The 248774-nt window shown below is 36.4% G+C and overlaps 2 protein-coding genes and 1 pseudogene across 10 annotated transcripts; 1 reads left to right on the top strand and 2 right to left on the bottom strand.

Annotated features, from left to right (window-relative positions):
* Positions 1-447: 447 nt before the first annotated feature.
* Positions 448-2031, top strand: LOC306644468 (N-acetyltransferase family 8 member 3-like). Its single transcript, XM_079111488.1, has 2 exons — positions 448-584; positions 1182-2031. The coding sequence occupies exon 2, from the start codon at positions 1256-1258 to the stop codon at positions 1934-1936; it is 681 nt and encodes a 226-aa protein (XP_078967614.1). The 5' UTR covers positions 448-584; positions 1182-1255; the 3' UTR covers positions 1937-2031.
* Positions 2032-11472: 9441 nt separating this feature from the next.
* Positions 11473-241049, bottom strand: ALMS1 (ALMS1 centrosome and basal body associated protein). Of its 8 annotated transcripts, XM_079111392.1 has the most exons (25): positions 240606-241049; positions 205522-205644; positions 187205-187400; positions 180900-181017; positions 178029-179641; positions 177655-177773; positions 177412-177555; positions 173530-173689; positions 143734-145482; positions 138190-143592; positions 137011-137144; positions 123636-125446; positions 106857-107098; positions 97148-97273; positions 81750-81920; positions 72299-72457; positions 64020-64190; positions 59265-60415; positions 23854-23971; positions 22344-22547; positions 21794-22035; positions 20813-20966; positions 19830-19893; positions 14154-14253; positions 11473-13181 (listed from the first exon to the last, which is right to left on the bottom strand). In XM_079111392.1, exons 1-25 carry the CDS (start codon positions 241026-241028, stop codon positions 13137-13139), a joined length of 14940 nt encoding a protein of 4979 aa, XP_078967518.1. In that variant the 5' UTR covers positions 241029-241049; the 3' UTR covers positions 11473-13136. The 8 variants fall into 8 exon arrangements, with proteins under 8 accessions (XP_078967518.1, XP_078967515.1, XP_078967519.1 ...); XM_079111389.1 differs by having other exon boundaries at positions 138190-145482; XM_079111394.1 differs by having other exon boundaries at positions 11474-13181; positions 138190-145482; positions 178680-179641.
* On the bottom strand, positions 218563-223736 carry LOC306644493 (putative ribosome biogenesis protein RLP24; annotated as a pseudogene). Its single transcript has 2 exons — positions 223720-223736; positions 218563-219080 (listed from the first exon to the last, which is right to left on the bottom strand). The product of its transcript is annotated as a putative ribosome biogenesis protein RLP24 (transcript).
* Positions 241050-248774: the final 7725 nt, after the last annotated feature.

The raw sequence follows: 248774 nt of genomic DNA, 5'->3' as shown, positions 1-248774 counted from the left end.
AGAACTTCGAGGCTGTCCAAAGCCGCCTTCCCATTCCAGGTGAATTCCCTGGGAATCACACAGTGAATGGACTTGTGTTCTCTGCTCTATCACAGCCTAGCTCCTTGACTCTAGTGTTTGTTTTTTGTTGTTGTTATTTAGAAAAAGAGCTTTATTAAGAAGATGAAAATAATTATGTGCTAACTTGTATAGCTAGATTGCACAAGAAAGGATCCAAGAATCTACTTTCTGATGTCTTCCAAGACATGAAACCCTACATTTATTTGCACCTTGTTCTTTCCTCAGGCCTAGAAAAAACAAACAACCTATGTTTCAAACAACTTATGATCCCTCCTTTCCCATGTACAGAAATTCTGACCATCCTTAGACAGTTCTTTCTGGAACAAACTTTCCTCTTTTCCCCTAGACTGCCCCAGTGGTTTCACCTTAACTCTAAGGTTTATGATTACCAAACTTCCAGAGCCAGCCAATGAGAAGCGAACCCAGGTATGCTTCCCCACAGTAGGGTGGGCATTTTCTCCTGGACTTCAGTCAGAGGCTTACTGCTGAGGCCACTCTGGACATTCTGAGTTCTGTGGTAGTAGGTAAGAGGACATAGGTTATGAAGGTGGGAGACTTCTTGTGGGCCGGAAGTCCTGGGACCTTCCTGGGGCTCAAGACTAGAACTTTTTTGGTCCTTGACTTTTTTGTCAGGAGTATAAACCTTTATAATTAGGGGAAGAAGGCTTTGCTAAAACTTCTGTTTGGGAATATAGAATTTCTGCAATGTATGACCCTGGCGAGGGACCAAAAGAGGAGACAAGGGGTAGACCCAGGGTGCAATGCCAATACAGACAAATCTTCACAGTGTCCTTGATAGGGTATGAGGGTGGAGGGAAAGGGATGTATATATTAATGCTTCATATAATTATCCTATTAAATCCTCAAAACAACCCCAGAAGGCAGGTTTTACCTTGTCAGCAGATGAAGACACATGGGCTCAGAAAATTTAAGGAACATGCCTAATGACACACAACTAGAAAGGGGAGGATTATATGATTCTGACCCTAGACTTCCTCACAGTGGTGGTAACCTGCTTCCCTCAAATATGACAATAGAAAAACCTACCTTTGAGCAGGGTCTTCATGATTCCTGGGATGCTGGAAACTGTGGGGCCTTCACAAGTCTTCTCTCTTTTCCAGGGTTGCTGGGAAGGTGCGTGGTCAGGTCTAGCTATCTCTCCTGGACCTTGAATTTTCAGACATAGAAGTCTCCCATGGCTCCTTATCACATCCGCAAATACCAGGAGAGTGACCACAAAGGGGTCCTGGCCCTGTTCTCCAGTGGGATGACTGAGCATATCCCTACGACCTTCCACTACATGCTGAGGCAGCCACCAGTTATCCTGTTCTTACTTGTGGTATCCCTCACCATATTTCTGCTTACTGACTCCTGGCTCCTTATGATGGTGTCCAGCTTTACTCTCCTGGCTTTCCTGTGGTTCCTTGCTATATACACCTGGAGGAAGTATATGGCCATGTGTTTTCACACAGACCTGGCTGACATCACCAGATCTTACATGAATGTACATGGATCCTGCTTCTGGGTGGCTGAGTCTGGGGGCCAGGTGGTGGGCATAGTAGGGGCTCTTCCAGTCAAGAATCCCCCCTTGCAGAAGCAGTTGCAGCTACGTCATCTCTCTGTGGCTTTGGAGCACCGACATAAGGGGACAGGGAAAGCCCTGGTGAGGACAGTGCTCCAGTTTGCAGAGGCCCAGGGCTACGATGAAGTTGTCCTTAGTGTCAGTATACTGCAGTATGCTGCCCTGTCTCTGTACCAGTGGATGGGCTTCCAGAAGACAGGCCATTCCTTCTTCACCAGGATTTCAAGGCTGAGGAATACTCCTCTGATTCATTTAATGTACCGCCTCCCTTGTGCTCAGGAAAGGGGCCTATGATCATTCCCTTGTGTATCAGTCATGATCCAATTGAGTCTGCTGTAGTAAAAAACAAACCCTGAAATTTCAGTAGCAATAAAAGCTCATTGCAAGTACACATCTGAGTACATTGTGTTGCATGGTACAGTCGGTGGGGAGGTACCAGGAATTCTGCTCCATTCAGGCTGAGTTGCCTGTGCTTCATTTGTCTAGCACCATGGTAATGTTGCATTAAAAACAACACAAAAATATGATGATCCTTTACTTAGCCTATGAGCCTGTGGACCAGCTGTTTCTGTAGGGTTGGGTAGCACTCTGGGTCTCAAGTTTCCTTTTCAAATGTCCTGAGTTGGCTGAAGTGTCAGGTTCACTAGGTTTCATCTTGATCCAGCTCAGGCAGGGTTCAAGATCATTGCACAGCAGCCAAAGAAAAGCAGAAAGGAGCAAAGGCTTTTCCACCACTCCTGTAGTTGTTGCATGTAGAAACATACCAGATTCAGGGAAGAAATGAAGCTGGGTCTGTAGTGGAGAAAATGCAGAGTTACAGAGCAAAGGATGCAACCCTGTGAGAACGGAGGCAGCAACTTGCTCCGCCTGCTCTAGTCCCTGGTCCCTACAGGAGGAAAGAAGGTGGATGGAGATGGAGTGGGGTATGTTTTCATGGGAAGATCTGGATATGGTACAATCCTCATGGTACTGGCTGGACCCAATCACACGGACCAGCATGACTGAGGGGAAGTCAGGCAGGGAGTGTTCCTATTTGTTCAAGAAGAAACATGGCATCGGTGAACCTTCCTGATCTGCCACCCTTGGAGCACATCTTGGTCCCAGTTTCTATCCCCAAATGCTCAGGGATTTCAGATTGTCATAGGTGCTTTAACTTGACCATGTGTTCCTATAAGCCTACATCTTTTCTGGGTGATGAAAATATTCTGGGACTTGACATAGTTGGAAGTTACAAGACACTGGTGAATGGTATCAAATGTCACATACTCATATATTTTAAAATGGTTAATTTTCTGTAAATGTCTCAAAATAATTTGAAAAAAGAGAAAAGAGTTTAAATATGTCTAAAACTCATAAATAGGATATAGGTTAGAGAGAGAAAAGCAGTTGAAGGAGTCTTTTGGGGAGAGTTGTTGCTATGCAGTCTGCTCTTGCCAAACTACAAGTATGAGCAGGAGGTGTCATCTTGAACCCCAAACCTTGGTAGCAGAGGCTTTGAAGGCACTTCTTGGCCCACTTGACATCATGTCCTCTTCTACCTTGGAGCAAGACCACTGACATTTGACACTTGCCCTAGAAACCCAGAAGTCACCCTCTGTACCAAAGGACTGGAACTTTGGCATGGTCAGATGTTGCTGCCCCTATGTGTGTGCTGCAGGGAGGAGGGTGGTAAGAGAAGGAAGAGCCTACTTTTGGCTGAACTGGGGCTGTGGGCAATAGGTTAAGCCAACACATAACTGTAGGGGTTCCAGAAAATGGCAAAATGTAGATTTGTGATTCGTACAGGAACCTCTTTGTGCAAGTGTAGGGCAGGAGATCAATGGATTTTGAGAAAGTAGGAAGGAGGGAGGGAATGGTCCAAGTGACTTGGCCCAGCAGTGAGAATAACTGGAATGCTAATTCCAAACTTGCATTCTATTTTTCTTTAGCTAATAAGTAATTTGTTCAATTTGAAGGAAAGGAGCTTGAATGTAGTAAAAATTTAAAGACATTAAGATTTCCTTTTATATAATACTTTACTGGTTAGTTAATTTTTCATCCCCTTTTTTCATGTACTTGCCTGGACACACTTGTGCACATATGAAGACATGGCACACACAGGAAGAGTCTGCCAGCCTGAGCGTTTTCAACCTTCCTACTCCTGACCTTCTTCCTTTAAAAAAAAAAAATGTGGTAAAATATACATAACATACAATTAGCCATTTTATGATATGCACTTCAGTGATAATACATTCACAAAGTTGTACAAATATATCATGGTCTATTTTTCATCATCCCAAACAGAAACTGCCCAGTAGGCAGTAATTTCCCAATTTCTCCATCCTCCAGTCCCTGGTGACCTCTGTTCTGCTTTCTGTCTTTACGAATATGCCTGGTCCAGGTATCTCAAGTACGTGGAACCATATAATATGTGTCCTTTTATGTCTGGCTTCTCTCATTTAGCATGTTGTAGAGGTTCATTCATGTCATAGTATCAGAATTTCCTTCATTTTTAAAGGCTGAGTATTATTCCATTGTATTTATACACATTTATTTATCCATTCATATTTGATGAGACACTGATTGTTTCCACTGTTTGATAAGAATTCATTTGCTTTTCAAAAAGGAAAATGTATTGTTAAATCCAGGAAAAAGAAAACGCTTAAGATAGAGATTGAATTTTAAATTGAGGAGTCATTGGGAGGAGTTACTTTTTGCATTTATTACAAACCAGTTGGTTACCTTACAAATAAAATCGTGAAAGTGTTTAGATTCGTATGTTGTGGACAACTAATTTAAAATGTGCTAATGTGGGGATTGTTATAAGAAGTCCATTTTAGGAATAACTGTGCAGAAAATATAGACATGTGACCAGGTGGCCAACTGGAGTTTTAAAACTAGCCTCACTGACTGGACCAAATGGTGAAGTGAACAATCTACTTTACATTAGAGGAATTAAACAGGGCAACTGTGGGCCAGTTACCTAATGTTCTGTCAGGTTAGAGAGGGAACACAGCAGAGAGATGGCAGCACCTGTAAGTTCCTCTGTCCAGCCAATATGTCCCGTCTGGGACATCTTAGTGGGTTGTAAATTGGGGAGCGACACGTTGCTTTAAGCAGCTGCCAAATGAGGCAGAAAAGTACCCTCTGGGACATGTGAGCATCCCCTTGGCTATAGGGCTAGGAGCCAGGAAGGCAGAGCATCCTGATTGGATACTGGGACAGAGACCTGATTCTAATAGAATTCTGTGACTCAGGAGAGTGAACCTTGGCAAGAAGATTGGTGCCAGGGGAACTCACACCATGGGTTTTCTGAGAGGTAAAAGGGGAAGAGAAGGAGGTCTCTTGGGTGCAAAATGGGGGTCTTCTTCCCTCAGCCACTGAAGACATGAATGACTTTGCCTTCGAAGCAGTTGATGATGTTGGGTAAGCTGGGCATCTCTGAACTTGAACTCTAGTTGGGTATGAGGAACTCCAGACTGGGCAGGGGAAAATGAAGAGCCAGAGAGGTGACCTGGCTGGGTAGGGGACACAGTATGCTGCTCCACACTCCCACACTGCTGTACGCATTGCCTGGAAGTCACGCAGTGACCCCTGACTGTCTTACACATCTCCTTCCCTCCCCTTTTCATTTTAAAATTGCTGTCTTCTTTTCCTTTCAGATAATTTTTACTTTGAACTCATGTTGACACTATGCGATTTGTCTTTTTTGTTTTAGCTTAATTTATGTTCTTTTAGGTTTTCTGACTCTGCATTTTCTCCTCCCTTTATTGTATAGTAAGATAAATTTATAAATTCCCAGCTTCTTTTATTTTTAAAAAATCATGCCTTTTAATTTTTGTCTTCTGTTGGTATATTACTGCTTTTTTGTTTTTTTTTGTACTTGTGATTGAACCCAAAGGCACTTTATCACGGAGCTATATCCCCAGACCTTTTTTATTTTTTAAATTTTGAGATAGGGTCTAAGTTGCTCAAACTTATGATCCCCCTGCCTCAGATTCCCAGGTTGCTGGGGTTACAGGTGTGAGTCACTGTGCCCAGCCTTATTGCTATTTTAAATATCTTAAGTTAGGTCTTTCAATTCCAAGCTATTCATTTTACAAAGTTCTTGATATTTTAAATTTTTATTTCTAATAGTTGTAATTCCTTTCATTATGTTTTGTTTATTGAGACTATATATATAAAATACAAAACTTACCATTTTAATTGTTGTTTAAAAATTATATAATTCAGTGGCATTGAGTACATCCACATTGTGTGACCATCACCCCTGTCTTGTCCAAAACATTTTTATCATTTCAAAAAGAAACTCCATACCCATTCAACACTAACTTCGCATTTCCCACTCTCTCCAATCCCTGGCAACCTTGATTCTACTTGTCTCTATGAATTTGACTATTTTAGGCATCTCATGTAAATGGAATTATATAATATTTGTCCTTTTAGGTTTATCTAATTCTTTTATTTTCAATTGTCAATGCCCTTAAAATATTTGGATATCATTTGATTTTTAACCTGTTTATTTACACTCTTAAACATCATTTTATTTTGGAGTTTTTTTCTTTGCTGTGCTCGCAGGATCCTCTGCTGTGAAGGACTAACGCCTGCCCTCCGACTCTCTGAGGTTGTCTGTCTGATGCTCTTTACTGGATCTTCCAACCCCTTGAAAACTGACTTTCCAAAGAAATCTAGATGAATCAAGAAACACAAATTTAAAATCCTTTCCAGGCATTAAAACCTCTTCCTCTTGGATTGACCGGATACTGTTTCCAGGTGCAACACAAGGATTTGGGGTCTCTTCTCTCCTTTCACCATGCATGGTATTTCTCTAGTACACAAGTAATTGGCAAGCTCTATTTTTGCTACCCCTATATGGTCTTTGTTGCTGCTGGCTTCAGCTTGGTCTGCCCTCTAATACCTGTACCAGGGTTGCCAGGTAAAATACAGGATGTCCCATACACTTTAATGTCACACAAATCAAGAATAATTCTTTGAGGATAATTATGGCTCCAACAGAGCTTAGGGCAGACTTGCAATTAAAAAAAACATTTTGTTGTTTATCTGAAATTCAAACTTAACTGGGAGTCCTGAATCTTTATTTGCTAAATCTGGCAGCTCTTCTGTGGATGCTATCCAGAATTCCAAACTCAAGTCCAGTTCATAGGTTGCCTACCCCTCTCCTCAGGAGGGCGGGTATGGTTCTCAGGAAAAACACACTGGACTGGACTAAGCTGGTAACTTATTTACTATGGCAAGGTACATTTCAGAAGAAATTGTAAGTGCACATGGCTTCAGATCTGGATGCAGGCCTTTGCACTTGATATCAGTCCCAGCAGCCAAAGTTCAGTGGACTGGGGTTAACTCAAGCCCCAGGAACCCAAAGAACAGGTGTGGCAGCCTAGCTGAGCTGTGGTCTTAGGGTCAGCCCTAACTCTCCAATTAGCCTGGCCAGAGGATACAGGAATGTTTTCTGAAGACTGGATGCAGGACACACATGTTCATGCAAGAGACTGGTCAAGAAGACTCTGTTGGTGAAGCAACTGCTGGGAATGAAGTTGGGGGAGGGTGAGAAGCAGAAAGAAAAAAATATATCACCTGTGCCACCAGAGTTAGGGTACATTCCAGGTGGGGGCCTCAGAAAAACCATGAGAACACCTGAGAGAGTCAGCTTGATAAAATGAACTGCTGGGGAGAGGGGATGAGCCAGTCAGCTTCAGTCCCACACAGACACATGCAGATTTATATATGAAACACAGACAGGATGGGGTGGTTAAGGCAGGAGGTACCAGACCAGGACAGAGAGCACTGGGCTCCCTGAGATAGTGCATGGCAAGGCCCTGCTGGGGAAGAGAGAAGACTTGAGCTCAAACCCAGGTTGTGAGTTTGGGTTATTATGCTTTCATTTATTGAGTGGAGACTGAGTTTTCAACGAAAAGTGAGCACTATAGAATGTATAATCACCTAAAAGTGATCAGAACAGTCAGATTACCTGTTTTCTCATCTTTAGCATAAAGAAGGAATCCCACCCTGCTGAGTGGGCTTAAAAAGGGCAGCCAGAAAGTAGGTCAATGGGAGAGGGAAGGGAAAGGGAAGAAAGAGGAGGAAAAGGGAAGGTACCAGAAATGATTGATCATATTATGTAGTATATGTAAGAATATAGCATCATAAATCCCATTATTATGTACAGTTATAATGCAGCAATCAAAAATGAATTAAAAAGGGCAGTGAGGGACAAATAAATTTGAATCCTGATATTCATAGCATTGTTCACAAGTTAGAAATCATATTATGAATGTTTAATAATCCGTCTACTTTGATTAGAAAACATCTGATGCACTAATATTTTACATAGTTATGCATAATAAAATGAACACCCATGAACCTATCAACTGACTGAAGAGCTAGAAAGCCATCAGTTTTCTGGAGAAAACTTTAAGCCAACTGTATCTTCCCCAATCCCATCTCCCTTAAGCTGAAAACACTATTTTGTTATTTTAAATCTGCCTATCCTAAAACCACCTGGGATCACCTGTCCCTAAGCACCATGTTTACCTTGCCTTGCTCTCCAACTTTACAATGATGCATTATATAATGTATTCTGTAGTTTGCTTCTTTCTATTCAACAGTTCCGAGAGTCTAAGATTTACGTGTGTGACTTTTGCTTTTTCTCTTCTTTTGTGTGAATATACCACTTGTCACTTATCTATTATTTTGTGAAAAGACATCTGAGTTGTTTCCAGTTCTCTGTGAAGATGTTGCTTCCTTTGTGGATTAGTGATGTACACATTTTTTCAGAGTTCATATTTAGAATTTCTCAATTGTAGAGGGAAGGCAAATTTCTTTAACTGGTGAACACCACTTGACCCACATCCTTGCCAACACTTAGGAATATCAGAGTTAAATATCTTTGCCAATCCACTGAGTATGACAAGGTATTTTTATTCTGCTCATAATGTGCCTCTCTGTAACTAAGTCAAGCAGTTTTCATGCTAATGGTCTAGATGTGTTTGTTCTGTGAAACTGTCTGCGCCTGTTTTGATTTAGCCCATTTCCTTACAGATTAGACTCATAAAAGTTCTTTATATATTCTGGATAAAAATTCTTTGTTGGGTTACATGTGCTATTGATGCAAACCAGGTTACCCCCCACCCCCCACACACACCATAATTAAGCTACTCCAGAGACTCCCCACCATAGTTAAGATTCTCTTCTTGTCAGAAAGATTTTTACAAAGAATGTCGGCAGGATTTCTGCAGAGAGCTCAGTGTAGGTTGAAGTTTCCTTTCTTGTAAATGCCTGGTTTGCACACAAAAGGTGATACTGCCTCAAGCTTGTTGCTATACAAAAGATACTGTTTTCTTGGTAAAAATTTGTAAACCTCTGTCTAGCCTAAGAATATGGGACAAAGAGTAACTTACGTACCATCCACTGTCATGTAACCACCCCACTGAGTATAAATCTAAAAGAATTTCCAGACTTGGGGTCCTGAGATTTCTAGGCTTTAGTTCCTCTGGACCACTGCAGTTAAAATAAACCAGCTTCCTGAAAATTCCTCAGCTGTCCAGCCTCATCTGTCCAACATCACTATAATTACCTTTTCCTATTTTGGGCCTTGTCTTTTCATAAAAATTTTGCATCTTATCTATCCAAATTTATCAGTCTTTTTCTTTCTTTCTTTCTTTTTTCACATAAGAGGGTTTATTAAGCAAAGAGTGTCTCCCTGCAGGGTAAGAGAGAAAATGAGAGGAAAAGAAAGGGAAAGAGAAAGGGCGAGTGCTAGAGAGTAGAAAAGCGAGGAGGAGAAGAAAGTGAGTCGGGGTAGAGAAAAGCAAGAGAGCTAGTCTTTTTCTTTAGGGTTGATTAAGTTCTCACTCTTCCACATTTTCTCCTAAAAATGTTAATGTTCTTGTCTTTCACCTTTTTAGTTTTCTGCCTTTAGTTTGTTTTTACCAAATTATATATGTACATAAAGAGTCAGTGGCCTATGGATCTGTTGTATGAAAAAGCAGCCCCCTACACTCCCTGAACCCAGGAACACTACCACTGAGGTACATCCCCAGTCTCTTTTTATTATTAATTTCAATTTTGAGACAGGGTCTTGCCAAGTGGTTGAGGCTGGCCTTGCAATCCTCCTACCTTAGCATCCAAAGTAACTGAGATAACAGGCACATGTCACTATACCCATTCCCTGTAAGTACTTACCTGTTCTTCTTTATTGGGTTTATGTGGCTCCTTGACTATTCAGTTGGTTGTGGCTTGTGTTTTGCCTAGTTGCTCCAGAGATGGAGGACAAATCAGCAAGCATATGCAGTTTCCATACTCCAGCTTCCCAATAGAATCAGATTGCCAATTGTGCCACACCAGTATCTGTGTTTATTTTAAGCTAAGCTACACAGTAAAACTATACTTATTCTTTCCTGCAAATTTTGGCCTTGTATCATAACCCTTAACATTGATAATGATCTTTTTGTTGTACTGTTTTTTACATATCTGTCAACATCAAACTCTGTCAGATGCCTAAATGTCTCTTATTAACATTCAGATGTCTCAGACAATTTATCAATTAAATCTCCCTGGTTTTGTCCAGAGCCTCTGGCTTCTAATTGGACTGATCACCCTCTCTGCATGATTCTACATCTTTTTTAAAAAAAATTGAACTGAGGGGTGTTTTACCACTGAGCTACATCCCTAGCTCTTTTTTCTTTTCTTTTTGAGACTGGTCTTGCTAAGTTGTTTAGCGCCTTGCTAAGTTGCTAAGGCTGGCCTAAAACTTGCAATACTCCTGCCTTAGCCTCCCAAGTCACTGGGATTACAGGTGTGTGCCACCACTCTCAGCTCCACACATTCTTATTGAGCCAACCATGTACTATGCACTGTGCTCAAGCTCATCAAGGGAAATAAGACAGTCACAATTGTTGCCTCCGAGGAGCTTACTATTAAGTGGAAAATTCATGAAGAAAACAAAAACAAAAACAAAGAAAAGACAACAAAAAGCCCCAACAAACTTCATAGCTATGAGTTTCCTACTCCTAGTTATTTTCTGGGCTCTGGTGTTGATGCCTATCAGGAGATGGCTTCAGAGCATTCCCAACTTTTCTCAGTTGGCCCTGTCTCATGAAACAAAGCTGAGTATTTTTCAGTCTAGTGCCATCTGCCTCATAGCTGAGATTCTGCACTTGGATTCCAATGTTAGGCTCTTGTGTGGGGAGCAATGGTGAGGCTGGATCACACTGTGATGAGACAGGGTCAGGAACTGCAATAATCTGTAAATTTAGCCATACCTCCTTTGGAACATGTTGGAACTTTGGACCGCAAACTACATGCAGCAAGTCTAGGAAGTTGAACTGTGAAGACAGCTCTGTTTCTCTAAGTTCAGAGTGGAGTCTTGGATTTCACTACCATAACCAAAGTAAAGCTACCAGCATCGGAGGAAACAGGCCCAAGAACAGAGAAATGCGTGTGCGCACACACACACACACACACACGTGCACACACACACACACATGCAGAGATTTTAACCTAATGCCTAAAGGAGGATGGCTTAGGCTTCCGAGTATTTCTGGGTCAACCGTGGCTCTCTGAAAGGTAGGAGAGGAACAGATAGGCTAGGGATGTTCAGATCAAGAAAATTAGGATTCCACATCTATATATCTTGTATCTCTAATCTAAGTTATGATCAGATTTAGAAAATGACCTCCCTGTTGGTGAGTGGTGGAGTTTCCTTAGATGAGGCTCTCAACCGTGAGGAGTTACAAAGGGGCAAAGGCTGGGGCTACAAGCCAAGAGTGCCCCCTAGAGGCTCTAAATGGTAGTTTTACTTTGGTAAAACTCCCAATTCCAAGAACATTTAGTGAAATATCAGGAGAGGGGAAGGCTTCAGAGCTAGTAAAAATAAAACTAAAATTTTAAATTAAAATCACCCAATTCCCAAACAGGTAAAGATGTAGACCACGTTAATGGTTCAGTTTGGCTTAACTAACTGGCCAGGAAATCATCTGGGATACACAAAACAGATGGGCAATACAGTAAAACACTCTGCCTCTGTCATAAGTGCCCTCACCCCAAACTGCATGTGCTGGTGGTCAATGGAGGTCTGTGCTCTGGGTGAAAAGAAGCTGCCCTCAGGAGAGAGTTGCTGAGTTGGCTGGAGTTCAACCTCCAGGAGGAGAGAGGGCATAGGCTTTCAAGTTCAGTGTGAACCAGGTCTAGGAAGAAGCTCCTCAAATGTGAATCCAACCATAACTCAGGACCTGGGTAGTGTTCAGCCTTGGCCTGGACTTCTAACACCTGTGTAAGAACAAAAACAAAGGAGAGGCTCAAAGTCCTGCCAGGCCTGGGCACATTTGCACAGAAAGGTCCTGATGTAGGGGCTGGGTGTGGTGGCTTCTGGAGGGAGAAGAGCAGCCTGATGGCTGCTGAAAGGGGGTTTAGAGGCATTAACCCTCTCGTTTTACAGGTTGTGCAAAATATTTCATTACCTTGCTCAGCAAGAAAGGAAAGACATTCTTGGTTCTGCCTCCTATTCTTGACTACTTCTGGAGTTCAGGCAGGAGCCTAAGTGGCACAAACTGAAAGCTCTGCATTGTGCTTGGGTGCAGTAGCCACTCTTTGTTATGGCCCCTAGGAAGCCTTCTGGGGAGGCCACTGGCCCTGAATGCTCCTAATGCTAGGGGTTTGTCACACTTATAGTGAGGTTGCTCAGCACCCTTCTCCTTCAACTTTGGGACTTGGTTGTAATTCCAGGCCATAGGGGGAAATTTCTGCTACACTTTGATTCAAGCACTGGGTTAAGTGCTTTAAACATTATCTTTTTATCAACTTATCTTGGTTTCATGTATGGTGATGAATGGTCTGAGATTTCAGTCCTGCAAACAAGAGGATGAGTGGCGGAAAACTCACCAAAGGTGGCTGGTGGCCTTTCTTTCCTAGCCTCCAAAGCCAAACCCTGGAGTAGGTGGAGGGAGGCTGCGAAGAGTTTTAGTGCACCCAGTGGATACCCTAATCAGATAACTCCACAAAGTCTACCACAGAGCTCTTACCACCCCAAGCTGTGTTTCCAAAAAGACATGACACATTTCATTCTAATAGTTCATTTCCCTCCATTGATGAGTTTAGACATTTCAGGCAGACATTGCCCAGTTCCCTGCTCCTCTCCAGATGGGAAAGAAATGATCTGCTGCTGTTTGCTTTACTAGAAGTCAATCAAAGTTATTTATTTTCTAAAAGTATAAAAACACATATAAAAAGGGACTGTCACTCTTGGCTAAAATTTAAGAGATAATATCATTGTAATGCACAACTCTGTGGGCAAGGCCTCTATGGAGAAAGGAAAGGATTGCTCCCAAACCATCTGTCATTCTAACTGCTACTCTGCCCCAGACTTGAGAAGCTACTATTTCTAAGTTACACACAGCCAAAGAATAAGCTTTATTAAACCAGTCCTATAAAAGCAAGGATTATACTTCTTCGGGTCCATAAGATATAATTCCAAGGCTCTGAGGAAAATAATCTTGTGTCAGTCCCAGGGAACTTTTCTCCCCAAAAGTCGATTGGTCACTTTCTGTGGAAGAAAAGAAAGGCAGAAAGGAAGTCAGGTACTCTCACCATCAGAGGCAGTGGCCACTCCTCACTTAAGCCACATTGCTGAAGAGATCATGGGGTTCTACCCAAACCTTGTTTACATTACTCAACCATAGAAACTGTGCCAATTAGACAAAAATACTTGCTGAAGTGTTTAGGAAAGATGATCCTGATAGACTAACCAGTCAGTCAGTTCCCAGTACACAATGACAGTTAGGGGCCCAGTTCTGCAATGCTGACACACTAGCCAGGCCCTACAGCCAGGCCCTACAGTGCCAGGGAACTCCCTTCTGAGGCAGTCAATCAGGCTATGGGCATGCTCCAGAGACAGTTCAGCCCCACACAAGTTTGGTATGATCTGATCTTTTGGTTTCTGACTTTCATAGTCCTGGGAGGTGTAGTGAAGGGGTTGGGAGGGAAGAAAGGACAGTAAAGGACATGGCCCTTCAGGCCCAGTGGCCAGTTTGGTTTCTCAGAGAACTAACTAACTGGTAGCAAGACTCCTATGAGGTTCTTGGATTTGCAGCACCACTGACTCCACTGGGCCTATGGCCTCTAACCACCCCACACTGACATCTCTTAGGCTACATTTAGACATGTTCCAGTGTATAAAACACTACTACAGGTATAAAATCACTGAGATTGGGACAATTTTGATGTTTTGGACATTTCCACCATAATATCTACATTGCATCCTATATGTAAAATTTGGTTTCATTTCAAAAGCATGGAAAATGTGCTATATGACAGGCCAAAGAACTAAACCTGATATGACACCTAATCACAGGTGCCATATGTCTGAAATTTCAGCACTAGAACTGTACACTCCACTTGTCAAATGCGGTTAATTCTAACTGAATGCCCAAATAAGTCAGACTATTTCTTTCCATTTCTCTCTCCCCAGAGAAGCCTAATTGATCCCACTCTAGTTAAGAGTATTGACTCAACTGACCATTTTATATAGCTGAGCTCGCAGTCGGTAGGACTTATATTCCAATTTCCTCTTTTCCTCTTCTCTCTTTTTCTGTACTTCTGGAAGCTGCTCATAAATCCTTAGGAATGGTACCAATGGAAAGACAGAAAGCACCGAGGTTACCAGGACAGAGGCACATGATCTCTTACCGCACCACCCTAAGTTCTACTGCCCTCCAGACATTCAGTTGCTGTTGCACACCCAGCTTCCTGTTAGACATTTGACAGAGAACCTTGGCCTGAGGTGGTCACAATCCAGAAGAGACAGATAAAAACATGATAAAAACCTTGCTAACAGTAATCATATCTGGGAAAAGAATGGGATAAAAGGAGGGAGGGTAAATTTCTGTTTTCCATTCTACATGCAAAAATGTTTCAATATAAGGTAACAAACAGTATTACTACTGTATTTTTAAATAGAAGGAAAATAATGGGAAATAAAAGTAATATTTATATCTACAAAATGCCACAGAGTTACAGGAGAAAAAGAAAATGACTTTATGGAATCTTGTCAGGGAAGGATTCGGAGAGGAGATTAGATTTTAGATGGATCTTGAAGAATAATTAGAAGCAGAAAGAAAGAAGGGAGGAAGGGTATCCTGTCAGGGGAAATGGGTACTGGTAAGAATGGAGTCAGGGCTACATGAAGAGCAATGCCAAGGAATAGGTGGGAAGCAGGTGGCATGAGGGCTGTGGAGGGTCTTGTAGTATGTGAAAAATTAGGTTCTATCCTTTGTGGGATTGGGTGCCACTGATTTGCAGTTTGGAGGAACACAATCAAATGTGCATTTCATAAATACATTGAAAAAAAAATCTAAATGTAAAAAAAAGAACAGATCAACAGAACATGGAAGATAACAGAACAATATTACGAAGCATAAAAAAAGATGTTTTAATCAAAATGCATTCTGCTGTCATGTATAACTAAATAGAACAAATGATTATAAAAAAGAATTTTTAATGACATAGAAAATGTTCACAATAAAATGCTGAATAAGATAGAGTAGGAAAAAAACCTGTGTATACAGTAGGAGGAACAACCTGGGAAAAAAAGGATGTGTTATTGAATAGGTTATCTTTTCTCCAGTAAATGTTTTTGGCGCATTTGTCTAGTATGAGGTAACTGCATTTGTGGATTTGTCTCTATGTCTTCTATTTTGTACCATAGGTCTACGGGTCTGTTTTGGTGCCAATACCATGTCAATTTTGTTATTATGGCTCTGCAGTATAGTTTAAGGTCTGGTATTTGATGCCTCCTGCTTCACTCTTCTTGCTAAGGATTGCTTTGGTTATTCTGGGTTTTTTATTTTTCCAAATGAATTTCATGATTGCTTTTTCTAGGTCCATGAAGAATGCCATAGGAATTTAAATCGGAATTGCATTAAATCTGTATAATGCTTTTGATAGTTTGGCCATTTTAACAATATTAATTCTGCCTATCCAAGAAGGGAGGCCTTTCCATCTTCTAAGGTCTTCTTCAATTTCTTGCTTTAGTGTTCTGTAGTTTTCATTGTAGGGGTCTTTTACCTCTTTTGTTATATTGATTCCCAAGTATTTTATTTTATTTTTTTGAAGCTACTGTTAATGGGGTAGTTTTTCTAATTTCTCTTTCAGTAGATTCGTCACTGATGTATAGGTACATGTTTGATTTATGGGTATTGATTTTATAACCTGCTACTTTGCTTAATTCATTTATGAGTTTTAGAAGTTTTCTTTGTGGAATTTTTTGGCTCTTCTAAATATCAAATCATGTCCTCAGCAGATTGTTTGAGTTCTTCTTTTCCTATTTGTATACATTTAATTTCTTTCTCCTGTCTAATTGCTCTGGCCAGAGTTTCCAGGACTATGTTGAATAGAAGTGGTGAAAGAGTTCATCCTTGTCTTGTTGCAGTTTTTAGAGGAAATGTCCTCAATTTTCTCTCCATTTAGAATGATGTTAGCCTTGGGTTTAGCATATATAGCTTTCATGATGTTGAGGTTATGTTCCTACCATCCCTAGTTGATCTGACTTCCTTAACAAGACTCCCAAAGCACAAGAAGTAAAATCAAGAATCAATAAATGGTGTGAATTCAAACTAAAAAGCTTCCTCAGCAAAAGAAATAATCAATAATGTGAAGAGCCTACAGAATGGGAGAAAATCTTTACCACACGCACCTCAAGTATAACGTTAATCTCCAGAACACATAAAAAACCGAAAAAAACACCAAAAAAACCAAATAACCCAATTAATAAATGGTCTAAGGAACTGAACAGATACTTCACAGAAGAAGAAATACAATCGATCAACAAATATAAGAAAATATATTTATGTGCATTTGAGAAGAATATGTATTCTGCTATTGGGTGAAAAATTTTATATCTGTGAGGTTATAATGTTGTTTATGTCTGCTGTTTCTTATTAATTTTCTGTCTGGTTATTCTATCTGTTACATAAAGTGGAGTTTTGAAGTTTCCTGAAAGAAAGAAAGAAAGAAAGAAAGAAAGAAAGAAAGAAAGAAAGAAAGAAAGAAAACATTCAACATCTTTAGCAATTACAGAAACGCAAATCAAAACTACTCTAAGATTTCATCTCACCCCAGTCAGAGTGGCTATGAACAAGAATACAAACAACAATAAATGTTGGGGAGGATGTGGGGAAAAAGGTACATTCATACATTGCTGGTGGGACTGCAAATTGGTGCAAGCATTATAAAAGTAGTTTGGAGATTCCTCAGAAAACTTGAAATGGAACCACCATTTGACCCAGCTATCCCACTTCTTGGTTAATACCTAAAGGACTTAAAATCAGCATATTACAGTGATACAACCATATCAATGTTTATAGCAGCTCAATTCACAATAGCTAAAGTATGGAACTAACCTAGGTGCCCTTCAACAGATTAATGGATAAAAAAATGTGATATATATATAAATAAATATTTTAGAATATTACTCAGCCTTACAGAAAAATGAAATTATGGCTTATGGCATTTGCCAGTAAAAAGATGGAGCTAGAGAATATCATGCTAAGCAAAATAAGCCAATCCCAAAAAAACAAAAACCAAATGTTTTGTCTGATATGCAGATGCTAATTTACAATGTGGGGAGGCTAGGGAAGAATAGAGTTACTTTAGATTAGGTAGAGGGAACTGAAGGGAGAGCAGGAGTAGGGGGATAGGAAGGATAGTAGAATGAATCAGACATTATTACCCTGTGTACATATATAACTATATGACCTGTGGGATTCTACATCATGTAAAACCAGAATGAGAAATTATACTTCATTATATATGATGTATCAAAGTGCATTCTACTGTCATGTATAACTTATTAAAGCAAAAAAATTTAATAAAAAAAGCATGCATTATACAGGTCTCTGCAAAACCCCTACTCCTCTCTCCAGAAACAGGAGTAGTGTTAGTGTTTAGAGGGAAGAACTCTTTGTTTTCTTCTTTCTATTTTTTTTAAAAAAATAGTTCCCAAATATTTCTATTAACTGAAAAAAAAAAATTGAAAATGAAGCAGAGGCTCTGTGGGAAACAGATCAGGGAAGGCATAATGTTGTTTTTCTTGAGGGACAGAATGGAAGAAACACTTCCAGATAGAAGAGTTCAGTTTTCTCTTCTCTAAATCTTTCTTCTCACCAGGACTTTTATACATCTTTGGCAGAGACAGGCAATGAGGAAAAATGATGAATAACATGAATGCTAGAGACCCAATCCCTTGAGGGGATGCAGGAGAAGAAGGAGCAGATGGGGAACCAGAAATCTTCACTCCAACCCCAACTCAGACCCCAACTTGCAGGGTTACCTCCTCCTCTGCCCATTTAACTCTATGATTCTCAGACGGCAGTGAATCGCTTCCTTGAAAGGGGGCCACACAAGAAATAAAAGTGAATGATGAAAATCTATCCCTTTAAAACTTGAGTCTCAGTTGGGGTTGTGGCTCATTGGTAGAGTGCTGGCCTGGCACACGTGAGGCACTGGGTTCGATCCTTAGCACCATATATATATATATATATATATATATATATATATATATATATATATATATATATAAAAAAATACATACATACATAAATAAATAAATAAATAAATAAATAAATAAATAAATGGTATTGTGTCCATCTACAACTAAAAAATATTTAAAAACAAAAACCAAAAAAAACAAAAAACTTGAGTCTCTCTCCAGAAGATATGGACCAAACCCACTCCTGTAAGTATATTTATGATAGAAAGAATCAAGGCCATTTGTGGAGGTGCTGGGTGGTGTACCCAGCAACTCAAGAGGCTGAGCAGGAAGACTGCAAGTTCAAAACCAGCCTCAGCAAGTGAGACCCTGTCTTAAAATAAAATATATAAAGGGCTAAGGATTTGGCTCAGTAGTTAAGCACCTGAGTTCAATCCACAGTACCAAAAAAAAAAAAAAAAAAATCAGTATCTTACAGATGCCTTGCCTATGTCCCTGTAGGAAAGCTTCACAGTCTCTTATAGCAAGGACTTCTCTTAATGAGATGAGAGAGTGTAATTAACTGCCACACAAGAAACCCTGTATAATTTACCCTAATTGAATTTTGTGAGAGTGAGAATAAAGCAATGGTTCTCAAATTTTGTGGACTTAGGGATCCTTTATACCCCTAAAAATTGAGGAACCTGATGTGGATTTTATCTATTCATAGTGTATTAAAAATTTTAAAATACTTATTTCTTAATTTATTTAATAAACAAGATGTCAAGAGAGACGCTTCAATTATACAGGATAAGCTGCTATCAGGAACCATTACTTCAGAAGCACTGTGCCAACTACAAAACTTTTATTAAAGCAAACCTCCAACAAAGCCCTTGAAGTGTGGTTACACTTTAACCTAGTTATCCTAGTTTTGCATGACATTCTCATGATCAATATATGCCTATCTCAAATTAATTAATTAATTAATAGGTGGTTAATGCCTGAAATGGCACAAGATTTAACAAGTATAAGGAGGTGAAAAACTTCTCTCTCTGGGGTGGGGGGAAGGGAAAAAATAACAGAATGAATCAAACAACATTACTCTATGTAAATTTATGATTACACAAATGGTATGCCTTTATGCCATGTACAAGCAGAGAAACAACATGTATCCCATTTGTTTACAATAAAAAAAAAAAAAAAAAAAAAAACTTCTCTCTCTCCTACCTCTGTACTCTAGCCACGCAGTTCTTTTTCCCAAAGGCAACCTCTATTACCAGTTTTTTTGTAGCTTCCAGAGATATTCTACGCATATAAAAGTATACACATCTAGATAATCACAAATATTTCTTTTTAAAGACCACCATGGCATCAGTGTACATGTGCTTCTAAAAGTTGATTTTTTTAAAGCTTAACTTAATGTCTTGAAGAACACTCCATTATTTCTCACTCTATTGAATAAATTTCTAGAAATGAGATTGCTATGATAAAAGGCAAGGCCCCAAATAAATGTTTAATTCTATTTCAGAATTCTTTACTTATTAACTAGGTTTCCAATATAGATGAGCCTAAAACATCTTTTGTATATGAATCATTCACACTATATCTGTTATCTATTTTTCTTTTTTTGTGTGCAACAAGTAAGAAGCTACATTCACAACTTTCTCATAATGTTTTCACTTGAGTATAATACTACTTTCATAATTGCACTTGTCCTTTCGGTCTTACCGTTTAGACCTCTGGATCATTTCCTTCTTTCCAATAGGTTTGTTCTTCCGGGCAGCCATGAAGACTAAGCAAGAGAAGAAGTAGTGTTCAGTGGACAGTGATTTAATAAGGTGTGGCACTCTAGGGCTGTCAGAGGGAGATGCTGGACTTTGTGCCCTAACATGAGGCTGCAGTAGAGGTTGGTAAGCAACAAGCAATGAGCAAGGTAAGGTCAAAGCTTGAATTAGACTAGGGTGATTGCGACAGCAGCCTAAGGTCCCTGAAGATGTAGTGTTCTATAGACCAGACAGCAGTAACTGAAAAACTGACCAGTTTATAGATAAGGCTAGGATGACCGCATTGTATAGTAATTTATAGTTTTCACAGCTTTCACATATGATTTTATTGAGATCTTAGACTTAGTATAATTATTAAGAGACTCTGGAGCCAGTCCATCTTCATCCAAATCCTAGTTCTTTTACTTTTTAGGTGTGGAACTTGGGCAAAATACTTAATCTCTCTGTTTGCCTCAGTTTTCTGTGAAACAGAGATATGTCTAGTAACTACTTTAGAAAGGTGATGCCAGAACAGTGTCTGGGCAAGATGTAAGGGCTACATGTTTATTATTGTTATTGTCACTGTTACCACACTAAGGTGGGCAAGTCAGAATTGGCTCCAACTTCAGAGGAACAAAAATTATATCTTTGGAATTAACTTGCCCATGGACACAGAGCTGGTTTATTTAAAAAACAAAAAACAAACACACAAACAAAAAAAATATTCTCCTTTTGAAATGTAGCAACTGGACTAGCATAGCTGGGCTTCCTTGGATTACAGAAGTACTAAAAGTTAAGTTGGGTCAGTTCTGCTAACTAAAGAGATTTGAGTCTCAGCAAGCAAAATGTCATGTCCAGTCCTTCTAAGTGGCCTGGCATTTGGGTCCTCAGCAGAGCAACAGCTTTGCCTTCCCTAGCCAATGACAAGAAAATGATAAGAGGGCATACCTTTCCTAGGCTGTGGCTGTGTGGTATTGAATAGCACATCTCGCTCACTCTGAAACATGTTCTGCAGCTTCCTCTCCTGGACTATTAACTTCAGGCGCTTTATCCGCTCCCCCGAGCGGGAGATGAAGTCAGGTCTGTGAAGGTGAAGTGCCTCCTAAGAAGGAGAAAAAGCCTCAGCTTCACATTAATAATGCAGTCTGCTTTCCAAGTGCCCAGAAAAACAGCACCTGCTTAGAAGCTCTCGGGGGACTGTTTCTAATGCTCAGAAAATACCTGATAACTCTCTGCGGTGGAGCTCCAGCAGATAAATCAAAGGGATCTAAGAAGTGCTTTTGGAATAAACCAAGAACTAAGACTGGGGCAATTACAACTCTTCCAAATCTTGATGGAGCAGAGCTCAGCCTTTGTGCTATTTTAAATTTCTCTTCGAACAAATATATGATTAAAAAACATTCCTGTAGCACCCTGCCCCCCAAGGGACATATAAGAAGAAAGTTCTGTAGCTCAGTGGAAGAATACTTGCCTAACATATGCAAGTCTCTGGGTTTGATCCCCAGCACCATAAAAATGGGGAGGGGAGAAGGAGGAGGAAAAGGAGAAGACTTGGTGCCTTTTGAATTCCTTGTTAAGCAGGAATAGGCATTGTCTAAACAAAGGAACAAACACAATGTTAACACAAACATCAGGCCTCTGGGAGTTCCACATGCAGGTAGCTACAAACCTGAAGAACAGTGCCACTATATCTTCCCTTCTATTGCCTTGTTCCCAGACCCTAAGGGTGATACAATGTTTAGAAGGTTAAGAATAAGGCAGCCTTTGATTAATTTGTAAGGTAGCTCTTCCATAGTGGAATAAACTGTAGACCTGCTGAAGAAAAAGGGTCATGTGACTAAACCTCAGAATGCCAAGTTAGAGATATCACTTCTTCATGTCTTGCCCTTTCCTCCTAAACATATAGCTGAAGGTAATTTGTCACTGCACCTGCAGGGTTGCTCTCACAAATGGCTTCAGTAGATCTCGGCCATCATGCCTGGCTGGGTCTGCCAGTGATCCCCAGCCCTCCGTGCGCTGTCCTTGCCAGTTCTGTTCCCGTAGTGGCTCTCTCCAGGGTTTAGTTTTGGTTATTGGTTCAAACCAGGAGATACCAGGGCCATAAAACTTGGGCAAGTTTTCCTTCTTAGATCCAGTCTTCAGATTTTCCACAGGAACAAACCATGAAACTCCTACAGGAAATATTTTTAAAAAGGAAAAAAAAAAAATTATAGCCCCACCCAGCTCTCGTCAAAGACCTGTGTGTATAATAAAGATTCCCAGCAGTCTCAGCTGTCAGGGGCCCCCAGGATACCCTTGAATTTGTCTTAACTGCAGGTATGAATCTGTAAATGCAGTTCCAGATACTTGGAAAATTTGCTGTCATGGTGGCTGAGGACAGGTGGAGTTAACATGGAGTCATTTAGAAACAAAGAATCTTAGCATTGCAACAGGTTTAATTCAGTTTTTTCTGCTATAAAACCTGGAAGTAGAACCTTACCCTCACAGGAGTTCTCCTTGTTCTTCTTTAACTTTTTGTCCCCAAGATAACTGGTAAAGGGCATTTTCTCTTCAACTTTCTCTTCTGACCAAGAAGTCACATCACTATCCTCTTCTAATCTAGCCTCGCTAGAGCTTGGAGTTGGGAAAGTTACCCCAACATCACGAGTGTATTTTCTGTCACCATGTACAATCTCCAAGCTACCTGAGGGAAAAGATCACAGATGTCTGTGTGAGCATTCTTGAGGTTTAGTTCAACGGTATACCTCTTTTTTGTGGGGTATGTGGGAGAAGAGTAAGAGGAAGAAAAACAGAGAGATGCAGACAGAGGAAGGGACAGAGAGAAAGGGAGAAAGAAAGAGGGTTTTAACTTCTAAGCCAGTTCAGAATCAGAAAGAAAAATGAATATGGATTCAATAGGTAAGGGATTTTGGTTTCAATCCCAAGTGGGGAAAAAAAAAAAAAACAAAACAGTAAAATTGCACAGTCATATTGGCAGTCCAGCTAAGGAAGTTTGATAGCAGTAAAGAGAAGACTTGAGGGGGAGGAGAAGGAAAAAACACACAAACCCCCCAAAAGGATTTTTTTTAAATAAGAACTTTGGTTTTAAAAAAATCAAAAGATATAGAAAGGCATAAACTGGAAATCTTTCTTCTCCTTTGTATTTCATTTACTTTGTCCACAACTCCAGGATTCCAGAAAATTACTTTTGTACATTCAAGTAATTCTCTTCCCTCCTTTATTTAAAAAAAAAAAATATGTATATATAAATATATATATATATATATATATATACACACACACACACACATAGTGGCATACTATATACTGTTCTGCACCTTGATTTTTCTTTTAAATCATGTATGCTGAAGATCTTTCATTATTAGTACAGAAAGAGCTTCCACATTCTATGTAGAATTTCTTTATATGGAAGTATAATAATTTGTTTAACCATTCAGTTACTGATGGATTTCTCAGTTTATTTTAAATTGTGGCTATAACTAGCAGTTAATACTTACTTTGGACACTTGTCATTCTTGTCAATTTGCACATAACCAAGTATTTCTACAGGCTAAATTCCAAAAGTAAAAATGCTGGGTCAAAGTAATTTTGATAGAAATTACCAAATTGCCTTTCACATGGGTTGTACCAACTTATACTCCCACTAGACTGGCTGAGGGTGCTGCCTTCCACACATTCTTGCTCATCAACTTGAATTTTTTTGGCAATTTATAGGTGAAAAATGGTATTTGGCTATATAGGTAACTTTAATATTCATTTCCTTAATTATGAGTGGGCTTAACTATCTTATATGCGTAAGATTTCTTTTTTTTTTAAAATATTATTTTAGATGTTGATAGACCTTTATTTTATTCATTTATTGATATGTGGTGCTGAGAATCAAATCCAGTGCCTCACGCATACTAGGCAAGCACTCTATCACTAAGCCACAACCCCAGCCCCGCATAAGATTTCTTTTCAATGGAAAAGTTTAAATTCAATTGATTTACCTGCTTGTATACCTTTGTTTAACATGTGCACATTTTCCTCCTTGCATACAGCAGAATTCAAGCTCAATAAACTACTGGCATGTGAAACAGAGTCAGAAGAAATCATATGGTTTGCCACCTAGAAAAATAAGAGTCTATATTACAGTTATCTATGATCAATGACACAGTTACCCACAACATAAACAAGGCTACTGGTTCCCCAAAGTTCCTTTGAATCCAATTTAAATTGTTGAGATGCAGTTGGAGGAAGCTTGAGACATGTTACCAAATGATAGGGAGGAGAATGCTGTTGTAGTTGGATGGGGCCTAAGGTGCTGCAAAACAGGTAAGAGAGAAAGGGGCTGGGTGTTTTCCCAAGGCTTGAAAAAACTTGAAGAAGATGTGAGTCAAACCTAGCCTGATGCATCTGCAGAATGAAATTCTCAATTGACACCTGCATATCATTTTGATGTGAGATAAAAAGATCTGGGAGAGCTAAAGAAATTGAGGCACTGCAGGGAGTGTTCTCCAATAAAGCAGATTTGGATACTTCTCCAAACATCAAAGAGCTGCAAGGCCCCAGTGAGAAGTCTTGAATGAGTGAAGCATGAAAAGCATGAAAAGGCCCCAAAGACCATTTTAGTTATGTTCAGAGCAAGTAGAATAATAACGGACAAGTTAAGGGATGGAAGTTGATGATGGAAGGTTGGTGGATGACAAAAAATAATAATAATAATAAAAATACAGCTGAACAAATATAATAAAACAGGATTTATTAAACTTGCTCATTGATAAAAATATCCTGGGAAATGGGTAACCCAAAACAATGATTATAATGTCTAGGAGAGGGATTTGGACATCTATATTTTGAACAAATGACAAGTGACTTTTTTACTTGAAGTAAGTTTCATAGATGTGAACTGAGGACCAAGTCAGGAGAGGAAGAGTATTTGCTCCCTTGGACCAGATAAACTATAATCCAAGATGCCCAGGGAACTTCCAACAAAATCCTGGAGTAAAAGAGCTATGCAAACATTTGAAGACAGGAAATGTTTGATTTCCAGAAAGATGAAAATTGTAAACATGAGTTTGACACTGATATCCTATAAAATTTAGACCCCTGAACACCACATCATGCAGGAAGAATGGTAGCAACTTTGATGCAGTGGATAGAGCTCTGGAGTCCAAAAACCTGAGCCAGTCTCAGATCTTTCCTTTACCAGTTGTCTCTTAAATCACAATTGCTTTGTGCTAGTTTCTCCATTTGGAAAAGGGAATAAAATCTTCATTTTTGAAGTTACAGAAGTGTTAGAACAAATGATTCATATGATAAGCTATACAAACAAATATAAAACTATGAGACTACAAGAATGTTAAAAAAAGTGTATAAATACAGAAAGGACAGTGGGAAAGATATGGCTGACAGGTGACAAACTATATTTTCTCTGCTGCTATAAAAATGAGAGAAAAAGCATTTCAGGTGCTGGAATGCACTGACCTTCAAGATAGATATTAATGTACAAAAAGCAAAGTGTACTGCTATTTTTGTAAAAAAAGGTACAAAATCTATGTAGGTATTTGCCTTTTTGTGTATAAAATAACTGAAAGGGATCCAAGATGGCAGACTAGAGGGAGGCTGCGTTCCTTGTCGCTCCATAATGCCAGTTTCAAGCAGAGGATATCTGTTTCTCGATGAGGCAGTTTTTGCTGCTTATCGATCCCCTGGTGTTTACCCATTTGTCTGCTGTGATGACCAGCAGTCTGCCAGCATATCAACGCCTTTTTTGAGAGCAGACTGCTCAATGTCAGGCGTCTATCATCCGCCATTTGCCTGCCTCTCGCCTGTCCATCACCTGCCTTACCCCTACCCATCACCCAGTGCTCCAGGTTCGCCTCCCGATCCTCTGACAACAGTCAGCAAACTGATCGCCAACTGCCAGTTGAGCACCAGATGCCTGCTGCTGCCTGGAAGTTCACTGTTACGGTACCTGCAGGTTTGATTACACGTGGCTGCTGCCATTTTGAGAAAACAGCAAGGCCCCGTAGGACCCCTGGCCAGACTGACTGAGCCCCGACTCCAGGATCCCTCAGCCCGACCGATCACTCCCTGCCTCTGGGGACCTCACATCGACTGACTGCTCCCTGCCGCCAGGACCCCCAGACCAACTGACTGTGCCCGATCACCGGGACCCCAGACGGACTGACTACACCCGGCCTCCAGGATCCCACAACCACACCAAACACACTGGACCTCCAGGACCCCTGCTGGACCAACTGCATCCTGTCTCCAGGACCTCCAGCTGACCATGTCCACCCCTGAGCTGCAGCTCCCCATTTGCCAACACATTTCAAAGCCAGAGTGGCCATCTTGGATAATCCTGGAAGCAATAGCTCTGAGCTTTGGGTGGGGCAAATCCCATCCTGAGTTGCCTACTGGAGGCTTGAAGCTCATTGTCAGGTACCTCTCATGCATGAGGCTACTGAACACTGGGAGGTTTCATTAGTATATGACTGTTATACAGTAGATTTTCTTTTTTCTCCTTTTTAAAAAAATTTAAGTTTTTATTTCTTTACTTTTCTTGCTTTCTTTTCCTTCTGTTTACCTGTTCCCTCAGAGTCTCTTTCTCCCTTTTTTGCATGCTAACATCCGATTTCTCTTGATTACACTTTCACCCTTTCTATTATCTAGAAATTCTGTATAATCTTTTCTTATCCCATTAACAGCCACATTCTACATCCCTCTGCATCCTCTTCGTTCTCCATTAGCAACTGCAGACCTTATTGCAAACCTGTTTGTTTCACCGAAGATAATATTTGAATTCATTTTGTTTATTATGACAATTTTGTTATTGTCCCCATAGGGGCTATTTGGTCTAGGATTGCATAGTGTCTGATTTGGGCATTATTAATATTGGTCTCCCCTTAAAGAAAGGGTTTTGGAAACCCATAGGGCCACTATAAGCCTATATAGGGGGAAATCTGCAATACCCCAGAACTGTACTGCTAGAGGGGAATATACATGAAAAACATGAAAAAACAAGGGAAGAAAATGATCCAAACAAATCTAGATTCTTTAGTAATAGAATCCAATGACAGTATGTAAGAAGAAATGTAAGAAAAGGACTTCAGATTATATATGATTAAATTGATTCACAAAGCAAAGGATGAGATAAGAGAGCAAATGCAGGCAATGAATGAAAATACCAATAGCTGAAAGAGCACCTGCAGGAAGCAAAAGATCATTTCAACAAAGAGATAGAGATTCTCAAAAAAAAAAAAAAAAAAAAAAAAAACAAAAGGAAATCCTTGAAATGAAGGAGACAATAAACCAAATAAAAAACTCAATGGAAAGCATCATCAACAGATCACTAGGAAGATAGACCCTCAGACAATGAAGACAAAATATTTAATCTTGAAAATAAAGTCGCCTAAACAGAGAAGATGGTAAGAAATCATGAACAGAATCTCCAAGAACTATGGGACATCATGAAAAGACCAAATTTAAGAACTACTGGGATTGAGGAAGGCACAGAGATACAAACCAAAGGAATGAACAACCCATTCAATGAAACAATAGCAGAAAATTTCCCAAACCTGAAGAATGAAATGGAAAACCAAATACAAGAGCCTTATAGAACACCAAATGCACAGAATCACAACAGATCCACACCAAGGCACATTATAATGAAAATGCCTAACACTCAAAATAAAGATAGGATTTTGAAGACCACGAGAGAAAAGCATGAGATTACATATAGGGGGAGACCAATACAGATAGCAGCCGACTTCTCAACCCAGACTCTAAAAGCTAGAAGGGCCTGGACCAACATATTTCAAGCTCTGAAAGAACATGGTTGTCAACCAAGAATCCTATACCCAGCAAAACTAACCTTCAGATTGGAAGATGAAATAAAATCCTTCCATGATAAACAAAAGTTAAAAGAATTTACAAATAGAAAGCCTGCACTATAGAATGTTCTCAACAAAATATTCCATGAGGAGGAAATGAAAAACAACAATGTAGGTCAGCAAAAGGAGGAACTACCTTAGAGAAAAACCACTCAAAGGAGAAACCAAACCAACTTAAAAACCAAAAATAAGCCAAATGACTGGGAATACAAATCATTTCTCAATAATAACCCTGAACGTTAATGGCCTAAACTCATTAATCAAAAGACACAGACTGGCAGAATGGATTAAACAGAAAGACCCAACAATATACTGCCTGCAAGAGACTCATCTCATAGAAAAAGACATCCACAGACTAAAGGTGAAAGGATGGGAGAAAACCTACCACGCACACGGACTCAGTAAAAAAGCGGGGGTTTCCATCCCTATATCAGATAAAGTGGACTTCAAGCCAAAGTTAGTCAGAAGGGATAAAGAAGGACATTTCATACTGCTTAAGGGAACCATAAATCAGGAAGACATAACGATAGTAAATATTTATGCCCCAAACAATGGTGCATCCCTGTATATCAAACAAATCCTTCTCAATTTCAAGAATCACACAGACCACAACACAATAATTCTGGGCGACTTTAAGGCACCGCTGTCACCACTAGATAGATCTTCCAAACAAAATCCAACCAAACAAACCATAGAACTCAGTAACACGATCAATAACCTAGACTTAATAGACATATATAGAATATTCCATCCATCAACGAGCGGATACACTTTCTTCTCAGCAGCACATGGAACCTTCTCGAACATAGACCATGTGTTATGCCACAAAGCAGCCCTTCGGAAATGCAAAAAAAATAGAGATACTGCCTTGTGTTCTATCAGATCATAATGGACTGAGAGTAGAAATCAATGACAAAATAAAAAAGGGAAATTACTCCAACACTTGGAGACTAAATAATATGCTATTGAATGAAACATGGATAACAAAAAACATCAGGGAGGAGATTAAAAAATTCTTAGAGGTCAATAAGAATGATGATACAACATATCAAAATCTCTGGGACACTATGAAAGCGGTACTAAGAGGAAAACTCATTGCACGGAGCGCATTCCAGAAAAGAATGAAAAGTCAACAACTAAATGACCTAACATTACAGCTCAAAGCCCTAGAAAAAGAAGAACAGAATAACAGCAAAAGTAGTAGAAGACAGGAAATCATTAAAATCAGAGCTGAAATCAATGAAATTGAAACAAAAGAAACTATTCAAAAAATTGACAAAACAAAAAGTTGGTTCTTTGAGAAAGTAAACAAAATAGACAAACCCTTAGCCACACTAACAAAGAGAAGGAGAGAGAAGACTCAAATTACTAAAATACATGATGCAAAAGGAAATATCACAACAGACACCACTGAGATACAGAACATAATGAGAAGCTACTTTGAAAATCTGTATTCCAACAAAATAGAAACTACTGAAGACATTGACAAATTTCTAGAGACACATGCTCCTCCCAAACTGAACCAGGAGGACATACACGATTTAAACAAATCAATATCAAGCAATGAAATAGAAGAAGCCATTAAAAATCTACCATCCAAGAAAGCCCAGGAGCAGACGATTCTCAGCCAAGTTCTACAAGACCTTCAAAGAAAAACTCATTCCAATACTTCTCAAAGTATTCCAGGAAACAGAAAAAGAGGGTACCCTACCGAACTCATTCTATGAAGCTAATATCACCCTCATACCCAAACCAGGAAAAGACACATCAAAGAAAGAAAATTTTAGACCAATATCCTTGATGAATATAGATGCAAAGATCCTTAACAAAATATTGGCAAACATATTAAGAAAATCGTGCACCACGATCAAGTGGGGTTCATTCCTGGAATGCAAGAATGGTTTAACATCCATAAATCAATAAATGTAATCCATCAAATAAATAGACTTAAGGATAAGAACCATATGGTTATTTCAATTGATGCAGAAAAAATGTTCAACATAATACAACACCCCTTCCTGCTCAAAACACTAGAAAAAATAGGGATAGTAGGAACATACCTGAACATTGTAAAGGCTATTAATGCTAAGCCCATGGCCAACATCATTCTTAATGGAGAAAAACTGAAACCATTCCCTTTAAAAACAGGAACAAGACAGGGAGGTCCTCTTTCACCACTTCTATTCAACATTGTCCTCGAAACTCTAGCCAGAGCAATTAGGCAGACTAAAGAAATTAGAGGGATACGAATAGGGAAAGAGGAACTTAAGCTGTCACTATTTGCAGATGACATGATTCTATGTTTAGAGGATCCAAAAATCTCCTCCAGAAAACTTCTAGACCTCATCAATGAATTCAGCAAAATAGCAGGCTATAAAATCAACACGCATAAATCTAAAGTATTTTTATATGCAAGCGATGAAACAGCTGAAAGGGAAATGAGGAAAACAACTCCATTTGCAATAGCCTCAAAAAAAATAAAATACTTGGGCATCAATCTAACCAAAGAGGTAAAAGATCTCTACAATGAAAACTACAAGACATTGAAGAAAGAAATTAAGGAAGACCTTAGAAGATGGAAAGATCTCCCATGTTCTTGGATAGGCAAAATTAATATTGTCAAAATATCCATACTACCAAAAGTGCTATACAGATTCAATGCAATTCCAATTAAAATCCCAAGGACGTACCTTACAGAAATAGAGCAAGCAATCATGAAATTCATCTGGAAGAATAAGAAACCCAGAATAGCTAAAGCAATCCTTAGCACGAAGAATGAAACAGGGGGCATCGCAATACCAGAACTTCAGCTATACTACAAAGCAACAGTAACAAAAACAGCATGGTATTGGCACCAAAATAGACAGGTAGATCAATGGTACAGAATAGAGGACACGGACACAAACCCAAATAAATACAATTTCCTAATACTAGACAAAGGGGCCAAAAATATGCAATGGAGAAAAGATACCCTCTTCAACAAATGGTGCTGGGAAAACTGGAAATCCATATGCAACAGAATGAAACTAAACCCCTATCTCTCACCCTACACAAAACTCAACTCACAATGGATCAAGGACCTTGAAATCAGACCAGAGACCCTGCATCTTATAGAAGAAAAAGTAGGTCCAAATCTTCAACATGTTGGCTTAGGATCACAATTCCTTAACATGACTCCCATAGCACAAGAAATAAAAGCAAGAATCAATAACTGGGATAGATTCAAACTAAATAGCTTTCTCTCAGCAAAGGAAACTGTCAGCAATGCGAAGAGAGAGCCTATAGAGTGGGAGAATATCTTTGCCACTCATACTTCAGATAGAGCACTAATCTCCAGAATCTATAAAGAACTCAAAAAACTCTACTCCAAGAATTCAAATAATCCAGTCGACAAATGGGCTAAGGAAATGAATAGACACTTCACAGAAGAAGATCTACAAGCAATCAACAAACATATGGAAAAATGTTCAACATCTCTAGTAATAAGAGAAATGCAAATCAAAACCACCCTAAGATTCCATCTCACCCCAATTAGAATGGCGATTATCAAGAACATAAGCAACAACAGGTGTTGGTGAGGATGTGGGGAGAAAGGTACACTCATACATTACTGCTGGGGCTGCAAATTAGTGCAGCCACTCTGGAAAGCAGTGTGGAGATTCCTTAGAAAACTTGGAATGGACACTCCATTTGACCCAGCTATCCCACTCCTTGGCCTATACCCAAAGGACTTAAAATCAGCATACTATAGAGATACAGCCACATCAATGTTCATAGCTGCTCAATTCACAATAGCCAGACTGTGGAACCAACCTAGATGCCCTTCAATTGATAAATGGATAAAGAAACTGTGCTATATATATACAATGGAATATTACTCAGCTATAAAGAATAATAAAATTATGGCATTTACAGGCAAATGGATGAAATTGGAGAATATCATGTTAAGTGAGATAAGCCAATCTCAAAAATCCAAAAGGCGAATGATCTCACTGATAAGCGGATGATGACATGTAATGAGGGGTGGGAGGGGGGCAAGAATATAGGAAGGAGGGACCGTATAGAGGGAAAAGAGTGGTGGGAGGGGTGGGGGGGTAGGAAAAAATAACGGAATGAATCAAACATGGTTACTCCATGTAAATGTATGAATATGCAAATGGTATGCTGTTACTCCATGTACAAAGAGAAACAACATGCATCCCGTTTGTTTACAATAAAAATAAATTTTAAAAAATAAATAAATAAAAATAAAATAACTGAAAGAATTCGGACTGGAAACAAGTAAAACTCTTTATTTGCAAACATGATCCTAATTCACCAAGTAGTATTAGAAGTAATAAGTTTAGCCAGGTTGCAGAATATAGGATCAATATGATTTTTAAAAAAATCAATAATGTTTCTATATTCTAAGAATGAGCCATCTGAAAAGTAAAATTAAGGAAGCAATTTCATTCACAAAAGCATCAAAAAGAATAAAATATTTGGGAATAAAGTTAACAACAGGTATGCTAAGTTTGCATACTGAGAACTATGAAATACTGCTTGGAGAAATTAAAGATCTAAATAAATGTTGAGACATTCCATCTCAGAAGAGACAAAAATTATTGAAAGAGAACAAAGATGAAGATATCTTTTTACAGTTTCAAAACTTAGTATAAAGCTACAGTAATCAAGATATTGTGATATTAGTATAAAAATAGACAGACATATCAATAGATGAAACAGGACTGAGAGTCCAGAAACAAATTCTTACATTTCTGATCAATGGATTTTCATCAAAGGAGCCAAAGCAACTGAATGAAGGAAAGAACAGTCTTTGGAACAAATGAGGCTGGAACAACTGGATCTCACATACAAAATGAATTTATACACCACACCATACAAAAAAATGAACTCAAAATGGATCACAGACTTAAATAATCTTTGTGACTGGTTAGGCAAAAAATTCTCAGATATAACACCAAAAGCGCAGTCCATTAAAAAAATTTTTAAACTGAACTTTCAATGGTCAAAAGACATTTCTTAAATAAAAAGACAAGCGAATCACAATCTGATAAAAGACTTGTAACCAGAACATATAAAATTCTTGCAACTCAGTAAGAAGACAAATAACCTAATTTAAAAATGGGCAGAAGATCTAAATAGACTTTTCATCAAAGAACATATAAGAATAGCCATTAAGCACATGCAACAATGTTCAACATTAGTAGTCTCTGAGGAAATGCAGATTAAAATGTCAATGAGATACCACTTCATGCCCACTAGGATAGCTATAACAAAAAATATGGAAAATAGCAGTTGTGGAGGATGTGGAGAAACTGGAACCCTAAACACACTGCAGGTAGGAATTTAAAATGGTACAGCCACTATGAAAAACACTTTTTAACAGTTTCTTAAAAAATTAAACAAAAATTCATAGATTCAATACTTACACATCTAGATAAATACCACAAAAATTTTGTGTTTTGTCCACACAAACTTTTACAAGAATATTCACAGCAGCATTCACATTACCAAAACAGGAAACAATCCAAATGTCCACCTACTGGTAAAGATAAAATGTGGCATATCTATATAATGGAATACTATTCAGCAATTAAAAACTATTGGTATATACCAATACACAGATGAACCTCAAAAACATTGTTACAGAAAATAAACAAGATGCCAAAGATAAGATATTATTTGATTCTATTTATATAAAATGTCCAGAAGAGGGAGATTAGTGGTTGCCTAGAGCTAGAAATGAGTAATGATTACAAACAGGTATAAGGAAAATTTGTACCATTTGAACTGCCTTATCAGTTCAAGAAAGGAGTACAAACAACAAAAACTTGCAGGGAAGTGTGTAGCAATAAAGATTTAATGAATTCAACAGTGAGTCAGATGAGACTAAAATGTGTTGGGCCATAGAAATGTTCCTTTCAGAAAGGTGATACATTGGCTCAAAGTTCTCACTGCCTGAAGCACAGCACATTTTGTTCAAAGGGACATGTTTAAAAATTGGATATTGATGAACTTGGACCCAAGGAAGTTGCAAAATTTGGAAAGGGGAAAAGAAACTATGACCCATGAGGAATGGTTTGGAATGAAGATCTAAAACAAGGAGGAAGGGTATTGAGAAGACCAGACCTATTTCTTAGACCTTTGGAGAGCTATTCTAGAAACAGAGCCAGGAATTTCAATAAGTAGAATTTGGACCTTTTAAAAATGAAAACCTTTGACAACTGCAGCCTAAGAAAATAGAATGGGCTGTCCAAGAAGCAGAAAGGGAACAATGGAGTTGTTGAAGCACAGGCTGGTGGGCCCGTTGATGCAGATGCATTAAGTGTTGATGTGATGGGAGTGGGAGGACCACAGGCATCTTGTGGTCCCTTCTAAGGTCTCTGGCACTTCCAGAGTAGGTGACCAGTCATGATATACATGAAAAAACATGTTTACTGTGTATCCTTGGAGTACGTGATTCTATTTTTTAAATTCCTCTTTAATTCCTGCTAATAATATGGTAGACATTCAAAAACAGAAAATAGTCTAAAGATAAATTCCATCAACAAATATGTTTATTCAGACCGTTAGGATGGCAAAATAAAAAAGACAAAAACCAAGTGCTTAATAGGACACAGAGAAAGTGAAACACTCATATGTTGCTGGTGGGAATTTAAAATGGTGCAGGCGCTCTGGAAAACAATCTGGCAGTTCCTCAAATGGTTAGAGTTGTCATATGCTCACGTAATTCCACATCTGGGTATATACCTAAGAGAAGTGAAAACATATGGCCACACAAGAACTTGTAGATTAATGTTCACTGCAGTTTTGTTCATGATAGCCAAAAAGTGGAAGCAACCCAAATGTCCATGAACCGATGGATAAATAAAATATTAGTCATACAATGGAACATTATTTGGCTATATAAAAGCAATGAATACTGACTACAATGTAGCATGAAAATATGTGAAGTGAAAAAAAATTGTCACAAAAGACTACATATTGAGCTGGGGTTGTGGCACAGTGGTAGGCACTTGCCTTGCACACGTGAGGCACTGGGTTTGATCCTCAGCACCACACTAAAATAAAGGTATTGTGTACATCTATAAATAAAAAAAAGACTACATATATATGATTCCATTTATATGAAATATCCAAAATAGGCAAATTCATAGAGACAGAAAGTAATTCGTGGTAGTCCATGGGCTGAGGCAGATGTGGTATATGGGAAATGAAGACTATTGATGTGTAAAGAATTTCTTTGGAGGGTGTAAAAAATGATGGTTGCATAATTCTATCAATAAGCTAAAACCACACTATATACTTGAGATAAATTTTATGGCATGTGAATTATAAAGAAAGCTATGAAAATGTTTATGTACGCAAACAACAATGAAATACTATTTTTGGAGTAAGAAGTTTAACAGGCTTTATGGGTTGTTACTCCTGTTACTGAGGAAGGGACATATGAATAATGTGGAGGAGGGTGGAATGGAGGACTAGAGGAAACGGCATTTCTTGTAGTTTGGCAACAGGGATTCAAGCAACAGGAATACTACTACTTTGCGAAGTGGGTGAAAGGGATTTCACTAAAACGCAATACTGGACAGCCAGAGTGCCTTAGAGACTTAGTTGTTTCAGGAACATTAAACGAGGAAAAGGGACAAGAATAAAGCTACGCTGCTTTGCAGCAGTGGTGATATTAACACACAAGGATTGAAAAAAAAAAAAAAAAAAACAAGGAATAGTCTTAGCATGGGAAACCCTGAGATTGGAGGGGCAGTCTGCAGTAGGCTGATGGACACAATAAATTGGTACATGATTGATGCCCTGTGTTTAACAAGGCAGTGAGCCGAAGCAGGAGCCATCTGGAACTGAAAGCACTGTGGTGGCCAGCAGACACAGGAACTGAGAACTCAGATCCCAGAAAACGGGGCTGGCTCTGATAAACAATATAGATACTAGCCACATGAACTAATCCGAGGCTAGCAAAATCCAGTTAATAAGGCACGCAGAGTATTTAGCCTGGGGTAACATATATTAGGGGGCCATGGAGAATCCGGTTCCCTCCCTCCTTCGAGACCTGCGGCTCACAGGACCAGCTGCGGAGAATTCCCTCGGAAACTGACCCCGGGAGGCTGGGAAAGACGAGGGTTGAGAATCTGAATGGGCTGGTGTGTCCGCATTCGGACACTGACTTCAGGAGGCTGAGAGGAACGCAGGGCCAACTGGAGGGGTTTGTGAACCTGAACTGGCAGGTGTGGTTGTGCCCAGGAGGCTGTAAAGGGCGGAACCCGCGAGCAACAGAAGCTGTGTGGGACCGGCTCCCTCATCTTAGGAGTGGATCCCTGGGGAGACTTCTGGGGTGTAGTCTCCCAGCATAGGCATCTGATAGGCTTTAAAGGTGAGTGGATTTAATATCTTAAGGAAATAAGGTGTACAATAAAGCACCTAGGGCTTCAGTGGACCTAAGCCCTGCCCCCAAGACCTCCAGCTACAGGTGCTCATCTCATAGAACCCAACTGTGGCTTCACCCTGGAGCACAGCTGACAGTATTTCCCATCCCAAAGTTTGTCTTACTCCCAAGAAGGGAAGCAGAGGGTTTTGAACTCCAACCAGCATCCTGGTGAGCAATATAATAAAAAAGAAGGGAGGTGAAAACTCGTAACCCCACACTCAGCACATATCTAAGACAAGACAGTTGACAGTTGGGCACAGAGCAAACATATATTTTCATTGACTTTTTTGGTCCACTGCAATGGAAACTTAATTTTGCATCAGGATTCTTTTTGTTGTTGTTCTTTTTTGCTTTTGTTTTTCCTAGTGTGCTGAATGACTCAGGACATTTATACATGTTTCTGTTTTCTCATTCCTAGCATTTTTTTAAACATTTTTTCCTTGCTCTATCAGTTGAGGGATAGGGTTTTAGATTAGTTATATTTCATTTTGTTTTGTACTGTGCTCCCCTTGTTTATCTTCCTCCCTTTTCTCTCCTTAACAGCTAAGTTCCATTGTTCTCTTTTACTCTTTAATTTTTTACTTCTATTTTTCTCCTCCCTCTATATAACAATCACAACCTACTCACTTTTTCAATTCCCACATTCACTTATTGAATCACAAACCTTTTATACCCTCATATCTCTTCATCTTTCCTCTTAATTAACTCTATTCTTAACATCTTTTAACACTAATAGGTATATGTAATGCCAGACTCCACCACTAATGCTGTAGTAATAATACTACAGCAATCAAAGATAACACAAATTATTTGATTTTATGCCAGACATAATTCATGATTACTTCCTGTTCTTACTAATGGAAATTGCTGATCCTATCAATTCTATTTATTGTGCCAATTAACATTGTAGATGTCATAATAGGAACCAAGTACTTAGTTGATTGCCAAATATTCTTTACATAGGTTGCTGTTATTATTTGGCTTCCCCTAGTATGTAAGGTACTAGAAACCAACAGAAACACTGTAAGTTGGTAGGGTAGAAATTCTGTTGCTTCAGATCCATTCGAATAGAATACAAACAATATGAAACAGAAAGGGAACAAACCATCCCAAACAACCCAGCATACCTCAACAACAGACTCCCCATTGATACCAAAGTAGATGAAATGTCAGAGAAGGAATTTAGAAAGGGTCTGGGTTGCAACAGGGGTGCAACTGTTCTACCAGGTAAAAGATGATGTAAGGAGTGAAATCAGAGAAAAAACAAGAAGTAAAAGATCACTTCATTAAGGAGATAGAGATCCTGAAGAACAATCAATCGGAAATCCTCAAAATGAATGAATCAATAAATCAAATTAAAAATTCAATGGAAAGCATCTCAGCAATAGACTAATTCATAGGAACAGATGAAGGCTCTGAAGTACAAACTAAAGGAATACGCAATCTTTTAAATGAAATAATACCAGAAATTTTCCCAAATATTAAGAATGAAATAGACAATCAAATATAGGAGGCTTATAGGACACCAAATATACAAAATTACAAGAGATCCATGCCAAGGAATATCATGATGAAAATGCCTAACATACAGAACAGGAACAGAATTTTGAAAGCTGCAAGAGAAAAGTGACTGATCACATTTAGAAGTAAATCAATCTGGATCTCAGCTGATTTTCAACCCAGACCCTAAAAGCTCAGAGGTCTAGGAATACTATATATCAATCTCTGAAATAAAATGAATGTCAATCAAGAATACTATATTGTTCAAAATTAAGCTTCAGAACTGAAGACAAAAAACCTCTCATGATAAAAGAATTCACAACAAAGAAAGCCTGAACTATAAAATATACTTATTAAAATATTTCATGAAGAAGAAATGGAGGATAAAAATGAAATCCAGCAGGAGAAACTACATTAGAAAAATAGACAAGCAAAAGGAAATCTAATTCCACTCACAAACTACAAATAAATCAAAATGATAGGAAGTAAAAATCATCTCTCAATAACAAGACTGAATGTTAATCAATCAAAAGACAGGCTAGCAGACTGAAATAAAAAACAAGACCTAACAATATGCTGTCTCCAAGAGACTCACCTCAAAGGCAGACATATCCACAGACTGAGGGGTTGGAAAGGATGGGGAAAAAACACATCACTCACACGGATCTCATAAAAAGGAGGGGTTTCTATTCTCATATATCAGATAAAGTGAACTTCAAGCAAAAGTTAATCAGAAGAGATAAGAAGCTTCCCTCATACTGCTTGAGGGAATCAACAGGAAACAACCTTAAATATTTATGCCCAAACAATGGAGCATCTATGTGCATCAAACAAATCCTTAAATTCTTCTCAATTTCAAGAATCAAACAGACCACAACACAATAATTCTGGGTGATTTTAACACAACTCCTTCATTACTAGATAGATTTTCTAAACCAAAACTTAATAAAGCAGCTACTGAACTAAAAACTACAATTAAGTATTTCATCTTAACAGACTTTCATGTACAGTATTTCTTCCATCAATGACTGAATATACTTTCTTCTCAGCAGCACAGGGAACATTTCCTACAACTGACCATATCTTAGGCCACAAAACAACTCTTAGTAAATACAAAAAAACAGAGATAATACCTTGCATTCTATCAAATCATAATGGAATGAAGTAAGAAATCTATTTTAAGATAATAGGTGGGCTGGGGATATAGCTCAATTGGTAGAGTGCTTGCCTATCATGCGCAAGGCCCTGGGTTCAATCCCCAGCATCACACACACACACACACAAAAAGAAACTACTCTTAAATCTGGAGAATAAGTAATTCACTATTTAATAATGAATGGATAACATGGATAACAAAAGAAATTAGGAGTGAAATAAAAATACTTAGAAGCAAATGAGAATAGAAATACAACACATCAAAATCTCTGGGACATTATGAAGGCAGGTCTAAGAGGAAAATTCATAGTATTGAGCTCACTCATTAAAATAACAGGAGGATACCAAATTAATAATCTAACATTACAAGGTCCTAGAAAAAGAAAGCGATACCAAAATTAATATGATAGAAAATAAAGTCAAAATCAATGAATTTGAGATAAAAAATTCAAAGTATCAATGAAACAAAAATTTGGTTCTTTGAAAAAGTTAACAAAATTCATAAACCCTTACCCAGGCTAACCAAAAGAAAAAGATAAAAAACTTAAATTGTTAAACTCTGTGATGAAACAGGAAATATCCCTGCAAACACCACTGAAATAAAAAGGATAATCAGAAAATTTATACTCCAATAGGCTAGAAAATCTTGAAGACATTGGCAAATTCCTAGAGACATATGTCCTACCCAAAATGAACCAGGAGGATATAGAAAATTTAAAGAGATCAATTTCCTGTAAGGAAATTGAAGTGGCCATCAAAAGCCCACCCACAAAGAAAACTGCAGGACTGGATGGCTTCTCAGCAAAGTTATAACAGAACTTTAAAGAAGACCTAATACCAATCTTCCACAAATTATTGCACAAAATAGAAAATGAGAAAATTCTTCCAAACACATTCTATGAGGCTAGTATCACCCTGATACCAAAACCAGACGAACACATCAAAGAAAGAACACTTCATACCAAAAATCCTTGATGAACACAGATGCAAAAGTTCTTAACAGAATGCTGGTAAATCACATACAAAAACTCATTAAAAAGACAGACCCCCATGATCAAGTAGGTTTCATCCCAGAGAATATGGAAATCAATAAATGTAACATAAATAGAATCAAAGACAAAAATCACATGATTACCTCAATAGATGCAGAAAAAGCATTTGACAAAATATAGCATCCATTCATGTTTAAAACATTAGAAAAAACAGGAATAGAAGGAACATACCTAAACATTGTACAAGCTATGAGACAAACCCAAGGCCAACATCACTCTAAATGGAGAAAAATTAAAAGCATTCCCTCTAAAAACTGGGACAAGACAGTGATGCCCACTTCACTACTTCTATAACCCTTGAAACTCTAACCAGACCGATTAGGCAAAAGAAAAAAATTAAAGGGATATGAATAAGAAAAGAAGAACTCAAACTATCCAGATTTGATGGTAACAGCATGATCCTATATGTAGAAGACCCAAAAAACTCCACCAGAAAATTTCTAGAACTCATAAATGAATGCAGCAAAATAGGTTACAAAATTAATACCCATAAGTCAACTGCATTCCTATGCTCCAATGATGAATTAGCTAAAAGAGAAATTAGAAACACAATCCCATTCACAATGGCCTCAAAAGACAAAACAAACAAACAAACAAAAAAAAAAAACCACGGGACTCAATCTAACAAAAGAGGTGAAAGATCTCTACAATGAAAACTACAAAACACTAAAGAAAGAAATTGAAGAAGACCTTAGAAGACGGAAAGACCTCCTGTCTTGGATAGGCAGAATCAATATTGTCAAATGGCCAAACTACCAAAAGCACCATGTAGATTCAATGCAATTCCCATCAAAATTCCAATGACGTTCTACAAAGAAATAGAAAATGCAGTCATGAAATCTATCTGGAAAAATAAGAGGCACAGAATAGCTAAAGCAATCCTTAAGTGAGAAAAGTGAAGCAGGAGGCAACATAATCCCAGATGTTAAATTATACTACAGAGATACAGTAACAAAAACAGCATGTTACTGGCACCAAAAAAGACATGAAGACCAATGGAACATAAGAGAAGACACAGAGTCAAACCTACATAAAAATACAGTAATCTCATACTAGACCAAGAGGCCAAAAACACACACTAAGACAGCCTCTTCAACAAATGGTTCTGGGAAAATTGGAAATCCATATGTACCTAAATGAAATTAAAGCTGTATCTCTCACCCTGCACCAAACTCAACTCAATGTTGATCAAAGATCTAGGAATTAGACCAGAAACCCTGCACTTACTAGAAGAAAATGTAGGCCCAACACTCTTAACACACTGGTTCAGGAACTGGCTTCCTTAACACGACTCCTAAAGTACAAGAGGTAAAATTAAAAATCAGTAAAAGGGATGGTGTCAAAGTAAAAACTTTTTTTTTTTGGGTGGTACTGGGGATTGAAACCAGGACCTTGTACATGCAAGGCAAACACTCTACCAACTGAACTATCCCCAGCCCTTTAAAAACTTCTTCACAGCAAAGGAAACAACCAAGAACATGACAAGAGAGCCTATAGAATGAGAGAAAATCTTTGCCACTTGTAATTCAGATAGAGCAGTAATGTCCAGAATACATAAAGAACAAAAAACCCCTCCCCCCAAAAAAAAACTAATCAATAAATGAACAATGGAACTGAACAAACACTTCTCAGAAGAATATATTTCAATGGTCAACAAATATATGAGGAAATGTTAAACATCTCTAGCAATTAGAGAAATGCAAATTCAAACTACACTGAAATTCTATCTCACTCCAGTCAGAATGGCAATTATCAAGAATACAAGTAACAATAAATGTTGGTGAGGATGTGGAGAAAAAGGCACACTCATACATTGCTAGTGGGACTGCAAATTGGTGCAACCACTCTGGAAAGCAGAATGAAGATTCCCTAAAAAACATGGAATGGAATGACCATTTGATCCAGTTATTCCATTACTTTGCATATACCCAAAGGACTTAAAATCAGCATACTCTAGTGTCATCGTCACATCGATGTTTGTAGTAGCTCAATTCATAATAGCTAAGTTATGGAACCAACCTAGGTGCCCTTCAACAAATGAATGGATAAAGAAAATGTGGTATATATACACAATGGACTATTACTCAGCCTTAAAGAAAAATGAAATTGTGGTATTTGCCAGTGAATGGATGCAAATGGAGACTATCATACCAAGTGAAATAAGCCAATTCCAAAAAACCAAAGGCCCAATGTTCTCTCTGACATGCAGATGGTAACACACAACAATGGAGCAGGAGAACAGAAATTCTTTTAATTATACAAAGGGGAGTGAAGGGGAGAGAGGGAGGATGGGAATAGACAAAAGAATGAACTAGACATAACTTTCCTATGTACATATATGAATACATGACCAGTGTAACTCCATATCGTTTAGAACCACAAGAATGAAAGTTATACTACATGTACATATGTGTCAAAATGCACTCTTCTCCATGTATATCTAAAGAACAAGAACAGCAACGAACTCTTAACAGGATAGTAAATTCTTGCAGATAATGGCAGAGTTTGAGGTATAGAGCAAGAAAATGAGCCCAAGGCTAAAATGATCAGTTGACACATGGGAAAAAGCATGAAGTGTACAAATCATCATAAAAATGTTATAGAGGGCAGTAGAGCTAGAAGATATGGGTCCCAAAGGTTTTTTTGTTTTTAAAATCAGGTTTCAAGAATTATGAAGTAGCCTTTTTTCTTTGCATTCTCCCAAATATCTTTCTTCTTGATTAAAAAGTCTAGTGAAGATTATGATCACCCTAACATGGATGACTCTAAAATCTTTATCTCACTTATGAGACCAGATACACCGAACCTGTTATTTTCACATGGCTGTTCTGATTCCATGTCAGATTTAGTAAATAAAACTTCTATCTTCATATTCCAGTAAGAATTAGTTTCCTCTTTGGATCTTTCCATTTTGATAAGGTGTCTACATATTATTTGTTATTTTCAAAAGAACCATGCTAATTATCAAATCTAGCTTAACAGAAATTCTGATTTTTCTAATAACATAAATATTACTTTACTATTTTTAAAAAGCCTCTTATTGACAAATAACTGGAAATATAAAGGACAAACCTGAAACCTAGTATTTTAAAAATTCAACTTAAAGTATTAGCAAATATTAAAGAGACTGATACTACTTAGAGTTGGCAGGGGATGAAGAAAACACATACTTTATATCTTTTTAGTGTGAACTTGTACAAAATTTCTGGAGGGCACAGATATAGGGGTGGGGGTAGTTCATAGACTACAGTCTCTCCATTTTTTAAAAAAATATTTTTTAGTTGTAGATGGACACAATACCTCTATTTATTTTTATGTGGTGCTGTGAATCAAACCCAGTGCCTCACACATGCTAGGCGAGCACATTGCCATTGAGCCACACAGCCTCAGTCTTTCCATTTCTATTAGTGATGCACTTAAGTTTTAAAACTTCTTGTCTAATTTTCTTAGAAAATCATCCTTATTTATAATCTAGATTTTAAAACCTATTAGCCTAAAGTGACATAGTGTAGTCTTTAAATAAAACCATCTCTTTACCTGCAGTTATAAGCTTCTACATTACTAATGTTGATATCCTTTTTTCCTTAGTAGTAATAATCAAAGTTTGGCTTACTGTTCTTTTGAATGAATCAGATCTTGGCTATTCTGATCAATTTTGGGGACTGATTATTAATTTATACATCCATTTTACTACTTCTTGATTTCTTTACTTATTTGGTAGGTAGTCTTTTTCTGGACTAGAATGCATAGTTCCAACTATTTTCTAGTTGATTTTATTCAATTATTATTTAAAGCTGTACATTTTCTTCTCAATATAGATTTAGTCACATTCCATGAATCTTGATGTACTGTAAATGAAAAAACCCTGTAATTTCAGCTTTTGATTCTTATATAACCTGAAAGTTATTTAGAATGATGTTTTCAAATTTTCATGAATTTAATTTTAAAATTATAGTTGTTAAGTTCCAATTTTGCTGTATTGTGGTTAAAGAATATAAACTTACTTATAAAACTTCCACTTTTAGGACTTATCAACCTTTTTCCTAATGTACAATTAATTTTGATAAGTATTCCATACTTATTTGGAAAAACTGTAGATGCTGTATTTGGGGAATGAAGTTTCATGAAGACATTTTAAATAAATTTTGTTGGTATCATTAAAATCTTCCACATCTTTCCTCATTTATGTTATATGTTCAAATCTGAGAAAAGCATATTAAAGTATCTCACTCATTGTACTTTTGTCATAATTTTTATTATAATCAGATTTGGATGAATGAACAAATGAATGTATTGTGGTTGAAAGCAGAGCAGGGTCTCTAAAAGATACTTTTTCTTCCTATGTGAATTACAGAATGGGAATATGGTTGGTGCTCAAGACAAGCAGCATCTAATTAAAGAAAAAAACATCCCATGGTATAGAAACTTGCATTGCTTCTTCAAAAAACAGGAAATTACTGGCAGAGAAGTGGAAATGGACATTTTCAAGCATTCCAGGCAAAAATTAGACTGGAAAGAAATTTGGTATTTGGTAGAAATTAAGTATACATGTAGCTTATACTCCAAAAAGTCTGGTTATATACATGAAAGATACTCTCGCACAAGTTTAAGGTCCAGATATGGACAAAGATTTGTACTGCCATGTTTTGTGGTGCTAAGGGGTTGACAGCAACCTAGGTGTTCATCACAGGGAAAGTTTATGAGCTAACTGGTAAGATAACGCCACATATTATAATAATTAGAAACTTGGATTAAATATACTTAAGGCAATGTGGATGAATCCTAAAAATACCTTTAGTAAGCATAAGAAAAATAATGGTATGCTTTTTATATAAATTCAAAAATACAAGCACATATATAAAATAAATATTGTTAAGCATGCATGTAAACCAGAAGATATTTACATAATAATGACAGTTACCTGTAGGGAGATGGGGATGAGGATGGGATAAAGGGATAATTTTTTAAAGGGTGGTCATGAATCCTAATTAGAATAAGATACACTCCGTGTTTGTATAAATATGCCAAAATGGAATCTATTGTCATGTATAACTAAAAGAACAAATAAAAATTTTAAAAATCATCAACTGAGAAGCCACATTTAACTCAACTCTCAGCACCCGGCACTAAAGGAATATCTGCTTGGTCTTGAAACAGAAATTGTAATACTACTTCTCTATTTCTTTCACTATATTTTTGGAAGGATTCATTTTGACTATATTAGAGGTTCAAAATCCTCTTTCAGAAATCAATGAGACGCATAAGAATTTACCTTCCCCCCCCCTTCTATTAACATTAAACAAAAATGTTTGTTTTCTTACTAGAAAATATATACGGCAAGAGGGCCCAATTTTATGGAGGAAAGAATTGTCTTTGCAAGAAATGATGCCAGGACATCTGGATACCAACATGCAAAAGAATAAAGCTGTATCTTCTACCACACACCACATACAAAAATTAACCAAACATGATCATCGACCTAAGTTTAAGAGCTAAAATTCTAAACCTCTTAGGAGGAAAAAAAGGAATGATTTTTTGACTCTCTGGGTTAAGCAATTGTTTTAGATATGACGTGAAAATCGTAAGAGGCAAAAGTACATAAGTTGGACTTTGTCAACATTTAAAAAATTGTGTACTGCAAATAAAAATATCAAGAAAGTTAAAAAAATCTAAAGAATAGAAAAACTTAATTGCAAATCATATACCTAATAAAATATTTGTATTCAGGATATGTAGAACTTACACAACCCAACTTAAAAATAAACAAAGCATCAGAATAAAAATTTCTCCATAGAAGATATAAAATGTTCAAGAGGCACATGAAAATGTGCTCAACAGTACCATTCTGCAGGGAAATGCAAATCAGAGCTATAATGAGATATTTTTAAAGCCCGTAAGAACAGTTAAAATCAAAAGATAATAATGACTATGAATGAGGACATGGAAAAACTTAAATACTAATATTATCCTAGTGGGAATGTAAAATGGTACAGCTGTTTTTGAAAATGGATTGAAGTTACTTAAAGGTTAAATAGAGCCAGGAGCAGAGGCACACACCTGTAATCCCAACTACTTGTGAGGGTGAGGCAGAAGGATCACAAGTTCAAGACCAGTCTGAGCAACTTAGCTAAATCCTATCTCAAAATAAAATCAAAAGGTTTAGGAATATAGCTCAGTGGTAGAATGTTTGCCTATCATACAGAGACCCTGGGTTGGATCCCCAGTACCACTGCCTCCCTTCAAAAAAAAGTCATGTTATAATCTGGGAATACTCCTAGGTATTATTTCTAAAAGAACTGAAAAAATATGTACACACAAAAAGTTGGATTCTGTTTTATAGTAGCATTATTTATAAAAGTAAAAAAGTAGAAACAACAGTGTCCTTTAATATATGAATATATAAACAAAATCTAAAACCACATAGTGGATTTTATTCAGCCATAACAAGCAATATGATAACTGATATATGCTATAACATGAATAAATTCTGAAAATGTTATGTGAAAGAAACTGGACAGCAAAGGCTACATAGTTACCTAAAGTGTCCCAAATAAGTACATCTACAGAAACAGAAAGCAGTTTAGTACAGGGCAGAGGTGTGTAGAATAGGGGTGAGTAGAAATATAAAGTGATCCTAATGGGCACAGGGTTTCTTTTTTGGAGAGACAAATATCTGGGTATTAGTGGTAAAGACTGTACAATCTTTGAACATACTAAAAACCACTAATCATATACTTAAAAGGATGAATTATATGGCATATGAATTTTTTTAAAATATTTTGTTTTAGTTGTAGGCGGATACAGCACCTTTATTTTATTTTTATGTGGTGCTGAGGATCGAACCCAGGGCCTCACGCAATCTAGACAAGTGCTCTACCACTGAACTACAACCCCAGCCCTGGCATATGAATTTTTTATCAATCAAAAAATTAAGAGATTGACCAATACTAAGGCATACTCTGGAAAAGTAATGAGACCCCAAAACAACAACAAAAACAAAACAAACAAACAAAAAAAACCCAGCCAACCAACCAAAAACCTACAAAAATTTGCGGGGTACAAGGGTCGGGTGGGGTGAGGAAAAAGGGAGGAAAATAAAATCAGGGCTGACTCAGACCCAGAAACATGTGCCCAGAAAGAGGGAGCAAAATTAACAGAATTTTGATTTAAGGATTGCTACCTAAAACTTTTATATTCAACAGTTGTTTTTGTAAAATGGTAATTTAAAAGATGCTCATTCCTAAACATTTGTTTAAAAATCTAGTTACCCAAATAAATAATCTAAAATTAACAAACTTGTAAAGAGTTATATGAAGACCTTGGGGTAAAAATTGATTCTACAATTTAAAACATAACTAATTTAAACTACATGGTGATCTTGCTTATGAAATTCAAGTAGAAAGAGGAAGAAAAATATATACACTTTTTCTGTCTTTTTGTGTGTGTGTGTGTGGTGCTGGGGAGGAAATACACAGCCTTGTTTGTGCCAAGCAAGTGCTCTATCACTAAGCTATATCCTAGCCCCTATATTTCTTGAATGTAAAATTCAATGTAGTAACAATACTACTATTATGAACTGTGATAGAATTCATAAAACATAACAATTATTTGTTGGTTGGTTAGGAAGTATGCATGCATGGAGGTAGGTGGCAGAAGTACATCCAGTTTCTTAATTTTTCTTATGATAGAGACAACAGATACTGTTCCTATATGAGAGTGACAGACTATGAAAGTGATTTAAGCAATTAGTTAATTAGATTACGTGGCTTTAATTTATTAGAAAAACTCAAAAGAAACATGAACTATATAGTAAAAAACAAGACTAAAAAAAGCAATCATTAAAAACTTTAGGAAATTCTAAAAAAAACAAGACAATATTGAAAGAGAAAAAGTCAGAGAACTTGCACTTATTGACTTTAAAACATAAAGATACAGAATCAAAACAGTATGATATCTGCCTAAAGACTGACAGACTGACCAATGAAAGTAGCTCAGTGGGAAAAAGCTGGGTTCTATTCTTAGCGCATTAAAAACAAACAAAATAAAGGCATTCTGTCCATTTATAACTACAAAAATTTAAAAAAAGAAATACAACAGAAAGCCCAGAAATAAACCTTCACATATATGTCAAATGACTTTAGACAAGATCACTCAATGGGGAAAGCATAGTCTTTTCAACAAATGGTGCCAAGAAAACTGGATAATCACATGCAGAAGAAATAATAACTCAAAGACCCCAAAATAAGACCTAAAACTATAAAATTCTTAAAACACAAGGGTAAGAGCTTCATGACACTGAATTTGGCAATAATTTCGTGGATATGACACCAAAAGCAAAAATAGATGAATGAGACATTAAACTTAAAAACTCGTGCATCAGGGGACACAAATGAAAGAATGAAAGAAATGGGTAAGAATACATGAAAATCATGTATCTGACAAGGAATTTACATCCAGAATATATAAAGAACACTTGCAACTCAACAACAAAAATCCACCTGATTAAAAAATGGGCTAAGGACTTGAATAGACAATTCTCCAAAGATGATATACAATTGGCCAAAAAACATGAATATGCATAGAGAAATGCAAACCAAACCATAATGAGACATGCTCTCATACCCATTAGGAAGGTGATTATAATCAAGACAAAAAAGTGTTGGTGAGGATATGGAGAAACTGGAACCCCTGGTGGCTTTACAAAAATGGTACAATTGGTTGGGTATGGTGGAGTATGCTTGTAATCTCATGACTATGGAGGATGAGGCAAGAAGATCTCAAGTTTGAGGCCAGCCTTAGCAACTTAGCAAGACCCTGTCTCAAAATAAAAAAAAAAGGGGGGGGGGGGGGTGGATACAACTCAGTGGTAGACCACTTCAGAGTTCGATCCCCAGTATAAAAAATAGAACTATCATATAATTCAACAATTTCTCTTCTGGGCATATATCCAAAATAAATGGAAAGTGGGGTCTCCAAATGTATTTACATTCCTATGTACACAGCAGTACTACAGCTAAGAGGTGGAAGAAACCCAAATGTCTACCAATGTATGAATGAATACACAAAATATGGAATATACATACAACAGGATATTATTTAAACTTCAGGAATGAAATCTTATCATATCCTACAACACTGATGAAACTTGAGGACATTATTCTAAGTGAAATAAGTGTCAAAAACACAAATACTGTATGATTCCACTCAACAGGTATCTAAAATAGCCAATCATAGAAAATAAAAGTAGACTGGTGGTACCCAAGAGCTAGGGGAGAGGGGAAAAGGGAGTCTACACTCAGTTTCAGATTTGCAAGATGAAAAAGTACTGGAAATCTGTTTCACAACAATGTGAACATGTTTAACACTACTGACCTATATATTCAAGAATGGTTAAGATGACCAGCCTAGGTGTCCATCAATAAATGGATGGATTAAAAAAAAATGTGGAATGGAGATGTGTGTGTGTGTTGTATGTGTATGGTGTGTGTGTGTGTGTGTGTGTGTGTGTGTGTGTGTGTGTGTGTAAAATGGAATTTATTCAAAGAAAAATGAAATTATCATTTACAGGAAAATGGATGGATATGTGTGAAATAAGCCAAACTCAGAAGGTCAGAGATCATATGTTTTCCTTCACATGTGGAAGCCAGAGAAGAGAAATGAAAAGAAAGGTGGGGGAAACCTCATGAAAATTGAAGGGAGATCAGTAGAACAGAAGAAAGGAACCAGGGGGAGGGAGAAGGGGAGGGAAAGAGGAAATACCAGGGAATGATATTGGTCAAATTATAGTGTTAGACTTGTGCACGTTCAAATATATAATAGTAAATTCCACTATTATGTACAACTATAATGTACCCATAAAAAATGTGAAAAAAAAAAAAAAAAAAGAAGAGAAAATGCTTAAGATGGCACACACCTGCAATTCCAGAGACTTGGGAAGCTAAGGCAAGAGGATCCCAAGTTCCAGGCCAGTCTCAGCAATGTAGCAAGGCTCTAAGCAACTTAGCAAGATTCTGTCTCAAAATGAAAAATGAAAAGGGCTACAGATGTATCTTAGTGTTAAGATGGTAAATGTTAATGTCATGTGTTTTTCTTACTACAATAAAATAATTTACCCTTCTTCCCAGTTTGAAATTGAATTTAGTTTAATAAACATTTACTTAATATGCCAAAACAGGGGAAAATGAATATCTTAAACCAAACACCATTATTAATAATAAACTGGTGTACAACAGATTTGTTTTGAAAGAGAGATCCTCACACTGGAAAAAAAATGTTACATTTAACTAGATGCTACTTACACTTGGGCAAAAGAACTCAGAAGCTGGAAGCAAAAGAATAGGCAAAAGCAATTTTGCAAATGTAAAATTTAGAAAAATTGCATTGGATGAAGGAAGGTAAAAGGCAAAAAATATTTAAAATATAAAATAAAAGTTACTTCACATAATTTATGATACAATTCTATATGAGTAAAGAAGTATCATTAATATTTATGTGCCAAAGGGTTGGAGATATAGCTCAGAAGTAAAGCACTTGCCTAGGATGTGTGAGGCCCTGAGTTCTATCCCTAGCACTCCCCCAATATGTGTATGTGTGTGTGTGTGTGTGTGTGTGTGTTCAAGTGCTAGGAATAAAATAATAATATACATAAATTTTCAATTACTGAAAGGTGAATTAAACTTTAAGTATACTTTTTGAAGTCCTTAACAGATCAAGGGAACCAGTATTCAGGCAAAATATAATACAAATTTATAAAGATTATTTAATAGATGTAACTAGAATGCCATACTCTATATAGAAACCCTACCAACTTTTTAACACCTTTGGAAAACTTTTTCATATATTAAGTAAAAAAAAAATCTCTATGTATTCTTAAAACAGAAATAGAACAGAATATAATCATAAAACATTAAAATGATAAATAAGTAGTGACAATAAATCAAATTTCATAGAAATGAAAATTCTTTCCTAAATTCTTTTTTGGCCAAATAGGAAATCCAAAACTATAATTACAGAATATCTACAAAGTATTGCTAATAAAAATATAAGGTCAAAATATAATGAGTGTATACACTTGATTTCTGCTTGATGGTCTACAGAACTGGATAAAACACTGTCCCCATCCTCATAACAATAACAGCAATACTGAAAAAATGCAGGATCATGGCTTTTCTTGAAGGTGGGAGGAAGTTGAAGTCAGAAGAAAACTTTGACCTAAAATCTAAGAAGGAATTGGTGGCTTCAGAGACATATGAGAAAACAACTATGAAATTACCTGGAGGAGATATAATTGGACACCAGTAAAAAGGATGGAAATTCAATTAAATGGTTGAAGTCGAGTACACTGGTGAGAGTAAGATCCCCTCAGAGGCTACAGAAGTCAGGGGAGTTAGAACTTCATACAGACTATTTCTTCACAAACTCCAACAAGAAAAAGATGAGTTTTAATAAAGTGTCTATTATAGTGTGGATATCAGGAAGAACAGTAAAGTTTGTGGAAGGACACAAGACTCAGGAGTGACTTCAGTAAAATTTGATAGAGCAGTCACTAAAGGGGGTCCCATCCTTTTCCAAGGAACATCAGCATACCTGGCAAAAACAAGGTTCCAAATCAACCTTGTCAGGGCTATGAAAGATAGTTGGAGGTTATAAAAACCAAGTAAACACTAACTGGGAAAAAGGCCATCCACATACGGTTATACCATTTTAACTTGTCCTTGCACAATCCCTTCCCCAGCATGGTAGTCTTAAAGATGGCAACCTGCATTCTGGAATGTGGGTACTTGCTCCCAAAGAGAGCAGGGTACCTTGTTCTCTAATAATTGTTTTTATTTGCCAGAGTATTCCCTGAAGACTGACACATGGGGCCTCTAGTTCCACCTAAGTTGGAACTCTCTCAAGGTGAAGTTGCTTTATGGATGGATGTGCCCTGAAAGCAATGACAACCAAATAAACAAGGTACCTCTGCCTCTGTTAAAAAATAAAAGTTGAGGTAAACACAATAAAAGCAGGGAATCTTTGGGACACAAGGGCTTTGAAAATTCCTGTGTACATCAAGGAAACTAGAAAGAGCATGTACAGAGCATGATGAAGGCACAGAATATGCCTGAGAAGACCATAAATGTTAACCATTGGCTAATCTTTATACTTAATGAAAGCAGAACATGATGCAAGGTAGAGTTGTAAACAGTCTAGCTAAGCACTGAAGTTCCTTACCGCAGATGACAATGGGCAAAAACCTGAGGAATCCGCTCCCCACCCTGCTTTCTTTTTGGCTCCAGGCATTTAAGGCAATCTTTGTCAAAGAAGTAGCTACTGAGCTCATGGAACACAGGCCTCCAGATACCAACAAAGAACACAATCTTCACCAATATAGTTTAGAAAAGTCATTCAACAGTTAATAACCGTATTCACAAGTAATAACTATGAACTACAGGTGGGAGAAGAATCTGATGCCCAGAATTATTACAGTATAATATTCAAAATGTCAGATTTTCTTAAAAAAAATTATGAGGCATGGAAAGAAACAAGGAAGTATGGCCCATTCACACGAGAGTATATGAAGGTCAACAGAAATTGCCCTTCAGGAAGCAGAGGCATTGGGACGAAGACTTTAAATCAACCATTTTAAATATGCTCAGAGTTGAAGAAGATCATTGATAAAGAACTAAAGGAAACAGGAGAGAACAATGTCTCATCAAATAGAGAATACTGATAAAGAGAAATAAAAAGGAATTAAGTAGAAATTACGAAGCTGAAAAGTGTAATAATTAAAACGAAAAAAAAAAATCACTGAACAGTTCAACAGCAGATTTGATCACAAAGAAGAATTAAAAAAAAAAAAAAAGAAGAAGAATTTAATCAGTGAACTTCAGGATAGGTGAAATGAAATGGTCTAGTCCAAGAAAACAAAATGAAGAAAAATTAACTGAGCCAAAGAAACTTCTAGAACACCATTCAGTTTACCTTAAATTATATGTACTGGTAGTCCCAGAACAAGAGGAAGAAACAGAGAGAGTATCTGAAGATTTAATGGTTGGATACTCCTCACATTCATAAATAGCATGAATCTAAACATCTAAGAAATTCAATTAAGTCCTAATAGGATAAACTCAACGAGATCCAAGAAAAACACATTATAATGAAACTATCAAAAAGATGAGAGAATCTTGAAAGCAGTAAGAGCAAAAGCAAAGAAATTCCTAATATAGAAAGAATACTCAGTAAGATTAACTGTTAATATCTCATTAGAAACCATGAGAAGAGAAAAAAGTGTAAAATAAGAAACCCAAATCCAGCAAAACTTTTCTTTCTAGAATGAAGGAGAAATTAAGACATTCTCAGATAAAACAAAAGCAGGGGGAATTCACTACCAGTACACCAGCTGGTAAAGGAAGTACTTGAAGCTGAAATAAAAGGACACTAAACATGATTGGGGTTGTGGCTCAGTGGTAGGGTGCTGGTCTAGCACGTGTGAGGCACTGGGTTCGATCCTCAGCACCACATAAAAATAAGATAAAGGTAATGTGTCCACCTACAACTAAAAAAATAGGTTTTATATACATATAAATTATGTTTTATATACATATAAATTATGTGATTTATATGCATATAAATTATATGGTTTTATGCACATATTTTTAGTTATAGGTGGACACATTACCTTTATCTTATTTTTATGTGGTCCTGAGGATCGAACCCAGTGCCTCACAAGTGCTAGACCAGCTCTACCACTGAGCCACAACCCCAGTCCTAAAAATATTTTTTTAAAAAAGGACAGTAAACAATAACTTGAAGTTGTGCAAAGAAACAATACAGCAATTACATTGGTTAATTTAAAAGTCAATATTATTATCTTTCTGGTTTATAACTTCTTCCCCCTCTTACATAATATAAAAGATAAATGCTCAAAATAATAATTATGAATCTGTTAATAATACAAATTAAAATATAATCTGTGATTATAAAGATAGGGAGACAAGGGAGATGTGTACCAGCAGATTTTCTTGTAAAACTGAAACTAAAGTGACATTATTTCAGAATTAGGCTGTTATATGCTTAAGATGCTAATTATAATCCCACCCCCCAAAAAGTAAAAAATATAAAGTGAAGGAAATGAGCTATGTGCAATGGTGCAGGTCTGTAATCCCAGCTATACAGGAGGCTGAGGCAGATGAATCATTAAGAATGAAGGAGAAATTAAGACATTTCCAGATAAACAAAAATGGTCAGCCTATCAAAACAAAATTTTTGAAAAAGGGCTGTAGCACAGTGGTAGAGTGCTTGCCTCGCATGCATCTCCAGTCTCATGCCAAAAAAAAAAAAAAAAAACTGGACACAAAAGGCAGTAATGAGCAATGGAGGAACTGAGAAAAAAGATATAAGGAAAACAAAGAGCAAAATAGGAAAAGTAAGTCTTTTCATATGAATAATTACTTTGAATGTACATGGATTGTATTCTTAAACTAAAAGGCAGAGATGACAGACTGGATCACACACATATACGCACACACAAGATCATCTACATGCTTTCTAAAAAAGACTCACTTTAGATTGACATATTCCAAGAGTTTTAAAACAAAAAGATGGGGGGGCTGGGGATATAGCTCAGTTGGTAGAGTGCCAGTCTCGCAAGCACAAGGCCTTGGGTTCAATCCCCAGCACCGCAAAAAAAAAAAAAAAAAAAAAGATGGAAAAAGATATTCCATGTAATGGTAACCAAAAGAGAGCTAGGGTTATTGTTATTATTCTAGTAACAGAAAAAGTAGACTTTAAGTTAAAAATGGTTACAGGAGAAAAAGAAGGGAATTTTATACTGATAAAGGGGTCAATCCATGAAGAAGATAAAACAATTATGAATGTACATATACCTGATGATAGAGAATTAAAATATATGAAGCAAAAAATGACAGAATTGAATGACTAGATGGTTCCACAGTAATAGTTGGAGACTTCAATACCCCACTTTCAAAATGGATAGACAAGCTAGACAGAAGATCAATGAGAAAATAAAGAACTTGACCAAAACTATAAGCCAACTAGACATATTCAGAACACTTCAACCAACAAAACAGAATAAACATTCTTCTCAAGTGCTCATACAACATTTTCCAAACAAGACTATATGTCAGCCCATGAAAGAAGGTGCAATACATTTAAAAGAACCAAAACCATATAAAGTATACCTAGCATTACAATGGAATAAAAATAAGTCAACAGAAGGAAAACTGGAGAATTTATAAATATGTAGAAATTTAAAAATAGTCTTATACACCAAATGGTCAAAGAAGAAATCAGAAGAGAAATCAGAAAATACTTTTGAGATGAATGAAAAAACAAAACATACCAAAATGTATGAGATGCAGTGAAGGCAAAGCTTAGGAGAAATTGTGTATTGGCCAAGGCAGTGCTCAGAGGGAAAGTTACAGTTGTAAATGCCTTTGTTAAAAAAAGAATAATCTCAAATTTTAAATAATGACTTTAAATTGCAAGGAATTAGAAAAGAACAAACTAAACTCACAGCAAGTAGAGGAAATAATGAGGATTACAGTGGAGGTAAATAAAATAGACAAAAAACAAAGAGAAGGACAAATTTCAAAAAACACAAAATATAAACTGACTCGAAAATAAATTAGGGGGCTGGGGCTCAGTGGTAGAGTGCTTGCCTCGCATGTGCAGGGCCCTGGGTTCAATCCTCAGCACCATAAAAATAAGTAAAGATACTGTGTCCATCTATAACTAAATATTTTTTAAAAAGAAGAAGAAGAAATAGAAGGCTTGGGACGTGGCTCATTGGCAGAGTTCTTGCCTTGCTTGCACAAGGCCCTGGTAGTTCAATCCCCAGCACTGAAAAAAAATAAGAAAAAAAAAAGAAATTCTGAATAGATTTATAACAACAGATTGACTCAGTTATAAGAAAAAGTCCTCTAATGAAAAACACATGCTCAATGCCATCATTGGTGAATTCTATCAAACATTTAAAGAATTAGCATCAATCCTTCTCAAACTCATCATTGAAAAACAAAAGAGGAAGAAAAAACTAGCTTGTTCTGTGAGGCTAGGCATACCCTGATAAAGAAGGGGAATAAAGACATCAAAAGAAACAGATAGACCAATATCCCTTATGAATATAGATGCAAAAGATCTCTTCACAATTCTAGTAAACCAAATCCAGAATCATGTAAAAAGGATTTACATGACCAAATGGGATTTACCCCAGGAATGCAAGGTGGGTCCAATGTGATTATCAATAAACGAACACCATATTAATAGAAAAAAAGTGGGGGGAGTCCTAATGATCATCTCAATAGATGCTGAGGCATTTGGCAAAAATCAAAAATATTTTAATAATAAAAACATTCTTCAAAATAAGAAAAGTGAACTTTCTCAACATGATGAAAGTTAAATGCAAAAAATCCACAGTTAACATCATTCTCAATGTTTTAAAAGACTGAGATAATGAGCTGCTTTTGCCACTTCTATTCAATACTCTACTGGAAGTTCTGATTAGAGCAATAGGAAATAAAAATAAATAAAAAGCACCAAATTAGAAAGGAGAAAGTTAAGGTTATCCCTATTTGCAGATGACATGATCTTATATGTAGAAAATCCTTAAGAATAAAAAAGGAAATTTAAGAGTTAATAAATCAATTCAGAAAAGCTGAAGGATACAAGGCTCTCCATGCATAAATTAGTCATAAATCTATAAACTAGCAATAATCCAAAAATGAAATTAAGAAAGCAATTGTACTTATGACAGCATCAGAAAGAATAAAACAGCTACTAAAATTCAGATGGAATCTAAAGGGATCCAGAACAGCCAAATGATCTTGAAAAAAAAGAACAATTTCTGCTTTCAAACTTACTACAAAGATAGAATAAATTTCTATTCTATTCCATTGATCTATATGTCTGTCTTTATGCTAGTACTGTATATGGTCAAACGATTTTCGACAAGAGTATCAAGGAATATTCAATGGAGAAAATAGTCTTTTTAACAAAAAATGTTATAAAAACTGGATATACACATGCAAAAGAATGAAGGCAGAGGAGCCCCGCAAGGTGGCAGACACCTGTAATCCCAGCAGTTTAGGATGTTGAGGCAGGAGGATATCGAGTTCAAAGCCAGTCTCCTCAACAGCGAGGTGCTAAACAACTCAGTGAAACCCTGTCTCTAAAGAAAATACAAAATAGGACTGGGGATGTGGTTGAGTGCTCCTGAGTTCAAACCCTGGAACAAACAAACAACAACAACAAAAAAAAAAACCACAAAGAAACACCACCTTTCAAGTAAGAGCACACAGATCTACACATTAAACAAACAAAAAAACCTGTTAGCAAGGTGTGGCAAAACTGAAACCCTTGTGTACTGCTGGTAGGAACAAAATAGTATGCCCACTAATGCAAAAAGTAGGTGGAAAAAGTTGGAGAATTGAAGAAGCCCTCGTTAACATTGTTGATGAAAACGTAAAATGACAATCACTATGGAACAGTTTAGTGATTTCTTAATAAATTAGACAGAATTGACATATGACACTACTAGTATTTTCACTCCTATGTAAATGCCCTCAAAAGAACTACATATAAGTGTTCAAACAAAAATGTTCACAGAAATGTTCTATAACAGCTCTGTTCACAAAAGCCAAAGAGGGGAAACTGTCTAGCCAACCCAAATGTCCATCAATAGATGAATGGATAAACAATATGCAGTATATATAGGTGACAGAATATTATTCGGTCATGAAAAGGAAGTACTAGTATGTGCTATGACACAAATGAACATTTAAATCATCATGTCAAAGGTCACACATTATATGATTCCATTTATAAGAACAAGAAAACACAGAGTCAAGCAATAAATTATTTGTTGTCAGGGACTAGTGGAAAGGGTAGAAATAGGAAGTCACTGCTTAATGGGTATGGGGTTTCCACTGGGGTGATAAAAAAAAAAAAAAAAAAAAAAAAAAAAAAAAAAAAACCAAACAGTGGTGATGGTTGTAAAACCCTGTGAATGTACTCAATGCCACTGAACTGTTTAAAATAAATAGTCAAAACTAAATTTTGTGTTATATATTTTCAAATACTCACAAACCTACCTGGATCCTTTTCCTTATCTTCCCTATATCCTCAGTTCTTCATTACTTAAAATAATCACATTCCATTAATATATACAATCACTGGCATTTAATACCTACCGAAAGTTCAATTATAAGAAATACTATTTATGGTAAACTGACCATCTTGTACCTCCTTTTCTCCAGATACATGGTCTCCAAATTGTTTTGGTCACACAATCCTACTGAAAAAATATTTTTGAGCACGAACTGCCAAAATAGACATTTATTTTTAAACTGTTACTACTGTACTCATGTTTTATAGCATACATAAAAATATCAGTTTTAAAAAGTTGAGCAAAATGAATATAAATTCTAATATTTTCCTTTCCACACTCAACACAGAGCATCTCTCTTTGGAAAGTACTTCTCTAGGTATTCTAAATTTTACTCTTTGGTAAAGCAATGATTTAATTTGTCAACCCCATTAGATCTGCCTTTACCCTCTAAGGAATATGATAGTAGTCTGTTATTGTTATGGTATCTATTATAAGGAGGTTGTGGAAGGCTCTGTTACACTGAGGAGCCTTTTTTATAGACAGGTAAGGAAATTTCTCTTAGGTATTTGTATCAGAAATATCTGTAAAATGCTTTTGAAAATTTGGTTTCCTTTCATATGATTTAACTCATCACAAAATTCTGGCAACACTATGTACTAAAAAACAATGCCAATTTGTAGCTAGCTTCTAGCAAACACATCCACCAGGTAAATTTATCTCCCTCTGGCTTCAGTTTTTCTATCCATCACTCACAATTCTTCATTTAAAAAAAAAAAATCATGTTGCAGTTCACCCCAACTTTAATTTTTCTATCATCCCAGTTCTTCATTTACTTTTTAAAAAGCATATTGTATTATTTGCGTGTGTGTGTGTGTGTGTACATGTAAAAGTATCTCAAATATTTCTTGGAAGACTGGAGGAAATAATAATAATAATAAAAAAAAATAGGCAACACTGTTCAGAACAGAGGTCATTCTAAACTCGAAACTCCCCCAAGTCAGGGGTATACTTTGCAGATTCTGAAGTATCTAGCAGCAAAGCCCTTCATCCGAAGGACGATCAGTAAATGAGTGTTGATGAAAAGAATGACAACTCACAATGCACTGTACTACACTTTCTCACTCTTTTCCAGTTGGTAAGCAATGTTATAGTGAGGAAAGGGCAAATGGCTTTTTTTTTTTTTTTTTCACCTGAGTGCACAGATTAACTAAAGAGTCCATGAAAAAGGCAGTCACATTGCCAGATGGAATTTGCAGCCATGTACCTGGATGTGTCTCCTTCTGGTGTGCTCAGAAGTCATTTGGGGATAGCCTGTATTCAATGATTTCTTGTGCTTGCACCGCTTTTCAAGGTATCTCCTCTGTTGGTTGGTGATGCTACTATATAATTTAACTCGTCTGGGTGACAAACATACTCTTTCATGGCCAAAAGCTTGGATCAATCGGGCAGTGTCAATGGTGGAAATAGAGCTACTTCTTTCATGCAAAGTCACCTCTCTATCTGTTTGGGTCATTATATCAGATTCCACAGGAGAAGTGGTGGTGGAAAGAATATTGGTCGGAGTATCTGTGAACAGTTCACTTTCCTCTGAGGGTCTAGAATCTGAAGAAGTGTTGCTGATATAATGTAAATCTGGCTGTTTTCTCAGAATATATTTATCAAATTTAATCTGTTCAATCTTAATCTGATTGGACCTCCCACTTTGATGAGGAGAAAGTACCTTGCATTTTTTAAGATCACATATGTTTTTATGGCCTTTCTCTATGCTTTTATAACGCTTTTGCTTCTGAAACTTGCTTTTCTGCTGTTTCTGTTTATAACTCCATTCTTTAATTTGTTCCCTTCTGTTATCATCTTGTATACTTTCTGAGGCCTGGAGAGAATGTGTGATGGGATTCTGAAGAAGTTTAGCCAAACGATCAAGTCGTTCCACCAAGGACAGCTCTTTCCTGTCACTGACATCTGGCAGTTTCTGTTGCCTCTGTCGCTCCTGGTACTTGTTCCAGAGTTCATTCAAACTTGCAGTATGCGGAGTTGTTAACTCTGGGGTGACCTTCTCATCCCTTTTAGGATCATTAATTTGTCCGTTACTTTTTAGATGGTCTCTGGCCTGACTTTTGGTAGTCACTTCCTTGTCTCCCACATTCATATTGATGCTGAGGCTCTTTATTCTGGTATAATCCATAGTCTTGTCCACATTTTGATAAGGAAGAGGAAGACATGTATGTTCTCTGTGTTTGTCTGAATGATGGTGAAAGAAATCTTTCCAAGAATGTCTCATTAAAACACTTCTTCCCAAAGATTCATGGCAAAAATCTTGTTCACTTAGTAGGTGCACTGGATGATGAAAATAAAACTTGGCTGACCTGAAGACAGAATGAGTAGTATTTTCAAATTCTGAATGACATTCAGACTCTGAAAAGAGAGACAAGGGAGAGACAAAAAAATATTTTGAAAGATTTAAAAAACATTTGCATTACCTTTAGAAATACTATTAGTACTGAGTTCTGTAGACATAGAACAAAGACTGAAGGAAAAAATTAATTTATAAAGTTTTATAAAATTCATTGCCTGCCCAAAAGACTCATGCCTTGTACTCAGCAGCCAGGTGGACATGGTAAAAGTATGGCATTGTGGTGTCCAAACACTTGGGTTCTGGTCTGAACTGCTCAACTATGTGACTTCAAGGAAGGCACTTTAGTTCTCAGATTTTAAGTTCAGCTGTGATTTGTACAGCTGCCTGTCATGTGTGGAGTGTTATTACATGTGTTCTCTTGTTTTAAACTCTTTTAAAAGTCCTTTTCTGTGAAACATTTTTACCTTCCCCCCCGATTTCTTTTATTGTAATAGAATACATATAAAATGTACTACTTTAGAGTTTCATCTCATCACAATCATTATTCTATGTCAAAGAGGCATTTTTGAATGCAATATCTTATAACATAAGGTTTCAATGTTTGTGTCCTTCTGAAGTAGCATTTAATGATGGAAACTTCAGGAGGTGATTAGGTCATGAAGGCTCCATCTTCACAAGTGGGATTACTGCCCTTATAAAAGAGCTTGGAGGAACCTGTTCTTCTTCTTCTCTGTCAAGTGAGGACACAGCCTAAATGCCTTCTTCCATGTGGGGCCAAAGCAACAAGGCACAATCTTAGAAGCAAACTGGGCCCTCACCAGATACTACATATGCTAGCACCTTGATCTTGGACGTCTCAGTCTCCAGAACTGTAAGAAATAAGTTTATGTGGTATTTTTGTTATATGTAGCATTTTCGTGTACACATATTGTAAGAAAGAAAAATAGGTAGTATAAAAATATGCTGATTTATTAAGAAACATAGAATTATAATATTAAATATCCATGTTCAAATTTTAAAATATTCTCATCATGACAGCATAAAAAATAAAATTCTTTGGAATGAATGTAACAAAATAAATGCAAAACTTATAATCTGAAAACTATAACACCTTGTTAAAAAATTAAAGATCTAAATAAATGGAAAACTTCTCATGTTATAGACTGAAAAACTTAACATTATTAAGAAGGTAACACTCCTCAAATTGACCTACCAATTCAATACAATCCCTATCAGAATCTCAGTTTGCTTCTTTATAGAAATTGCCAAGATAATTTGAAAATTCACATGGAAAGTAAGGGACCCAGAGTAGCCAACATGATTCAGAAAAATAAAACAAAGCTGGAGGAATTCATACTTCCCAATTTCAAAACTTACTGCAAATCAACTGTAATCGAGACAGGGTAGTAATGTCAAGGATAAACATACACATCAATAGGTTATTATTTTGATATTACTGAGAGTCAACAAACAAAACTATACATCTATGGTGGACTCATCTTCAGTATGGTACAAAGACTATTCTCTTTCCTTGCCAAGACTATTCATCAAGGAAAGAATAGTCTTTTTAGCAGAAAGTGCTGGGATAAATGAATACCCACATGTAAAGGAACAAAGGTAAATTCTTACCTCATACCACATACAATATTAACTCAAAATGGATCAATGACATAAATGTAAAAGTGAAAACCATAAAAACACTTAGAAGAAAACATAGTTATAAACCTTCATTACCTCGGATTTAGCAAAGGATCCTTAGCTATGATGTACAAAACATGAACTACAAAAGAATGTACAAAACTAGGTGTAATTTATCAGAAGTAAATCTTTTGGGATTCAAAGGATACCATCAAGAAAATAAAGAGATAAGCCACAGAATTTGATAAAATCTTTGCAAATCACATATCCAATAAGGGATACATATCTGGAATACATAAAGATTTCTTAGAACTCTATAATAAAAAAATAAACTAATTAAAAACCAGGTCAGAATCTGAATAACTATCTCTCCAAGACATACAACTGGGTAATAAACACATGAAAAAAAGATGCTCAACATGATCGGTCATGAAGGTGATGTAAATTAAAAGGAAGGAAATACTACCTCACACATTCCAGGATGGCTATACTCAAAAAGTCAGGTAATAAACGTTGCTGAGGTTGTTGAGAAATCAGAATTCTCACAAACTGCTAATGGGAATGTAAAATGGAGCAGCTGCTCTAGCAGTATGGCAATTCCTCAAATGATTAATCATTGTTAGTTCATGACTCAGCACCTGCACTCTTGGGAATTGTTCATACAAAAACTGGCAAATGAATGTTTACAGTAGCATTATTAATAATAGCAAAATGGCAGAAACAACTTGAATGTCCATTAACGGACAAAGTGATAAGCAAAATGTGGTATACGCATACAATTCGGTCACTGAAATGAATGAAATATTGACATTTGTTAGAACTTGGATGAACCTTGAAAACATCGAGTTGTAAGCTCTGTCCCTGCTACTATTCTATATTAGACCTTTTTGAGTGTTCATGTTTCTGATAGTTTATTCTGTTTTTACTTTTTTTGTCTACATGAAAAAAAGTATTTTTCCATATTTTCATTCTTTAAAGCAACATAAATTTCCTGGCTTTCATTTTAGTATTTTTCATGCTATAAAAATTAAACTTCATGTTTTGCGTGTGGTTACCCAGTTTTCCCAGCACCATTCATTGAAGAGACTATCCTCATTGCATAGTACTGTTACCTTATTGAAATTGTTACCCTTGTTCAACATACAGGATAGATAGATAAGTTCCTGGACTCCTTTCTGTTCTTATCTGAATACTCTTCTAGCTTCATCTGAGAGACAAAGTTCGACAACTAGGTAGTAATGGTTTGTGTTCCATATGCATTTATGTCATAAAAATGGGGTCATGGACAAATATAAATGGATTTGATTTGGGCTCTTTCTTACTATAATTTCTTAAAAAATTTATATTGATGCTGTCATTGTCTTTGTCAGTCTTCTGGAATACCTTTTAGGGTTTAGGTTTTCCCTGTTTCAGTACTGAGACATGATATTTCACTTCTAATACTATCAGTGTTAGATGCAATTATCCTTCGATATCCTGGGGGACTGGACACAGGACCTCTCCCAGATGCCAAATTCTGTGGATGCTTAAGTACCTTATAAAAAATGGGGAGGAATTTGCATATAAACTAAGGATATCTTCCTCTACACTTTAAATCACTGTTAGATCACTTATAATACTAAATACAATGAAAATGCTATATAAATAGTTGTTTAGAGACTAATGACAAGGAGAAAAAAGTACATGTGCAATAAAGTAACAATTTTTTCCCAAATAAATTTGATCTGGGTTGGCTGAATCCACAAATGCAAAATCCACAGTTACAGAGGGCTGACTGTAGTTTCTTATAATCCTGTTTCTAAGTTGCTGCATCTTTTCCCAGAACTTATTTAAAAATAATTTTTACAAATCAATACATATATCCACACAGACAAAGTAGCATTGAAATTATTTGTGTAAGTTAAAAAAAAAGAAAAAAGGGGGAGGAAAAAAATGGATCTTTGTTTAAATAATGAAGCTGAATTTTCATCAGAATGAAACAATAACACAGACACACAGAAATACATGCATATACAACTCCGTTACCTGAAATGTCTATCTGTAAGGATTCTTTCTTTTCCGACCAGGCTTCCTTAGGAACTGCTCTATTAATATAAATTTCCTCTTTATGTTCAATGGGTTTCGTGTCTGGTAGGTTTTCAACCTTTATATCTTGTACTTGAATTAAGTGTTTGGCAGTAGTAGCATCACTGGAACCTAAGAGAGGAAAATAACTAAATTATACCCCAAATTGACCCCCAAAATTTAAAATACCTCTAAGCATCTTTATGTGAAAAATGTGAAGGCATTGTGCTACTAGTGTCAAAAAAAAAAAAAAAAAAGGTCAATCACAAATGTATTTAGCAGGGCTGGGAATGTAGCTCAGTGGTAAGACTGCTTGCTTAGCATGCGTGACGCACTGGGTTTGATTCTCAGCACCACATACAAATAAATTTCAAAAATAAAATAAAGGTCCATAAACAACTAAAAAATATTTAAAAAAAAAAGAGGAGATCCAAGATGGCGGTCTAGAGGGAGGCTGCGTTCCTTGTCGCTCTGCAACGCCAGATTCAAGCAGAGGATATCTGTTTCTCAGTGAGGCAGTTTTTGCTGCTTATGGATCCCCTGCTCTTTACCCCATTTGTCTGCTGTCATCACCTGCAATCTGCCAGCATATCGACGCCTTTTTTGAGAGCAGATTAATCACTGTCAGGCATCTATCATCCGCCATTTGCCTGCCTCTCGCCTGTCCATCGCCTGCCTTACCCCTATCCATTACCCAACGCTCCAGGTTCACCTCCTGATCGACCGACAGCTGCCAGCAGATTGACCGCAGACCGCCAGTGGAGAACCAGCTGCCTGCTGCTGCCTGGAAGTTCACTGTTACAGTACCTGCAGGTTTGATTACACATGGCTGCCGCCATTTTGAGACAACAGCCAGGCCCTGTAGGACCCCTGGCCGGACTGACTGAATCCTGTCTCCAGGATCCCTCAGCCCGACCGATCACTCCCTGCCTCTGGGGCCCTCACATGGACTGACTGCTCCTTGCCGCCAGGACCCCCAGACCAACTGACTGTGCCCTATCACCAGGAACCCAGACCAACTGATTGCACCCGGCTTCCTGGATCCCACAACCACACCAAACACACCCGATCTCCAGGACCACTGCCGGACCAACTGAATCCTGTCTCCAGGACCTCCAGCTGACCACGTCCACCCCTGAGCTGCAGCTCCCCATTTGCCAACACATTTGGAAGCCAGAGCAGCCATCTTGGATAATCCTGGAAGCCGTAGCTCTGATCTTCGGATGGGGCAAATCCCATCATGCGACGCTTGCTGGAGGCTTGAAGCTCATTGTCAGGTACCTTTTATACATCAGGCTATTGAACACTGGGAGGTTTCATTAGTATATGACTATTATACAGGAGATTTTATTTCTTCTCCTTTTTTAAAAAAAAATTTAAGTTTTAATTTCTTTACGTTTCTTGCTTTCTTTTCCTTCTGTTTACCTGTTCCCTCAGAGTTGCTTTCTCCCTTATTTACATGATGTTATTGTCCCCATAGGGGCTATTTGGTCTAGGATCGCATACTGTCTGGTTTGGGCACTGCTAATATTGATCTCCCCTTAAAGAAAGGGTTTTGGAAACCTATAGAGCCACTATAAGCCTATATAGGGGGAAATCTGCAATACCCCAGATCTGCAGCGCTAGAGGGGAAGATACATGAACAACATGAAAAAACAAGGGAAAAAAATGATCCAAACAAATCTAGATTCTATAGTAATAGAATCCAATGACAGTATGTTACAAGAAATGTCAGAATAGGACTTCAGATTATACATGATTAAGATGATTCATAAAGCAAAGGATGAGATAAGAGAGCAAATGCAGGCAATGAATGATAATACCGATAAGCTGAAAGAGCACCTGCAGGAAGCAAAAGATCATTTCAACAAAGAGATAGAGATTCTCAAAAAAAAAACCAAATGGAAATCCTTGAAATGAAGGAGACAATGAACCAAATAAAAAACTCAATGGAAAACATCACCAACAGACTAGACCACTTGGAAGACAGAACCTCAGACAATGAAGACAAAATATTTAATCTTGAAAATAAAGTCGCCCAAACAGAGAAGATGGTAAGAAATCATGAACAGAATCTCCAAGAACTATGGGACATCATGAAAAGATCAAATTTAAGAATTATTGGGATTGAGGAAGGCACAGAGATACAAACCAAAGGAATGAACAACCTATTCAATGAAACAATAGCAGAAAATTTCCCAAACCTGAAGAATGAAATGGAAAACCAAATACAAGAGCCTTATAGAACACCAAATGCACAGAATCACAACAGATCCACACCAAGGCACATTACACTGAAAATGCTTAACATTCAAAATAAAGATAGGATTTTAAAGGCCGCGAGAGAAAAGCATGAGATTCCATACAGGGGGAAACCAATACATATAGCAGCCGACTTCTCAACCCAGACTCTAAAAGCTAGAAGGGCCTGGACCAACATATTTCAAGCTCTGAAAGAACATGGTTGTCAACCAAGAATCCTATACCCAGCAAAACTAACCTTCAGATTGGAAGATGAAATAAAATCCTTCCATGATAAACAAAAGTTAAAAGAATTTACAAATAGAAAGCCTGCACTACAGAATGTTCTCAACAAAATATTCCATGAGGAGGAAATGAAAAACAACAATGTAGGTCAGCAAAAGGAGGAACTACCTTAGAGAAAAACCACTCAAAGGAGAAACCAAGCCAACTTAAAAACCAAAAATAAGCCAAATGACTGGGAATACAAATCATTTCTCAATAATAACCCTGAACGTTAATGGCCTAAACTCATCAATCAAAAGACATAGACTGGAAGAATGGATTAAACAGAAAGACCCAACAATCTACTGCCTGCAAGAGACTCATCTCATAGAAAAAGACATCCACAGACTAAAGGTGAAAGGGTGGGAAGAAACCTACCATGCACATGGACCCAATAAAAAAACAGGGGTTTCCATCCCTATATCAGATAAAGTGGATTTCAAGCCAAAGTTAGTCAGAGGGATAAAGAAGGACATTTCATGCTGCTTAAGGAAACCAGAATCTGGAAGACATAACGATAGTAAATATTTATGCCCCAAACAATGGTGCATCCCTGTACATCAAACAAATCCTTCTCAATTTCAAGAATCACATAGACCACAACACAATAATTCTGGGCGACTTTAAGGCACCGCTGTCTCCACTAGATAGATCCAACCAAACAAACCATAGAACTCAGTAACACGATCAATAACCTAGACTTAATAGACATATATAGAATATTCCATCCATCAACGAGCGAATACACTTTCTTCTCAGCAGCACATGGAACCTTCTCGAAGATAGACCATATGTTATGCCACAAAGCAGCCCTTCGGAAATGCAAAAAAATAGAGATACTGCCTTGTGTTCTATCAGATCATAATGGACTGAGAGTAGAAATCAATGACAAAATTAAAAAGGGAAATTACTCCAACACTTGGAGACTAAATAATATGCTATTGAATGAAACATGGATAACAAAAAACATCAGGGAGGAGATTAAAAAATTCTTAGAGGTCAATGAGAATGATGATACAACATATCAAAATCTCTGGGACACTATGAAAGCGGTACTAAGAGGAAAATTCATTGCATGGAGCACATTCCAGAAAAGAATGAAAAGTCAACAACTAAATGACCTAACATTACAGCTCAAAGCCCTAGAAAAAGAAGAACAGAATAACAGCAAAAGTAGTAGAAGACAGGAAATCATTAAAATCAGAGCTGAAATCAATGAAATTGAAACAAAAGAAACTATTCAAAAAATTGACAGAACAAAAAGTTGGTTCTTTGAGAAAGTAAACAAAATAGATAAACCCTTAGCCACACTAACAGAGAAGGAAAGAGAAGATTCAAATTACTAAAATACATGATGCAAAAGGAAATATCACAACAGACACCACTGAGATACAGAACATAATGAGAAGCTACTTTGAAAATCTGTATTCCAACAAAATAGAAACTACTGAAGACATTGACAAATTTCTAGAGACACATGCTCCTCCCAAACTGAACCAGGAAGACATACACGATTTAAACAGATCAATATCAAGCAACAAAATAGAAGAAGCCATTAAAAATCTAACATCCAAGAAAAGCCCAGGACCAGACGGATTCTCAGCCGAGTTCTACAAGACCTTCAAAGAAGAACTCATTCCAGTACTTCTCCAAGTATTCCAGGAAATAGAAAAGGAGGGTACCCTACCGAACTCATTCTATGAAGCTAATATCACCCTCATACCCTAACCAGGAAAAGACACATCAAAGAAAGAAAATTTTAGACTAATATCCTTGATGAATATAGATGCTAAGATCCTTAACAAAATATTGGCAAACCATATCCAAAAACATATTAAGAAAATTGTGCACCACGATCAAGTGGGGTTCATTCCTGGAATGCAAGGATGGTTTAACATCCGTAAATCAATAAACGTAATCCATCATGTCAACAGACTTAAGGATAAGAATCATATGGTTATTTCAATTGACGCAGAAAAAGCATTTGACAATATACAACACCCCTTCATGCTGAAAACACTAAAAAAATAGGGATAGTAGGAACATACCCGAACCTTGTAAAGGCTATTTAGGCTAAGCCCATGGCCAACATCATTCTTAATGGAGAAAGACTGAAACCATTCCCTTTAAAAACGGGAACAAGACAGGGATGTCCTCTTTCACCACTTCTATTCAACATTGTCCTCGAAACTCTAGCCAGAGCAATTAGGCAGACTAAAGAAATTAAAGGGATACAAATAGGAAAAGAGGAACTTAAGCTGTCACTATTTGCGGATGACATGATTCTATATTTAGAGGATGCAAAAACCTCCAGAAAACTTCTAGACCTCATCAATGAATTCAGAAAAATAGCAGGCTATAAAATCAACACGCATAAATCTACAGCATTTTTATATGCAAGCAATGAAACAGCTGAAAGGGAAATGAGGAAAACAACTCCATTTGCAATAGCCTCAAAAAAAATAAAATACTTGGGTATCAATCTAACCAAAGAGGTAAAAGATCTCTACAATGAAAACTACAAAACAATGAAGAAAGAAATTAAGGAAGACCTTAGAAGATGGAAAGATCTCCCATGTTCTTGGATAGGCAGAATTAATATTGTCAGAATGGCCATACTACCAAAAGTGCTATACAGATTCAATGCAATTCCAATTAAAATCCCAAGGACGTACCTCACAGAAATAGAGCAAGCAATCATGAAATTCATCTGGAAGAATAAGAAACCCAGAATAGCTAAAACAATCCTTAGTAGGAAGAATGAAACAGGGAGTATCGCAATACCAGAACTTCGACTATACTACAAAGCAATAGTAACAAAAACGGCATGGTATTGGCACCAAAATAGACGGGTAGATCAATGGTATAGAATAGAGGACACGGACACAAACCCAAATAAATACAATTTTCTAATACTAGACAAAGGTGCTAAAAATATGCAATGGAGAAAAGATAGCCTCTTCAACAAATGGTGCTGGGAAAACTGGGAATCCATATGCAACAGAATGAAACTAAATCCCTATCTCTCACCCTGCACGAAACTCAACTCACAATGGATCAAGGACCTTGAAATCAGACCAGAGACCCTGCATCTTATAGAAGAAAAAGTAGGTCCAAATCTTCAACATGTTGGCTTAGGATCACAATTCCTTAACAGGACTTCCATAGCACAAGAAATAAAAGCAAGAATCAATAACTGGGATAGATTCAAACTAAAAAGCTTTCTCTCAGCAAAGGAAACTATCAGCAATGTGAAGAGAGAGCCTACAGAGTGGGAGAATATCTTTGCCTCTCGTACTTCAGATAGAGCACTAATTTCCAGAATATATAAAGAACTCAAAAAACTCTACACCAAGAATACAAATAACCCAATCAACAAATGGGCTAAGGAAATGAACAGACACTTCACAGAAGAAGATGTACAAGCAATCAACAGATATATGAAAAAATGTTCAACATCCTTAGTAAAAAGAGAAATGCAAATCAAAACTACACTAAGATTCCATCTCACCCCAATTAGAATGGCGATTATCAAGAACACAATCAACAATAGGTGTTGGAGAGGATGTGGGGAAAAAGGTACACTCATACATTGCTGGTGGGACCGCAAATTAGTGCAGCCACTCTGGAAAGCAGTGTGGAGATTCCTTAGAAAACTTGGAATGGACCTACCATTTGACCCAGCTATCCCACTCCTCGGCCTATACCCAACGGATTTAAAATCAGCACACTACAGAGATACAGCCACATCAATGTTTATAGCAGATCAATTCACAATAGCCAGACTATGGAACCAACTTAGATGTCTTTCAATTGATGAATGGATAAAGAAACTGTGGTATATATATACAATGGAATATTACTCAGCTATAAAGAATAATAAAATTATGGCATTTACAGGCAAATGGATGAAACTGGAGAATATCATGTTAAGTGAAATAAGCCAATCTCAAAAATCCAAAAGAGGAATGATCTCACTCATAAGCAGATGATGACACTTAATGTGGGGTGGGAGTGGGACAAGAATGGAGGAAGGAGGGACTGTATAGAGGGAAAAGAGAGGTGGGTGGGGTGGGGGGGAAGGAAAAAAATAATGGAATGAATCAAACATCATTACTCTATGTAAATTTATGAATATGCAAATGGCATGCTGTTACTCCATGTACAAACAGAAACAACATGTATCCCATTTGTTTACAATAAAAATAAATTTAAAAAAAATGTATTTAGCAAACAATGTAAATTGAAGTAATAAAAAGAACACGTACATAAACAGAGGCTATATAAAGACTATACCAGAAGAGAGAAAGAGATAAGAGGTGTAAGAAGTCCAAGAACTATCAAAGAAAAACTCTCGACAAGTGATTTGGGCATTAGAAGATGGGATACACCTTGAGGTGGAGAGAGAAAGGCATTTTAAGCAAAGGTGAGTACATAACAAGAAAATGGAATTGGGAAAACAAATGAGCATCTAAGTGATAGTGAATGTATGTGGCTTATTTGATTACTGAATCTATAAGGAAAAGAGGTGAGAACAAGCCTTCAAAACATTGTTTGGGAGCTGGTTCTAATGTTCTGGAAGATGATACTAAAAGCACTTTTCAATATTAAAAAATCAGATTAGATTTTATTCTCAAAGGCAATGAAAACTAAAGTTGATTAGGAGACTAACAAGATCACAACTGCTTCCAGAACATCATTAGCGACAGCAGAAAAGGGATAAAATTATGAAGCGTTTTCCAGAATACAGTGGAACTTCTTTAAAAAAGAAAGAAAAAAAAAAAAAAAAACCAATATATAAAAAAGTGGCTAATTCTGCTCTAAAATCTGTTTCCAGTTTATAATTATAGCAGAAATACCATCTGTCCTCTAATACCCATTTCCTTTTCCTCTAAAATAGGGACCTAAATTAAGCTGGGCATATGGTTACAAAAATGAAGACTATCAGTCTCCCTGGTAATGTAGTTTGGTGTGACCATGTGGCCAAGTCTGGCAATTAGGATGCAAAGGGAACAGTACATGCAACTTCTGAGAAGTATCCTTAAAGGAAGGAATTATGCTTTTTTTCCTTTCCCTTTCTTCCTGCTGACTGGCTGGAAGAGAATGGAGATCAACAGAAAAGAAAGAGCATTGCTTCCTGGTACATGGAAGCATCTTGTCAATCCTGGATGACCACCTCTATTTTTATGAGAAATGTTCTCCTGTTTTCTTTAAGCCAATGTTATCTTGTTACTTGTTTTCATCTCTCAGAGCCAAAGATAATCCTAACTTAAACATGTACTTTTAAGGCACTTTTAAGAAGCATAATACATTTTTAGTAAAATAACTGGAAAGGTAGTTCAGAAGTAAACAAGATGAATTCCTAGAGAATAAAGTCTTATTATTTAGAATAAGCTTTAGAGTAAAGCAATGGTATTGGAATTTCATGGACTTGAAATATTTTATCAGTAAAGGAGGAAACTCCATTAAGTGAATTTCTGACAATTAGATTAATTTGTGTATTTTATTCAAAAGTTTTCTAAGAATATCTCAAAGAGTTTTCAAAATGTCAGTTTTACCCCTGCCAAAACATACAAAAAATGTAACTAGGAATCCCTTAAAACTACTTCATGTATGAGTAAAATAGAGGCAGGTTGAAGACAGCAAGAAGAGACTAAAGAATATATTTTATAAGACCAGAAGAAAATAATATACAAACAATCCCATTCAGCTACCTGCAGTATCGTTCTGCAAGGATTCTTCTTCTTCAGGCCATTTTTCTTCTTCTTTAGTCAATATCCTTTGACTTGAGTTCTCCTCTTTCTGCTTTTTGTCTGAGAGGTTTTTGTCTGAGAGGTTTTGATCCATAGTGATGGCAACATGAACTGGAACCTCTAGAAAAATGACATCATTTGATCCCACAGAGAATGAAAAATGAACACAATAAACAAGCAACCCTCCCACCTCCTCCCAAAACACTTCAGACCCCCCCAGCCCTTTATAAATTAGGAAAAAAGAACTTTAGGCTCCACCATAAAAACTGTGACATGAATTGAAATTTTAAATAATACTTGTTCTTTGCTAATTTGATGCAACAGTTTCAAAAAAGTTATAAAAAAATAAAATAAAATAAAAAAAAAGTTATAGATCAAGTAATGATTTTCAAAGTAAAAAAGTAGATTTGAACAAGACTCTCAAACTCTTTGGCCTACTCAGTTTTTGTCATTTATGAAGCCAACTGTGGTATTTCATATAGCCTAAGAAAAACACTTATATTATCTAGATTTTATACATAGCACTCTCATATCCTTTTATAGTTATCTAATACTTTGTTTCTCCTTTTTTTATCTTGGTTATACTTTATTTCCTATTTCTATTACTATTTTTCAACACAGAAATCAGAAAGGCATTAGAGATTACTAAAAACAAAGAATCAGTCTTACTTTTACTTACCATGCTAGCTCTTTTCTTTTAAATTCATTATTTTTTCTTATTTCTATTACTTTAATCCTCGTAATTGCTTTGTTCTAAGTATCTTTTGAGCCTTTAATCTTTTGTACCTTTATCTTTTATATCTTTTGTATCTTTTGTACCTTTAATCCCAGAAGCTTAGAAGACTGAAGCAGGAGGATCTCAAGTTCAAAGCCAGCCTCAGCAATATAGTAAGGCCCTAAGCAACTCAGAGACCCTGTGTTTCTCTAAATAATTTATTTAAAAGGGTTTTTGATGTGGCTCAGTGGTAAAACACCCCTGGGTTCATTCCCTGGTACAAAAAAAAAAAAAAAAAAAAAAAAAAAAAAAACATGAAATTTGAAATTTTTAGGACATTTAAAAAAAGTTCTAAAATCTTTTTTAGTTGTCAATGGATCTTTATTTCTTTTTAATTTATTCATATGCAGTGCTGAGGACTGATCCAGTGCCTCACACGTTAGGTAAGCATTTTACCAAGGAGCTATAACCCCACCCCCAAACATTTAATTTTTTTAAAAATGAGTAAGTATTTTAGGCATATCAAAGTACAAATAACATGAACATCTACTACTGAGCTTAAGAAATAAGACACCACAGACATGATTCGTGTAAAGTTTCAAAGATTCTTCTCAGCAGCAACTTTCACAGCAAATTTAGAATTTATAAGTCTCAAGGATGTTTTTGAATTCTTTACTACACTGCACTAGTATTAATCATAAAAATAATCAATGTAAATAATGTACAATCTTTTAAAAATGTCTTTAAACTTTACATAAAGGGTACAAACACTGTATGTATCTTTATGCAACATTCCTTTCTCCCTGGATATTATGATTTTTAGTCACATTAGTATATGTGATTCTAACTGATTCTCAATGCTTTACAGTATTCTACTGCATTAAAATACCAACTAACCTGTTGGTCAACTTAAAACTATTTCTGAATTTTTTAATATTGAAGAGCACTAGAATGAATATTTCTGTAGAATTTTCCATAGTTTATGAGTTGCAAATATCTTCTCTCAATCTGTGCACTGTCTTTTAATAGTTCATGGTATCTTTTAGGAACAAAACTTTTCATTTTAACAATGTCAAGATCTATTTGTTTTTCCCTTAGGATCTGTGTTTTGTGTGTCTTATTTAAGAAATCCTGAATTATACCATGGTCATAAGAATAAATCACCTAAAAGAAATGTCAAAGGAATTTAGAATGTATATGGTCAAACTGATCTACGAAGTAAAAGATGATATCAGGAGTGATATCAGAAAGAAAATACAGGAAGTGAAAGATCACTTCAACAAGGAGATAGAGATTCTGAAAAGAAATCAAGCAGAAATTCTAAAAAGGAAGGAATCAACAAACCAAATTAAGAATTAAATGGAAAGCATCACCAACAGACTAGATCATTTGGAAAACAGTTTCAGACAATGAATACAAAGTTTCAGGCAATGAATACAAAATATAAAACCTTGAAAACAAAGTTGACTGTGGAGAAAAGATGTTATGGAATAACCTGAAAAGACCAAATTTAAGATTTACTGGGATAGATGAAGGCTTAAGAGATACAAACCAAAGGAATGCACAATTTTTTCAATGACATAATATCAGAAAATTTCCCGAACCTAAATAATGAAATGGAAAAATCAAATACAGAAGGCTTACAGGACCCCAAATACACAAAATTACAACAGACCTACACTAATGCACATTATTATGAAATGCTTAACATACTGAATACAGACAAAATTTGAAAGGCTGTCAGAGAAAAGTAGCAGGTCACATTTACAGGGAAACCACTCTGGATCTTAGCTGATTTCTCAACCCAGATCCTCAATGCCAGGAGGTCCTGGAATAATATAAGCTCTGAAAGAAAATGGATGCCAGCCAAGAATCCTTTATCCAGCAAAATTAAGCTTCAGAATTAGAGATGAAATAAAAACTTTCCATGATAAACAAAAGTTAAATCACAACTAGGAAGCCTGCATTTCAGAACATTCTCAACAAACTATTCCATGAAGATGAAATGGAAAAAAAAGTGAAAATCAGCAAAGGTAGGAACTATATTAAAGGACTAGTCAATAAAAGGAGAAAATAATTCAAATTATAAGCCAGAAATAAATCAAAATGACAGGGAATAAAAATTGTATCTTAATAATAACACTGAATGCAAATGGCCTAAACTCATCAATCAAAAGAGAGACTGGCAGATTGGATTAAAAACAACACCCAACAACATGTTATCTCCAAGAGACTCACCTCACAGGTGGAGACATCACAGACTGAAGGTAAAAAGGAAGAGAAAAAATAGGTCACTCACATGGACTGTGTAAACATGCAGGGGTTTCTATCCTCATATCAGATAAAGTGGACTTCAAGTCGAAGTTAATCAGAAGGGACAGAAGGACATTTCGTTCTGCTTAAGGGAACTATACATCAACAAGATGTAACAATCGTAAATATTTATGCCCCAAATACTGGAGTATCTATGTACATCAAACAAATCCTTCTCAGTTTCAAGAATCAAACTGACCACAACACAATAATACTGGGTAACTTTAACATACCTGTGTCACCACTGGATAGAATCTCCAAACTAAAACTTTTAGCTGTATGATTTCTTCTCTATTTCATATATTTCTGCTCCTACTCTTATTTTTCCTTCCTACTACCTAATTTGAAAATAATTTGATTGCTAATCTAGCTTCTTTCTGATATAAGTACCTGGTTATAAATGTTCATCTGAGTACTGTTTCATCTCACAGATTCTGATATTTTAAGTTTTTATTATCATTTAGTTCAAAGCACCTTTTATTTACTTTTCTTGTGCTTTATTCCTTTACCTGTGAAATAGTTATAAATGTGCCATTTAATTTTACAGTAGTTGACACGTGGGCATGGGGTTGTATATGTATATATCTTAGGGTGTTTGATTTCTAATGTAATAAATCATGCAGGAAACAGTCTGCATGATTTCAAATTTTTAAAAAGTAATGGAAATGCTTTTTATATTGATTGTATTGGTTACATACATGTCAAAACATGTCAAAACAGATGAATTTTAATTAAAAAAATAAAAATAAATAAAAATAGTCCACCTAAATTTTAAAGGGTTAACATTTCTTTGTACACTGAATATGCCTGGAATACATTTTTGTTTAGTGAGCAGTATGGATTTATCTGATCTTATTTTTCCTACACATATCATCTGTGGTCCAAGCACTACTCAATAGTTAGTTCTTCTTCATCCTATCTCCATATTGTTATGCCATCTTTGTATATATTTGTATATAGATAACACATTCGACAATACGCATTAGAAACAGAAAGATCATTTTAAAAAAAGAGAAAATTTGAACAAATCTTACTGTTATAGTTTAGACATTAGGTATCCCCCCGAAACTCATGTGAGACAATATAAGAACATTCAGAGGTGAAATGATTGGATTATGAAAACCTTAACCCAATCAGTGACTTTATCCCTAAGGTGGGCCTTGGGGGCATGCCTTTGAGGGATGGGTTATATATTTTGTATCCTGATCATCATGTGAGCCACTTCCCTCTACCACAATCATCTGCCATGATGTTTTGCTTCACCTGGAGCCCCAAAGGAATGGACCAATTGTCTATGAACTGAGGTCTGTGAAACCATGAGTCCCCAAATAAATTTTCCTCCTCTAAAATTGTTCTTGTTGGGTATTCCAGTTGCAGCAATGAAAAAGATGACAGGGACCAAGGATGGGCGCCATCACTGGTCGCTTGCAGTCGCAAAGCGAGCTGGCGGGTGAGTCAGGCCACCTGCATCACGGAGGTAGCTGGCGGGCACCAAACCCGCCTGCTTTGCAGAGCTAGGCAGTAGGCAGCCAACCTGCCCAACAACCAGGACAAAGACAGACACCATCACTGAGCGACTCCGCCTGAACATCACACCAAGGTCTGTCACCATCGCGGAGCAAGCCAACAGACAAGCCAGTCCGCCTGCATCACGGAGCTAGCCAGAGCCTTCTTTATAGGCTGGTGCAGGCATTTTGAATTTTCCTGAGAGCGTGGCCATCATCATTGGAAGGGCAGTTCCCTTCCTGAGACACATACAGAAGGCTAGAGAACCTTTGACAAGAACCAGGAGTCAATAAGAGGAAGTATTCAGAGACTCCGGACCAACTCAGAGCCACCGGGTGAGTATCTCCCACTGGTCGGGTTCCCCAGATGGGGTAGTAGGCCAGAAACACAGGCAACTTTGTGGGGTAGAGTGGTCCAGTGAGATTCCCCTGTTGTAGCCGAGACCCAGTCAACCGGGAGCATTGCAGAGGAGGGCCGCACAGGAAGAGGCTTTGACGCAGAGTGAGGATCTGAAGCCCAGGCGGTAGCGCCGGTCTCCCAGGAACGTAGCAGAGGAGGGCCACTCAGCCAGGGACTCCTTTGCAGGGCCAGGCTCCCCAGCCCAGGTGGTAGGTTCAGACCCCTGGGAACATCCCAGAGGAGGGCTTCCCAGTCCAGGTGGTAGTTCTGGACCAAAGGGAACTTCTCGGAGGAGAGCTGCCCAGCGAAACTTCCCCACCAGGTGAGTCTTCCCCGCCAGGTAAGGTTTTCCCACCAGGGAGGTACAAACAGAGGCACATGCCCAGACCAGCCATGCCCCAGCCTGCAGTCTAATCCCCTTTGTTTGACCACCAGTCAACAAGTGGAGGCGCCTCTGCCCACTGAAAGGGAACATATCCCGCCTGAAGGCTACCAGCGCTAAGGGGGCAGCTTCCTTGTGGAGCACTGCATTATCAAGTTCCTCTGAGACTTTAGGCTACTGAAAGCTAGGAGGTGAGTTACTGGAAATCTACAGGGACACTAGAAGTCAACAGAGGAAATCTGCAATATCTCAGAGTTTCATTACTAGAGGAGTAGATACCTGAGCAATATGAGATAACAAGGGAAGAAAATGTTCCAAACAAACCTAGATGCTACATCGATAAAATCCAATGACAGCATGGCAGAAGAAATGTCAGAAAGGAGGTTCAGAATGTACACAATTAAAATGACCAGAGAAGCAAACAATGAGATGAAAGAGCAAATGCAGGCATTGAATGATCGCACCACTCAACAGTTAAAAGAGCAAATGCAGGAAGCAACAGATCTTTTCAATAAAGAGTTAGAGATACTGGGGAAAAAAACCAGAAATCCCTGAAATGAAGGAAACAATAAACCATATTAAAAACTCCATACAAAGCATAACCAATAGGATACAACACCTGGAAGACAGAACCTCAGACATTGAAGACAAAATATTTACTCTTGAAAACAAAGTTGACCAAATAGAGAAGATGGTAAGAAATCATGAACAGAATCTACAAGAATGATGGGATATCATGAAAAGGCCAAATTTAAGACTTATTGGGATTGAGAAAGGCAGAGAGAAAGAAAACCAAAGGGATGAACAATCTATTCAATGAAATAATATCAGAAAATTTCCCAAATCTGAAGACCAGGAAATTCTACCAGAAAACTTTTAGAACTCATAAGTGAATTCAGTAAAGTAGCAGGATATAAGATTAATGCTCATAAATCCAATGCATTTTTATACACAAGTGATGAATCTTCAGAAAGAGAAGTTAGGAAAACTACCCCATTTACAACAGCTTTGAAAAAAATAAAATACTTGGGAATCAATTTAACCAAAGAGGTGAAAGATCTCTACAACGAGAACTACAGAACAGTAAAGAAAGAAATTAAAGAAAACCTTAGAAGATAGAAAGATCTCCCATGTTCTTGGATAGGCAGAATTAATATTGTCAAAATAGCCATACTACCAAAAGTGCTATACAGATTCAATGCAATTCCAATTAAAATCCCAATGACGTAACTTACAGAAATAGAGCAAGCAATCATGAAATTCATCTGGAAGAATAAGAAACCCAGAATAGCTAAAGCAATCCTTAGCACGAAGAATGAAACAGGGGACATCACAATACCAGAACTTCAACTATACTACAAAGCAATAGTAACAAAAACAGCATGGTATTGGCACCAAAATAGACAGGTAGCTCAATGGTACAGAATAGAGGACATGGACACAAACCCAAATAAATACAATTTTCTAATACTAGACAAAGGGGCCAAAAATATGCAATGGAGAAAAGATACCCTCTTCAACAAATGATGCTGGGAAAACTGGAAATCCATATGCAACAGAATGAAATTAAACCCCTATCTCTCACCCTGCACAAAACTCAACTCACAATGGATCAAGGACCTTGAAATCAGACCAGAGACCCTGCATCTTATAGAAGAAAAAGTAGGTCCAAATCTTCAACATGTTGGCTTAGGATCACAATTCCTTAACAGGACTCCCATAGCACAAGAAATAAAAGCAAGAATCAATAACTGGGATAGATTCAAACTAAAAAGCTTTCTCTCAGCAAAGGAAACTGTCAGCAATGCAAAGAGAGAGCCTACAGAGTGGGAGAATATCTTTGCCACTCATACTTCAGATAGAGCACTAATTTCCAGAATATATAAAGAACTCAAACTCTACACCAAGAATACAAATAACCCAATCAACAAATGGGCTAAGGAAATGAACAGATACTTCACAGAAGTTCTACAAGCAATCAACAGATACATGAAAAAATGTTCACCATCTTTAGTAATAAGAGAAATGCAAATCAAAACTACACTAAGATTCCATCTCACCCCAATTAGAATGGTGATTATCAAGAATACAAGCAACAATAGGTGTTGGTGAGGATGTGGGGAAAAAGGTACACTCATACATTGCTGGTGGGGCTGCAAATTAGTGCAGCCACTCTGGAAAGCAATGTGGAGATTCCTTAGAAAACTTGGAATGGACCTACCATTTTGACTCAGCTATCCCACTCCTTGGCCTATACCCAAAGGACTTAAAATCAGCATACTATAGAGATACAGCTACATCAATGTTCATAGCTGGCTCAATTCACAATATCCAGACTGTGGAACCAACCTAGATGTCCTTCAATTGATGAATGGATAAAGAAACTGTGATACACACACACACACACACACACACACACACACACACACTGGAATATTACTGAGTCATAAAGATTAATAAAATTATGGCATTTGCAGGCAAATGGATAAAATTGGAGGATATCATTCTAGTGAGATAAGCCAATCTCAAAAAACCAAAGGACAAATGATCTCACTGATAACTGGATGATGACACATAATGGGGGGTGGTAGGGGGCAAGAATGGAGGAAGGAGGAACTGTACAGAGGGAAAAGAGGGGTGAGAGCGGTGGGGGGGGGGGAATAACAGAATGAATCAAAAACTATTACCCTAGGTAAATGTATGATTACACAAATGGTATGCCTCTACTTCATGTACAAAGAGAAACAAGATGTATCCCATTTGTTTACAATACAAATAAATTTAAAAATAAAAAAATTTTTTAAATTTAAAAAAAAATTATGTAATCAAAATAAACCCATGGCATTATTCTAAAGTAGTGGAATTTCTGAATTCAAGAATCAAGGAACCATGCTACCATAAGTGGCTGATTACGTGGACATCCAGCACGTGAGGCTCTCATTGAGTAGAATGCTTCAGTTCATCAACTGTTGTAAATTGTTTTGTTTTTATTCTATTTGTTTCCCATCCTGTAACTAGAAGCCTATTGTAGCAGCAAAGTTATAGACCATGGTCATTTCCCCAATATCCTTTGATTTTTTTTTTTTTTTTTTCCGCTCTCATTTCTTGAGAGTTTGGGTGCTAGTGGAAGAAAAGCATGAGTCCTTGTCCAAGGAACTGTGGGTGGCCAAAAATAAATGGGAAAGTGTTATAATATTACCAATTTGTATTTCTAAAGCATTCTTACTTGAAAGAGTTTAGAATAGTTTTAGAACTATTTCATTACACCAGTGTATATGGAAAATATGAGGGCATTCATGTTATAGATTTTTTAGCTTGGTCAATAAAACTTTCTGTACTCCACCAATAAAGAATATTATTAAGATGTCAACTCTTAAAAAAAAAAAAGAAAAAGCTGACTAAAACACTTGCCAAAGAGAAATGTGAGCTAAGTGTAACCAAATACTACAATTTTTCAAGAGAGGCCCCAAATCTTATTTATTTTACTATTTTTATTTATTTATTTTGTGGTACTAGGGATTGAACACAGGGGCCCCACTAAGCTATATCCCCAGTCCTTTTAATCTTTTGAGACAAGGTCTAAGTTGCTTAGGGCCCTAAATAGCTGAGGCTGGCCTGCAATTTGACATCCTCCTCCCTTGGCTTCTCAAATTACTGGATTACAGGTGTGCACCACCATGCTCCATTCCAAAATCTTACTTTTAAATGTTGAAAACAACATTAAAAAAACAAATTAAGACATTATGTGAGCACATATCCTCTTGATGAATCCAGCCTGCTATGTTATTTTCCAACATTTGACCAAGATATATTCATGGGGCACTTTAACTAAGATTTTCTATGAATTTTTGTTTATAAAACATACTTGATTGGGAATTATTTCAAAAGTTACAACATATTTTATTTCCTATGGGGAAAACTATCCCTGAAGCGTTTTAAAGGATTTATAAATATTACCTTCTTATACATGCCAATAAAATAACAAAGAGAAAATTTTGCATAACAAATCAGAAAAAAGGATGAAGACTAGATAATATTCTCATTTAGGATGCAACAGGGAAAACGAGTCACAAAATACACAAAGCCACTGCAGTTACCTGCATTGTCTGTCTGCAAGGGTTTTTTCCCCAGTGAAAAGGATGCCTTAGGTACTGCTCTCTTACTGTAGATCCCTTCCTTATGTTTAATGTTTACAGTGGCTGAGAGGTCATCATCCCTTGTGCCTAGCACCTGAGCCGGAAACTCTGGAGCAATAGCATCATTGGACCCTACAGAAAAATGGAAAATTAATATAATTAATACAATTAACACAAACATATACTTGATGTTGAAGCAAACCTTTTTAAAAATTTGCCTCCCAGACCACTTCTATGAAAAAAGCACTACAATGGTAGTGTTGCAGGGTCGTCAAGAGACATTGATCAAATGAAGTTATGAGATATGCAGAATAAATGCCAACAATACAAGGTACTTAGAAGCAAAGATATACGAAAATATGTAAAATGGAGCATTGATCAGTTCAGAAGGGAGATTATTTCTAGTTCAGAAAGGTTTTGGAAGAAAAGTATACCTTGGGTAAAACAAAATAGGCCTTTTGGTATGAAGAGAAAGGTAGAAAGGCATTTTAGGCAGAAGTTACTACATAATCAAACACAAGGAATATATAAGAATAGCAGACACTTTTATGGCCAGGCTAGACTATACAATAAATTAAGAAGATGATGGGTAATATTTAAAAATAATTGGGACAAAATTCAGCAGTGCATGGAATCCCAAGCTGAAAAGTAATAAAAATTTTATTGTACATGAAATGCAACATCACTGAAGATTTCTTAACAAAGGAATAACATAATCAGCTATGTTTCAGGTAGATATATCTGATAATACAAAAGACAAACACTAAAAGTAAGACTGGAGGCATAACTTAGTGGTAGAGTACTTTCTTAGCATATACAAGGCCCTGGGTTTGAAAAAGAGAGACAGACAAACCAAAAAAAAAAAAAAAAAGATATGTGACAAAGGAATAAAAGATCAAAAGTATTCAATTTTCTTTTAAAATATATTTCAATATACTTATATCTATTGACACAAGATCTACTATTTATGCCACATCTAATAGGCAAAAAAAAAAAGGTTTGTATTAACTACCGAATTATCTTCTACAATACAGTTTTTCTTTCTAACCCAGAACCCGGTACTTCATGTATTTCTGGAGCTTCCATGTATGGCAATAAGAGCTGAGTAAGTGGTGGTCTTATCAATACACAGCAAATATAAATAAGCCATGAAGGGTTTGTCAGGGTTGATTTGTAAGGATTCTACCAAGACTTCTGGATCAGATTTATAAATTACATTGGGCTCTTTCTCAGGTTCCTTTTATCATTATTTATTATTATTATTATTTATTATTTTATTATTATTTATCATCATCACCATTTATCATTTTGCCTCTTACCTCTCTGGCAAATTCTTAATATTCTTTCTTCTATCAAATCACTCAGTGCTAGAGTTCTTCAAAGGGCCAGAACTGGACTCTCTTCTTAGTTAAACCCACTGACTACTAAAATATAGATGGTGATCAACAAATATATATCAATAGCTGAGACCTTTCTTCTGAGCTTTAGACTAGCATTTAAGGACACAACTAAGTCTTTTGCATTTTAATGGAAATTAGAAAAAGATATCCCTTCCTTGAATAACAAAAATTTAAGTTACAATATATTGTGTGACAGGACAAACAACTGTAACTGATGGCAATTCTCCTCACAGACACACTTAGACACCAGAGAACATACCCCAAGAATAGCATGCACATGCACATTCTGTCTACCATCCCTCATTCTCCAAGAGAGGTGGACCATGTCAGGTTCACAGTCAGGTGAGGAACAACAAGTAAGTCTCTCAGAGTAGTAGATGAATAAACAAGAGAATAAACCTCAGTAGAGCTGAAAGGCAGCTGAAAGAGACTTCAGAAATGCATGTGCATATACCAAGGAGTATATGTATAGTTTGCTGCATCAGTAAATAGCTATAATATATATGAGTATAGTTTTATATTTGAAACAGCACAAGGGTAAACATTATTGCCCCAGAACTCTAAGTAGGAATGATCTGGAATCTTCATGTCTATGTATTTTCATACAAGAGAGCATATGTTATGATGTGAACAGTACAACCTCATACCCTTTGCATTTGACCTCAATATTTGTAAAATGACTCTGTCTACACTCAACTTGGATCTCTGTGAATGTATGACAGAAGTCTCATTTTTGATATGTTCAAAGCAGATATTCTGATCATTTTCCCCAAATCTGCTTCTTCCTCAAATCTCTTAGTAAATTCCAGCACCTTCTCCCTCACTCTCTATAATCATGAAGTCCCAAAGAATTATTTCCAAAAAATAAGTTGACCATGTCTACTTCACTCCATCTCCATCAGGATTACTCTAAACCTAGATGCCAACATCTCTAGTACTGACTACTTTAACAGCCTTCAAACTAACTGAAGTCTCCAACTTACATTTTGAAGTTCCCCAACGTGGTTCTATGACTTCCAATGTACAAGCCATTTCTCCACAAAGCAGTCAAAATAAATTTTACAAAAGTAAATCAAACCACAATTGCTTGATTGAATAAAATTCAAATGCTTTATTATGGTTTTAAAACCTGGCATAATACTGAACTTGTCTATCTTTAACCATATGTACCCACAACTCTGTTTTAGTCTGTTAAAAAAATTTTTGTTTTTCAATAAGCTATACTGCCTTCTTTTTATTCCTCAAATGCATCAACTTCATTCCTATTTCAGGTGCTTTGGGCATACTGTTCTCTCTGGCCAGAACATTCTTTTCCTCCATTCTTTGCCTACTGATTTCAGACATCTTATAGGTCTCAGCTCAAATGTTTCTTCCTTGGAAACGCCTCCTAAGCTCCTAAAACCAAACTGGGCCCTTTTGTTATCATCACAGAATTCTGTATTTTCTTAGCACTTGTAATTTGTAATTATATATTTACTGTGGTTTAATGTCTCTCCAGTTGAATGTAATTTCTGTGATACAGAGGGCTGTGTGTTTACTTTGTACACCATTGTAAATACCATACCTCGCAAAATAGACTCTGCCCAGAAGAAGACAATAGTTTTAATATTTATTAGTTGAAGAAACAAATGAATATGAGATGATAATTTCTCATTGTTGAAAAAAATCAAAATCAACTTGGTCATTGCAAAAAAAAAAAAAAAAAAACCCAGGAAAGTATGAAGGAAACAATTTAAAGATGGTTACACATGTAACCAAACTTGTCTATACACCTTAAGGGAACTATACAGGGATCACACTGTACATAGTTTCATATTTTCTTCCCATACAAGTAGCAATATACTTCAAACAGAATTTAGGGTTTAAAGCCAGCATTTAAGATGAAAACTCTTGCCATACAGAGTCAAAAATCACCTTTAAAGGTACCTTAGAAAGGCACCATGTTAAAACTGACATCCCATATACTCAACAAATTCATCAGGGTCCACTTTTTCCTCTGTGCTCACAACACACTATTGTTGCTAAACCTGAGAACCTGATGAACCTGGCTTGTGTGTAGAAGCCAGGTTGTACCAGAAAATCACTTCCTTAGAATAAATTCAGGGAAGCAAGGTAAGATGCTTACACTACAAAAGGCAAATGAGGATTACAATGAACTTTGAGAATGAGGTTTCCCATCTCCCCATTTCATGCTTCCCCAATATTCTCACAGAGATAAAGTGCACAAAATATTTGAACTTATAAATTATCTCTTTTTCTTAGTCTTCAAAACACCACAGCGTAGAGTCCTAGTTATTCCCCTAGATTCAAGAAAAACTAGTCTTTTAAGCACTATACTTTCTCAAGAAAACTGATTCTGCTAACACCTATTGCATCCTTGCTGTTCAAGACACACACCACTGAGATGATCCAGATTAGGTGTTCAGTGATAATTTAATAAAAGGAAGTGGGAATGGAAGAAGAGAGGAAAAGAACCAGAACATGGTTCTTGTCACAAAAAGAGTACACAGTTTGGTGAAGATCTACTTTAAGAAACTAACAGTTATTACCTCACTGTTGGTGAAATGATAATGATAGTATGCTTATTTCCTCAGAATGTGGTTGAAAATTGATCTTTGTGTGCTCTGGTCAAATAGGTATGTAAATAAAAAACGTTTTATATGGACTAAAAATGTACTTCAGTATGGTGTATTTACCTACCTATCATGTGTGAGGCCCTAGGGTTGGATCCTAGTACCATAAAAAGAAAAGCTGGGGGTGAGGGAGGACAGAAAGAAAGAAAAAAAGAAAGGGGGGGGCACTGGGAAAGTAGCTCAGCAGTAAAGTGCCCCTGGTTTCAATTCTCAATACTCCCCCCACCAAAAACAAAGGTAAATTTTTTTCTCTTTTGTTAAAAATATGAACTTCTTAAATATAATGTATGACAACGCCAATATATGCCACAATTATTTATTAGAGCTAAATAAACTTCATTGTATTCCACTTATCTGACTTCTTTATGCTATCTTTTCTGTTTTCTGTTCTTGTTCATTATCATTTTGCTAAGTTTATACACTCAACAGTGATTTACAGGATAAATACCTAGTTTTAAAATGCTATTATGAGTTTTCATGTACCTTTTTTTAGTATTTTCTTTATGTGGTAAAATAAATACCTACAACTTGCCATTTTAATCATGTTTAAGTGTACAGCTTGGTGGCACTGAATACATTCACAATGTTATTCAACCATCATCATCATCTATCTCCAAATCTATTCAGTTTCCTAAACTTAAATTCTATATCCATTAAACATTAACACTGCATCCTACATTCACTTTTGTGACTGCTCATCTCACTTAGCCTATATTCAGCGTTCATTCACATTTTAACATGTATCAGAATTTCATTCACTTTAAAAGGTTGAATAATATTCTATATATTTTAAACCTTTTGTTTATCCATAAATAGGTCAATTGACATTTGGGTTTTCAACTTCTGGCTACTGTGATTAATACTGCAATGAATATAAGTATACAAATAGTTCTTTTAGACTCTGCTTTCATGTCTTTGGGGTATATACTTAGAAGTGGAATTGTTGTAACATATGGGAATTCTATGTTTAATTTTTTGAGGAACTGCTATACTGTTTTACACAATGCCTACACCATTTTGCATTTTCACCAGCAATAGACAAGGATTCCAATTCTTAACATCCTCGTCAATACTTAATTTTCTTTTTTAAAAAATAATGGTGCTGTTAATAGATGTGAAGTGTTATCTTATTATGGTTTTGGTGTGAATTTCCCTAATGACTAATGATAAGATCATTTTTTATGTGTTTATTGTTATTACTGTGTACCTTCCTTGGAGAAATGTGAACTTAAAGACTCTGCCCATGTTTACATCACATTGTTTGGCTTTTTGTGATTTAGTTCTAAGAGCTTTTTACATATTCAAGATTTTAATGCCTTATCAGATAATTTGTAAATAGTTTCTCCTATTCCATGAAATATTTCTTCATGGTAATATTGACTTATAAAATGTTTTTTATTTACCTACCTCATTTTCTTTTGTTGCCTATGCTTTCAATGTCAAAACTTCTTTACCCCATTATTACCAAATCTTGAAATGAAACAAACCACCTTAATATCCCTTACTAACATCAAAATACAATTAAGTTAGTTTTTCTTCTTATGGCTTTCATTCTAAAGTATCTTTCAGTACTTTTTCCACTTCTTAGCTAAATTTTCTACTATTTAGACTAAAATTTATGTAAACTGACTTCAAATTCACTGCTGGTCACTTTTACCATTGCTTTATTTTTCATTCTTGAATGTTTCTTTTTGATTCATTTCTTCAGTTTGGTGAGTCTTCAAGTGAATTTTTCAAGATGATCTGGGAGCAGAATACATTTTCTTGCTCTTGCATATTGATGAAAATGTTTTTATAGTCATATTGCTTGATGAATATGCACTTGAGTCCACAATCCTTGAATTATAATTATATCCTTTTCCCACTAAATATAGATTTTGTTGAGTTCATTCCTCACATTTAGTATTTTAAAGGAAGAAAAATTTGCTCCTTAAACAGTTTTTAAAATTATATATATGTGTGTATATATATATATGCTAATAGGTTTAAATTTTTTCCTCCCTAACATTTTTTAAGTTAAAAATCTTTCAATAGCATATATCATAGTCTCTTTATACTGGTTTTTGCCAGCATAAAGATTATACAATTATATGGATTATATGCAAACTGTCAATCTATATACTATGCTCTTTTTTACTTTTTGAGAAAACGTTTTTCCTTAAATAAATCTTGAATTCAGTTATCTATGAATATAGTTCTTGGTTTAGTATTATTAGCTGTGCTTCTTCTATTGCTTATCTCCTCCTCATGTCCCAATTTTGTTTTCCTTTTCTTTTGTATTATTAGAGACTTATTCGAGTTTATTCACATCAACGATTCAATTTCCTTTATGTTAATTTTATCCTTTTTTGCCTGCAAAATACATTTTAAATCTGCTACTAAATCTCAAGTTTACAGTCTTTCTCTCTTTTGTTCACTGTGTCCTTTTAAAAAAAAAAGTTGAGATATAATCCACTACATAAAATTTACCCATTTAGTATATAGCTCAGCAATCTTTACTGTATGAAAAGTGAGCATTGCTACCTAATTTCATAAGTTTTCATTATTCCATAAAGAAACCCTGTATATGAAAGCAGATATTCCCATAGCTTCTGCCCATCAGTATTCTATTCTTGTCTATATGGATTTATTCTGCAAATGTCACATAACTGAAATCACACAACATGTAACCTTTTTCTGACTGGCTTGAATTGTTTATAGTTTATTTCTCCATTTAATTATGTTTTCTTTTTTTAAAAAACTATCAGTTTTTCTATGTATTTGAGGTTTTGTTAAGTACATGCTCATAAATGTAATATGTTCTTGATGGAATGATCCTTTCATCATTAAAAATGTTTTTGTCTTTAATAAAGCGTTTTGGTTGAAAATCTATTTTGTCTAACATTAGTACAGTCACTCCATGATATATCTTCTTCCTTCCTTTAACCTATTTGTCTCTAATCTAAAGTGAGCATTTTGCAGACAATTACAGTACCAAGAGAGACCTCATCCTCTAGTTAGAGAACAAGTATTCTGGAGAGGCAAGAGATATTTAGAAACAAAGTACATTTTCATCTAACATAGGCCACATGGTGGCTTTAAAACTTTTAAACTGATCCAAGAGTGATGGCACACGCCTATAATCCCAGGGGCTCAGAAGGCTGAGGCAGGAAGAAGGTGGGTTCAAAGACAGCCTCAGCAACTCAGTGAGATCCTGTCTCTAATAAAACATAAAAAACGGCTAGGGATGTGGCTCAATGGTTAAGAGCCCCTGGGGTCAATCCCTGGTTGGGGGGGGTGGGGACTGAGAGTTGCATTTGTTCATCATTTTAAAATGCCCTGAAGTCAATAATTTGTAAGTTGTGAAAAACAGTTACCATCTATTTTAGCTAGCAGTCACTTCTGATGAAGCTTCATTTATTTTTGTGGTACTGGAGATGGAATGCAGGGGCACCCTACCATTGAACTACAATTCCAGTCCTTATTTTTTATTTTGGGTTAGGGTCTCAAACAGAAATAAACCAAAATAATGCCATTTTGTTCTGACCTGACTCCACTGGTATGCCTGCTAATAATGTTTTCCTTTCAGCCTCTTGAAGCTGTATATATGTTGACAGTACAGTAGGACCATCCCACATCCCTGACTATGGTCCTAATGTATAACAAAATGACTCTGAAATGTATAATCAAAACAATTCTCTCATGTATTCAAAGTAACTGTCTCTACAAGGTCTTTCTGACCTATATGTGCCTCAATTGTTCTTGTGGTTTTTGCCATTATAAACTTTGTACTTCCAAAACCCAGGTGCCGGGAGTCCTTTGAGGTATTAGCCTGCTCCCAATCACCACTTGCCTGGCATGCTCAATAAACTCTTTTTTCCCTTTTAATGTGGCTCAAAATGCATTGTGGTTTGTAATTCTTGTGCACCCCATAACACTTGCTAAGTTACCAAGGCTGGCCTTGAACTTGCAATCCTCTTGCCTCAGCCTCCCAAGTAGCTGGGATTACAGGTGTATGACACCACAATGGTCACAGGGAAACATCCTTTTGTTGTAAAGACCCCATCAGTGAAGACTATCTTAAGTATGGTTAACAGCTGCAGCTTACTTAACCTGTTAATGAAATGTGTTTATTTACATGACCTGATAGCAATAGTTGTAACAGAGACTAGGTTTGCTTACTTCCCTGCAATGGGTGGGCCACTGCTATTTTCCTATCTTGTCTTTGCTAAGATTAGATTTTCAGAAATGTAATTTAAAAAATCATTTTGTTTCTTATACAGGGAAAACTGTAAGATTCAGAAACAAAAATCTTGGATTTTTCACACCCCAAAATGTTGCTCTTTTACTAAATGTGCTTTACTTATACTTATATATAGCATCCATGGTTTGTTTGGAATATGGATATGAATGTGTAAATATCTGTTGGTCGATAAATATGTGGGAATTCACAGACAAGACTATACAGTAAGTGTAGACATGGACTAGTTCCGAAAAAACGTTTATAATAAAGTGATGTTTAAAACATGTTGAAATTCTTAAAGACAAGAAATTTAATTTTAATTGGTGTGTCCTTCCTTTATCCCAAGCCCAAAATGGGCCGACAGAAATAACAGATGATTTTAGAAAATACTGATAGCATATGAGCAGTTTCTGACTTCTGGGATGACATCATTTTGTAATAGTCTAAGAATTACAAATCTAACCATTTTGTTTTCTTTGTAAATTACTCATATATCTTTGTAGCACTTTCAGAACATACTATCACAATATGCAATCATCTATATATATATTTTGAGTAAAACATTTAAATGTTATTAGAGAAAAAAATCATGAAGAAGAAAATGTTTTAAAATTGAACAAAAATATTTTATACTGATAAAGGTTTTTTTCTTAAAGGGAAATGGCTGCATTGTTCCCAAATGAGTAAAAGAAAGGAACAGAGCTAAAAATCTAAATAAGTTAGAGGTTCTAAAAACAAAAAAAAGAAAACTGAAGAAAGTTTTATAAAGGATAGATCTTATAAGAGGAGATTATGTTGACTATAAATTAATAAAATTATTTATAAGCTTTCTAAAATCAAAATTGAACACACTGACACAAAACCAGAATCTAGTTCTTAATGTTTAGAGCAACAAGGCTTTGATCTTTGCTTTGTGAAGTAAAATTTACAAAGAACCCACTTTAAAATCAAAGGTTTTATGTTTTATCAAAATAACTTCTTGTGTTTTCTGTAGGTTGTTGTTATTTGGGGAAATTAAATCTTTAAAAGAGGGTTTATTTAAGCATTTATTTCTCGTAAAATCTTTTAAATAATCACTTTGTTACTTTGGTTAAATGAACTACTATTGTATTTTCAATTATATGACATATGTAACTGATACAAATATTCTAAAATTTTATAAAATTTATAGAAGTGTGATGATCTTGGTGAGAAAGGATAGAAGATATAAGAATAGGTAGAAAGGAGACATGGGGTGGGAGGGGTGGGGGGAAGGGAAAAAATAACAGAATGAATCAAACAACATTGCTCTATGTAAATTTATGATTACACAAATGGTATGCCTTTACGCCATGTACAAACAGAGAAACAACATGTATCCCATTTGTTTACAATAAAAAAAAAAAAAAAAAGAAAGGAGACATGGGACAAGAGTGGAAATGATTTAAAGTCCAATTTCACAAGAATTAAACATCCAAATTGAAGTCACTTTCACATATTCTCATTGCAAAACAGCACAATTAAATCAATAATTAGAACTTATCTGCAGGTTCATAAATAACATCTTTCCTGACACAGCCCTAAAAGAAAAACAGATCCAAGAATGCCTCTGCTCAACAAGGAGATATTCTTTTTTTTTTTTTTTTTTTTTTTTTGCGGAGCTGGGGATTAGAACCCAAGGCCTTGTGCTTACAAGGCAAGCACTCTACCAACTGAGCTATATCCCCAGCCCCAACAAGCAGATATTCTTATGATTTATATCTTCAGGATCAGATTAATCTATGTGTCATACTCTGCATCATACCCTCAAGGTTACATCACTGTAATACAATTTAATTCACAAAACAGAACAATAAAGCCCTTGATGGGAAATTATCAGTGATTTTTTATCATAAACAAAGAAGAAAAGAAAAGAATCCCTAGTAGGTAATGAGTGACAAGTCCAGTTAGCAAACAAAGGAGGACTAAAAACACCATCTCAGATCATGTCTTGGTACTACAGATTTTACACATATACCTACTATGTGATTAGCATGTTCTTCTCCAACACCCACACTTTATCATGTCTCTCACACTGTGTATTTTTTTCTCTCAATAAAATCAATCTGTGCTTCACTTTGACCCTGACCTGTCCTTACATTCCTTTCTGTGATGATGTCAGTGACCCTCATAATCTGAGTTGAGATCCATCTCCCTTTTGGGAAACCTCCTCAATGAGATAGGAATTTGAGAATAAAGGAAGAGATACTGAATCTCAAAGCAAGTGCCCATAAACCACTGAAATGCAGGAAACACCCATAAATAATCACAACTCCTGAGTACATGCCCTTGTTACAAGAGGGCAATGTGAAAGTGCAGGGAAAACCAGCACAAAATTAGGTAGCTCCATTTCTAGTCCAGACCCTAGCAATTGGCCCTCTATAAATCTAATACCCCTCAACAAGAGGTTGCTATCTTTCCCTGTGGATATGGTCCACATTCTCCCTTGAGATATACTTCCTGCTTTACCTCAAAGTCATCTCTCTTGAGATTTCTCCCATTCTCCCTACTTTCCTAAATAAACTTGTCTGTGTCTTCTACTGGCACATGCTGAAATTTCTTTGCTGAAATTCCTTTCCATCACATATGCCAAGAATCCACTTTTGTGAAAAAATTAAACTTATTTTAGAGATAAATTGGTTTCCTTTGATTATCTTGAGTAAGAACTGGTCCTGTTACTGGCAGCCTAGCCAGGGAAACAGCCTGGATCCCCACGGGTTGAATTCTGGCCCAAAGGCATAAGAAATAAGCAAACAATACAAGAAAAAAATGAATATGGTTTAATCAAAATGGGGAGAAGCACTTAGATTGTTTGTTTCTCTGCTGGTCCTAGAAAAGCAGTTACAATTTATATAAACAAAAGTCAGGAGATACACACACGTAGATTTAACCAGGCTATGCTAAGTCAGAGAACATGTCAGTTTTAGCTTCCTTGGAGTTTGCCTTGGGCCAGGAGTTTGTTTTTTAGATTCCATTCTCAGCACAAGTTTGGGAGATAAGGAACTTTTAATTTCAAAGGGGCTCTATTTCAGTAAGACAGAAAAAAATCATATTTTTTTTAAAATTTTAGTTGTAGATGGACACAATACCTATATTTTATTTATTTATGTGGTGTTGAGGATCAACCCAGTGCTCCACATATGTGAGGCAAGCGCTCTACCACTGAGCCACAACCCCAGTTCAAGATTAGATCTCTTGATTCAAATCTACTATACAAAAAATTTGCTTTGCTCTTAATGGTCTGTTTTGTATTTTCTTTCTGTCAAAATTCTGCGTAAGTACAACTCGTAACAAAAACAATCTTGCCCAATATTTTTAGATGCTAGCTATTGCCTTATAGAACAGAAAGATTAAATATAAAATGGACTCAAGATAAACTTAGTCTAAGAAAAACTCTTTCTAAACCTCTTCTGTTGCTCAAATCTGACTAAAAGCATGTTAACACTGGCTCCTACCTAATTAGTCATCTTTACCAGTTCCCCTCTAACAGATAGATGAGGGCCTGGCATTTAGGACAGGTGCATCCAGGAAGTAAGGGACAATCAAAACCAAAACCCTAGGTTTCAGAGGGGAAAATAAAATCATTCAAAGACAAGGGAGGAAAACACAAAATGGGGTCTAATAGATATGGAAAATGAAAAATTCCTAAGATAATGTGACCTGGAAAGGGGAGTGAAAAAGAAGTCCATGGACTGACAGGCTTCATCTCCCAAGACAAATGTTTTCAGATGCTGGCTGCACGTGGGAAGGAGGTGTTTCATTATACCTAAAGTGACAGTCTCTAGGAGTACTACACTGCCCACAGATCCTCAACCCAGAAGTTCAAATTCCTAAGCACTCAAATTGACAAATTCACTGATGCATGGAATAGACCCTAAATTCCTGAATGTCTAAGAAAACTGATATGCTCACTAGACCACCATCAAAATACCTTATATAAACCCAGTCCCTTTCGTTGTTCAGTGTGGCTCAGGAAAGTAAGTCTACCAACACCACTTCACCTCTGCATCCCCTGTTCCTGTGTAAAACTTCACTCCTGAATATTGTGTCCATCCAAGTCTTTTTGTGCTAACAGAGTCACTTGTGTCAACTCTACCAAAAAGCAAGCAGGGATGAGAGGTTGTAGAAAAAGAATTCTTGCACATGGTTGCCTAAATGCAAAAGTCTTTCTACTAGGTAGTGCTTATAGCTTTGCCTCTGTTTAGACAAAGAAAAAACACAGTGGTTTATGTTCACAGACCCGCTTTAAAAGAGAGGATCCCCCACATGATGTATTTAATTGGGAACTGTTTTAGTCAGCTTTTTTGTTGCTGTGACTGAAAGACCTAACAAGAACAATTTTAGAGAGGGACAAGATAATTTGGGGGCTCACAGTTTCAGAGGTCTTAATCCACAGACAGATGGCTCCATTGGTCTGGACCCGAGGTGAGGTAGAACATCATAATGGAAGAGTATGGTGGAGGACAGTAGCTCAGGACCTTACACCAGAAAGTAGAGAGTGACTCCCCTCACCACAGACAAAAATATATACCCTAAAGTCATGCTACCAATGCCTACCTCCTCCGGACACATCCTACATGCCTATAGTTATCACCCAGTTAATCCCTATCAGGAGATTATGTGTTGATTAGGTTAAGATTATCATAACTCAATCATTTCACATATAAACTTTCTTGCATTGTCTCACACATTAGCTTTTGGGAGACATCTAGTAGCTGAACTATAACACGTATCTTTTAACTTTGACTCCTTCTTGTATTCTGCTCTACAATCTATATTGGTACTTTACTTTTAGGCTCAAGTATCTGGCTCCTTTTACTTACATGCTTCAGATGCATAAGATCTATACTCCAATCCAAAAGCAAACAGTCAGATGATATGGAGTCCCAAATCCCTAAAGACTGAGGAATGAACAAAGGGAGGAATTGCAACAGGGGCTCCTTTAAAATCAAAAAACTCTCTAAGTGGCATTTTCCCTGCCAGCCTTATCTCATCCTCTAGGGAGTCCAAGTCCCAATTGCCAAAAATTAAAGAATCAGATTTACAAACCAGTTTTAAACAACATGCTATGCATATTTCTTGGTTTCTGTTCTCCTCTTTTAAATTCTAATGCTATTATGGCTTCTGGGAAGATGGGTTTAGATTGGCAGTCTCCCCAGTTATAGCCAAACCACAAATAAATTCTTTATCATCATTTCTCTTTTGTCAACTAGAATCCAAATGCAGATAGGTGACCAAGTCCAGTCTGTTGGGACCCAGAATCAAGCTGCTTGAAGCAGGAGGCTGTTGGGATAAAACACCAGTCACTGTCTAAGAAGGTTTGTTGTTCCTCATAGTGAGATAAGGACTTCAAAGAATAATAAAGGTACAACTGGTCACTTCCCTGGTCTCCAATCTTTAGACGGGTATCAAAGCAGAGTGATCTTGGTTGTAAAGTCAAAGAATATACTCACAAACCACCTGAAGAAATTCATCAGTGCAGTGGGCAGACAACCAATCCTGTATATATTTTCCTTGCTTGTGAGCACAGTGCTGCCCTCTATTTTGTCCCAGTCTTCCACCATTGAGGAATGTGTGAGTAATAAAATGTCAAAATCTTTTCCACTGAGTCCTCTAAGTTCTTTCTTTGGGATCAGTAAACAGTATGCTGGGGTTTTTACAGCCAATCACCCATCATTGCCAAATCTTTCTATAGACATTAATCTTAGAGATGTAAATGGATAGAGCAAGATACTGGAGCCCTCGAAAAGCACTGGGACACCTGGCCAGATTTCTACTGTACATAGATATTCTATCTGCTGAACTAGAAGTGAAAGGGATCAAAAGATTTTCCTACTAATAATCAACTAAGTGAGCTTTTTTTATTTCTAGTAAGCATGTTTTAAAATGCATAGCTTTACAGGGAGTAGAAATTTCTTCATTTCTGACTATAGATTTAATTCTCAGCATTTCAGCTCGGTCATAGTGGGAAATTAGAGGTATCAGAGCTGTTAACGTAGTTGCCATGAGAAAACTAACCTGTTCCATTTTCACATAACTCTAACCAAACAAATCTGCCAATATCAGGAACTCATCTTTTTCTTTCCATTTCTGCACAAAGTTGTTTATAGACAAATCATGAAAAAAAAACAATTTGTCTAAAGTGAATCAAGTCATATCCTGTAGAACACCCAAAATGTTATCTCATCAATCAAAACCTCACACCATACACACTTGATATTTTTACCTTGGATCCTAATAAAGTAAGTTATACTCTTTATATGTATGTTCCCCAAAACACATTCTACTGTCATGTATAACTAAAATAACAAAAACAAAAACAAACACAAGAATTCCACTCCCGAAGGTGCTATATTCATTTCTTAAATTTGCAGTTCCCCAATAATGAAATCACAGAAATGCTGTAGGATATTTTAAAATTTTAAGGGAAAACAGTGATAGTTAATATGTGGTGAACTATACAAGCTCAAGGTAGTTTAATACCTCAACATCTGATAGTGATATGTTCCTTTCAATGCTTATGTTTTTGTAAAGCTAGCTTTTTGGCATTTGCTGTAATAAAAAGAAGAACATGAGACAGGCTGTCCAACTTGATCTCAAGGTGTGAGAAGTGGTACTGTATGCAACAGCTGCACAAATATCATTAGTTACTATGGTTATTTATGAACAAAATTTTTTTTTCAAAACCCAAAGCCACAGGAATTAAGTTTTGTTTACTAAGCTGTCAGATCAAAACAGTACTTTATGTCCTAATACCGTAGTAGCTACCTGAAAAAATATATTTTGTACTTATCTGCATCATACATAGTTTGAGGAGAAAATATCACTGAAACATTAAAGGTACCATGAACCAAGAAAGCTTAGAAACCTTTTCCCTAAATGGAATCCACTAATCTAAACAAATAATTGTTCATGCAATCTGATCAAATAACTTACCTATCTGAATCAAAGATAAAGAATGAAAAGCTTCATATTTCACTGAGGATTAAAAAGCACTGAATTTTAATTTGTGACTTTATGATCAACCAGTCAATACACAAATAAAATTGCAAAAAAATAAAATTTTGAATAATTTCTGTATAATACCTGAATGTGAGCTCTCAATGGTGGTGTCAGATTTGGAATCCAGAAATGAAGGAACTGTTTCTAATTGTGGAACATAGTACATCTTCGTACTACCAGATGGCTTATATGGCAACAGTAAAGGCTGGGCTAAGGAGGTAAAAAGATCAGAACAATTAATAAGAGATTTTAATTCATTGAATAAATATTGAGCACCTTCCATATGTAAGACAGTGTTTGAGTTTCTTATGATATATAAATGAACTAAACAGAAATGTTTCTTTGCTTTTCAAAAGGAGCCAGAATTCTAGAGGTGGGATATACATAGTACACAACTAAACTAAATAAGCAAATTCCGAAGTATTTTAATAAATTGTCACTGATACGAAAAAACAATTAGAAAATATTATGAGAGATTAGGAATACAGAGGAAATTTGGACAGGATGCTGCTAAAACCTCTCAATGAGGGTCTCATTGAGAAGATGAGTTTTTAGCAATCTATTCATACACAGATGGCTCTAAAAAACAGGTTATCTTACAATAAACCCAAATCTGCTTGTTGTTAATATCTACCACTAGTCTTATGTTAGTCTTATTCTACTCTGAGAGTCACAGAAAATATTTCTTTCCTTGTGATACTGCTCTGAAACAAAGTTTGCATTATAAAAGTATGAATTCTCAATATTAATAAAATACAGGTAAAAAAGACAAGGTCCTTGCCACTCATGGTATTTTAATGTGTATCCTACCTATCTTTTCCCTGTTTTTTATTTGTTTACATAGTTGTCATACAGTAAGTATAATTTGGAATTCAGCTTTTCTATTATACATTAATAATTATTCATTTAATCCTATTTTTCTTATTTCTTATGGAAATACCACAGATAAAAATATTCAACCTGTTCCTACTGTTGAAAATTTAGGATAAATTAAAATTTTCAATTATGAAGAATTCTGTGAATGGTTTTCTGGTTATAGCATACTTACTCTCCTCTGCTACCCACCTCAGGTAAATTCTCTATTTACAGAGTGAAAAATTATACCATGTATGAAATTTTTTTGAAAGTTCAACTGTAAATACTTTCTCAAATGTCTGTGCCAATTTATTCTTACTCTAATACTGTATGTATAGTCATTAAAAAATGATTCTTTGCTAATATGGTTAATTATTGAAATGTGCTCTTATTTGATTAGTGTAGAGCCAAACTTTTTTTCTATATAAAGTTGTCCCTTGGTAGCTGGGGATTGATTCAAGGACCCCCAGACACCAAAATCTGTGGAGGCTCAAATCCTTTAGGTAAAATTGTGTAAAATGGCATAGTATTTGCACATTCTCTTATCTACTTTAAATCTTTTCTAGATTTCTTATATTTGCTAAATTTTTGTTGAGGGAATAATGACAAGACAAATGTCTGTACATGTACAGAGACAATTATTTTCTCTGAATATTTTCAATCTGTGTTTGGAACCCACATATATGGAGGGCCAGTTGTACTTGTTTTCCTTTCATAGTGTGGTATAAACTGTCAAATGGCCTCTAATACCTATTGTTCCTTCTCCTTTCATCTATACATTATATTTTCCAATCTTCCTTACGACAACTATGTATGAACATGTGACCAAGTTTCAGCCTACAGGATGAAGGAAAGAATGTGGACAAAATCCAGGCATTCCATTAAAGGGATCCCATTATAAGCCCATGACAGCTACATAACCTAGACTACCACCCTAGCTGCAGTTTGAAATTTCTATGATAAAATACTATTCAGCAGGCAATCAATCAATTTTAAATCAACTGGAGTCAACAATTACTATCTGTGTCCCTGGATTCTCTTTCTCACTTCTTTCATACTAACAGTCAACCTCTATTAATTCCTCCCTTACCCTTACGATAAATTTTTAACTTCTATCTTCTCTCCTTCTCCCTGAGAAACATCACATCTTACACTATATCTATTCCCTCATTGTTCATCATTTGAAATGGTAAACCCTTTTAGCAAACTTACGTTTATATTGTAGATAATAATTGATCCCTTCATTTCTATTTATTGCAACAAAACTTTAAATGCCTTAATAGAAGCCATTTGGTTCATGGTGGTACATATCCGGTGCTGTTAATATTGGTCTCCCCCTTAAAAGTGAGGTACTGGAAGCCTTCAGGGACTAAACAGAAAAAAACTGTACTGCCTCAGATCCATACTGCTAGATGAGAAGACACATAACAACATGAAAAAAAAAAAAAGAGAATAAAGTGCCTCAAACAAACCACAATCTTCCAACAATAGAATCCATGGACAACACAGCAGAAGGAGTTCAGAAAATACAGTTAGATTGCTCTTCGAAATAAAGTATGGCATTGGAGAGAAAAACAGAAAGTGAAAGATCACTTCAATAAAGAGGCAAGATTATAAAAAGGAATGAAGCGGAGATCCCCAAAATGAAACAATAAACCAAATTAAAAATTCAATGGAAATTATCACCAACAGACTAGACCACTTGGAAGACAGAACCTCAGACAATGAAGACAAAATATACACTCTTGAAAATAAACTCACTGCACAGAGAAGATGGTAAGAAACGATAAACACAACTTCCAAGAAATATAGGATAACATGAAAAGACCAAATTTAAGATTTATTGGAATAGATGAAGGCATGGAGATACAACAATCAATGGAACGTACAATCTTTTCAATGACATAATATCAGAAAACTTCACAAATCTGAAGAATTAAACAGAAAATCAACTACAAAAGGCTTACAGGACCCCAAATGTACAAAATTACAGCAGACCCACACCAAGGAACATTATAATGAGAATGACTAACATACAGAATAAAAATAGAATTTTAAAGGCTATGAAAGAAAAAAAAACAAATTACACATGGGGGAAACCAATTCAGATTTCAGCTGATTTCTCAACCCAGACCCTCAATGCCAAGAGGTCCTGGAATAACATATATCAAACTCTGAAACAAAATGGGTGCCAACTGAGAATTTTATATCCAGCAAAATTAAGCTTCAGATCTGAAGATAAAATAAAAGCCTTCCATGATAAACAAAAGTTAAAAGAATTTACAACTAAGAAGCCTGCACTACAGAACACTCTCAGCAAAATATTCCATGAGGAGAAAATGGAAAAAAAAATAATCAGGCAAGAGAGGAACTACACTAAAGGAAAGGTCAATCAGAGGAGAAACTAAGTCAAGTTAAAAACCAAAAATAAACCAAAATGACTAGGAATACAAATCGTACTTTAATAACTCTGAATGTTAATGGCCTAAACTCCATCAATCAAAAGACACAGACTGGCAGATTGGATTTTAATAAGAAGACCCAACAATATGCTGTCTTCAAGAGACTCACCTCCTAGGAAAAGACATCCATAGACTGAAGGTGAAAGGTTGGGAAAAAACATCACTCACATGGACTGTGTAAACAAGCAGGGGTTTCCATCCTCATATCAGACAAAGTGGACTTCAAACCAAAATTTGTCAGAAGGGACAAAGAAGGACATTTCATATTGCTTAAGGGAATCATAAATCAACAAGACACAGCAATCATAAATACATATGCCCCAAACAATGGAACATATATCAAAAAAACCCTTCACAATTTCAAAAATCAAAGGGACGACAACACAGTAGTACTAGGTGACTTTAACACACCTCCCTCACCACTGGATAGATCTTACAAACAAAAACTAAACAAAGAAACTATAGAATTAAATAATACAATCAATGATTTAGACATAATGGACATACAAAGAGTATTCCATCCATCACAGAGCGAATACACTTTTTTTTTTAAGAAATAGCTTTATTTATTTACTTTTATGTGGTATCAAGGATTGAACCCAGTGCCTCACACATCCTAGGCAAGCATTCTACCACTGAGCTATAGCCCCAGCCTGTGAATCCATATTCTTCTCAGCAGCACATGAATCCTTCTCTAAAATAGACCATGTGTTTATGTGGTACAAAACAACTCTCAACAAATACAAAAAGACAGAAATACTACTCTGCATTCTACCATATCATAAGGGAATGAAATTAGAAATCAACAATAAAATAAAAAATAGAAGCTTCTCCAACAACTGGAAACTAAACAGCATTCTGTTAAATGACTAATGGATAAATGAGAAATTAGGGAGGAAATAAAAAAATACTTAGAGGTAAATGAGAACATTGATATGACATATCAAAATCTCTGGGACACTATGAAGGCAGTGCTAAGATGAAAGTTCACTGCACTGAGCTCATATATTGAAAGATTAAAAAGTGAACAAATTAATGACCTAATATTACATCTCAAAGCCCTAGAAAAAGAAGAACAAATAGGCAGAAGACAGAAAATAATTAAAATCAGAGCTAAAATCAATGAAATTCAAATAAAAGAAACAATTGAAAAAACTGACAAAACAAAAAATTGGTTCTTTGAAAAAATAAAAAACATTGATAAACGCTTAGCCATATTAACACAGAGAAAGACAGAAAACTCAAATTACTAAAATTTGTAATGAAAAAGGAAATACCACAATGAACACTACTGAAGTACAGAAGATAACTAGAAAATATTTTGAAAATTTATACTCCAATAAAATAGAAAATCTCAAAGACATTGACAAATTTCTAGAGATATATGACCTACACAAACTGAAGCAGGAGAACATACACAATTTAAACAGATCAATTTCAAGCAATGAAATAGAAGATGCCACCAAAAGCCTACCAACCAAGAAAAGCACAGGACCAGATAGATTCTCTACAAGACCTTTAAAGAAAAATTAATACCAATACTCCTCAAATTATTCCATGAAATATAAGAGGGAACCCTTCCAAACTCATTCTATGAGGCAATTATCACCCTGATACCAAAACCAGACAAAGACACATCAAGGAAAGAAAACCTCAGCTCAATATCCCTGATGAACACAGATACAAAAATTCTCAATAAAATTCTGGCAAACTGTATACAACAATATATTAAAGAGATAGTGCACCACTATCTAGTGGGGTTCATCCCAGGATGCAAGGTTGGTTCAACATACAGAAACCAATAAACATAATATATCACATCAATAGACAAAGACAAGAATCATATGATTATCTCAATAGATGCAGAAAGATCATTTGACAAAAAACAGCACCTCTTCATGTTCAAAACACTATAAAAACTAGGGACAGTAGGAACATACCTCAACATTATAAAAGCCATATATGCTAAACCAAAGGCCAATATCATTCTAAATGGAGAATAATAGAAAGAATTCCCTTTTAAAACGGGAACAAGACGGGAATGTCCTCTTTCACCACTTCTATTCAACATCATCCTTGAAACTCTAGTCAGAGCAATCAGACAGATGAAAGAAATTAAAGGGATACAAACAGGAAAAGAAGAACTCAAACTATCACTATTTGCCAATGACATGATTCTATATTTAGGAGACCCAAAAAATTCCACCAGAAAACTTCTAGAACTCATAAATGAATTCAGCAAAGTAGCACGTTATAAAATCAATACCCATAAATCAAATGCATTCCTACACATCAGTAATGAATCCACTGAAAGAGAAATTAAGAAAACTACCCCGTTCACAGTAGCCTCAAAAAAACAAAAAAACAAAAAACAAAAAAAAAAACTTGGGAATCAATATAACAAAAGAGGTGAAAGACAATGAAAACCACAGAACACTAAAGAAAGAAACAAACTGAAGACGACCTTAGAAGATGGAAAGACTCCCATGTTCACTGATAAGCTGAATTAATATTGTCAAAATGGCCACACTACCAAAAGCATTACACAAATTAATGCAATTCCTATTAAAATCCCAATGACATTCTTCTTAGAACTAGAAAAAGCAATCATGAAATTCATGATTCATGGAACAATAAGAGACCCAGAATAGCCAAAGCAATTCTTAGCAAGAAGAGTGCAACAGAAGGTGTCACAATACCAGACCTCAAACTATACTACAGAGCTACAGTAATAAAAACAGCAAACTGACACATAGACCAATGGTAGAGAATAGAAGACATAGAGACAAACCCACAAAAATAGTTATCTCATACTAGACAAGTGTGCCAAAAACATTCGCTGGAGAAAAGATAGTTTATTCAACAAATGGTGCTGGGAAAAATGGAAAGCCACGTAACAAAAAGAAATTAAACCTTTATCCTTCACCCTGCATGAAACACTACTCAAAGTAGATCAAAGACTTAGACAATAGAACAGAGACTCTGTGCCTCACAGAAGAAAAAGTAGGCCCAAATCTTCTCTATGTCAGCCTATGATTTGACTTCCTTAACAAGACCCCTACAGCACAAGAAGTAAAATCAAGAATCAATAAATGGAATGGATTCAAACTGAAAAGCTTCTTTTCAGCAAAGGAAACAATAATAAATGTGAAAAGAGAGCCTACAGATCGGGAGAAAATCTTTACCATATGCACCTCAGAAAGAGCACAAATCTCCAGGATATATATAAAGAACTCAAAAAACTTAACACCAAAAAAATCAAATAACCCAATCAATAAATGGGTTGAGGAACTGAACAGACACTTCACAGAAAAAATACAATTGATCAACAAACATATGAAAAACTGTTCATCATCTCTTGCAATTAGAGAAATGTAAATCAAAACTGCTCTCAGATTTCATCTCACTGGAGTAGAATGGCAATCATCAAGAATGCAAGCAATAATAAGGATGAGCGAGGATGTGGGAAAAAAGGTATATTTATATGTGCTGGTGGAACTGCAGATTGGTGCAACCACTATGGAAAGCAGTATGGAGATTACTCAGAATACTTGGAATGGAGCCATCATTTGACCCAGCTATCCCACTCCTTGGTTTATACTCAAAGGACTTAAAATCAGCATACTACAGTGACACACCCACATCAGTGTTTATAGCAGCTCAATTCACCATAGCTAAACTTTGGAACCAACCTAGATGCCCTTCAACAGATGAATGGATAAAAGAAAATGTGGTATATATATGCAATGGAATATTACTCAGCCTCAAAGAAGAATGAAATTATGGCTTTTGCAGGAAAATGGATGGAAATACAGAACATCATGCTAAGTGAAATAAGTCAATCCCAAAAAACCAAAGGCCAAATGTTTTCTCTGATAAGCAGAAGCTGATTCATAGTGGGGAGTGGGTAGAAAAAAAATGAAGGAACTTTGGATTATGCAGAGGGTAGTGAGGGGAGGGGTGGTGTAGTGGAAATGGGAAAAAAAAATATTTTTTTTAAAATAAAAATAAAAATGGAAAGAAATCATAGTTATTAGGAATATAACCCTTGGAAAACTACTTTACCATACCGATGATAGAAATAAACCAAAAAATTAACTTAATCCTACATATGCAAGGCTAGTGAAGTCTCAGTTGACTTAGGAATTTTATATCATTCTTATGGGCAAAATAAAAATAGGATAATTTTTCTTAAAAATGGGTTGTAGCCTCCACATGTATTTAGTTATTGTTATAGTCATTATTATTACAATACTGATTTATTCATTTTCTTTCTCTACCAGTATACATAAAACTTGATATCAATGATTAACTGTGCAAAACTATAATGTAATGTTTATCACATGGAGATGGAGAATTCTGAGACAGACAACTGCCCCCCGCCCACTACCATTCTGGAGACTGAACCCAGGGACTTGTGCATGCTAGGCAAGCAATCTACCACAGAGCTATATCCCCAATCCTGAATACAACAGTCATTTTGTTGTTCTTCTTTTTAGTTATACACAATAGTAGAATATATTTTGACATATTTATACAAACATGGAGTACATCTTAGCCTAATTAGGATCCTAGTTTTGTGGTCGTTCATGATGTGGAGATTCACTATGGGGTATTTATATATGTACACAGAAAAGTCAGATTTATCCCACTGTTTTTCCTATTTCCTGTTGCCCCCTCCCTTCCCCTTCATGCCCTTTGTCTATCTACTGAACATTCTTCCCCTCCACCACAAGTCTTAAGGTTACTTTGGACTATGCCTGGGGAGAAGAAGTGAGTACACAGCAAATCATGCTTACCTCTAGGAAAGAAAGAACTGGAAAAAGGTAAAGAAGAAAATTCAATAATATATTTCTTTTAAAAACTGAAAATAGAAAAAATATAAACATATAGTACATTGCTTTGAACTTTTAAATAGTCAGGTTTAACATACAATTCTTTGTACTTTAAAGTACATTTTTAAAATATACTTTTTAAAAAAGCCTCAATTTTAAAAATTTTGACCCATAGTATTAAAAATAATACTGGATTTGTATATTAAATAAGATTAATCCTTGAATAAATGCATAAAAAAACCATTAATCATGGTCTCTATACACTGATCCACTGGATGTAAATAGAGGTAAAAATATGTTTCCACAATTGGGATTCCTCTCTCATGTTTTTGCTACCATTGTGAGAGCAACATACTCATGGGTATCCTGGGTCTCAGAAATACCTAGAACACACCCAAACCATTTCTGCAGCCTTTAGCCAAGCCCAGCCAAAAGTTCAACTGACCCAAAGCCCAGGTATGAGAAAAGCAAACACCTGTTATAAACCACTAAGATATTTTAGGTTGTTTGTTATACAGCATCACTGTTTTGAGGCAACTAACACATAAAGGTACTCTTTGTGATTATTTATTAAATTATAAAGTTTTGGTATGCTTTTATTTCATAATAAAATGTTTAAGAATTATAACCATCTTAATGTGTAAACTGAACCAAGCATTTTTCTTCCTATTTAGGCATATTCCATCTATAGCTACAGATGGGTTTTTTGCATTAGAAGGAAAAGTTAAAATGTATTTTAAATAGATTTATGCAAAATGTTAAATATTTTAAAATTAGTAAAGTTCCAACCTTCATTCCCTGAGGAAGAATAGAAACTTAACTGTTAATTTTCCTACTGTACACTTAAAAAGGAAAATAATTTATAACAATTTTAAATGTTATATAGTATAAACACTATAAAAATATCACTGAGACTATAGCACACAAAATACTCTAAATGTAGCCCTTATGGTACAAACTGACAGTTATTCTACAAAACCCATTTCTTCTTCATCCTGGAAAGCACAGCTAAATTATATTCTTAGTGAAAGTGATTTGAGTCATTTCTATAGGTTTTGCCTATAAAATCACCCACATGTGCTCCTCCATGCTTTCTACTCATTCATTCCAGTTGACTATAATGGTGAATCTAAAATAACTTCAGATTCTACATTCTAAAGACAGCAAGGCAAGTACTACCTGGATTAGTGGGTGATTATTTTATAATTATTTTATAAGCACAAAATAATCTATGTGTAGTGTTTGTACTATCATACATATTTGCATATATATTTGCATCTTATAGTATACATTACTATAATCCAAAATGCCAATAATGTTTTGCCTAAATAACAGCAGATCTTGTTTTTAAGTTATTACAAAGTACCTACATTCTTATTACAAATAACATGAGAAAAAAATAGGTCAACCACAAGCAGCCTATTCCAAACATGTTAACTCTACTAGAAATAAAGATAAAGAAAATAGTAAATCATATTCTTTTCACAGATATGTAAATAAAAGATAGATATAATAATCACATAGATCCCAATACTTAAATTAAAATTAGATTAATAACCAGGAAGACAAACATCACAAACTTCTAAGATAATTATACTCAAAAGTTGATATAATGACTAAAATGTGATTATATTCTCTTACCATCTGTGCCACGACAAGTAGTAATCTGTTGCACTGAAGATGATGAAGCAAACTTGACAGGACCTTTCTGTAGCTTTTTAGAACTTGGCTCTAGAATTTTACTTCCATGATCTCCAGCATTAATAAAAATCTCAGATGACAAAATGGTCTTTTCTGGGCTTTCTGTTGTTATCTGAGTGACTGCATCAGATGATAACTTTCCAGAGAAGGCAAATAATGAGGTCTTATTCTGTTCTGGTAAACTGAACAAAAAAGAGGATTATAGCAAATCATATCCTTAGCCAGGAATATTTAAGTAGTTACAAGGAATATTTTGTGCACACAAAAATCTCAAATGTCATTAAGGTACTTCTACCATACCATTCACTTTATCAGATACATATTAAAATTTGATCATGCACAGGTTTAACTTTTTTTAATTCATATATATGTTTCGGTACCAAGGATTGACACATATCCCCAGTCATTTTTTTATATTTTATTTAGAGACGGGGTCTTGCTAAGTTGCTTAGGGCCTTATTAACTTGCTGAGGCTGGCTTTGAACTCATGATCATACTGCCTCAGTCTCTCAAGCTGCTGGAATTACAGGCATGTGACACAATGCCCAGGTTTAATTTTATTTTAAAATCTAATCTTAATTTTAATTTATAATGCCACTATATAATTTAATAAAGAAAATGGTACTTTTCAGTTGAAGTGAATATAAATTCATTTATTTATTTTTAATTATGCAATGGCCACTAAAAATTAGGAGATTGTGCTAAATGCCTAGGAATATAAAGAAGAAGAAACAGGGCCTTTCCTCAAGTGGTTTATACATCAAAGGGCAGAGGGAGAAGAGGGGGGAATCAGAAGTTTTCAAGATGTTAGCTAGATATATTAACATTACAGAGAATTCATATTAAAACAGTAGAGTACATGAACAACTGAATAAATAACTAGGGAGAAGAGACAAATTTTGCTTAAGAATTTCAAATAACAAATGTAGATACCTCCCACTAAAGGAGGTAAAAGCTTAATCTCTACCTTCCCCCTTGCATATAGACGAGACTTAGTGACTAGATTTCCAACAAGAGAGTGTAAGGGTAGCTTCACAGTGGAGAACCCTGGCAAAAACACTGCCTTATCCAAGTGATCAAGGTTAACATCACCAGTGATAATATGTAGATATCATATTCTCCATATGATGTGAGAGAAGGGTACTTCACCTCTGTAGTATTCTTTCCCTAAACCAGAAACGCCAGTCTAATCAAGAGAAAAATATGAGCCAAATCCAAAGGAGCTGCTATCTACAAAATTTCTCACCAGTACTCCTCAAAACTTCCAAGTTCATGAAAAACAAAGAAGAAATAAAAGACTGTCATATACCACAAGTGGCTAAGATAACAACTGTCTCTCTCTACCTGGATTGCTATAACAAAATCTCATACACTATTTGGCTTATAAACAATAGAAATTTATTACTCATGGTTCTAGAGTCTGAGAAGTCCAAGACCAAGGCAATGACAGATTTTGTGCTTAGAGACTGCTTTCTGGTTGGTTCATAGAAGGTTGGTTGGTGCCTTCTCATCATGTCCTAACATAGAAGAAGGGAAAAAACAGCTCTCTGCAGTTACTTTTATAAAAATACCAATTCAAACTGAGGAAACACTATCATAGTCTAATCCCTTTCCAGAGGCTCCCCCATTAACTCATTACTTAAGAGGAATGGGTTCAATATACTGATCTGGGAAGGACACAAGCATTCAGATTATAGCAATGGCTAACTAAGTAGAATGTGACATTACCAGACCAAGTTGTGGAACAGAAAAAGAAGATGAATGGAAAAACAGGTAAAATGCAATTAAAGGCTATAAGGTAGGTAATAACAACATACAAATGTTGGTTTCTTATCTTTGGCAGATATACTATGATAATATAAGATATTAACAACAGGAAAAACAAGAAGGCTATAGAGGGCTCTATTTTTTATCTTTTCTATAAATCTAAAATTATTCAAAAAAATTCTGTACAAAAAGAGGGAATAACATTGTACTGTATTAAAATAGCATTAAGAATACAGCAAGCTGGGTGTGGTGGTCCACACCTGTAATCCCAGAGACTTGAGAGGCTGAGGCAGAAGAATTTTAAGTTCAAGGACAGCTTCAGCAACTTAGTGAGACCCTGTCTCAAAATAAAAAATAAAAAGGGCTGGGGATGTGGCTTAGTATTTAAGCACCCCTGGGTTCAATCCCCAGTTAAAAAAAAAAGAGAGAGAATATGTCAAAAAACAGAAAAAATAATTTTAATCTCTACCCTGTGCCTAATATACACTAACTAAAAAGGATAATCACGAAAAAAGAAAAACTTGACCAATCTCTTTTTGAACACAGAATGTAAAAATCCACCCCCCCCCAAAAAAAAATAAGAAAACCAAATGTTGTTTGGGCATACTACACACTTGCTTGCTCTATCACTGTATACACCATCCACCCAAATTGTTTACTTGAATTCCTACCAGATGGTTTTACCAGAGGAATGCAAAGAGAGTTAACATTTAACAACAACAACAACAACAACAACAAAAAGCAATCAGTGTGATTCACCACATCGAGAGAATAAAGGAGAAAATACATTATGGCCATATCAATATAGGAGGAAATAGAATTTAATAAAATTTAATAGTTATGCAACATCATATTTAATAGTGAAATACTAAGAATGTTCCCTGTAAAGTTAGGAACAAAACAAGGATACCAATTCTTACCATGTCTATTCAACATTTTTGTAAAGGTATTAAATAATACTAGCAATAGGTCAGAAAAAAGAAATAGGAAATTTGTGAATAATGAAGGAAAAATAATAATTTCTTTTCATATTTCATACAATTGTGTACACAGAAAATCCCAAATCATCTATATACAGCTTAGAGTATAAGTAAATTTTTAGAAAAATGCCAGATGAAACATCAAATTTTTAAAAACTAAATTTTTTCTTATCAGAAAAGTAAATTAAAATCTAAAAAAAGTCACCAAATACAATACTGTAAAAATATTAAATACTTATTAAGTCTAATAAAAGATGTAAGAACTATTAAAACAGAGAAATTAAAGGTTATCTGAAAAGGACTTCCACTTCAGGTAGTACACAGTAGGGTATAATAGGTAGCCAGCCACAGGCCATCATGCCTACTGCAACAAGCAAATAAAACTGAATACATTACAAAAATCGTAGTTTAAAAAGTCATATAGTTATAGAAGCAATTTAAAAAATTACCATATTGCTAATTAACATGCTAGAGAGAGGTATTCTGATTATTTTGGGCAGGGATTTGGTATTTACAGACATACTCCACTAGGAAAGAGAAATTACTATAGTTTTTGATGAATATCTGAGTTGGTATAATAGAGTGGAATCTAGAGGAATGCCCAGTTGATTTTTCAGCTGAGAGTGAGCCAAAACAACAAGAATAGTCAAGGCACTAGAAGAAAATTCAAGTCCCACTAGCTGGAGGGATCACTGACAAACATATTATCAGGTCTCCCCTTAAAAAAAAAAAAATCTATCATATGTGCAAGCTAGTACAAAATAAGGAGGAAGAGAAGAAAAGTGGGGAGAGATTCCATCAAAATAGACCAGTCAAGTAAAGGAAGGGGACTGAGTGGGAGGGAGGAAGGACAGGATAAGGGAAGGACAGGATAAGTGGAATGAATCTGATCTAACCTATGTACATATATGAACATACTACACTGTTTAACTTTATGTATATCCACAAGGCACTAATTAAAAAAAAAACTAAGTAAATAGCAGGGCAGTAGAATAGAAGGAAGGGAACAGAAAAAAGACAAGGAAGAAGAGAGGGAAAGGGGTAGTATTGGGGACTGAATTAGAGCAAATTATATTTCATGCATTTATAATTATGCCAAAATGAAAACTAACATTTTATGTAATTAAAACTAATAAAACAAAAACAAAATAACACCTACCAGATTCTGAAGCTGTCAAAGGTAGAGGACTTAATAACAAACCCTGAGGAGGAGAACTCTCAAAGGCAAGAAATTTGAAAAACACCATACTCTGTCAAAAGTCAAAAGGGCCAACACCAAGAAAGGGAATGGGTCAGAAAAACAGTAAAATCACTTGTGATATTAAGAGAGCTTATGAAATGAAATTCCAGTGAATAAATTTAACTGCAATAAATACCTGGCAGGTCTTCCCTTAGAACATTTAAGGCTGTGAGGGTAAAGAGTCTAAAGAGTTTAGTCTAAACACCTTAGAGACTTAAATGAGAGTCTCACAATATTTAAAAGAATTAAAGACAGTAGGGCACAAAGCAAAAATCCAGAAAAATCCATGAATCATGACAAATCATGTTTAGTAAAGTCAATTAAAGCTCCAATCCAATGTGACATAGTTAAATCCCTGAAATGATTGAGCTGATTAAGATACTCTTATTAACAGATATATATACTGGACATATATACTGGATATATACTCTGGTGGAAATTCTATGACTCTTTTGTTTATAAGGTCTAGCACACAATCAAAAAATACAAAATTTATATAGTAAGAAAAAGTTACCAAAAATTGAGGGGAAAAAACATATAAGAACAACTGACTTAGAAAGGATCTTAATACTGGAGTTAGCCCAGAATGACTTTAAAATGATTAATGATTATTAATGATTATTAAAATATTAAGAGCAAGAAAAAGATGGGGGAAATAAGTGAAAATATGGAGAATACCACAACAATAAAAAAATGGAACAAAAAATAATCAAGGTATCTGAAATCAACTGATTTAATGGTTTTTAGTAGCAAATGGACACAATTAAAAACAAATTATAAAATTCTCCCCTTCAGTTTCCCTTTCTATAGGGAAACTATAATCCTTATCAGATTACCTGCAGTCAACTGTAGTCTGAAAATGTTACATAACATATTTAGAGGCCACATTCACATAATTTTCATTATAGCATATTGTTTAAATTATTCCATTTTATTATTAGTTATTGATAATTTCTTAATGTGACTACTTTATAAATTATACATTGTTACAGATATCAAAAGCCTACATACAAGATGTGAGTGATGGTACACACCTGTAATCCTAGCAATTTGGGAGGCAGAAGTTCTATTAGTGAGAACCTGTCTCAAAAAAATAAAAAGAGCTGGAAACATAGCTCAGTGATAAAATGCACTTAAGTTAAATCTCCAGTACCAAAAACAAACAAAAAGCCTAAGTAGGATTAGGGAGACATTCATGGGGGTAATTCTAGGACAGGAATTTATAACTTAATGGGTTTGGTGACAGGAGGAAGGAGAGTGTTCTGAAAGAGGAAAATCAGTGTCGAAGCCCAAATCAGGTAAAAAGGGCATTCACCCTAAAGGGTTATCTACATGGAGAATCTGAATTTAAGTAGTGAGTGAGGGTCATCCTAATGGGGGAGAGACTAGTAGCAGAGGAGAGATTAGTTGCAAAATGGGAGACAGATCAAAAAAGTTAACATATAAAGCATAATAGAAGTGAGGTTTCTTCCTTATCAGATAAGGAAGTTACTAATAAAGAAAAAAGAATAAAACAATTAGAATTGCATAAATCAGTATGAGTTTATGGTTTTTAACTATAAAGATACAAAAATAAATACAAATGTAAATGATTGTGTATATGTATGTATTTACATATATTCACCAAGAAGAGCTAGGAGTAACCCAAGAGTAATGCATGCACCTAGTGCTCAAATCCTGGATTCTAAATACCATTTTCCAGGCTCCATGGAGAAATGGCTGATCAGAGCTAGGGAAGGAGAAGTACAAGAAGAGCCTGAAATACCTTGTACTAGAAAACAAAAGTTTGCTCAAAAGTTGATAGGGACATGTGAAAAGAGTAACAAGTAGTCTTGAAGGCACTGCAACTGGTCACCAAATCTGGCATTCTGGGCATCAAAACAAATTACAATAGTAACACTGACTACAATAAGACAACATGCTTTTTTTATATGTGTAAAATATTTGTCATATGTAACAAAGAACTCATATCCAAAATATATAAAGATTCTCTAAGTTCAACAGTAAAAAGAAGAATGAAATTAGAAAATGAACAAAACAACCTGGAGAGATTTCACCAAAGAATATATATAGATGGCAAATGAACATGAGAAAAAATGTTCATCATTAGTAGTCATTAGGGAAATGCAAATTAAAACAACAATGCAATATCCCTACATGCCTATTAGGATAAAGAAATAAATATGAATGTAAATGAGTGTGTATATATGTATGTATTTACATATATTCACTAAGAAGGGCTGGGAGGAACCTAATACTTGACATTGATGAGGATGTGGAGAAACTGAATTTCTTAAATATCACTAAGGAAAACATAAAATGGTATAACAAACTCTGGAAGTTCCTTATAAAATTAAACATACACTTGATTGTACAACCAAACAATCACACTTCTGGGCATTTACCCCAGCACAGTTTCCCAATCTAAGCACCACTGACATCTTGAAAAAGTAATTCTTTTCTGTGGGAAACTCCACTGTGTATTCAAGGATGTTCAGCAGCAACTCTATTCACTAGATACCAGTAGTAAAATACTTCTTCCCTAGATGTGACAATCAAAAAATGTCTTAAGATATACTAAAAGTTCTGTGTGGGACAAAATAACCTCTGGTTGAGAACTACAGTCCTTGAGAAATTAAAACTATAATCATATAAAAATAAGTACATGAATGTTCACAATAGCTTTAATAAAAAGAAATGAACTACTGATAAACACAACTTAGATGGATTTCTAGATCACAATGCTGAGTAAAAAGAGCCAATCTCAAAGCTCATGTCATATGATTCCATTTATACAACATTGTAGAAGGACAAAATTGTATAGTAAAAAAACAGATTACTAGTTTCCCAGAGTTAAACAAGGATGGTAGTAGGGAGGGAGTATGACTATAAAGGTGAGGGTACAAGGAAATCCCTTCATAGTGACAAAACACTTTTCATCTTGTTAATTATGGTTGTTACATGAATCTGTATATGTGAATAAATTTCATATTAAACACATATACATTAAAAAATGAATACATGCAAAAGCTGACAAATCTGATTAAGGTTTATATATTGTATCAATGTGAATTTACTGGTTTTAATAATATATTAGTTATGTAAGATATTACCAATAGAACTGAGTGATGGATACCTGAGGCTTTTCTGGACTATTTTTGTAACCCTTCCCCCCTTAATGATTTTCTTATTGTCAGTCTATGTAATTTTCATATAAAAAATTTAAAAAGAAATAAAGCATAAACCATTGCATAAAATATATAAACGATTCTGTATAGATACAAATAATAAACTGAACATCTGTTGAAGAACGCATATAATTTCATAAAATGTTTGAAATTGTTTAGCTTTTTATTAAAGCTAATGTTTCATATAACCCATAAAATGTTTGGTTACAAAAGAGAAAAGAGTAATCTTACAGTGGAGGCAACCTTATTAAGTAACACTAGTGATAATTTTCAAAAATGGAGCAAATTAAAACTGTGTGATATGATAAGATGCAATGAGTAGAATTCAATGTTGTTTTTGTGACTTTCCTACCTAACATAACTAACCTAAATGCAATCATGAGAAAACATCAGAAGTGAGTGACATTCTACAAAATAATTGGCCTATAATCTACAAAAGGGTCAAAAGAATAAATAAAAGGTCAAAAATAGTTCCAAATGAAAGAAATTAGAGACACATGATAACTAAATGCAATATGTAATTTTGAATTTCTTTGTTTTGTTATGAAAGACATTACTGGGAGAATTAGAGAAACCTGAATAATACCTGTAATGCACCAATATTAATACCTCAATTTTCATGGCTTCACTGTGGTTATATAGGAGAAAATGAATACATATATACTGTATACATATAATATATATGTATGTATATATTACAGGAAATGACAATATACTATATAAAAGTGATGAAGCAGCAGGTCAACCACTTATTCTCAAATGACTAAGGAGAAGGAAATTCCTTGTACCATACTCCAACTTTTCTGTAACTGTGTGATTATTCTTTTCCAAAAAAGTGAAAGAAAAAAAATCAAACGGAGAAATAGAAAAAATTAAATCAGAAATGAAACATTAACATGCTATTCTCAAATGCTGGGTAAACAAAACATTCAAAATTCAGTGAAGATAAAGATTTCAACAGTTGACTATACCAATTTGACCCATGGAATCTACCACATGAACCAGCTATAAGAATAGTCTTTTTCAGGACAGTCTCTTTCTTTTTTAAAATATTTTTTATATGTTGATGAACTTTTATCTTATTCATTAATTTATATGCAGTGCTGAGAATTGAACCCAGTGCCTCACACACACTAGGCAGGCATTCTACCACTGAGCCACAACCCCAGTCCACACTGATCAACTGCACACTGATCAAAATAAAAATATTGTATCATAAAGCCTAAATAATTTAAATATACTGAAATCATTCAGAATATAATCCCCCTGGACCATAATGGAATTAAGAAACCTATATCAACAAAGCCTATCGGACAAAAACAGAAATTATAACCAAAAAGACAAAATATTTACAATAAATATGATAATGAAAAACTACCTACAAATCTGTGTACCTTGGAAAAGAATGCTGAAAATTAATATAAATGAATGAATATATAAAATTAAGTATCTATTCTCAGAAAAGTCAAAAATGAACATTAAAACCCAAAACTGAAGGAAAAAATTAATTAATGAAGTAAAAGACACAAAATACAGGGATCAGTAAAACCCATACTGTTAAACCCTTAGTAGGAGTGACCAAAAGAGAGAGAAAACACAAATTAACAATAGCAAATAAAACAGCTAAACATTCAGAGATCTAGTAACTAAAATGATAAAAGGATATTAAAATAAACATGCCAATAAAGTTCCTTAAAAAACCCTCAACTTCTTTTATTTAATTGTAGATGGACATAATGCCTCTATTTTATTCATTCATTTTTATGTGGTGCCGAGGATTGAACACAGGGCTTCACATGTGCTAGGCAAGCACTCCACCACTGAGCTACAACCCCAGCCTAAACATACCAATAAATTTTGACAACTTAATTCTAACAAAAAAAAAAAAAAAAACATTTTGTAAAACTGATACCAGAAAATAAAGAAAAGAAAATCTGTAGTCATACCTAATAAAGAAATTGAATCTACAATTAAAAAAAAAAAAAACACCCCAAGCCAAAATTGTTTCACTGGTAAATTCTGCAAAAACCTAAGAAAGAAGTATTATCGATCTTATACATACTTTCAGGCCATACCAATACATTTATGGGGTAAGCTCAATGCTCATATCAAAATCAAACAAGAATATTGGAAGAAAAGAAATTACAGGTGACTGCCTCATGAGCACAGGTAAAAATCTCATCAAATACTAGACAAATGGTATCTAGCAATGAAAAAAAATAAATTGAGGATGCATATGGTAATCTCTACAATAATCACTGTAATAAAGAATCTGACTTCATTTTGATGTTTGACCACTGAGTTCTTTTTAAGATTCACCTTCCCTGTTCCCTTTCATTCCACACCTGGTCAGTTTTAAGAAACCCTGGAAAGGAAGAGCCACCTCCTTTGACACCAGCAGAAAATCTCTAACCATAAAAACTTTTTTCCTGGTCTCTTGCCCTAGCTGAACTCATAATCTTTGCTTTGCTCAGGCCAGGGGACCTGTTCGTGTCCACCCAGCTCTCCTTCGGAGTTCCTATTGTGAGTAATAAACTTCCAAACTTCCAAACTTATGAGGAGTGTCATCAGCCTTGTGTGAACCAAATTTTGTAGAAGTCCATCCTACTTCTGCAGGGTGAAAACAACCACTAAAATACACAAAAATGTCTACTACAAGTTAAAAAGGAGAACAAAATAGATACTAAATGATAAATTAATATAAAACGAAAGAAAGAAGAAACAAAACTAGATGGTACAGATTGAAAGCAAAATGCAATATGATAGATTTAAACCAAATACCAATCTAATGTAAATTCAGAAAACAAAGAATGAATATTTCCCAAGTATTCTGAAGTCACTATAACTCTCTGATATCAGAAGAAACTAAGAAAATTCTCTTCAATCTTCAAGAAGATACAACATTAGCAAACCAAATCCAGGAATATATTTTTAAAAGGACAATATGTGCCAGGCTCACTGGTGCATGCCTGTAATCTCAGTGACTCAGAAGGTTGAGGCAGGAGGATTATAGGTTCAAGGTTAATCTGGGCAATTTAGCAAGACCCTGTCTCAAAATAAGAAATACAAAGGGCTATAGCTCTATGCAGAGTGCCCCTGGGTTCAATTCCAAATCTCAAGTGGGCAGGGAGAGAGAAAGAAGAAAAAAAAAAAGAGTATGTCATGATCAAGTGGAGTTTATCCCTATTAATGCAAGATAGATTTAACAACTGAAACCTAATCTATATGATTCACCATATCAACATAAAAAAGGAGAAAACATGATCATCTTGACAGAGCAGGAAAGCATTTGACAAAATTAAATACCCATTCATGATAACAACTTAGGGAAACTAAGAAGAGAAGTCCTCAATCTGACAAAGATACAGGTAACATTAAACTTAATAATAAAACAGTAAATTCACTCACTCATCCTGCAAGCATGGAGAGAGAACAAGGCAAGATGTCTGCTCTTACTACCTTTATTCAATATTGTATTCAATATCCTAGCCAGGATATTGTATCCTTTCTTACATTAGGTAAGAAAAGAAAACAAAAGGCAAGAAAATTGAAAAGAATGGGGTAAAACTGCTGCTCCCTGGCAACATGACTTAATCAACAAAGAATAGATTTATAACTGAGGACACCACCAAATTTCAACAGGGTACCTCTGAAGTCTTATAGGGAAAGACTTCTTAGGGAAGCTACAAAACATTAAATGTAGGATATATGATATGTCTCAACCATATCATATATCCTTGCCTAAATTCCCTAATGCTCACTGTCCTAAAATATTCCACAGTGGACATGGAAATGCTAATCAAAAAAGCAATAAATTAAAATTAACTTGTTGGCACTTGCAAATTGACTGGATAACAGTATTTTTACAATCAAGCAACAAACAACAAGAAAATGCAAGTTTTTTAAAATATCACATACAATACTCTCAAAAAACAAACAAATAAATTTAAGAAAAGATGTACAGGGCTAGGGTTGTAGTTCAGTGGTAGAGAGTTTGCCCAGCATGTGAAAGGTACTGGGTTCGATTCTCAGCACCACATATAAATAAATAAATTAAATAAAGGTCTATCAACATCTAAAAAATATTAAAAAAAGAAAAGATGTAAAAGACCTATACACTGAAAATTACATGTCACTGGGGGATATTAAAGAAGACTTAGATGAGTAAAAAAAAATTATGTGCATGCATAGGAAGATCCAATATTATTAAAATGTCAGTCATTCCCACAATGATCTATATTTTCAATGCAATTTCAAACAAAATCCCATTAGGCTTTTGTTGAGAAACTAAGAAGCCTATTCTAAAATTTATATAGAAACACAAAAGACTTAAAATAGCAAAAACAATTTTGAAAATAAAACCACAATTAGAGAATATAAACTGATTTCAAAACTCTGAAAAAAGTTACAAAAACAAAGATATGACAGGACTGGTATAAAGATAAATAGAACAAAGGAACAGAGTAGAAACTCCCCAAATAAACCCACACATAAGGTCAACTGATTTTGACAAGACAGTCAATTTGATAAGAAAATAATTTTTCAAAAATGGTGCTAGAACATACATACAGAAGAAAATGATACTCAACTGTGAAATTTACAACATATTCAAAACTTAATTTGAAACTGACCATAGACTATAGCTAAAACTATAACAATTTTAGACAAAAACATAGAAGAAAATTTTCATAAGTTAACATTTCTTTGACATGAAATAACACTAATCAAACTAGATTTTACCAAAATTTAAATTTTCTGTTCTTCAAAAGATACCCATATTAAGAAAATTGAAATCAAACCATAGATTATAAGAAAATATTCATAATACACAGAGGATCTGTACCCAGAATATATGCAAATTTCTTATAATAATGAAATAAACAATCCAAAAGACAAAGTAAACAGATACTTCTTAAGTACCAAACTTTCTGGCACTCCCACTTAGAATGACTACATTAAAAATATCTAGAAATATCAAGCGCTGGGAGAAGATGTGGAGAAAATGGAACTTGCATATGTTGCTGATGGGAAAAACAACAACAAAAAGTTGATACAACTAGTTCCAGTTCCAGGTAAGCATAATTCATCACATCTCTCCCTCTGAATGGAGCAGCTACAAACCTAGACAGACTATGTGGAATAGTTATTGGAAAGTTGAAAAAATAACAGGAGAAGGTACACTGGGGAAGATTATAAAATTTGAAAGTATCACAAAAATGAGAATGAATTCACCATCGTTTTTGCATCTTTGGGTACGCACTACCTGAATTCAATACAGCCTGGAACCTGGAAGAAAGTATTAGCACAAGACCTGCCCTCCCAGGCAAAGTCCTCTAGTTTCTGTTTGGAGACAGGGAGAAGAGTCTCCCAATACCCAGACAAAGGGCAAAAATCCTATTTTTTCCATTTCTCTGTTCTATTGAACCTCAGTGCCCAAGTAATTCCATGGTGGCAGTGGTATAGCAGTAATATAGATAATGAAAGTCTAAAATTCTGAGGGAGGTAAACTTTACTCTTCTACCAAAAGAGGTGTTGTCTCAAAGGGGGGCAAACCCCATGGGTGTTCTCTCCCTCTGTTCTGTGCCACTTGGCCTTGATCCAAAGCAGTAACAGAAAGAACACTAAGCCATTAGTGTTCACAGAAGTAAATTAAGCCATTGCTCTTTGATCTAAGGACCAGAAAAGGGGAGTTCAAAGGTTGTTTGTAATTTTTAACCTGAATCCAACTGGGTCAATTCCCTGATAAAACAAAAACATCAACAATCTTTATGGGACTTAAATGAGAACTGTCAGGCTGGGGTTGAGGCTCAGTGGTACTGCACTTGCCTAGCACGCATGAAGCCCTGGATTTGATCCTTAGCACCACATAAAAATAAAATAAAGGTATTATGTCTACCTACAACAACAACAAAAGCACCTTAAAAAAAAAAAAAAAGAACTGTCATAGTCATAATATAATATACTATAATATAATACTACAAAATACAATCCAAAGTTTTTCAGAGGAATCAGAAAAATCTCAACTCACATGGGAAAAGACAAAAAACCAATGCTGGGATGAAAGAGATGTTAATATTATCTGACAAAAACTCTATAAAGCAGTTATTATAACATGCTTCAAGTAAAAGTGAACACCCTTAAAACAAACATAAAGACAAAGCCTCAGCAAAGAAATATTAGACAAAAAGAAGAAACTGCAGACATTCAAGAACTAATAATTGAAATAAAATCCTTACTGGATGTGATCAATATTAGAATGGAAAGGACAGAAGAAAATTAGCAAACTTTAAGACAGATTAACAGATACATGTAAATCTGAACAACAACAAAAAAAATCAACAGTGCTTCAGAGATCTATAAGATAATACCGAATAGTTTAAAGGGCTTGGGATGTAGTTCAGTGATAAGAGTACTTGCCTCGAAATATTAGGCCCCTGAGTTCACAGAAAAAAAAAGTTAATATTCATGTCATCAGAAACTTAGAAGAAACAGCATGATGCAGAAAAAATATTTGAGGAAATAATGCTTGAAAACTCCCCATATTCAGCCAGGCTCGAGAGGCTGAGGCAGGAGAATCGGAAGTTGGAGGCCAGTCTCATAAGGGGATCACATGGGAGAATTTTTAGATTAATGCAACTGCTTTAATGGAACTGGAGCTGTGGATAGAACTGTATACCAGAAAAAAGTGAAGTTTGCAGCATGTACATTTTAAAGTTAACCAGGATGTGAGTTTTGATAAATGCTTTATGGTTATGAGGTTATCATAGAATGTTAACATAAGACGAAACTTCAATAAAATTCACTTATGGTAAAACTGGCAAAACTTCTAAAATAAGATATCTCTCAATTATCTCTTCTTCCTGGTATTCATTACCAAACCCAGAATGTGAGCTAGATATAGTGACTCATTTCTATTGAAAGTAAAGAAGCAGAGGTAAGAAGGTTAGGTTTCAAAAAGACTGATTTTTATTTTGGCACTCTCTTTTTCTCTTACCTGTTCACTCTAAGGGAAGTTTATAAATTTAGATGTCATATTGTGAGCTGTCTTAAATAGGCAAGAAACCAACATCTGTGGCCAAATGCCAAGTGAGTGATCTGGGAAATACACCCTCTCAGTCTAAACTTGAGATCACAGTGGCAGCCACTACCTTGTGTGCAACCTTAGAACGTGAGTCAGAAGATCCAGCTAAGCTATGTCTAGATCTCTGACCTGTAGAAACTAGGAGGTTTATCACTTTAAGCTGTTTTATTTCAGGGTAATATGTTACACAGCAATAGATACCTATTACAGGAATTCAATGTGCTATTTCTGTAGCTCTTCTGTAAATCCAAAATTGAACTCAAATTCTTAACTTTTAAAAATATTTTGTACATATATATTCACATATTTTATGCATCTCTTTATACAGATGTGTGTGTATAGTTTTTATTACTTATGAACTCTGTAGTTGACATGCCTAGTTTCAAATACCACTCCAACATGGAATGGCCATGTGATACTGAATTAAATTACTTAATTTCTCTAAGTCCCAAGTTGTTAAAATCTAGAATTGAGGTAATAATATTTCTCTCTGATCATTATAATAAGATGATATAAGTGGGCTGGGGAGATAGCTCAGTCGGTAGAGTGCTTGCCTTGCAAACACAAGGCCCTGGGTTGGATCCCCAGTACTGCAAAAAAAAAAAAAAAAAAAGATGATATAAGTATTGAGCATAATGCCTGGCATTTATTACATTCTGAACAAATGGCATTATTATTAGTTCATATTTATAATCATTTTTTTTCTCATTCATAACTTTTATCTGATTTTTAAGGAATTCAGTTCTGATAACTGGGTATTTAAACTTTGAAGGGTTTTAGCATTGTACACAAAATTGTCTACCCTTTAATTTCTAAAAATTAAAACAAACAAACAAACAGGTATGGTGGTGCACAACTGTAATCCCAGTGAATCAGGAGGCTGAGGCAGGATTGCAAGATCAAAGCCAGCCTCAGCAACTTAGTGAGGGCCTAAGCAACTTAACAAGACCATGTCTCTAAATAAATTAAATAAATGAATAAATACTATCCCCACAAAAAAAGTTTTTTAAAAAATTATCTCCATAGCCTCCCACTATTTATAATACTGAAACCAGAAGTTGGCCTTATTTTTGTGCTCCAATCCAATTCTCAGTCACTAACTTTTAGATCAATAAGGAACCTTTCAGTTTTCCAACCCTTTCTTTCCACCACCATTCACATGAAAGTGCCAAAGAGATGACATGACTTGTACAAGATCATGGCTAGAAGAACAGGTGAAAGTAGTGTTCGAGATTTTGACGGACAATAGTATAAAGGGAAGTAAGGTCTTGCTTTAATTTAACAGACTGCATTTGCTTTCTTCCTTTTTTTTTTTTTTTTCCTTTTTTTCTTCTTTTCTGGTACTGGGAATTGAACCCAGGAATACTCTATCACTAAGCTACATCCCCAGCACTTTTTCACCTTTTATTTTGTGACAGGGTCTTGCTAACTCACCCAGACTGGACTTGAACTTGTGATCCTCCTGCTTCAACCTCCCAAGACACTGGGATTACAGGAGTGTGCCCCATGCCAACTATCAGATTGCATTGGAATGCCCATCCTCATCCTTACAGATAGCCTCACGTGGCCCAAGAAGCAATATCAGTGTCTCAGTTTCCCAGTGAGTAAACAGGAATATCATCACCTACTTCATAGGGTGATAATGAGGACTAAATGAGACAATATATATATAAGTCTCTCATTGGAATGACTGCCACAGGTGGATTTTGAGTAAACATTTTTTCCTTCCTCCTTTCCAAGAAAAATGCTCTCAACTCTTCTGCCGTATCTATGTTTATGTTATGCTCAACCATAAGGCATAAACATTAAAAACACAGGCAATTCTATTTAGCCATATTGTAAAAGATTTTTAAGGTAAAACTGAATAATGATAAAATTAGCCTGAATAAGATAAATCTAATGCATTGATTACTGAATTGGGTTTCCTTTCCTATGTCTACAATGTAGGGAGCACATTGCGTCGACACACATGGTGGTGATGTTAGTCTTAAATCATCTCGCTGAAGTAGTTATCTGCCAATATTCACCACTATAATCTTTTCTTTTTAATTTTTAAATATTTGAGGGAAATTATGAAATGGAATCAAAGGGGGGAGGTGGTAAGAGGGAGACACAGAGAGAGAGCATGCACACACATGCAAAAATCTTCAGCAGCATAATCTCCAACAGGAAAAAAGAATGGTAAATTATACCACTAGATGATCAAAGATTATTCTCAAAGTAATTCAATTTCTTTTAACACTTGATGTCAAATCTTATCAAAAGATCTTTGAAAGTATAAATATATAACCTTCACATGTTCTCACTTATTTACATAATTCTTGAAAGACTTCTAGCAGATTAGTCAGATACAACCTCCCTTAAAAGAACTCATAGTCTCTTCCCCAAGAATTTACATTTGCTTAAGTATTTTAACCCCTTTATCACAAATTCCATCAGCTTTCTTGTTATCACAAGACTCACCGATCTGCAGATACCGGAGTCCCCTCTGGTTTGGAATATCCTTCCAAATCTGAAATGTTCACTTGTATTTGCCTTGAGGTTACTATCTGGCTATTCTGAGAAGGTATGGCTTTCAAGTCCTGAGTAATAGTATTACTATCTGGAAGAGGAGACTGTACAACTTGGAAGTCCAGTGGAGATTTAGGTCCTAGAAAACCTAAAGATTCTTGATTTTGTGCTATAGGTTTACTGGTCAATAACTTGGAGGTTGGTTCCAATGATCTTGAAGATATAGTTTGTAGGTCAGAGTTAAACTCACTATTCATCCTTGTTTTAGAAGCAGAATCCAAAGAATGAAATCTTTTACCTAAGGTTCCACTATCCAACTTGGAAGGAGTCTTGGGGCACAGAGTTATACGAACACATGAAAGTGCTTTTCTATTTGAAGGTGGAGTAGATGCAGATGTTTCTAATGTATAGTGATCAGGGGCAGTCTGGGAGATCGAATTATTCACTTCAACATTTATATTAGTAATGTGTGATTTAGGTGTATGTTGATTCTTTTCTACTACACAATCCTGACCTTGAGAAAAGGGAAAATGGTGTTTTCTCATGTGGTCATCTACACCTGGGGTTCTGCTTTGATGTTGTTCAAGAAAAATGGGAGAAGGAAGGTTTGAAGCTATATAATCCTGACACAGAGGAAAGGGAGAATGGCTTTCTCTCATCTCATGATCTACATGTGGGGCTTTGCTTTGTTCAAAGAGTTCTTGTTGTTCAAGGAAAATGCAAGCAGGAAGGTCTGGACAAAGGCAAGAATGGTGTTTTCTCACATGGTGATCTGCATGTGGGGCTTTGCTTTGTTCAAAGAGTTCTCGTTGTTCAAGAAAAATGTGCGAAGGAAGATCTGCAGTGTTGGTTACATTCTTCTCTTTTACTCCTAGTGTGGAATTTGATCTGCCCATACTAATGTGGGTATGGTTATCAGAAAACTGAACTTCCTTGAAAGTACAATTTGCACTGGTACTGGGCTCAAAATGACTGACATTAAAATCTGATCTTTCTAAGAGTTTTTCCTCTCGATGAGAAGGCTCAAAATCAACAAATAATTTTTGGTTTTGCCTACCTTTTTCTGCTAAAATAGTCACAGCTTTATGTGGTAAACCACCAAGCATTTTAAATGATGAAGGGGAAGAGATTTTCTGTTTAAGATCTCTAGAAGAATTTTGCTCTTCAGTGATATGAGAATTAAATACCCCCATAGATGCTCCAGTACACTGGCTACCTTCAGTAACACCAACCTTAAAAACAGAGGAATCTGAAATGCATTGAGAATGTCGGTGAGATGAAAAAGTGATGGAGGTAGTAAATTGTTTCATGGGTTCTGGGGGCGGTATTTGTGATGAAGAAGGAAAATCCACTTCTTTAGGTGGCACACAAGCAGGTTCTACTTCTACTAATTCTGATAGCCAAGGGTCCATATTTTCACGGAATGGCATTCGAAGGCCCTTGCTAATTTTGAAGTCATCAGTTATAAGGTTTTGAAGTGGGGAATGACTTTGTAACTGCAAGGAATTCCAAACTTTAAAATGGGGGTTGTTCTGGTCTAGTGATTTGGAAAGATTGATGTGTCTGGCTCTCCACGATGATGGGCTCTGTCGTTCTCTGATCATTTCTGAGGATTCAGCAGATGTAAAAGCACAAGGATGGTCTTCCAGTTGTGGTTGTTCAGTTGTTAAAGTTCTGAAACATCCTTTCTCATGGCTCTCAATAACAATGTGACTACATACAGCTTCAGGTGTGCATCCAATTCCCCGTGGACTCTGTAAACCCTAGAAGATAAAAATATGTTCTTACTTAAAGTACTTTAAATAGTTATATACAAATCAGTTTTCTATCCAGGCTAAGATATGACCATTAAAGTCTTATCATTCTTTTATAATAAAACAGGTCAAAGAACACAGTAAGAAAATGGCAGTTAACTATAGAATAAAATGACTTGTAACTAAGACCACTCAGTAGAGATCTTCTAAAAACTTTCTACAAGAGTACCAGAACAAAGACTACTATTGTCCCCTAGTATATATTCTACTTTCTTCCTTATACTAATAGAGGTCACCCAAACTTTTGTTGGCCACACAGTCACCAAACTGGGGACATTTCTTTTTTCTTTTGCAGCTAGTTGTGATCATATGCCTAGGTTTAGTTCAATGGGCTATAAGCAAAAGTGTTAAGTGCAACTTCAGCTTCTTGTCCTTAAAATCCAGTTCTTGACCTCCATGTTTTCCTACTACCACCACCATTCATCACCATTTGATACTTGAAAATGGTAATGCCTGGAACAACCATGGAAGTTATGCATAAGGACAGCCAGTTTAGATCTGTGGATGACCTCAAAGAACAGAGTTCACTTTCCTACCCTAGACTATGATATTAAAGAAAAATGAAACTCTACCTTATTTAAGCCATTCAAATCTCATTTGAGCTTATTTTTGGCTATTTCAGAGGCCCCAGCTATACCTATTATTTTGCCTCTAAGAACAAGAAAAATAATGAGTACCTTTTCCTGAGGCCTAGAATCAATGCCCAAAGCTATCATAAATATAAAATTTCTTTAAGGTTTCTGTGTTTTACCTAGAAATGCTCTATAATTTGGCATTCCATTTGATGATATAGTACATTTTATTTCATACAAAATATTTTAAATTATGCCTTTTCCCAGAAAATGGAGTAGATGAATTTTTCCATATTTCTCCTGATAAGTAGACCTAAACATCCTGGAAATTATATAAAACCAACATAAGAAGAACTGAAAGAAGCACAGAAGGAGGCAAACTAGCTGGGGATCCTGGGACTTGACAAATGATTTGGTGGTGAGATCCCCAAGTTTTCTTTTTTGTCTCATATATCCAGAGTTAGGGCAACCAAGGAACAACAGACACAGACAAAAGCCCTACAAACATCTGCTCTCACACAAAAATAAAAATCCAGGAAAAATATGGCATCGCAAAACAGAAAACCTTTAGACAATAATTACTTTACTTCAACCACCACAGAGAAAAAAACCTCAGCCCCAACTTCACACACACTAGCAAAAGTCAAGTAAGAAACCTAGACATTCACTCTTGCAAAACCATAATGAGGGTCAGGGCTGTAGCTTAATGGCAGAGTGCTTGCTTTGCGCATGTGAGGAACTGGGTTCAATCCTCAGCACCCATAAATAAACAAATAAAATAAAGGCATGCTGTCCACCTACAACTACAAAAAATAATTGTTAAAAAACCCATAATGAAGCGTCCCAACACCCAGGTCAAGGTGTTATGAGAAAAGACCAAGCAGAAGACAGGACTTACTTTTGTCCCTACTGACCGATAATGAGCTACTCCTCCCCTGTGATGTCAGTGAAATCCATGTGGGGAGCCTGGACTTTGATTTCTACTCAGCAATAATGAGGTGCCCCTCCTCTTTCCCAGTTTCAGTGCTACAGTGACTATTTAGCATGGGCAAAGCTCTGGGTTCAATCCTCAGTACCACAAACAAAAAAACCTCAACATATTAAAAAAAAGGGGGGGGGGGGTAGAGGGTTTCCAAATAGAAAATGGGCAAAACACATATAGAGACATTTCACTAAATAAGATACAAAGATATGAAATAAGGATATGAAAAAATGTTCAATATCAGAAACCAATAAGAAAATATAAATTGAAACCCAATGAGACATCACTATAAATCTATCAAGAAAGCTAAAATAAAGAATAGTGATAACATCAATTCTGATGAGGATATGGAATAAACAGATCATTCATATACTTCTGAAAGGAATGTAAAAACGGCACAGCCACCCTGGAAAATGGTGCAGCTGTTTGCACTTATGGACATTAATTCAACAGAAACAAAGATATGTCCACACAAAAACATGCACATGAATTTTACAGCAGTTTTATTTGTAAAGCCAAAAAATGGGGAAACAACCAAGATGTTCTTCAATAAAGTGAATATTCAAACTATGGTATATACATATCATGAAATACTACCCCGAAATACAAAGGGAAGAGTATTGATAAACACAACAACCTAGACGGACATCCAGAAAATTATTTTGGATTCTGAGTAATTCAGAGAATTATTCTGAGTCAACACACAAGAAAATTGTATGCTATATGATTTCATTTATATGTCAGTCTTGAAATTACAAAATTATAGAAATGGGGAACAGATCAGTGGTTGCCAGTAGTTAAAGAAAGGATGGATGATGAGAGAAGTAGATGCAGCTATGTAAAGCAACTAGAGGCATCCTTGTTGCAAGGCAAATGCTCACTATCTTGACTATTTTAGCCTCAATATCATGGCTGTGATATATGACTAGGTTTGCAAGATGTTATCCCAATCTATTCAGATCATTCCTTTAAAATTGCATGTGAATGTACAATTATTTAAAAACAAAATGTTGAAGCTATGTGGTGCACACCTATAAACCCAGTAATTCAGAAGGGTGAGCAAAAGAACTGCAAGTTCAAGGCCAGCCTCAGCAATTTAGAAAGATCCTCAGCAACTTAGCGAGACTCTGTCTCAAGCAAAAGACTGGGAAAATAGCTCAATGGTAAAGCAATCCTGCATTCAATCACCAGTACTGCAAAAAAACAAGTTGTTGACTTAAAACAAATCAGTTAAATACCACTGCATCAAACACTTTTAAAAACACCATTTTTAATCTGAAGCTTATTATCTTGATATATCACTGGAGAACAAATACCTCAACCTGAGAATAGATTTAAACCCAATGACCTATCTCCTCCCATGACATCTGTTAAGCTTTCATAATAAACATATTTCATAATAACTTTAGCATTTTTAAATTCTTATAGCTTTAGAACTATATATAATATGTGTGTATTTTATATATATATGTATATATATATATGTATATATATATATATATATAACTATATCCACATAATTGTTTCTGGATGGGATACTTATAACAAGCAGCAACTTAGTACTAGATATTTAACAGGCTCTTAAGAAGCTAGTGTTAATACCAAAAATGTGAAATCAAACTCAGTGTTCATCAATAGATGAATGGATAAAGAAAACATGGTGTGTATACATATATATATATGTATACACACACATATGCACACAAAATGGAATATTATTCCATCATAAAAAGAACGAAATCACGTCACCTGCAACAACATGGATGAACCTGGAGAAAATTATAATAAGCCAGGCACAGAAAGACAAACACCATGTGATCTCACTGCTATGGTTCAGATATGGCTGAAGTGGGTCCCTCAAGGGTTCATGTATTGAAGGGTTCATCCCCAGTGTGATAATGTGCTAAGTAGTGGGACCTTGAAGAGATGGGGCCTAATGGAGTTAGTTTGGTTGAAACTAAAGAGTTGGGGACAGACACCAGGAAAATTAATATGGACAAATTCTCTAACTAGCTAAATCTACATTTGTAGACTTCCTGCTTTTTGTCCCACTGTGCTTCCTTTTCTCTTATAAAAGCTTTCAGAACCCCTGAGTCCCCAAAGATGGAGATTTGAAACAGAAAATTCTCCTCTGACTTCCTCAAAGCCAACTTTGAATAAACCTATTTTCCTCGCCAACCTGTCTCCAGAATTTTTGTGGAGCATGATGAGCAGTAAACATTTCCCTCCCGGTTACAGGGTCACTGGGAGCACAGCTCTTAGAAGAGATTAAGGTAGTTCTTGAGGGACGCTCAGTTAGTTTTCTCAAGAGCAAGTTGTTATAAAAGAGTCCCTCCTTGTGCTCTGGCTTCCTGTCTCTAACATGTGATGGTTCTTGCACATGCTCCAACCATTGTGATGCCATCTACCAAGAGGTGATGCACCCTGGGAAACCTCTGCCAGGGCTGGCACCATGCTGTCTAGACTTTCAGCCTCCAAAACTGTGAGCTAAATAAACATTTCTTTAATGAAATACCTAACTTCAGGTATTTTATTTATACTAACAGAAATTGGACTAAGTATTAATTATGCTTACTCATATATGGAATCTAAAAAAGCTGATCTCATAGGAGACAGCAGAATGGTAGCTATCAAGAGGCTTGGGTGAGTGGAGGGAACAGGGGGCAGAGAGATGTTGGTCAAAAGATAATCACAATAACAAAGGAGAAATAATAATTTTTTTAAAAGAAAGAAAAGATCAGGCAAACATATAGAGGCAGAGATAGAAAGTCGGTAAGTCATTCAAGGCCAGTGAGTAGGAGGGAGAGAAATGGAGAATGACTACTTATGGTTATGAAGTTTCTTTTTTTAGACAACAAAAATGTTCTAAAATTGATTGGGGTAAAGCCTGTACAACTATCTGAACATGTTAAAAATCACTGGATCATACATTTTAAGTGGAAGAAATATGTGATATGGGAATTACATCTCCATCGAGTTTCTTTAATTTAAAGCTACTGTTTAGCTTAACAAACTCCAACAATGATTCATGACAAAATTTATCCTCAAACTAGGAATGGAAGGTACTTTATAACCAGATGAAAGGCATCTATGAAAGACACACAGCTAACATAATACTAAATGGTAAAGACTAAAAGCTACCCACCTAGGATCAAGAACATGAAAAGTATGTCCATTCTAACCTCTCTTACTCAATACCACAGTACACATTCTAAGCAAGGTAATCAGGTAAAAAAAAAATTAAAGAAATTAAGATCGGAATGGAAGACATAAAACTCTACTTGCATATTTTATTAACTTCTTTTAAAAATTCCAAGGAAGTCACTAAAAAACAACTAGGACTAATTAACAACTTTAGCAGTCTATAGACGATACCCGCTCAATATACAAACATCAATTATATTTCAATAAGCTAGAACTGAACAATCCAAAAATAAAATGAAGTAATTCCATTTATAAGAACATAAAAAGAATGAAATATTTGAGAATATACTTAACAAAATGAGTATGCCTTGTATACTATAAAACATTAATGAATGAAAATCAAAATAAATGGAAAACTGGCTCATGTTTATGGATTGAAAGACCTACTGTAATACTTCCCTTATTATCATACGATCCCACATTATCATACTGACCCAATGTAACTTCAACACAAACAAAAAAAATCACAGCTGATTTTTTTTTCCAAAAAAATTGATAAGCAGATTCTAAAATTTATATGAAAACTGAAATTCAAGGAACCAAGAATAACCAAAACAATCTTTCAAATGGTTAATAAAGTTGAAAGACTCAAATTTGACAATTCTAAGACTTGTTACAAAACAGTCCTCAAGCCAGAGTGGTACTGGTACAAAAAGAGACATATAGATCAATGGAATAGAACTGAGAGTCCAGATATATACACCTACATGGTGAACTGCTCTTTGACAAAGAGGTTAAGAAAATCAGGAAAGATTCATCTTTTGAATATACTGTAACTGAATACTCACATGCAAAGAATGAATGTGTATGCCGCACATAAAAATTACCTCAAAGGGGGTAGGCAACAAAAGTGAAAATGGAAAAATTGGGATAAATAAAAAATTAAAACTTCTATGTATCAAAGAACATCATCAATACAGCAAAAAGGCAACCTATGGAAAGGGAGAAAATACTATACTTGCAAATCACTTATCTAATAAGGGGTTAATCTCCAGACTACACAAAAAGCCCCTACAACTTAATAACAAAAACCAAATATTCAATTCAAAAATGGACAAACAACAGACGTTTCTCAAAAGAAAATATAAACTAACAAACAAAAAGAGGCTCAGTATCACTAATCTTAAGAAAAGTTAAAATCAATACCACAATGCAGAACCATGTCAGACTTGTTAGTATGGCCATTACAAAAACAAAAACCAAATAAACAATCAGAAAATAACAATTGTTGACAAGGATGTGGAGAAATTAGAACCTTCATTCATTGTAAGTGGGATGTAAAACAGTGTAGCCTCTGTGGAAAGTAGTATGGAACTTCATCAAAAACTTAAAAATAGAATGACCATATGATCTAGCAATTCTCCTTCTGGTTCTATACCCAAAAGAAGTGAAAGCAGAATCTCAAAGAGATACTGATAACCATGCTCATAGCAGTATTCACAACAGTGAAAAAGAAAGAAGCAACTCAAGTGTTAATCAACAGAATGAGGAAAGAAAATGTAAAAACTTACAATATTATAAAGTCTTATAAAAGAAGGAAACTGACACAGGTTACAACATGGATGAATTCTGAGAACATGATACTAACTGAAATAAGCCAGTCACACAAAGACAAATACCGTATGATCCTACTTATCTGTAGTACCTAGAGTAGTAAAATTCATAGAGATAGAAACTAGAATGAAGGTTGCCAGGGGTCAGGGGAAAAGAAAAACAGCAAGTTGTTGTCTAATGGGTATGCAGTTCAGTTCTGCAAGATAAAAAGAGCTTAACAAAGCTCTCACTGAGAAGTGTGAAATAATTTGAGTATCAAAATACATAAAAATTACCACACATACTTCAGATAGAGCACTAAGCTCCACAATTTATAAAGAATTCAAAAAATTTTACACCAAAAATACAAATAACCAATCAATAAATGGGCTAAGGAACTGAGCAGGCACTTCACAGAATAAGATATACAATCAGTAGATATATGAAAAAATGTTCAACATCTCTAGTTATAAGAGAATTGCAAATCAAAACTACCCTAAGATTCCATCTCACCCCAATTAGAATGGCGATTATCAAGAATACAAGCAATAATAGGTGTTGGCGAGGATGTGGGGGAAAAAGGCACACTCATACATTGCTGGTGGGGTTGCAAATTGGTATAACCACTCTGGAAAGCAGTATGGAGATTCCTTAGAAAACGTGGAATGGAACTACCATTTGACCCAGCTATCCCACTCCTTGGCCTATACCCAAAGGACTTAAAATCAGCATACTACAGTGACACAGCCACATCGATGTTTATAGCAGCTCGATTTACAACAGCTAGATTGTGGAACCAACCTAGACACCCTTCAATTGATGAATGGATAAAGAAACTGTGGTATATATACACAATGGAATATTACTCAGCAATAGAGAATAAAATTATGGCATTTACAGGTAAATGGATGGAGTGGAGAATATCATGCTAAGTGAAATAAGCCAATCCCAAAAAACCAAAGGTCAAATGTTTTCTCTGAAGTGGATGATGACACATAAGGGGGGGAGGAATGCTAGATTGTGTAGAGGGAAATGAGGGGTTGGGAGGGGGCAGGGGGGACGAAAGATAATGGAATGAGACAAACATCATTACCCTATGTACATGTATGATTACACAAATGGTATGACTCTACATGGTGTAAAACCAGAGAAATGAAAAGTTGCACTCCATTTGTGTACAATGAACCAAAAAAAAAATAAAATTTTTAAAAAATTCATAATAAGGGCTAGAGTGCTTGCCTAGCATGTGTGAGGCGCTGGGTTCAATTCTCAGCACTGCATATAAGTAAATAAATAAAAATAAAGGTCCGTTGACAACTAAAAAAATAGTTTTTAAAAAGTACATAATAATAGCCAGGCATGGTGGCACATGCCTATAATCCCAAAGACTCAGAAGGCTGAGGCAGGAGAATAATAACTTCAATGCCAGCCTCAGCAACTTAGAACCTTTCTCAAAAGAAAAAAGAAAAAGAACTGGCGATGAGACTCAGTGGTTAAGCACTCCTAGATTTAATCCTCAGTACAAAAAAAAAAAAAAAAAAAAAAAGTAATAGATTATGATCTTCTGAGTAAAATAAAAATCCAACAGTTCATGTTGATATAAACAATAGATAAATGGGGTAGAAGGGAAAGCCCTAACTTACCACAGAATCCCAACTAATGAATGTTCAAAGAATGAAGGAATTTTTTTAATTACAAAATTATAGCTAACTAATAAAAGAATGAGACAAGTATCATCAAATAGGTCCTAAATAGGTAAAACTGTAATAAAAATAAGATTTGCATCACCTTGAAATATCTCTCCCTGATTCTTGTTAATTACTATTAATATGTAAAACACACTTATAATTAATCTTAAAGAAGATAAAAAACTGTAGATACTATCCTAACTAAGTAGTATAAGCAAATATTATCAGAACTGGGACAAATTCACATAATATGCCTCCTAGTATGATACATTGTGAAAAGCATATCACTTCTGTGGCTTTCCTACACAAAAATATAAACAAAAATCTAATCATAATACAAAAACAGATAAGCTCTATTTGAGATACACCTACAAAGTAACCAGATTGCATTCTTCAAAACTGTCATGAAAGGGCTGGGTTGTGGTGCAGTGGTAGAGCGCTTGCCTCACATGTGTGAGGTACTGGGTTCAATTCTCAGCACCACATATATATAAATTAATAAAATAAAGGTCATCAACAACTTAAAAAAAAATGTCATAAGAAATGGGAGTCGTGGCTCAATGGTAGAGAGCTTGTCTAGCACGTGTGAGGCACTAGGTTTGATCCTTGGCACCACATAAAAATAAATAAAGATATTGTGTCCACCTACAACTAAAACAATATTTAAAAAAAAAATCATGAAAGGAAAAAGAGGATCTGTTCTATACTAGAAGAACCTAAAGAAACGTGAAAATTAAATGAAACACTAAAATAATTTATAACAAGTGTTTTATCAACACTAATATCTAGAGAGGCATTCCAAAATTGGATGGGAAGTCAGGTGATGTGTACCAGTATTCCCATCTATTCAGGAAACTAGGCAGGAGGATCACTGGAGCTCAAGAAGTTCAATGCTAGACTGGCAACAGAGCAAGAACCCATCTCAGTAACAAAAAACAAAAACAAAAACTAATGACTTCAGGGAACCCACACAATTTCCAAAATACCTCTGACTAACCCTAACAACAATCATGGCTCTTCACAATCTGTTTTTCTAACATTTTCACATTCTCTTTACAAACACACTGGCCTCCTAAGTATCCTTTTACATGTCAAACTTACTTCGAATTCAAGTGACTCTGTATATGCTATTTTACCTGGAATGCTTTCCCCACTCATACAAATGGCTTTCTTACTTTCTTCAGATATTTGATTCAATACCTCCTTCTCAGGTCCTTTCTTGACTATTTTGCTTTATTTGTCTCTCTGATGCCACCAACTGAAATATTATATATTTTATTTACTTGGTTGCTTTCCATACCCATTACTTAAATATAAGTCCCATGACCAAGAAATTTTTTATCCATTTTGCTCATTGATAGTGTCCTGAACATGCAGACGAGTGATGGCACACAGCAGATATTTAGCAGTATTGTGGAATCAATGTCCAAGTAAGTAATGATTAAATTGTTATACTCCCACAATAGAATACTATGTACAATTAAACTTTTAGAGGGAAATGACAATATATTTGTTAAGAAAATATATGCAGTCTGGTCACTAAGGGTTCTCTAAGGCCAGATATACTAGATAATCACTAAGTTAACAGGCTAAAATATAAGGTGAACTGTGGGTTGACTGATAATATGGTGAAGTACTTACCATAAATGTTGGAATAATCTTATTGAAAATTTTTTAGACTTTTCTCCATAACCTGTCTTAGAAAACATTTTTATCAATAACTCGGATAATAACAGATATCAAATACACAAATGCCACAAAGTTGAGTGATATATTTAATAGAACAAATGACCAAATTTAGATTCAAAATCATCCTAATATGCATGAACACTGATATGAAACCAGTAAGAAGAAATAAAGCAGAGTTAAAAAGCAGTATACAGACAACAGAAATGGGACAGAAATACTGGTGGTAGTTCATGTTTTTGAAAAAATGCCAAGCTAGGCGGTGGTAGCACATGTCTGTAATCCCAGTCACTTAGGAGGCTGGGGCAGGAGGACTGCAAGTTCAAGGCCAGCATCAGCAATTTAGTGAGGACTGAGCAACTTAGCAAGACTCTAGCTCAAAAAAATAAAAAGGGCTGGGGATGCAGAACAACAATAACAACAAAAAAAGGCCAATGTATGATGTGACCATTAAAAATCTCAAAATATGTCAGTAGAAAAAAACAATAAAATACATTCCATGCTGGTCAGATCACATGTAAAATTCCGGATGTAATCTTCAGGATACTTTAATAAAAACACAAACTCGTCTACTTTTTGACCATTGAGGAGGTCTGAAAATAACAATACATGAACATTATATAAATAGGGAAATGAAGGTTACTGGAGAAAATATGAAATTTTAAATAAATGGTGCTAGGACAACCAATTATCTACACATTTATTGTTTATTTTATTTTTCATAGGCACATATGCAAAACTTAAAATTCACTCTAATTTATACTTTTAAAAAACTTTTCCAAAAGATAAGACAAATAATTAAGCTATATTATTGAAGACTATTTTCTAAAGTCCATGTATATGATGTTCTATCAATTCTTATTGGACCCATAATAAGAGCTGTCACTTACTAATCACTAACTAGATGTCACACATTCGACTACATATTTTATGAGCATTATCTTACCTAAACCACACCAAAACCCTGTAAGATAAGATAGGTGCTATTATATCCATTATTATCCATAGTAGCACACCAAACACCTTATTCACAGAAGAATGAATAAATCGGGATACATTCATAAGCTGGAATATTGTACGGTAATAAGGAATTAAAACTATGTACATCTGTCTAGAAGAATCTCAAAAAAAAAAAAAAAAAAAAAAAAACTAAAAACCCCCAGTTTTCAAAGATCTATCATGCAGATTCAATCTGTACAAAATTCAAAACCATACCTAAAGAGCAGGGAAGTCATTACATGTCAAGATAAGAAGTAAAAAAAAGATATTAGTGACAAAGACACAAAGAACTTCAATGATATTTGGTAATGTTCTATTTCTCAAGCTGAATCTAGTAGATATATAGAAATTATTTTTACTTCTCTTCACACTTTATATAAGTGTTCCTATGCATGAAAAAGTTCATAGTACAAGGAAAATAGTACTATTAAAAAGAAAGTAATTTTTATGTAAAGGTATTATTCTGTCTTATTAAGCAGAGATTAAACATCTGAAACTAGCTGGACTTCCTCTATATTTCAAGATGTCTACCTTAAGAAAAAATAAGGTTGATGGATGTTTAGTCTCCTGTTCTAAAAACATACTGGTACACGCAAATCAATTCTTATTTTTTTTTCTAAGAAGATAAATTTTTCTTAATAGGTGAATTTGGAATGAATCAAAACTTATTCTGGAATTCCAAAACTTGAAATTAATATAATCCTTAAATCTTAACTTTTGAAGAGACTCTTAACACTTCAGCTCAAGATTAGCAATGACTCAGCTGGAGTCATCAATGCCCAAGTAAGTGACCAATTTCCACCACCCTTTTTTAAAAATTTTGTTTTCATTACTAGATGTCTTTTATACCTCAGATAAGTGATTTGTTCTTCCATGACCAAACAATTCTGCCTTGATCTCTTCTACTTTCCTCCTGTCATCTTCATTTAATTCTGAAATTGAATATCCACATTCGTGTGCTAAATTAAACTTCAGATTCCAGGCTAGGGAGAAAGCATAAAAACCTCCTGAGATAATACAATGCAAAAGTGATAATTTTCGGTGATTACAACAGCACAGAAAATTAGCAATGTATACACAACTAAGTGCCTACCACAATGCTCAGTATGTTCTCTCAAATTATTTAACAACCTAATGTTCCTGAAAAAAATTATTTCCCTGAAAAGTCTGATTTCTTAAAAAAAAAAAAAAAACTCTATAGATATTTCTACAAAAGTACAATTTAAATATGATATTCAAGTGTTTTTATCTTAATCTTCCTTCCAACCAAGTTCCTTCCTTTAACTCTCCTTTTAGCACCTACTACGCCTATGAGAATTGGTATTTTAAAATAGTAAATAAAACTAGGAAGATATTTTAAGAATCAGAATGTACAAAAACAGTATGGAAAATTAACCTCAAAGGAAGATTCACAGGTAGGTCTGAACTGCATATAACTTGCTCCCCAAAATATTATTCCCATATGTTTTAAAGATTTTTGTTTTCTCTTTTAATAGAATTGTACTATTAGATATTAATAGGATTAGTAAATAATTCTCTTTCAAACTTCTAACCCAAGTTTTAGTATGAAATACTTTGATACTTTTTCTTCTAATGTCTGAGATCAATTCCAAGAATTTTATTAGGAATAGGAAGAAAAAATATATGTAGTTTTAGAACACAAAACAATTTAGAGCACAGAAATCTGGAGGTTTTTCTTTTTCCCCCTGCCCCCAAGATAAGTTTCCTGTAAGGGGAGAATTAGGGGAAAATGAAAGCTTTAGGAGCTTTGAAGCCCAAGCTTCCTTCTTAACTCTCTGATATCAAAGTTTACTTCTCTTAAAACCATAACCTAGACTAGCACTGTTAATGCTATAACTTTGCTATGTAATTGGTTAAATGAATTTTTCTGGGCTGCTGATAGAAAATATAATCATTCTAACAGTTCCATAGGAAAAAAAAATCAAGAACTTCAAATATGTAACTTTAATCAATTAAACTATGTTTATAAGCCTGAACATGCCTATATGACAAATGATCAGTTCTTACCTCGTGCTCGTACCCGACATTCCTCTTCCTCTGCATTTCTAAGTACTTGTTTAGCATGATTTAATGAGGATTCACACTGCAGAAGATTTTTCACACGTGCAGCCAGGGAATCTATACTACCACCACCATCTTCACTCTCTGACATACCCTGTTCCTCTCTGCTATCTGTTATGCTTGTATTCGGTGAAGTGTATGGAAAAAAGTTGAGAAGAACATCAGAAACTGATTCCAATGACTCTGGTAAATTACTGTCCCATGAGCAGGAACCATTTCCATCACTTACATCACTACTTGAATCACTTTTTATGATAGTCATCATAGGGATAATAATTTTGTTCCCAATGGTTCTACTATAGCGTTCAGGTTCAGACCTCAGTGCAGATTTGGCTGCTTCATATTGCCTAAGAGTTTCACCTAATGCCATTCTGGCTTTGCTTTCTGCTTCCTGTAGAGGACTTCTAATTGTAGTTGATCTAATAAACTCCCAATTTTCAATGCCTCTCTGGCATTTCAAATTTGTCTGTGTGCCAATATCCTTCTGTATGCATCTGTTGCTTGGGTTTTCCTCTATAAATGGCTGTCTCTGAAGCAAATCACCATCAGATACATCAGTTGTGGGGGGTTCTTTGAAACAAACCACCTTCTTAGATCGTATAAATGAAATATCACTAACGTCTCTGAAAGGGACAAGGGGAGCAGGAAAATTGCACCGTTTCAGTGCTATATTTTCTGCCTCCATTAAAAGTGTCCGAATTTCTTTAAGAGTTTTGGAACTATTTTCTGTATCCTGGATTTCCTCTGAACCATCATCTCCAAAACCTATAGATTCTGGCTTAATTATTACAACACCATCATCAACTTGAGAATTTAAAGGCATATGTTTTGAGCAAGCACTGGAATCAGAAGAATCCAAATTATCTATTAGTCTTTGGACATGTTCTGAAACAAGTTTGTGCTTTTTATCATGTGAATAAGTACCAGGGGAAACTATTGATAACCCAGTAATTTGATCAGATTTCCCAAGACCACTGGAGACCTTCAGAGCATCTTCAGTTGGATGTCTACATGGTAAATCCTTCTGATAGAAAATATTCAGTTTTTCTCTGTATGAAAAGGAACTAGGAGGAGCTGTTGGTGTCACTGTTTTCTGGTCAGCTGGTTCAGGAAGAGTCGAAACCTTCAGTGCATCTTCAGTTTGATGTCTGTCTGGCAATTCCTGCAGATATAAAATATTAGATTTATCTTTCTGTAAATAAGAACCAGAGAGAGTTATTGGTGTCCCAGTATTTACATCAGTTGGTTCAGGGACAGTTGAAATCTTTAGAATATCTTCACTTTGATCTCTATCTGGCAACTGCTGTTCCAAGAAAATACCAGGTTTTACTCTTTGAGAATAGGAACTATGAAAAACTGTCAGTAATGGAGTCTTCTGGTCATCCGGTCCAATCACAGTTGAAATCCTGGGCTTCTCTCTCTGTAAGTGGGAACTATGGGTAGCTGTTGGTAACTCAGTCTTCTGGTTGTCCGGTACATTCACAGTTGAAACATGAAGTTTCTCTTGATGTGAGTAGGAACTCGATGGTACTGTAAGTATCCTATTCTTCTGGTCAGCGAGTCCAGGAACAGTTGAAGCCTCTAAAGATTCTTCAGTTAGATCACTATCAGGAAAGGACTGTTGAGAAAAATCACTAGGCATCTCTCTATGGAAGTAGGAACCAGAGGGTGTTCCAGCCCTCAGATCTGCTGGTACAGAAACAGATGAAATTTTCGGAGCCTCTTCAGTGAGATGGCTCTCTGGCAACTCCTGTGTAGAGAAGACACTGGGTTTCTCTCTACGTGAGTAGTAACTTAAAGGTATTGTTGATATTCCACTCTTCTGGTCAGCAGGTCCAGGAACCTTTACTGTTTTCAAAGTGACTTGAGTAAGGTCTGGCAACTCCTGCTGAAAAGAAATGGACTGTTCTCCCTGTGAATAGGGAGCAGAGGGCATTATGTGTATCCCAGTCTTAAAGTCAGTTGGTTCAGGATCCCCAAAAACTTTGAAAGTATCTTCAGGAACATATGTCAACTCTTGCTGGTAGGAAATAATGGGCTTCTCTCCATGTGAATAGGGGGTAAAGGGCACCATGTGTATCCTAGTATTCTGATCAGAAGGTCCAGGAACACCTAAAACTTTCAAATCTTCTTCAGAACGATGTGGTAACTCTTGCTGGTAAGAAATAATGGTCTTATCTGTAAGTGAGTAGGAAGAAGAGATTCCGATAGGTATTGTGGTACCTACTGGTTCGGGAACAACTGAAAGTTTCAGACTTTCTTCACTTCGCTGACTATCTGGCAGGACTTGCTGGTAGAGAATAATGGGCTTCTCTCCAAACAAGTAAGAAGTGGAGGATACAGTCGGTTTCCCAATCTGCAAGTCAGCTGGTCCAGGAGAGGCTAAAACTTTCAAAGTCTCTTTAGGTAGATAACTATCTGGCAAGGCCTTTTGGTAGAGAATAACAGGCTTCTCTTCAAGTGAATAGGAACTTGAAGATAATGTTGGTGTCAACATATTCTGGTCAGCTGGTCCAGGAGGAGTCAGAGATTCTCCAGGTACATGACTACCTGGCAAGGTATGTTGGTAGAAAATGCCAGGTTTATCTCTTTGCAAGTAGGAAGCAGAGATTATAGTAGGTATGCCAGTCTTCTGGTCATCTGTTACAGGAATAGCTGAAACTTTGAGAGACTCTTCAGGTAGATGACTATCTGGTAGGGTTTGCTTATAGAAAATAACAGGTTTTTCTCTATATAAGTAGGAAGTAGATGGTCCTGTTGGTATCCCAGTCTTCTGATGAGCTGGTTCTGGTACAAATGAAACTTTCAAAGACTTTTCCATTGAATGACTATCTGGCAACTCCTGTTGATAGAAAGCACTAGGTTTTTCTCTGTGTGCTTGGGGAATCGAGGGTACTGTTGGTAGCCCAGACTTCTGGTCAGCTAGCCCAGAATCATCTAAAACTTTCAAAGTGTCTTCAAGTAGATGACTATCTGGTAGGATCTGTTGGGAGAAAATAATGGATTTCTCTCTAGAATAAGAACTAGACAATTCTGATGGTATACCAGTCTTCTGGTCACCTGGTCCAGGAACAAATGAAACTTTCTGAGCTTCTTCAGTTAGATGATTATCTGATAATGTCTGCTGATAGAAAACCTTGGATCTCTCTCTCTGTGAATAGGAAGTAGAGGTTAGTACTGGTATCCCAGCCATCTGGTCAGCTGATCCAGAAACAGCTGACACTTCCAGAGGCTCTTTAGGTGGATGACTATCTGATGAGGCCTGCTGGTACAAAATACCAGGCTTCTCTCTCTGAGAGTAAGAACTAGAGTGTACTGTTGGTATCCTAGTCTTCTGGTTAACAAGTCCTGGAATAGCTGGTACTTTCAGAGTCTCTTCAGTTATATGAGTGTCTGGTAACGCTTGCTGGTAAAAAGTACCAGGTTTCATTCCATGTGAGTAGGAAGTAGAGGAGACTGCTGCTGTCTCAACCTTCTGGTCAGCAAACCCAGGAAAAACTGACACTTTCAGAGCCTGATCAGTTAGATGACTTTCTGGCAAAGCCTGAGGATAGGAAGCATAAGATTTCTCTCCGAGTGGGTAGGAAGCAGAGGACACTGTAGTTATCCCAGCCTTCTTGTCAGCCGGTCCAGGAGCAGCTGAAAGAAACTCTTCAGCTAAATGACTCTCTGGCAATTCTTGTTGGTAGAAAATAGAAGGTTCACCTCTATATGAGTAGGAAGCAGAGGTTATAGTTGGTATGCCAATCTTCTGGTCATTTGCTCCAGAAGCAGGTGAAATATTCAGAATTTCTGCAGATATATGACCACCTGGCAAGGCCTGCTGGTAGAAAACAACAGGTTTATCTCTTGCTGAGTAAGAAGCAGTGGTTGCAGGTAGTATGCCAGTCTTCTGACCAGCTGGTCCAGGAGCAGATGAAACTTTCAGGACCTCTGCAGGTATCTGACCACCTGGCAAGACATGTTGATAGAAAACACCAGGCTGGTCTCTTTGTGAATATGAAATAGAGGTCACAGTCTTCTGGCCAGCTGGTCCAGGAGCAGATGAAACTTTCTGAGTCTCTGCAAGTATCTGAACCCCTGGCAAGGCCTGTTGGTAAAAAACACCAGACTTATCTCTTTGTGAGTAGGAAGGAGAAGTTGAAGATGGTATGTCAGTCTTCTGGGGAGCTGGTCCAGGAGCAGATGAAACTTTCTGAGTCTCTGCAGGTATCTGACCACCTGGCAAGGCCTGTTGGTAGAAAACACCAGGCTTATCTCTTGGTGAGTAGAAAGGAGAGGTGGCGGGTGGTATGACAGTCTTCTGGTCAGCAGGTCCAAGAGTAGCTGAACCTTTCAGAGCCTCTGCAGATATGTGACCAACTGGTAAGACCTGTTGGTAGAAAACACCAGGTTTATCTCTTGGTGAGTAGGAAGCAGAGGTAGCAGGTGATATGCCAGTCTTCTGATCAGCAGGCCCAGGAGTAGCTGAACCTTTCAGGGCCTCTGCAGGTATGTGACCACCTGGCAAGACCTGTTGGTAGAAAACACCAGGCTTATCTCTTGGTGAATAGGAAGCAGAGGTGGCAGGTGGTATGCCAGCCTTCTGGTCAGCAGGTCCAGGAGTAGCTGAACCTTTCAGAGCCTCTGCAGGTATCTGACCACCTGGCAAGACCTGTTGGTAGAAAACACCAGGCTTATCTCTTGGTGAGTAGGAAGCAGAGGTGGCAGGTGGTATGACAGTCTTCTGGTCAACTGGTCCAGGAGTAGCTGAACCTTTCAGAGCCTCTGCAGGTATCTGACCACCTGGCAAGACCTGTTGGTAGAAAACACCAGGCTTATCTCTTGGTGAGTAGGAAGCAGAGGTGGCAGGTGGTATGACAGTCTTCTGGTCAACTGGTCCAGGAGTAGCTGAACCTTTCAGAGCCTCTGCAGGTGTCTGACCAACTGGCAAGACCTGTCTGTAGAAAACACCAGGCTTATCTCTCTGTGGGTAGGAAGCAGAGGCAGCAGGTGATATGCCAGTCTTCTGGTCATCTGGTCCAGGAGCAGATGAAACTTTCAGGACCTCTGCAGGTATCTGACCACCTGGCAAGACCTGTTGGTAGAAAACACTAGGCTTATCTCTTGGTGAGTAGGAAGCAGAGGTAGCAGGTGATATGCTAGTCTTCTGGTCAGCTGGTCCAGGAGCAGATGAAACTTTCAGGACCTTTGCAGGTATGTGACCACCTGGCAAGGCCTGTTGGTAGAAAACACCAGGCTTATCTCTTGGTGAATAGGAAGCAGAGGTAGCAAGTGGTATGCCAGTCTTCTGGTCAGCAGGTCCAGGAGTAGCTGAAACTTTCAGAGCCTCTGCAGGTATCTGACCACCTGGCATGGTCTGTCTGTAGAAAACACCAGGCTTATCTCTCTGTGGGTAGGAAGCAGAGGTGGCAAGTGGTATGACAGTCTTCTGGTCATCTGGTCCAGGAGCAGATGAAACCTTCGGAGCCTCTGCAGGTACCTGACCACCTGGCAAGGCCTGTTGGTAGAAAACACCAGGCTTATCTCTTGGTGAATAGGAAGCAGAGGTGGCAGGTGGTATGCCAGCCTTCTGGTCAGCGGGTCCAGGAGTAGCTGAACCTTTCAGGGTCTCTGCAGGTATCTGACCACCTGGCAAGACCTGATGGTAGAAAACACCAGGCTTATCTCTTGGTGAGTAGGAAGCAGAGGTGGCAGGTGGTATGACAGTCTTCTGGTCAGCAGGTCCAGGAGTAGCTGAACCTTTCAGAGCCTCTGCAGGTATCTGACCACCTGGCAAGACCTGTTGGTAGAAAACACCAGGCTTATCTCTTGGTGAGTAGGAAGCAGAGGTGGCAGGTGGTATGACAGTCTTCTGGTCAGCTGGTCCAGGAGTAGCTGAACCTTTCAGGGTCTCTGCAGGTATCTGACCACCTGGCAAGACTTGCTGGTAGAAAACACCAGGCTTATCTCTTGGTGAGTAGGAAGCAGAGGTGGCAGGTGGTATGACAGTCTTCTGGTCAGCTGGTCCAGGAGCAGATGAAACTTTCAGGGTCTCTGCAGGTCTCTGACCACCTGGCAAGACCTGTTGGTAGAAAACACCAGGCTGGTCTCTTTGTGAGTGTGGAATAGAGGTTACAGTCAGTATGCTAGTCTTCTGGCCAGCTGGTCCAGGAGCAGATGAAACTTTCTGAGTCTCTGCAGGTCGCTGACCCCCTGGCAAGGCCTGTTGGTAGAAAACACCAGGCAGATCTCTTTGTGAGTAGGGAAGAGAGGTTAAAGTTGGTATGCCAGTCTTCTGGCTAGCTGGTCCAGGAGCAGATGAAACTTTCAGAGCCTCTACAGGTATCTGACCACCTGGCAAGACCTGTTGGTAGAAAACACCAGGCTGGTCTCTTTGTGAGTAGGGAAAAGAGGTTACAGTTGGAATGCCAGTCTTCTGGTCAGCTGGTCCAGGAGCAGATGAAATTTTCAGGACCTCTGCAGGTATCTGACCACCTGGCAAGACCTGTTGGTAGAAAACACCAGGCTGGTCTCTTTGGGAATATGGACTAGAGGTTACAGTTGGTATGCTAGACTTCTGGCCAGCTTGTCCAGGAGCAGCTGTAACTTTCAGGGCCTCTGCAGGTATCTGACCACCTGGCAAGACCTGCTGGTAGAAAATACCAGGCTTTTCTCTTGGTGAGTAGAAAGGAGAGGTTGCAGATGGTATAACCGTCTTCTGGGCAGTTGGTCCAGGAGCAAATGAACCTTTCAGAGCCTCCTGATGTGTATAACCACCTGGCACAGCCTGCTGATAGAACATACCAGGCTTTTCTCTAGGTGAATGAGAAATGGAGGGTACTATTGATATGCCAGTCTTCTGGTCAGCTGATCCAGGAATAGCTGAAACTTTCAGTGCCTCCTCAGTTGGATAACTATCTGGCAAGTTCTGTTGGTATAAAATGCTGGCCTTCTCTCTATATGGGTAGGAAGTAGAAGGTTCTGTTGGCATCCCAGTCTTCCGGTCAGCTGGTTCAGAAATATCTGGGACTTTTAGATTATCTTCAATTAGATGACTACGGGTCAATGCCTTTTGGTTGGGAACATCAGTGTGTTGACCAATAGTATTCCTCTGAGAAGAACTTACAGCCAACTGAGGCAAGTCCTCAGGAGACATGGATAAATGAGATTCAAAATCTGAATCTCCAGGAGTGGTAGTGATACCCAATTTCAACTTGGATTGAGTTATTTCAGGTATGCCTCCTTTAGAAATGTCTCCTAAAGAAAAAGATATTTGTTAATATTATAAATGTTTTCCATAAAAACAATCAAACAATCTTAACTACCTTGGGCCTCTAAACTTTTAGAAATGAAATAATCATCAAAGGACACTAATTAGTGAAGACACTAATTACAAAGCAAACTAAAGTGAAAATTATCAACAATAGAGTAATGGTTTAAAAATAACAGTATCTCCACTTGTGAAATAATTTATGAATCTTAAAATTTACTTTTAAGGAACTTTCAATGGGGCCCTGGGGCTGTAGCTCAGTGGCAGAGTGCTTGCTTGGCATAATGTGAGGCACTGGGTTTGATCCTCAGCACCACATAAAAATAAAATAAATGAAATAAAAGTATTGTGTACATCTACAACTAAAAATATATTTAAAAAAAAGAATTTTCAATGGGATAGCAAAATACTATCGGTCTGGGATATGATTTCAACCTACTTGCAATCTAATAGTCTATTATTCTGTCATGAATGCTGACAGAAGACATAAGGTTCTTTGTCAGAGACTTTTTTTTTTAGCATTAGCTTATTTTCAAGGGCTCCTCTCAGCCACAGGGGCAATGCAATATAGATGCTATGCATTCAGTGAGTTTACCAACTCTATATATTATGTATATTTTATGTAGAGAGATCTATACAGACATAGTTTTCTTTGTTGTTTGTTTTTTCTTTTTTTTTTTTTTTTTTTTGGTACTGGGGATTGAATTGAATCAAAGGCACTTAACCACTGAGTCACATTCCCAGTCCTTTTTTATATTTTATTTAGAGATAGTGAGGCCCTAAGCAACTTAGCCAGACCCTAAGTTGCTGAGGTTGGCTTTGAACTTGGGATCCTTCTGCTTTAGCCTCAGGAGCTGCTGGGATTATAGGCATATGCCACCCCAACTGGCATATTTTTTTAAGTATATAAAACTGTGTAAGACTAAAGGTACACTAAGAAGTTTGAACTTAATTCTATAGGAATGGAGAATTGTTGTTAACCACTCTGATAAGAACAATAATGCATAAATAAGGATTCAAGGTGGGTAAAAAAGGAATGAGAATGTTCAAGCAAAATAATCCAACAGAACTTTTTGTAATAATACAAATATTCTATATTTTCACTACTAGAGTAATTCTAAATGAAAGTCATTCTAAATGGCAGTGTAAATAAATGTCTACAACACAAAGGATTTGACAAGTTGTATATTAATTCATTTATTCATTCAAAAAATGTAAATACTAATGATATGCCAGACATCATTCTAGATAAAGGAAATACAATAATTTTAAAAAATCCTACTTCACAAAGTTTACATTCTAATAGGAGGAGACACCAAAAAAAATTGGTAAAATATGGTATGTTAGATGTTATGATGGTTGCTATATACAGCGAGTATTATCTACACTTTATATAGCAAAACTGAGTTTCCAAGATAATTATATCACAGTGCTTCTTGATCTGAGTTATCTTGTTAACTTGCAGATTGTTTCAGCAGATCTGGAATGAGATCTGAAATTCTTCATTTTCACAAGTCCCCTCGTGATATCAATGCAATATACTGGTCCTTAGACTTCAAGTTGAGTAGTGAAGAATTTTTCTAGAGTTCTATAATAAGTGACAAAAACTGGCCCCTTAATCTTTAAATTCTAACTCCGAGTTTTGAACTCTTTTCACAATTGACTGCCCTTCTAAAAGGCCTCTGGTGAGCTTCAAAGTAGCTAAATATAGAAGATGGGATGAGGCATGAAAAATTAGAAGTATCAACTATACAGGAAAACTAAAAGCAAAGGAAAACGTGTAAGCTGTACTGCAACATGAGAAGGAATATGGGTTATGACTATTTTTTGAGGAAATAAAATAGGCCCAAGAAGTCAAAAAAAGCAAAACAGATTAATAACACAAAAGTTTATTTTTCCAAATGATTTCCAAACTTTTTGAAATTTTTAGATTTCTTTGATCATTATAAATTATCAGTGATTATCATGAAGGGGACAAATGAGACAAATGGCCAAGGAGCTAAGACACACAGCCCAGATTCTTGAAAGATATAAAAGTTTACATAAGATAGCAAAACCTTATGTAGAAAACATAAGAGGGAGGAAAAGATTAGTAAAGAAAACGTGAATAATTACAGAGTAAGCTGCTAAAATTAAAAAGAGGAACCTCAGGGTGTTAATGAAGATTCCTTGTCATTCTATATAAACTTAAGAGCATATACTTCTGTCAGAAGCAATTATGGCCACAAATCCATTAATTATAATTTTTAATTCAAAGATTGGGCTTTAATCAAAATTATGATGGGAATATTAATGAATAATTAAATCAACTAAGTTTAGAGGCAGAGAATACAGCCCCAATATCCATCAAAGATAAAGCATATTTGCCATGTAATTTATTGAGATGGCCTTATGTTAATCAGAGTTCTAGAAAATAATCCATAGGATTTCACAATTGAAATAAAATAATTTAACCAGATGATTTTCATTTTTATTTGGTCACTTTCTTGAGATGTGATTCCCCAAAATAAAAATCCTATTCCCTTACTCTACCACTCTCCTCATTGAGACTACCCAGACATGTTAATTTATTTAATATTCAACAACTGATTACATCATTTGACAAATATTTATTAAGCATCTTTCATGGCCAAGCGCAATTAAAATATTAACACAGTTCCAGCTTTACCTTCAAAGAGCTTAACGTCTTATGGGAAATAAAAACAAATAAAGAAACAATTACTGTATTCGGTGTTGAGTACAATGATTAGAGGGACAGATTATAGGATATGATGAGAACACATACAGAGAATGTCAGATTCTTTCTTAACAAGACATGGTGAGTGGTGGATTCCCTGACAAACATGAACTAAGAACAAAAGGATAAAAAAACAGAACTTGGGCAAAGATGGGGCACAAAGGGTGGGGAAAGGAAATGTTCCAAAGAGAGAAAAGAGTATATGCAAGGGTAAGGAGATTAGAGGGTAATTTAGCATAATGAAGAAATGGCAGCAGTTCAATATGATTAAAAAGGCAAGTAAGAGTAAATCTAAATATGTGATAAGTGACCTTCTACAGCATATCAAGGAATTTTTCATTTATCCCAAGGAATTTAGAATACATCCCAAGGGAAAACGAGGGTTTCAAACTAAAAGTAACACTACCAAGTCTGTCTTGTAAAAAAGACTATTCAGGCTTTCATACAGAAATATAAGGGCAGAAAAGATAACCCATTTTCTATTACTAACGCAGTAATCCAAAAAAGAGCAACTGAGAGTATAATAATTAGAATCAACAAGATCGGTAACTGAAGAAGGATGGAGGTGAAAGAATACAAATTTTTGACTTGGATGCTAAGCAGACCTTCATATAATAAAGAAATACTGAAAGAAGATTAGGTTTGAAGAGATGATGATTAGTCCAGTATTTGAAGTTCTGAAGTTTAGGTGCCTCTGAGACAACCAAATGAAGATATTTCACAGATAATCAGATACAAATATTTGAGTAAAAGACACATCTAGATGAGCATCCTACATTTGGACGTTGTTAGCCACAAAAAGTAATTAAAGCCTTAAGTATAGATAATAGCTCAAAGTTAAGATTCTTTTTTTGGACAAAGCATTATTTTCTATCATGTTTCTATCTGCTTCTGTAAACAAGCTAAGGACAGTCAGTACTATACCAGGCTAACTGATACTTTTAAGTTAGAAAACAATCATTAAGACTCCCCTGCCTCTGTTATGTACCATGATTTGTGTTAGGCATTAAGAAAAATGAAATATGATATTCTGAGGAAGAAATTTTAATAAATAGTGGTGTGCTATGTTTATGAAAAGGTTAGAGGGATACTTAAATTTTTTAAAAGGAGGGGGAGAAACTATGGAAATGAAATAACCAAATACTCTTAGATAAAGGTGGACTTGGGCTAAGCCTGAAATTATAAAAGGAATGTAAAAAGATTAAGAAGAAAGGAAATGGCATCCCAGGAAAGGGAAAAGCAGAAGTAAAATATCACAAAAATAAACATGACTCTAGAGGTAGGGAAGTAAATACAAACGACAACAAAATGCCTTGCCTGGTATAACCAAAATGCACAGCAAAGAAAATGAAGATTGAATAAATAGAAGGTCTTGGTAATCAACCAGGAAAAGTTCAGATCTTACGCGGAGAAAGGAAAACACATCATCAGTATTCAAGGAGAATATGAGTTGGATTTACCGAAGATAAAAGATGGTATAAATGCAATGAGTGGCCTGAGGTGACAGCACAGGCTGCCAGGCTCTCATTCTCGCTCATTCTGTATGTCTCCCATAATTTCCCTTTCAACATTAGGATGCTTGATGTGAGGCAGCCCTGGAACATAGCAAGAATTAAATATGTCAAAAAATTAAGGGGAGTTTTAATATGGCAGACTAGAGGGTGACTGCATTTCATGTCACTCCAGGGCTCAGGATTCAAAAAGAGGAGGTATTGAGACACTTGGGACAAACTAAGAGCCTCCCACTGGACAAGGCTCCCCGGACCGGCAGTAGTCCCGGAACACAGGAAACTTTGTAGAGTAGAGTTACCCAGACAGACTCCACTGGAGTGGTGAACCCGAACAACCAGAAGCATTGTAGAGGAGGGCCACCCAGCGAGAAGCTTCAGCGCAGTGAGGGTCCGAGGCCCAGGCGGTAGCTACAATCCCCAGGAAATGTAGCAGAGGAGGGCCACTCAGCGAGAGACTCAAACGCAGGGGGAGGCTCCCTGGCCCAGGAGGTAGGTCCGGACCCCTGGGAACGTCGCAGAGGAGGGCTACCCAGCCCAGGCATTAATTCTGGACCAAAGGGAACTTCTCGGAGGAGAGATGCCCAGCGAAACTTCCCCACCAGGTGAGTCTTCCCCGCCAGGTAAGGTTTTCCCACCACGGAAGTACAGAGACACATGCCCAGACCAGCCATGCCCCAGACTGCGGTCTAATCCCCCTTTGTCTGACCGCCAGTCAACAAGTGGAGGCGCCTCTGCCCACTGAAAGGAAACGAATCCCGCCTGAAGGCTACCTGCGCTAAAGGGGCAGCTTCCTTGTGGAGCACTGCATTATCAAGTTCCTCTGAGACTTTAGGCTAGTGAAGGCAAGGAGGTAAGTTACTGGAAATCTACAGGGACACTAGAAGTCAACAGAGGAAATCTGCAATATCTCAGAGTTTCACTACTAGAGGGGTAGATACCCGAGCAATATGAAAAAACAAGGGAAGAAAATGTCCCAAACAAACCTAGATGCTATATCGATAAAATCCAATGACAGCATGGCAGAAGAAATGTCAGAAAGGGAGTTCAGAATGTACATAATTAAAATGATCAAAGAAGCAAACAATGAGATGAAAGAGCAAATGCAGGCTTTGAATGATCGCACCACTCAACAGCTAAAAGAGCAAATGTGGGAAGCAACAGATCATTTCAATAATGAGTAAGAGATACAAAAAAAAAAAAAAAACCAGAAATCCTTGAAATGAAGGAAACAATAAACCATATTAAAAACTCCATACAAAGCATAACCAATAGGATAGAAAACCTGGAAGACAGAACCTCAGACACTAAAGACAAAATATTTATTCTTAAAAACAAAGTTGACCAAACACAGAAGATGGTAAGAAATCATGAACAGAATCTACAAGAATTATGGGATATCTGAAAAGGGCAAATTTAAGACTTACTGGGATTGAGGAAGGCACAGAGAAACAAATCAAAGGAATGAAAAATCTATTCAATGAAATAATATCAGAAAATTTCCCAAATCTGAAGAATGAAATGGAAAATCAAACACAAGAGGCTTATAGGACTCCAAATATACAAAATTACAACAGACCCACACCAAGGCACATTATAATGAAAATACCTAACATACAAAATAAAGACAGAATTTTAATGGCGGAGAGAGAAAACAATCAAATTACATTCAGGGGGAAACCAATAAGGATATCAGCAGATTTTTCAATCCAGACACTAAAAGCTAGAAGGGCCTGGAACAACATTTTTCAAGCCCTGAAAGAATACGGATGTCAACCAAGAATCTTATATCCAGCAAAACTTACCATCAGATTTGACAACAAAATAAAATCCTTCCATGGTAAACAAAAGCTGAAAGAATTTACAAAAAGAAAGCCGGCACTAAAGAACATTCTCAGCAAAATATTCCATGAGGAAGAGATGAAATACAATGATGTAAATCAGCAAAGGGAGGAACTACCCTAAAGGAATAGCCAAATAAAGGAGAAACCAAGTCGTGTCAAAAGGAAAAAATGAGCCAAATGACCGTGAATACAAATCATATCTCAATAATAAACCTGAATGTTAATGGCCTGAACTCATCAATCAAAAGACACAGACTGGCAGATTTGATTAAAAAGAAAGATCCAACAATATGCTGCCTGTAAGAGACTCATCTCATAGAAAGAGATACCCACAGACTAAAGGTGAAAGGATGGGAAAAAACATACCATGCACATGAACTCAGCAAAAAAGCCGGAGAATCCATCCTCATATCAGATAATGTGGACTTCAAGCCAAAGTTAATCAGAAGGGATAAAGAAGGACATTTCACACAGCTTAAGGGAAGCATAAATCAGCAAGACATAACAATCATAAGTATCTATGCCCCAAACAGTGGCTCATTCATGTACGTCAAACAAATCCTTCTCAATTCCAGGAATCAAATAAACCACAACAGAATAATACTAGGTGACTTTAACACACCTCTCTCACCACTGGACAGATCCTCCAAACAAAAATTGAACAAAGAAACTATAGATCTCAATAACACAATCAATAATTTAAACTTAACAGACATATATAGAATATACCATCCAACAAAGAACAAATACACTTTCTTCTCAGCAGCACATGGATCCTTCTCTAAAATAGACCATATATTATGCCACAAAGCTACTGTTAGCAAATACAAGAAAACAGAGATACTACCTTGTATTCTATCAGATCATAATGGATTGAAATTAGACATAAATGACAGAATAAAAAACAGAAACTACTCCAACACCTGGAGATTAAATAATACGCTATTGTATGACGAATGGATAACATAAGACATCAGGAAGGAAATTTTAAAATTCTTAAGAGGTAAATGAGAAAAAAGAAACATCATATCAAAATCTCTGGGACACCCTGAAAGCAGTACTTAGAGGGAAATTTAATTCACGGAGTGCATTCACTAAAAGAAGAAAAAAATCAAACAAACAACCTAACACTACAGCTCAAAGCCCTAGAAAAAAGAACAGAGCAACACCAAAAGTAGGAGAAGACAGGAAACAGTTAAAATCAGAGCTGAAATCAACGAAATTGACACAAAACAAACAACAGAAAAAAATCAACAAAATAAGTAGTTGGTTCTTTGAAAAAATAAACAAAATTGATAAACCCTTAGCCACACTAACAAAGAGAAGGAGAGAGAAAACTCAAATTACTAAAATTTGGAATAAACAAGGAAATTTCACGACAGACACGATGGAAATACAAAACATAATTAGAAGCTATTTTGAAAATCTATACTCCAACAAGAGAAAATCTCAAAAGACATCAACAGGTTTCTAGAGACATATGAATTACCTAAACTGAACCAGGAGGACATACACAATTTAAACAGATCGATTTCAAGTAATGAAATAGAAGAAGTCATCAAAAGTCTACCAACAAAGGAAAGTCCAGGACCAGATGGTTCTCAGCCGAGATCTATAAAACCTTTAAAGAAGAGCTCATTCCAATACTTCTCAAAATATTTCATGAAATACAAGAGGCAGGAACCCTCCCAAACTCATTCTATGAAGTCAATACACCCTGATACCTAAACCAGACAGACACATCAAGGAAAGAAAATTTCAGACCAATATCCTTAATGAACATCGACCCAAAATTCTCAACAAAATTTTAGCAAATTGCATACAAAAATATATTAAAAAGATAGTGCACCAAGATCAAATGGGTTTATCCCAGGGATGCAAGGTTGGTTCAACATTCGGAAATCAATAAATGTAATTCACCATACCAACAGACTTAAAGTCAAGAATCACATGATTATTTCGATAGATGCAGAAAAAGCATTTGATAAAATGCAGCACCCCTTCATGTTCAAAACACTAGAAAAAATAGAGATAGTAGGAATATTCCTTAACATTGTAAAGGCCATCTATGCTAAGCCCATGGCCAATATCATTCTAAATGGTGAAAAACTGAAAGCATTCCCCCTAAAACCTGGAACAAGGCAGGGATGCCCTCTTTCACCACTTCTATTCAACATTGTCCTTGAAACTCTAGCCACAGCAATTAGACAGACCAAGAAAATTAAAGTGATACGAATAGGAAAAGAAGAACTCAAACTATCCCTATTTGCTGATGACATGATTCTATATTTGGAGGAACTGGGAAATTATCCCAGGAAACTTTTAGAACTCATAAGTGAATTCAGTAAAGTAGCAGGATACAAGATCAATGCTCATAAACCTAATGCATTTTTATACATAAGTGATGAGTCCTCTGAAAGAGAAGTTAGGAAAACTATCCCATTCACAATAGCCTCGAAAAAAATAAAATACTTGGGAATCAATCTAACAAAAGAGGAGAAAGACCTCTACAATGAGAACTACAGAACGCTAATGAAATAAATTAAAGAAAACTTTAGAAGATGGAAGGATCTCCCATGTTCTTGAATAGGACGAATTAATATTGTCAAAATGGCCATACTACTAACAGTGCTATACAGATTCAATGCAATTCCAATTAAAATCCCAATTACGTACCTCACAGAAATAGAGCAAGCAATCATGAAATTCATCTGGAAGAATAAGAAACCCAGAAGAGCTAAAGCAGTACTTAGCAGGAAGAGTGAAGCAGGGGATATTGCAATACCAGAACTTCAACTATACTACCAAGCAATAGTAACAAAAACAGCATGGTATTGGCACCAAAACAGACAGGTAGGTCAATGGTACAGAATAGAGGACACGGACACAAACCCAAATAAATACAGTTTTCTCATACTAGACAAAAGTGCCAAAAATATGCAATGGAGAAAAGATAGCCTCTTCAACAAATGGTGCTGGGAAAACTGGAAATCCATATGCAACAGAATGAAACTAAACCCCTATCTCTCACCCTGCACGAAACTCAACTCAAAATGGATCAAGGACCTTGGAATCAGAACAGAGACCCTGCATCTTATAGAAGAAGAAGTAGGTCCAAATCTTCAACATGTCGGCTTAGGATCACAATTCCTTAACAGGACTCCCATAGCACAAGAAATAAAAGAATCAATAACTGGGATAGATTCAAACTAAAAAGCTTTCTCTCAGCAAAGGAAACTATCACCAATGCAAAGAGAGAGCCTACAGAGTGGGAGAATATCTTTGCCACTCATACTTCAGATAGAGCGCTAATTTCCAGAATATATAAAGAACTCAAAAAACTCTACACCAAGAATACAAATAACCCAATCAACAAATGGGCTAAGGAAATGAACAGATACTTCACAGAAGAAGATCTACAAGCAATCAACAGATACATGAAAAAATGTTCACCATCTTTAATAATAAGAGAAATGCAAATCAAAACTATCCTAAAATTCCATCTCACCCCAATTAGAATGGCAATTATCAAGAATACAAGCAACAATAGGTGTTGGCAAGGATGTGGGGAAAAACGTACACTCATACATGGCTGGTGGGGCTGCAAATTAGTGCAGACACTCTGGAAAGCAGTGTGGAGATTCCTTAGAAAGCTTGGAATGGAACCACCATTTCAATCAGCTATCCCACTCCTTGGCCTATACCCAAAGGACTTTAAATCAGTGTACTACAGTGATGCAGCCACATCAATGTTTATAGCTGCTCAATTCACAATAGCCAGATTATGGAACCAACCTAGATGCCCCTCAATTGATGAGTGGCTAAAGAAACTGGTATATATATACAATGGAATATTACTCAGTCATAAAGAATAATAAAATTATGGCATTTGCAGGCAAATGGATGAAATTGGAGAATATTATGCTAAGTGAGATAAGCCAATCTCAAAAAACCAAAGGACGTATGATCTCACTGAGAAGCAAATGATGATACATAATGAAGGGTGGGAGGGAGGCAAGAATGGAGGAAGGAGGACAGTATAAAGGGAAAAGAGGGGTGGGAGGGGTGGGGGAGGAAAAAACAACAGAATGAATCAAACACCATTCTCCTATGTAAATGTATGATTACACAAATGGTATGCCTCTACTTCATGTACAGAGAAACAAGTTGTACCCCCATTTTTTTACAATAAAGAAATAAATTTTAAAAATTTAAAAATGAAAAACACAAAGAGCAGAACCAAAACCTATAAAATGAAATGTAAATATATTTATAAAAATTTCTATACTCCCCAGCCTTCCTTAAACCACCTTGCTGAGGGTAAAGTGATTCATTTTCTCCCTACTTTCTATGGCCCTCTTCTTGTTTTTAAAATAAACTTAAGACAAACAAACAAAAAGCAGAATAATAGGTTTCTGGCTTGCCTAACATGTGCAAGACCACAAATTTGATCCCGAGCACAGAAGAGAAGGAAGAGGAGAAAGGAAAAAAAATGATATAACTCTGATTCTAAATGTTCTCATCTCAAAAAAATGTGAGGCAAGAAATGTTAATTAGTTTGATTTAATTACTGCAATGTATACATATATCAAAACATCACCTTGCACCCCATAAATATGTCTAATTTTTATTTTGCATTAAAAATTAACTTTTAAACTATTTTTTTAAAGGTGAAACTCATAATATTTAAGATTGTGTGGTACTGGTACAAGCATAGACAACTAGATGAATACAACTAAAAAAAAAAAAAAAAAAAAAAAAAAAAAACCAGAAACAAAAAGTGTGATTTTGAAGTAGAAAAATTAAGAATGAAACTCTGGAGGTAGACTGCTTGGGTTCATGACTGACACTCCACCATTTTATTACATAAGAAGCCTTGGGCAAGTTATTTAACTTCTCTAAGTCTCATTTTGTTCAACTATCAAATAGGATAACAGCAGTACACGTCACCAAAAGTATAGCTATAAAATTAATGACAGTGTGATATTATGTAAATATTATATAATAATAAGTAAAATTCATAGCAAAGTAAGTAATCAATGTTAGCTCTTATTATCACTCTGTGATGGGGCTGCATATTTTAGAAAAATTATCAAAGTTTCATGGCATAGATGTTGTTACCTTCTGTGACTTGAGATTCCTGGGCTTATCCCATATTGCCTAAGAGCTTTACTCTGCATCTCATACCCATGCCCCCATTTGGTTATTTCTATCTATAGTCAAAAGATAATCACACACACACACACACACACACACACACACAATAATAATAATATCCAAGTTAAGTTTTCACATAAGAAAAATTCTCTTTACCTTCCAGTCTCAGAAAAAATGACATGAATTCCCTTTCCCAATGGAAATAATTCAAAAGATAATTATAGGCAGGCATGGTGGCACATGCCTATAATCCCAGTAGTTCCAGAGGCTAAGGAAGGAGGATCACAAGTACAAGGCCAGCCCCAGAAACTTAGCAAGGCCCTAAGCAACTTAGTGAGATCCTGTCTCAAAATTAAAAAAAAAAAAAATTTTAAAAAGGACTGGGGGTGTTGCTCAATGGTTAAGAGCCCCTGGGTTTAATTTCAGTACCAAAAATAGATAGATAGATAGGTAGATGATAGATAGATAGATGATAGATAGATAGATAGATAGATAGATATTCCAAATAAAAAGATAATCACAAAAAAGACTCTGCAAGGTAGAAAGTGAATGGCAGACTGAATGACCTCAGGCCTGAAGGACTAATATGGCAATGAGTTTCCTGGGTTTTTTTTCCCAACTCTTGTATATTCCAGGTTGGAGCCCAGAGAGGCCTGTAACCTGGAATTATCACCAACAATAGGAATAGGTATATAAATACAGGGAGCAACTGGGGGAAGGAAACTCTAAAAAAAGTCTATTATTTAAGGTCTGTGGACCAAGAAACGGGTAGCTCAATTGAGATTTAGCAGACAATCCCCTTCCTCAACTCTTACCTGGCAGTGTGAGCAGACTGAACCAGCAGTGTGAGCAGAAATAAAGCAGAGTTTCAGACATGACCACTTCCCTACCAGGCAACAGCAGACAAGAGTAGTTCTGCCTGTGCTAATGGCCCCATCTAGCCTGACAAATCCCTGCCCTCCAGACAACACAAAAGGCAACCAGGTCTATCATCTCCTGATCCCCAATTCAGAGGTAAGAGGCGGCATAAGAACTTTCCTCCCCCTAGCAGTATTGGCAAAAATTGAGTATGAAGTCTACAGCATTGAGAGGCCCAGAGAATAGAACCAGGGAAATGTTCTCCATTCAAAGGGGCTTCTCCTTCAGGGGGCCATCATTCTACAGGGAGAAGCATTTCAACCCCCATGGATAGCATCAGCAGGAATCAAGAAAGAGACTTATTGGCAACAGATGGCCCGGGGGCAGGTACAGGGAAGCATTCTCTGCAGGTCAAATCTCCTAGTTCCTACACAGTAGCAGCAGGCCTGAGGAAAAGCATTTCATCCCCAAAAGGAGCACATGTAGGAACTGAGTAGGAGCCTTAAAGTTATCTCTGAAGTAAGCCAAAATGCAACCCCTCTGAAAACTGAATTATTTGGGGGATCACAGCTCATATAAGGAGGCCAAGACCTATTTATGCAAAACTTAAATGAGTATACTAAAACAGAACATTTAAATACGATCTAAGCTCCTAAACTAATATCTAAAATGCCCAGGATAATAAAAATTTATTTGTGACTCTAAAACCCAGGAAAATTACATACTGAATGAGAAAACTTAATCAAATGATGCCAACATCAGAATAAGTTTGATGATGATATGGACTTTATAATAATCATCTTAAATATTCTTGAACAAGGAATTAAGAATTCACTTGAGAGGTTTTCAAGATGGCGGCCTAGAGGGTGGCTGCATTTCATGTTGCTCCAGGACTCAGGATTCAAAAGAGGAGATATTGAGACACTTGGACCAACTCAAAGCAGCCGGGTGACTCTCACCCGTTGGAAAGGCGTCCCGGATGGGACGGTGGTCCCGGAACGCAGGAAACTTTGTGAAGTAGAGCTGCCGGCGAGACACCCCTCCCCCTGCTGGAGCAGTGAACTCGGACAACTGGGAGCGCCGTAAAGGAGGCAGCTCGGCACAGCGCTGGGACTCGGAGCAACCACTGGGGCTCCGGCGGCGGCCCAGGGGAGGAGTGGCGAGGAGAGCTGTGTGGACTCAGAACACCGGGGCCTGCCCTGAGGAGGAGGAGGAGGAGGAGGAGGAACGTGGCCACTTGGATTCGGAGTGATTGCACCAGAGCTAAGGCGGCTGCCAGAGGAGAAGCTGCGCGGCGAGCTGTTTGGACTCAGACCACTTCTGAACACCGGGGCCAGACCGGAGGAGGAGGAGGAGGAGGAGCGCGGCGGGTCGTTTGGACTCTCAGTGACTGCATTAGCGCTCCAGGCGGCTGCTCAGAGGAGAAGGCGAGTGGTGAGTTGTTTGGACTTAAAGTGACAGCTCCTGAACACAGGGGGGCTGCCTGGAGGAGAACCGTGGTGGGTCGCTTGGTCTTGAGTGGCCGCACCAGAGCTCCGGGCGGTTGCCCAGAGGACCCGTGCAGCAGGTCACATGGATTCAGAGCCACTCAGAGCGACCGCTCCTGAACACCCGGGGGGTTATCTGGAGAAGGAGGAGGAACGGGGAGGGTCACTTCGACTCCGAGTGATTGATTGCCCAGGGCTACGGGTGGTTGGTGGGAGGTGGAGGCACACAGTGAGTTTCTTGGACTCCTAGTGACCGCACCGGAATACTGGGTGGCTGTCTGGAGGAAGAGGCATGTGGCGGGTCTCTGGGACTCAGAGCGATTGTAAGGGGCCCCAGGTGGCTGCTCAGAGGAGGGGCCGCATAGCCAGGCGATTAGGTGCAGAGCACGGTCCCAGGATCTAGGAGGCTTCTTGGTGGAAGAGCCGCACAGAGACAGGCTTAGGGCGGAGCGAAGGTTCCAGGCCTGCGGGCAGATTCTGAGGAGGGGCAGCCTAATGAGATTCATCTGCAAAGGGTGAGGCTCCCAGGCCCAGGAGGTAGGGCCGGGCCCCTGGGAACATTGCAGAGGAAGGCAGCCCAGCCCAGGCGGTACCTGTAAATTGAGGGGAACCTCTAGGAGGGAACTGACCAGCGAGACCTCCCCACCGGGTGAGTCTTCCCTGCCGGGTGAGGTTTCCCCACAAGGACGGTAAAACCAGAGACTCAGGCCCAAACAGGCCTTGCCTCAGCCCGCAGCCTAGGTCCCCTTTGGATGACCATTGGTCCACAAGTGGAGGCACCTCTGCCCACCAGCAGGGATTATACCCCACCTGAAGGCCACCACTCCTAGAGAGGCAGCTTCCTTGTGGAGCACCGCATTATCAACTTCCTCCAAGACTTCAGCCTACTGAAGGCTAAGGGGGGATATATATAGACATCTTCAGGGACATTGTAAGTCAATAGAGGAAATCTGCAATATCTCAGCGGTCCACTGATACCTGAACAATATGAGAAAACAAGGAAAGAAAATGCTGCAAACAAATCTAGATGTTACATCAATAAAACCCAATGACAGCATGGCAGAAGAAATGACAGAAAAGGAGTTCGAAAAGTACATAATTAAAATCATCAGAGAAGCAAACGATGAGATGAAAGAGCAAACGCATGCACTGAATGATGAGATGAAAGAGCAAATGCAAGCATTGAATGATCGCTCCAATCGACAGTTAAAAGAGCAAATACAGGAAGCAAAAGATCATTTCAATAAAGAGTTAGAGATATTGAAAAAAAAACAAACAGATATCCTTGAAATGAAGGAAACAATAAACAAATTAAGAACGCCATAGAAAGCATATCCAATAGGATAGAACATCTGGAAGACAGAACCTCAGACATTGAAGAAAAAATATTTAACCTTGAAAACAAAGTTGAACAAACAGAGAAGATGGTAAGAAATCATGAACAGAACCTACAAGAACTATGGGATATCATGAAAAGGCCAAATTTAAGAATTATTGGGATTGAGGAAGGCCTAGAGAAACAAGCCAAAGGAATGAACAATTTATTCAATGAAATAATATCAGAAAATTTCCCAAATCTGAAGAATGAAATGGAAAATCAAGTTCAAGAGGCTTATAGGACTCCAAATATACAAAATTACAACAGGCACACCAAGGCACATTATAATGAAAATACCTAACATACAAAATAAAGACAGAATTTTAAAGGCTGTGAGAGAAAAGAACCAAATTACATTCAGGGGGAAACCAATACGGGTATCAGCAGATTTTTCAATCCAGACCCTAAAAGCTAGAAGGGCCGGGAACAACATTTTTCAAACCCTGAAAGAAAATGGATGCCAACCAAGAATCTTATACCCAGCAAAACTTACCTTCAAATTTGACGATGAAATAAAATCCTTCCATGATAAACAAAAGCTGAAAGAATTTACAAAAAGAAAGCCAGCATTACAGAACATTCTCAGCAAAATATTCCATGAGGAAGAGATGAAAAACAAAGAAGCAAATCAGCAAAGGGAGGAATTATCCTAATGGAACTGTCAAATAAAAGAGGAAACAAGTTGTGTCAAACAAATAAATAAATAAAATTTAAAAAATGAACCAAATGACCGGGAAACCAAATCATATCTCTATAATAACCCTGAATGTTAATGGCCTGAATTCATCAATCAAAAGACATAGACTGGCAGATTGGATTAAAAAGAAAGATCCAACAATATGTTGCCCGCAAGAGACTCACCTCATAGAAAAAGATACCCATAGACTAAAGGTGAAAGGATGGGGAAAAACATACCATGCACATGGACTCAGCAAAAAAGCTGGAGTATCCATCCTCATTTCCGATAATGAGGACTTCAAGCCAAAGTTAGTCAGAAGGGATAAAGAAGGTCATTTCATACTGCTTAAGGGAAGCATAAATCAGCAAGATATAACAATCATAAACATCTATGCCCCAAACAGAGGCTCATCCATGTATGTCAAACAAATCCTTCTCAATTTCAGAAACCAAATAGACCATAACACAATAATACTAGGTGATTTTAACACGTCTCTCTCACCACTGGACAGATCTTCCAGACAAAAATTGAACAAAGAAACCATACATCTCAATAACACAATCAATAATTTAGACTTAACGGACATTTATAGAATATACCATCCAACCAAGAGCGAATACACTTTCTTCTCAGCAGCACATGGATCCTTCTCTAAAATAGACCATATATTATGCCACAAAGCTAATGTCAGCAAATACAAGAAGATAGAGACACTACCATGTATTCTATCAGATCATAATGGACTGAAGTTAGAAATAAATGAAAGAGTAAAACATAGAAACTATTCCAACATCTGGAGATTAAACAATATGCTATTATATGATGAATGGATAACAGAAGATATTAGGAAGGAAATTAAAAAATTCTTAGAGGTAAATGAGAACAAAGAAACATCATATCAAAATCTCTGGGACACTATGAAAGCAGTACTTAGAGGGAAATTTATTTCATGGAGCGCATTTAATAAAAGAAGTAAAACTCAACAAATAAACGACCTAACACTACAGCTCAAAGCCCTAGAAAAAGAAGAATAGAACAGCACCAAAAGTAGTAGAAGACAGGAAATAGTTAAACTCAGAGCTGAAAACAATGAAATTGAAACAAAAGAAACAATACAAAATATTGACAAAATAAATAGTTGGTTCTTCGAAAAAATAAACAAAATTGATAAACCTTTAGCCACACTAACAAAGAGAAGACGAGAGAAAACCCAAATCACTAAAATTCGGAATGAACAAGGAAATATCACAACAGACATGATTGAAATACAAAACATAATTAGAAGCTATTTTGAAAATCTATACTCCAACAAAATAGAAAATTTCAAAGACATCAACAGGTTTCTAGAGACATATGAATTGCCTAAACTGAATGAGGAGGACACACACAATTTAAATAGACCAATTTCAAGTAATGAAATAGAAGAAGTCATCAAAAGCCTACCAACAAAGAAAAGTCCGGGACCAGATGGGTTCTCAGCCGAGTTCTACAAAACCTTTAAAGAAGAGCTCATTCCAATACTTCTCAAAGTATTCCATAAAATAGAAGAGGAGGGAACCCTCCCAAACTCATTCTATGAAGCCAATATCACACTGATACCTAAACCAGACAGAGACTCATCAAGGAAAGAAAATTTCAGACCAATATTCTTAATGAACATCGACGCAAAAATTCTCAACAAAATTTTAGCAAATCACATACAAAAACATATGAAAAAGATAGTGCACCATGATCAAGTGGGTTTCATCCCAGGGAGGCAAGGTTGGTTCAACATCAGGAAATCAATAAACGTAATTCACCATATTAATAGACTTAAAGTCAAGAATCACATGATTATTTCAATAGATGCAGAAAAAGCATTTGATAAAATACAGCACCCCTTCATGCTCAAAACACTAGAAAAAATAGGGATAGTGGGAACATTCCTTAACATTGTAAAGGCCATTTATGCTAAGCCCATGGCTAATATCATTCTAAATGGTGAAAAACTGAAAGCATTCTCCCTAAAAACTGGAACAAGGCAGGGATGCCCTCTTTCACCACTTCTATTCAACATCATTCTTGAGACTCTGGCCAGAGCAATTAGACAAACCAAAGAAATTAAAGGGATACGAATTGGAAAAGAGGAACTCAAACTATCCCTGTTCGCTGATGACATGATTATATATTTAGAGGAACCTGGAAATTCCACCAGAAAACTCTTAGAACTCATAAGTGAATTCAGTAAAGTAGCAGGTTACAAGATCAATGCCCATAAATCCAACGCATTTTTATACATAAGTGATGAATCTTCAGAAAGAGAAATTAGGAAAACTACCCCATTCACAATAGCCTCGAAAAAAATAAAATACTTGGGAATCAATCTCACAAAAGAGGTGAAAGACCTCTACAATGAGAACTATACAACAATAAAGAAAGAAATTAAAGAACACCTTAGAAGATGGGAAGATCTTCCATGTTCTTGGATAGGAAGAATTAATATTGTCAAAATGGCCATATTACCTAAAGTGCTATACAAATTCAATGCAATTCCAATTAAAATCCCAATCACGTACCTTACAGAAATAGAGCAAGCAATTATGAAATTCATCTGGAAGAATAAGAAACCCAGAATAGCTAAAGCAATCCTTAGCAGGAAGAGTGAAACAGGGGGTATTGCAATAGCAGATCTTCAACTCTACTACAAAGCAATAGTAACAAAAACGGCATGGTATTGGTACCAAAATAGAAAGGTAGATCAATGGTACAGAATAGAGGACACGGACACAAACCCAAATAAATACAATTTTCTCATACTAGACAAAGGGGCCAAAAATATGCAATGGAGAAAAGATAGCCTCTTCAACAAATGGTGCTGGGAGAATTGGAAATCCATATGCAACAGAATGAAACTAAACCCATATCTCTCACCATGCACGAAACTAAACTCAAAATCGATTAAGGACCTCGGAATCAGACCAGAGACCCTGCAGATTACAGAAGAAAAAGTAGGTCCAAATCTTCACCTTGTGGTCTAGGATCAGACTTCCTTAACAGGACTCCCACAGCACAAGAAATAAAAGCTAGAATCAACCACTGGGATAGATTCAAACTAAAAAGCTTTCTCTCAGCAAAGGAAACTATCAGCAATGCGAAGAAAGAGCCTACAGAGTGGGAGAAAATCTTTGCCAATCATACTTCAGATAGAGCACTAATCTCCAGAATCTATAAAGAACTCTAAAAACTTTACACCAAGAATACAAATAATCCAATCGACAAATGGGCTAAGGAAATGAATAGACACTTCAATGAAGAAGATCTACAAGCAATCAACAGATATATGAAAAAATGTTCAACATCTCTAGTAATAAGAGAAATGCAAATCAAAACCACCCTAAGATTCCATCTCACCCCAATTAGAATGGCGATTATCAAGAATACAAGCAACAACAGGTGTTGGCGAGGATGTGGGGAGAAAGGTACACTCATACATTGCTGGTGGGGCTGCAAATTAGTGCAGCCACTCTGGAAAGCAGTGTGGAGATTCCTTAGAAAACTTGGAATGGACCCTCCATTTGACCCAGCTATCCCACTCCTTGGCCTATACCCAAAGGACTTAAAATCAGCATACTACAGACATTCAGCCACATCAATGTTCATAGCTGCTCAATTCACAATATTCAGACTGTGGAACCAACCTAGATGCCCTTCAATTGATGAGTGGATAAAGAAACTGTGGTATATATATACAATGGAATATTACTCAGCCATAAAGAATGATAAAATTACAGCATTTGCAGACAAATGGATGAAATTGGAGAATATCATGCTAAGTGAGATAAGCCAATCTCAAAAAGCCAAAGGACGAATGATATCGCTAATAAGTAGAAGATGACACATAATGGGGGGGAGGGAAGGGTTAGTGTTAGGGTTAGAGTTAGGGTTAGGGAGGGGGGCAAGTATGGAGGAAGGAAGTACTATATAGAGGGTAAAGAGGGGTGGGAGGGGTGGGGGGAAGGGAAAAAATAACAGAACGAATCAAACAACATTACTCTGTAAATTTATGATTACACAAATGGTATGCCTTTACACCATGTACAAACAGAGAAACAACATGTATCCCATTTGTTTACAATAAAAAAAAAAAATAGAATTCATTTGACACAAATGAAACAAGAGAAAACCTCAAAGAAGTTTTCAAAAACCAAATGGAGGGCTGGGGGTGTGGCTCAGTGGTAGAGTGCTTGCCTTGCAAGTGTGAGGCACTGGGTTCGGTCCTCAGCACCATATGAAATAAATATATTGTGTCCATCTACAATTAAAAAGAAATTTTTTAATGGAAGTTAAACTATCAAAAATGAAAAGTTCAATAAAAGAAATAGTTGTTGGTTGACTCAACAACAGAACAGAGATAACAGAGAAGAGAAAGAGTAAACTTGAGCACAGATGAAAAGAATTAGCAGGTCTGAACAATAGCAACATAATAGATCTTTTTAAAATCTGTTTTTAAAGAATTTTAAAGATAATAAATTTCTTTAAAAAGCAGGACTATTGGTCTAACTAAAGATCTAACATACCATCAGAATGACAGAAGAAAAAAATAGGGAGGCTAAAGAAAGTATTTAAAGAAATAATGGTTGAATTCTCTCTCTCCAAAAATGGTAAGATATACGAAGCTGAGTGAGCCCCAAACAGATATATGAAGGAGTTCAGTGTGCCCATAACAAATCCACCTGAAGCACACCTGGGAATGCATTAAACTGGTCAGTCAATGCAGACAAAACTCCAGCTAAGAGTACTTCCCATCCCACCCTACCTCATACTGCCAAAAAGGGAAACAGAATTTTTCAAATCCAGTTGACAACTTGGTAAGCAACACAAAAAGAGGAAGGGTTTAACAACCCACAGTCCCTACTCTTCTTGTGCTCAGTACAAACCTCAAGAAGAAACAGAAAGACAGACAGCTGGGCATAGACAGTGAACATATATTCTCATTGATTATGTTGACAACCTCAATGGAAATGAATCCATAATTTTTCATCAAGAATCTTTATCTTTTTTTCTTTTTCTTTTTTTTGTGTGTGCTGAATGGTTCATGGATACATACACGTTTCTTTTTCTCATCTGTGGCATTTTTTAAATACAGTTATTTTTCCTTGCCTTATCTTTTGAGGGTAAGGGTTTTTTATTAGTACATTTTGGTTTTGTTTTATAATGTTTTTCATTTGTCTTTTTATCTTATTTCCTTTTCTCTCACTTTTTTTATTTTTTGCTAACAAATTCTATTATTTCTCTACCACTCTTCTTTAATTTTTACATCTATTTTTCCTTCTTCTCCCTCATAATCATCATATCCTAAAACTCCTCTGCATTCTCTCTATTCATCTTTTTCTACCAATCTACCTCATTTCTTTCCTATTTAACTCTAATCTTAACATCTTTTAGCACTAACTGGCTTATATAATACCTGCTCCCACCGTTACTGCTACTTCGATGATTACTGCTGTGGATGCCACAGATGACACCTGTTGTTTGATTTAATGCCGGATATAATACACGATTACTTACTGTTTTTACTGATGGTAATTGATGACCCAACCATTTCTGTTTATTGTGCCAATTAACATTCATAGTAGGAACTAAGTATTTAGTTTAATGCTGTATATTGTTTGCATAGATTTGTTGTTATTAGTTGTCTCCTCCTAATCTGTGAGGTACTGGAAATCTACAGGGACACTACAAGTTCATAGGGTAGAAACTCTACTGCTTCAGAATCATACTGATAGATGGGTAGATAAACAATATGAAAAAGGGAACAAACCATTCCAAACAACCCAAAAGGCCTCAACAGATTCCACTGACACCACTGTGGAGGAAATGTCAGAAAAGGAATTTAGAAACTTCATGGTGCAACTGTTCAGATAGAGATTCTGAAAAAGAATCAACCAGAAATCCTCAAAATGAAGGAATGAACAAATCAAATTAAAAATTCAATGGAAAATGGGCACAGTGGTGCACACCTAAAATCCCAGCAACTTGGGAAAGCAGGAAGATCTTGAGTTCAAAGCCAGCCTCAGCAATAAGGAGGTGCTAAGCAACTCAGTGAGACACTGTTTCTAAATAAAAATACAAAATAGGGCTGGGGGTGAGGCTCAGTGGTTCAGTGTCCCTGAGTTCAAACCCCGGTATGCCCCACCACCAAAAAAAAAAAAAAAAAAAAAAAAAAAAAAAATTGGAAAGCATTACCAATATACTAGACCACTGGGAATATAGATTTTCAGGTATCAAAGACAAAGTATTGATCTTGAAAACAAAGTTGAACATAGAGAAAATATATTAACAGTGAACAAAATATTTAAGAAATACAGAATAACATTAAAAGGTCAAATTTGAGATTCATAGGGATAAACGAAGGCTCTGAAATACAAAGTAAGGAATGTACAATCTTTTCAATGAAATAATATCAGAAAAATTTCCAAACCTCAAGAAGGAAACTGAAATTCAAATCCAGGAGGCATAAAGGACTCCAAATATACAAAATTACAACAGATCCATTCCAAGGCACATTATTATGTAAATGCTAAACATACAAATAACGATAGAATTTTAAAAGCAACTGGTCACATTTAGAGGACAAGCCAATCCAGACCTCAACCAATTTCTAAACCCAACCATAAAAGCTAGGAAGTCTTAGAATAATACATACCAAACTCTGAAAGAAAATGGATGCCAATCAAGAATACTATACTCAGCAAAATTAACCTTCAGAATTGATGATGAAATGAAAAACCTTTCATGATAAGCAAAAGTTAAAAGAATTCACAATTAGAAACCTGCCCTATAAAACATACTCATTAAAATATTTCATGAATCAGAAATGAAAAATAAAAATGAAAACCAGCAGAGGAAGAAACTATATTAGGAGAACAGTCAATCGAAGGAGAATCAAATTCAACTTAAAACTAGAAATAAATCTAAATTGCAGGGAATAAAATATCATCTCTCATTAATATCACTTAATATAAATGAAGTAAACTCATTAATCAAAAGACATGAGCTTGCAGACTGGATTAAAAAATAAGACGCAACAATATGCTGTTTCCAAGAGGCTCATCTCATAGGCAAAGACATTCACAGACTAAAAGTGAAAGGATGGGGAAAAAACACATCACTCACATGGATCTCATAAACAAGCAGGGGTTTCTAGTCTCCATATATCAGATAAAGTCAACTTCAAGTCAAAGTTAATCAGAAGAAGCAAAGAAGTTCACTTTATACTGCTTAAGGAAATCATACAACATGAAGTAACAACCAAAAACATTTATGCCTCAAACAAAGGAGCATCTACATAAATCAAACAAAGCCTTCTCAATATCAAGAATCAAAAAGACAACAATGCAATAATACTGGGTGACTTTAACACACCTCTCTCATCACTGGATAGATCATCCAAACAAAAACTAAAGAAAAAAGCCTCAGAACTAAAAAATACAATTAATAATCCAGATTTAACAGACAGATATAGAATAGTTAATCCACCAATCACTGGATACACTTTTCTCTCAGCAGCACATTGGACATTTTCTAAAACAGACCATATGTTAGGCTACAAGGCAAATCTTAGTAAACCTAAAAACACTATCACCTGGAGAATAAATTGTACACTATTGAATAATAAATGATTAGCAGAAGAAACCAAGGATGAAATATTTAAAAATACATAAAAGTAAGTGATCATAGTGATACAACATATCAAAATCTCTGGGAAACAATACAGGCAGTACTCAGAGGAAAGTTCACAGCGTTGAGCTCATACATTAAAAGAACAGATTGAGTTCTTTTCCTATTCGTATCCCTTTAATTTCTTTCTCCTAATTGCTCTGGTTAGAGTTTAAAGGACGATGTTGAATAGAAGTGGTGAAAGAAGGCATTCTTGTCTTGTTCCAGTTTTTAGAGGGAATGCTTTCAATTTCTCTCCATTTAGAATGATGCTGGCCTAGGGTTTAGCATTATATAGCTTTTACAATGTTGACATATGTTTCTACTATCCCTAGTTTTTCTAGTGTTTTGAATATGAAAGGGTGCTGTATTTTGTCAAATGCTTTTTCTGCATCTATTGAGATGATCATAAGATTCTTGTTTTTAAGTCCATTGATGTGACTATCACTATTTGCCAATGACATGATTCTGTATTTAGAAGAGCCAAAAAATTCCACCAGAAAACTTCTAAACTCATAAATGATTCAGCAAAGTAGCATGTTATAAAACAAACACCCATAAATCAAACACGTTCCTATACATCAGTGACGAATCTGCAATGAAAATTACAGAACACTAAAGAAAGAAACTGAAGAAGACCTTAGAAGATGGAAAGACCTCCCAAGCTCCTGGATAGGCAGAAATAATATTGTCAAAATGGCCATACTACCAAAAGTGTTACACAGATTTATTGCAATTCCAATTAAAATCCCAATGACATTCTTCGTAGAACTAGAAAAAGCAATCATGAAACTAATTTGGAACAATAAAAGACCCAGAATAGCCAAAACAATCCTTAGCAAGAAAAGTGAACCAGGAGGCAACACAATACCAGACCTCAAACTATACTACAGAGCTACAGTAATAAAAACAGCAAACAGACACATAGACCAATGGTACAGAATAGAAGATACAGAGACAAACTCACAAAAATGCAGTTATCTCTTACTAGACAAAGGAGTCAAAAACATACAGTAGAGAAAAGGTAAGTCTGTTCAACAAATTGTGCTGTGAAAACTGGAAATTCATATGTAGTAGAACAAAAATCAACCCCTATCCCTCACCTGCACAAAAGTGAACGTGGATCAAAGACATAGGGATTGGACCAGAGACCCTGCACAAAATGGAAGAAAACATCCAATACTCCAGGATACTGACTCAGGAACTAATTTCCTTAACAAGATTCTTAAAGTGCAATCAAAAATCGATCAGTGGGATGGTATCAAACTAAAAAGCTTCTTCACAGCAAAGGAAATGATCAAGAATCTGAAGAGAGAGAATACAGAATGGCAGAAAATCTTTGCCACCTGCACCTCAGATACAGCGCTAATTTCCGAGATATATAAGGAATTCAAAAAGCTTAACGCCAAAATAAAATAAAAATAACCCAATCAATAAATGGGCAAAGGAACAGACACTTCTCAAGAGAAGAAATATAAAAGGTCAATAAACATATGAAAAAATGTTCAACATCTCTAGCAATTAGAGAAATATATATTAAAACTTCATTGAGATTCCATCTCACTCTTATACATTGCTGGTGGGAGTGCAAATTGGTGTAAACACTCGGGAAAGCAGTACAGAGATTCCCAAAAAAAGTAGGAATGGAACCACCACTGGACCCAACTATCCCACTCCACGGATTATATCCAAAAGATTTAAAATTAGCATACTACAGTGACACAGTCACATCAATGTTTATAGCACACAATTCACAATAGTTAAGCCATGGAGTCAACCTAGATGCCCTTCAACAGATGAACAGGTGTGTTAAAGAAAATGTGGTATACATACACAATGGAGTATTATTCAGCCATAAGAATGGCTTTATGACATTTGCTGGTAAATGGATGGATCTAGAGACTATCATGCTAAGTGAACTAAGCCAGTCCCCAAAAACCAAAGGTCACATTTTTTGCTGATTATGTGGAAGCTAACACAAAATAAGGGGAGTGGGGGTGAACAACTGATATTCAGTAGATTAGACAAAGGAGAATGAGGGGAATAGGAAAAGGAATCTGACACAACTTTCCTATGTACATATATGAATACACCACAGTGATTCTCATCATTGTGTACATACACAAGAAATTAATTTTGAAAAATAACTATGAATAAATGACAGAAAGATCAAGAGAGGGAAGGGAGCAGGTAGTGAGGAAAGGCAAGAGGAAGGAGAGGTACTGGGGTCTGATTTAGAATAAGATATATTTCATGCTTGTATAATTATACCAATATGGATTCTACTGTCATGTATAACTAACAAGAATGAATACAGTAGAAAAAAGTATTATAAAAGATGGACAAGAAGGTAAATTTTACCTAATTTTACCTTCTAGGTATTGATTGAACTTTATAAAAAATTTTTTAATTTAAAAACATCAGAGAAAGTACATTTCATCAAAACTAAAAATGTTGTAGTGCAATTAATACCATCAAGAAAGTGAAAAGACAACTCATGACATAGGAGAAAAAAATTTTTAAATGCCATACCTAATAAGAGATTTGTTCACAGAACATATTAACAAAAACACAACACAATGAAAAGATAAATAACCCAATTAAAAAATAGACAAAGGATCTACATTGACATTTCTCTAAAGAATATCCACAAATAGACAATAAACTCAAGAAAAGATGCCCAACATCCTTAGCCACTAAGGAAATGTAAATCAAAACCACAGTAAGATACCTTTTACCATCAACCAGAGTGGCTATAACCAAAAAGACAGGAATAACAAGCACTGTTGGGACACAGAGAAACTGAAATCCTAATACTGCTGAAGGGAATATGATACACAGATTTTAGGAAACAATTTAACAGTTCCTTTAAATGATAAATATAGCTCCAGGAAACAATAATTCTACTCCTAGCAAAAAGAAAGGAAAACTCTGTACACAAAAGCTTGTGTGTGGTTGTTCATAGCAGCTTTAATTCCTAGCAGTCAGATAATTATGTCTATAAACTGTGGAACAGATAAACAAATCTGGTAAGCCCATACAATGGACTATTCCTTGTCAATAGGGAGGAATAAGTACCAATTCATGCTATCACATGGATAAACCTTGATATCATTATGTACATGAAGCAAGTCAGTCACAAAAGACCACAAACTGTACAACTGCATTTACATGAAAATATCCAAAATAGGCAAATTTATAGAAACAGTAAACTAGTGGTTACATAGGGCTAGGGGTGCTGAAGAGGTATGAAATAAGGAGTTACAGGTAACTGAGTTTTCTCTGGGGGAATGAACATGTTTTTAAGACTGTGGTGATGTTTGCACAATTTTGTGAATTGTACACTTTAAATGGGTGAATTGTATGGTGTGAATATCTCCACAAAGCTATTTTTAAAATAGATAGATGGCTTTAATTTGCATTCTAAATACATCATTTTCCTTCCAAAGCTCTAAATATTTGGAGCTCAAAATATTTATTAATTTCATTTATTATCTATCTAAACATAACAAAAGTAAAGGAGTCCTTTCTGGTCCAATACATGAAGAGCTTCATCACTCCTATCCTCACAGTATAAATTTATTTCTCTCAGTTTTAGAGGCTAGAAAGTCCAAGATGAGAGTGCTGGCATGTCACGGTTTGGTGAGGGCCTGTTCCTCATACACAATGCCATCTTACTGTGTGTTCATACGGTAGAAGATGCAAGAGATCTCTGTGAGGTCTTGTTTATAACTGGCACTAAAAGCCCATATAATCTAATTACCTCTCAAAGGCTCCACCTCCTAATACCATCATCTTGGGAGTTAGGATTTCAATATATAAATTTCAGGGTACAGAAGAACCCCACATCTGGAGAATGCTATTCATCAAATCATGTTATTTGCATGCACGAATACAATATAATGAACCCTCCTATTATGCATAATTATAATGCATCAATTTTTTTAAAGTTAAACAATATCATTTGATAAACATTTTATGTAACTGAAGGGAAAAACAAATTATTTAAGCTAAAGAAGACAAGAGCAGATGCAATTAATCTTGTTGTAGAAAGGAAACAGAGGGTGAACAATTTTGAGGCAAAAAGTAAGATTATCTAGTAAGGGAGGAGGCAAGTGGTAGAAGTAGGGCAGGAGGCGTTGAGGAAAGTGGCTTGGTAAAGACTTAGAATTTATATTAAAGTGAATATGAGATGGAGCTGACTGAGTAAAAGGATTGGCAGGTAATTCTAAGAAGTAAGCTGAGGCTGGAAGTAATGATTTTATACTGCTGTCAGCCTAGGGAAGCTGTTGGTATGGCTCAGTCCTTGCCTGAGGGCCTCAGAACCAGGGAAGCCCTGAAAACCAAGGGGGTTGCTGGTGTAAGGCCTGCAATCCAAAGGCCTGATAACCAAGGACACATGCCCCAGCTCCAGGAGAGTGAGAGCAAATTTGCCTTTCCGCCTCCCTTTTTGTTTTATCCAGGCCTCAGCCAACTAGCAGGACCCATATTGGTGAAAGCAGATCATCCTTACTTAGTCCACTTATTCAAATCTCTTCCACAGACACCTTCGCAGACATAACCAGAAATAACACTTATCAATTATCCAGGTATCCCTAATCCACTCAAGATGCTAGAAAGTTTATAGCAAGTTATTTTTCACAAACTAGCCATAAGGAAGACATTTAATACGTCCTTTTTCTACGTACCTGCTAAATGTTGGAGAGTCTTTGGCACAGTGTCAAGAGACACCCTCAACATTCTGAGATTTGAAGCATGGTATTCTGACTCTGTGGTTGGCTCATGAGGAACAAATGGAGGCAAAACAGATGGAAAAGACTCACAAATGTCCAGCTTAGAATGAACTACCTATGAAAAGAGAAAAAAAAAGAAAAGATCAATTTCAGACTTCACCTGCTAAAAAACAAACCTCATTATTATAAAAATGAACTCTGGCTGGGCGCAGTGGTACATGCCTGTAATCCCAGCGGCTTAGGAGGCTGAGGCAGGAGGATCCGGAGTTCAAAGACGGCCTCAGCAATGGTGAGGCGCTAAGCAACTCAGTGAGACCGTCTTCAAAATAGGGCTGGGGACGTGGCTTAGTGGTTGGGTGTCCCTGAGTTCAATCCCCGGGCCCCCCACCAAAAAATGAACTCTTAAGTAGTTATAACAGTCAACATTTACTTATGATCAATACTCTCAGCTCTACTGAATTCATATATATTCATATCTTGTTTGATCAACTCTGAGAAGACTCTACAAATCATTCTGTGGGTTTAGAAATCTGCCTTATAAAATATCACAGACAATGAAAGCCTTCTGTTACCTAAGTTTGTTCCTTAAAATAACCATCATTAAAATATATGAACCATGGTATTATTCTTGACAAACTCAAGAATTTTCTCATGGGGAGAAGTGTGCAAAGGCAAGAGTAAGAAGAAAAGACAGAACAGGAATGTTTCTGGACACTCGCAAATATTTAGAAGAAAAATCACAGCATTGAAGAACTACAAGAGTGCTAATTTACAAATCCCAAAGTCCTCAAGCTTCTTGAATCGAAAGTAGTCAGGAATATAAATTAATAATGAAGTAAAAGTTAATTGCTAAAAAATAAGTTCCTACTGTTTCATTAGATCCAAATATCTCCTGGCTAGAAAATAAATTAGAGGGCTGGGGAGATAGCTTAGCTGGTAGAGTGCTTGCCTCGTAAGCACAAGGCCCTGAGTTCGATCCCCAGTACCACAAAAAAAAAAAAAAAAAAAAGAAAAGAAAGAAAGAAAATAAATTATAAATCATTGCTGGTGACACTAATACATAAACATGTACAACTTTTCACCAAATTCACAGTATACTCACATAAAAATATATACAACTTTTACATCTGTTTAAGTCCCTAACAAGATTACTCTAGTTATACCCTCTCAGGAAGGAATCTATAAAAATGCACATAAGCACAAACTATTCTATTCTCTTTTACCATGGTTTTTTCAATTCTCAGGAAATTGGCAGGGTGTGAAAATGAATATTCTACATCTACTACCTGTAGAGGTTTCTCTAGATCAGTAAATCTCGATTGAGGAAGATCTTGCACCTTGTGTAAAAGGATATTTCAAAATGCCAGGAAATATTTTAAACTGTCATGACTTGGGGGGAAAGGAATGCTGCTGATATCTAGTGAGCAGAGGCCAGAGATGCCACAAGACATCCTAAAATGCATAGAATGGAACCCTGCAAGAATTATCTAAAATGATGCTGCTGCTCCACACACAGCACTGTTTTAAATTATCCAACTTTTAAGAGACTCCTTTTAAATATAGTTCAATATAAACATGTCATATGATGTACAGATAAGGGTATGTGTATTTAACAGTAGTTTTTTGCCACAGCTTCCAAATATAGGAAGAAGAAACTTCTATCATGATCTTGACTTTAATAAAATTTCATTATATCAAAGATTCAAAATATAGAACTATTAGAAAAGGTAATACAAAATAAAATACAGAGTGAAAAAGATGAGAAGTATTGGAAAGATCAATAGATCTTCATTAGAAAATTGGAGGAACCAGGAGGAAAATGTCAAGATTTGTTTTATTTCCCACACTAAATCCACAATGAAGAAAGAAACAAAGATGACTAAGAAACTGAAAAAAATGCTAATATTTCTATAAGAACTTAGGAAGTCTACATCAATCTGGTCAGTCTGATTATTTTTATATAAAGTTGAAATTGAAGTGATGATAATCTCCACAAGAAAACTTTATACAAAATACCCTAAGGGCCTAAGTTAGGGCAAATATTAGGAACCAAAAAGAGGTGATAACCATCCACACAGAGACAGACATTTAAGTCTCAAGAAGAAACTAAGTGTCCAAGCAGGTGAGGACGGAAGGAAAGGAGGAGGGGGGGAGAAAAAGGAAGGGGAAGAAAGAACAAATCTAAGGCTTGAATCTTACTTAATTTTTTTGAGTTAAACAACCAAAATAAGGGAAATTAAAAAGAGTATTTTATTACATACTGCTATCAAGAACAAGAAGAAACTTGTTACACACACCTCAAGCAGCATCTGACAATGAAAATGACAGAAGAATAGGAAACGACTGGTAACAGGTACCATAAGTACTATATACCTTACCCTATTTAATATAAAAATGTATGAGATTGATTATTACTATTCCCACTTCTTCATATAGATCAGGAAAGTCAGTCTCTAAGTCATTTGCTCAAAGCAGAAGGTTTAAGATAGTAAATGAACTGGATTTTTAAATGTTATTTATTTACTTTTTCATTTTATTTATTTATTTACTTATTTATTTTTTATTTTTTAATTATTTATTTTTTGGCATTACTGGGGCTTGAGTATGCTAGCCAAGTGCTCTATCATTAAGCTACACTTCTACATCCTTATCCTAAAAAAATAAATAACTGAAATCTGACCCCAATATTTATGCCCTTTTCACAACTCTAGGCAGTATCACACATAAGTTGCTACTCAATCACTTAGAAGAACAATTGGTAGATATCAAAGTGAGTCAAGGAAGTACGAATGACTAGTCTTTTTTCTTTTTTTTAATTTATTTTTTCATTTCTACAGACTGCATTTTGATTCATTGTACATAAATGGGGTACAACTTTTTGTTTCTATGGTTGTATGCAATGTAGATTCACACCATTCATGTAATCAAACAGGTACAAAGGATAATGTCTGTCTCATTCCACCATCTTTCATGCCCCCACCCCTCCCCCCTCATTACCCTCAACATAATCCAAAGTTCCTTCATTCTTTTCTTACCCCCCCCCACACCCTCATTTTGTATCATCATACACTTATCAGAGAAAACATTCGGCCTTTGTGTTTTTGGGATTGGCTTACGTGATTTAGCATGATATTCTCCAATTCCATTCATTTACCTGCAAATGCCATATGTTATTCTTCTTTATGGCTGAATAATATTCCATTGTGCATATATACCACAGATTCTTTATCCATTCATTTAGTGAAGGGTATCTAGGATGGTTCCACAATCTAGCTATTGTGAACTAGTCTTAAGACACAGACCAGGAGAGCAAGGAAAAGTCGAAGGAGCAGGCAAACCCCCTGAAAGGATGATAAGCCATGCAGAAAGAGTACTATCATATCTGGTATAATATGATTTCTTTATCCAAGGAGAAATACTTGAATATTCCAAGGCCTATTGATCATTTCTTGGCCTTTAGGCTAAGATCAAGGCCTATACATAGAAAATCAGCAGAGGGAAGCACAATCATTTGAATATCCCTGTAAATGTATCTAGTCTTAACACTGTCCCAAAGACTTACTGCTACAGAGACGTGAGTTAGCATGCCTCAAGATAAAAGGCCTGTGAGCTCCAAAAGAAACTCATTTCCCAGACACCACAGAAATCACTAGATCTTACGGTTTACAAAACATCAATGTTTCTTTTATGCCAACCTCTAACAAATTAATGAAGACCAGGTTACAAGTCACCAACTAGTGTTAGGGGATATATAATGAGCCCTTCACTTTAATTTCCATCTTTTAACTAAAATATTCCTTTCCCCAACCATAAGAAATATCAAACAGAAAAACTTACAGGCTTTTCAAAATTGCTTTCCTCCTCACATGGTAGTTGTGAAGTATGTTGCCAGGGCAGGGAGCTGTCACAAAGATCATCAAGCAAATTCTCTAAAACTTCCAGCTCACCATACTCACCAGTCAAGTCATGTTGATCACATGTCTGGAAATAGTAAAAAGCAAAATAAAAATAAATACCATTTCCTGAAACAATATCAGAAAAAACTATGTTTCCCACAACTACCATTTTATTGTATCTCACCTCTCTTTGTAGGTCAGCAACACTTTCACTGCATACAACAGCATTTTCATCTAGGCTATAGGATTCAGTATCATTATCCAGAGTAATGTCATCAGAGTCAGCCTTCTCCTGCAGTTCCTCTACAAAACAGGAGTCATTTTGCATAACTGTATGTATGGTAAAACTGGACTCAGCTCCCACAGGCCAAGGTATTGCCCCTTGGCTTATATCAGCTTTCAGCAATGTCTCTTGGCTGACTACAATTAATGATGCATCATCAGTTGGTGGCAAAGCACCTAGTGACTTTGCATTACACGCCAGCAAGGTTGCTGAAAAGCTGCTTCCTACAGCTGCAGGAGGACCTTCAATGACATTACTAAAGTTTGCATTCTTACCCACATTATAGTCTGAGGAATCTGTAACTTCTTCAAAGGATTGCTGCTTTAAATCTTGTAAAACCAAAGAATCTGAAGGTGATACTTTCATTGAATAAGTAATGTTTGAAGATCCTACCTTCTCTGCAAGGTCAAGAGCAGAAACAGACTTTATCTTCCCCATGGGAAGAAATGGTTCATTGCATATATCACGCTGAAATACAGCTGATTGTGTTTTGCCAAGACCAACAGCCTGGTTGTAAGGTTTTCCACTTAAAAAGACAGATGACTTAAGCTCTGGAGTAACAGAAAGTAGCTTAATGAACATTTTCTGAGGAGCATTAGGGGTTGATTTTAAATTTGGATACCAACATAGGGAACTATCATCATCAACATTTTTATGTAATAATGGTTGTGAAGCTGCTGGTTCAAACTCCTCAGAAGTAGACTGACAATTTGGGAACTTAAATGTATCAGAGAAAGAGATTTCCTCAGTTAAATTTAATGGGGAAAGATCTGGACTTTTTGATTCTCTCTTGTGGCTGTCACCTGTTAAAGATTTACTGATGCCAGTTTGGATTTCACTTACTGTACTCTCTTTCTCGGAAGGCTCAATAGAGGCAATAACTGCCTCAAAGGCTACACTTTCAGTAGCAATGACATTTTTCTCACCAAAGGCAGAAGTTTCCTTTTGGTTTCTTTCCTCTTGAAAATACAGTTGTACTGATGTCTCATCCAAGTTGGATGTAGCTGTCTGAAGGGGACCACCAGAAGCCTCCATCTTAGAGATATCATGTCCTCCAGAGAGTATATGTGCTTCTGAAACTTTTAAAGAATTATCAGGAACTACAATATTCCCAACATACTTCACATCTAAAGATCTGGGATGCACCTCTGAAGATACTAAATTATTTCTTGTCTCCTTTTGTTTAAAACTTTGAGATAATTCTTTCTGCAGACCTTCTTCATTTCTTTCATATCCCTCCAAAGAATCCATCTTTTGTTTCACCTCATTCTCAGCAGGAGAACTTAAAACTACACTCTCAAGATGATGACTATCAGAGGTCAAGGGAACTGTTTTCCCTCTTCTTTCCAACAAGCTTCGCAAGAAAGAATACGACATTTTATTATCATAAGCAACTTCATGTGGAAAAGAAACATGGTCCTTATTGGTTTCTGTCTGCTGTAAAGCTTCCTGTTTCCAATGCACATGTAAACCAGAAGCAGCAAAACTGTCACTTCTTGTAGGAGCTATATTTTCATCACTAATATCAGATAAAGTTGAAACTGAAACTTGATCTTTATCAGCAAAATTGTCTCCTGACTGCTGCATATCTTTTCGTGTCTTCCATGACATATAGGAAGAAAGACCATCATAATTATCAGAATCTTTGGGGATTTTCAGTTCATCAACAGTACTGGATGAAGTATTCTCTTTATTATTCTCTTGTTCAGGAGATAAAAAAGAGCGCTGAGACCCAACAGCTGTGCTACCTGTAAGTAGGTGCTGAGATACACTAAAGCAACTGTTAACTAAGTCTGAAGATACTTCTGAGGTAGCCTGGAACAAAGCTTCACTAACTTCCGATGGCCGAGAAAACCATTCAATGTCGTCAGACTTATCAGGAATTCCTCTGAAAATATACAGTTATATATAAATAAGTAACAACTTAACATCTAATTTTTAAGTACTAAAGTGAAAATACAAAACATATTTCGCTGACATCAATTTTATTTGAAAGTGTGTTAAAAAACAAATTTTGAATTCCTTTAAAGTGACAAAACAAAGCAAAATCTTTGTAACCACAAGGTGAACTATTCACACTATGATCCTGATACTATTTGACTTCTCCTAAAACAAGACAGAATCTGATTTTCATATTATTGAAAAAGGTTTTTTAATGAAAAATTCAAGTCTTTTTAGCTTTACTATTTTAAATATTTAGTTTATCACTTACCATGTATGACCTGCATTAATTAATTAATTAATTTTTATTAATTAATTTAATTAATTTTGAATTAATTAATTCAAAACAGTCTTTTTTATTCTTGTGAAAACCATTCAAGGGATTCACTCCCAAATTATAGTAACTTAATCATAGGTTGACAATCACATGTGTACAGAGCACTTTTCAATAAAGTAATTAAAAAGAAATACATAGCACAAGGGCAGAGGCTACTTTTTACATTCTAAACATCTATAGTTTTGTTTGTTTGTTTTGCAGTGCTGGGGTTCAAACCCAGGACCTCACACATGCTAGGCAAGTGCTTTATCACTGAGCTATACTCCCAACCCAACATCTATAGTTTTTAATTTAAGGTGGATTCTTCTTTCAGTTCTAAAAGAGGGATAATTATATTCGTGAATAATTTTAATTTTGTTTTAAGGAATTTCAGACTTTTCTCCCATTATGATTATTCTAAAGGACATAACTTTGGACTATGTTATAAAACTTCATATTCTCAGATAAGATAAAGAGTGCTAACTAGGCAGATTCAATAATAGTTGATCAAAATAAGAGTGTAGAACAAGTAGCCTAGAAATGAATACTTTTTTGAAAAATGAAGGTAAAAAGAAGCGAAGGGATGATAACAGCATATGTATGAGGAAGTTGATAAAAAGGAAAGTCCAGTGGGCCTTATAATTAAAATATGCCTGAAATGCTAGAATACATTGGAAATTCTTTTAAATAAGTCACCCAGCACATCTCTACACATACATTACCATGCCAAATTAATATACACATTTACCACCTTACTACCTTCAGAGTGCATGCTAAGAATTTTACCGCTATTTCAACGTCCCACCTTAGCCTGAAGTCATTAATATTAAAAACAACTTACAATAAGAAAAAGTAGAAAGGGTAAAGGAAAATAAATAAATCATCCTACCTCAGAGGTGCAAAATCTAGTTCACTTTGGTGAAATAAGGAATCAGACCCAAGTTCCTGGTCTTGTGTCAAACATGTCAGCAAAGGCAAATCAGGAGAAGCAAAGTTATCCTGTATGACTGTAAAATTTTAAATATAAAAATGCTGAGCAACCTAAAAATGAATTGTTTAGCTCACACATGTAATACTTTAAAGTACCTAAATATACTGCTAACTGGACATTTCTACAAAGCATTAGAATAAAAATATGATAGCAGCTACCATTTATTGAACCTGGCAAGGTCGAGGCACTTAACATAAAGTATTTCACTTAATCCTCAGGATAGGTACAATTACATCTACCTTATACGTGAGGAAACATAATTTCCAAACTTAAAAAGTATTAAGTAAACTGGCCAGGCACAGTGGCACATGCCTGCAATTGCAGCAGCTCAGGAGGCTGAAGTAAGAGAATCATGAGTTCAAAGTCAGCCTCAGCAAAAGCAAGGTGCTAAGCAACTCAGTGAGACTGTTTCTAAATAAAATACAAAATAGGGCTGGGACATGGCTCAGTGATCAAGTGCCCCTGAGTTCAATCCCTGGTACCCAAAATAAAATAAAAATAATTTATTAAGTAATCTGTTCATATTCAAACAGCTTAAGTGCCAGTGATAGTTGAACCTAAGCATTCTAACTTTTTAGCAAGTACAAAATTATTTAAGTGTTTCTTAGCTATTTTGAGTATTTCTTTTAATTTTAAATAATTTAAAGATATCCATTATCAAAGTGTGACAGAGGGACTCCTAGGTCCTAAGACACTTTTAGGAGGTACCTAGATTCAAAATTATATTCAAAATAATATTAAAATATCATTTGTCTTATTCAGTTCTCATTCTCTTAAAAGGGAACAGTGGCATTTTCTAGAGGCTAGGACATGTACAATACAGCAACAGATCAAATGCAGAAGCAGCCATGAGTATCTTGCTGTCTTCTAAGTCAGATAATAGAATTGTTAAGTAAAATAAGTCTACTCCTAAAAATATTTTTGTTTCAGAAAATAATAGTTTTCTAGAAAACTATGTACTTTGTGTTAATATACAATGAAGACTTTTTAGCTTTACTATTTTAAATATTTAGTTAAATGAATTAATAAATATTTTCTCAATTTCTATTTAAAGGGCCTGGGATTGTGGCTCTGTGGTAGAGCACTTGCCTAGCACGTGTGAGGCACTTGGTTCGATCCTGAGTACCACATAAAAAAAAAAAAGTAAAATAAAGGTACTGTGTTTATCTGTAACTAAAGAATATTTTTAAAAATTAAAAAATAAAATTTCAGTTTTAAGTTCTAACATGGAAATTATCAATTACCTGTATAAACAAAAGCTTGTTGGAACTGCCAGTAATTTTGAAATGTGTTAAGGAGACCTATTACCTAAAGTTTGAGAACTGTTCCTTTAAAGAAAAAAATTCTTGTGATTTCCTGTCAGCTTCAATAATACTCAAGACAATGTCATGACAATGCCCTTAAATTCATCAGAAATAGGGACTGGGAGTGCAGCTCAGTGGCAGAACACTGACTAGCATGCACAAGGTCCTGGGTTCAATCCTAGTGCTACAAAATAAATAGATTAAGTTAATTTGAAAATATGCATAAACTAGGTATTACGTTCTTACTCTTTACAACATTTGTACAACACAAAACAAAAAATTAGCTGAACATAGTGGCACACGCCTGTAATCCCAGTGGCTTGGGAGGCTGGGACAGGAAGATCACCAGTTCCAGGCCAGTCTCAGCAACTCTGAATGAGGCATTGAGCAACTTGGAAAGAACCCCTCTCAAAACAAAACATAAAAAAGAACTAGGAACAATCCCAAAACACCATAGGCCAAATGTTTTCTCTGATATGTGGAAGCTACTCAAATAGCTTATTCACAATGGAGATGGGGGAAACTAGGGAAGAATAGTTACTTTAGATTAGGTATAGGGAAGTGAAAGGAGGGGATGGAAGGGGATATGGGAATAGGAAGGATAGCAGAATGAAACAGACATTATTACCTTATATATATATATATATGACTGCAAGACTAATGTGATTCTATAACATGTACAATCACAAAAATGAAAAATTATACCCAATAATATGTATGATATACCAAAGTACATAAATGCATTCTACTGCCGTGTATAACTAATTAGAACAAATTAAAAAATTATAAAATTTAAAAAAAAAAAAGGTTGGGGATGTGGTTCAGTGGTTAAAGCACCTCTGGGTTCAATCCCTGGTACCAAACAAACAATGATAAAAAACAGAATTCCTGCAATAATGTGTACAAAAGGAGGTCTCCACCCTCTCACCACTGTTCACCCTGAAATTACTGCAAACCAAGTATTATGGCTTGGATATGAGGTGTCCCCCACTAAGCTCACTGTGATAAGACAATGAAGAAAAGCTCAGAGGTGAAATGTATGAAATGTATGAGATCTGTAATCTCATCAGAGGATTAATCCATTTGATGGATTAATAATTTAAATGGATTACTGGGTAGTGACTATAGTCAGGTGGGGCACAGCTGGAGGAAATAAGTCACTAGGGGCCTGCCCTCAGGGATTATATATTTTGTCCTTTATGCTAAACGCTGAGCAAAGCAGTTTTCACCACTCTTCGGACATGATGATCTGCCTCACCTTGGGACCACAACAGTAGAGTCTGACCATCCTGGACTGAACCTCTGAAACTATGAACCCAGAGACTTTTTCCTCCTCTAAAACTTTTTCTTGCCAGGTACTTTAGTTAGTTACAAAAAGTGTACATGCCATGGTTCACAGAGCCCTCCACTTTACACACCCATGTACTCTAACATCTTTCTTTCTTTCCACCTATTTATTTCAGTGGCAGGGATTGAACTCAGGGGCATGCTACCACTGATCTATATCTCAGTCCTTTTATTTTTTATTTTGAGACAGGATCTGGCTAAATGGTCCAGGGTAGCCTCAAACTTGTAATCCTCCTGCCTTAGCCTCCCAAGTAGGTAGATGCACCCATGTACTCTCAAACCCTGCACACTTTCCCTATGGTAACTTCTCACACTCCTGTCATTTTTGGTCTGTCTGCTTTCCATAAAAATTGTCAACTCTACCTCTGCTTTATTCACAGTTATATCCTCAATGGTTAGGCTAAGTATCTGTATACTTAGTAGAATTTAAAACAGAGGTATTTATTTACTGAATTAATTAATTAAAAATGAGAAATTGATAAGATACTGATGTTACCATCCAGGAACAATTGATAAGTTTTTTTTCCTTAGCTTTTGACTTAGAAAATCAGTCTTAAATCTTCAAAACCGATGTCCTTTACCCCTTGTAGAATAATGAAAGTTTTTAACATAGTCACCAAATACACTGGGGTTAATGCTATAAGGGGGAATCTTCGGCAAGTATAGAAAATATATTATTTACAATTAATTTATGAAAAAAAAAAAGAAAAAAAAAACAATTGTGTGCTAAGCATTTAAAGAACCTAAGAATCCTAGACCTCCTCTGTAGGTTCCAAAACCTACAGAAATTCGAATCTTTTTTTTTTTTTACTTTTCTAAATAATCTATATTTTATGAGATGCATTTTTAAGAACTACAAGTACCACCCTGCACACAAGGCTTTCAGCTATATAACTATAGCTTATACATATTCATCAAATTTTTTTCTTCAATTTTTTTTATTTGCACTTTTTAGATGTACATGATAGTAGAATGTATTTTGACATATTATACATACATGGCATGTAACTTCCCATTCTTGTGGTTATACATGACGTGGAGTTAAACTGGTCATGTATTCATATATGAATATAGGAAAGTTATGTCCAATTTATTCTACTATATTTCTTATTCTCATCCCCCCTTTCCCTTCATTCCACTTTGTCTAATCCAATGAACTCTTCTTCCATCCCCACCCCTTTATTGTATGTTAGCATCTACATACAGAGAGAACATTTGGCCTTTAGAAATCCTTATCATTTTAAATAACTACTTAAGTATAACTAGGAAAGAACAAGAAATAAGTAAATTATAAGCAGTATTTCAAGTATTTCCTTAAATATTTAACAATATTCCAGGGTGGAGCTGGAGAGTTAAACTAGGTAAATGGGAAAATGTATTTTCTAAAGGAACAGGCCAGAGTTAATGAGTTAATAATTCTCAAATGCATGGCATACGATGTGCATAAGGGGGGTGGTCATGCCTTTTGCTTACAGTTTTCAATTGCTTGTTTGCTCACAATGGACAACTATTGACAGTCTTGATTTTTCTTTTATTTAACCATTCTGACATCATCAATGACATTTGCCACTGGTGAGAACCTAAATACCCAATGACAGAATTAATGCACGACAAAACAGCAAGATGGAATATCCTATGACCATCAGATCCAGGAATCTGCTCCTATCATTTTAAATGTTCTATTTTATCTCTAATAAGCGAGAAACTAGAATTATACTACTTTACATTGGAAAATATTATAGAAGTCACAGTACCATCTCTTACCCGTTACTAAAATTACAGAATTTTGCTTGATACTTTGCTGTGACACAAAACTCACTCACTGTTGTTGTTCAACCTCTTTCAGAAAATCCTCTTATATCAAATTGAAAATAGCCCCCTATAAGTGATGTATTCTCATTTTAACCCTAAGCATGAGTCTGCAAACATTTTTTGCAAAGAGCAGAGAGTAAATATTTTAGGTTTAGTTGGTCACATGTGGGCTGTCACATATGCTTCATTTTTGTGATCCTTTAAAAATAAAAATGGCTGGGGATGTAGCTCATGAGTATGTGTGAGGTCCCTAGGTTCAATAGCAAGCACCACAAAAAAGAAAAATGCAAAAAGCATTCTTAGCTCACAAATAGTACAGAATCAAGCCTTGACCTGTGGGTTACCATTTAGACTCTTGCTCTAGAGATCATTATAACACTAAACCTAGGGTACTATTGTTAACTGTTAATTAGATTATCTTCCCAAAAGAGGAAGTGGCTTTCATCTATCTACCCATAGGATCAAACAAGTGCGCACTTAGATAAATGAGTGAATTAAAAATTAAAAATGAGTTGCTGGGGAAGGAGAGGGGAAGTGTTGGGAAGTTATACTGGTTAAATGATATCATTATATTGTGTGCATGTAACAACAAATTCCATCATTATGTACAACTATAATGTACCAGTTTAAAAACATGGGAAAAAATGAGTTGCTTCCTTTTTAGTGTGACAGACTTTCAAATATTTGAACGTCCTCTCTCCTTACCCCACCCCTCTCATCTACCATCATTTTCATCTCCTCCAACGACAGTACTCTAATTTTGTCAACATCCTAAAAATGTGGAACTAAAAGGATTTTAATGATCTACATCATAGAATGTAGCACTGATTTTTACAATCCTTTAAAAATAAAAATGGCTATAGCACTAAAATCTTGATTTGGATAGCATTTGTTTATGTTTGAAAAGAATTTGCTGAATCAAGTCCTATCACACTTCTCTACAAAATTCTATAAAATCATTTCAGTTAATTCCTTGAGGATCTGAAAGGTACTTAAAGTTTATCTTTTTAAAGCTAATAAAATGGTTCTAGCTGGGCGCAGTGGCACACATCTGTAATCCCAGTGGCTAGGGAGGCTGAGGCAGGAGAATTTAAGTTCGAAGCCAGTCTCAGCAACAGCGAGGCACTAAGCAACTCAGTGAGACCCTGTCTCTAAATAAAATATAAAATAGGGCTGAGGATGTGGCTCAGTGGTCGAGTGCCCCTGAGTTCTACCCTTGGTATCAAAAAAACAAACAAACAAACAAAAAAAAACACTGTTCTACACTAAACAAAGGAAAGTGGTAACATCTACCTCAGTTAAGCCATTTAACCTCTCTATCTCAATTTTTTAAGAAATTCTCAGAATCAAACAAGATAAATATAGACATTTGTTTGGTTGTGTAGGGAATATGGAGTCTCCACTGCTGAGAAAACCAATCAAAGAATAATATCTGCGTTACCCAAGAACAACTCTACCAAGTCAGGAACTGAAGAGGCATACCCACTAAAGAGGAAGCTCACCTTGCTGCCTTCTATGAGCATTAGGGCATGATAAAATGAAGGGCAACTGCACATTTAATATAACTAGACCAGCTGGCCAGTGTAGAAAACCAGAAACGAACTAGTCCTTTTGAGTACAATGCTAGAGAGCTCCTCAAATCAAAAAGGATTTAGTAATGTACAGGACTAAGAGTCTCCCCAAAACTACTTTACAAATGTGAGGTATTAATAATACTAGTTAAAAACACAAAGGCATTACCTAGCAATGGAGAACATAAGAGATTTCTGTTTCGTTCCTTTACTTGATCTTCTGATTGGGTCAATACAGCTTCCTCCAAAGAGGGGAACTCTATCACTTCAGACCCTTCTGCTCCCACGTTAATTCTGGTCTGCGATATATCCAAGGTTTGGGGAAAGTCCATTTCTTGAGGAAAACAATGCCAAGATTCTGTTCTCTAAAAGAGTAATTTTAAAGGAAAATATGCCAAGTCATTTAGTTAATATACATATTAACATTTAGATTAAAATGCCTACCCATGTAGCATTTAGCTTCATACTTTATGACATTCTCCAAAATGTGTGGAAAAAGTAAAGTTGCTCCTTCTGTGTTCTGTGTTTCTCTTTTTTTTTTTTTTTTTGGCGGTGCTGGGGATTGAACCCAGGGCCTTGTGCTTGCAAGGCAAGCACTCTACCAACTGAGCTATATCCCCAGCCCTCTCACATTATTAACTACACTTTAGATCTCTTTCTATTTCTAATCATTTCTTAAAGTCCTAAAGAATTCTTGGTGTTTCTGCTATGTTTTAAGTCAGTTCTCATAATTAAATCAATGGATTTGGCTCTACATAGGAAAATTTCACAACTTAATTATAATAAAACTGCAAAAAAAATTTTTCCAAACCTAAAGGTGGTACAGTAATCTCTACATGTGATCACTTTACTAGTTTCTAGTATTATCGTATCATCCATGAATAGTAACTCATTGGTGTCTTTTTAAATACTCTTGCATTAGCAGCTTGATTCAGAGCTATGCTCCTCAAACTATGGTAAAAGACTAGTATTCCTACTTTAAATTCATCCACTGATACTTCATTAAAATGTGTATAAAAACTAATAAGCAATAAGCTAATTTTTAATTAGTAAAAGTAACTAGAAAAATGTAATTTAAAAAGTATATAAACACAAGATATAAAATTCAGGCCTAAATATCTGATTTCTAGTTCTTAAAAACAAAACAAAAAACATAAAATTACTCTGTCAAACTGCTATAAGATTTTCCAAACACTTCCTCTCAATTTCTGCACTTACCTTTTTTCTTGGTACCAGGAATTGAACCTAGAGGGGCTTAACCACTGAGCCATATCCCCAGTCCTTTATAATATCTTACTGAGACAGAGTCTGGCTGAGTTATTAGTGCCTTGTCAAGTTGCCGAGGTTTGCTCTGAACTCACGATCCTCCCAAGCCACTGGGATTACAGGCATGCACCTCTGCACCTAGCTGTACTTACCTCTTTTATTTTTGTACATGGATCCAATATCTGTATTTTATTTAATTACTTTTATGTGGTGCTGAGGATCGAACCCAGGGCTTCACAGGTGCTAGGCAAGCACTCTACCACTGAGCTACAACCCCAGCCTCTGTACAGACTCTTGGCAGACCAGTATTTTTACAAGAAATTCCTGAACTGGTACCACATTAATTAGCAACACTGAATTAAAGTTGAATTAAATACTGAAAGTGACCAATTTTAAAGGCATTTTCCTTTCATGTTTGATGTTAGCTAATAAGTACATTTTTCAATCTTGCTATGAAAAGTATTCTTTCACTGTCATTTTTAAATAATTTACAAATAAGTGGTAACTTTTATCGAACTACACTGCAAGGGCTGGGGATATAGCTCAGTTGGTAGAGTGCTTGCCTCGCAAGCACAAGGCCCTGGGTTCAATCCTCAGCACCACAAAAAAAAAAAAAAAACTACACTGCAGCAGTTTTCTTTTCCCCAATTCGAGTATAGCAATAAATTTCCTTATAGTAAAACATCATCATTTATTATGAGTTAGATCAGACTTATAAATCATATTTACTAACATTAATATTTTCAGACAGAGTCCGAAAATAAGATTAATTAGCATTTTAGAATGCCTTGCTTTACTTTGTAACTTTTTCCCTTAACTTTATTCTATACTTTTTATACAAGAAAATTCAATATTCCTTAAAAATGTAAACATTTTCACTAGTGAAGTTATTATGTTCAAGAGCCTTTTTGATAGCTAAGTACTATTTCTCAATTCCCTCTTTAACCATTCTTGACCACTTTTTTAAAGTCTATTCATTTTTCTTTTTCTTAATTGTAATTGCTAGTAATTCATTTATTTTTCCATATTTCTTGAATTTAATTTTATTATACTTTCTAATTTATGTCTGTCTTTTGCTTTGCCATGCTTCCTCTACTTGCAGTTTTTCATTATTTATCTAAAATTTTTGGATTCAATTTTTACTTTATTTAAAAACATGAGAAGATGACATTATATTGATGGCATTGGTTTTCATTATTTTGTAAATTGCGTATTAGTGAACTCTTTCTTCTTCCTTGACCAACTCAAATGCTTTTAAGAGAATCTAGATATATTTTAATTTCCAGATAACAAAAAATCCATAAGAACAAGACATATTATAATTTAGAAAGATTTTTATATTTTCCAACAAGACTTATAAAAGTCTTTGAAGAGATATTTTCAGTATTTAAATGCAATAATAAAATGCTTATTTGGTAAATTTTTTAAAAGATACTCAACTACCCACACATAATGTTATATAAATATATACAAAGAGAAAAGATTGGAAAGAAATATTCTAAAATATTAACAATACTCATCTATGGCTTATGGGACTATAGAGTAGTAGACCCTTGATATTCCAAAATATCTCAACTCTTTCTATGATAGATAAAATTAGTCAAATACATAAGATGAAATTGATGCTAGAAATGCACTTTTTACCTAATACTTGAAAATGAAACCCGAGAATGATAAATTATATTCAACCCAAGGCACTGGGCCACATCCCCAGGCCTTTTTATTTTTTATTTTGAGACTGTGTCTCACTAAGTTACTTAGGACCTAAGTTGCTGAGGCTGGCCTTGAACTTCCAATCCTCCCATCTCAACCTCCTGAGTTGCTGAGATTACAGGCATGAGCCACAACAACTGACTCTTCAACAGCAGTAATTCTTTAACCTCATGAAGACAACTATTCTATCATATTTATGCTTTTCATTGTTCTTTTATCTTATATATTTGACATAATAATTTTACATTTTATAGAGTACAACATGACCCAGCATATGTATATATGATGTGTAATGACTGAATCAGGGTAATGAACATATCTAACACCTTCAAGATTTATCTGTTTCTGTGGTTTGGGACTATTCAAAACCATCTCCACTAGTTATTTTGAAATATTCAATTAAATGTTGTCAACCACAGTTATCCTATTGTGATATAAAACATTAGAAATTATGCCTCCTACTATTCAACTGTATTCCTATACCAGATAACAATCCTCTTTCCATCTCCCTCTCCACTATACCATTCCCAGGCTCTGGTAACCACTTTACAATTCTTTACTTCTTCATTTACAATTCATTTATATTTACATATAAATGAGAACTACTAATTCTTTACTAATTTATAATTCTGTAACTTCACACAGACAAATCCTATCACATTTACATTTTTCATCAAGTCTTTCTTATCTGTATTTCCTTCTTTATCACTGAGAATTTTTAGAATCACCACCATGCAGATACCCTTTACCTTCTTGCCACCTTCTCCCACTGACTTATTTGCCAGACAAAAACTAGCAATGGCTGAACCTTCTCATTGCCTCAATCCAAGTGGAAGCACATTGCTAAAGAAACTCACATTAGACAGACTGGTTTTTCTTTAAATTGATGATATTAAACCTCAAGTGTACTCAGTATCACCTGGAACTCCTAATACATCTTCTTGGTGAGTTGACTCTCTCAAGTAACTACTTCAGAACTTTCTTCCCTTGTTTTGAACTCATGACTTCATCTTCTACTCCATTACGTGTATAACAGAGAACAGGAAATTCCATGTCTTCTCACTGCCAGATTTAATCTACTAAGATTTCTATCTTACGACTTAAAAAAAAAAAAAAAGCTATCAAAGTCCTTCCCATTTCATCACATTTTTTTAACAAAGATGCACTTTTTTTAACTTCATTTATTTATATTTTATGTGGTACTGAGGATCAAACGCAGTACCTCGCATGGGCTAGGTAAGTGCTCTACCGCTAAGCCACAACCCCAGTCCCATCACCACATTATTTCAATGATTTCCTTTCCATGTTTTTTTGAAAAATTTCCTTCCTGCTTTCCTTCATCCATTTTTCTGTCATTACTGAACCATCCTCTCACCATGCAAACATACTCACACTCACTTCCCTTAATAAATTTTAAGTAACCTCTGTTCAACATTCCTTTCCTTTCTAAATTATGTATTTTATAATGTTCGCATCGTACAAATTATTTTTGGTGTTTACCCCTTTATAATCAATTCCAAAAGGCCCTCAAATCTCTACATACATTTGATAGATGTAAGGATGACAAGCTTTTGGACAAAGTTTGAGGGAGAAAAAGGTTGAAAATAGAAATCTGAGTTGTATATGTATGTATTTATTTATCTCTTCTCCCCCTATGTTGTGTTGCCTGGGTTGGCCTCTACAAACCACTGGACTCAGCATCTTCCTGCCTGAGTCCCCCAAGTAGCATGGAATATAAAAAATGTGGACGAGAACCAAAACATTCTAATACGTTAAAAACAGGTTAAAAACTCAAAAAAATAATAATAATTCTGTCCTGGAATTATACAGAGTAATGACACCTGTGACCAGCAATGCACTGCATGTTCACTATACTCTATTTCAAATTTTTTTAAACATTATGCAAAAGAAAAAATTTTCTTGCAAACCACATTTGAATCATACTCATCCACAACCTTTGAACTACAATTCTAGGACTTATGAGAGGAATGTAAAGCGGCAAGAATACTGAGAGAAAATAGCCAGAGGAATAGAGAGAAAAACCAGAAAAACCAAGAAAAGAAGTTATTTTAAGAAGTTATGCAATGATTAATATTATCAAATGCTATTTATTACACCTAAGATGAAGACATTTTCAATGGTTACAGCCTGGAGAAGTATTACTAATAGCAAGATGGGAACAGCCCAGGGATGCTAAATATCCTGTGATATAAGTACAGCCCCCCACAATAAACAATTATTCAACCCAAAATACTAGTAGTGACAAGGTCAAGAAACCCAGTGTTAGTAGAAAACATAGGCAAAAATCTATGTTGAATAGGATGACACCAAGATTTCTCAGGACAGAAGAAGCATAAACCACAAAAGAAGAAACACCCATAAGCCAATTTCATAAAAACTTCCATTACTTGAAGACATGGGAATGCAAAGACAAGCCATAGTTTCAGAGAAAATGGTTACAAGATGCATATATGATAAAGGACTTGTATTTAGAATATATGAAGCACTCTATAAGTTCAACAAGTAGAAAAAATTAGCCATTAAAGGTGGGGGTTAAACACTTCATTGAAGAAGAAAACATGGAAGGCAAATAAGCACCTAAAAACATGGTCAGTATCATTAATCACTAGATAAATGCACATTAAAACCACAAGGTGAGGAGCTGGGACTGTGGCTCAAAGGTAGAGCGCTTGCCTAGCACATGCGAGGCACTGTGTTTGATCCTCCGCACCACATAAAAAAAATAAAGTTATTGTGTCCATCTACAACTAAAAAGTATTTTTTTTAAAAAATGTGATTCCATAATACATCTAAAGTTGCTAAAAAAAAAATTTTTTTAATTGACAATACCCAAGATAGAGTAACTAGAACTCTCATGAAATTCTGGGAATGAAAGATAAGGCAGCCGTTTGGGAAATGTTTTAGAATTTTCTTATAAAGTTAAATATTCAATTACTGTAACAGTCAGCAAATCCATTGCTAGGTATTTACTTAAAAGAAGTGAAGCCATATATCAACTCAAAAACCTGCATGTGAATAGAATACCATTCAGCATCAAAAATTAAAGAGAGTCACTCCAGGATCCTGGCCTTTCTCACAGTAGGAAACCAGTGCAGCCGTCTTGGATTATCCTTGAAACAGAAGCCACATCTTTAAGGGGGGCAACTCCCATCCTGAGACACCTGCTAGAGACTAGAAGCTCATTGTTAGGTATCTCTCCTGCATCAGGCTATAGAAGACTGGGAGGTTTGAATAGTATATGACTGTTAAATTGTAGATTTTTTTTCTATTCAAATTTTTTTTACTCTTTTAACTTTTTGTTTAGCTGTTTCCTCAGAGTCTCTTTCTTCCTTTTCTCATGCTAACAACCAACTTCTTTTGATTCCACTTTCAATCTTCCTATGATCTAGTATCTTTATATACTCTCTTCTTATCCCACTAACAGTTATATCCTACCCCCCCTGCTCCTCATCCTCTTTGTCCATCATTAGACATTGTGGACCTCATTTCAAACCTATTGGTTATACAGGCAATAATAATCGAACTCATCCTCTCTGTTTATTACAACAATACTGTTAACGTGTTCACAGGGACTATTTTGATTATGGCTGCATATCGTTTGTATTGGGTGCTGCTAATATTAATCACTCCCTTAAAGGTGAGTTACTGGAAAACTGCAGGGTCACTATAAGCCTATAGAGGAGAAACTGCAATGACTCAGATCCACACTGCTAGAGGGGAAGATACATGAACAACATAAAAAAACAGGGGAAGAAAGTGTCCCAAACAAACCAAGACGCTATATTAATAGAATACAATGACAGCATGGCAGAAGAAATGTCAGAAAAGGAGTTCAGAATGCACTTAGTTAAAATGATCCACAAAGTGAAGGATGAGATAAAAGAGCAACTGCAGGCAATGAATGATCACTCCAATAAACAGTTAAAAGAGCAAATGCAGGAAGTAAAAGATCATTTCAATAAAGAGATACAAATTCTGAAAAAAATATCCTTGAAATGAAGGAAACCATAAACCAAATTAAAAACTCAAAAGAAAGCATCACCAACAGACTAGATCACATGGAAGACAGAACCTCAGACAATGAAGACAAAATATTTAATCTTGAAAATAAAGTTGCCCAAACAGAGAAGGTGGTAAGAAATCATGAACAATGATATCGCTAATAAGTGGAGGTTGACACATAATGGGGGGGAGGGAAGGGTTAGAGTTAGGGTTAGGGAGGGGGGCAAGTATAGAGGAAGGAACTACTGTATAGAGGGTAAAGAGGGGTGGGAGGGGTGGGGGGAAGGGAAAAAAATAACAGAATGAATCAAACAACATTGCTCTATGTAAATTTATGATTACACAAATGGTATGCCTTTACGCCATGTACAAACAGAGAAACAACATGTATCCCATTTGTTTACAATAAAAAAAAAAAAAGAAAAAAAAAAAGAAAAAAAAAAAAAAAGAAATCATGAACAGACTCTCCAAGAACTATGGGAGATTCTGTTCCCTCCTCCTCAGCCTCCCGAGTCCAGGGCATTACAGGTGTGTGCCATTGCACTCAGCTCTCCAGCTTTTTTTAAAATTTTTATTTGGAGACAAAGTCTTGCTAAGTTGCCCAGGCTGGCCTCAAACTTGGAAGCTTCCTGCCTCAGCTTCCTAAGTAGCTGAGATTACAGGTTCATTTATTCTCTTTTAACTCCACGCCTCATTTCCAATTCCCCTTCTTTGTTAGAGCATCATTCTAATGTGTTTAATGAGATCTGTTGATCAGTATGGTGAAATAGGCTGTTGGCTCCTTCCCCTGAGCACAAAGGCGAAGAAACTATGCATTTCCAGGAAACAACAAGCAAACTGTAAAAAAACTCCTGGGCAGAGAAGATTGTTTTGAACCAATATGTCTATATGTACTGGGGAGTGGTGGTTGCACCCTGGACAGAGAGCATTGTCTTGGCTATAATACGGTAACTTGGGCAAAATCGGTTCATTTTCTTTCCTCTTGTCTCTTCAGCCCTCTGGCATTGGGATAATCATTGCCAGCCTCAACTACAGAAATCTCTATGGTCCAATACCTCTGGTCCAAGGGTGGCTTTATCAGAGCACAAATCCTGCTGGAGTGAAGAGTTAGGAAAATGGGGGAGGTGGGATGAACTGGCCATGGACATTATTCCTCCTCTTTTACCTAAAAATCCCCTCCCTTTGCTGGTGAATAACAGTTCGGAGAGGGCTTCTCCCAATGGCCCTTGTAATAGAGGTTTTGACAGTGAGGTTTAAACTCTGAATTTCCGCTTAGAGGAAGGGGAGGAGGTATGACTAATTAGTTTCATAGTACCTGGGGATATCCATCCTAGGGCTACTCCCCTCCTCTCTCCTTAAACTTTTCTAAGTTGACAAAGAGTAGAGTCTGACTTTCCACATTTTTCCAATAGGCATTTCCAGAAAAAGTTGCCAACACGCTCAAGGAAATATGCCCTCACAGGTCAAATTAAAGCAAGTAGAACTATTTCAAAAAGAAAAAAATGAAAAAAAAAAGGGGGGGGAGGAAATATCTATCAACGAAAGCCAAAGAATTTAAAAAATGATGAAGATTTTGTGAATAAGTTGTTTGGTTTGGTTTTTGTTTTAAATTTGTGCGTGTGCATGTGTGTGTGTGTCTAAAACATGGAAAATGACAAACCCCATAATAATATGGCCTGGGAAGAGGGAATGAGGAAGAAGGCAATACATTGATAATATTGATCCTTTCCCAATACATCCTTTCCCAGGGACAGGACAATCCCTGGGAAGGAGATATGCATCAAGCCTAAAACGGCAGTCTCTGGGAGGAAGTCAAAGCATTGATCCTTCCCCAAATAAATCCTTTCCCAGTGACCGTACAATGGGACCCTGAAGGGAAAGAGATAAGCACTGAATGCTGACCCCAGACCCTCCATTCTTCCCCGAGTAAAAATATTACTCAGTAAAAACAAATTTCAAATTCTCACAATCCTGTGCCCAAAATGATACACTCTGTCAATAATTAAGTCACCTCTCAGTGTAGCACATATAAGTACAGATTCCTCCTTTGGCCAGTGGCTCATTTTCCCTCGGGAAAGTGGGTCCATCAGATGCATGATTCCACCACTGAATAAAGGCTTTGCTGATCTGTGAAGTTTGCACCCAGCTCAGTCTCGCTAGGTTGCTGAGACTGGCCTCGAACTTTCATTCTTGAGTTGCTGGGATTAACAGACATGTGTCAATATACCCTGGCTTCAGCTAGTATGTATCTGTAAGGGTGCTTATTTTTTTCCCTTTCCTCTATTCTTTTTAACTCCTTTAGCTCTGATGAACCCTAAAACAGACCTTGCCACTAGGATGTGAGTAGATTATATGGGAAAGGATACCAGAAAGTATGGAGAAGCAGAGAAAGTGACACATGGCAGAAAGAAAAGCCAACAAGGAGTCTACAGATGAACAGTTCTGTTGTGGGCAACTGGGGCTCTATTTTGCTGGGTTCCTGCTGAGAAACTATGTGAAATACCTCAGAATTCTTCCACTGATGCCATTGAAACTGAGATGAGACTAGATTCCTCACTTCATCAATTTCCTCTGGTTTCTTGTCTTGCAAATTTTGAAGAATAGCATCCATGGAATAGCATCCAATCGTGGAAGGGAAGAGTAAATGGAGCAGGATTTTTTTAAGTGAAAAGAGATAGAACTCCCATCATGCAGGAGGGGGCCTGATAGCAGAAAAACCCATTTTGGTGTGCCACCTTAGGAGTGTATTTATGGTTCTGCGTAGAGCATGGAGCAAAATGTATTGTTAAACAGGCATTGAAAAAGTACCAAGGCTATCATCTTCCTATTACTTCCACCCTGGTTCACCCCCACCTTCTGTTTTCCACCTCCAGGACAAAGAAGTTGACTAGAAGTTTTTCCACAAGAGAGCCTCAAGGTTTTTCACATTTGAAATAGGCTTCAATGGTGCTCATTAATATGTCTACCGGTTAGTCTCCAGCTGTGTGTTTGAATAAAACTGACCATTGATAGTCTTATTCACCATCACCCATTAGTTGATGCTCCCCCCATATTAAGTCCCTCCACCTCCAACTTTCTGATTGTATCCCTCAGCAATTATAAAAAAAAAAAAAAAAAAAGAGAGAGAGAACTATGGGATATCATGAAAAGACCAAATTTAAGAATTATTGAGACTGAGGAAGGCACAGAAAAAACAAACCAAAGGAATGAACAATCTATTCAATGAAATAATACCAGAAAATTCCCCAAGCCTGAAGAATGAAATGGAAAATCATATACAAGAGGCTTACAGAACACCAAATGCACAAAATCACAACAGATGCACACCAAGGCACATTGTAATGAAAATACCTAACATACAAAATAAAATAGGATTTTGAAGGCTGCAAGAGAAAAGTATCAGATTACATATAGGGGGAAACCAATAAGACATCAGCAGATTTCTCAGCTCAGACTCTAAAGTAGAAGGGCCTGGAACAACATATTTCAAGCTCTGAAAGAACATGGTTGCCAACCAAGAATCCTATACCCAGCAAAACTAACCTTCAGATTTGAAGATGAAATAAAATCCTTCCATGATCAATAAAAGTTAAAAGAATTTACAAATAGAAAGCCTGCACTACAGAATATTCTCAACAAAATATTCCAAGAGGAGGAAATGAAAAACAACAATGTAGGTCAGTAAAGGAAGGCACTACCTTAAAGGAAAAACCAATCAAAGGAGAAAGCAAGTCAAGTTAAAAATCAAAAATAAGCCCAATGACTAGGAATACAAATCATATCTCTATAAAAACTCTGAATGTTAATGGTGTAAACTCATCAACCAAAAGACATAGACTGGAAGATTGGATTAAAAAGAAAAACCCAACAATATGCTGCCTTTAAGAGACTCATCTCATAGAAAAAGACATCCACAGACTAAAGGTGAAAGAATGGGAAAAAACATACCACACACATGAACTCAGTAAAAATGCGGGGGTTTCCATCCTCATATCAGATAAAGTAGACTTTAAGCCAAAGTTAGTCAGAAGGGCTAAAGAAAGACATTTCATACTGCTTAAAGGAATTACGCATTGGTAAGACATAACAATCATAAATATTTATTCCCCAAACAATGGCACAACCACATACATCAAACAAATCCTTCCCAATTCCAGGAACCAAACAGATCACAACACAATAATCCTAGGTGACCTTAACACACCGCTCTCACCACAGGATAGATCCAAACAAAAACTGAATAAAGAAACCTTAGAACTCAATAACACAATCAATAACTTAGACTTAACACACATATATAGAATATTCTATCCATCAATGAGTGAATACACTTTCTTCTCGGCAGCACATGGATCCTTCTCTAAAATAGACCATATGTTATGTCACAAAGCAGCTCTTAGGAAATACAAAAAAAATAGAGATACTACCTTGTATTCTTGTATTCAGATCATAATGGAATGAAATTAGAAATCAATGTTAAAATAAAAGACAGAAACTACTCCAACACCTGGAGACTAAATAATATGCTATTGAATGATGCATGGATAACAGAAGACATCAGGGAGGAGATTTAAAAAATTCTTAGAGGTAAACCAATACAACGTATCAAAATCTCTGAGACACTATGATAGCAGTAGTAAGAGGAAAATTCATTGCATGGAGCACATTAACCAAAAGAATAAAAAGTCAACAAATAAATGACCTAATATTACATCTCAAAGACCTAGAAAAAGAAGAACAAATCAACACCAAAAAGTAGAAGACAGGAAATAATTAAAATCAGAGCTGTAATCAAAGAAACAGAATCAAAAGAAACAATTCAATAAATTAACAAAACAAAAAGTTGATTCTTTGAAAAAGTAAACAAAATTGATAACCCTTAGCCACACTAAGGAAGAAAAGGACAGAGAAAACTCAAATTACTAAAATTCACGAGGAAAAAGGAAATATCACGACAGACACTACTGAAATACAAAATACAATTAGAAGCAATTTTGAAATTCTATACTCCAAGAAAATAGAAAATCTCAAAGACACTGACAAACTTCTAGAGACATAAGATCCTCCCAAACAGAATTAGGACATACACAATTTAAACAGATCAATTTCAATCAATGAAATAGAAGTAGTCATCAAATGCCTACCAACCAAGAAAAGCCCAGGACCAGATGGACTGTCATTCAAGTTCTACAAGACCTTCAAAGAAAAACTAATACCAATACTCCTCAAAGTATTCCATGAAATAGAAAAGGAAGGAACCCTTCCAAACTCATTCTATGAAGCTAGTATCACCCTGATACCAAAACCAGACAAAGACTCATCAAGGAAAGAAAACTTTAGACCAATATCCCTGATGAACACAGATACAAAAATACCTAACAAAATTCTGACAAACCACATACAAAAACATATAGGGCACCTTGATCAAGTGGGATTCATCCCAGGGATGCAAGGTTGGTTCAACATCTGAAAATCAATAAATGTAATTCATCACATCAATAGACTTAAAGTTAAGAATCATATAATTATTTCAATAGATGCAGAAAAAGCATTTGATAAAATACAGCACCCCTTCATTCTCAAATCACTAGAAAAAAAAGGGATAATAGCAACATACCTCAACATTGTAAAGGTTATCTATGCCAAGCCCACAGCCAACATCATTCTAAATGGAGAAAAATTGAAAGTGTTCCCTCTAAAAACCAGAACAAGGCAGGGATGCCCTTTGACCACATTTTTTTTTTTTTAGTTGTAGATAGACACAATACCTTTATTTTATTTATTCATTTTTATGTGGTGCTGAGAATTGAACCCAGTGTCTCATACATGCTATGCAATCGCTCTACCACTAAGCCACAATCGCAGTCCCCTTTCACCACTTCTATTCAACATCGTCCTTGAAACACTAGCAAGAGCAATTGGACAGACCAAAGAAATTAAAGGGATACGAATAGGAAAAGAAGAACTCAAGCTATCACTATTTGCCAACAACATGATTCTATATTTAGAGGATTCAAAAACACTCCACTAGAAAACTTCTAGAACTAACAAATGAATGCAGCAAAGTAGCAAGTTATAAAATCAACATGCATAAATCTAATGCATTTGTATTCATAAGTGATGTATCCTCTGAAAGAGAAATCAGGAAAACCAATCCATTCACAATTGCCTCAAAAAAATAAAATAAAATAAAATACTTGGGAATCAATCTAACACAAAAGGTGAAAGACCTCTACAATGAAAACTACAGAACAGTAAAGAAAGAGATTAAAGAAAACCTTAGAATACGGAAAGATCTCCCATGTTCTTGGATAGGCAGTTAATATTGTCAAAATGGCCATACTACTAAAGGAGCTATACAGATTCAATGTAATTCCAATTGAAATCCCAATGACATTCCTCATAGAAATAGAGAAAGCAATTATAAACTTCATCTGGAAAAAGAAGAGACCCAGAATAGCCAAAGCAATCTTGAGCAGAAAGAGTGAAGCAGGAGGTATCACAATACCAGACCTTAAACAATACTATAGAGCAATAGTAACAAAAGCAGCATGGTACTGGCACCAAAATAGACAGGTAGATCAATGGTACAGAATAGAGGACACAAAGACAAACCCACATAAATACAGTTATCTCATACTAGACGAAGGTGCCAAAAACACACAATGGAGAAAAGATAGCCTCTTCAACAAATGGTGCTGGGAAAAATAGAAAGCTATATGTACCAAAATGAAATTAAACCCCTATCTCTCACCCTGCACAAAACTAAACTCAAAATGAATCAAGGACCTAGGAATTAAACCAGAGACCCTGCACCAAATAGAAGAAAAAGTAGTCCCAAATCTTCACTATGCTGGCTTAGGACCAGACTTCCTCAACAAGACTCCCAGAATGCAAGAAATGGAAGCAAGAATCAATAATCAAGATGGATTCAAACTAAAAAGTTTTTTCTCAGCAAAGGAAACAAAAATGTGACAAGAGGGCCTACAGAGTGGGAGAAAATATTTTCCACACACTTCAGATACAGCACTAATCTCCAAAATTTATAAAGAATTTTAAAAACTTTACACCAAAAATTCAAAGAACCCAAACAATAAATGGGCTAAGGAACTGGGAAGACACTTTACAGAAGAATATACAGGCACTCGAAAAATAAGTTGATGAATAAGTGTCCAACATCTCCAGTAAATAGAAAAATGCAAATCAAAACCACCCTAAGATTTCATCTCACCCCAATTAGAATGGCTGTCATCAAGAACACAAGCAATAAAAGAGGTTGGCGTGGATGTGAGGAAAAACGCACACTCATACATTGCTGGTGGAGTTGCAAATTGGTGTAACCACTCTGGAAAGCAGTATGGAGATTCCTCAGAAAACTTGGAATAGACCCACCATTTAACCCAGTTATCCCACTCCTGGATTTATACCCAAAGGATTTAAAATCAGCATACTATAATAACATAGTCACATCAATGTTTATAGCAACTCAATTCACAATAGCTAGATTGTGGAACCAACCTAGATGCCCTTCAATAGATGAATGGAATATTATTCAGCCACAAAGAATAAAATTATGCCATTTGCAGGTAAATGGATGAAGGTGGAGAATATCATGCTAAGTGAAATAAGACAATCTCAAAGAAACAAAGGATGAATTTTTCTCTGATGAGTGAATGATGATACAAAAGGGCAGGGGCAGGAGGGGTAGTTAAAGAAGAATGGAGAAACTTTGAAACTTTGAATTGTGGAGTAGGAAATGAGGTGGGGAGGGGGTGGGAGAAGGAAAGATAGTAGAATGAGACGGACATAGCTACCCTATGTATATGTATGAATACACGAATGGTGTGAATCTACATCATATACAACCATAGAAATAAAAAGTTGTACCCCATTTGTGTACAATGAATCAAAATACAGTCTGTAAAAATAAAATTTTTAAAAAATGATTAGTTAATTTTTTTAAAAGTACCTAACTACAAAAAAAAAATTAAAGAGGACCAAATTATTGGTACATGCAACATGGGTGAATCTCAGAAGCATGCATCAAGTGAAATAAGCCTGATACAAAAGTCTACATACTGTATAATTCAGAAAAAGCAAAAACTACAGGGGTAGAAATCCAATCAGCATGGGAGGAGCACTAAGAAACTTTGGGGGTGATAGGAACATTGTATATCTCAAGGTACTGGTGTTTACATGACCATGTGTATTTCTCAAAGCTCACTAAAAATTAATATATCTCAAAGACTGAATTTTGCTCTATTTAATTTATACATCAATAACCCTGACTTTAAAAAAAGAGAGTAAGGAAAGAGAAAATAGAAACTATAGATCATTCTTGCAAATTTCCCTATAACAGAGCAAAATATTAAACTGAGTCATGGCTAGAAGGAAAGAAAAAGTGAGACATTTGTATTGAAGGTACTGGGGTCTGATTTAGAATAAGATATATTCCAAGTTGTATGATCATACCAAAATGGATTGTACTGTTATGTACAATTTAAAAGAACCAATTTTTTTAAAAAGAAGAAGAAAGGTCTGAAATTGCTTTGGTTTTGTAACAAAACTACCCTCAAGATAATGACCTTAATCCTTTCATGAGGCTCAAGACTTTTACCCTAATCATGTCCTGAAGTTCCCACCTCTCAATAATATTGCATTGAGGATTAAATTTCTGATACGTGAACTTTGGGAGACACATTCAAACTAAATGGGTAAAGTAAGTTGAAATGAAAAAAAAAAAAAAAAAAAAAAAAAAAAAAATGTAGCAAGAGCTACAGTTTCCAGTGACTAAAGAGAGGTAATTAACATGATGGCATCAAGGATAAATAATGCACAGAATAATCAGAATGAAAAAATAAGGCAGAAAAACAAAGTGGCATAATGTTCCAGCTATTCTAATGAACAGAGGCATAAAAGCAGAATTGAAGTGCTTTAGGCTCTATCAGAGTTCATATTCTATAAATCAAGAAAATAGGAAAGCACCAATTTTTAAACTGTGTTCTACCATCAACATGCTGCTATGGTTTAAATATGGTTTGTCCTCTAAGAGTTCAGGTGGTAGAGGCTTGGTCCCCAATGTGGTAGTATTAAGAGGAACCTTTAAAGGTGGTCCTAGTGCAAGATAATGAGATCATTACAGACACTTGCCCTCAGAAGGGATTAATGCTTATATCACAGAGTGAGTTTCTTCTCATGAAAGTAAGTTAAAAACAGTTTTCATGGGTTGGGATTGTGACTCAGTGGCAGAGTACTTGCCTAGCATGTGTGAGGCATTGGGTTCCATCCTCAGCACCACATAAAAATAAATGAATAAAATACTGTGTCCATCTACAACTAAAAACTATATTTATTTTTTTTTAATCAACAACAACAACAACAAAAAAAAAAACAGTTCTCATTGTTGTAAGAGCAAGACTGGTTCCTACCCTCTCTTGGTCTTTCTGACTCACCATCTGATCTCTTCTGTACACATTCCCACCACTGTGATGCCATCCACCATAAGGCCCTCACCAGAGCTAAGTATACGTTAGTGCCATGCTCTTGAATCTCTAGAATTTTGTATGCTAAATAAACGTTGTTTTCTTTATAAAATACTCAGTCTCAGGTATTTTGTTAAAATAACAAAAAATAGATTAATAAGTATGGTCTCAGGGAATATCAATCTATTTAGGAATATAAACTGTATTAGTCTCCTAGGGTTACCATAACAAAAGGACAAAAACCAGGTGACTTAAAGCAACAAAAATTTACTCTCTGTTTCCAAGGCCAAAAGTCTGAAATCAAAGTGTTGGCAGAGCACGCTCCTTCTGAACCTTCTAGGGGAATTCCTTTCTACTTTGACATTCTGGCAACCCCTGGCATTCCTTGGCTTCTGGCAGCATAACTACAATCTCTGCCTCCAGTTTCACATGAGTGTCCTCTCCTGTGTGCTTTTCTCTTCACATGGCGTTCTCTTAAAATGTTCCCAGCCATATTAGATTAAGGGGCTATCTTACCCCATTATGGCCCCATCTTAACTTAATAAGCACATTTACAATGACCTTATTTCTAAAAAGGTCACATTATGAGATACTGGGCATTAGGATTTCAAAATATCAATAAGAGGACACAAAAAACTTAACCCATAACAATCCCCTTTTATTTAATGGCCCCTGAGTATTGTACTTTGCCTGATCAGGACTTCTCTTAACTCCTCTCTCTCTCCCCTCTTCTCCATATCTTGCATTTAATAGGTACCCACTGCAATTTAGGGAACGTTGAAGATACTGGAAGAATTCCCAATACTCAAGTTATCAGAAAATTAACCTTCAATATTTAACCATTATGACTAAGGCTACATTTTCCTTCCAGTAGCCATATATGAGATTTTCCCCATCTGCTCATGATTCTTCTATTTCTTCTAAGTTTATGACTACATTCTAGTTCAGTGGTTCTCAAAGCATGGTCTGAGGATCCCTGGGGGTCACTGATACCCTTTCAGGCAAACAATGATGTCCACCCTTTTCTAAGTATATAGGCAAGTCAGATTTCCTTCATATATTTAAACCAAAACAAAATATCCCAACATACTAATTGCAGAAGCAGATGTAAAAACATAATGATGATAGTTAGTTTTATGTATCAAAATGACTGGGTCAGGCAGTAATCAGATATTTGGTTAAACATTATTCTGAGTGTGTTTGCGAGGGTATGTTTAAATGAGTAGACTAAATTAAGGATTTGCCCTCCCCAATATGGGTAGGCCTAATCTAATCCCATAACCCCCCCCCCCCCAAAAAAAAAACCAAAAGGAAGTCAAAAGAGAATTAGTTCTGGTGTCTCCAAGCTGAAACATTGGTCTTCTGCCTTCAGACTCAGATTGGAACTTACACTGTGGGCTCTAAACGTTGTTAGGCCTTTGGACTCAAGACAGAAACTATATACTGTTTCCTGGGTCTTCAGTTTACAGATGTTGGGACTTCTCGGACTCCATAATTATATAAGCCAATTCCTTAAAATAAAGCCAATCTGTGTGTGTGGTACGTGTGTATATATCACTATCCTATTGATTCTATTTCTCTGAAGAAGCCTAATACACCAATAGTCTCCAATTAAATCATATATTAAAGAAATCTATAAAAATGTTAAACAATGCTACTCTCTCACTATCTTTTTGTTTGAGAAAGTCATTTTTCACTTTAAAACACATTTTTTGTAGTATGTAATGGGTTTATAATTCTAAACTAAATATTTTTTTAATATTGAAAATTTCTTGTATGCTAATATCTATATAACCATGTAAAAAAGCTCTTTAGAATACTTTTAAAGAACGTAAAGGGTCCTAAGGCAAAAAAAAAAAAAAGTAAACTGCTATTCTACATAAAGTTTACAAAGATCTATTAGAAAACTGGAATAGTAACTTACCTCTTAACAATGCTTCACAGAATTTCTTGTGTGCCAACCAAAAGAAAAAAAAGTTTGAGAATTCAACCCCAGACATACCTGATCATCCCCAGAATCCCACTGGACTGTTGTTTCTGATGAGGCTGCATTACTGTCGGAAATTCGTTTTCTAATATCGCCTTGATGTGATTGTTGCCATACATGACAGGTCAATGGAAGAACCTGAAAGTCAGAAACAGACTTAGAGTAGTACCACAATCTGTACAATTAAATAACAATAAAAATAACCTAATACTTAAATATACTTCTCAGTTTATAAACCACTTACACATAAATAACATTTTGGTTTCAAAACCTCTATCCAATTTATTATCCTCACCTAAAAACAAGGAACCAAGGACTTAAGATTACCCGGTTAGGATCAAATATGCTTTCCAATAAACCACAACAGTTCCTTAACCTCCTATACCCACAGAAGTTTAAAAAAAAAAAAAAAAAAAAACAGAAACAAGCAAGTTGTCTCTTTTTAAATCTTACTGCTTACAGCTAAGAAGTTGATTCTGTTAGTAGGGGTTAAAATCAACTCATAACATAGGGAATGAAAACAAAAGTCATGATCTTGTGTGAATTCAGAGGTTGGGACAGAATTCTCCAGCTGTTAAAAAATGCAAGAGAATTTGTGACCACTGTCCAAGGCTAAACCTGTGCAAATTCAAAGATCAAAGGCAACCACACAAAAATGACCTGGATCAAATCACCCAATGGTTCAGGGAATGGTTCTAGAGATGTTTCCAATAACCCTGCAGAACAAGAACCCAAAGCTTCCTATGTGATACCTTGTTCTAAAAGAAGCCACAGCAGCAAGGAAGCAACAATCACAAAAACAACAGAGAAAGGGGTGCAAGGAGAAAACAAAATAATACGCTGTTAAAAACAAGATTACAAGAGAGACAAGACAGTGGATTAGCAGGAAGTGGCTTTTCTCATAGTTCCATGACTCTGGATACAAACAGCAAGAAAATGACTTCTCTGTGAGGTGAGTGGGGTAAAAATACCCCACCCATACTCAATGTTGGACAGAGAGCATTGAAGACTGGGAAACTGGGGGTACATCAGACAAGGATAAGGAACAGAACTAGAGCTGAGCTCCAGTCAGAAATGGGGAAAATTAATACACAAGGTCACAAAAGATCAAAAAGTACTGGGGATGTCTTGGAGTGGGGAATCCCAGGATTGTAGGGGTAACCTGCCCAGGGTTGATCCTGAGCATGAGAGTCACAGTCTGCCAGCAACGCATAAGGAGCTGAAGCTGGAGACATTTTACTACCTCCCTGAGACAAGGGCACAAACTCAGACCGGAAACTTAGGTCCGCATCGATTCAGGGATGAAACCAATACAGGAATCTGGCAGACACCAACTGCAAGATGTAAACTGAGCCTAGCAAAGCAGAGAATCTCAGGAACTGAGAATTTCTGGCATGAAGACTATTTTGCCTGGGGGTAATACAGATCACAGAGGCCTGAGAAAGTCAGCCCTCTCCCCTTGAACCCTGCAGGCCCACAGGACCAGCGCAGAGAGAAACTGAAGGTGGGGTGACTGAACTCAGTGATCCGAAACAAGATAATGACAGACCAAAAAATGACAGTATCCCCAAAAAACAAAACTGGTGGAATACTGACTCCCCTTTCCTCCGGGTGGTGCCCTGAGGAAAGTAGGGGGGAAAATCCTCCAAGTGTTTTAGTTCATTAGCACCTGATGACTCCTCACACAATAAAACACCTGGGGCAATACCAGACCTAATCCCCACCCCTGGGAGCTTCACTTGCAGAAATTCTTCTCACAGAACCCAGCAGCAACAATACCCTGGAAGTGAAGCAGAAAGCATCTTCCACAGCACCTCGCACAATCCTGCTGAGAAGGGAAGTTGAGAAACACAAGGGCAGTTTGGCACAGATGGCGGCCAAGTTCTCTCATTGGCTATTTTGCTTTTGTTTTGTTTCTGAATGTGTGCTGACTGATACATGTTGAACATTTATACATTTGCACTCATTTATTTTTGTTTCTGCTTTTTCACTTTTAGCATTTCTTGAAGGTATTTATTTTTTTGTGCTGTTTTTTGAAGGTTAAGGTTTTTGATTACTATATTTTGGATTGATATTTTAATGTATCTTCCACGATTTCTAATGTATCTTTGTTTCTATTTCTTTTTTCTTGCCAATAGCCAAACTCTATTGCTCTCTTTCTCACTCTTACTTTCTTTTACTTCTATTTGTTGTTGTTGTTGTTTTCCCCCTCAACAACATGGTCTCTGCATTTGCCCTATTCACCTCTTGAACCTACAAACTGTTTTCTACCACCCAATCTCTTCTTCTTTCCTCTTACAGAACTCTATCTTGAACTGGATACTTACACGTATTTATATATCTTTACTGTTTCTCATTTTTAGCATTTTCTTGAGGGCAGTTATTCTTCATAGATCAATATTTTGAGGACTAAGATATACTGACTGACTAGGATATATTGTTTTTTTCTTGTAATCTTATACTTTTTTGAATTTTTCAATTTTTTACTATCTAATTCTTATTTATGTATTTTTTTCTCACTTATTGGTTTCCATCAACTCTCTTTCTCTCTTCATTTGCTAACAGTCAATCTCTATTTTTCTCTCTTTCATTCTTCCTTTAATTTTTTTACTTCTATTTTCTCTCCTCCTCCCTCATACTCATCACATTCTACATCACTTCTGTTCTATCCCTGGTCACCACATGAAATTATAAACCCTTTTGTAAACTTACTGTTTTCATCATGGGCAATAACTAATATCATTTCTGATTATTCTGACAAACAACACTGTAGATTTCATATCAAGAGCTATTTGGCTTAATGCTGTAAATTGTTTTCATTGGTTGTTATAAATTGTGTATAAAGTACTATAAGTCCACAGGGTATAAACTCACTGCCTCAAATTCAACTGTTAGATGGGTAGACACATAAAACAATATGAAAAAGCAAGGGAACAAATCACTCCCAATAAAACAAAATATTTCCATAACAGAATCCATCAACACCACAGTGGAAGAAATGTCAGAAAAGGTTAGATTTTCATAGTTAATCTGTGAGGTAAGGGACAATGTAAGTGAGAAAATTCAGGAAGCAAAAGATCACTTCAATAAAGAGATTCTGGGGAAAAAACTCAGAAAATCAAAATGAAGGACTTGATAAACCAAATCAAAAATTCATTGGCAAGTATCACCAGCAGAATGGATCACTTGGTAGACAGTTTCAGAAAATGAAAATATAAAACATATAATCTTGAAAATAAAGTTGAGCATGAAGAAAAAATGTTGAGACCATGAACAGAACTTCCAAGAAATATAGGATACCAAGAGAAGACAAAATTAAAGATTTATTGGAATGGATGAAGGCTCAGAGATACAAACCAAAGGAATGCAATTTTTTAAATGAAATAATATCAGATAATTTCCCAAACCTAAAGAATAAAATGGAAAATCAAATACAGGAGGCATACAGGATGCTCAATATAAAAATTACAACAGACCCACACGAAAGCACATTATTATGAAAATGCCTAACATACAGAATAGTATAGAATTCTAAACACTGTCAGAGAAAAATGACAGGTCACATTTAGAGGAAAACCAATTCAGATCTCAGCTGATTTTTCAACCTAGCCTGTTAAAGCTAGGAGGTCTTGGAATAATATATACAAGCTCTGAAAGAAAATGAACGTAAACCAAGAACACTATTCCCTGCAAAATTAAGCTTCAGAACTGGTGATGAAATAAAAACTAATAATAAACAAAAGTTAAAGAATTTACAACTAGAAAGTCTACTCTACAAAGCATACTGAACAAAATATTTCAGGAAGAGGAAATGAATAATAAAAAAGGGAGGAGCTACACTAGAAGAATAGTCAATCAAAGGAGAAACTAATTCAAATTAAAAACTAGAAATAAATCAAAACAACAAGGAATTATTGGTTATTATTAATCAATAATAACAATGAATGTCAATGGCCTAAACTCATTAATCAAAAGACACAGACTGGCAGATTGAATTAAAAAATAAAACCAAACAAAATGCTGCTTCAAGAGATACATCTCATAGGCAAAGATATCCACAGACTGAAGGTGAAAGGATGGGGAAAAACATATCACTCACATGGACTGCATAAACAAGCAAGGGTTTCTATCGTCATATCAGAGAAAGTGGACTTCAAGTCAAAATTAATCAGAAGGGAAAAAGAAGGACATGTCATACTGCTCAAGGGAACTACATATCAACAAGACATAACAATCTCAAATATTTATGCCCCAAATAATACAGAATCTACAAACATCAAACAAATTCTTCTCAATTTCAAGAATCAAACAGATCACAATACAATAATACTGGATGACTTCAACATGCCTCTCTCACCAATCAAAAGATCTTCAAAACAAAAACTAAACAAAGAAGCTACATCACTAAAAAATACAATTAATAATTTAGACTAAATAGACGTATATAGAATACTTAATACATCAATGACTGAATACACTTTCTTTCAGTAGCACATGAATTCTTCTCTAAAATAGAAGATATCCTAGGCCACAAAGCACTCTTAGCAAATACAAAAACTAGAGATAATACCTTACATTCTATCATATCATAATGTAATGAAATTAGAAATCAATGATAAAATTTAAAAATTAAAGCTACTTTATCACTTAGAGACTAAATAATGCCCTATGAATAGCTAAAGAAATGAAGGATGAAATAAAAAATACTTAGAGGTAAATGAGAATAGAGGCACAACATATCAAAATCTCTGAAACACTATGAAGGCAATTCTAAGAGGAAACGTCAGTGCATTGAGCTCATTCATTAAAAGAACAAAGTCACCAAATAAATAACCTAACTTTACATCTCAAAGCCCTTCTAAAAAGAAGAAGAAATTAACACCAAAAGCAGTAGAAGACAGGAAATAATTAAAAACCAGGGTCAAAAATTAATGAAATTGAAACAAAAATAAATTCAAAACACTCAATGAAACAAAAAATTGGTTCTTTGAAAAAATAAATAAAATTGATAAACCCTTAGCCACACCAGTGGAAAAAAAAAAGAAAAAAAAAACAAATTACTAAAATTTGTGATGAAAAAGGAAGTATCACCACAAATACCACTGAAATAGAGAAGATAATCAGAAACTACTTTGAAAATCTAAACTCCAATAAAATAGAAAATCACAAAGCCACTGACAAATTTCTAAAGACATATGACCTACCCAAATTAAATCAAGAGGACACAGAAAATTTAAATAGATCAATTTCAAGTAAAGAAATTGAAGACACCAACAAAACCCTACCAAGAAAGAAAAGTCCAGGACCAGATGGATTCTCAGCAGAGTTCTACAAGACCTTCAAAGAAACTGAAACCAATACTTCTCAAATTATTCCATGAAGTAGATAAGGAGTGAACTCTTCCAAACTCATTCTATGAAGCTATATCACCCTGATATGAAAACCAGACAAAGTCATATTAAGAAAAGAAAACCAGACCAATATCCCTGATGAATACGGAGGCAAAAATTCTCAACAAAATACTGGCAAATCACACACAAAAATATATTAAAAAGAGAGTGCACCATGATCAAGTGGAGTTCATTCCAGGGATGCAAGTTTGGTTCAACATATGGAAATCAATTCATCACATCAAAAGACTTAAAAGACAAGAATCATGATAATCTCAACAGATGCAGAAAAAGGATTTGACAAATTCAGCATCCATTCATGCTCAAAACACTAGAAAAACTGGGGAACTCAACATTGTAAAAACTACCTATGCTAAACCCAAGGCCAACATCATTCTAAATCAAGAAAAATTGAAAGCAATCCCTCTAAAAAACAGAAACAAGACAAAAACAGGAACAACACAACTCCTATTCAACATAGTCCTTAAAACCCTAGCCAGAGCAATCAGACAAAATAAATTAAAGGGATACAAACAGGAAAAGAAGAGCTCAAACTATCCTTCATTGCCAATGACATGATTCTATATTGAGAAGACAAAAAAACTCCACCAGAAAACTTCTAGTGAAAACTTCATAAATGAATTTGGCAAAGTAGCAGGGTACAAAATAAACACACATAATTCAATTGTGTTTCTATACACTAATGATGAATCAGATGAAAGAGAAACCAGAAATAGGATCCCATTCACCATAGCCTCAAAAATAAATAAATAAATAAATAAATAACTTTTTATTTAGAATTAATCTAACAAAAGAGGCAAATGACTTCTATAATGGAAACTACAGAACACTAAAGAATGAAATTGAAGAAGACCTCAGAAAATGGAAAGATCTCCCATGTTCTTGGATAGGCAGAATTAATATTGTCAAAATGACCATACTACCAAAAGTGCTATTCAGAGTCAATGCAATTCCCATCAAAATTCCAATGATCTTCTTCATGAAAATAAAAAAAGTCATGAAATTCATCTGGAAAAATAACAGGCCCAGAACAGCCAAAGAAATCCTCAACAAGAAGTGACGCAGGAGGCATTACAATAAAAGACCTTAAATTATCCTACACAGCTATAACAAAAACAGCATGATATTGGCACAAAGACAGACATGAAGACCAATGGAACAGAAGACACAGAGACTACTCACATGAATACAGTTATCTCACAATAGCAAAAGGTGCCATAAACATACATTGCAGAAAAGATACTCTCTTCAATAAATAATGCTTGGAAAACTGGAAATTCATATGTAGTAGAATGAAATTCAACCCCTATCTCCCACCCTGCACAAAACTCACTCAAAGTGGATCAAGGACGTAGGCATTAGAACAGAAACGCTGCACATACTAGAAGAAAATGCAGGCCAAACTCTCCATTCATGTTAGCTTGGGAACCAAATTCCTCAACCACACTTTAATAGTGCAAGAGGTAAAATCAAGAATCAATCAATGGGATGGTATCAAACTAAAAAGCTTCTTCACAACAAAGGAAACAATCAAAATCATGAAGAGAGAGCCTATAGAATGGGAGAAAATCTTTGCCACCTGAACCCCAGATAGAGCATTAATCTCCAGGATAAATAAGAACTCAAAAAACAACACCTAAAAAAATGAATCACCCAATCAATAAATGGGCAAAGGAACTCTTCAAAGAAGAAATACAAATAGTCAACAAATAGAGAAAAAAATGTTAAACATCTCTAGCAATTAAGAGAAATGCAAATTAAAGCTATATTGCGATTTTATCTCACTCCAGTCAGATTGGCAATTATCAAGAATATAAACAACAATATATTGGTGGTGAGGATGTGGGGATAAGGGTTCACTCATACATTGCTGGTGGGACTACAAATTGGTATAACCACTCTGGAAAGCAGTATGGAGATTCCTTAGAAAACCTGGAATGGAACCACCATTTGATCCAGTTCTCCCACTCCTCAGTATACACCCAAAGGACTTAAAATCAGCATTGATGTGACACAGCCACATCAATGTTTATTGCAGCTCAATTCACAATAGCCAAGCTATGGAACCAACCTAGGTCCCCTTCAACAAATGAATGGATAAAGAAAATGTGATATATATATATATACACAATAGAATATTAAAGAAGAATGAAATTATGCTTTTGCTAGTAAATGGATGGAACTAGAGAACGTTATGCTAAATGAAATAAGCCAATCCCAAAAAACCAAAGGTTAGAGGTTCTCTTTGATATTTGGATGCTAACTCACAACAAGGGAGGGTGGGGAAGAGAAGAACAGAAGTCCTCTGGATTAGACAAGGAGAATGAAGGGAAGGGAGGGGGAGGGGAGGTAAATAGTAAAGACAGTAGAATTAATTGGACATAACTTTCCTATCCTTGTGTAAGAAAATCTGAACAAACAAGTAATAAGAAATGTGAATCAATCAAAAACTTCCCAAAAAAGAAAACCACAGGACCAAGATGCCTTCAGAGAACTGTACCAAACACTTAGAGAAGAATTAACACCAATCGTCCTCAAACTCCCACAAAAAAACTGAAGAGGAAAGCTTACTTCCAAATCATTCTGAGTTAGTATTACCCTGATGCCAAAGCTAGACAAAGACACTGCAAGAAAAATGCAGTTCAGTATCTCTAGTGAATACTGATGCAAATATCCTCAACAAAACATTCACAAACAGAATTCAACAATACATTAAGAGGATTACATACCAAGCAAGATTTGGTTCTAGAATGCAATGATCAATCAACCTAACACACCACATTAATAGAATGAAGGACAAAATCATATAGTCATCTCAATTGAAAACAAAAAAGTATCTAATAAAATCCAAAACTGTTTCATTGCAGCGGGGTGGGGGTGTCAACAAACTAAGACCTGAAGAAAACTACCTAAAAAGAAAAACCCACAGTTAATATCATACTCAAGGAAAGACTGAAAGCTTTTTCTCCAAGAGTAGAAACAAGGCAAGTTCGCCTTTTTCTTTCTTTTTTTTTTTTTTTCTTTTTGAATTATGCACTTTAGTTTATTTGAAGACACAGCTTTACAATCAGATTTGCACTCTCTCTAAAGAAAGTTTGACTCTGGAGGGAAGTCAGATAAACATGTCTAAAATTACTGAAAGTATTTTAAGGACAGACTTGGAAGTCAGAATTACTTGTTTTCCTACGGGTATGTGATCAAGGACAGATAACTCTGTAGGATCCTGAAGAAAGGTAATTCAGTTTCTCCTTGAGATTAGGAAAGGGAGAGAGTGAGGAAAAGAAATATGTCCATTCTAAAAATAAGTCAAAGTAGGGGCTATATTCAAAACATAAGTGGACCACTGTGACATTTCCTCACTGTCAATTTCTATATTCCATTCTACAGAAAAATGGGCCATGACATCTCCAAGCTGCTTCCTGCAGAGAGAGGGCAAAGATGGGTCTAAGTGACTCAAAGTCCCCATTCTCTCTCAGGTGGGGCAAACGTATTTACCATCAGGGCAGTCCAGAGGTCCATGGTCTATGGAAAAGGCATACCTAGGGCAGGGACCGACCACACAGATGGCCAAGAGTTTTGCGAATTTACTGAGTTGTTTTATTTTTTTCAACATAGATCAATTGATTAATTATCAGTACAGTTCAGGGAGAAAAAGTGGGTGTTACCCAAAGCAAAAGGAGCTTCAGCAGTTGCAGGACATTCCCTCATTTCCTCCCTTTACTCATAGCAACAGTTCCTCCAGTTTGGCCTGAGGCATACTCACCCTGTCTCCTAATTCTCTAGCAGTTGGTTCTCAACAAGCTCACCAGCCACCTTGCATCCTCAGCATGGAAAGGGGAGGTTGCCCAGAATGCCAGAACTGTCCAAGAAAACCTGAGCAGGAGCTGTTCTAGGGTCCCTTCATGATCACCAATTTGTTACCAAATCTCAGTCCTGGTCCCCAATGCTAATCCAATAATGAGGACATGATTTTGAGAAATAGGAAAAATTCGTCTTATTGCTTTGCTAGCAAAGGAAAAACACAAGAGACTCCTGTCCTAGAGTCTGTGATTCTGTCCATGAGGGGGTAACATGACACCAAACATACAACCCTTGATCTTCTAAGTTTGAATTATTTTGCCTAATATAATGGTCGTGAGTTCCATTCATTTTCCTACAAATGACATAATTTCATTTTTTTCTTTATGGTTGAATGAAACTCCATTGTGGCCAGGCACAGTGGGTCATGTCTGTAATCCCAGCAGCACAGTAGGATCTGAGTTCAAAGCCAGCCTTAGTCACTTAGTAAAGCCGTAAGTAACTCAGTGAGACACTGTCTCAAAATAAAAAATGAAAAAGGGGCTGGGGGTGTGGTTCAGTGGTTAAGTGCCCCTGGGTTCAATCCCCAGTACAAAAAAAAAAAAAAAAAAAAAAACTCCGTTGTGTATGTACCACATTTTCTTTAACCATTCATCTGTTGATGGACACCTAGGCTGGTACCATAGTTTGGCTATTATAAATTGTGCTGCTATATACATATGGGTATACACCATGATGACTTTTAATTTCTTTAAGATAAATAACCAAGGAGTGGTATAACTAGGTCATTTGGTGGTTCCATGCCTAGTCTTTTAAGGAATTTCCATACTAATTTCCACAGTGGTTATACTCATTTTAATCCCATTAACAATGTAAAAGTGCTTTTTCTCCATATCCACTCCAGGATTTATTATTTGTATTAATGACTGCCATTCTGACTGGTATGAGATGAAATCTGCGTAGTTCTGATTTGCATTTCTCTAATTGCTAATGATGATGAACATTTTTTCATGTATTTGTTGGCCATTTGTATTTCTTCTTTTGAGAAATGTCTGTTTAATTCATTTGCTCATTTATTAATTGCTATTTAGTTTTTTAGTGTTTGTTTTTTATACCAGAGATTAATCCTGGGGCACTTAATCACTGAGTCACATCCCCAGTCCTTTTTATTTTTTATTCTGAAACAGGGTCTCACTCAGTTGCTTAGGTCCTCACTAAATTGCTGAGACTGGCTTTGAACTCTCATTTCTCCTGCCTCAGCCTCCTCAGCCACTGGGACTACAGGTGTGTGCCACCATGTCCAGCTAGTATTAAATTTTTCAAGTTCATTATATATCCTACATATTAATCCTCTGTCAGAAGAATGATAGCAAAGATTTTCTCCCATTTTATAGATTCTCTCTTCACATTAATTGTTTCCTGTGCTATGCAGAAGTTTTTTGTTGTTGTTGTTTCCATTTAGTCAACATTTATTGAGCACTTTCCATACACCTAGTACCTGTGTCTCAAGAGACAGTTCCCGCACTCTGGGTGATTGACAGAAATAGGTTGCCTAGCTTTTGCTAGAGAAGAGGGGATGTCTACCAGTCAAGATTTTGGGTTGCAAACTTTGGCAAAAAAAAAAAAAAAAAAAAATTATAAGCAGGATTGTAGGCTGCCACAGAATTAGTGAAAGGCTAGAGAAAGAGAGCAGGCAACTAGCACTCCAGGGAAGATCATATGGTAGAAGCTTTAACTCCAACCCCTGATAACTTCAAATGATAAAAGATTAAAACCCTAGAGGGTGTTCACTTGGAACAGCTTAAGTCAGAGATGCTACCCATGGCACCAGGAGCATAAGGGTCATTTCTCCCTTCAAACAATTTCACTAACAGATGTAAAAATGATTCAAATCAACAAGAGGTTGACTGATACACTCAGCAAAAAGATAAGCAAGGTAAAATTTGTAGGTCTCATTTTCAATCTTGCTGTATGTTAATAAAGGAACACAGACTTCAGAAAATTCCTTCAGAGCCCTAGAAACTGGGTGGTTTTTTTTAAACCCAGTAAGCCCGATGTTTTCAATTCTGTGAATATTTCAATGAAACTGACAAGTATGCATTAAAATGGATTGGAAATTATAATCTAGAGCTTATATATATATTAACACTAATCACTGTATTATAGCTAATTATATAATTATATTTGTACATTATATACTGTATTTAAGTTTTTATAGATGCTCCACATCTGGGATGAAGGTACAAAATGGGTTAATATTGATTTTTTTTCCCTTTATCTTTTAATACACTTAATTCAGTAAGCTGCCATGTTCACTTTTACATAGTCCTCATTCATATAAGAATTGACACTATCCGTGAGAGATTAAACTTTGATGTCTTTTCCCAGATGTCCTTTTGAAGTATACACTAGGGACGGGTAGGAAGAAGTATATCCCTTATATCATTTAAATCATCCCTTAAAATTATGGATATTCATCTTTTTAAATTACTAAGAGGAACCAGAAACGTATTCCCCCTCTGACTCTTCAATGTGTGGTGAACAAGATGCTCTTCTTAGTAACTGAATTTCCTGGCTAACTTAAAGGCTAAAATTGACACTAGGATTAAGTACACCATACTCAGTTTAACTACAAATATCCCTAACACCCTCCATCTCTCTCCTGAGTCAGTCAGCTGCTACTGTGAACCCACACAATAGGTCCTGGTAGCTAATATTTTAACTCGTTTACTACAGTGATGGCTTTGAAATAAGTATATGCATTTGCTGACTGAATTTTTAATTATTCTAAGGTTGAGCCCATTATTATATTTTTCAGATAAAGAAATTAAGTCACAATCACATTAAATGTTACTCAAGTAACTTGCACAGTCTTCTGTTAGCAATCATCTGGGCTTGTGAGACTCATCTGAGACCGGATAAGTCTTTTCTGTGTATAGCAGAGCAACTTTATAAACAGACTTGTATGAACACAAGTCCCTACCTCCTCCATCTTTTTAGCTAAAGACCTCAAATTTTCCATCTATAAAATGAGAATCACGCCATCTACTTTGGGGGATATTGTTAAGTCCTTCTCAAATTCCTATCTACAGGATAATCCTAAGGTTTCTATTTTTAAGAAATAGTTTTGTTTTTAACATGGAAATTTTCTTTCTACATTTTTAAAAGGTATTAGAAGGAATGTAGTAAGCATATCCCTTCCCACAATTCCAATCCTATAGTTTCTTAAACATTTAGAGAACATAAAAGTTCTATGTAGGCAGTGTCAAAAAATTTTGATACTTTTCGTGTTTTGCTAACTGCTCAGCATAGGTCTCAACCAGATACGCAGAAGCCTAAAAGCACCGTACCATGCAACCAAAGGCCATGCTTTTTAAAGGGTTAACCAACTCTTCTCAGTGATCCAACCAAACTGAGAGAGGAAAGGAGGGATTAAAACATGGCATGTAAATTCATATAATTCCGAATGAGATCTAGGTTCTCAAAATATTATGAAATCCCGATGGTGTAGACGACTGTCAGGATGCTAAACTTAAGTACATCAGTTCTTCAATTCAGTCAATTTCCAAAATTGATGGTCTTGAAGCAATAGCAGCTTCCTCCCTATATCATTTCCCTTCATCTTCACATCAATAATGTTGTTTACAAATATGCTGTATATTTATTATAAGAATACAAAGGCAAAACCACACTGGAATTCACATCTTCTAACACTTGGTCCAGAGAGGGATTAATTTTCACTACCTGACACTTCCACTTCAGTGACCATATTAATTTAGAATTAAGTTCTAAGTCTCCAAAGGAGATTTTCAAATGTACATATAGAAATGGTTACATAGATTGATTTTTAAGAAACATCCTCCATGTCCATATCCTCTTGTAACTGTTGTACCATTTTTTCTTCCAGCTGCTTTCCTTTGCCTGCAAGAGGGACTCGGATAAGATGGATGTTTTGCTTGACTTCTTTTATATCCTGAACTTTCTGAAGCTCTTTATTTTTCTTCAATCTGTTCATTATAAACTTAGCTTGGCGTTTCTGTTTGATCTCTCCAACTCTCTTCATTGCATCAATAGTTTTATTGCATAGTTCTCGCTGGTTTTTGACAGGTTCATTTCTACGTTTTTCAAATTCGAAAGAATTATCCACTGTAAGTTCTTTACCAGCTGCTTTCCGGAATGCTTTAGTCCACCTGACCTTGCGAGGATTGCGCTTCTTTTTAAAGTTCTTATGACATTTGGATTTACAAAATCTTGCAATCATTGCGGACGAACATCATGCCGAGGGGGTAGATGGGCCCGGAACAGAAATAACACTTCGCGATACCATGTTGAACTCGCGTGGAAACCCACAGGCCAAACAGCGAGCTGGGGAGGAAGTGACGCACTGCGTCACAGGAAGTGATTCTCGTGCCCACTCCCAACCCGGAAAAGGCAAGTGTTTTCAGCTCCAGAAGTTTTTTAATTTGATGCTATCTCATTTATTATTAGTTCGGCATTATTTCCTAAATTTTAGGGATCCTATTGGGAAAGACATTGCCTGTTGCCTATATGTTGGAGTGTTAACCCTACATTTTCTTCTAGGAGTTGCAGTTAGTTTCTAGTCTAATTCCTAAGTCTTTGATCATTTTCAATTTATTTTCGTGCAGGGAGATATAAAGGCCTAGTTTCATTCTTCCACATATGGATAACTAGTTTTCCTAACACGATTTGTCTAAGAGACTGTCTTTTCTCAAATGCATATTTTGGTGCCTTTGTCAAGGATTAGATGACTAAATGTGGGGGTTTGTCTGTTTCTTCTATTTTGTACCATTGGTCTATGTGTCTATTTATGCCAATACTATGCAGGTTTTGTTACTGTAACTCTGTAGCATTATTTGAAGTCAGGTATTGTGATGCCTCCAGCATTGCTTTTTTGGTTTAGGATTGCTTTAGCTACTCTGGGTCTTTGATTCTTCCAAATGAAATTTAGGACTGTTTTTTTCTAGTTCTGTGAAGGATGTCATTGGTATTTTAATGGAGATTGCATTGAATCTGTTTATTTCTTTTGGTAGTATCTCCATTTAAACAAAATTAATACTGTATATCCATGAACACAGGAAGTCCTTCTATCTTCTGAGGTCTTCTTCAATTTCTTTCTTCAATGTTCCATAGTTTTCATTGTTGATGTCTTTCACCTCCTTGGTTAGATTTATTCCTAGGTTTTGTGTTGCTTACTTTTTGTTTGGGGATTTTTTTGTTTTTGCTTTTTGTTGGGGGGGTTGGTTTTTTGAGGCTATTGCAAATGTAATCATTTTCCTGATTTCTTTCTCAGCAGATTCATTGCTGGCATGTAGGAAAGCTACTGATATTTGTATGTTGATTTTGTAACCTGATACTTTACCATATTTTTTTACTTGCTCTAGCAGTCTTTTGATGGAGTTTTTTGGATCTTTTAAATATAGGACCAAATCATCTGCAAACAGTGATAATCTGACTTCTTCCTTTTCCTATTTTTATCCCTTTTATTTCCTTCTCTTGCCTAATTGCTCTAGCTATAATTTCTAGCACTATATTAAATAGGAGTGGTGAGAGTGGACTCCTTTTGACATTTTTAATAATGTCTTCTAAGTAATGGCATCTTTGTCAGAGACTCCATGAACTGCAAGCATACAATGGAACACAAGAGATACAGGAGTCATTAATCTATCAAGTAAACAATAAGGAGTGGTAATTTTGTTCACATACACCATTACATCAGAGTTCATAAAAATTACCAAGAAATCCCAGTCTGTCAAGAAAATGCTGAAAAACTTTGTATCATGTTACAATAAAAGGTATGGAAGCCATTCCTAAGAGAACTCTGTTGGTATCTTTCTGATGAATATTGTATAGTGAAAACCAATATAAAAATGTTTTTATTCAAAATTCATATAACGGTCACTCAATACTAATTATTATATATTGCTTACATTTCAAAAATGCAAAGACCTGAGTTGAATTATTCATTTTGTCAGATTATTTGTGTTTTGCTTGCAAAAAGCATTTAATACGTAACAATTTTTCTTATCAAGTATGCCTACTTTTGCCACTTCCATTCAACATACATTCGGCAGTCCTAGCTTTAAAAATTAGGTAAGAAAAGGAAAAAAGCATATGAATTCAAAGAAAATGGTAAAATTTGTGTTCAAAGATGACATGATCCCATATACAGAAAACCCCAAAAGTAATGCAGGCACACAAGTGCATGCACACAGAGTTAGAACTAATGATGAATTCAGTAAAGTCCCAGGACACAAAATCAACATGCAAAGGTCAGTAAGTAAACTACCAATCCAAAGAAGATTAAAAAAAAAAAAAAAAAAAAACCTATTTATGGTAGCATCAAAAGTAAATAAATACTTAGGAATAAATTTAACATAGAAGATGAAAGATCTGTATCCTAAAAACTATAAAGTGCTAATGAAAGAAACTGATAAAGACACAAATAAATGGAAAGATATCCCATGTTCATGGACTGGAGAATTAATATTGTTAAAATGTCCATACTATATTATTACCCTATATATATATGTATGAAAAAAAAGTTAAAAAATAAAGTATTAAAAAAAAGTCCATACTACTTAAAATAACATTGTCAATGCAATCCCTCTCAAAATTCTAATAGCATCCTTCACAGAAAGAGGAAAAAAATTCTAAAATTCATATGGAACCACAAAGACCACAAACAGCCAAAGCAATTTTGAGAAAGAAAAACATTGAAGGCATCATACTTTCCTGATTTAAAATTGTATTACAAAACTATAGTAATCAAAAACTTGATACTAACATAAAAAACATATACACTGACTAATGAAACTAAAGAGAGAGCCTCAAAATAAACCTAAATATGTATAGTCAACTAATTTTCAACAAGGGCACCAAGAAGACTAAACAAGGAACAGTCTCTTCAATAAAATGGTGCTGAGAAAACTGGATTTACACATAGGCCCTTAATTTATACCACACAAAAAATGAACCCAAAATGGATTTTAATTTAAAAAAAAAAAACTAAATGTAAGACCTGAAGCCATGAAACTACTAGAATAAAACATGGAGAAAAGTTCCCTTAATACCAATCTTTTTCTTCTTCTTCTTATTTTCTTTTTGGCTATCACACCAGAGACTCAGGATACAAAAGTAAAAATAAATGGGACTCAATCAAACTAAGGCACTTCTGCACCATGAAGGAAACAATCAGCAAAATGAAAAGTCAGACTATAAAATGGGAGAAAATATTTGCAAACCACATATCTGACACAGGATTTCCACATACATCCAAAATATATCAAGAACTCACACTACTCAACAGCACAAAAACAATTAACCTGATTAAAAACTGGACAAAGGCTGGACAAAGTGGCACACACCTGTAATCCCAGCTACTTCAAAGTCTGAGACTGGAGGACCACAAGTTCAAGGACAGTCTGCACAAATTAGTGAGAACCTGTCTCAAAATAAAATGAGAGAGCTGGGGTTGTAGCTCAGTGGTGGAGCACTTACTTCACACATGTGAAGCACTGAGTTCAACCCTCAGCACCATATAAAAATAAAATAAATAAAGGTATTGTGTCCATCTATGACTAAAAATATAGTTTTTTAATGAAACAGGAATGCTGCTCAGTGGTGAGCACTTGCCCAGCATGCACAAGGCTCTGAGTTCAATTCCCAGTACCATGCAAAAAAAAGGAGGAAAGAAGGAAAAATAGCCACTGGTATATGAAAAGGTGTTCAACATCACTAATCATCAGGGAAATGCAAATTCAAACCACAATGAGGTATCACCTCATATCTGTTACAATGACTTATCAAAAAAGACAAGAGATAAATGTTGGCAAGAGCATGGGGAAATGGGAACCCCTACATACTGTTGATGAGAAAATGAACTATACAGCTGTGGGAAACAGGTTGGAAGTTTCTAAAGAATTAAAACTAGAACTACCGTATGACCCAGTAATCCAACTCCTGTGTATAAATCTACAGGAAATGAAATCACCATCTCATAAAAATATTTGTTCACTGTAGCAATATCTATAACAGTCAAACTATGAAAACAACCCAAGTATCTGTTAATAGAGTACAGGATGAATGGATAAACTGTGGAATATACTATACAAAACGGAATAATCAGCCTTTAAAAATAAGGTAGTCCTGCAATTTGCCCAATATGAATTAACCTAGAGAACATCAGGCTAAGTGAGATAAAACAGACACAGAAAAATACTGCATGATCTTATATGTGGAATCCATTTAAGTCAAATATAGATAGAAAATAAAACAGTAGTTTCTAGGAACAGACAGTAGGGATGGAAATGGGGAGATGTAGGTCTGAAATAGTTTGGACACGCAGCGAAGCCTTGATCCCCAGAGAGTTGCTGTTGGGCAGTGTTACAACCTTTAAGAGGTGGGGTCTCATAGAATGTCTTGGGACTGGCCTTTGAGATGGACTATAAAACCCAAGTTTTCCTTTCTCTCTTCTGCTTCCTGACCATATGGAAAGTGATTTCCCTCTGCCTCATATTGCCACCATGATATGCTGCAAAAGCAAATGATTATGAACTGGAACCTCTGCAACCATAACCAAAATATACCTTTTCTCTTTGTAAGTTGCTTATCTCAGATATTTATTACAGTCATGGAAAGCTGACTACAAAGTTGCAGATATAAAAGATTAAAAAAAAAAAAAAACTAAAGATCTACTATACAACAATTAATGATTATATTCAGGACTTTAGGTGCTCTTGCCCCAAAAATAAAATTTAAAAAAGGGTAACTATTTGAGATGATGGGGATCTTTATTAGTTTGACTATCAGAACTATTTTATTACCTATCTGTGTAACAAAGTATGTTATCCACCTTGAAGGAGTTCTTAGGGACAAAATGAAGAACACCAGAGGATACTTTAACCTCTGAAACCTAAAGTACAGGAAAGAATAAACACAACCCAACTTCTCATGAGATAAAGTCTCACACTAAAAGCCTATTTACTTCAGTTCCTTTCGCATCCTGGAATATAAAAGTTTCAACAAAAAATTATAAGGCATACTTTAAAAAAAAAGGAAAAAAGAAAACACTTCACAGTTGCAACAAACTGAGCAGGCATTAGAACTAGACTCAAATATGATAAAGATGTTGGAATTCCACAATGGGAAGATAAAAATGTTCTGGAGATGAACTGTGGTATGGTTTTACAATGTAAATGTACTTAGTCACTTAAAAATGATTAAGGTAAATTTTATGTTATGTCTATTTGTCACCAAAAAAAAAAAAAGAAATCAAGGGGCAAGAAATGCAGTATCAAAACATGAAAAGACAGGGAGGAATTATAAATGCATATTGTTAAGTGGGAAAAGTCATTCTGAAAAGGCAACATACTGTACAGTTCTAACTATATGACACTGCATAGATAAAACTATGGAAAAAGTTTCAGTAAGAATATCACGGTTGCCAGCCTGTATAGGGGAAGGAATACAGAAATTAAAAGGCAGAAATTCAAGGTATTCCTAGTGTACTAAAATCATTCTGCATGATATTTTAATAGTATTACTGTGTATAATGCGAAGTCATTATTCATTTGTCAAAACCCACAGAATGTACAACATGGAGAGAACCCTAATACACACTATGGTCTTTAATTAATAAGGGCATGTTAATATTGGCTTACCAATTGTAACAGATATTCTGCAGTAATACACTAAGGGAACAGGTGAGGAAAAAGGGGGTAAATAGTTAATTCTGCACTTTTTGAATTTTTTATAAACATAAAACGCCTTCCCAAAAAGGCATACTATTTTATTAAAAAAGGATAAAACATCTGGACAGAGGACTATTAAGGAAATAAAAGATGTGCACAACGTTATAAACAAACCAAACCTAATAGGTTGGACACAGAGATTGACAGAATAGAATTAAGATTCCAGAAATAAATCTATTTATCTATAGCCAAAGAATGTTCAACAACAGTGCGAAGACCATTCAATGGAGAAACAGTCTCTTCAACAAATAGTGCTAGGTTATCACATGCAAAAGAATGAAGTTGAACTTTCTTCACATCATTTAAAAACTTAACTCAAAATGGATCCAAAGCCTAAATGTAAAAGTAAATATTATAAAAATTTTCATCAATTACCATTTAGGGAAGCCCAACAGTAGGCTTCAAAACAGAGTAGCAGAAAAGGAGACAGGGGTATGAGTGTTTGGTATCTGTGTGGGAGCCAGTGTGTAGAGCAGAACAGGCAAGGATGAGAAAGAATAGGGATGGACAGTTGTCCATGTATGAATACACCACCAGTGTAGCTCTGTATCATGTACAACCACAAAAATGGGAAGTTATAAGATGTATCAGCCCTACCAAAAGTAAGTAAAGCTGGAGGCTATAAAAGAAGGGTCTTTGTGCGAGACTGCCTAATAATAATCACAAGAGTTGAAAATTTGTCCTGAGTTTGGAGTCTGATTTCATAGACCCACAAATCTCCCTAACCTCCTATTACTGATGAACTTGATCTGTTTTTCACTGATAAGATTATGAGTTACTGTCCTCATGGTTTTCAGAGACTAGCTGAATTACTAGTTGTTTTTATACTAATTATTTACAAAAAAGTAGTGCTTTGCTGTCTTTATTGTTGTCTTAGCATGATCCTTGCCCTGTGTATGCCTTGTCCACTCACCTGCCATCTACCACTGTGGACCTCTGGACTGCTCTGATGCTGAATGCCCTTAACTGTCCACACTCCACCTGATAGAGAACAAGGACTTTGGGTTACTTCCTCCAACTTTGCCCACTTTTAGCAGGAAGCAGTTTGGAGTTGTTGTCGTCCCTTTTTCCATAGACATGGAATGTAAAAATTGACAGTGGGAAATCTAACAGTGGTCCACTTTATGCTTTGAATATAACCCTTGCTACTCTGCCACTTCAACTTATTTTTAAATTGGACATTTTCTTTCTCTTCCTCTCTCCCTGATCCTGCCTATTCACTCCTCCTCCCCAATCTCAAGGGCAGAGTTATCTGTCCCTGAGTACATAGCCACCTCAGAATGAAGTAATCCAGACTTTGGGGATGGTACCAGAAGATCTCAGAAATTACATTCTTCCAAACTAACAAGTGAATTGCAACTCTAGACAGAGAACACACCTTTGAGTCACCTCTTTAAAAGCCCCCTTTTCCTGCTGATGGGCAGAATCACAGTCTTTGGAACACAAGTCCCCTGTTTCTCCTTTGCCAGCAAAGCAATAAACCTTCTTCCTTCTTCCTTTTTCTCAAAAAAAAAAAAAAAAAAAAAGGAAGCTATACTCCATGTATGTATATGTCAAAATTCTAGTGTCACCAAGATCGTGGCTCAGTGACAGAGCGCTTGCCTCACATGTATGAGGCACTAGGTTCAATTGTCAGCACCACAATAACTAAAGATTTTATCTACAACTACCAAAAAAAAAAAAAAAAAAGTTTTTTAAAAAAAATTCTAGTGTCATGTTTAGCTAAAAAGAATAAAAAACTTTTTAAATTTTTTAAAAGAATGGGCAAAAGGTCTGAATAGATTATTTTTACCAAGTGGATATACAAATGGCATATGAAAAGATATTCAACATCATTAGCTACAGGGAAATACAAATCAAAACTACAATAAGGTACCACTTCATATGTACTAGTATGGCTATAATCAATAAGTCAGATAACAAGTGCTGGTGAGGGTGTGGAGAAACTAAAACACTTGTATACAGCTAGTAGGAAAATAAAATGGTGCAGCCACTTTGAAAAACAATCTATCAGATCCCAAAAGGTTAAATAAAGAATGACCACCTGTACCAGCAATTCTACTCCTAGATATATACCCAAGAGAAATGAAACCACATGTCCACATAAAAACTTGCACACACATTTACAACAGCATCATATCTAACAGACAAAAAACTGTCCATTAGCTGATGAATGGATGCACAAAATACTTATTCACATATCATTATTCAGTCATAAAAAGGAATGAAATACTAATTCATTCTATGTTGTGGCTGAATCCTGAAAACAATTGTGCTGTGAAAGAAGCTGGACACAAAAAACAAACGTATGATTGTAGAGAAAAATGGAGTCTTGTTTAAGAGTGCTTCCAAAAGGTGAAATCGGGGCAAGGAGTAAACAACTTGCATGAGAAACATAGTGGTCTGGCAGTGCCCCCGTTTAAGGACAGATAAGCTCTCTGTTCGAGAACATTAACAAACTTAAAGACATATGGTTTCTGCTCTCAAGGTCTGCCTCCTGGCCAGATCCAGGTCTGGAGACCAAACGTACTGATGGCACTGAGCCCAGTGGCTCCAGACAATAACTTTATATGTTTATTCCATTGTATTTAAGAGAGATGAGAAGAACTCAAAGGTGACATGACTGCTTTCTTTATGTATGCTGCGAAATGCCCATGATGTCTCTCTGGTGCTGAGTTGGTATGCTACCTGGGATGGTTTTCCTTTTGTGTATATTTTATGTCTTAATAAATATTATCTTTTCCTATACGGCTTGTGGTGGTACATTCAGTGGGCAGACCCATATAAATTATAAGTCTGTGCATGGCAACGGGAAATACATTCCCAGACAATGATTCCATTTATATCAAATACACAGAATACATAAATCTACAGAGACAGAAAACAGAATAATGGTTGCTCAGGAGAATGAATGAATGCTAGGGGATATTAACTAAACCATATAGAATTTCTTTTAGAGGTGAGGAAAACATTCTAAAATTGATTATGATAATAATGATACCTATCTATGAACATGTTGAAAGCCACTGACTTGTGCACGTTAAATTGTGTATATATGAATTATACGTCAATAAAGCTGTTAAAATGTTTTTAAGTAAGACAATTAAGCATGTGACATAATAGGTTAAAAAAATCTCAATAAACATAAGAAAAAGGAAAATATGAAAACTATTGTATTAAAAATGAAAAGCAATAAAATTAAACTTAAATTCAAAAGCTGCTTTCCTTAGGTGAAAAATAAACAAACCCCTACCAAGTCAAATCAAAAGAAAAATAAAACAAAAGTAGAAGTCAGAAATGAAAGTAACTACATAAAATTGAAAAATAAAGAACACTGTGTAGCACTCCATTATAATTAATTAGAAATCCTTCCTAGAAAATCGCAAAGTACCAAAATGAAAGAAAAAGAAAGTATATGTATGTAAACTATAACCCTGAAAGGGTTAGAGGAAAGAGGCATAGTTTCACTGGTGAAAAATTCTCAAAACTAAGGGAAAAATTCATATAAACTTAAACCAATCCAAGACATAGACTAATAACATCCAAGTTCTTTTTATGAAAATGGCATAATACTAACAAGGTAAAAGTTCAGTCTTGCACTCTCTCTCTTCCACGAAATGGTAATCTGCTAGGGTCGCGGGCTAGAGGATAACAGTGAAGAGGGTTAGAGACTGACAGAGGAAACAGATTTCCAAGCGCTGCTTGTAACTCAATTAAAATTGAAGACCAGGCTGCCATGGACACCGTAGGTCTTTTCTCCGGGCACAGATGCCATCTACATGGCTGTCACTGACACTGTTGCCGCCAATGCCGCTGCCACTCCCTGGAGGTCACCTGGAGGTCTTCTCTCTAGATGCAGCTGCAGTAGCAGCCACAGCTACCACTGCTGCCGCTGACCCCCCACCTGCTGGCAACACCACCAACCCAACACAGCTACTGCTGACCCACTGCCTGCTGTCACCCACCCCTGTCACTACCGCTTACACCACCGCCCAGAGGTCCGCTGCAAGGGAGACTCCAGGTTTGATTGCACGCAGTCACTTCCATCTTGAGACACCGGCCGGGGCTGAGGGGTTGGAGTGCCAGCAGGTTTGCTGCCACCGCCATCTTGGGGCACAGCCACCCCTGTGTGGGGACTCCAGCCAGGACCTGGAGGTTCAGTGCCTACAGGTTTGGCTGCGCCTGGGATCTTTCTCCTGGGAGTGCTGTTTCTAGAAGGTTCAGCAACCTTCTAGTTGTTTCTCAGGATTGTTCATTCCTGATGGTCTCTCCATTCCAGCAGCATTGAGATCTTGGGACTGCAATGTGGCTGAACCTAGGCTATCTGAAGGCCAGATTGGTGGGATAGTGAATGGGTCTGCCAGGGCCGGTCTGGGCCAGGCAATCCTGTGAGAATTCAGAGACAGGGCTGAGAAGCTTTTTGAATGCTGACAGAGACAATTATTCAATTTCCATCAAGATTTATCTTATTTTTTTCTTCTCTAACATCTCTCTCCACCATATTTGCAGCAAGGTATTTTTCATGCATCAGTTTGTTGAGGATGGTGATACATGCATGGTGTTTTGTAGTTCTGTTGTGTATGCTTATATTTTTAATGTTTTTTTTTTTCTCTTTCAATGTATTCTTCCTCTCACTTGTCTATTTTCCTGGATCCCCTTTCTACCTCTTCTCCACCTAACAGCAAATCTCTATTGGTTCCTCTTCCACTCTCCCCATGGATTTTTACTTTTAGCATCTCTTTTTCTTCCTCATGAACATCATGTCCTACACTGTTTCTGTTCTCTCTGTCCACCATTTGAAATTGTAAACTCTTTTAGCAAATATTCTTCTTTATATTGTACACAGTGATTGAACTCATCATTTCTATTTAGAGGGCGAAAGCAGTAGATTCCTTGGTGGGAGCTATTTAAGGCTATATATTGTTTACACTGGGTGCTGTTGATATTGGTCTCCCTTTTAAAGGTACTGGAAATCTTTAGGGACAATATAGATCTATAGGTAGAATCTATACTGCCTAGATCCATACAACTAGATGGGAAAACACACAAGCAACATGAAAAAGCAAGGGAACAAAGTACCCCAAACAAAGCAAGATACCCCAATAAGAGAATCCACTGACAACATAGAAAAATGTCTGAGGAATAAACAAAATTGATAAACCTTTAGCCACACTAACAAAGAGAAGACGAGAGAAAACCCAAATCACTAATATTCGGAATGAACAAGGAAATATCATAACAGACAGGATTGAAATACAAAACATAATTAGAAGCTATTTTGAAAATCTATACTCCAACAAAATAGAAAATTTCGAAGACATCAACAGGTTTCTAGAGACATATGAATTGCCTAAACTGAACGAGGAGGACATAAACAATTTAAATAGACCAATTTCAAGTACTGAAATAGAAGAAGTCATCAAAAGCCTACCAACAAAGAAAAGTCCAGGACCAGATGGGTTCTCAGGCGAGTTCTACAAAACCTTTAAAGAAGAGCTCTTTCCAATACTTCTCAAAGTATTCCATAAAATAGAAGAGGAGGGAACCCTCCCAAACTCATTCTATGAAGCCAATATCACACTGATACCTAAACCAGACAGAGACTCATCAAGGAAAGAAAATTTCAGACCAATATCCTTAATGAACATCGACGCAAAAATTCTCAACAAAATTTTAGCAAATTGCATACAAAAACATATTAAAAAGATAGTGCACCATGATCAAGTGGGTTTCATCCCAGGGAGGCAAGGTTGGTTCAACATCAGGAAATCAATAAACATAATTCACCATATTAATAGCCTTAAAGTCAAGAATCACATGATTATTTCAATAGATGCAGAAAAAGCATTTGATAAAATACAGCACCCCTTCATGCTCAAAACACTAGAAAAAATAGGGATAGTGGGAACATTCCTTAACATTGTAAAGGCCATTTATGCTAAGCCCATGGCTAATATCATTCTAAATGGTGAAAAACTGAAAGCATTCTCCCTAAAAACTGGAACAAGGCAGGGATGCCCTCTTTCACCACTTCTATTCAACATCGTTCTTGAGACTCTGGCCAGAGCACTTAGACAAACCAAAGAAATTAAAGGGATACGAATTGGAAAAGAAGAACTCAAACTATCCCTGTTCGCTGATGACATGATTATATATTTAGAGGAACCTGGAAATTCCACCAGAAAACTCTTAGAACTCATAAGTGAATTCAGTAAAGTAGCAGGTTACAAGATCAATGCCCATAAATCCAACGCATTTTTATACATAAGTGATGAATCTTCAGAAAGAGAAATTAGGAAAACTACCCCATTCACAATAGCCTCGAAAAAAATAAAATACTTGGGAATCAATCTCACAAAAGAGGTGAAACACCTCTACAATGAGAACTATACAACACTAAAGAAAGAAATTAAAGAACACCTTAGAAGATGGAAAGATCTCCCATGTTCTTGGATAGGAAGAATTAATATTGTCAAAATGGCCATACTACCTAAAGTGCTATACAAATTCAATGCAATTCCAATTAAAATCCCAATCACGTACCTTACAGAAATAGAGCAAGCAATTATTAAATTCATCTGGAAGAATAAGAAACCCAGAATAGCTAAAGCAATCCTTAGCAGGAAGAGTGAAACAGGGGGTATAGCAATACCAGATCTTCAACTCTACTACAAAGCAATAGTAACAAAAACGGCATGGTATTGATACCAAAATAGAAAGGTAGATCAATGGTACAGAATAGAGGACACGGACACAAACCCAAATAAATACAATTTTCTCATACTAGACAAAGGGGCCAAAAATATGCAATGGAGAAAAGATAGCCTCTTCAACAAATGGTGCTGGGAGAATTGGAAATCCATATGCAACAGAATGAAACTAAACCCATATCTCTCACCATGCACGAAACTAAACTCAAAATCGATTAAGGACCTCGGAATCAGACCAGAGACCCTGCAGATTATAGAAGAAAAAGTAGGTCCAAATCTTCACCTTGTTGGTCTAGGATCAGACTTCCTTAACAGGACTCCCATAGCACAAGAAATAAAAGCTAGAATCAACCACTGGGATAGATTCAAACTAAAAAGCTTTCTCTCAGCAAAGGAAACTATCAGCAATGCAAAGAAAGAGCCTACAGAGTGGGAGAAAATCTTTGCCAATTATACTTCAGATAGAGCACTAATCTCCAGAATCTATAAAGAACTCAAAAAACTCTACTCCAAGAATTCAAATAATCCAGTCGACAAATGGGCTAAGGAAATGAATAGACACTTCACAGAAGAAGATCTACAAGCAATCAACAAACATATGGAAAAATGTTCAACATCTCTAGTAATAAGAGAAATGCAAATCAAAACCACCCTAAGATTCCATCTCACCCTAATTAGAATGGCGATTATCAAGAACATAAGCAACAACAGGTGTTGGTGAGGATGTGGGGAGAAAGGTACACTCATACATTACTGCTGGGGCTGCAAATTAGTGCAGCCACTCTGGAAAGCAGTGTGGAGATTCCTTAGAAAACTTGGAATGGACCCTCCATTTGACCCAGCTATCCCACTCCTTGGCCTATACCCAAAGGACTTAAAATCAGCATACTACAGACATACAGCCACATCAATGTTCATAGCTGCTCAATTCACAATAGCCAGACTGTGGAACCAACCTAGATGCCCTTCAATTGATGAGTGGATAAAGAAACTGTGGTATATATATACAATGGAATATTACTCAGCCATAAAGAATGATAAAATTATGGCATTTGCAGGCAAATGGATGAAATTGGAGAATATCATGCTAAGTGAGATAAGCCAATCTCAAAAAGCCAAAGGACGAATGATATCGCTAATAAGTGGAGGATGACACATAATGGGGGGGAGGGAAGGGTTAGTGTTAGGGTTAGAGTTAGGGTTAGGGAGGGGGGCAAGTATGGAGGAAGGAAGTACTGTATAGAGGGTAAAGAGGGGTGGGAGGGGTGGGGGGAAGGGAAAAAATAACAGAATGAATCAAACAACATTACTCTATGTAAATTTATGATTACACAAATGGTATGCCTTTACGCCATGTACAAACAGAGAAACAACATGTATCCCATTTGTTTACAATAAAAAAAAAAAAGAAATGTCTGAGGAGATTAGAATGTAATAGTTAAACTGATCTGTGAAGTAAAGGATGGTATAAAGAGTGAAACTAAAGAGAAAATATAGGAAGTGAAAGATCATTTCAATAAAGTTAGAAATTCTTAAAAAAAAAAAAAAGCAGAAATCCTCAAATGAAGGAATCAATAAACCAAATTATAAATTCAATGGAAAGCATCACCAACAGACTAGACCATTGGGAAGAAAAGAACCTCAGGCACTGAAGACAAAATAATTAATATTCAAAATAAAGTTGACCATGCAGAGAAGATGGTAAGAATCCATAAACAAAACATCCAAGAATTATGGGATAACATAAAAAGACCAAATTTAAGTTATCGGGATAGATGAAGGTGCAGAGATACAAACCAAAGGAATGCACAGTTTTTTCAATGACATAATATTAGAAAATGTCCCAAACCTAAAGAATAAAATGGAAAATCAAATACAAGAGGCTTACAGGAAAAAGAAGGAAGGGGAAGGGGAAGGGGAAGGGGAAGGGAAGGAAGAAAAAAATTTAAAAAAAGAAGCCAGGACCCCAAATGTACAAAATTACAGCAGACCCACACCAAGACACATTATAATGAAAATTACTAAAATACAGAATAAGAATAAAACTTTAAAGACCATGAGAGAAAAAAGAACATTACATATGGTGGAAACCAATTCAGATCACAACTGATTTCTCAACCCAAACCCTCAAAGCTAGGTGGTCATGGAACAACATATTTCAAGTTCTGAAAGAAAATGGATACCAAGAATTTTATATCCAGCAAAGTTACGTTTCAGATTTGAAAATGAAATAAAAACCTTCCATGATAAATAAAAGTTAAAAGAATTCACAATTAGAAAGCCTGCACTACAGAATATTCTCAACAAAATATTCCAAGAGGATGAAGTGGAAAAAAAAGTGAAAACCAGTAAAGGGAGGAATTATACTAAAGGAATAGTCAATCAAAGGAGAAACTAAATCAAATTAAAAACCAGAAATAAACCAAAATGGCCAGGAATACAAATCATATCTCAATAATAACCTCGAATGTTAATGGCCTAAACTCACTAATCAAGACATAGACTGGCAGACTGGATTAAAAAACAAGACCCAATAATATGCTGTCTCCAAGAGACTCACGTCATAGGCAAAGACATCCACAGACTAAAGGTGAAAGGATGGGAAAAAACATATCATTCATATGGACTGCGTAAACAAGCAGGGGTTTCCATCCTCTTATCAGATAAAGTAAACTTCAAGCCAGTAAATCAAAGGGACAAAGAAGGACATTTCATTCTGCTAAAGAGAATTATATATCAGCAAGTCATATGACTGTAAATATTTATGCCCCAGACAATGAAGCACCTACATACATCAAACAAACACTCTCAATTTCAAGAATCATACCACAACACAATTCTACTCGGTGACTTTAACACACCTCTCTCACTGCTGGACACTTCTTCCAAACAAAAACTAAATAAAGAAACTGTAGAACTAAATAATACAATCAATAATTTAGATTTAATAGATATATACAGAATATTTCTTCCATCAACAAGTGAAAACATGGGCTGGGGAGATAGCTCAGTTGATAGAGTGCTTGCCTTGCAAGCACAAGGCCCTGGGTTCAATCCCCAGCACGGCGGGGAAAAAAAAAAAAAAAAACAAGCAAAAACACTTTTTTCCTAGCAGTACATGAATCCTTCTCTAAGAGAGACCACGTCTTGTGCCGCAAAGCAACTCTTAGTAAATACAACAAAATGGAGATAATACCCTGCATTCTATCAGATCCATTTAATGGACTGAAATTAGAAATCAACGATAAATAAAAAATAGAAGCTACTCTAATACATGGAGACTAAATAATATACTACTGAATAATAAATGGATAGTAGAAGAAATTAAGGATGAAATTAAAAAAAAATTAGAGGTAAATGAGAATACTGATACAACATACCAAAATCTCTGGGACACTAGGAAAGCAGAACTAAGAAGAAAGTTTATTGCATTTTGCATTGAGCTCATTTATTAAAAGAATTAAAAAGACAACAAATAAATGACCTAACATTACATCTCAAAACACTAAAAAAGGAAGAACAAATAAGCATCAAAAACAGAAGATAGGAAATAATTAAAATCAGCACTAAAATCAGTGAAATTGAAACAACTGAAAACAGTGACATAACAAAAAGTTGGTAGTTTGAAAACTGATAAACCCCTAGTCACACTAACAAAGAGAAAAAAAGAGAAAACCCAAATTACTAAAATACATGATGAAAAAGGAAATATCACAATGGACACAATTGAAATACAGAAGATAATAAGAAACTATTTTGAAAATTTATACTCCAATAAAATAGAAAATACTGGAGACATCAACCAATTTCTAGAAACATATGACCTACCCAAACTGAATCAGGAGATAATACACGATTTAAACAGAACAATTTCAAGTAATGAAATAGAAAACAACATCAAAAGCCTACTAATTAAAAAAAGCCCAGGACCAGATGGATTCTCAGCCGAGTTCTACAAGACCTTCAAAGAAGAATTAACACCAATACTCCTCAAATTATTCCATGAAACAGAAAAGGAAGGAACCCTTCCAAACTCATTCTATGTGGCTAACATCACCCTGATACCAAAACAAGACGACGACACATCAAGGTAAGAAAACTTCAGACAATATCCCTGATGAGCACAGAGGCAAAAAGTCTCAATAAAATTCTGGCAAATAGCATACAAAAACATATTAAAAAGATAGGGCACCGTGATCAGGTGGGGTTCATCCCAGGGATGCAGGGTTGGTTAAACACACAGAAATCAATGAATGGAATTCATCATATCAACAGACTTAAAAATAAGAATCATATGATCATCTCAATAGATGCAGAAAAAGCATTTGAGAAAATACAGCACCTCTTCATGTTCAAAACACTAGAAAAACTAGGAAGAGTAGGAATATACCTCAACATCATAAAAGCGATATATGCTAAACCAAAGGCCAACATCATTCTAAATGGAGAAAAACTGAAAGCATTCCTTCTAAAAACAGGAACAAGACAAGGATATCCTCTTTCACTTTTATTCAACACTGTCCTTGAAACTCTAGCCAGAGCAATTAGAAAAAAAAAAAATTAAAGGTATACAAATAGGTAAAGAAGAACTCAAACTATCACTATTTGTGGATGGCATGATTCTATATTTAGAAGATCCAAAAAATACCACCAAAAAGCTTCTAGAACTAATAAATGAATTCAGCAAAGTAACAGTATATAAAATCAATACCCATAAATCAAATGCATTCCTATACATCAGTAATAAATCCACTGAAAGAGAAATTAAGAACTACCCCATTCACAGTAGCCTCCAAAAAAAATAAAATACTTGGGAGTCAATCTAACAAAAGAGGTAAAACCTCTACAATGAAAACTACAGAACGCTAAAGAAAGAAAGAAACTGAAGAAGACCTTAGAAGATGGAAAGACCTCCCATGCTCCCAGATAGGCAGAATTAATATTGTCAAAATGGCCATACTACCAAAAGCATTACACAAATTAATGCAATTCCTATTAAAATCCCAATGATTTCTTCATAGAACTAGAAAAAGCAATCATAAAATTCATTTGGAAAAATAAAAGACCCAGAATAGCCAAAGCAATCCTTAGCAAGAAAAGTGAAGCAGGAGACATCACAATACCATACCCTCAAACTATACTACAGAGCTATAGTAATAAATACAGCATGGTATTGGCACCCAAACAGACACACAGACCAATGGTACAGAATAGAAGCCAGAGAGACAAACCCACATAAATACAGTTATCTCACACTGGACAAATGTGCCAATAACATTCACTGGAGAAAAGACAGAATATTCAACAAATGGTGCTAGGAAAAATGGAAAGCCACATGTAACAAAATGAAATTAAACCTTTATCTTTCACTCTGCACAAAACTCAAAGTGTGTCAAAGACTTAGGAACTAGAACAGAGAACCTCTGCCAAATAGAAGAAAAATCAATAAATAGTACGGATTCAAACTAAAAAGCTTTTTCTCAGCAAAAGGATCAATAATGTGAATAATCCAATCAATAAATGGGTTAAGGATCTGAAAAGACACTTTGCAGAAGACAACCAATCAACAAATATATGAAAAAGTTCAACATACGTGCTATTAGAGAAATGCAAATCAAAACTACTCTAAGATTTCATCTTACTCCAATTAGAATGGCAATTATGAAGAATACAAGCAACATTAAGGGTTGGCGAGGATGTGGGGAAAAAGGTACACTCGTACATTGTTGGTGGGAATGCAGATTGGTACAATCATTTGAAAAGGAGTATGGAGACTCCTCAGAAAATTTGGAATTGAACCACCATTTGACCCAGCTATCCCACTCCTCAGTTTATACTCAAAGGACTTAAAATGAACATACTACAGTGATGCAGCCACATCAATATTTATAGCAACTCAACTCACAAGAGCTGAACTATGGAATTAACCTAGGTGGTGTCCCTGAACAGAAGAATGGATAAAGAAAATGTGGTGTGTGTATGTTAGACTATTACTCAGATTTAAAGAAGAATGAAATTATGGCATTTGCTAGCAAATGGATGGAGTTGGAGAATATCATGCTAAGTAAAATAAGCCAAACCCAAAAAACCAAAGGCCTAATGTTTTCTCTGATATGTGGATGCTTTTTCACAATAAGGTGAGGGGGAGGCACTAGGGAAGAAGACAATCACTTTAGATTAAGAAGAGGGGAGTGAAGGGAGGGGAAGGGGTATGGGGGTAGGGAGGATAGTAGGGTGAAACAGACATTATTACCTCATGTGCATATATGACAGTGTGACTAAGGTGATCCTATAATATGTACAATGGGGAAAATGAGAGGTTGTACTCCATTTATGTATGATTTATCAAAATGCATAAATGCATTCTACTATCATGTATAACTAATTAGAACAAATAAAAATTTAATTAAAAAATATACACTTACAAGCTTAAAAAAAGAAAGTGAAGACTAATAACATCTAGTGACACAGTCCACAAAAAATTATGTTCGCCAACATGGCCCAAAAATTTAGGTTTAACAATTACAAGGGGAGGTAGTATTTGAAATGATCCTTGCTGAATGGTTTGCAGGACCCGCATGAAAACAAAAACAGCAAAGGTTCTGAATTCCTCCCTTCCCTTATCTCTTAAAAAGACTTCAACTGGCCAGCTGCGGCAAAGAGCTTGCCTAGCATGTAGCATGAGCAAAGGCCTGAGTTTGATCCTTGGCAGTGCAAAATAAAAATTGAAAATTCATAGCTCATAAATTTCTAGCAAGGAACACTGAACCTTTATTCCTTTAAACACTTTCCAACTTATGCCAATAAGTTTTCATGTCAGTGAACTAAAGGAAAAACTAGCTTAATACTCATTGCATCACCTTAACGCTACCTTTAATACAGAAAACCATCTACACCTTCATGTATTTTCTAAGGTAAATAATAACTCATTTCTCTAAAAAACAAAAACAAACTAACAAAAAGCCCTTGTGGGGGTGGGGAACACTGGACTCTAAGAAGCAAGGTTTTTCTATTACACATAGGTAAGTCACTGTTTCAATTTTCTGACAGTGTCTGCACTAAGAGTTAAAGTGGAATTCCTACTGCAGGCCTGAAGGTATAAATTTAAATACTCATCATTATTCAAACAAGAAGTCATAAAACATGGGCTGGGTATGTAGCTCAGTTGGCAGAGTGCTTGCCTTACAAGCACAAGGCCCTGGGATCAATACTCAGCACCGCAAAAAACTAAATAAATAAATAAAAATCATAAAACAAAATAAGCATTCAAAAGTAAGGTTTCAATTATGGTCTAAGTGTAGATGACTTACAACTTAAAAATCTCTAGTCAGATCCTCTCCTCTAATCTTCAAAACTAAATTCATAATCTTAGCACTCACCTAATCAATTTCATTACCTTCCCCATGGCTACTACCCCACCATAAACTTGGCCGTATCTCAATATCAGCACAAGCATTCACTCAATAACCTAACACATGGACACTTTACATGTCATGTCCAATATACTATTAAGTGTGATGATCTTGTCTTAAAAGTATCTCTTGAATCTGTCCACTTTTTCCCTATATCCACCAATACTTCCCTATTGCAAAATATCATCTTTTGCCTGGCAATTCTGCAGTGGCCGCCTAATTAGTGCCCCTTATCTATTACTGCTGTTCCCTATGCCACACTGCTATCACTCTGCTGCAGTGATCTTTCTGAAGCACAAATCTTATGCACCCCTTTGTTTAAAACATTTTCACTGACTTCCCAAAGCTCCAAGGATAAAGCTCCTAAATCCCTGGCAGTCTGTACTCAAACCACATTGGCCTTTAGTTCCTTGAAAATGCCAGGCTTGGAGCTGGGGATATGGCTCAGTGGTAGAGCGCTCACCTAGAATATGAGAGTCACTGGGTTTGATCCTCAGCAACACATAAAAATAAATTAAAATAAAGACATTGTGCCCATCTACAACTAAAAATATATTTAAAAATAAAGAAGAAAATGCCAGGCTTACTCTAAATATTATCTTTCCTCATGCTTTTTCCTCAACTAGAAGTCTCTTTCTTGCCTTCTGCCTACTTAACCTTAGTCTGTCTTCTGATATCAGTTTTACCATTATCTTCTCAAGGAATTTGCCCACCTTCAGTGACAAGGTCAGGTCACCTTACTACACACTAAAACAATTACTTTCATAGTACTTCAGCACCACATCAGTTTTACTTTTATGTCATATGTCATCATCTGAACTTTATCTGCCTCCCTCTAGACTCTAAACGCTAGGAAGGCAGGAACCAATAATGTTTGTGTTCATCAAGGTTTCCTTAGCATCCAGCAATGTGTGGAACATGATGAATACTTAATATTTGCTCAATGAATTACATACCCCCTGGGATGTTTATCAGGCAAAACAACATCTGCTCTTTACTGATCACCAGTCTACCACATCTCTGTGATAATGGAACTGTTCTCTCTATATATATCTGCTTGTCCAATGTTAGTCACTAGCCAAGCCTGGCTAAAGAGCACTTGAAAAGTGATTAAAACAATGAAGACACTCAATTTCTAATTTTATACCCCACCCCCAATTTCATGCAGAGGATCAAACCCAGGGTCTTGCACATACTAGGCAAGCACTCTACCAGTGAGCTACGCCTCCCAACCCCTCTAACTTTATTCTTAACTAAGATATAAAAAGTCACACATGGCTAGCGGTTCCTTTGAACAACACAGGACTTGCTTCTTGTAAAGCAATAAATTTAAATGCATCATTACTTTCAAAATTATCTTTGCCGACCAACCACAAAAAGCTCTTTATCCATTCTGAATTACATTGTGTTTGAGGCTGTATCACAAGTCTCTTGCATTCTAAGTTCCTCCCAAAAGCTGGGAACACATTTATTAATACAAAGGAGGGTCCAGAGAAGAGCAGTCTGCAGGAAGCCTGGCAAGACCAACTGATCACGCAGCGGACATATTCAGTCTATTTCTTTAAGGGGACTCCTGTACTTCAATTAAACTAATCTGCTAATTGTCTCCTCAACAAGTTATTCCCTGGGCAGCCACTCTCTCCCCAGTCTTACACCGCCCTTTCCCTTTCCCTGAGGGCACAAAAAGCCCCACCTGCTCTCAAAAGCGTCTAACTATACCACTCTGGGAATACTGGCTCCCCGAACATCTGTCCTAGTTTAAAAGACCCGAGATCCAACCAGAGGGAGGAAACTGAAGAAAAAACCGGGGACCTGCAGTAGTCTGACAGCACCTGGGCTGGAGTCGGGGCCCGGAAGGCGAGCAGGCTCCCACAAGCCTTGGAGGCGCGCTTTTTATCTGTCAGGCACCGTGACAAGCCGCGCGAGGGCAGCGCGCTCTCAGGGGCCCGGGTCCCCGCGGCCCTTCGGCCGCCCCACAACCCACGGCGGCCGCCTCACCTCGGAAGAGGTACTGTCGCTCTGTGAGTAGCGCTGCCTCGGTGGCGGTGGCGGTGGCGGAAAAGTCACGCCGGGGCGCGCCTGCAGCCAAGCCTTGGCCTCCTCGTCTTCCTCGTCGTCCGTACTCTCCAGTGGCTGGAACTCGTAGGTCAGGCCGGAGTCTAACTCCGGCTCCCGCTCCCGCTCGGGCTCCCGCTCGGGCTCCCGCTCGGGTTCCAGCTCGGGCTCCAGCTCGGGCTCCCGCTCCGGCTCGGGCTCCGCCTCCTCCACCACTACGGTCTCTTCGGAGTTCGCGGCCCTATCCGTCTCCGCCGCGGTCGCCACCGCCACCGCCGCCGCTGCCGCCGCAGCCGCCGCCGCCGCCTCCTCCGCCTCCTCCTCCTCCTCCAGCTCGCCGGGCCACGGTAGATCTTCAGGCTCCATGTTAGCTTCTCGCTCCGGACGGCTGAGGAGGAGGGGGGGGAGGGGAGGGGAGGGGAAGAGGGCTTACTGGCGGTTGTGGCCCTGCGCAGGCGCAAATACCGCCACCGCCTCCCGCTGGGCGGGGCTGGGAGGGAGGGCGCGCGTTGCTAAGGACGCCCCGCCGGGCTGGCGGGAAGGCCCCAGGTGGGGGGAATCGCGAGAGGCGACAACACCGCTTCGCCCCGTCATCGGCTGGGACCTTGCTCATAGTACTGTAAGCTCACAATAAACCCGTACTGGGCTCCTCTTGGGGCGCGGAGGGCCCCACACAGAGAATTTAGCCTCGATTTTTGACCCTGCACGGAGGAGAGGTCAGATCCTAGAATAAACCCAAGATAACCACACTTGCAAATTATAGATTTTTTAAAGTTTAGTACCATTGTAACAGGCTGTATAGGGGTTGCTTGAAACCTAACGTGGAGAGGAGAAGGGTTAAGAAAAGAATAGGGTGCTGGCATCGGGAAGATCGGAGTTAGAATCCTGATATGACCACTTAGAGTGGTGTGGCTCTAAGTATCTACAAAATGAGGATAATGGGATGATTGTGCTAATTAAAGGAACTAACCAAAGTAGAGATGGGAGAGGGGGAGGGGAGGGAACATAATACCTAGTGTCAGACAATATTATTACCAGATCAGCAATGATGAAAATTGAAGATTGATGACCTATGGCCTGATTTTGTCTCCCCTTGACTGAAAAGGGGATAGGATAGAACTGAGAAATTTATGGCATCTGAAAACTGGTCTGATACTAATAAGTAAGCCTCAGTGTTAGTAGGAGCTGACCTGGCATTCTTTTATTGAGTACAAATAAGCTCACACCACGCTGTCTTAATCTGTTTTCTGTTGCTAGTAACACAATACCACTGGGTATGTCTTAAATAAGGAGGTTTTTGGGGGGCTCACATTTCTGAAGGTCCAAAGCTGAAGGACAGCATCTGGTGATGTCCTGAGGCAGGGAATCACACAGCAAGAGGCATGTGTGTGTATATATTCTCTGTCTCTCTCTCCTGTTATAAAGCCACCAGTATTCAATAATGGAGATTTCACCCTGATGACATTATCTAATCCTGGTCACCTCCTAAAAGCCCCTCCTCTAAACACCATATTCAGATTGTTTCCACTCTCTTAATATCTCACAATGGTGGTTAAACTCCAACATGCATTTCAAAGGGAACAAATCATATTCGAACCATAATAAACACCAATATCATGCAAGGTCATTCTGTGACTGTGGTGAAGTGAGACAAAAAGCAAGACCACTACATAATCTCATTTAAGCACAGACAAAAACAATGTTGATATGCAACAAACATACCAAACATCCTTCTTCTCTTTCATCTCATTTGAGCATTTTACTAATTAATAGCTCTAGCATCACTATATTCTCCTAGGTAAGATTCATTAAGATATTCAATCATAAAATTGCCTCTATCCTTGACAGTATCATTTCAAAGCAAAGTCCTGCCTCTTTAAAATATTTTTCAGCCCTGCTTCTTTAAACCTTCCCCTCAAATCACCCAAAACATCCCAAATCCTATAACTCCTAATAGCATTCTCTTACAGAGATACCCCCATGATTGGCCGTAGTGTGTATTCTCCCTTGTTGCAACACACAAATTCAACTTTGTGCTCCTGTGATCTTTGGCCAAAGAGCAATGATAAAGAAGGTGATGATGTAAGTTCTGTAACAACTTCAAATTTACTATGAGTGAGGCACATTCCCACAGAATTCTGATTTCTGCTCTGAAGCACAGTGCCTCCTAATCAAAGATTTATTAAGGGTTTTGTACGCTCCAGGCCCTGTGCTACAGAAAAGGATTGCTGCCTCCTAGTACCAATCTCCATGGCCAAGCAAGTGCCCTGGTTGGCCTTTCCTTCTGGTAGTCATAGCAGCAGATATTAAGATGGAGCTGCCAAAGGACAGGAGCAGAGGGTTCTCAGTCCCTGAAGTACAGAGTAACCTAACCACCCACACCTTGTCATTCAGACTCTTCTATTTCCTGTGTTTCTTGTTGTGTTTCCTGCTTGTTACCACCCCCACCTTGGGAGGTTCAGCTCTTGCTCAAATCAAGATTCAAACATTTCTGTTTATCTGGGAAGGAAGAAACTAAGTAAGATTCACAGAATGCAGGAACAGAGTTGTAGTCATCAGAAGAGAGTGTTGATTCTAAGTACCATGTATCTTTTCATTTTTTGGCTCTATTTGCTCTCATAGCCATTTTAGACATGTTTGAGATCTCATAGGGGAAAGATACGGAAGAGAGTTTTGGAGACATCAGAAACTGCTCCCCCTACACATACACTTTTTTAAAAACATTTGTTTAGTTGTAGATGGACATAATACCTTTATTTCATTTATTTATTTATTTTTATGTGGTTCTGAGGATCAAACCCAGTGCCTCACACATGCTAGGCGAGCACTCTACCACTGAGCCACAACCCCAGCCCCCAAACATACACTTTTATCACCCAAAACTCACTGCAGTGATTCTAGCTCTGGCTCAAATGTAAGATAGATAGATAGATAGACAGACAGACAGACAGGGTTTACCTTGTATACTGCCTAAGATTATGGCAAAATGCTGTAGCTAAAAAGTGTTAAGCATAAATTAAGGACTGATGTTGTGCTCTGAAGGAAAAAATTCCATTATCTATAATAGCCATCTGTCAAGGCAGAAGTCAAAGGAATTAGAAAAAGATAGATGGAGACCTGTGGGGAGAATAGGACCTACCCATACACTTTAACAGAGGGTCCTGTATCTGGTACTTATACATGGTTTGTGTTCCTGATTTTCACACCCATAGCAGTAATGCATCCAAATATATTTTGGTATTATTTATGTACATAAAAACTTGGAGTCAGACAACCCAAAATAAAGTTGATTCCTACTGCCTCATGTCTAACCTGCACACAGACTCAAGTAGTTTTTCAGACTGGACCCGCCTTACTCATGACAACTCTTTCTTCATGTAGGAGCCAAGAGACAATGAATGAAGGAGGTCTTTATGTCCTCCCTTCTCCCTCCTCTATCCATTGTTGTTACCACCCTTTTCTCCTTCTCTTCCTCCACCTCTTTCTTCTTCTTAGTTCTCCTTCCTCTCCACTCACTGTCCCTCATCTTCCTCCTCCTCCTCTTATTCTTTTTTTTTTTTCTTTTCTTTTCTTTTCTTCTGAACAAACAGAGGTGATGGAAGCAAAAATCTATTACAAAGGAAAGAAATCTTAATTAGGGTTTTGGAGTTCAAAGTCTAGAGCACATGCACACCACTACAGGGCCTTTGGATTTGTTATTCCCCCACCCGTCCCCATTGCTCCCTATTTTACTTCATTAAGATTTCTGAGCAAGCCAGGTACCATGGCACACTCCTATAATCCCAATAGCTCTGGAGGCTGAGGAAGGAGAATCAAGAGTTCAAAGTCGTCCTCGGCAAAAGTGAGGTGCTAAGCAACTCAGACGCTGTCTCTAAATAAAATATAAAATAGGGCTGGGAATGTGACTCAGTGGTTGAGTGCCGCTGAGTTCAATCCCTGGTACTCCCCAAAAAAGTTTTCTAATTCAATGTCAGAGGTCTTCTCTGATCACCCAGTCTAAGATACAAGTAGCACACCTATCTCTATATCTTCCATCATACTCCAACCTACTTCTCTGCTTTATTTTTATTTATATATCTATCATCAACCGACATTCCTTGTGTTTATTTTGTCTCTACCCACTAGAATATAAACGTCGTGAAAGCAAGGAGCCTGTCCTCACAGCATTAGCTCTAACACCCAGAATTATGCATCCAGAGAGTTGTCTTCAGTATTTGTCCAATGGATGAATAAATAAAAGCTATTTAAAAGAGTAAAATCTCTTTTCTGAGAGGAATACAAAAAAAAAAAAACAACTCTCTCCATCTCCATTACTTTCTGCTTCCCAAACCTCCCTAGAATCTAAAAACCAAAGGGCAAATGCCTGGTACATCTTGGACATCTGTTTTTGTATTAGCCCATGTCCTTACCATTCCAGATGTTAAATAATTTTAATATCACTGCTACCTGGGGCAAAGAAAAGATGAGTCCTCATATGAAGAAAGAGTTGATGAGTTGGGAGATTATAATTAATGTAGATATAAAAACATTATGAAACTTCAGCTTTGGGGAGCTATGCTAAGAGCAACCTAGGGAGAGGGTCTCTGCCAACCCTTGCCCTGGCCTGCACAATTGAACCCAAGAAACCTGAGGGGTGATGGGAGATAAAGAAAAACACAGAGATATTGAGGAAAAGCTGGGATCAGGTAGAACACTGCACTCTGATGGAAAAATAGTGACTGAAGAGCTGGCCCAGCTAGTTTATTTATATAGGGTCTCAATCAAGAAGTTAAGGACTACAGAGGTATTGTTCTTTGTGCACTAGAAAGTTACAGGGCTAGAAACATTCTTGTAGCTATTTCACTGTTGCAATGCTTAGAGCTTCCTGCCACACTTCAGGAAGCCCATTGTCTAAAGTTACTGTTAAGTGGGCAGGCTCTAAAGTAGCAGCACTGGTGAAACATTGTGGTTGTCTTTTCAAGCTCAGAATTTTTCTATCTTTGAGAGCTATATGCCTGAGATCAAGGCTGAAAGACTCTTGCACAGAGCTTCTTCAGGTGGGGCATCACCATAGCAACTGGGCACCCTGTACCCCTACACAAAAACATTCCCAGGCAGCAGGCATGCCACAGCCATGAAGCAATCAGGAACCCCCAATCTCAGTCACTGTACTCCACAAACCCTTGAGCCAGAACATTCTGAAAGCTTGAGAAAATACAGCAATGACAGGAGCCTTCAAACTGAGCCTACTGCCTGTGATAGATGAAATGAAGGAGGCCTACTGGGAACTACAGTGTCAGCTGGCCCTCTCCCACCAAATGATTCTGCTCCTAAACCTCCATCTTAAGGATCAGACCTTTATCTTAAAGCAGAAGAGAGTGCAGAGGCAGACTGCCTCAGAAACTCAGGTTATGACACAGCTCATCAACTTACATCTCTGAGTTACAGAGATGCTACCCCTGATAACCTTGGCAGTTCTGACTCTGCTCCAAGTTTCCAGTGGGCATTTACTTGTAGAAATAAATGAAGATCAACCAAATGAAAATAAGCAAAAGCTATATATTCAGAACTTTCTGTGGCAAGACTGTCAGTTGCCATCCCTTGGGTTTTGACACAGACTCAAAGGCAAGGATAGGAGTGAAAAATCTTTGTAGTGAGAAAAAAGAAGTCAGAATGGAGAATAAAAATTAGGGGAGCAGTTATTAACCAAATCCTATACATTTGTTACAAGGATTATTGCTTGGCTTCCTAAGATTGTTCCTAGAGATACTCATCTCTCTTTCTACAAGTCTGACAGCAGGCTGTCTTCCTGGTCTGGTTATTATAGATAATGTTTTAGTCAGCTTTTCCACTGCTGTAATTAAAGACCTAACCAGAACAATTGTAGAGGAGGAAAAGTTTGTTTGAGAGTTCATGGTTTCAGAGGTCTCAATCTATAGATGGCTGGTTCCATTTCTCAGGGCTCAAGGTGAGGCAGAACATCATGGTGGAAGAGTAAGGTATAGTGAGGTGGCTCCCATGATGATCAAGAAGTGTAGAGAAAGACTCTGCTCACCAAATACAAAGTATATACCCCAAATCCATGTCCCCATTGCCCACCTCTTCCAGCCACACCCTACCCACCTTCAGTTACCACTCAGTTAATCCTCATCAGGGTGTTAATTCACTGATTAGGTAAAGACTCTCACAACCCAATCATTTCTCCTCTGAACCTTCTTGCATTGTCTCACACGTGAGCTTTTGGGGAGATGCTTCACATCCAAACCATAATATTGGGCTAACTTCCTGGGCAGATTGCTATAGGTAGTAAGTCAGAATTCTACTTTTATATATATTTTGGTCATTATCTGTTTATATGTCCAGTCTCTCATACACAACCAATATTTATTGTGCAGAAACCAAGTGCCAGTCACTTCGCCAGATGCTAAAATAACAAATTAAATGACACCTTCCTCCTTTTAGAGGATTGACAGTTTGATGGGCAGAAATCACAGAATCTAGGTTTGCTTCCATTGGATTCCCAGAACAATCTTGGGGGTATTTTTTCAAGACACCATTCATAAAATTATTTTCTTAGTCTTTTGGGCTGTACAATGAAAGACCACAGATTAGGTAGCTTGTAAACTACAAAAATGTATCTCTCACAGTTCTGAAGGACGGGAAGTCTATGATCAAGGTATCAATACCTCCTCATTAACAGTCTTTGTGTCACTGTAACTTCACATGATGAAAGGGACAAGGGAGCTCTCATGGGCCTCTTTTTTAAGGGAACTAATTATTTTCCAAAGCCTCCACCTCCTAATACCATCACTTTGGGTTAAAATTTCAATACATGTATGGGGAACACAAACGTTCAAACCATACCAATTACGAATTAAGGAACTTTTGATAATCCTCATACACAGTAACAACAGAGGATCACTCCTTTCTTTTCTCTGTGAAATATCAATGGAGATAAGCTATCGAGAGTGAAGGGCAAGTGGAGTAGAAAGTTTCTGGGCAAATGGGGAGCTGCAGCTAGGGGTGTGAACATGGTCGGCTGGAGGTCCTGGAGGCGGGATGCAGTTGGTCAGGCAGGAGTCCTTGAGGTCAGGTGTGTTTGGTGTGGTTGTGGGGTCCTAGAAGCTAGGTGCAGTCAGTCGGTCTAGGGTCCCGGTGATGGGGCGCAGTCGGTTGGTCTGGGGAGCGGTAGTAGGGAGCGGTCAGTCAATGTGAGGGCCCCAGAGGCAGGGAGTGATCAGTCGGGCTGAGGGATCCTGGAGACGGGGCTAAGTCAGTCCGGCCAGGGGTCCTACAGGGCCTGGCTGTTGTCTCAAAATGGCGGCAGCCACGTGTAATCAAACCTGCAGGTACTGTGACAGAGAACTTCCAGGCAACAGCAGGCAGCTGGTGCTCCACTGGCGGTTGGTGATCAGTTTGCTGACTGTTGTGGGAGGATCAGGAAGTGAACCTCGTGTGTTTGGTGATGGATAGGTGTGGAGCAGGCGATGGACCGGCCAGAGGCGGGCAAGTGGCGGATGATGGGTGCCTGACAGTGAGCAATCTGCACTTTGAAGAGGCGTAGATATGCTGGCAGACTGCAGGTCGTCAGAGCAGACAAATGGGGTAGACACCAGGGAGTCGATGAGCGGCAAAAATTGCCTCACCAAGAAACATATCCTCTGCTTGAAACCGGAGTTACGGAGCGACAAGGAACGCAGCCTCCCTCTAGTCCGCCATCTTGGATCCCTTGAGAATTTAAATCTTTTTATGGTAAAATTGAGTGCCTTTTCATTTGCTTGTTTGCTATTTTTCTCATTTTTGAGAAATGTGTATTTAAATTCTTTGCTTGCTTTTTAAAATTTTGCTATTTCTTTCACTCATGAATAAAACGATCTTCAACTAAAAAAAAAAAAAGAAAGAAAGAAAAAGTTTCTAGGGGTAGGGGAGGTGTGGAAATGCTAATGAATCACTGAGAACATCCCTGAGAAGGTAAGGTACTTACTCAGTACAGCACCAATCCAGACAGATGTGTGACTACATTCCTTTAACCTGCCAAATATTTCTCAAATATACCTTCATTCCTCTCTCTCCTGGTGGCCATCCCCTAGCAGGCCACAAGTGTCTCTTACCTGGGTCACTGGTAGTCTCTTC

The sequence above is a fragment of the Sciurus vulgaris genome (assembly GCF_902686455.1).
Source record: "Sciurus vulgaris genome assembly, chromosome: 14".
Lineage (NCBI taxonomy): Eukaryota > Metazoa > Chordata > Mammalia > Rodentia > Sciuridae > Sciurus > Sciurus vulgaris.
This window is presented reverse-complemented; position numbering and strand designations above follow the sequence as displayed.

What these genes read in the sequence shown, in the direction of transcription:
- LOC306644468 (XM_079111488.1), top strand. Translation starts at nt 1,256, where the DNA reads ATGGCTCCTTATCACATCCGCAAATACCAGGAGAGTGACCACAAAGGG.
- ALMS1 (XM_079111389.1), bottom strand. Translation starts at nt 241,028, where the DNA reads ATGGAGCCTGAAGATCTACCGTGGCCCGGCGAGCTGGAGGAGGAGGAG. An exon ending in GACTCTCCAACATTTAGCAG is followed by an intron (nt 145,483 to 173,529) that starts GTACGTAGAAAA and finishes CTTTTTCTTTAG; the next exon opens with GAGACATTTCTAAAGGAGGC. An exon ending in GAACAAATCACTTATCTGAG is followed by an intron (nt 125,447 to 137,010) that starts GTATAAAAGACA and finishes TTTATCTTCTAG; the next exon opens with GGTTTACAGAGTCCACGGGG.